General features: G+C 39.3%; 2 protein-coding genes and 1 pseudogene across 4 annotated transcripts; 2 read left to right on the plus strand and 1 right to left on the minus strand.

Annotated features, from left to right (window-relative positions):
- Nucleotides 1-829: 829 nt before the first annotated feature.
- On the plus strand, nt 830-127,022 carry ECPAS (Ecm29 proteasome adaptor and scaffold). 3 transcript variants are annotated; one of them, XM_055271516.2, is made up of 50 exons: nt 1,649-2,040; nt 14,077-14,180; nt 35,654-35,784; nt 42,693-42,809; nt 44,776-44,894; nt 46,664-46,813; nt 50,085-50,253; nt 52,857-52,996; nt 57,837-57,918; nt 60,298-60,417; nt 62,676-62,761; nt 63,008-63,086; nt 65,212-65,261; nt 66,266-66,332; nt 66,423-66,545; nt 68,839-68,942; nt 70,956-71,079; nt 72,614-72,694; nt 74,336-74,558; nt 75,005-75,096; nt 76,841-76,975; nt 77,843-78,005; nt 78,767-78,939; nt 80,327-80,428; nt 91,869-91,992; nt 94,717-94,862; nt 95,288-95,342; nt 96,147-96,261; nt 97,208-97,276; nt 98,950-99,067; nt 99,315-99,482; nt 102,255-102,334; nt 103,260-103,365; nt 104,148-104,195; nt 105,370-105,491; nt 110,259-110,409; nt 112,433-112,498; nt 113,772-113,861; nt 114,948-115,014; nt 115,581-115,672; nt 115,750-115,816; nt 116,356-116,547; nt 117,115-117,323; nt 118,162-118,205; nt 118,305-118,497; nt 119,760-119,898; nt 122,293-122,398; nt 122,593-122,681; nt 125,272-125,343; nt 126,739-127,022. In XM_055271516.2, exons 2-50 carry the CDS (start codon nt 14,159-14,161, stop codon nt 126,876-126,878), a joined length of 5,520 nt encoding a protein of 1,839 aa, XP_055127491.1. In that variant the 5' UTR covers nt 1,649-2,040; nt 14,077-14,158; the 3' UTR covers nt 126,879-127,022. The 3 variants fall into 3 exon arrangements, with proteins under 3 accessions (XP_055127489.1, XP_055127491.1, XP_055127488.1); XM_055271514.2 differs by lacking the exons at nt 1,649-2,040; nt 14,077-14,180 and adding an exon at nt 830-1,417; XM_055271513.2 differs by lacking the exon at nt 14,077-14,180.
- On the minus strand, nt 120,591-120,805 carry LOC129480022 (uncharacterized; annotated as a pseudogene).
- A 33,480-nt stretch (nt 127,023-160,502) lies between the features above and the next one.
- Nucleotides 160,503-163,501, plus strand: OR2K2 (olfactory receptor family 2 subfamily K member 2). The gene is made up of 2 exons (XM_055269935.1): nt 160,503-160,623; nt 162,248-163,501. The coding sequence occupies exon 2, from the start codon at nt 162,297-162,299 to the stop codon at nt 163,245-163,247; it is 951 nt and encodes a 316-aa protein (XP_055125910.1). The 5' UTR covers nt 160,503-160,623; nt 162,248-162,296; the 3' UTR covers nt 163,248-163,501.
- The last annotated feature ends 124,857 nt before the right edge of the window (nt 163,502-288,358 follow it).

Here is a 288,358-nt window from a genome sequence, read left to right on the forward strand (position 1 = left end):
GCCATACATGGGGCTGTATATATACGTCCAGAGAAAAGGTCTTCTGCACACTTAACTGTAACTGTTAGTCATAATTTCTCTGCAGAGTGGGATGGTGGGGCTAGGAGGAAGGACTTTCACTTTTCATTTTATGATACTCCAAATCGTTTGCATTTTTTTTTTTTACAAAGATCATGTATAATTTTTCTTTTTTTTGAGACGGAGTCACGGAGTCTCGCTCTGTCCCCCAGGCTAGAATGCAGTGGTGCCATCTCGGCTCACTGCAAGCTCCGCCTCCCGGGTTCAAGTGATTCTCCTGCCTCAGCCTCCCGAGTAGTTGGGATTACAGGCGCGCGCCTCCACGCCTAGCTAATTTTTGTATTTTTAGTAGAGATAGGGTTTCACCATGTTGGCCAGGCTGGTCTCAAACTCCCGACCTCGTGATCCACCCGCCTCGGCCTCCCAAAGAGCTGAGATTACAGGGGTGAGCCACTGCGCCCGGCCGAAGATCATGTATAATTTCTATAATAAAAACAATAAAGTAAATAAAAATGTCTTCAGTGTTGTACCTTGTACTTGGCCTATGTTACAACAGGAATGACATATATTCCATCTTCATGACATTACTTAGGGCTTTATAGATTTCTGCTTTAAGGAATAAATGCAATTTCAATCCATTTAAGACTTGATTGCGTCCTTATATAAAAAAAAGTATCTGATCTTGTATCTAATTTGTTATGACAGTACCATCACTTAAAGTACAGCAATTATGCAACCTCTGAATTTGAATTTCATTTTGCAAGTGTGTAAGACCTCACGGACAAAGCGAAGGCAGAAAGTTAAAATCAGCATATCCAAAATAAATCACTCTGGTTACCGAAAAGAACATAGGGTATCTGAACAAAATCTCAGAGCTCACATAGGCATAGATACTTCCATGTGAACTTTAGGAATCTTGGCTCGTCTAACTTTTGCAGTGCTGAGTGGACCCCCTGCTCCCGCTAGGCGTTTTGGGAGCACCAGCAACCTCCACACCAGGACGGGGCTGTCGGGGGCCGCTGCGGCGCAGGGGTTCGCCCGGGACTGAGTCAGCAACGGGGCCGAGAAGTTCGGCGGGAGGCGCAGGGCGGGGCTTCCTCCCTCCGACTCCGAGCCCGGCTCTACTTTTCTGAGTCCACGTCTCTTCCTTTGGACAGGCGTGTTTCCCCAGGTCGGGCCCAGCCAACGTGACAGTCGCAGACCTGGGAAAAGGGCGCTCCGGTCCCGCCTCGAGGATTTCCCCCGGCCGCTAAGGCAGCCCGGGCCCGCTCGGCCCAGCCCCTCACGGACTGCGGCGCGCGGCTCCCCGGGGCCCGGCCCGCCGAACGCCTCGCTCCACAGCCCTCACCTCGCGGCGCCGAGCGCAGCGTCCGCGGCATGGAGACCGGCTCCGACTCAGGTCAGAGGCCCGCCCCGGGGCCGCGGGGGGCTGGCTCTGCGCGCGCGGCGGTTAGGCCGGGCCGCCCGCACAGGCCGCCGCGTGTCGAGTCCGCGCGGGGAGCGCACGCGGGGCGGGCGGCGACAGGTGGGCAGGACGAGCCGCGAGCGAGCGAGGGCGGGCGGGCGCGCGAGGGGCCCGGCGGGGGGGCCGCTGGGAGGATGGCTCAGCTCTTTCTAAATATAAAACCGGCGTGAGTTGGGCGAGCGCGGCGGCGGAGTCGCAGAGCCGCCGCGCGGGCCTGGCGCACTGGGATTCGGCCGCACAGACGGCGGCAGCGGCAGCGGCAGCGGCTCCGCAGAGGCGCGAGGCTGCGGGAGCGCCTGACTCGCGAGCTCGCGGGGGCAGCGAAGAGCGACGCTCGCGACGCGGAGGACGCAGGCGGCGGCGGCGGCGGCGGCGGCGGCGGGCGGGCCTCGGGGCACAGCGCGGTCCGCGGCGAGTGACCGGAGGCGGCTCGCGGCCCCTGCAGCACCGCGAGCCGCGAGCCCCCCGGCCGCGCCCTGCCCCCCCAGCTCCTCCCTCGTTCCCTCCCCGGCGCAACATGGCTGCGGCCGCCGCCTCCGCCTCCCAGGATGAGCTGAGTAAGTGCCGCGGCCGAACCTGCGGCCGCGAGCCGGAACGGGCGCCGCGCGGTGCCGGGGGGCGGCGGCCGCATCTAGGCTGGAGGTCTGGGGCGCCAGGCCCGGTGGGTGGGCGGCGGCCGCGGCGTGCGGGGAGCTGGGGAGCCCGGGCCTGGCGGGCGGGCGGGGCGCGGATCGTCGCCGCTGGCGTTTGTAGGCCTCAGGTTTGCACCGTCACGTTGCGAAATTGAAACCGGAGCCCCGGGCGGAGCCACCTCTGCCCGCGATCCGCCCTGGCCCGGGGTGGGGGGAGCCCAGCCCCCTGCCCACTGAGCCTCGGCTGGCAGGAGGGCCGGAGCCCCGGGGTGACGAGCAGTGTCCGCCCGTCCCGTCTGACCCCGCCTGGCCCCTGGTCCCCGACGGCTGGGCGAGTTCTAGAAATGGAGCTTTCGGGAAGGGGGAGAAGATGCCTTTTTGTGACACTCTAGTAATCAGCCGAAAGGTCACGAATAGGCGGTGACCCTCAGATGGAGCAGGGAGGGCGGAGAGGGTCGCCGGTCGAACCGCAGGAGAAACCACGGGGTGACAGCGCTTTCAGAAAGGAGAGTTAGTGCCCCCTCGATCGTACGCGGTGCAGCCTTCCCGGGGACGGCGGTCCCTGTTTGGGGAGAGCGGTGGTCACCCTGAATCCCAGGCCGCCCCGCCCGCCGCCGGAGTTCGCCTCGATGCTTTGTGGGAAGTGTAGTTCCGGGGCGCCGCGGGCCCACGCTGGGGTCATAAATAACGTATTTTCATAGGACATAGGACATGTGAGATAATTTCTGATTGGGTTTTGAGTGTTCCCTCCCCCCCCAAGGGTTTTCTTTCTTTCTTTCCTTTTTTTTTTTTCCCCAATGTTGCCCTTCAGTTTATGGAAAAAACAAGAAAGGTGTTATTTGGAGATGATGTGGGTTTTAAATGGAATAAAGCATGGGTGAGGTGTTGCAAGCTTTACGAAACTTATGTTGTTAAAGCCGCTTCTGAATTTCCATATGAAAGTAGTTATACACGTAATGTATGTTTCTCTGGTGCTTGTCAGTTTAAAGCCACTTTTATATACGTGATCTCACTTTTGCCCTCATAGCAACCTTGTGAGGCAGATAGGTAGGAATTATCCTTGTTTTAAAGAGGAGGCAGGTTTGGAGAGATTAAGTTCTTTGCTGCTTTGACACAGAACTGGTGGAGCAGGAATACTGTTTGCTCTTTTTGAAGCTGAAGTAAACACTTGGTGTGATCCTGAGCAGATTGGAGAGTCGGAGGAGACAAGGTCTCATGGTGCGATTAGAGGTAGAAGTGGGCTACGGATTGCTCTTCTGTCGGTTCCACGTGGAAGCACCACCAGGCCTTCTGAGAACAGTTCCATGTTTTGTTTTAATTGTGATAAAAATACACATACCATAAAATTTCCCGTCCTAGCCATTTTTTAAGTGTACAGTTCAGTGGGATTGAGTACATTCACACTGTTGTGCAATCATCACCACCATCCATCTCCAGAACTCTTCATCTTGCAAAACGGAAACTTGATACCCATTAAACAACAAACCCTCATTCCCTCTTCCCTTCAGCCCCTGGCGACCATCATTGTACTTTCTGTTCCTGTGATTTTGAGTATTCTTCCTACCTCGTGTGAATGGAATCATACAGAATTTGTGACTGGTTTTATTTTTATTTAGCATAATGTCCTCAAGGTTCATCCATGTTGTTGCGTGTGTCAGAATTTCTTTTCCTTTTAAAGGTTGAATGATATTCCCTTGTATGTATATACCACATTTCCTTGTCCATCTATCTGTCTATGGACGCTTGGGTTGCTTCCACATTTTAGCTATTGGGAATAATGCTGTTGTGAACATGGGTGTACAGATACCTCTTTGAGACCTTGCTTTCAGTTCTTTTGGGTACATACCCAGAAATGTAATTGCTGGATCATGTGATAATTCTAGTTTAAAATTTTTAAGGAACCACTGTACTGTTTTCTTTTTTCTTTTTTTTTTTTTCTTGAGACCAAGTCTCGCTCTGTCGCCCAGGCTGGAGTGCGGTGGCGCGATCTCGGCTCACTGTAAGCTCCACCTCCCAAGTTCACGCCATTCTCCTGCCTCAGCCTCCCTAGTAGCTGGGACTACAGGCGCCCGCCACCACGCCTGGCTAATTTTTTGTATTTTTAGTAGAGACGGGGTTTCAACGTGTTAGGCAGGATGGTCTCGGTCTCCTGACCTTGTGATCTGCTGTGATCCGCCCGCCTTGGCCTCCCAAAGTGCTGGGATTACAGGCGTGAGCCACCGCGCCTGGCCCCTACTGTACTGTTTTTGACAGTAGTTGTACCATTTTACATTCCCACCAACAATACACAGAGTTCTAATTTCTCTATATCCTGGCCAACACTTATCTATATTGTCAGTAGTAACCATCCTGATGGGTGTGAGGTCTGATTTTTTCTCAATTGCTATGCTGTATGACATCTGAGTTCCTGTTGTAGCACCAAACACATTAAAGTCTGAATTGCTAGCAGGAATGGGAACAAAACTAGAGGAAGAATTGGATATTCTGAAGTGGCTGAAGTATTTGTGTCTGTGCAGTGTGCTTCCATACATTCAGGTACTGGTTAAGATGCTGTTAAGAGATTTCCTGGCTCTAGTAGCTAATAGAAAGTTAGGAACAAATAATTCCAATCCTTGCCTTCTCCTTGTTTTGTTCAGTTAAATTGTCAGTCATCAGCCACAGATATCTGTGGACTTGGTTTCTGTATTTCTTCAGGAGAGACTGAATACGTGGCAGTTGATACCTTAGAATAATTTAACTTGAAAGCATATACATGTACACTCATTAAGAAGTTTCATATAAACCACTTTTAGTTTTAGAATGGCTATAATAAAACAGCAGATGCTGATAAAATGTGCTTTTGGCCAGGTGTGGTGGCTCACAGCTGTAATCCTAGCACTTTAGGAGGCCGAGATGGGTGGATCACCTGAGGTCAGGAGTTCAAGACCAGGCTGGCCAACATGGTGAAACCCTGTCTCTACTAAAAATACAAAATTGAGCCGGGTGTGGCGGCACATGCCTGTAGTCCCAGCTACTCAGGAGGCTGAGGCAGGAGAATCACTTGAACCTGCGAGGTGGAAGTTCCAGTGAGCCGAGATTGTGCCACTGCACTCCAGCCTGGGCAACAGAGTTAGACTCCGTCTCAAAAAAAAAAAAAAAAAAAAAGTGCTTTTAAGAATTTCACTAAAAAAAAGGAGAGAATTATCTGAATATTTTCTATTATTTATGACTAGTAGATGATAGTAAAAGCAAACTACTAAATGCCAGCATTGTTCTCTTCTACTAACATTTTATTGTAAAAAATCTTCAAACACACAGAAAAATTGAAAGTGAACATTCGTGTACCCGGCACTTAGATTCTATCATTGATAGTCGAATAACTTTATCATATTTACTATTGTAGCAAACTTTGTCATTTGTCCATCTCAGTAGATTTTTAAAAATTGTTAAATTTTTTTTTTTTTTTTTTTTTTTTTTGAAACGGAGTCTCAGTCTGTCACCCAGGCTGGAGTGCGGTGGGGCGCGATCTCAGCTCACTGCAACCTCTGCCGCGCGGGTTTAAGCGATTCTCCTGCCTTAGCCTCCTGAGTAGCTGGGATTACAGGCGCCTGTCATTGCGCCCAGCTAATTTTTGCATTTTTAGTAGAGACGAGGTTTCACCATCTTGGCCAGGTTGGTCTTCAACTCCTGACCTTGTGATCCACCCACCTCGGCCTCCCACAATGCTGGGATTACAGGCGTGAGCCACCATGCTTGGCCAATTTTTAGTTTTACTTTATTTTTTAAAAAATAGTAGTAAAATACACATAAAATTTACCACCTTAACAATTTTTTTTGTTGTTGTTTTTTTCTGGAGACGGAGTCTTGCTCTCTCACCCAGGCTGGAGTGGAATGGCACGATCTTGGCTCACTTCAACCTCCACATCCTGGGTTCAAGTGATTCTCCTGCCTCAGTCTCCCGAGTAGCTGGGAATATAGGTGTGCACCACCACCAGGCCTGGCTAATTTTTTTTTTTTTGGTAGAGACAGGATTTCACTGTGTTGGCCAGGCTGATCTCGACCTCCTGACCTCATGATCCGCCCCTCTCGGTCTTCCAAATTGCTGGAATTACAGGTGTGAGCCACTGTGCCCTGCCTGCCTTAACAGTTTTTAAGTGTACAGTGGTATTAAGTACTTATTACTCCATCTTTTTTTATGCATTTCAGAGTAAATTGGTGACATTAACACACCTTCCCCCCTAAATATTTCAGCACCAGCATTGTTTTAAATGCTTTGTATGTATTATTCCTCAGAATAACCCTGAAAGGTAGGTAACATTATTATTGCTCCTTTATGGAGAGGGAAACAGGCTTCCTAGGTCCCCTGGGTCCTGCAGCTGGAAGGTAGTCCCGGTGTGTCCGGAATTAGTGGGTTCTTGGTCTCACTGACTTCAAGAATGAAGCCACGGACCCTCGCTGTGAGGGTTACAGTCCTTGAAGGCGGCGTGTCCGGAGTTTGTTCCTTCTGATGTTTAGATGTGTTCAGAGTTTCTTCCTTCTGGTGGGTTTGTGGTCTCCCTGGCTCAGGAGTGAAGCTGCAGACCTTTGCGGTGAGTGTTACAGCTCATAAAAGCAGAGTGGACCCAAAGAGCGAGCAGTAGCAAGATTTATTGCAAAGAGCAAAAGAACAAAACTTCCACAGTGTGGAAGGGGACCCGAGCGGGTTGCCACTGCTGGCTCGGGCAGCCTGCTTTTATTCTCTTATCTGGCCCCACCCTCGTCCTGCTGATTGGTAGAGCCGAGTGGTCTGTTTTGACAGGGTGCTGATTGGTGCGTTTACAATCCCTGAGCTAGATATAAAGGTTCTCCACTTCCCCATCAGATCAGTTAGATACAAAGTATCGACACAAAGGTTCTCCAAGGCCCCACCAGAGCAGCCAGACACAGAGTGTCGATTGGTACATCCACAAACCTCGAGCTAGACACAGGGTGCTGATTGGTGTGTTTACAAACCTTGAGCTAGATGCAGAGTGCCGATTGGTGTATTTACAATCCTTGAGCTAGACATAAAGGTTCTCCACATCTCCACCAGACTCAGGAGCCCAGCTGGCTTCACCCAGTGGATCCTGCACCGGAGCTGCAGGTGGAGCTGCCTGCCAGTCCCATGCCATGCGCTCACACTCCCCAGCCCTTGGGTGGTTGATGGGACTGGGTGCTGTGGACAGGGGTGGCGCTCATCTGGGAGGCTCCGACTGTATGGGAGCCCATGGAGGGGGTGGGAGGCTCAGGCATGGCAGGCTGCAGGTCCCGAGCCCTGCCCCGCGGGAAGGCAGCTAAGGTCCGGTGAGAAATCAAGCGCAGTGCTGGTGTGTCGGCACTGCTGGGGGACCCAGTACACCCTCCGCAGCCGCTGGCCTGGGTGCTAAGCCCCTCACTGCCCGGGGCCGGCAGGGCCGGCCGGCTGCTCTGAGTGGGGGGGCCCGCCAAGCCCACGCCCACCCGGAACTCCAGCCGGCCCGCAATCGCTGCGCGCAGCCCCGTTCCCGCTCGCGCCTCTCCCTCCACACCTCCCTGCAAGCTGAGGGAGCCGGCTGCCGCCTTGGCCAGCCCAGAAAGGGCTCCCACAGTGCAGCGGTGGGCTGAAGGGCTCCTCAAGTGCCGCCAAAGTGGGAGCGCAGGCAGAGGAGGCACCGAGAGCGAGGAAGGGCTGTGAGGACTGCCAGCACGCTGTCACCTCTCACCGGTGTCCTCAGCCTCTAGCATGCACTCACAGCCATCCTTGAGGCCATCTTACCTCTTTGCACCATAGAGTGTGTATGATGAACAGTTCAAATCAGATGCATTGCCAGATTCTCAGCTAGATGTTACCTTAATCCAACCATTTGACTGTTGTTTATCATTGCTGTTGGGTACAAAAGAGACACCAAAGCCCACCAAAGGAATTACAATACTATTGAGGAAGAGGAAGAATATGTGTAAACAGATAAGTAAGGACCAAAATGTGACTGTATGATGTGGATAATACTAAAGTAGTATCATCTGTAATTCCCAGGTCTGTTATTTTGAGATGCGTAGCTGGTAAAACTTCATTTCTATAGATTTCAAATGAACATTTTCCTCCTTGCACTTGAAGTAATAGTAATTTATGTCATATCAATTTAAATGAAATCTGCAACTTTCAGTTATATCTGCTACCACACTTTGTAGGAGAAGCAAAATTGACTGTTAGGGTTCTCTTTTATTTATTTATTTGTTTATTATTTTGTTTTTGAGATGGAGTCTCGCACTGTTGCCCAGGCTGGAGTGCCGTGGTGCAATCTCAGATCACTGCAACCTCTGCCTTCTGGGTTCAAGCGATTCTCCTGCCTCAGCCTCCTGAGTAGCTGGGATTAGAAGCGCGTGACACCGCGCCTGACTTATTTTTGTATTTTTAGTAGAGATGGGGTTTCACCATGTTGGCCAGGCTGGTCTCGAACTCCTGACCTCGTGATCCACCCGCCTCTGCCTCCCAAAGTGCTGGGATTACAGGTGTGAGCCACTGTGCCCGGCCTATTTATTTATTTTTTTTTGAGTAATACCATTGAGCATGAAAGTTGCCAGAAGGCTGGGTGCGGTGACTCCAGTTTGTAATCCCAGCACTTTGGGAGGTCGAGGCGGGCAGATCACTTGAGTCCAGGAGTTCGAGACCAGCCTGGGCAACATGGTGAAACCCTGTTTCTACAAAAAATATAAAAATTAGCTGGGTGTGATGGCATACACCTGTAGTCCCAGTTACTTGGGAGGCTGAGTGGGGAGGATGGCTTGCGCCCAGGAAGTCAAGACTGCAGTGAGCTGAGATCACACCACTGCACTCTAGCCTGGGTGACAAAGCGAGACCTTGTTTCAAAAAAAAAAAAAAAAAAAAAAGTTGCCAAAAATAGGTTAATTTTGGGTTGAGACTTGTTAGCATTTGTTATCCTTTCACTAACCTCATGTTTAAGTCAGTGATTATAATAGAAGAATAGTAAAGCTGTTTATTCATTGTGTGTTTACCGTGTGTTCTAATTGTTTTGCATGCATCAACTAATTGAATCCTCAAAACAACCCTGTGAGTTTGGTACTGGTACTGTCTCAGGGGTAGAGCTACCCTCAATAGACAGTTAGGACTGGAACTTAGATTGTCTGATTCCAAAATTTGCATTAATTCTGCCCTGCTACTACTGTGTTATTCCTGCATGGGAGAATATATAGTTCATAACAAGATCAAGATGGCTTTTTTTTTTTTCGTGTCTAACTAGTATCCAGAAAGAACCTTCTGTAGTGTATAAAATGTGGCAATCGGGGCCTGAGCGGTGCCTCACACCTGTAATCCCAGCACTTTGGGAGGCCGAGGCTGGGGGATAACTTGAGAGCAGGAGTTCAAGACCAGCCTGGCCAACATGGTGAAACCCCCGTCTCTACTAAAAATACAAAAAAATTAGCCGGGTGTTGTGACGTGCACCTGTAGTCCCAGCTTCTTGGGAGGCTGAGGCAGGAGAATTGCTTGAACCTGGGAACTAGAGGATGCAATGAGCTGAGAACGCACCACTGCACTGTAGCCTGGGTGACAGAGCTAGACTCTGTCTCAAAAAAAAAAAAAAAAAAAAAAGACCAGGCACGGTGGCTCACGCCTGTAATCCCAGCACTTTGGGAGGCTGAGGCAGGTGGATCACCTGATGTTGGGAGTTCGAGACCAGCCTGACCAACATGGAGAAACCCCGTCTCTATTAAAAATACAAAATTAGGCAGATGTGGTGGCGCATGCCTGTAATCCCAGCTACTTGGGAAGCTGAGGTTTGGAGTTCCTGAGGTTTGAGGTCAGGAGTTGAAGACTAGCCTGGCCAACATTGTGAAACCCTGTCTCTATTAAAAATACAAAAATTAGCTTGTGGTGGTGGCACACGCCTGTAGTTCCAGCTACTCGGGAGGCTGAGGCAGGAGAATCACTTGAACCTGGGAGGCAGAGATTGCAGTGAGTCGAGATTGTGCCACTGCACTCCAGCCTGGGCGACAGAGTGAGACTCCCACTTGAACCTGGGAGGCGGAGGTTGTGGTGAGCTGAGATTGCATCATTGCACTCCAGCCTGGGCAACAAGAGTGAAACTCCATCTCAAAAAAAAAAAAAAAAAAAAAATTCTGATGTTATTGAACAGAACATAGTAGATTTTTGGGTAAGTTGCCAAAAAAGAAAACCATTAGTTTTGACTGTTAAAGGCAGTGCTGAAATCTAGTTTGTAAATTAGTTAAGGTCAGAGCCTGTAGCTTTCTTTCCTTATGCTTAGAGTGATTATAACTATTGCAAATGAAATGAAATTCAGTGCAAGACATGTGGCTAGTTTTTCTGCTAATATTATCTTCTGCCACTTTATGGAAAAGTTGACATTATAGTTAATATTTCAGCAGTGGGTTGAGAGATTTCCGACAGGGAAGGAAGCATTTGAGACTTTTCACGTGGTCAGCTGTTCAGTGGTTTCGTATTCTGGGCTTTATAATTAGAAGGCATCCTTAGAATCTGATCTTCGTTGGGATAAAGGCAACTCATGAAGGAGCGACAGCCTATAATCTTAAAGGATGCACTGTTCAATTTGACCATTTGACATAGCCATGGGAAACTTCAGTTGCAAAATTTGGCCAGATAATCAGCATGTCAAGTGTCTTCTGAGAGAGCCTCTGCTAGTGGTGGGAATCCTGGTAGCTCTTTTAGAGGATGAGATGTGGGAAGCTGTGTGTTGAACATGATTCTGTGGCCATACTGAAATAGCCCCTAAGAGCCAATTGCTTAAATGACCAGAATACAGGCTTCCAAGCTGATCTTTGTAGAAAGGCCAAGGCAAGCCTGTATCATTTAAATTTTAGTTACTTAACCAAATAGGAAAGTGAAGATGGAAAACGGCCACGGATATTTCTATTTTTTATTAATTTCCATTCTGATTTTTTTACTTTTACTGCATTCTGGGTTGTTTTTTTTTGAAACAAAAGTCTCACTCTGTCACCCAGGCTGGAGTACAGTGGCACGATCTTGACTCATTGCAACCTCTGCCTCCCAGGTTCAAGTGATTCTCCTGTCTCAGCCTCCTGAGTAGCTGGGACTACAAGGCGTGCGCCATCACAACTGGCTAATTTTTGTATTTTTCGTTCAGATGGGGTTTCACAGTGTTGGCCAGGCTGGTCTTGAACTCCTGACCTCAAGTGATCTGCCTGCCTCGGCCTCCCAAAGTGCTGAGATTATTGGCTTGAGCCACCGCACCCAGCCTACCACATTCTGTTTTGAATTATGCTTTCAATAAACTATAATATGTAATAAAGGCCAGTGTCAGTGAGAATAGTTGGCACAGGAGCATTGACCTTGTTCAGAAGATAGATGTTAAAATTGAAGTCACTGCCAGTGTTCTCAGATGGTTTGATCCCTGTTGCTGAGCTCTCGTTTCAGGCCTGGCCTTGATGCTTCCCATCTTATATGGCTTGTTTTGGCCACGTATTTTTTTCAATTCAATAAGCAGACTTTTAAAATTGAGTAAATAATGTATGGTGCTGTCCTCAGAGGGCTTATAATTCAGTGCAGAGACAGATTTATGTGCAAATATAAATAACGTACACAAAGCACAGTAAGTAAACTGCCTAACAGTTCTTTGGAAACCTCAAGAAATGAGAATGGTATTTGAGGCTAAAGGAAAAATAGCTTGAGCTGAGACATGGAGATAGGGAAATATTATGCAAAACAAAAAAAGCTGAGTAAGTCTGTTATGATGGGAATGGGGGTGTTACGGCTGCGTGAAGTGCTGGGAAAGGGGATCAGCTGTGTGGTTTGAGACTTGGCCCATGCTGCCTTTATTATTTGAGATCTTGGACAAATTACCTTACCTTTGCAAGTCTCAGTTTCTTCCTCATAAAATTGGAATGACAAGAATCACTCATAGTATTGTTAGGATTAATGTATGTGAAAATGTACTGTGTAAACACTTAAGCTCTTATAAATTATTATTATTTTTGGTGTGGGGTGTAATAGCAAATGATGCTGTGGAGATAGGTTGGGACCAGCGTGCTGTAGGAATGCCAACAGAACTAGTTTGGACTTTGTTCTGTAGACAGTAGAGAACCATCAAAGCTTTTAAGCAGGAGCGTAACATGAGTAGGTCTGTTTTGTAAGGGTAACAGGTGGCATTGGCGTAACACTGATTGCAAGGATCCGGAGACCAAGAGCAGCAAGACTAATTAGGAGGGTATCACAGTGGCCAAGTAAAAAGAAACTTAGGGTCTGAGTTGGGACAGTGGAAGTAGATTTGGCAAGGAGTTAATATAATCTAAAATCCCTAAAATAGGGAGAAATTGTTGGCTGACGAGATGAGGGTTATTAAAGAAGGGAGAAGTTAGAGATGAATCTAAATCTGACCTGAGACTAGAAGGTGGAGGAGTAAAAGAGATGTAGCCTCTAGACAGATTTAGGAAAGTGAAGGACAGAGAGAACAGATTCAACAGATAGGTAGTCTGTGTTCAGCAGAAAGATTATCTGTTGAATGAATGGGTTGAATTATTGAGGCCCCATGTTGTTTAGGGAGACTGTTTTGAGTAGTGGCTAAAACCTCTGGAATTGGAATCAGAGACAGTTTTTCTTTTCTTTTTTTTTTTTTTTTTTGAGATGGAGTCTTGCTCTATCACCCAGGCTGGAGTGCAGTGGCCCGATCTCGGCTCACTGCAAGCTCCGCCTCCCGGGTTCACGCCATTCTCCTGCCTCAGCCTCTCTGAGTAGCTGGGACTACAGGCGCCCGCCACCACGCCCGGCTAATTTTTTTGTATTTTTAGTAGAGATGGGGTTTCACTGTGGTCTCGATCTCCTGACCTCATGATCCGCCCGCCTCGGCCTCCGAAAGTGCTGGGATTCAGAGACAGTTTTGAATCCTGATTCTGATACTTCTTAACGTGTTCTTGAACAAGGGACCTAACTTGTAGGCCTTGGTTTTCTCATCTGTAAAATGAGATAATAAAACTTACAAGATTTTTTTCTTTTCTTTTCTTTTTTATTGAGACAGGGTCTCTCTCTGTCACCCAGGCTGAAGTGCAGTGGTGTGATTTCGGCTCACTGCAGCTGCAATTTCCCGGTCTCAATCCGTCTTCTGACCTCAGCCTCCTGAGTAAGCTGGGACTGCAGGCGGGCATCACCATCCCTGGCTAATTTTTGTGTTTTTTATAGAGACAGGGTTTGGCCATGTTGCCCAGGCTGGTCTCGAATTCCTGTACTCAAGCAATCTGCCCTCCTCGGCCTCCCAAAGTGCTGGGATTACAGGTGTGAGCCACTGTGCCTGGCCAGGATTGTTTTAAGAATGGGAAGAGATAACACATCTTGGCACATGGATTGCGGGTGTGTGGGAACCTTGGCTCTGAAGCTAGGGAGATAGTGTGGGAATGATTCCTATGGTAGAGCTGTGGAAATGGGCATATTGTTCACAGGCAGCTGACTGGGAGCCACGCGTATACGTATTTAAGAGCGAGAGGAAAATAATCAGAGAAAGGAGATGAAGAGTGCTAAGAGAGGTCAGCGGTGGCCAGGGTTGTGTCTGTCAGCCATTTATGTTCTCATATGTAATGTGCTAAAAACATGTATACATGTTTAGTAACACTTCTTATAAAACTATTGTATAATTGAAACACTTCTAACTAATGTAACAGTTTATATATTTATGATATATACACACATATACATATATGATAAAATACGTTGCATTGGTATTAGAGATTTTAAGTCTTCAGCGAATGATTATCAGTGTATTTTTTGAAGTATTAGCATGTTTTCAGTAAATTTGGTTTGTGAACATATGCCTTATTCTTTCTCAAATTTGGTAGTCATTATAATTTTTTTTCCTCATACTGAATTTGCAAAGCAGGGCATCAAAGATCTAACAAGAAATGAAAAGTGCTTATTTTTTTCTTAAAATTGTAGCTATGCATATACATCTGTTAATTATATTTTTTTGGTGTTCTAAATAATAGATTCTTTATACAATTGCATATGTACGAGTGGATGAACATACCATTGGTGATCCCGAGGATTTTTGTCAAGATTGGATAAACCATGTATCACATTGATTGTAGAGGTTAGTAGATTTAGTTCCTTAGGATGTGTGCATTTTTTTTTTTGTAGCAGCATTTAAAAATGCATAGGTTATCAGGTAGCAATTTCCCCCCAAGATCTTCATGTTTTTTTTTTTTTTCCTTTTCTAGCTACCCTGAGAGAATTGGTGAAGTTCATGTTAATTTACAAATGCCTGAAGCCTCTATTCTCTGTGATGCTAAACATAAAAAAAATTTGCAAAAAGAAGAAAAAGATAAAACTTGAAGTCTTTTTTTTTTTTTTTGAGACAGTGTCTCACTCTGTTCTCCAGGCAGGAGTGCAGTGGGACAGTCATGGCTTATTGTAGCCTTGATCTTCCAAGGCTCAAGTGATCCTCCTGTCTCAGCCCTACCGAGTAGCTGGGACTACAGGCGCATGCCATTATGCCTGGCTAATTTTTATATTTTTAGTAGACATGGGGTTTTGCCATGAAGGCTGGTCTCGAACTCGTGGGCTCAAGTGATCCACCTACCTCGGCCTCTCTTGGAGATGTTATTTAGCACTGTGTACAAGGAAAAGATTATGGGTGATCGTTTACAAACAACTTTGTGTGCCACAATCACAAAAAATCATTTTACATGCTCGAGGAATGCCATCATGGAGGTTTTTTTTTTTTAAATTTTTAATTTTTTTTTGAGACAGGGTCTCGCTGTGTCACCCAGGCTGGACTACAGTGGCACAATCATGACTAACTGCCACCTTGATCTCCTGGGCTCAGGCGATCCTCCCACCTCAGCCTCTATAATAGCTGGGACTATGTTTTGTTGTATTTTTATTTTTTGACACAGGATCTTCCTTTGTTGCCCAGGCTAGAGTGCAGTGGCATGATCATGGCTCACTGCAGCCTTGACCTCCTGGGCTCAAGTGGATCCTCCCACCTCAGCCTCCCAAGTAGCTGGGATCATAGTTGTGTGCCACCATGCCTGGCTAATTTTTTTTTTTTTTGGTAGAGACAGAGTCTCTGTGTGTTACCTAGGCTGATCTGGAACTCCTGAGCTCAAGCTATACTCCTACCTGGGCCTCCCAAAGTGTTGTGATTTTAGATGTGAGCCACCGTGCCCAGCCAGTTGTTCTATTTGTGAAAAGAGGTATGAAGGAGGCATCATCATGGTAATTGGATGTTCCTAATTCTGCCATTTTGTCATGCATTGTGATTTTGAGAAGAGCCATTTAATTCTACTTCATTCTAAGGCAGAATAAGAGTATAGTGTCATTTTCACTCTTGGGTGATATCAGATGGTCTTTTGATTGAAACTCTGTAAATTCAGATTGTAATTCTCTGATATCATGGACTCAATATCCAGTGAGTTCCTGGGATTTTGTAGCTTCAATCCAAAAGTGCCTTTTGTTGCTATCTTCTAATTTAACTGTTGGACCCCTTCTCCCCACCCCTCCTATGCATTCTACTATATTTTGGTATATATATTGCTGCTGATGATATAAAATATCTTATTCATTTAGGTGAAATTTTGAGGGATGGGATAATTTTAAAACCGGAATTCAACTTTAAAATGAATTTTGTCCTGTTTTTGCTATTTTCACATATGTTTATTCCTTGGGCGTTTAGAGAAATGAGAAATTGGGAGATGGGAAGAATTGTTTAGAAGAGCAGTGAGGACATTGTTTATTCCCTCCTAGATTCTTTAACTCCTAGAGCTTTTGGGCTTGTGATTGATGTGTTAATGTCATTATAATATACTGAAGGCAAAAGTGAAACTACGACTGCTAGGATTTAAATAGTGATTTAAATAAAGAACATTCTAGGGTTTACACACCCAGATGAGCATTGTTCTTCTAAGTAATTAGCTGCTTTGGGTGGATCTTAATGATCGTACATTAGACTTTTATGCAGTCTGAACTCCTGCATAGTATATATTATTTCCTCTAAGCTAGCTTTCACAAGCTGAAGTAATCTTTCCTGCTTGTCACCTCCTAAAACCGATTTCTAAATGAGTATCTCTGCCAGCTGCTGTCTCTAGGGGAAAGGGCCTTGTGGACCTCAGTGTTGGGAGTCTGGCACTTACTCATTAAATCTAGGGCTTCTGTCTTGTCACCTGGCCCAATCTTGCCAAGCTACTCCTATGATTTCCTCCCCTTCCTCTGTGTGTGTGTGTGTGGCAGGAGGAAAGGACATGATGGGGTTGTGGGGAAGGGGGTGTGGGGTGGTAAGCAGTATGAGCAGGGAGGGGTAGCCTTGTTATGGGCTATGCTGGATTGGCAGGGAGTTTGAAGTAGCCTGGAATCATATGCAAAAGGCCAAGCACAGTGGCTCACGCCTGTAATCCCAGCACTTTGGGAGGCCGAGGTGGGCGGATCACGAGGTCAGGAGTTTGAGACCATCATGGGTAACACAGTGAAACCCCATCTCTACTAAAAATACACAAAGTTAGCTGGGTGTCGTGGCACGTGCCTATAGTCCCCGCTACTCGGGAGGCTGAGGCAGGAGAATCGCTTGAACCCGGGACGCGGAGGTTGTGGTGAGCAGAGATTGCGCCACTGCACTCCAGCCTGGGTGACAGAGCGAGACTTCATCTAAAAAAGAAAAAAAAAAAGAAGGCCAGGGAAAGAAAGACTCTTTTCCTCTTCCCTGTTTAAAGAGCCTAGCCTGTAGTGGATCCAGATGCAGGGGTTTCCAGATTAGGGTATCTGCCTGGGCCCCGGGGGGACAGACTGGTAGACTAGGGAACAGAAAGATAATCTGTCTGATTGCCTTAATTCTGGGGGGCAGGGTTACTAGCAAAGGACTCCATCAGCAGGGACCTCGTGCTCAGGACTTTGTTGCTTGTGAAGGTACTCATTGCCATCTCTTGGGCCCTGGCTGGAGAGAGGCAGCTTCTGCAGGAACCATGATGGATTGCCTCTTTCTGGTAATGGATCTTCTCCCCACTCCCAAATTATATTTATGTTTACTGCTAGACTGCCTGACATTCTCCTTTTAAGTACATTTGCATCTGTTGAGTTCCGTAAAAAAGGCTGGGGATGGGGGTAACTCTTTAAAAATGGGAGTAGAGATCACATTTCTAGCCATTCTTTTTTTTGAGATGGAGTCTTTTTTTTTTTTGAGATGGAGTCTCGCTCTGTCCCTCAGGTTGGAGTGCAGTGGCACAATCTCGGCTCACTGCAAGCTCCACCTCCCGGGTTCATGCCGTTCTCCTGCCTCAGCCTCCTGAGTAGCTAGGACTACAGGCGCCCGCCATCATGCCTGGCTAATTTTTGTATTTTTAGTAGAGACGGGGTTTCACTGAGTTAATCAGGATGGTCTCAATCTCCTGACCTCGTGATCTACCCACCTTGGCCTCCCAAAGTGCTGGAATTACAGGCGTGAGCCACCGCGCCTGGTGGGACGGAGTCTTGTACTGTCGCCTGGGCTAGAGTACAGAGGCTCGATCTCGGCTCACTGCTCCACCTCCTGGGTTCAAATGATTCTCCTGCCTCGGCCTCCCAAGTAGCTGGGATTACAGGTGCCCGCCACCACACCCAGCTAATTTTTTGTATTTTTTGTATAGACAGGGTTTCACCGTGTTGGCCAGGCTGGTCTCAAACTCCTGACCTCGTGATTCACCTGCCTTGGCCTCCAAAGTGCTTGGATTACAGGTGTGAACCACTGCACCCGGATGCTTTGTTTTTTTTGGAGACAGAGTCTCGCTCTGTTGCCCAGGCTGGAGTGCAGTGGCACAATTTTGGCTTACTGTAACCTCTGCCTCCTGGGTTCAAGTGATTCTCCTGCCTCAGCCTCCCAGATAGCTGGGATTATGGGGCCTGCCGTCATGCTCAGCTAATTAATTCTTAAAGAAGCATCCTGCTGGCCTCATTTGGGTTTTGCCAAGTATTAGAGTGGCTTTTGGGGAATTGAGATGATATTTCAAATAGATGAAGCGGACTTTAACTTCCAGTTAGTATCTGGTTAGATTTATAATTCACAGGATTGATCTACCAGAAAATATTAGTATTACACACAAAATCTAGATGCCAGCTAGGGCTTCCTTACTTTTCCGTAGTTTTAGCCTCAAACTCCTAATTGTACTGTCGGAGTCCATTCTCTTCCCTACCTTCCAGCGTGATATTTCCAATTTTTGTGAATTCCCTATACTTTAGTTTCTTATTCTTTTCTTAGTTTCTGGGCTCTCATTTCTGAAAATGTTTCAGCTTGGACATGAAACACACACACACACACTCTCTCTCTTTCTCTCTCTCTCTTTCTTTCATACTCACTCACTCACTCACTCTTCTTTTCCCAGAATTGGTATGTCCTAGGAAAAGGCCTTGTCTTAAGAGTGCTTGATTTTCTGCCCTTTTACTGGTTCACCTCTTCCTATTCATCTTTTCCTGTTCTCTTCCTTTCCTTCTCTCTGCAGTAACTGCTGCACCTCTGCTGGTTTGGAGTCACGTCGTATATAGTTGTCTAGTAAGATTTAGTATCTTCTCCACCTACTTTCTTGCTTAAACCATGTTGTAATTTGGCATGCTAGAAGGAGCACTGGACTGTCTAGGGTTTGAATCAGCCCTGTCACTTAGTAGCTTTGTAATCTTGGTCAACAGAATGTTTTCAAGGCTCTGTTTCCTCAACTGTAAATTGGAGCTAATACTACTTGCCTTACTAGAAGTTCTTTACAGGCAGGTACTGTGTTCCAGTGTTTGCTTGGAGGGTAAAGGCCTCTCTGGGTTCAGCTTATTTGTTTTTTGTTTGTTTGTTTGTTTCTTTTGTTTTTTGAGACTGAGTCTCGTTCTGATGCCCAGGCTGGAGTACAGTGGTGCGATCTTGGCTCACTGCAACCTCTGCCTCCTGGGTTCAAGCAATTCTCCTGTCTCATCCTTCCTAGTAGCTGGGACTACAGTCACATGCCACCATGCCTGGGTAATTTTTATATTTTTAGTAGAGATGGGGTTTCATCATATTGGTCAGGCTGGTCTCGAACTCCTGACCTCAGGTCCTTGGCCTCCCAAAGTGCTGGGATTACAGGCGTGAGCCACCAAGCCTGGCCTGGGTTCAGCTTCTGAATCTGTGTATCATTCACATGGTGACCTTTGGCAGGTCAGTTAGGTGATGAGTCTATAAATGCATCTGTAAGTGCACCTCACAACATTTTTCTGAGGCTCAGAAGGCCATGTGAAACTGCTTTGTGACTATGATGTATTTTTATATACTTGTATCTGTGAATCAGAAGAAAGTAAATACCATTAAAGAGAATATTTCTTTGTGAAATAGTCTATTATAGTGTAGTATATTTCCATAGTAACTTGATAGATCTTTTAAAAAATATCGTGTAGTGTTAGCAGTGGTCTTAGGTATTTTCAGCTTTCTCTTCACTTTCAGTTTCTACTTCTAACCTGATTTGTATTTTAAAATTTACTTTCATATTCAGAAAAAAAAATTCTTTGTAGAAAATTTAAGCAACCTTAAAAAACCTGAAACCTGTCACTCAGAAATAACTACTCATTCTAATTCACACAAGTAATTCGTGCTCATAAAGTAAGTTGGTAATGACACATAATTAAACAAACCAGAAAGAGTCCTCTGAAATTCAACCAAACAGGGATAACATTACCTTAAATAGAATCCTTTCTCTATTCCTTTTGATAGTATGCTTTTTTTGCATAATTTTAAAGGAATATTTTGATGTTCAGGTTGTCCTGAAAGGAAACTGATTTCCTCTTCTGTTCTTTTTTCTCTTTTCTTTTTTCTCATCTCTTTTCTTCTTTTTTCTCTTCTCTTTTTTTCTTTTTTAACATGCTTTTTCCATTAATAATGATGTGAGGGAAAAATAAGTAATTGTAGGTTTATTGCCTTTTCTAGTCCTGTAAGAAAATAACTTTTCCTCCCTAATTTAGAAGTTAAAGTTGTGTTTTTGAGAGAAATCTGAAGAATGTGCGATTTGTGTGGACAGTTTTATTTCTCAGGAATGATTTAATGTTTTCAGAAATGTCAGTAGCTAAAGGTGGGCAACACTGAAGTCCTTAAACCTTTACTGGTCATTTTCTTTTTATGCAGGTGGGAGGAGGGAGAATTCCTTCTTCGTCTTTAAACTAAAGATAGGCGAATAATATAAATTTGAATTATTTAAAGGAAAATAAATGAGCTGGGTGTGGTGGCTTACGCCTGTTGTAATCTCAGCACTTTGGGAGGCTGAAGTGGGAGGATTGCTTGGGCAAAACAGGATGACCTCATCTCTACAAAAAATAAAACAACTAGCCGGGTGCAGTGGCATATGTCTGTGATTCTAGCTACTTCCGAGGCTGAGGTGGGAGAATGGCTTGAGACTGCAGTGAGCTGTAACTGCACCACTGCACCCCAGCTTGAGCAACAGCAGAACTGTGTCTCCAAAATAAAAACATACATATATATATATTATTTATATTTTTAGTAGATTTTTTTTCCTCCTACGTGAATGTCATAGTTAACTTGAGCTAAACTGGATTTTTGTTTTGTTTTGGAATTTTAAGATTCTCAGGGTTTTGATACTTTTCCTTTGAAATCAAATGTTCTTTTTGTTCTTTTTTTTTTTTATTTTTTGAGACGGAGTCTCGCTCTGTCAGCCAGGCTGGAGTGCAATGGCGCGATCGTGGTTCACTGCAACCTCTACCTCCCGGGTTCAAGCGATTCTCCTGCTTCAGCCTCCTGAGTAGCTGAGATTACAGACGCACACCATCACGCCCAGCTAATTTTTGTATTTTTAGTAGAGATGGGTTTCACCATGTTGGCCTGGCTGGTCTCGAACTCCTGACCTCGTGATCACTTAACCTCAGCCTCCCAAAATGTTGGGATTACAGGTGTGAGCCACTGTGCCCTGCCTTTTTGTTCTTTCATATGCTTTAAGGTTCCTTTCAAGCTTTAAAGTTCTGTGATTAAAAAAATTTTTTTCTTGTCTTTAAAACATGGATTTTTGAAAAATATTTGCTCTGTATACTTTTTTTTTTTTGGCGGGGGGGACACGGTCTTGCTCTGTTACCCGGGCTGGAGTGCAGAGGCATAATCTAGCTCACTGCAGCGTCAATCTCCTGAGCTGAAGCGATTTTCCCACCTCAGCCCCCTGTGTAGCTGGGACTAGAGGCACGCACCACCTTGCCTGGCTCGTTTTTCAATTTTTCGTAGAGACGGGGGTCTTGCTGTGTTGCCTAGGCTGGTCTCAAACTCCTGGGCTCCAGTGATTCTTCTGCCTTAGCTTCCCAGAGTGCTGGGATTACAGGAGTGAGCCACTGCATATGCCGGCCTGTATGCTGTTTTTTTCTAATCAAAAAATGTATTTTCACTGAAAAATATTTGAAAAGTATTAAGAAGAAAAATTACTGATGTATTTTCATTGCTTTTTATATAATTATAAAATAAAATTATCATGGAATATATATATTCTTTTAAAAATAATGAATTATTTCAACTATGAAGGAAAGTATGGAGAGTAATGTCGAGATGGAGTTTTTTTGCTCTTGTCGCCCAGGCTGCAGTGCAATGGCGCGATCTTGGCTCACTGCAACCTCCTTCTCCCGGATTCAAGCAATTCTCCTGCCTCAACCTCCCGAGTAGCTCAGATTACAGGTGCCTGCCACCATGCCCGGCTAATTTTTTTATTTTAAGTAGAGACGGGGTTTCACCATGTTGGCCAGCCTGGTCTCAAACTCCTGACCTCGAGTGATTCACCCACCTCGGCCTCCCAAAGTGCTGGGATTACAGGCGTGAGCCACCGTGCCCGTCTTGGAGAGTAATCTTATTTAACATTTATGTATGTCTGACTCATCTTTGTAAAATTTTTACATTTTTTGCTATTAGCTTCAGGTCTTTTATTTTAATTAATTAATTAATTAATTTATTCATTTTGAGACAGAGTTTTGCTCTGGTTGCTCAGGCTGGAGTGCAATGGGGTGATTTTGACTCACTGCAACCTTCACCTCCCGGGTTTAAGCTATTCTCCTGCCTCAGCCTCCTTGTATTTTTAGTAGAGACGGGGTTTCTCCATTTTGGTCAGGCTAGTCTCAAACTCCCGACCTCAGGTGATCCACTCGCTTTGGCCTCCCAAAGTGCTGGAATTACAAGTGTGAGCCACCACACCTGGCTTTATTTTATTTTTTTAAAGAAATAAACATTGCAGATGAAATTCAAACCTCCTGTGTTACTCCTTATCATATCATTTTTCTTTTCTTTCCTTTTTCCTTTCTTTCCTCCTCCCCTCCTTCCCTCTCTGTTCTCATTCAGAGATTGTCATTACTGTGATGTATATATCATACTCAATATATATTGCGTTTAAAAACTTTCCATAAATGGGACTAAACTGTACATACCCTTCTGCAACTTACTTTCTTTGATCTTAGGTTTCTCAGATATGGTCGTGTTGGCTCATGTGACATGTAATCCTTGTTTATTTATTTCCATTGTTGTGTGACTCTGCATAATTTATTCCTTCTCCTGTTGACTGATATTTAGATTGTTTTTATATTTTTACTTTTACTAATCCTGGGCTGTGAACACTTTCAAACATGTGTCCTTGTGCTTGACTCTTCCTGGAAGAGTTTTTTTTTTTTTTTCTTTTGAGACAGGATCTTGCGCAGTTGCCCAGGCTGGAGTGCAGGGACACGATCACAACTCATTGCAGGCTTAAGGGATTCTCCCACCTCAGCCTCCCGAGTACTGAGTAGCTGGGACTGCAGGTGCATACCACCATATCCGGCTAATTTTTTGTTTTGTTTTGTTTTGTTTTTTGGTAGAGATGGAGTTTTGCCATGTTGCCCAGGCTGGTCTCGACCTCCTGAGCTCAAGTGATCTGATTACCTCAGCCTCCTAAAGTGCTGGGATTAAAGGTGTGAGCCACCACACTTGGCCCCTGGGAGCATTTTTTTCTAGGACAGTGTTATATAAAATGTCTGAGCATTAGGGAATTATTTCTTGCAAATAAGGAACTTGCATCAAAATGTAAATCAACTATCACTGTTAATTTATTTAACACTTCTTATTCTAGCAGCACTTTTACGATAAAAAGTGTTCCTTATCTCTTTGCTGACTGGTGATAAACAGTTTGTAGGTGGGCTTCTTGAATGGCAGAATTGCTAGGTGGTAGGGTATGTTCCTCTTCAACTTTGCTGGAGATGTCTTTACTGCAGAATTGCTCTTCAGAGATTGTATCAATATGTACCCCATCAGTAGTGGACCAGAGTCTTTGGTTTGTTTCCCATCTTTGCCAACATTTGGTACTGTTAGATTTGAGTCTTTTTTTTCTGATGTGTAGTCCGTTGTTTTCTTCTCTGATTCTCAATGACATTTTTGTCAATCTCAAGTTTTCATGTATTCCCAGTTCTCTTTCTGTGTTCTCTGTTTTAATCTATTGATTTGTCTATTTGCTGACCGGTGCTTCTGCCACACTCAGTCTTAATTGTCATAGCTTTATAAGTCTTGAAATCTGATTGAGCCACTCCTACCTCACTTTTATGGAAAATTGACAGTTACTGTTGGCTCTTTGCTGTTACATACTCTGTTCCGTTCATATTCCAAAAGAATTTTATAATTTTTTTCAGCTTTCAGAAAGCACTCTGTTTTCTGTAGAGAATGTTTGACTGTTGGGGGCTTCCCATCTTTGTAATATTGAGTTTATTTGTGAGCATTAGTGCTGTTTACCAGATATTTCTAGTTCTCTTTTTTGGGCACAAAATAGAATTTAGTGCTGGGGACAGAGTGAGGGACATGTGATTCACCATAGAAGTTTCACCACAGAAGGGTTGAACTGAGCCGGAAGGATTGAGGATATGGCACTAACTAGCGGTGTTTGAGATGGTGTCAGCTCTATCAGCTGACTGCAGTGAGCAGAGCCCTCCTCCTCATCTATGATTGAGTCTAAGTGAGAAACTAATGTTGGTTGTTTTTAAGCCATGGAAATTTGGGGGTTATTATCACTAACCTATCCTGACATGGAAATCCATGAATGTAGTTGGGTGTGGTGGCTCATGCCTGTAATCTCAGCACTTTGGGAGGTCGAGGTGGGTGGATCACCTGAAGTCAGGAGTTTGAGACCAGGCTAACATGGTGAAACTGCATCTCTACAAAAAATACAAAATTAGCCAGGTGTGATGGCGCATGCCTGTAATCCCAGCTATTTGGGAGGCTGAGGCAGGAGAATCGCTTGAACCTGGGAGGCGGAGGTTGCGGTGAGCTGAGATCGCACTACTGCCCTCCAGCCTGGGGGACAGAGTGAAACTCCTTTCTCAAAAAAAAAAAAAAAAATCCATAAATGTTGTGCTTCTCCATTAATTTAGATCTTATGAATTATAGTTAGGATTATAATTTTCTCTGTAAAGGACTATGATATGTTTCATTAGATTTATTTCCAGATAACTTGTAGTTTTTATTGCCATTGTTAATTATATGTTTTTAAAAACTACATTGATACTTTGTTCTCATTTATCTCAGTTGACTTCTGTACTCTGATCTTGTATGCAGCATGAGTAACTTTCTTATTTTACGTACCCTATCCCATAAATATCATGTAATCTGTGAATAATGACAGTTTTTAGTATCTCCTACTTCCATATTGCATTTTCTAGCAGTTCCAGTTCAATTTGCTTAGAAGTGATAATAGTGTACATCTTGTTTCTGATTTTGTATGAGATATATTTGCTGTAGATTTTACATAGATGCTTTTTGTCAGATTATGAAAGTTTCTTTCAGTGATGGTTATTTCCAGCTCCACATTTATAAACTACTCTTTGGGACAGATTCTGCTAATCATATTTTTCAGATTCCCTTACCATCTAGCTTCTTGTTTTAAGATACCTTTTCCTATCTTGAGGTAATGAGAATATTCTTTATTTCTCTAGAAACTTTATTGTTTTACCTTTGATGTTTAGATTTATGATCCATCTGGAATTGATTTTCTTTTATGTATGATGATATGGTCTGGCTCTGTGTCCCCATCCAAATCTCGTCTTGTAGCTCCCATAATTCCCACATGCAATGGGAGGGATGCGGTGGGAGATGATTGAATCATGGGGGTGAGTCTTTCCCGTGCTGTTCTCATGATAGTGAGATCTGATGGGTCTTAGGAGGGTCTTAGGAGATCTGATGGTTTTAAAAACGAGAGTTTGCCTGTACAAGCTGTCTCTTTGCCTGCTGCCATCCACGTTAAAATGTGACTTGCTCCTTCTTGCCTTCTGCCATGATTGAAAGGCTTCCCTATCCACATGGAACTGTAGTTCTCCATTAAACCTCTTTCCTTTGTAAATTCCCTAGTCTTGGATATGTCTTTATCAGCATCATGAAAATGGACTAATAGATATGGTATGAGGTACGGATTAAATATTGTTCTCCCATATTGGAATATGGTGATCTAACACCATTTACTGAAAAGACCATCATTTACTTACTCTATTGCAGTGACACCTCTGTTGTAAACCAGGTGACTATATACATATTTGTCTTTTGTGCATTTTCTATTTTGTTCAAGTGGTCTACTTATTTTTTGTTAGCATAGTACACTTTTACTAATTGTAGTTTTTATTTTATGTGTTTATTTTTTTGAGACAAGGTCTTGCTCTGTTGCCCAGGCTGGAGTGCAGTGGCATGATCTTGGCTCACTGCAACCTCTACCTCCCGGGCTCAAGCAGTTCTCCCACCTAAGCCTCTCAAGTAGCAGGGACTACAGGTGCATGCCACCACGCCCAGCTAAATTTTTTTTTTTTGGTAGAGATGGGGTTTCACCATGTTGCCCAGGCTGGTCTCAAACTCCTGAGCTCAAGTGATCAGCCTGCCTTGCCCTCCCAAAGTGCTGGGATTACAGGGCTGAGCCACTGTGCTCAGCCTACTGTAGTTAGCCTTGAAATCTGACCAAAGTCTTCTAGCTGTTTTTCCTCTTCAAGATAGTTTGGCAAATCTTGGTCCTTTGCATTTCTTTAAATTATAAAAAGAATCAACTATTTTTTCTTCTAGTGGTATCCACACATTTAAAAATTATTCATCCACTCATTCATTGATTGGTTGAGATAGTATCTTCCTATGTTGCCTAGGCTGGCCTGGAACCACTATAGGCTCGAGCCACTGTGCCTGGCTCTAGGATCAGCTTTTTAGTGTTACCCAAGATATCTGATGGATTGTGCTTGGATTATATTGTTTATAGGTCAATTTGGGGAGAATTGACATCTTGTTAATATTTTCTAATCTGTGAATATGGTATATCCTTTAAGTTTTCCTTAATTTCTCTTAGCGGTGTATTTTAGTTTTCTGTGTAGAGGTCTTACACATTTTTCCCTAGATTAATTCCCAGCTATTTGATGTGTTTTGATGTCATTGTAATAGGTGTTTTCAAATTTTGTTTTCTAATGGTTTATTACTATTATATAGGAAACCAATTGATTTGTGTATTTTGTTATCCTATTAATTTTTCCATAGATTGTTTTGGATTTTTTGTGTACTGATCATTATCTTTAAATAATGAAAATATTATTTCTTCCTTTCTAATCTTAATGCATTTTATTTTTCTTTGTCTTATTGCTCTGAATAAAATTTGCAGTACAAATTTGAATAGAATTGGTAATAGTGAACATCTTTACCTTGTTCCTGAACTCAGAGGAAAAGTGTTTGGTATTTTACCTTTAGATATAATGTTTGCTGTAAGTTTTTATAAAAATCTCTTATCAGATTAAGGAAGTTCTCTCTTCTTCCTTGTCTATTCAACATGAATAGTTTGTTCTCATCTATTTAGCATGGAGAGATGTTGAATTTGATCAAATGCCTTTTCTGTGTATATTGAGATGATCATATTATTGTTATTCTCTGTTGTGTTAATGTGGCAGATTACACTGATTTTAAATATTAAACCAACTTTGCATCTTTGGAATAAATCCAATTTTTGTATGATGTATTATCCTTTTTATATATCACTGGATTTGACTTACGTATTTTTTACTTTTTTATGTATTATGATTTAAATATTATCTCATTTGCCTCTATATTCATGAGAAATATCTTTTATTTGCTTTTTCTTTCTGGGGATACCCTTGTTTGGTATCAAGGTTATTCTGGCCTCTTAACATCAAGGATGTGTTCCCCTGCCATCCCCTTACCCCACCTTTTTCTCTTCTCTGGAAGAAGTTATGAAGGAGAATTTACCAGTGAATTAATAAGGTCCTGGCATTTTTTCGTGTGGGGAGGTTTTTAAATAATACAGTCCATATTTGTGGTAATTTAAAATGAACCAGTTTTTTAAAGCAGAATTTATAATTGCAAGTTTTATCATTGTGGTCTGTCTTTAGAAGTAATTAAAAAAGCCACTTAAAATCATGTAATTATGATTTTGTACTAAGTTATGCCTCCATATGATGAGCTCTTGTGTCTCTGAGGTATTGTCACATGGGATTTTTAGCTTTCTGGCCTGGCTCAGTTTTCCTTTGGTGGTAGTAAATGGGGTTATTAACATACCTAGTGTAGGATTCCTACTGTAGGTGGGATTCTACTAATAATTCATGTTTTGCTCCCAGCTGGTGGAATGTGTGTTCTCAAATATTTCGTAGACTCCTGATTTATTAAAATACTTATTTTTGTAGTAGTAGTCAGCTTTATTTAAAAAGGAGGTAAAATTAGCCAGATATGATGGCTCATACTTATAATTCCAGCACTTTGGGAGTTTGAGGCAGGAGAATCACTTGAGACCACGAGTTCACAAGCAGCCTGGGCAACATAGACCTCATTAATACAAAAAATACAAAAAAGAAAAAGATAATAATTTCTTCTTGCCACTGAGCTTAAGGGAAAAAAAAGAAAAAGGTAAAATTAAAGGAATAATGTATTCCGAGAGATAATAATCATATATAATATTTATGTAACATGTAGAAAATATTTTATATATAATTACTCTGCCAAACTAACCAGTTAAGGGCATAGCCCTCCACTAGACTGAATTGACTTCATATGCCACCTACAAGTTCCTGTGATCCCAGAGCCACCCTCACTTTTGACCTGTTGGATACAGATTTGGGGGTCTCCATGGACCCCCTCATGTTTAATCATTAGCTAGAACGAGTCAGAACTCAGGAAAGCCCTGTATTTATGGTTATAGTTTTATAGAAAGGATACAAGTTAAAACCAGCCAAAGGGAGAGACATGTAGGGCAAGGCCTGAGAGGGTTCCAGATGCAAAGCTTCTGTTGTGTCAGGGTACTTTCCCAGTATAGCAATGTGTGATAATACACACAATGCACTGCTGATCACAGAAGCTCACCAGCTCATCTGAACTTTGGTGTCCAGGGTTTTATTGACCAGGTGTGATTGATTGATTGAATCATTGCCCATGTGACTCAATTTCTAACACTCCCACACCCTCCTCTCCCTCTCCAACCCTTCCCCTTGCCCAACTCCCCTAATCACCTGGCTGAAACCTGCAAGATGATTAGTCTTTCTAGTCTGATCAACCCCCATCCTGAGTTATCTCTTAGCATAAACAATCTAGGGGCCCACTCTGAGTTACTTCCGCAGTGTAAGTTATCAGATGTGATTAGAGGGTCCCACCATGAATAACAAAGGCACTTCAGTTACTGGGGAAATCCCAAGGTTTAGCGCTTACCTCTCAGGAACATGGACAGAGGTCACCTAAATTCTTTATTACACAAGAATATAAAAGTTACACTAATACAATATGATAGCCATGTATAACATTATATAATGTTTCACAACATTCTTGTGAAACAATCTTACGCTGTTCCTAATAGACAAGTTCATTAATAACCTTAGAGAGGTTTAGTTTACTAACTAAAACCAGTAATGTGTCTGACATGAAAATATAGATCCGTTGGCTCCTTTATATCATAGACTCTCGGAGAGAATCACTGGGCTTTCACAAGTCTATATTAATAATGTGTAGTTTATAAATAATAGCCCATTTAGAATTGTCCCCATAATATATGCAAAGGAGGAATTTTATACTTTTTTAATGTGTGTTTCTCATATGTGTGTATGTATATGCACACAAAATCTTGATACTTCTTTTAGCAGAAATTCACCTTAGTTGGTTGATATGAAATAAAGGATATTTTCCTAAATCACATTTATAACTGAAGATTTGGAAAACCTTGTCTGTATATGTTTGTATTTTTTCAGTAATTAGGCACTGATATAAATGCTATAGGGGTAGGGGGAAGAAAGGATAGGAGATTTATTTTTGATTTGTTTGTGTGGATTAATGCTGCTGTAAATTTATATTCACTAACCTTAACTGGGTCCTTTACACTTTCTTCACATTTGTAGTTCATTTTACCAATCAATTTTCTTCTCTTCTTCACTCTGGGGCAAGCCTTTTCCTACCATTGTCACACTGCCGACTTGCCCTCTGCTCTCCAAATCTCAGAAGAAGACTTTGCCTTCTATTTTACAGAAATAATAGATACCATCAGAAGGGAATTCTTTCAGGCCCTTCCATAAAATTTATAACATTGATTTATCAACACCAGTCTTCCTGTTTCCCTCCTGTTACAATGGCAGAGATGGCCTTCCTGTCCTATCTAAGGTATTTCCTCAGACCTTGTGCTGAATCCTAATCTCTCCCATATTCACAGGGTCACAGTCTAATAATTTTTTCCCTTTTCAGTTTCTTTTTCTCTAGTGACTTTTTCCTGTTGCTATTTAAATGTGCTCAGAGCTCTTATTTGATTGAAATAATGAAAAATAACTGTTCCCCTCCCTTTTCATAACTAAAAGTTTCTAAAGAGTTGTCATTTACTGTATTCCTCACATCCTTTTTAATCTTCCACTGATTCCTCTACCCTGTACAGTCTGCTTTTGTCTCTACCACTTCGTTGAAACTGCCTGAGCCAAGGTCAGGTGTGAACTCTATTGCTAAATGAACTGGATTCTTTTCAATTCTTATCTTGCATAATCTTTTTGCATCATTTGAAATGGTTGACTGCTATCTCCTAGGAAAATCTTAATTATTCTGACCCCACGTTTTCTTTTTATTTTTGTCTGTTGCCTACCATTCCCTTTTTCAGACTTTTCTTCTCCTGCATTTAAATGCTGTTGTTTGCAAACAGTCTGTCCCAGGCCTTCTGTTATTTTCTTTCTACATGCAGTTACCATATACCTGTGAGGTAAGCCTGGACAACATCCATGCCTTTTCCCTCTTCACTCTTTTTACCCATGACCACCAAGCTCTGGCGCATGGTAGAGTTTCAGTAGATACTTGAATGAGTGACCTAGATAGGAGAATGAGTGCTTGACTGTGAAACTGGGAGGGTGCTGGGCCTTGAAGGAGGAGAGAATTTTGATGAGCAGGAAGGAGGAGGAGAAAGGTTGAATTGCAGCTGGTCACGTATGGAGTTAGCTTCTTATTCATAGTAGTGAGTTCCCTCTAGTGTTGTTTTCTGACCTTTGAATTTGTATGTTTTTCCATTTTTGTAATAAATACTGCCTGAATGAGACACATTCTAGTGAACCTTTGGATATTCTTTCAAATGAAACTTCCTGTATAAGGTATAGTATGTATAGTATGTGTACCTGATAGAAAATAGGGTCATTCTTGGAGACAATTGTATGGTATAGGCAAGGATTTTTAGACTAAAGGTCAGAAGACTCCATTCTTATTCTACTCTGCTGCTAATTACATCTGTGACCTTGGGCAAGTCCTTAAAACTCACTGTGCTTTTTTATGTTATATAATCTTTCAGTCTTCTTCAGTTCTGTTTTCAGTCCACTACAACTCTTTCTTTATGCAGGCTTCAAAATAAATTTTCTTCTTGACTTGGGGGGTAGTCACAAGATTGTTTATAATAATTCATTAAACCGTGCATTTATGTTTTGAATGATTTTCTGTATGTATTATTAAATAGTTAAGAAGATTTTAAAAACCCACAAAAGACTTGTTTCCTACATCCCTCCATATACCAAAAGAAAATTCCAGATGGATCAAAGACTTGAATGCAGAAAGCAAAATCATAAGTGTACTTGAAAGAAAACATAGATCAATATACCTGCCAGGAGACTCCCAGTTCGCCCCTAGCTTCAGTGATTGTCTAGTAGGACTCACAGGATTCAGCATATATTTGTACTCCCAGCTAAGATTTAGTATAGCAAGGTCACCAAAGGGAAAAGTCATGTGAGTGAAGTCTGGAGGAAACCAAGTGCAAGCTTCCAAGAATCTTCTGGTGGAGTCACACAGCACATGCTCGATTCCTCCAGAAGTGAGTTGTGACAGCACCTGTGAAGTGGTATCCACCAGAGATGGTCATCAGAGACTCAGTGCCTCTGGTTTTTATTTGGGGCTGGTCATGTTGGTACCTTCTTCCTAAAATGTACCAAAATTCCTCCCTGAAGGGAAGCTGGTGTTCAGCATAAACATTATTTGCACAGATGGGCACAGTGAACCACTCTTAGCGGTTCTGGGAATGGTGGGAACCCTGCTGAAATCCAGGTTTCCAGATGTCAGCCATGGGCCAGCCTCAGCTAGAAAGCACGTCCTTCTTTCTTTTTTTTTGAGACAGAGTCTCGCTTTGTCGCCCAAACTGGAGTGCAGTGGTGTGATGTCCGCTCACTGCAAGCTCCGCTGCCTGGGTTCATGCCGTTCTCCTGCCTCAGCCTCCTGAGTAGCTGGGACTACAGGCACCCACCACCACGCCCAGCTAATTTTTTGAAATTTTAGTAGAGACGGGGTTTCACCGTGTTCGCCAGGATAGTCTCCATCTCCTGACCTCATAATCCACCCACATCAGCCTCCCAAAATGATGGGATTACAGGCGTGAACCACCGTGCCTGGTCGAAAGCAAGTGTTTCTACAGGTAGCAGTCCTAGGTCTGTGTAAACTCTTCTCTGCACAATATAATATTTAAAAATATTTTGCAGTGAAAATGACTTTTCTAAGCATGCCTAGAAACTCAGAAGTCATATAGGGAAGGAATGGTAAGTTTATACTCAAAAGACTTAGGCCGGGTGCAGTGGCTCATATACTTGTAATCCCAGCACTTTGGGATGCCAAAGTATGAGGATCGCTTGAGGCCAGGAATTCAAGACCAGCCTCTGCGTTGAGGCCAGGAATTCAAGACTAGGAATTCAAGACCAGCCTCTGCGTTGAGGCCAGGAATTCAAGACTAGGAATTCAAGACCAGCCTCTGCGTTGAGGCCAGGAATTCAAGACTAGGAATTCAAGACCAGAGAGCTCTGTCTCTACAAAAAATAAAAAATCAGCTGGGTGTGGTGGCGTATGCCTGTAGTCCAAGCTACTTGGGAGGCTGAAGTAGGAGAATAGCCCAGGTGGTTGAGGCTGCAGTGAGCTGTGATAGCGCCACTGCACTCTAGCCTGGGTGACAACAAGACCCTGTCTTATTTAAAAAAAAAAAAGAAAAGAAAAATGTAGCAGTTGGTTATATCTGTAGATGTTGACCTTTCTTCCTTTTTGTGAAACTTGAACAAGCTTATCTTTTATTTAAGCATAGATGGGTCTGTAAAGATGACCTAACAGTGTTAGATTGATTCACCTCAAAGAAGGTAGAAGGCTTTACTTAAACTTTTCCTCTGGTGTACCCAGCCTGTTTTAGCAGGACCCTCTCACGTGGTGGTGGGTGCTCTTTCTTCCCATTCCCATGTTCTCATAATTTTATTGTGTTTAGGATGTTACATTTGCCTGTCTCGTGAGGGAGAGAAGATGTTAGGTGCTATGCTGGGCATACATAGAAGCATCCAAATGACTGCATGAAAAGGAACAGGGACCGGATATTCCACACCCTCCTGCCGTCGCACCCCCCCCCACCTCCCCCCACCGTTTTCTTTAACTTTGACAGAGATTCTCTAGGTCAGTTTATTATGAAGAGTTTAATTTTCTGCCTTTGTCCACAGAACAATTCTTTTACAGTTTCTGTAGCTCAAATTTGTAGTTTCTACGGCCTAAGAGCTGTAAGGCACTGAGGAGCTGCTCCCTTACCTGTAACTTCTGCAAACACTGGGAGTTGAACTCAGCATTCCTGAGAACTTCTTTTACAGCAGCATTCAGCATTTATCAAATAGAATCACTGGCAGTCTCAGATTGAGCCTTTCTTTCCTCCCTCCCTTCTTTCTTTTTATTATTAATTTTTTAAACTAAACTTGAGACTTTATTTGGATTTTACCAGTTTTTCCGTTAATGTCCTTTTTCCCCACCAGGATCCTGTGCAAGGGACCATTTAATTGTGATGTTTTTCAGCTTTCTCTGGTCTGAGACAGTTTTTTAGTCTTTTCTTATTTTTCATGATCTTGAAAGTCCTGAGCAGTACTGGCCAGGTGTCTTATAGAATGTCCCCCAGTTTGGGTTTTTCTGTTGTTTTACTCATGATTAGATTTGGATTACGGGTTTTTGTTATGAATACCAGAGGGGTAAAATGCCTTTCTTGTCACATCATTTCAGGGACACGTGATATCTGCATGACATCATGAAGTTTACCTTCTTACTGGACTAAGATAGTATTTGGCAGTTTTCTTTACTGTGAAGTTAACATTTCTCCCTTTTTGTATTCTAAGGAAGCAGTCACTAAATCTAGTCTACCCTCAAGGGGGAGGGTGGGCAGGAATTAAGCTCCACCTCCTGTAGGGGGAAATAGCCACATATATTATTTTGAATTCTTCTTATAAGAAAAATTTGCCTCTTCCCCCCTAATTTCTTTCATCATTCAATAATTATTTCCATCAGTATGGACTCCTGTAGATTTACATTTTGGCTTATAATCCAATGCTGTTATTTATTTTGTTCCTTCTATTGTCATGGCTTGGGCCATTAGTTTTTTCAGATTGGTCCCTGTATCCCTTTGACTTGTTCCATGTTCCATTTCTTTATTTTTGAGACAGGGTCTTACTGTGTCACCCAGGCTGGAGTGCAGTGGCACCATCATGGCTCACTGTAGCCTCAACCTCCCAGGCCCAAGCAATTCTCCTACCTCAGCCTCTGGAGTAACTGGGACTATAGGCACTCGCCACCAAGCCTGGCTAATTTTTTCTTTTTTTTTGCAGAGGTGGGGGTGTCTCTGTGTTGATCAGGCTGGTCTTGAACTCCTGGCCTCAAGCAATCCTCCTTCCTTGGCCTCTGAAAGTGTTGGGATTATAGGCGTGAGCCACTGTGCCCGACCCCATGTTCCATTTCCTTTTAGGCACTACAAGATGCTTCAGGCTCATCTTGTTTTTGACCTGCCCCAATCCCTAGACTCAGACCTTTTTCCAAGGAGCTTGGTTCCTTTTACTGGAGAATGGTATTGAAAAACAGGATCAATTCTGGGTGTTAGGTATGCTTGTTGATACTAGGATGTCATTGCTTCTGCCCCTCTCAGGACTGATCGATCGATCTGTTGATCTGTCTGTCTATCCATGTATCTATCTACATCTCTGTCATTGATCCATCTATTGAGCAATCTATATCTATCTAATCTATCTTCCTTTAGAAAATTATTGTGGAAAATTTCTGGCAAACACAATAGTAATTCTCAGTATCTGTTATGAAGCTTGAATAATTATCAGTTAGTGGCAATCTTGGTTTTACTTATATAACCCCTCCCCAGTGTCTCCTCATTATTTAAAGAAAATTCTACTAGCTGTTATTTCACCTGCAAATGTTTCCATCTTTATGTGTAAAAAAATGACTCCTTTAAATATATATTTTAAATTGAAGTATAGTAGATACAGTAGAAGGTATGAAAGTGTAGAGTTTCATGAATTTTTATAAATGTATTTATCTCTATAATCATACAGATTGAAATATAGAACATTTTTAGCTCTTTAGAAAACTCCATAATTCCCATTGACAATTTTTGTAGGGACCTTTAAAAAACAAACCAAACCACAATACCATTATAGTACCTAAAACAATTTTAACAGTAATTCCTTAAAATCAAATATCTAGTTGTTTGCTTAGGCTCCCCTTTCATCCCCATCTTCCCGCTTGCCACTGCAGTGTACTGGTTGAAGAAGTTGCCTTGTCTCAAGTTTATCACAGTCTGGGTTTTGCTGAGAGTATCCCCATGGTGTTACTTAACATATGTCTCTCATAGTGGCTTTCTTGGGGAAACGTGGCTGTTTCTTTTGAACTAGGTAACCCTAACACAGTAATGGGCAGTGATCCTGTCTTTGGAGAAACTTCATCAGTAAGATGATTTCACCAGTGATAGATATATTGTCCCTAATAACTGATGGTATCTGATTAAAGTTTTGCTGCCTCGCTCTACTAACTGGTTCCAGAAGATGCCTTCAGAAATATTGTATCCTTTCCAGTATCCAGTTAAAACTGAATAACGTTGCATGTGGGAGATAATTTTTTTGTTCTTGGTTTTGTTTTCTTCCATTCTAAAGGGTAGACCAGGATAGAACAATTAACCTTTTTGGTGGTGTTTTGTTGCTGTGTCAAAATATCTGTACAGAGCTATGTATGGTTAAAGTCCTGACTGAAGGATTGCAGTACAGGAAAAAGGAATAGGCTATAAAAATAATTGGTCTTGGTTGTGTTTGGCTTGCTAAGTTCTCTTTTTTTTTTTTCTTTTTATGTTATAGATCAGCTTGAACGGGTCTTTTTACGACTTGGCCATGCTGAAACAGATGAACAATTACAGAATATTATATCTAAATTCCTTCCTCCTGTTTTGCTCAAACTGTCTAGCACCCAAGAAGGAGTACGTAAAAAGGTAAGCATGTTGGGACAGCTGGGGGAATTAAATGATGAATAAATGAATATACATTATCAAGTGAGTTTTCTGTTCCCATTATTGAATTCTAGGTTTGTGATCTTAATTATGGCCTTTCAAAATGGAGAGTAAGTCTAGAACCAGCCTTTATGATTTAAAAGTAGCTTTTGTATCCTTAGCACAGCTGCATTTAGCACCAACTGTCTACTTGGCATCAGTGTCAGATAATATAATTGAGATAATTATCCTGGAATGTATGGAGACATCTCAAATCCATGCCATTGATTCCAATATGAAAGGCATGTGGTAATGGGGCAAAAATATTCTTTAGTTAATTGTTGACAATGATTATAACCTTAACTAAAAGTAAGCAAAATAAAAATTTAAGCAAAATATTGTATAGCTCCTGTTTCAGGATTCTGCAAAGTACTCTTACAAAAAGTTGGATAACTGTCACATCAGATTTTGATTTTCTTTCTTTTTTTTTGATATCACTCTGTCACCCAGGCTGGAGTGCAGTGGCACAATCACAGCTCACAGCAGCCTTGATCTTCTGGGCTTAGGCCCTCCTACCTCACCCTCCCAAGTAGCTGGGACTACAGGTGCAGACCACCATGCCTGGCTAATGTTTTAATTTTTTGTAGAGACAGGGTTTCACTTTGTTGATCAGGCTGGTCTCGAACTGCTGAGCTCAAGCAGTCCACCTGCCTTGGCCTCCCAAAGTGCTGGGATTACAAGCATGATTCACTGTGCCTGGCCAGTATTTTCATTTTTTAACGAAACTGTTCTACGTGGAACATTTTCCCCTTGGTTTGTAGAATATTTCATTAGTCTTCCAGTATATTTATAATAGGTCATCCAGTCTTTGAGCAATGGTCAGGTTTTATTCCTTGGGCCACTGTAATTGTCAGTGACTTCCTGGAGGTCTGTCCTGAGAGGGATTCCAAGGTCTGATTTGGGTTCAGTGCAGAAAGAGTATCTTTAGGAATGTCTTTTATGTTTATGTCTCTTTACAGGAGGGAATGGGCATTCTTGTCATATATTTGGCATGTCTGCAGTTAATCCTTCTTTGCTGAGATAGATGTGCATTTGATTATGTCACTCTTCTATTTAAAACCCTTCTGTGGCATGCTCTTACCATTAGGATAGCAAGGTCTAAAAGGCCCTTCATGAGTTGATTTCTGTTTACTTTCTTAGCCTTATCAGTTCTGTTATTTAGCAAATATTTACTGAGTGCCTTCTATATGCCAGGTCTTGGGAATATGGTGATGAATGATGACAACACCTAGTTGGGGAAATCAGTATAAAACAGTCAGGCAAATAGTACATAGTTATAATTTGTGATGCATGCCAAGATGGAAAAGGAAAGGATTTTATGAAAGAATATATTTGGGACATAATTTAGGCTAAGTGTGGGTTATAAGGGGAGGCCTCTGTGGCGTGCAGGCAGTAGCCAGGCCAAGAGATGGGGGAGGCCATTAAAGATAGGCCCTGTGCAGGTGTTCTGAGCTGGGACAGAGTGTGATGCCTTCAGGAAATTGGAGAAGGCCACAGTGATGTCCCCAGTGCATGAGAGGAAGCCTGATAGGAGGAAAGAGGTATTCCAGGGGCACTGATTGAAAGGGTGTTGATGGTAGTGCCACCATCACTCTAGCTGTTGGCTGGAGAAAGACTTGGAGTAGAGGCCAAGAGTGGAGACCTGGAGAGCAAACAGGGAACTTTGCGTTAGTCCAGGCTTAGTATCGTCAGTAGTTTTTAACTCATTTACTTATCTTAGATTTTTTTTTTGTTTCTTTGTATTTTATCTTTTTATAGAAAGTCATTCATCTCTGTCCATCTACTTTAAACGTTCCGTTGTGTGTTATTCACTTCTGTCATACTATTATTCTTTTTTAAAAAAATAAATTTTATTATGTATATTTGAGGTTTACAACATGATGTTATGGAATACATATAGATTTTAAATGTTTACTGAAGCAGATGAGCGTATCTCACATAATTTTATACTATTCTTAATATTCTGTTATTTCAAATGGGAAATTCTATTCTTGTTTCTGATTTTATTACTACCAAAGTTTTAACCTTTTAATGGGCCATTTTAAAAGGAAACTCAGCTTTTAGATTAATGTTCCCTTTTTAACTGTATTTTTTTCTATTTTTATTCAAATTATTTCTTTTTTTAGATATGTTTTTCTTGTGTAAAGTTTTAATTTATATAATAACCTGGCAGTGGTTCTTATGTGTCAAGGAAAGTGCTAAGGACTTACATCCTCACGAGATTATGTGAGGTAGGCATCCCCATTTTACAGATGAAACTGAGGCTTGGAATGATTAATGAACTTGTTTAAGGTCAGATAACAAATGGTCGGGCCAGGATTTGAACCCAGGGCTTTTGAACTTCAAAATATAAGCTTGGCCATCAAGTTAAATGCTTTATTCTTTAATTATAATATGTTAAAAAAAAAAAAGAACCCAAAATGACCTCAGTTTATGAATTTCTCTGATGACTATTTTAGTTATATATAATAGTTATATTGATGTGCAGTTTAGTCATTTTATCTTTGACTTATTTATAAGAGTGTTGTTTTTAGTTTCAAAATACTTGATATAAAATTTGCCTGGTTTTATTGCATTCTGGTCAGAGACCATAGTGTGCAAATGTTACAGTCCTTCAAAGTGTATTCTAATGTTTGTAAGAAAAGCCTTTCAGAAGATAAAAAGAATACTTCCTGTTTGTGGAATATGGAGCTCAGCATGCGCTAAGGCCATTCATTAGTAACATTGTGCATTCATGTCTTGAACCTGTCTTCCAGTCCTGTTATAAGTTGGTAGTACTGAAGTATAATGTCCTACTGCTGTTAACAGTTTTTATGATTTTTCTTTCAGTTTTAATAATTTTGACTTGCTGCATTTTGATGTACAAGTTTAACATCTTGTCTTTATTAATAATTATAGTATTTTATATATATTTTTTATCTTTTTAATTCCATTTAAGGTTTTTTTCTCCAAAACCTGTTTTATCCAAAATTAGTATTGTTAACCATTGTTTTCCTTATGTCTGCTTGATAAAGTATTTGCCCCAGCCTGCAATTTTAATCTTATTTACTTTGGCTGTATCTCTTAGTACAATGGAAATGTCACATATTTTTGAGGTTTGAGTTGAGGGCATTTACATCAGTTATTGTGATTATTAACCTATTTTTAAGTTTTTAAGAAAAATTTTTACTGATACATAATTATACCATATTTATGGGGATACATGTGATATTTTGATACATGTATGTAATATGTAATCAAATAATTTAGTACTTAGGATACTCATCACCTAATTATTTATTGTTCCTTTGGGCTGGGAACATTTTAGATCTTCTAGCTATTTTGAAATATACGTGATTATTAACCTGTTTTATCACTTGGTCTATTTGTCCTTTCCCTCTCTCCCTTTCTTTCCTTCTCTTTCCTTCTCTCACTTTCATGTTATCAAACTGTCAACACCGGTGTCTTCAAGGGGCTGTGAAAGGACAAGGGAAAGGGGATGCTTAAGATTTTCCACTTGATTTATTATAATAAACGTATCTTTCTATTATAACTTTAAAAAGCAATAAAACAGAATAAAGTAATAAGGATAAATGTAATCATTTTGAATTTAATATATTTAATATATTTAATTTATACTAATAAAATAGCATTTTTATTTGTGCATGTCAAATTGGTTAAGTTGGAAAACTTTTGGAATAGGGGAAATGGAATCAAACAGCTAAAATAGCCTGTTATATATTAAGAATTGTGCTAAACTCTTTGACTTTTCATTTAATCTTTACAGTAGCCTTTGAAATGTTATCTGAATTCCACAAGTGATTTTTAAATCTTTCTTGGTTTATGGAGGATTCCAGACAAGATATAACCATATTTAGGAAATTTGCCAATATTTAACGTGAAAATAATGCTAGTAGAAAATTAAGTAATTAATCCATTTAAAATTCAAATTAGGCCAAGTGCAGTAGCTCATGCCTGTAATCCCAGCACTCTGGGAGGCTGAGCTTGGAAGATCTTTTGAGACCAGCCTAGGCAACATAGCAAGATCTCATTTCTACCAAAAAGAAAGAAAAAAACCATGCATGGTAGCATGTGCTTGTAGTCCCAGCTACTGCAGTGGCTAAGATAGGAAGATTGCTTGAGACTAGGAGTTTGAGGCTGCAGTTGGCTATGATAATGCCACTGAACTCCACCCTGACTGACAGAGTGAGACCCTGTCTTGGAAAAAAAAAATCAAAATAAATTTATTATTAAAAAAAAGCATGCAGTTGTGGGCAAGATTCTCTGTCTCCATCGATAATAATTTTCTATAGAGTCTCTCTAGAAATCAGCCTAGATTAGAACATCAGAAGAGGGCTCTTTCCTTTAGACTAGTTGTCCTGTTTTCTCTTGTCGCCTAGTGGTGTCACAGATCCAGGACAGGTAGGAAGTTCGGATGAAGTATGGATGACAATGCAAGTTTCCAGCTTCTTAGAAGGTATCATGTCTCACTGACAAACACTTTTGCTGATGTGAGTTCAAATATCAGTGTTTGAAAAGGTTAAAAAAAATGGGCTCTGGAGTCATATTTTGACTTTGCTATTTGCTGGCCCAGTATCCTTGGACAAGTTACTTTACTTGGGGCCTCTGCTTCCTCATCTATAAAATGGGAATGACACCACCTCACTGGTTGTCATGAGAATCCTATTAGATAAGGAGTGCCTGGGGGAAGAGTGCATAGAAACTGTGTGATAAATATTAGCTATTTTATTATTACTATTTTATCATTCATTCAAGAAACATTGATTACAGAGTTGTTTTTATTCTTAAACATAATTCACCTATTTCATTATTGCTCTAGATCTCTTGGAATTTTTTGCTGTCAGTGTCAAACATCTCTACAGCTTTCCTTGTGCATGCTTTGAGGCTAGAGCACAAATTTCAGAAATGAGGGAGAATAGTGTAAACCTGGCCCTGCAGAATAATTATCTTAAACTCTTGAGTCTTTCTTAGGCAAGGCCTTCTAAAAATCTTCTCAATGCTCGATTTCTTTTCCGTTGGCAGATAATCTTTTTATTGTAGTATAATTGAGGCCATTTGACATGAGCCTCTGTACATCCCTTTCTATCCACGCAAACTGTTGACTTGTCAATTCCTATTTTGCTCTCTTTTCCCACTTAAAGGAGAGGAAGCTTGTTATTTCTTACAAATTATTTGATAGTATCAGATGATATTCAGAATACAATAAAAATGCCTCACACTATTGACAATAGCAAAGACTTGGAACCAACCCAAATGTCCATCAATGAAAGACTGGATTAAGAAAATGTGGCACATATGCACCATGGAATACTATGCAGCCATAAAAAAGGATGAGTTCATGTCCTTTGCAGGGACATGGATGAAACTGGAAACCATCATTCTCAGCAATCTATCACAAGGACAGAAAACCAAACACCACATCTTCTCACTCATAGGTGGGAGTTGAACAACGAGAACATGTGGACACAGGGCAGGGAACATCACACACTGGGGCCTGTCGGGGGGTAGGGGCCTGGGGGAGGGATACCATTAGGAGAAATACCTAATGTAAATGACGAATTGTTGGGTGCAGCAAACCAACATGGCACACGTATACCTATGTAAAAACCTGCACGTTGTGCACATGTACCCTAAAACTTAAAGTATAATAAAAACAAACAAAAAACAACTCCCAGACAAAAATAAAAATGCCCCAGCATTTTGCCAGAATCCTTTTGTAATCCAGACCCTGCTTTTATGAACTCTTATCGTTCTGGGCTTCAGTCAGATGCAGTGTGCCCCATACCTTCTTATAACTGATACTCTGCTTGGAACTCATTAAATCTTCAGGACTCAGTGTTGCTGTCACTTCCTCCTTGAAGTCTTTCTTGATGTAGCAGATACTTTTGTCTTCTGGAAACCTACTGTATCTTGTATTTCTCTCTTTTCATAGTATTCATGGTGTGTTGCAATAATCCGTTCTTCTTGGGGAACATGCTTCAGTCTAGGCCCAACTTGGATCTCAACTTTGTTTAACTAAAGGACATTGTAAAAATAAATTCACTTGGCCAGGCATGGTGGTTCATACCTGTAATCCCAGCACTTTGGGAGGCCGAGGTGGGCGGATTGCTTGAAATCAGAAGTTTGAGACCAGCCTGGACAACAGGATGAAACTCCGTCTTTACTAGAATACAAAAATTAGCCAGGCATGATGGCGGGTACCTGTAATCCCAGCTACTCGGGAGGCTGAGGCAGGAGAATTGCTTGAACTCAGAATGCGGAGGTTGCAGTGAGCTGAGATCGCACCACTACACTCTAGCCTGGGCAACAGAGCGAGACTCCGTGTCAAAAAAAAAAAAAAAAAAAAAAAAAAAAAAAAAGCCAGGCGCAGTGGCTTACGCCTGTAATCCCAGCACTTTGGGAGGCAGAGGCGGACAGATCATGAAGTCAGGAGTTCGAGACCAGCCTGGCCAACATGGTGGAAAAATACAAAAATTAGCCGGGGATGCTGGCACGCGCCTGTAGTCCCAGCTATTTGGGTGGCTGAGGCAGAAGGATTGCTTGAATTGGGGAGGCGGAGGTTGCAGTGAGCCAAGATTGTGCCACTGCACTCCAGCCTGCACGACAGAGCAAGACTCCGTCTTGGGAAAGAAAAAAAGAAATTCACTAGTGCATAGATTTTTGGGAGACAGTATTTTTGAACAAGACTCATATAGTGTATACTCCCTTTCTGGGAAGTAAAATTTACACCCTTTAAAAGAACAAAGTAGCTACTATTCACTAACATAGATAACATCTGAGAAATGAATTTTAAGGTGAGTGGTATTTAAGATATGATCAATAACTTCAGTTCCCATCTCTCTGTATTTTAGGTAATGGAACTGCTGGTCCATCTGAATAAACGTATAAAAAGCCGCCCCAAAATACAACTTCCAGTAGAGACACTGTTGGTTCAGTACCAGGACCCTGCTGCAGTTTCCTTTGTCACAGTGAGTGTTGTATTGGAATATTATCTGACTTATAGTAAATTTTCTTTCCTAACATTTATCAGATGTCATCAACATATTGGCAAGCTTAGAATTTCACCTTAGACCACTTCTAAATGAAACATGAGTTTTTTTTTTTTTTTTTTTTAATGACACACTGTTTTTCCACTGAGTAGCAATCCAGAGGAAATGCTACTTTACAGTAGCAGGGTGATGAATGGCTGTTTACATTGGGCAAAGGAATGTTGGTGAAATGATTTGTCAGGTATGTTGTTATATAAAAGAATGATTTGATTTTTGGTAAGAGACTATATGAGATGGGTCTGAATAGAGGGAAATGTTATATGGCTTGGGCACGAATAAAGCATAATGGAAGAAAAAAATGAGTAAAATGGCAAGAAGATACATGAAAGTGAATTAAAAAAATCTTTTGTGTTTTTGATGTGTATATTCAGAAAGATATCTTTTTTATAAAGTGGAGTAAATCTGAGTCTGGTAAGAAACACTCCTTTTAAAGTGTTGTCTTCATAAAAATTAAATGTAAAAAATGTTGATGCTGTGCGATGGCAGGTGATGTTTTTTTTCTGGTCCTTGTAGTTGCTAGCATTGAGGCAGAATCGATTGAATCTTATCTAACATCTGGAGTCACAAACCTTTTGGAGCTTGTTACTGGTCCAGACGTCATTTTGTCTGTGCCTGTTCTGGATATTTGGCTCAATTACACATTTCCTTTCTTTAAGCAAATAGGAACACTGTGTGCCAATAAAAATGCCAAATATAATTTATTTAAAGAAGTAATCTTATGAAGCCCATTTACTTTAGTAAAGAATTCTTCAGAGGCCAGGCATGTTGGCTTATGCCTGTAATCCCAGCACTTTGGGAGGTTGAGGCGGGCTGATCATGAGGTCAGGAGTTCAAGACCAGCCTGGCCAACATAGTGAAGCCCCATCTCTAGTAAAAATACAAAAATTAGCCGGGCGTGGTGGCGCATGCCTGTAGTCCCAGCTACTTGGGAGGCTGAGGCAGGGGAATGACTTGAACCTCAGAGGTGGAGGTTGCAGTGAGCCGAGATTGCACCCTTGCACTCTAGCCTGGGTGATAGAGCGAGACTCCGTCTTGGGGGAAAAAAAATAAAAAAGCTTCAGAAGAGCAAATCTTAATCTTATCTGTAAATCCAATATGTATTTATGGGTTTGCTTAAAATCCCGTATTTACACAGATTATAGTGATACAGGTTGAGTATCCGTTACCTGAATTGCTTGGGACCAAAAGTGTTTTGGATTTTGGAATATTTGCGTTATACTTACCTGATTTAGCATCCCAAATCCAAAATCTGCAATGCCCCAAGGAGCATTTCCTTTGTGTGTCTTGTTGGCACTCATAAAGTTTCAGATTTTGTAGCATTTCGAATTTCAGATTTTCAAATTTGGGATGCTCAGCCTTGCACAAACACACAGCACTCAATTGCCTTTGGTTCATCATGCATTGGTGAGTTACTGGAGTGAGGAACCACAGAGTTCTGCAGTATACTAAGTTTGTTTTAGTCATTTGACCGGTGGGAAATGGCAGCCTAGGATTTGTCAACACCTGATCTCCTCCTAGCTTGTAAGGATTAATGCAACAGGCTGGGAGATCTGATGCTAATATGTAGTGTGTAGGTGTAAATAGGTTGAATGATTATTTTTTTCTTCTCCACGATAAGGAATTGCATATATGAATGCTTTAGATTAGTCCATGCTACCTCACATTAAGCCTACTTTAAAGCAAGCATTTTGAATAAGTTGGACTGGAATTCTTCCTCTGAGATACAATAGCTGGTAAATGTGCAATAAACATGTGGAGGGAGGATGAGTCACATTTACAATGTCTTTGTTGTAACCATAACTCTCTTAAGTTATCAATCATATATTTTCATCGAAATCATAGAGTATTTCCTTCACACTCACTCACTTTTCTCTTATTGCATCAGAATTTTACTATAATTTATGTTAAAATGGGCTATCCTCGCCTACCAGTGGAAAAACAATGTGAACTGGCCCCTACGCTTCTTACTGCCATGGAAGGGAAGCCTCAGCCACAGCAGGATAGGTATGGTTTCCTCAATTATCTAATTTCCCTCCTACAGGAGTCAACAACTGCCTTTCAAATATTAGTTCACATACTTGGTTTTACTTGAGCAAATGGGGAGGTCTTGAGCTGTTTTAGCTGACAAATAATAGAATTTTCTGTGGTACCTCAAAGTTACTGTTTTGTTAATACTATCATAAAATTTCTTGATGTGAACATTGAAAAATGTGCAGAACTAACATTTATCTAAGTCTATGCATTTTTTTGGCTAGTTATCTTGAAGCAGTTAATTTTACGTGATTGCAAAAATTAGAATTAAAAATCCTTTGCATCAAAACATTTCTATCTTGGAAGATACAGTTTCACAGTGGTTTTCTTAAGGAACAGAGCACTCGTTTGTATTATTTTGGGAACTGGTGGGGTAAAAAGGGTTTTAGATAGCATCATTTGTTTCTAGGCTTAGGCAAAAGTTCTTTGTTGTAGCTCTGTCATAGTGAGAATCATGATAAAGAGTGCAGAAGTGTAGAGGAAAGATGGAGTTAAATCATGTTTTCAGTTCACCTTTTAGAGCATATTCATTTTTAAAGAAATACTGTAATACAGAAGAAGTTTACAAGTAAAATTAATAGACATTACAAGCACTGTTTGAAATTATTTTCAGATGTTTTAAGAGTATCAAAAGGTGTTAATGAAAGGAATTACTGAGGCCTGTTACTTAAATTCATGCAGTGGAAATTTTAATGTTGTATTCAAAATATTAATATGATTGATTTTTAATTTTTAGAATAACTTTAGTTGTGGAAAGTAATTTTTTTTTTTTTTGAGATGGAGTCTTACTCTGTTGCCGAGGCTGGAGTGCAATGGCGCAATCTTGGCTCACTGCAACCTCTGCCTCCCGAGTTGAAGTGATTCTCTTGCCTTAGCCTCCTGAGTAGCTGAGATTACAGATGCCTGCCACCATGGCCGGCAAACTTTTTTGTATTTTTAGAAGAGATGGGGTTTTACCATGTTGGCCAGGCTGGTCTTGAACTCCTGACCTCAGATGATCTGCCCACCTTGGCCTCCCAAAGTGCTGGGGTTACAGGCGTGAGCCACTGTGCCTGACTGAAAATAATTCTTTTATTTTTATTTTTATTTTTTATTTTTTATTTTTTATTTTTGAGACGGAGTTTCACTCTGTCACCCAGGCTGGAGTGCAGTGGCACGATCTCGGCTCACTGCAAGCTCCGCCTGCCGGGTTCACTCCATTCACCTGCCTCAGCCTCCCAAGTAGCTGGGACTACAGGTGCCCGCCACCATGCCTGGCTGATTTTTTGTATTTTTAGTAGAGATGGGGTTTCACCGTGGTCTCGATCTCCTGACCTCGTGATCTGCCCGCCTCAGCCTGCCAAAGTGCTGGGATTACAGGCATGAGCCACCGCGCCTGGCCTGGAAAGTAATTCTTTTTGAAAAGGCAAGTAAGTCGAACTTTACTTAAGAGTTCATATAAAATCTCTTGTGGAAACTTCAGATATTAACACTGAGCCCATTTGATGTATTTTTTTCGGATAATTTTAGTCATGAGCCAGATTGGCTAAATGCTAATCATCACTCAATATACTGAGCTTTCAATAAAAAAGAATTCTAGGCCAGTCCCTAGATTAGGACTTTGTAAATTAGTGGTGTTGAAAAGCAATGTCTCTTGCTTAAAACTGCCAGTTTTTTTTATGTGATTTTTATTTTGTCTGTGTTTTGCATGTGTAAAAATCTCATTTTTTAAGTAGTTGCAATAAATGTAATTGTTTTTTCAGCTTAATGCATCTTTTAATACCAACCCTTTTTCACATGAAATACCCTGTTGAATCATCAAAATCAGCTTCTCCGTTTAATCTTGCTGAGAAACCAAAGACTGTGCAGCTGCTTTTGGACTTCATGCTAGATGTCCTTCTGATGCCTTATGGGTGAGTTAAAAAATAAAAACAAAGCAACCTTGTTCTTGACTGCTTTTACTGCAGGGAGTTAAGTACTATTTTAAATGATTAAACTCTCACTAGTAAATGAATGCATCTCAACATCCATTTACGTTTACAGAGATTTTTTTCTTCTAAACCTCTTCTAAACTTCAGCTCCACTGCTTATCGGCTTTACAAATGCTGAGTTGCCATTGCGATTTTAGACTCTACCTGCCTAAGATGAAATCAGTCTTTCCCCATAAAAATAGTTCCTCTTAGGCCAAGGTGGGAGGATCACTGGGGGCTAGGAGTTTCAGACCAGCCTGGGTAACAGAGCGAGACTCTCTAAAAAAAAAAAAAGTTTCTCTTTTAAATTTACTATTAATGCTATGATGGTTCTCTTTGCCACCTAGCCATACAATGATAAATTGTCTCCAGCTTTTCTCTTCTTTGTTGCTGCAACATCATTTGCATAATGCCTCCTTCCTTCTCCTTGCTGTGTCTGGAACTCTTCCCACTGCTATCATCTAGTTTTGCCTCTTTTCAACTGTTGTCATAATTCTTTCCCAGCGGCTCCACTTCTTCAAATCTCTCTACACCCCCTCTCTATGCTTTTCCCGATTTTGAAAACACAGATCTCATCAGGCAACACCTTAAAATCCTTGGTTTCTCATATCCAGTCATTAATACACTCATGCATTTCATGCATGCTTATGTGTCCTTGCTGTTTATTTTTAAGAGAATGCCTTTCTGTCTGCCTAGAATGCTTCTTCAAAAACAAAGAAAGAAAACAACAAAAAGACACTTTGAAAAACAACATTCTGGCCAGGTGCAGTGGCTCACACCTGTAATCTCAGCACTTTGGGAGGCGGAGGCGGAACAGATCCCTTGAGCCCAGAAGTTTGAGACCAGCCTTGACAACATGGCAAAACCCTATTTCTACAAAAATTAGCCAGGCTTTATGGCATGCACCTGTAGTCCCAGCTACTTGGGAGGCCGAGGCTGGAGTATTGATTGAGCCTGGGAGGTTGAGGCTGTAGTGAGCTATGATCATGCCACTGCACTCCAACCTGGTGACAGAACAATATCCTGTCTCAAAAACAAAAAAAAGAAAAAAAGAAAAAAGCATCCCTAACTGGCTTAAGGGTCAACTCCGTTTGTCTCTGACACATTTCTTGCCCTAGGCAGATATAATTGCACTATTTTCTGTGTCATAAAAACACGAAACACCCGCCTATATGGCCACTGTGTGTTTTTGCTGCATTGTAGACATTTCCTTCTCCCCTAGTAGATGGTGAGCCCCTTGTAGCCGAGACCTGTTTCATGTAGCTTTGATCTCTGGCATGGAGCCCAGATTGTGATCTACTTCTGGTCTCCTTACTTTGTCCATCTGCCAGATAAATTTTTCCAAAATGCTGTTTGCGTCTTGTTTCTTTGCTGATCACAAAAATATATGTACATGATAAGCTAGGCATGTGGGGCTCCATATCATTTGTTTCTCAATCCAGAAATGAGAGTTCATGCGGTGTGATGAACAAATTTGTTCTCCTCCTGCCCCTCTTATTTGGAAGCCCAATTTTCTGGGCCTTCAGTCACTCCATGTTCACTCTCACCACCTGTTATTATCATTTCTTATTTCTCAGCAGTTTCTTTGCATCTGATAAAATGGCAGATGCTATTACATGTGTTAGGTTGTTACTGTCTCAGCTTACCCCAGATGGCAGAGACTCGATCTTACATCTCATTATATTCCTCTGTCTTGTGTTTAGGATGATGTTTGTTTGTTTGTTTGTTTGTTTGAGATAGGGTCTCAGTCTGTTGCCCAGGCTTGTGTGCAGTGGTAACTCAATGCAGCCTTGACCTCCTGGGTTCAAGCAGTCCTCTCACGTCAGCCTTCTGAGTAGCTGGGACTACAGGCACGCACCACCACGCTCAGCTAATTTTTTTGTATTTTTTGTAGAGATAGGGGGTCACCAAACTCCTGGACTCAAGTGATCCTCCCACCTTGGCCTCCCAAAGTGCTGGGATTATAGGCCTGAGCCACCACACCCAGCCTTAGGATGTTTTATGCAGTATTAAGATGTATTAACTTATTGATTGATTTACTTAATGCCACCAGTCTTGCTATAACTGAGAAATAAAAAAACTTCTTTTTATATTTGTTAAATCAGGAGGCAGCCAGAATGACAGGTGATGATGGCTTTGGTAGATAAACCTTGAAATTCACATTTACCTTAGGAACATGATGTAACCAAGCCAGTGATTCCTCACATTTTTCTTACTAATGAGAACTTGGGTCATTCATATAATAACATTAAAGTGATTCCTTAAGAGATTTTTAAAAAATAGATAAATTTAGGAATTGAATGAATGTGACATGTAAGTAATGTGGAATAATTTACTATCCTATCAGGTTCTAAGTATTTTCTTGAGCTTTTATTATAGTGGATATTTTATTATAATATCCAATATGATAATGGAATTTATCAGCATAGATCTTTAATTTTAAGAGATCTGAATTAATATTTATATCAAAAACTTCATTTTGTAGATGAGTAATACCAGTTTAATTGGATCAAAATGAATTTCTTGGAGATCTTACTTCTCCTCCATAGAAGCTAAAATGAAATAGGGATGATAAATTAACCAGAGTGGTGCAGAGGGCTTTGAACATGTAATGGGAAAAGTTAGTTCTTGTGTAACTTTTCTTCTTTGGGCCCTTTTGAGTTTTTTCATTTTGGGGACTTTATGTGCTTATGTGGTATGTGCTTATGTGGCCGTTTGGAGGTTTCAGTGGGTTTTCTAATGTAGGGATAAAGACCTCAGTTCAGGGTGGATTGAAGGGGAATTACAACTTTGTAGAAATGAGAACGACTGTAAAAATACTCTGCTTTGGGTATAGTACAATAGCTCCTCCCAGTCCCCTTTGTCAACAAACTTTTCCCCATATTTGGCAGCTCAAAACTCAAAATGTGGTGATTCTGGAGTAGCTATTAGAGCAAGGAGATTGAGAGTGATCAAAATATTTATATTCATTGTTGGTAACGGTTGTAGTTCACTTGTAACCAAGTTAAATGACGTGCTCTCTGGTTGATTTGCTGAAGATACACCTTTTCTAGATACCTTAAAATTTTTTTTTATGATGAAATTTTAATCTCCAGTCTTCATTCTTCTAGTAAAGTACAGTAGGAGGACAGTATATGATTGAATGTTTTGTATACATATGTAGATGTAAATGCCTGTGTTTTTATAGAGAGTTAAAGTGTTATTTCCTTTCCAGTTACGTGTTAAATGAATCCCAGAGTCGCCAAAATTCATCTTCAGCACAGGGTTCTTCTTCAAACAGTGGTGGCGGTTCCGGAATCCCACAGCCTCCTCCGGGAATGAGCTTTTATGCAGCTAAACGAGTTATTGGTGATAACCCATGGACACCTGAACAATTGGAACAGGTATCACAGACTGCTTGCTCATAACAGTACTTGATTGTGGACACTTGCCCCTATGAAGTTCGTGAATCATATAAAACATAATTCTAGTATATTCAGGCTCTCCAGTGAAATGTTTGAAAGAAGCAGTTGATGTAATGTGTTGTTTTCATGCTAGTTATTTATTAAGCCCTAGGGGCAGGGAGGAGTGGGACATGCTGTTTAGTTTTCCTAATATTGCTTACATATTTCAAGTATAAAACACAACTCGCCTATAAATTGAATATGTTTAACTTTTGTCATTTTATTTTTTAACTTTTGACATTTTAATTTTTAAATTATAGGTTTAATTATCATCTAGCTTTTATGGTGCAGTTAAAATACAATTTTTCTTACATTATTCAACTTTTAAGGGCTGTATATTTTATGTAAAGTGAGGAGCCCCAGCACCTCACAGGTGACAATGTGGGGAAAAGCATGACTCCCTGTTATATTACTTCTTGGGAATTTAAAAATTGGTGTTAAGAATTTTATTCTGGATTTAAACAGGACACAGATGTTCTCTGAGCAGCTTTTAAAAATGACTGGTGCTCTACAGAGAAGGTGCCTCACTGTGTCTGTCATCAGGCACTTCAGGGAAGAACAGATGAGATCAGTATGTAATTATTTTGGAATTCAAGCAACATGGGTTAGTCTTCTAATCCTTCTTTTATTTCTCCATGGCAGTCTAAATGATTTGCTCCTTTTTTTTTTGGGGGGAAATGTAAGTGACCATTGATTAAAACAGTATTCCCAGGAGAGGGAAAAAGAGGCAAGTGGGGCATTCTTGCCATTAACAAATTTATAGAATGTTTTATTGAGTGAGGGATATAATTGATTTGATTTCCTTCTTCATGTTTTATGGATCTTTTTTTTCTCCTTAAACTATTATGTAAGTAAGAAAGGTAAAGAATTAACAGAGGCCGGGCGCAGTGGCTCATGCCTGTAATCCCAGCACTTTGGGAGGCTAAAGCGGGCGGATCATGAGGTCAGGAGATCGAGACCGTCCTGGCTAACATGGTGAAACCCTGTCTCTTCTAAAATATACAAAAAAAAAAAAAAAAAAAAGGCCAGGTGTGGTGGCTCATGCCTGTAATCCAAGCACTTTGGGAGGCCACGTTGGGCAGATCGCTTGAGGTCAGGAGTTCAAAGCCAGCCTGACCAACATGGCAAAACCCCATCTCTACTAAGAAAACAAAACAAAAACAAAAATAAGCCAGGCGTGGTGGTGTGTGTGCCTGTAGCCCCTGCTACTGGGGAGGGTAAGGCACGAGAATTGCTTGAACCCAGGAGGCAGAGGTTGCAGTGAGCCAAGATTGCACCACTGCACTCCAGCCTGGGCGACAGAGGGAGACTCTGTCTCAAAAAAAAAAAAAAAAAGTTACTTGGAATCCTTTCACACTAGTTTGTCATCTGTCTACAGTTTGCTCTGTGCATGTGTGTGTGTTCACAGTTTTAAACAATACATTTCTACTTGTCATGTAATACATTATTTGTAGTTTGCTTTTTATGTTGAACAGTATTTTGGATTTTTAAAAAAGTAATTCTTTTTAATGTTTGTATACAATTATATGTGATATTTTTTAACCAGTCTCCTATTGATGGACATCTGTATCATTTTCAGTTTTCTTTACACATTTTTTGTTTAGTTTATATCTTTGTGTACTTGACTTCCATGTGTCATTTTTGTGGCTGTACAAATGTTTGAATCTTTTCTGTTGTAGCTGTTGTTAAAAGTAAGTTGTATTGAGCAGGGGAGGGAAGGCAGGCCCTTTTTTGATCTGTTATGCTTTTTTAAATTGTATTTTTTTCTCATTTAATAATTGTAAACTTTATTAATCCTAGTATATGTAAAAACTATTATATGGCTGATTTTTTAAGATGAAAATGAAATTTTATTTTTTCAGGTGTATTTATCCTAGTCATTTGTAGTGAAATTCATAGCATCTTCACATTGCATGAAGTTCTAAGCAGAATCTCTCTAGTCTGTTTCATTTCAGCCAGTCAATTAAATTGAAAACTGTTTGATTAGAATTTCACTTGCATTGAGTAGCTAACATTTGAAATCATATCCTTTGTATGTAAGCAATAGAGTGAAACTCCATGGAATGTGAGTTGTTTAGTTCTTTTTTCAACTGTCAGAAAAATCCGTGGAGCACTATATTCCTAGTGTACCACCCTCTTACCTGGAGGTCCCAGATTTGGACTTCAAGACCTCATCACTCTAGAGAGGCTGTGTAACCTCACTAGGGAGGCTGTGGATCATAATAATTTTGGAGTCAGAGAGACTTGAGTTTGAATCCTGCCTTCATCGTTTACCAGTGTCTTAATCTTTTAAGCCTTGCTTCAGTATTTTTAGCTAAAAAATGGGTATAATAATTGATTTATTAGATTGTGAGGATTAAGTGAAATTATGAATATATATGCTTTAGTACAGTCCCTGGCACATTGTAAGCCTAAGTAGGAGCTGCTACTGTTGTTACTGCTCATCTTTGGCTTGTGACCACACTGATATGTTAAGCAGTACTTTGAGTGGGTGTCCTTTGCTCCCCTGACCATTCTTTCTCCTTCCCTTCATTTATCTACAGTGCAAATTGGGAATCGTGAAATTCATAGAAGCTGAACAGGTGCCTGAACTCGAAGCTGTTCTCCACTTGGTGATTGCCTCTAGTGATACACGCCACAGTGTGGCAACGGCAGCAGACCTGGAATTGAAAAGCAAACAGAGGTAACTACTTCCCTGTAAGCTTTCAAGATAGAAAGGACTAGATTTCTAAAAACTTACTTGCCACATTTTTTTTAAGGATTTTTTGTAATGAGGCATTCAACTTAGAGGAGATTATTAAATATACCTAGTTTGTAATAAAGTTTGCTAAAGAGTTGAATTCTGTGTAAGACAGAAGAAAATCTGTGTGGAGATGCTGCTTATAGCTGGAATAGGTTAGGAATGGCATCACAATCAATGAGACTTTTGGCTAGGTAGATGAACTTAAAGAATTGTTGTTAAGAAAAGTGTCAGTTCCAAGAAGTTACTGATTTGTATTTTTTTCTCTGTCTCAAACCACTTGAGATTACTTTTAATAAAGACTATGTATGTATTATGGTTAATACAGTGAAAATTACATTCATGAAAAGACTTGCTGAATAGATTCTAATTCACACACGAGGAGATACAGATAGGAAATAGACTTATAGAAAATATTCCGTATAAGAAATAAAGTCAATGAAAAATAAATGAAGTCAATGAAAAATAAATGAATGGGATACCGTAGCAGTGGATAAACCCATTTACATTTCTATTGAAACTGCGATTTTTATTTTTATTTGTATGTTTATTTTTTGAGACAGGTTCTCTCTCTGTTGCCCAGGCAGGAGTGCAGTGGCACGATCTTGGCTCCCTGCAACCTCTGCCTCCCAGGTTCAAGCGATTCTCATGCCTCAGTCTCCCAAGTAGCTGGGACTACAGGTGCTGGCCACCACGCCTGCCTAATTTTTGTATTTTTAGTAGAAATGGGATTTCACCATGTTGCCCAGGCTGCTCTCGAACTCCTGAGCTCAGGTGATCCACGCAGCTCGGCCTCCCAAAGTGCTGGGATTACAGGCATGAGCCACCACGCCTGGCCAAAACTGCTATTTTTATACCCTGTTGATTGGCATTATAAATTGAAATGAAGTTTTGGAAAGCAGTTTGCAATAAGTAATGAATCATAAAGATATTTCTATCCTTTTATCTCAATATTCTTGGAATTTATCCTAAGGAAATTACTCAAAAGCAGAAGGAGCTTTAGAAAAATTTTATAGATTTGTTCATTATATCATTTTCTATCATTGTTAAAATATGAAAACAAATTCAGTTTTCCATAATGGGGATATAGTTAAGTAAATTACTGTATGTATCTTTATGGAATGTTATATATTTGCCAAAATATGAATGAAGTTAATTACTACTAAGTTTTTAGTTTGTTTTACTAAAGTGTTTTTTTTGTCTGAAATCTCTAAACCACAAGTATTATGAAAGAAAAGCAATGGCGGAGCTCGAGGATTAATTAGTAGCAATCAGCTGAGGAAAGATGTAGGTGAATCGTATCTAAAATAGAATTGTAGAATGTCTCTGAGGATAGCGGAATTGTGGCTATTCTAAGAAGAAGCATATTTATAAACTATGAAAGAGAAAATAAATCCGAAAAGCAGTTAAAGTAGCTTCATCTGTTGTGTTTGCACAAACACAGGATAGCTTGAAAGCAGAACCAATGTCAAAGGGCAGAGAGAATATAGCATGGTAAACCAGTCAAATGAAAGGAAGGATTACATTATTGCTAGGTTTATGAAATGATTGGGTGGGATCTGCTGCAGAGGGTGGGAACGAATCACCAATCGCCTTTTTTTTTTGGTTTTCTGAGACAGAGTCTAGCTCTGTTACACAGGCTAGAGTGCAGTGGCGCAATCTCGGCTCACTGCAATCTCTGCCTCTCGGATTCAAATGATTCTTGTGCCTCAGCCTCCTGAGTAGCTGGGATTACAGGCGCACAACACCGTGCCCAGCTAATTTTTGTATTTTTGGTAGAGATGGGGTTTTGCCGTGTTGGCCAGGCTGGTCTTCAACTCCTGTCCTCAGGTGATCCACCCGCCTCGGCCTCCCAAAGTGCTGGGATTACAGGTGTGAGCCACTGTGCCCGGCCTTCACCAATCATCTTATACCTGAATTCACCTTATTGTGGGGCCCAAATAGAATTAAGTCTTAGTGACTAATAGCAACATAACTACTCTGCAGAATTAAAACTGCAAGTGTGTACTGGTACATAAGGAAGGAGGGGGAGGCTGGGAATCACAGTGACATAACATTAGAGAAATACAGTGGCTTGCAAGCTTCCTAGATGTGGCTTTAATTTCATGGGTACAAATTTTTTTGTCACTTTCCTTATCACTTTCGAATTGCCAAATGGTTAAACAGACGAATCCTACCCTGCCCCAGGCCTCTTTGAACAAGTGTAGTAAAGCTCTGCTCTGTTGGAGTTGCCCCATGCCATTGGCCCTGAGAACCCATCTATGTAGGAACAGTGTCCAGTTTTCTTGTGGTACCAAATTGTGCCATTGGATACAATAATCTGTTGAGTCAGGGTGGGATAAGTGATTTGTATTTGTTTTGGTTTAAAAACAAACTTTGATAGAAATTAGTCCCTTTCTTTTCCTTCTCTTCTACAATGTCTTTTTTTTTTTTTTTTACTTTTTTTTTTATTAATTTTTTTTGCACACAAAACAAACATTTTCTAAAAATACATACAAACAGATGCATATCAAACATATTAGGAAGGTTGCACATGGGAAGACAGGGAATAGAAATGGGGAATGGGAATTAAAGAAAATAAATGAGAGAGGGACTTTGTATGGATCAATGATAATAACTCAATCCTCTATTTGACAAAGAAGAAGGAGAAGGAAGAGGAAGAAAAAGAAAGTGGGATAAAGGATCAGAGAGGGAGGAAAATAGAAAAAATTAGAGTATGACTCCAGGGTAGACCTGTTTTGTTGTCACTGGGTTGGTTGGTTGGTTTGTCTGTTGTATTTTTCATATGTTTCGCCATGTTGGCCAGGCTGGTCTGGAACTCCTAGCCTCAAGTGATCAACCCGCCTCGGCCTCCCAGAGTGCTGGGACTACAGGCGTGAGCCACCATGTCCAGCCCCCACATTGCTTCTGGCCTCTGTGGTAGACCTCCCAGACGGGGCGGCCAGGCAGAGGCGCTCCCCACATCCCAGATGGGGTGGCCGGGCAGAGGCGCTCCTCACTTCCCAGACGGGGCGGCCGGGCAGAGACGCTCCTCACTTCCTAGACGGGGTGGTGGCCGGGCAGAGGGGCTCCTCACTTCCCGGAAGGGGTGGCCAGGCAGAGGCGCTCCTCACATCCCAGACAATGGGCGGCCGGGCAGAGGAGCTTCTCACTTCCCAGACGGGGCGGCCGGGCAGAGGCGATCCTCACTTCTTCCCAGACGGGGCGGCCGGGCAGAGGCGATCCTCACTTCTTCCCAGACGGGGCGGCCGGGCAGAGGCGCTCCTCACTTCTTCCCAGACGGGGCGGCCGGGCAGAGGCGCTCCTCACTTCTTCCCAGACGGGGCGGCCGGGCAGAGGCGCTCCTCACTTCTTCCCAGACGGGGCGGCCGGGCAGAGGCGCTCCTCACTTCTTCCCAGACGGGGCGGCTGGGCAGAGGCGCTCCTCACTTCCCAGACGATGGGTGGCCGGGCAGAGGTGCTCCTCACTTCTTCCCAGACGGGGCGGCTGGGCAGAGGCGCTCCTCACTTCCCAGACGATGGGTGTCCGGGCAGAGGCGCTCCTCACTTCTTCCCAGACGGGGCGGCCGGGCAGAGGCGCTCCTCACTTCCCAGACGGGGCGGCCGGGCAGAGGCACTCCTCACTTCCCAGACGATGGGTGGCCGGGCAGAGGCGCTCCTCACATCCCAGACGGGGCGGCCGGGCAGAGGCGCTCCTCACTTCTTCCCAGACGGGGCGGCCAGGCAGAGGCGCGCCTCACTTCTTCCCAGACGGGGCGGCCGGGCAGAGGCGCTCCTCACTTCTTTCCAGACGGGGCGGCTGGGCAGAGGCGCTCCTCACTTCTTCCCAGACGGGGCGGCCGGGCAGAGGCGCTCCTCACTTCCCAGACGGGGTGGCGGCCGGGCAGAGGTGCTCCTCACATCCCAGACGATGGGCGGCTGGGCAGAGGTGCTCCTCTCATCCCAGACGATTGCCGGCCGGGCAGAGGTGCTCCTCACATCCCAGACGATTGCCGGCCTGGCAGAGACGCTCCTCACTTCCTAGACGGGGTGGCGGCTGGGCAGAGGAGCTCCTCACCTCCCAGACAGGGCGGCCGGGCAGAGGCGCTCCTCACATCCCAGACCATGGGCGGCCAGGCAGAGACGCTCTCCACCTCCCAGACGGGGCGGCGGCCGGGCAGAGGCTGCAATCCCAGCACCCTGGGAGGCCAAGGCAGGCGGCTGGGAGGCGGAGGCTGCAGCGAGCCAAGACCATGCCACTGCACTCCAGCCCTGGCAACACCGAGCACCGAGTGAGCGAGACTCTGTCTGCAGCCCCAGCACCTCGGGAGGCCGAGGCGGGCAGAGCACTCGGGGTCAGGAGCTGGAGAGCAGCCTGGCCAACATGGCGAAACCGCGCCTCCAGCCAAAGGAGAAAAAGCAGGCAGCGGTGGTGGTGCGCGCCGGCAATCCCAGGCAGCCCGCAGGCTGGGGCAGGAGAATCACCGGAGCTGGAGGCAGGGAGTCTGCAGCGAGCCGACTAGATTCCAGCCTGGGCCACAGAGGGAAGAAAAAAGAAAAGAAAAGAAAAAAAGAAAGAAAAAAGAAAAGAAAGAGGGAAGGAAGGAGGGAGGGAGGGAGGAAGGAAGGAAGGAAGGAAGGAAGGAAGGAAGGAAGGAAGGAAGGAACAGTGTCAATTGCCCATTTCATTTGTGTGTTTCTAACATTTTCTTTTGTTAAGAAATGTTGAGGCTATAATTTTTTTGAAATCACTGAAGGAGGAGGAAAAAATGATTTTAACAACCTGTTTTGAAACCTTTCATAGCTTAATTGACTGGAATAATCCTGCCATCATTAATAAGATGTACAAGGTGTACCTTGGAGATATACCACTGAAGACAAAAGAGGTAGGGGTTGTTTTGATTTATTCTCACATCAGCGTAAAAAGTAGTTTGTTGACATGAACTATATATTTATACATTCTCTTCTAGTTTCATTTAAGCTGAATCTGTGTTATAACAAAATGCTAGTTTTAAGTCGTGCTAGTTTAGATGAATTAAAACCTGGTAATTTAGTTTACTGGATCTGGTGTTGTAAATTCAGATTCCTAAATAACAATGACAAACTGTCTAGAGTAGGGATTGACAAATTTTTTCTGTAAATTTTGTAGGCTTTGCAGGCCTTATGGTTTCTCAGGTTGCAGCTGCTTAACTCTTATAACATGAAAGCAGCCATAGGCAATACATAACGGAATGAGCATGATTGTGTGCCGGTAAAACATTGTGGATACTGATGTTTGAATTTCGTGTAGTTTTCATGTATTACAAAATATATTCCCTTGATATTTTTTAACCATTAAAAAATGTAAAAATGATGCTTAACTCATAGACCTTATCAGAATAAATGGTGGGCCAGATTCGGACTGTGGGCTATAGTTTGCAGACTTCTGGTCTAGAATCTAGAACAAAAGATGGGTTCTTGTAAAGCCTCAAAGTAAGACCTTTGCCTTAATAACGTGAGTTTTTTTTAGTTCACTGTGTTTAAAAGTATTCCAGGTCCAAACCCAGACATACAAGGATTATTGTTTGCATGCTTACATTCTTGCTCTTTTTTGTTTGAGATGGGGTCTGGCTATGTTGCCTAGGCTGGACTTGAACTTGTGGGCTTAAGCTGTGCTCCTGCCTCAGCCTCTTGAGTAGCTGTGACTACAGGTGCATGCCACTGCACCTGTCTGCTTTTTTACTTTTTAAACTATAAATAGTTGTTTTAAAAATCAGTATTAGCCCTGGTTAGATTAGATTGAGTGTGGTAAAGCAGAAATAACAATGAATTGGGAATCAGGACCTCTGAATTCTAGCCCCAAATGGCTGTAACACATGAATGTGTTGGGGAGGAGAGGTTTGGCTGATCACATAACTTTTCCTGGCCTCATGTTCTTCATGTAGAAAATGAAGGGGTTGGATTAGATTAGTGGTTCTCACAGTGTGTTCCATGGACCTTTTTAGGGTCACAAAAAACCTTTTAGGCAGTCTGTGAAGGCCTTTTCTTTTTGTACTGTGTCAATATTTGCACTCATGGTACAAAAGCAATGGTGAGCGTACTTGCTAGGTTCCTACCACACATCAAAGCCATGTCACCAGATGACTAACAGTCATTCTATTCTTCAGTGTTATGTACTCATTTAAAAAAAAAAGAGAGAATAAAACTCAGCTTTACTTAAGAACATCCTTGATGAAGCAGTAAAAATGACTTTACTTGAAGAGTAGAAAGGCAAATTATAGCTGCTGAGATGGGTATTTGGCACATATTTTCTCTGAAAGGAAAAAAATGAACTTGTTACTTCAAGAAAAACAACATGATTTATTGGCAATGATAAAAGTTAGCTTTTAAGCAAAAATTAGAATTTTGAGAAACTTGTATTCACCACAGTGATTTGATAGCTTATCAGTACTTAGTGGATTTTTCTGATGTGATTAGAACACAGGTGATATGAGCACAGGCTTTGTAAAAAAATGTATGTATGAAGAAACATTTGCTTAACTCAGTGAGCCAGTATTGTGCACATGAGGAATGATGTTACAAAAGCGTATAAGGACAAGGGAGCCATTCAGAGTAAGATAACCAGTGGAATATAGTATAAGAGTATACAAAAGTTCATTGATGTGGTTTCAGCTCCAAATTGCAACTAACCTTTTTTTTTTTCATTTTTTAAAAATAAGCAATTAACTGTTAAGAAATTATTACTTGTCAAGTTTTGGTGTAGTATCAAAAAAGACTATCCACAATTACCTAAGAAAGCTAAAATCATCTCCACTTTTCCAGCCACACGTATCTGTGCAAGCTAGGTTTTTGTTACTTACTTCAACCAAAACAATGTATTATAGTAGATTGAATATAGAAGAATATATAAAAATTCATTTCTCTTGTAGTAACATTGAAGAGATTAGTAGACAATGTAAAACAGTGCTTCTCCCTCAGTACAATTTTTTTTGCTTTGGAAAATAGTTATTTTTTATAAAAATGTTAGTTTTGAAAATAATGAGTTTATTAATAATTCTGAGTAAACAAATATGTTAAAATTTCTCAGTTTTAATTTCCAGTGTAGTAAATATTGATAGGTTACACAGATATAAACAGAAGCTCTTTGGAGAGTTCAGTAATTTTTAAGAGTGTAAAGGGATCTGAAACAAAGTTTGAGACACCACTGATATAGATGAATTCTCATGACATTTTCAGTTCAAAATAATTTTGAATTGCTGAGTTATAATCAAGCATATTTTCAACAGGGTGCGGTTCTGAAGCCAGAGTTGAAAAGGGACCCTGTCAGTACGAGAGTCAAGTTAAAGATTGTCCCCCATCTCCTCCGCTCTAGACAAGCTGCTGAAACGTTCCCAGCCAACATTCAGGTAATTTGTTTTTTCCAGAGAATATTGGCCTGTCTGCAACTTTTATGTCTATTTAATTAGAGAAAGAACTGTGTTAATGTATATTCAGTGGGTAGGTTGATGTATATAACAAGATTAATGAGATTCTTTTTTTTTCTATCTTAAATTTGCTGCAGTATGATTTTTAAAAAATTATCAGAAAATATATATAGGTTGAGCATCTCTAATTAGAAAATCTGAAATCCTAAATGCTCCAAAGTCCAAAATTTTGTACTGACATGATGCTCCAAGTGCACAATTCCATACTTGGTCTCATGTGACGGATTGCATTAAAACAATCAAAACTTTACTTCATGCATAAAATTATTTAAAATATTGTATAAATTACCTTCAGGCTATGTGCATAAGGTGTATAGAAAATGTCAATGAATTTCATCTTTAGATTTGGGTCTCATCCCCAGGATATCTCATTATGTATGTACACATATTCCAAAATCTGAAAAAATCTGAAATCTCAAAACACTTCTGATCCTAAGCATTTCCAGTAAGGAACACTTAGCCTATACTATATATGGCTTCCATTTATCTTAAATGTATGGTAATAATCCCTTTCAAACAAGGTTTTTTTTTTTTTTATGTGTGGCTTTTCTCCAAAAATGGTATCATTAGCAGCTTAGTCACTTAAATGAAAAAGCTGAGTCATCCTTAACTGAAAGCTCACTTGAAGGCAGTGGCCAAATCCTCTTGATTTCATCATCTTAATGTCTTCACTTCTCTATGCCTGTAATGCTGATATTAATTCAAACTGTTACTTCTTGTTTTGGTTATTGCAGTATTCTTTTAACTTACCTTCCTGCCTCTAGTCTTGGCCCACATCCAGTCTGTTTTCTTTTTCTTTGCTTGTTTTTTTTTTGTTTTTTTGTTTTTTTGTTTTTTTTTTGAGACAGGGTCTCACTGTGTTGCTCAGGCTGGAGTGCAGTGGCACAATCTTGTCTCACTCAGCCTCTACCTCCCAGGCTTAAGTGATCCTTCCACCTCAGCCTCCCGAGTAGCTAAAAAAAAAGTCTATTTCAAATAATGTAGCACTTGGTTATATTTTGTCCTTATCTTTTTGTGGTTTTTTTGGAGACAGAGTCTTGCTGTACCACCCAGACTGGAGTGCAGTAGTGGTATGATCTCGGCTTACTGCAGCCTCTGCCTCCCAAGCTCAAGTGATTCTCCCATCTCCGGGCCTCCCAGGTAGCTGGGACTACAGGCACGTGCCACCGCGCCTGGCTAATTTTTGTATTTTTTTGTACAGATGGAGTTTCACTATGTTGCCCAGGCTGGTCTAGAACTCCTGGGCTCAAGTGATCTTCCTGCCTTGGCCCCCCAAAGTGCTGGGATTTTTTTTTTTTTTTTTTTTTTTTTTTTAAGTGAGACAAGATCTTACTATGTTGCCCGGACTGGCCTTGAATGCTTGGGCTCAAGTGATCCTCCCGTCCCAGCCTCCCTAGTAGCTGGGACTATAGGTGTGAGCCACCATGCCTGGCTCTGTATCATTTTAATGTGTGTATCTCTTAACTCTTCAACAAGATTGAGTGCTTGTTCTTTTTTATATCTCTTGGTACCTAGCACAGTGGCAATTATAAAGCAGATACTCAATGCTAGTCCGTAACTCACATGTTGTTATTAAATAAGATCAGAATACTGCTGGCAGTTTTAGGAACAAGAGTGTATAATTTTTTTTTTTTTTTTTTAGTGTAAGTAATCTTTGTCATAAAAAGGAACTTGAGGGATTTAGATATTTTTGATGTTGATGGTTAATACTGAACTTGCTAGATGCTGCACAGGACTCATCTACATGATCTTTTTGCCTTCTAGATGTGGTTTCATAATACTTGAAGCACCTTTACCCCCATGGGACACTTGTAGAATATTTCCATTTGTATGTTTTCTCTGAAGCTTTTATTAGAATTTGTCCTGCATCATATAATTAAGAAACATAGGGAATAGCTGAGTGGTGACCCACTGCAGTGTGTACTCTTCGTTTCCTCACTGTGGAAGACCCACAATCTTTGCAGACTTGTGAGATCAACCATTGTGTTTGTTACTCCACAGACTATTTATAGGAGTTTCTGATTGGCTTTCTAAGTTGGTCAGCTAATAATGTGTATCTGCATTAATGTTGGAGAACGAGATGTAGTACGAAAGGTTTGCTGCTGAATTCTGATTACTATTCAAAAATATTAAATTCTTATTTTTGTTAATTGATGTTCTAAACTCTTCCTTTCACATAGGTGGTGTATGATGGACTTTTTGGTACAAATACAAATTCAAAGTTAAGAACATTATCCCTGCAATTTGTGCATCATATTTGTATAACGTAAGTTTTTAACTATTTTAACTATAAAGTTTTCAAGCTGCTGGAATGATCGAGTGCTTCAAGTATATCTTTTTACTCATCTTACCTAGAAAGAAATCATGTTTGCTCATCTTTAAAAATTTTTGTATTTTAATAGATTATTTAACTTATTTCTGTTATGTTTCTCATTATTTTATGTAATCATCCATAAAGATATGTAGTTATGAGATTCTTATCTTGCTTTGTGTATGTGTGTTTTATTTAAAGCTGTCCAGAAATCAAGATTAAGCCATTAGGTCCAATGCTTTTGAATGGCCTCACCAAGCTAATCAATGAATACAAAGAGGTAAGTGACTTGTCTTTTAAATTTTATCAACATTTTGTATCTTACATTATTTTCTATAATATTTCTGGTCTGTCAATGTAGTTAGTTAAGTTTGTTAAAGTTTAATTGTTCCTTAACATTTTTACTTGAAATAGTACAAATTTCAGAAATTACTGCCCTTTTTTGTTTTTTTTGGGGGGGGAAATACTTAAAAACTGATATGAGGTCTTACTGTATCCTTTTTTTTTTTGAGATGGAGTTTTGCTCTTGTTGCCCAGGCTGGAGTGCAATGGCATGATCTCGGCTCACTGCAGCCTCCGGCTCCTGGTTCAAGTGATTCTCCTGCCTCAGCCTCCCGAGTAGCTGCCACCACCACACCCAGCTAATTTTTTGTATTTTTAGTAGAGACGGGGTTTTACCATGTTGGCCAGGCTGGTCTTGAATTCCTGACCTCAGATGATCCGCCCGCCTCGGCCTCCCAAAGTGCTGGGATTACAGGCATGAGCCACCACGCCCGGCCTGCTGTATCTTTAAATAGCATTTTTTCAGCCAGCACCTTTTGTGCTACTTCTAGCTATTGTGCAAAAATGGAATTAAAGGAATTGAAATTTATGTTGATTTCCATTTGTGACTATTTGGATTTGGCTTGTGTTGGGAAACTGTTAATTCTCAGGGGCTAAGATACTGTTTTTCCTTTATATTTTTCTCTGGTAAATAATGGGGCTGAGATTTTAATGATTCAAAATTTTGTCAAAACATGCATTCAGTAAATTTTTGATTCCTTAAGCTAAATTGGATGAGGATTCCTTGGATTGTGGATTTTTGAATCCTATTTTTCCCTGCTGTGTTTCTCTTACTATAATATCTCCAGTATTTAAAAGGAATTTGCTTAAAAAGATAATATTTCAAGAATTCTAGTATTATTTTCCCCCGCCTAAGCTAAACATGAATGCATGTTTGCAATAGTATAGTGATATCAAGATCTTACCATCTGAAATTAGAACTGAGTTTGAATCTTAGTTTTGTTCTTTGGTGAGTTACTTAAATTCTTTGCACCTTCTTATTAAAAAAATGAAAATAATAATACTTCATTAGATTACTGTGAAGATTAAATGAGTTAATCTACCTAAATTGTTCACCATAGTCAAGGCACATTAGTAGGTATTATTAGTGAAAGGCACTTTATTTACTGTGCAGCTGTGCTTTGGGGGTGGTAAGTAGGCCTGGTTCTCATAGCTTCTTTCTCCTATTAAGTGATGCTTGCATGGTTAAGATCTAGGGGATCGCTCAGATTATTTTATGGCATAGATAGTGAAGTGCTTTAGAGTCATTGGTAGAAATAAAAATGCGCTGGGGCTTTTGGGGAGAAGCTGTGTATTTAAATATAAGTTAGAGAGGCCAGACAAACCACAGGGTGTGAGCCCCCTTACCTGCAGGTGACATCTGCATGTCTTCCCAACAGATGAATCCATAAGAGTAGCCATTTAGATGTGGAAGGGCAAATCCTACATAAACTTTAACTGGTAGAAGTTTATTGTGTTCTGAGTAATCAGATTATTAGTTTTCGTAAAACCATGTAAAACTCTATCTGTATCTTGAGGAGAGAACCTCACTAATTCACCTGGTGACTATGACCCTCTTAATTTTTTATGGTAGAAAATATGATAGGAAGCTGTTCATTACAGTGTAGATTTTTAGAAAATCACACTACAGTTTAATGCAATTTTGGTGAGAGATGGAGGATCCTAGTCTGTTGGACCAGTGATGTATTTTCTAATGAGTTAAAATGTTTTTTAGTGTGTTGAAGGTGAACTTTGGTGTTTGGAGGTTACATAGTGTTGAAATACCTTGAACTCAGCACCAGCTAAGAGAAACCTTTCATATCTATGACCACTGCATTTTCTTTTTGGAGCGATTGGGGATGCAAGGTTTTGTCTTGTTTTTCCTTTTAGTAGTGTGATGGATTCTGGGTTTGGACATTTTTGTTGTTGTTCAGGTGCTAACACCATGTAATTAGACAGAGTGAGACCTAGGTTTAATAAGGAGTAAAATAATGCATGTAATTGCAGCGAAAAGGTTTTACTGTTTACTGTATTTTTTTGTTTTGTCTGTTTTTTGTTCTTTCTTTTCTTTTTTTAATTTCAAGGACCCTAAACTACTGTCAATGGCATATTCAGCTGTTGGAAAACTCTCCAGGTGAGTAAACTCTTTTTTAGTGAGAGATATGGTGTTGGTAAACAGAGAAAAATTATGTGGCATTTAATAATGGTGGAGAATAAATTTGTTGTGATTCTGAAAGGCAATGTATTTAATGGTCATAGGTTGTTTAGAAATGTCTTCTGTGTAGAAGGAAAAAGATGTGAGACATTTTAATTTACATTTGAAGGTATGTTACTGTATTAAATGGTGGTCTTGAAATGAGAGTTTGAACTTAATTGTGTCATAATGGGTTACTTTTTTTGTACCCTGGAGACTTTCTATTGACCTTAAGTGTTTTTGTTGCTACTTGGCACTAATCTTTATAAACCCAGTGATCAAGGTTTTTCTAGTGATTCTCTTTTCTGAGAATGGTGTTTATGATTCTGAGTGGCCCTGACAGATTTTTTTTTTCTTCTCAATGTGATTTCCTCATTCCAGTTCCTCCTGGCTTCATCTTCCTTCACTGTATTTCAAAGCAGGGAGATAGAGATGAAGCATCCTCAGTGGCACCATGTGCTGCTTCCACCCCCAGTGCAGGTTTTGTGTTGGCCTGTGTAGACCAGGTCTTGCTCTTCTCTACAGTGAAAGGAGCTTTGGGGTTTGGAAGAAAGCCACCCCAGATCAGTGGATATAGTGCACGGTTGTCAGCCAACCTTGTCCCTTGTCTGTTGGCATGAAGTAACAAAGCCCCTTTCAGCGACAGTCATTAGTTTAGATCACAGTTTGGTCTTATCTAATTTCTTCATGTTAAAATCAGAAATGTTAACTGAATGCATGGAATATTATAGAGGGGATATTTGGAAGATGTGCGTATTAATCAAGCGTTATTTGGATTAAATAATTAAATACTTAGAAAATTTTTTGGCTCTTGGAGGAGGTGATATAATGATGCTGACCTTGTCTTCAGAGAGTTCAGGAAAATTTGTGTTTAGTTTCATTTTTTCCCTTTTTCATCTCTTGGAAATTCATGATAGTAACAATATTTTTACATTCTTTTGCAGTCGAATGCCGCATTTATTCACTAAGGATATAGCTCTTGTGCAGCAGCTTTTTGAAGCCCTTTGTAAGGTAGGGAAACATCTGTTAAGTTTATGCTTTCTATTTGGGTGTTCCCCTGGGAACTCAACAGGGAGGGAAACATTTTTATCATCTTTATAGGAAGAGCCTGAGACTCGACTTGCTATTCAAGAAGCTTTATCTATGATGGTTGGAGCGTATAGTACTTTGGAAGGGGCACAGCGAACTCTCATGGAGGCACTTGTGGCTTCATACTTAATAAAGGTAGGTCTGTGTGAACTACAAAGCCTGGGTAGTATATGGTTTACATTTTTAAGAACAAAATTTGAATTGCTACTTAAATGTTTTGATAATTAAGATGAATATTTGCTTTCACTTGAGCCGTGATTTAGGATCTATTTTTAATTCTTCACGATGAAAATTTGACTTTAGGGGAGAAGCAGTGGTAGTATTCATAGCGATGCTTATGTTTAGAGCTTTCCATGTGGGAAAACTATTCTTAATGCCATGTCCTCCGAGTTAGAAGTGTTTGGTCTTTGTAACTGGTAGCTGAGCACTACTGTCTGCTGGGGTAGAGTTTGATAGGTAACATTTTCAGAGAAAAGCAGAAGGGATGAAAGACAAGTTCCATATGTCAAAGTGAGTCTTTAGGAAGTGAGCCAGTACTATCATACATGTTCTTCTTCCTGTGGTCCTCGTTATTTGGTTTTCAGGGGAATTTGTAGGAGGATTTTGAATATCTGTAGATACATAAACACACACATATATATGTAATATGTAAAATATTATATATTTGCTTTAGTCAGTTCTTTGTCCCACATTTTTAGGAGTAGAAAGAGAGGGAGATTGGAAGACAGAATGATACTAAAAAGTGTCAGTGAGATTAATATAAATTGTGTCCTAATGGAATTAGACTGACATGATTTAATATTTTGAGGGAATTTTAAACGTTCAGAAAGGTATCTGCTTCCTATTAAAATATGACAGAGTTAAATGTGCTATTATATACATTCAGAAAGCTTACTATGATGGAGTCCTATTGTCAAGTGCTCTTAGTGTGCAGTGCATGTGGTTCATGGTCATACATTATGGACAAAGGTGTGTAGGCATATTTGGAAGCTCATTAGAATAGAATACTTAAACTTTCTCTAGGTAACTTTACAAGGAAGTGTGATGCTTGTATAAACACTTATAGATACTGGTTCTATGCATGCAGATCAAATCATGTAACACTATTACCAAGACAAAGCTAATTTCTTTTCACAGACAACATTTAAAGCAACCAAATTCTAGGTTAGTTATGTAATTTAGGCTAGTCTTTAATATCCTCACTCTTTAATGTAGTGCAAGGAATGCTAAATAGCAAGAATACCAGAATGAGTGGGACAATATATATATTTTTAGTGTCTCTCCTATTTCACTTATGTTTGTGGCTAGAGGAGTGACCTGGGGAAGGTACATAAGAATAAAGCTTTAGGCCCAGCACGGTGGCTCATGCCTGTAATCCCAGCACTTTGGGAGGCCGAGGTGGGTGGATCACAAGGTCAGGAGATCGAGACCATCCTGGCTAACATGGTGAAACCCTGTCTCTACTAAAAATACAAAAAGTTAGCTGGGCGTGGTGGCGGGCGCCCGTAGTCCCAGCTACTCAGGAGGCTGAGGCAGGAGAATGGCGTGAGGCCGGGAGGTGGAGGTTACAGTGAGCCGAGATTGCACCATTGCACTCCAGCCTGGGTGACAGAGCGAGACTCCGTCTCAAGAATGAAGCTTCAGCATGGTGGTGGGCACCTGTAGTCCCAGCTACTCAGGAGGCTGAGGCAGGAGAATGGCGTGACCTGGGAGGCGGAGCTTGCAGTGAGCCGAGATAGCGCCACTACACTCCAGCCTGGGCGAAAGAGTGAGACTCCGTCTCAGAAAAAAAAAAAAAAAAAATAAATAACTAAAGCTCCAGGATCAGTAGATTATAAAACTACTTTTCTGGTTGAACTTTGTAGTTATAGATTATTAATCTCAGTTAATTGAATATATTTCTGTAGTTGAAACTGCTTTGGAGTCAGTTTCAACTTTAGAGCTAATCTGAGAACATTGGAAGTATTTTGCTTCAAATTGGTGGAGATTCCAAGTAGGCTCTGTTTGTAATTTCTGCAAAATACCTCAGTTTCACTCATGTGACTGACAGTTTGAGAGTTGGGGTGGCAGAGGTGGTGGCTAGAAACTGTCACAGTGACCCTGGTCCCAAGGTTTGGGCTGAGGATGTGCAGAGATTCTCTAGTTATGGTCTTCGGAGGTCTTCCTGCTTTACCTGGAGGATCCTCTGAAATTATAAGAATACTCTTTAAGTAATGCCACTGTCCAAAAGACTTAAACAACATGATTAAAGATCTTGAACAAATGATTTAATTTATTTAGATACACATTTACTAAAATGTCACCTTAGAATTTTGAATTGTTTACAAGAAGACTCATCTTGATTGGAATGAATGGCTGGTAATTGATTTTTTTTTTCCTTTTTCTTTTTTGGATCGGGGTGATCTGTGTATGTTTACACATCAACTAGCCTGAAGTTCAAGTTCGACAAGTGGCTGTGAAATTTGCCAGCACGGTGTTTCCCTCAGATCATATCCCTTCCAGATATTTGCTGCTACTGGCTGCAGGAGATCCGTAAGTTTCAAAAGGTGTTAATTTGAATTTTGGTTTATTTTGAATTTATTTGAAAATTACTAAAAGTTGTATTGTTTACAGTGTTGGTCTATCTATGAAATTTAGAAGCTATTTATTAAAGAAAGTATGGCCGTTGATGTGATATAGACCTGTACTTATATACCTATATATTTATATAATAATACAAACATTACATATGTGTCTGTATATAATATATATTATGTAGATATATGTATAATATATGATATATAGCTAATACAGAAAATGCTTATGAAATGGTCAAGTGTAAATAAAGCAGATTATATAATTGCATGTGTAATATAATTATATCTCTAAAAACAAGCCCTGTGTAGGGAGAAAAAGGCTAATGTTGATGGTTTGACATATGTATTAATATTTTATTAAATATGGAGTATCATTTTATATTTAATATACTTATATTTTTAAATGAGGCATAAGTTGCATTTTATATTAATGAATTATACTACTGCATTTTCTAGAGTGTATAATGCATTTTAAAAGAATGTTTAAATGGTTTTGAAATTGGGACATGCCTTTAAAAGTCATGTACATATAATGAAATATATGTGGACATGTTAAAACAACTCTTTTCAAATCTGTTACATATCTTATAGTCAATGCCATCTTAAAATCCATGCAGCACTCTATTTCATATTAAACCATTACTACATTTAACGTTTAGAATTTTTGCATCCTTTAAGTGAGATTCTTGTATGTGTTTTTCTTGTTTGTTATCAGGGATAGCCTTATTTGGGAAGATGAAAAGCCTCATTTATACTGAGGAATAGTTTAAATAAAATTATGCGTTCTGTGATGATTTGAACACCCTTGCCCATAAACTTTTATGGTCCATTTTTTAAAAATGGGTAATTCCTTGATAACTGTTTCAGTGTTCTAGTTGGCCAACTGTGTGCCCCTCATGCCATTTATTTTCTTTACTATAAGTTGTATATATTTTGCTGTTATTTATTTGGTTGGTATTTTAATTGGACATCACAGGTTATTACCAGGCCCTGATTTTTGACTTCTGATCTTGGCTGCTGCTTCTCATAGAGCACATTTCAATCTGGTTAAAGTGGCTTTGGATTGTTAATGTTGATTCTGGTGCTCTGTTGCTTCTTAATTTTTTTACATTAGTTTCCCAACCACAGGCCAGATGTACTGGGGTCTGGCAGCCAAGGTGTCAGTTCATGTTAGAGCAAGGATTCAAGTCTAGGGAGTTGGACTTCCAAATAGAGCTCTTAACTGCTATATCTTATTCTGTAAGTGCGGAAAATTGTTTTTATTTAAGAAACCAAAACCAAAGCCTAATTCAACAGTTTTCCTTCTTAGGTTAAAACCGTTCAGGTCAAATGAAAATCCTCTGACAACTTAAGGAATTATTTATTAATTCTTTCTTTTCGACCCTTTATCTGTTGTTTGGAAAATGAGACATGATCAGAGGCAGCTGAACAATTAAAAGGCCTTTATGTGGTATCTGGATAAGACTATTGCTGAGATCAGTCTGTAGGTGGTCTGAAATTGGTTGGGGTTTATATTTTTACACTTTAATGTCACTTATCAGTTATTAGTTGTACAGAAGTGTAGCTGAATACATAGAGATGTAAGTAAGAGTTTGGGTGGAGTGTGTAGGCCACTGGATAGTCACTGAATTTTAAAATATGTATTATAGTTGTTTATGATTTAACTCTACGAGGTAAAGCATACACATATAAATTTACATAATAATTTACTTAAAGTACCCTATCTTGTTTTTTAATGTGAGTCAAATTCAAAGATGTAAGCCAGATGACTCCCGGGCCTCATGCAATTTCTAAAAAGAAGTGATTTCTTACAATGTGTTATGTTGACTCTGCTTAGATAGCCAAGAATGTATTTAAGACATTTTCTGAGAACTCTGGCTGCCAAATAAAATTGCTGTTGTTATTCTTCAAATGATCATTTCCAATTGGTGACATTTATTTTTTATTCTTATTTGTCTTTTTCTGAAAGACGTGAAGAAGTTCATGGAGAAGCACAACGTGTTTTAAGGTGTCTTCCAGGTAGAAACAGAAAAGAAAGTACTTCTGAGCAGATGCCTTCCTTCCCAGAAATGGTTTATTACATCCAAGAAAAGGTATGGCATGCAACTTAAGGTAATTAGTCTAAATTGTAATGGATAATGAAAATAAAAACATTCATCTTTAAAGTGAAAAATGTAATCACTAAATGTTGACTCATAAAATTTCTTTTTTTCTTTTTCTTTTCTTTTTTTTTTTTGAGATGGAGCTTCGCTCTTGTTGCCTAGGCTGGAGTGCAATGGCATGATATCGGCTCATTGCAAACTCCACCTCCTGGGTTCAAGTGATTCTCCTGCCCCAGCTCCCGAATAGCTGGGATTATAGGCGCCTGCCACCAAGCCCAGTTAATTTTTTGTATTTTTAGTAGAAACAGTGTTTCACCATGTTGGCCAGGCTGGTCTTGAACTCCTGACCTCAGGTGATCCACCCGCCTTGGCCTCCCAAAGTGCTGGGTTTACAGGCGTGAGCCACCATGCCCAGCTGACTCATAAAGTTTCTAGCATTAATACTTACAATAAGAAGGAGATACAAAGTGAGAAAAAAAATTATAATCCTCACCTGTAATTGATCTGTTTTGCCTAAACTTGAATTACTTATAATTCCTTTCATGCTTGGCAACATTTTGGCTGTGTTAAATATTTTTTCCCTTAATATGACATGCTTAAAAATACATCTCCTTTTTTTAAAACTTTTTTTTTTTTTTTTTTGAGACGGGGTCTTGCTCTGGTCACCCAGGCTGGAGTGCAGTGGTGTGGTCTCAGTTCACAGAAACCTCCACCTCCCAGGCCCAAGTGATCCACCCTCCTCAGCCTCCCGATAGCTGGGACTACAGGTGTACACCACTGTGCCTGGCTAATTTTTGTATTTTTTGTAGAGACAGGGTTTTGCTATATTGCCCACGCTGGTTCTCCTTTTTATTTTTAAGGGCACTCTTTAGGGTAGTATAAGTTTAAGGATGCTTCAGGGAACAATTCATGTTCTTCCCACCATGTTCATAAGAGAGCATCCCATCTGCTTTTGTAAGTCTTTGCTTTTGCACAGTGTTTTCTGCTGGTAGATCCAGGATATTGGCAGTAATGACCATCCACCCCCTCCAGGCCTTGACTGTGTCCCACTTTGCCGGAGGACGTCTTCCTACCTTTTACCTCCACTGGTGATCCTAACTCTTTGCTAGGTAGGCACCTTAAGGGAGTTGAAGGTCAGTATGTAGTGGCCATGATTCTGTTTTCCACATAGCAGCACAGTCTATTTGTGGTCAGAAGATTATCTGCTTGTAGTTTCCTCCTACTTTCATTATTAATGAAAATAAATGGCATGCAGTGACCTGAGATGACCATATTAGTAGATGTCTGGAATAGGTTTATTATTTTTAAACAAACCAGAACATACATGGAAAAAGGGCAACACATTTGTCATTTAGTGTGTGAGGAACATGCACGATCAGCATGGTTAATAGGAAAGTGGAAAATGATCAGAAAAAGAAGCAAACTTAGGACATTTAGCTAGAAATACAGTTGTTTTTGAGTTGAGGAAGGGCAGGTATGCTTCATTTTTCAGTAATTCTGTCTGTTTTGGACTTTTTAAACTTAGGCTTCTCATCGAATGAAAACTCCAGTCAAGTACATGACCGGGACCACTGTCCTTCCATTTAACCCAGCAGCCTTTGGAGAGGTAGAACTTTCATATATTTCTATTTACTTTTTGTAAGTGTTCTAAAAAGATCACACCACACCCAAAGAGGGGTCTGTCATTTTGTTGTGTTTTAGGTAAACCCATATTGTGGTGTCATTGTTCTTCATCGGGTTGCTTATTTAAAAAAACAGTATTGGGAAATTGGTATTATTTTAATTCATAGTGAAGTATGTAAGTATATTTATCTCAGTGAGATTCTTTTTGTGAAAAAACTGGATGTTCTGTAGTGATTACTGTTGGGATTTTGCAGCAAGTTAGATTTGGGTTTTAAAGCCAACCTGTTGTTGAGGTTGTTAGGGTTATTTAGTTTTGAAGGTTGGAGAGGATTAACTGATCACACTTATTAAGGGAAATTCTGTTTTTTTTAGATTACTGACTAGCACTAGGTAAATTACAAGAAGTAATCTTGTTAAGATTAAGAATATTCATGGTGAATTTGCTGCCTATCCTAGTTTAATGATCAATGAAAAAGCTTCCAGAGGACGGACTTCTTGGTAGCCTGTTTATATAAGGGTTGTTTTGTTTGTTTGTTTGTTTGTTTTTGAGAAGGAGTCTCACTGTGTTGCCCAGGCTGGAGTACAGTGAATGGTGTGATCTCAGTTCATTGCAACCTCGCCTTCTGGGCTCAAGTGAACCTCCTGCCTCAGTCTCTTGAGTAGCCAAGACTACAGGTGTGCACCACCACTCCTGGCTAATTTTGTTATCTTTTTGGTAGAGATGGGTTTCACCAGGTTTCCCAGGCTGGTCTTGAACTCCTGGGCTAAAGCAGTCCTCCTGCCTCAGCCTCCCAAAGTGTTGGGATTACAGGCGTGAGCCACTGCGTCTGGTCTATATCAGAGATTTTTATGGTGTTGTCTATTTTTCTGTAGATGAATTGAACCCATTTTCTCAAATTCTTGTGTCAGTGGAGTAAACACAACTGGAATTCTACAGGAATAATAGGCCATTTGCTTCAGATTTCTGTCCTCTCTCACTGTCTGTCTCTCTCTCTGTCTCTGTCTCTCTCTCTCTCTCTCTCTCTCTCACACACACACACACACACACACACGGCTTTTAAAAAATAATGATTTTTATTATAATTTTTAACTTTTAGGCTTGAGGGTACATGTGAAGGTTTTTTATATAGGTAAATATGTGTCGTGGGGGTTTGTTGTATATACTATTTCATTACCCAGATATTAAGCCCAATACCCCATAGTTATCTTTTCTGCTCCTCTCCCTTCTCCCACCCTCTCTCCTCAAGTAGACCCCCGTGTCTGTTGTTTGCTTCTTTGCATTCAGAAGTTCTTATCATCTAACTCCCACTTATAAGTGAGAACATGTGGTATTTGATTTTCTGCTCCTGCGTTAGTTTGCTAAGGATAACAGCCTCCAGCTCCAATTTCTGACTTTAAAAGTTCAGTTTGTATTTTAACAATCTTAAAAAATTCTTTGAATTTGCAAACCTTGTTACACAAATTTTGCTCTATTACGGCATATTTTCTGCCCTCTATAAGGATGGGAATAGCTTTATAAAGAAGTGTGGGTGAATCAAAACTAGAAATTGTTACTTTGAAGAGTACCTTCCCACACTGACTTTTCGAGAAGCTTATGCAGTCTTCCTCTCCGTTCTGTTTGTAGATCGTTCTGTACTTGCGCATGTGCCTTGCGCACAGTGCGGGGGTGGTGCCCACCTCTCAGAGTTTGGCTGATATGCAGGATCATGCCCCAGCCATTGGACGCTACATACGGACTTTAATGTCAAGTGGGCAGACGGCACCCTCATCATCTAACAAGAGTGGGGAAACTAACCCTGTCCAGATCTACATTGGCCTGCTTCAGCAGCTGTTAGCAGGTGTTGGAGGTAGGAATTTGTGATGCGAAGGAAAGATATTAAAGCAGTTAAGCAAAAATCTAATTTTAAACTTAGCTAAGAATTTATAGCAAAATTATTCCTTCTCTTCACTTCTGTAACTGAACATTAGCCTTTGTTTCTTTTTTAAACTTATCTGATTCATTCTGGATACACTACTTCTTTTTTCAGAAAGAAATGCTAACAATAGATAAATACATTTTTACTTTGGAAGTGGATGTGAAGAACAGGATATCTTTTTTATAGATAGCTCATCTGTAAATTTGCTGTAGTGAATCACATACTATATTTAGGTTGTGTAGGTTTTTTTTTTTTTTTTTAATAGAACCGAAAGAATGCATGCTAAAGCAGTGGCCTTATACTTTAAAGGAATTTAGTGATCCCTGTATGTTCATTACTTTTCTTGAAATTTAAAGTGGTTCTGAATTCTTATTTAGGTTTGCCAGTTATGTACTGTCTATTGGAAGCTGTGTCAGTGTATCCAGAAAAGCTGGCTACCAAATTTGTAGACAAAACAGAATGGATAAAGGTATGTTCTTCATGTACCTTTTTTAAAACAAATTCTATTTCAGACCTTAACCTCATGATTTCTTTTTCGTGCCAGCATCCCTGTGACCTTTTCTGCCTTTAGGTCATTTTGAAAACTCTCTCATCATCAGGCACTTACTGGGAAGCATGTAGGTCACTATGTGTCATTGACACATCCGGAGGAGATTGGGAGATGAATTGAGAAGCATAGGATTAAAAATAAAATTCTGTTTCAAAAGTTTTTTTTTTTTTTGAAAAAATAAGCAATAGATTTGTGTAGTTTAAATAAAAACTATGTAAAATGTCTCCTTTACATAACCATCTCCAACCTACCCAAGCCTTCTAATTTTTGTCCTTTCGTCTCCCCTCTGACAAACATATGTAAGTCACCACTTATATATGGCATGCTTTCTAGAGTTTACTTAACGTATATACACATAAAAACATGCATTTAAAATTTTTGTCCCATCTTTTTATCAAAAGCAGCATACTATTCATACTGTTGTATACATTCTTTCACTTAATAGTAGAGAGATATTCCACTACAACTATGGAGAGAGCATCTTCTTTAACAGCCTCAGTTTTTATTGTATGAATGTACTGTCATGTATTCTAGATCTTTATAGATGGTCATTTAGAGTACTTCCATTCTGCTGCAATGAATAATCTATCATCTTGCATATTGAGGAAGTATATGTTTTAGATGGATTCCCCAGAAGTGGAATAGCTGGATCAGAGGACATGTGTTTTTGTAATTTTCATAGATAATGTCACACCCTCCATGTGTGTGGTACCAATGTACACTTCTACCAGTCATGTATGAGGGTGTTCCTGTCTCATGGCCACACCAAAAGGGATGCCAGGCTTAGAAAATAAAAATACAAGATACTCAGTTAAATTTGAATTTCAGATAAATAATGAATAATTTTTTTTAGTGTAAGTATTGGCCCATACAGTTTTCTGTATCTCCATGTGCTACATATTGCGGTTCTTTTTTTTTGAAAATACAGCTTGAATGATGGTAAAAATGTACAAATTATGTCTTTAAGTGTGAAAACATGAATGAAATTTACCAAGAGGTGTGAGTTTTGCACATTTCTGGATAGTCTGGTCTTATGAAATTGCTTCTAGTTTAAAAAGGTTTTTTTATTTCTTATGAATATTGACTGATTTTAAATTGATTTTATAGTTTTTGAGCTTTGATGTTTTAGATGAGAGGTGGTCATACTATAGTCAAAGGTCCAAATAGGGCTTGCCTCCTGTTTTTGTATGGTTTGCAAGCTAAGAATGGTTTTTACATTTTTAAATGTGGAAAAAAACATTAAGAAACGAATAACGTTTCATGACACAAACATTGTCGGGTCCACATTTTACTGGAACCCAGCCACGCTCATTCGTTGTGTATTGTCTGTTGCTGCCTTTGTACTGCAGTGGCAGAATGGAGTAGTTGCAGCAGAGACCAAATGGCCCATAAAGGCTTTTTGTTTTTTTACAGAAGTTTGCTGACCCTTGTTTTAGCTCATCTGTGAATAAATTTACCTGTTTTGTACTTGTGTATCTTTAATGAAAATGGACCTAAGATTTTGTTATATAATTCATTCAGCTTTCATTTTGTTTTCAAATAATGGCTTGCTTTTTTCTCAATATCCATCAACAGATTGAACATTCTTTTAATTTTAAAAGATGTTGTCATCAGGCACGTGGTTCTGTGTCATGTATATATTTGTTTTTTTTATACTGCTCAGAGTCTGATGAATAGCAGTAAAGAAGAAATGCGCGAACTGGCAGCATTGTTTTATTCTGTGGTGGTATCAACAGTGTCGGGGAATGAGTTGAAATCAATGATAGAACAGCTTATAAAGACTACAAAAGACAATCACGTATGTTATTGTGTTTTCATTTTTTTTGTGGGAGATAGGGTTTTATAAAAGGATCTAACTTATTTTTGATTTTTATGTTCTCATTTGTAAAATGAACTTATAAATTCCTTGCTTTTATGACTGTAAAGAGTAAATGAGATAGGTAATGCATTGGTTCAGTCAGCTCACTTAAAATACTAGTGCTGTGTCTGATAAGCACTGTTTTAGGTGCTAGGAGTACAGTGAGTCATAAATACATGAGAATCCCTGGTACAACAGGATGCTCAGAGCCTGTAGCCATACCACCGTGAACACACCTAATCTCATCTGATCTTGGAAACTAAGCAGGGTCGGGCCCGATGAGTACTGAAAGCAAGAAATGTTAGCTCCTTTTTTCTTCCTCATCTACTGCTGCCAGTGAAAAAACAAGTTTTACTTCACATAGTTTGTTGGTAACCTTGTGTCTGGAGGTTTTGGCAATTAGAAATAGGATGTGTTTATTGTCTTTCGTTGGCAATAGGAAGACATTATGTGTGAAAGTTATGATATTTTAGTTACATAAGTGCTGTAAGCTAGAAAGTGGCGTGGGAGCATGTAGGAGCATGTAGGAAAGTCATCTCACCCGGAATTGGAGTAGGCATGGAATTAGAGGATGTAAATCTTAAAGTGAATCAAGATTCAGCTTCTCAAAATTCCGTTAGAAACTCAAGGTTTCTCTTGTTCCCTAAGCTTGGTGCATTAGCATCCAGTGAAACCTCGAGTGTTCACTTTATTCTTTAGCCTTATGTTTTGTTGGAGAGATGATCCTAGTAGACACACAGTTACTGCCATGTATTCTTGCGGATATGGGAGAGAGCCAGAGATTTGCTATTGTTTTGCTAAATTCAGAGCCCGGAGATACAGCATGGATCCTTGCTTGCATTGGGATTCACGGTGGGAAGGTATTTGGCTAAAAAGAAAATGAGAATGTCAGAGCAACAAGACCTGGAGAGAAATGCTGACACCCTCCCTGATCAAGAGGAACTCATTCAGAGTGCTACAGAAACAATAGGTAATTAATGTCTTTATGCCGACTTGGGTGTTGCAGTTTTTGAATTATGTTAAATTTTAATATGGCGTTTCAGTTTCTTTTTATGGCATTGTACTTTAAAAGACACAAGCTTTTTCACGAAAAACTTACTTGATAAATTCTGTATTTTTAATGACAACGAAGAGTGGGTGTGGTGGCTCATGCCTATAATCTCAGTACTTTGGGAGACCAAGGTGGGAGGATCACTTGAGTCCAAGAGTTTGAGACCAGTCTAGTCAGCATAGTAAGACCAAGCCTCTACAAAAAAATAAACAAAATTAGCTTGGTATGGTGGCGTGTACCTGTAGCCTCAACTACTGAGGAAGCTAAGGTGGGAGAATCACTGGAGCCTGGGAGGTCAAGGCTGCAGTGAGCTGTGATCATGCCACTGCACTCCCGCCTGGGTGACAGAGCTAGACCTTGTATCAAAAAACCAAAACAAAACAAAGCAAAAAACAAAGCAATGAAAGCACTGTATTTTTTTCTCTACATTTTTTTCTACATGTTTTTATAAACAGGGATGATCCTATTATGGGAACAAATTTATACATTAAAAAAATACTGCTCTATCCCATGTTGCCATGTTGTCTTTCCACTGAATAAATGTTGACAAATTGTCAACTAGAAGATACCGTACACTTTGATTTTATTTTGCCGTCTTAAATCGTGAGTACATCACTGGTTGCTTTGGGTCATTAAGGATAATGGTATATAATTCTCTTTTTGGCTAAATGTGCTTACAGGCTCATTTTTGGACAGTACATCACCCCTCCTGGCAATTGCTGCTTGCACAGCCCTGGGTGAAATTGGCAGAAATGGTCCACTTCCAATCCCCAGTGAGGGATCTGGCTTTACCAAATTGCATCTTGTAGAAAGCTTACTAAGTAGAATACCTTCCAGTAAAGAAACAAATAAGGTAAGTTTTTTTCTTATTTCTTCTCTTTCTGGAATTCTGTCTTTCTATGCATAAATGAGCAAAAACAAATTATAATGAGAATAGATGGCATTATAGCTGGAGGAAGGATTTAATTTAAAAATGGGTGATAAACAAGCAAGTCTATAAGTGTTTACTTTTGAGCTAGAGGTTATCTGTATACAATCTTAGTGTGTACATCTTTTGACCCAGTCATTCCAATTTAGGTCTTTATAACTGTTAAGATTTGAGTGAAGTATTAAATTCATCAGGAAATATCTTTTGTCATGCAAAAGGTGTGTAATAAAATGTTAAGTAATTTTACGATTTTTTTGATTTTAGGCCAAATATAAATCCTAACCTCCTAAAGCCAGTTTTGTGATCAAAACACCTCAATTTTGAGGTGTAAGATGATTTAATGAGCAGAAATATCGGTTTACTACTACAAATTTAATTGATACAATCTTTTTTTTTTTTTTTTTTTTTTTTTGAGATGGAGTTTTTGCTCTTGTTGCTCAAGCTGAAGTGCAATGGCGCGATCTCGGCTCACTGCAACCTCCACCTCCCAGGTTCAGGCGGGTGATTCTCCTGCCTCAGCCTCCTGAGTAGCTGAGATTACAGGCGCACACCACCATGCCCAGCTAATTTTTGTATTTTTAGTAGAGATGGGGTTTCACCATGTTGGCCAGGCTGGTCTCGAACTCCTGACCTCAGGCAATCCTGCCCGCCTTAGCCTCCGAAAGTGCTGGGATTACAGGCTTGAGCCACCGAGCCTGGCCTAATTCCTATAATCTTAATCTTGGTCTAGCTACTGTTTAAAACTTTCTGAGAAGATATACAGTATAGGTTTTATTAGCTATTAACTAATCATTGCCAAACATTGTTAAGCACTTCTGATGTGCCAGAGAGTATGTTAAGTGGTTTGCATGCATTGATTGAATCTTCTAAAAGGTCTAGTGAAATAGGCACAGTTGTCATCTCTATATGAGATAACATGAGGAAACAGTCACAGAGAGGGGAAGTAACTTGCTTAAGGTCACACACCAGTATAGGCTGAAATGGTGGAGATGTGATTTGGTCCTAAGTCTTCTGGGCCCAGAACCCACATTTTAAATAGTTATAGTTTGAAAGGTAATAAGCCTAGTTAAAGGCTTTCTTCTTTCTTCTTTTGCAGCTGTGGATCCTTAGTGGACTCAGATTTGTGTGTTTCTGCCTTCAATGACTTATAGACATACGACTGTAAAATTTGATGCTTTTGTAAAAACTTTTGCATTGATGTGTTAGATAGACTGCCCTTCCCTGTCATCTCATTTGGGAAATACTGTACTGGGGAAAAGCTATTATATACTCTGTTTTCTGTTTAAAAGAAAAAAATTTGGTGTTCTTCCAGATGAAAGAACGAGCAATCCAAACACTGGGATATTTTCCAGTTGGGGATGGAGATTTTCCTCACCAGAAACTCCTCTTGCAAGGTCTGATGGATTCTGTGGAGGTATTTATATTGCTACCTGATTGTTAGTTATTCAGAGAATAACTAGGTGCAGTTTTGCGTGCTGCGAGATTTTTAATTAAGCATTTACTCGTTTATTCACCAGATAGTTTGAGTACTAGTTTTGTGCTCATCACTGTGCTAGGTATAGCATTGACTAAATCACCTATGAGGGAAAGACCTTTTCTTAAAATTTTTGAGCAAAGCACGGTGCAGTGTGGGTAGAAGGGGAAACATATCCACATAGCCCGTCAGCCAGAAGTGTGGAGTGAGCCACTAAAAAACAGTAGTTCTTGAGTGTTTCAGTTGGCATTTCAGTTGTTTTCAAGTCTGACGATTTAGCTTCTGTCCTCTAGATGCCTAGTGTTTAGTGGAGAAGACCTACAAGTAGGCAAATGCCAAGATAGTGTACTAAGTGTCTCAGCATGGCCTGATCTGGCCCTGCTTTTCCTAGCCTTGATTCTTGACATTCACTCACTTTCTGTATACCATCCTCTTTGGCTGCCTTGCACTGAGCTTTTGAAAGCCTCCTACTTCCTTCTCAGCTTGTTGCTGTGCTCCTTGAAAAGCCTTCCCTGACCCATCATACTAGGGTAGATTCTTTAGTTACTTGTGCCGTCATGTCTCTCATTCTTGTTCTTCACAGCATTTATCACAGTTTCTAATTGCCCACTAGACTGAATGCAGACTCTGTTTTGCTTACTGCTATAAAACAAGTGCCTAGCAGTGTGATTGGTAATAGTGGGACCTCAGTAAATATTGGCAGACTAAGTAACCGAATGAAGAGACATTTGCATGTAAGGCAGTGGAACCACAAAGGAAGGTGTAATTCTGTCAGGAAGAGGTAGTGTATGTCTTTGGAGGAGAGGTTTCTGCTGGGCCTTAAAAGATGGGAGGAGGGGGAGAGAATTGAGGCTAAGGACTGAGGCACCTGAGTAAGAGAGCCGATATTAGTCTGGATTCTGAATTCAGTATTTTTAAAGTGAATTTTTTTAGACAATCTAGGTCTCCTGGGATGTCATTAACATTGTAACCACTTGGAGAGAAACTTATGATGCTGGTTTTCTCATCTTTTTCCTTTTTTAAATTCCTGAGTGAGGTAGGTTTCTTCTAGGTTTTTTTTTTTTTTTTTTCTGAGATGGAGTTTCGCTCTGTCTCCCAGGCTGGGTAAAGTGGCGCGATCTTGGCTCACTGCAACCTCCGCCTCCCGGGTTCAAGCGATTCTCCTTCGTCAGCCTCCCAAGTAGCTGGGATTACAAGTGCATACCACCACGCCTGGCTAATATTTGTATTTTTAATAGAGACAGGGTTTCACCATGTTGACCAGGCTGGTCTTGAACTTCTGACCTCAGGTGATCCACCGGCCTCGGCCTCCCAAAGTGCTGGGATTACAGATGTGAACCACTGCACCCAGCCTGTTTTGTTTTGTTTTTTTAATGAAGGCTTGTCTGGATTCTTAACTTACTTTTAATGCCATTATTTTAAGAGTTTAGAAATACGTGAAAAGCTAGAAGTATGGAAATAAGGTAGAGAGATTAAATGATGAGAATAATGAAAAGCATGAAATGGAAGCAGAATATCTTCACAGTCGAATAGGACACAGTGCTGAAGGTTTTTTTGGTTTCTTTTAACTTTTTATTTTTTATTTATTTTATTTTTACAATAGGATCTCATTCTGTCACCAAGGCTGGAGTACGCTACATCTCCCAGGCTCAAACCATCCTCCCACCTCACCTCCTAAGCAGCTGGAACCACAGGCATGCGCCACCATTCCTGGCTAATATTTTAATTTTTTATAGAGACAGGGTATCCCTGTGTGGCCTGGGGTGGTCTTGAACTCCTGGGCTCAAGTGATCCTCCCACCTAGATCTCCCAAAATGCAGGGATTACAGGCATAAGCCACTGTGCCTCGCCCATTTTTAATTTTTTAAATTGGTACATAATAGTTGTACATATTTATGGGATATATATGATATTTTGATACAAGCATACAATGTATAGTGATGAAATTAGGGTAATTGGGATATCCATCATTTTAAGCATTTAACATTTCTTTGTGTTTGGAGCATGTCAGATTTTCTCTTCTTGCTATTTTGAAATATACAGTAAATTCTTACTAACTGTTGTTGCCCTGTTGTGCTGCCAGACACTAAGACTTAATTTTTGTAACTGTATTTTTGTTCCCATTAGCCAAGCTCTGTTCCCCTCCTCTACAGTACCTTTCTTGGCCTCTGGTAACCACCATTTATTCACTTCCATGAGATCAATTTTCTCACATATAAGTGAGAACATAGGATATTTGCTCTGTGCCTGGCTTATTTCAGTAAATACAGTGTCCTCCAGTTCTATCTATGTTGCTGTCAACAACAGGATTTCATTCTTTTTTATGGCTGAATAATATTCCATTGTGTATATATACCACTTTTTAAAAATCCATTCATCTGTTGCTGGACACTTAGGTTGATTTCTTGTTTTGGCTATTGTTAATAGTGCTGCAGTAAACATTGGAGCACAAGTACCTCTTCAGAACACAGATTTTCTTTCTTCTGGATATATACTCAGGAGACATACTGGAATTGCTGGGTTATATGGTAGTTCTAGTTTTAGTTTTTTGAGGAACCTTCATACTGTTTTCCCACCAACAGTGTAGGAATGTTCCCCTTTCTTCACATTCTGACTATCATCTGTTGTTTTCTGTCTTCTTGATAATGGCTATTCTAACTAGGGTGAGGTGAGATCTCATTGTGGTTTTTCTCTGCATTTCTATCATGATTAGTGATGCCGAACTTTTTGTCATATACCTGTTGGCCATTTATATACCTTTTTTTTGAGAAATAGCTGTATTCAGATCTTTTGTCCATTTTCAAATCAGATTGTTTATTTGCTATTGAGTTGAATTCCTTACTTATTGTATATTTTAATCCCTTGTCAGATGGATAATTTGCAGATATTTTCGTCTATGCCATAGGTTGTCTCTTCACTCTGTTGGATGTTTCCTTTGCTGTGCAGAAGCTTTTTAGCTTGATATAATCCCATTTGTCAATTTTTGCTTTAGTTGTCTGTGCTTTTATGATCTTACTTGAGAAATCTGTGCCCAGACCAATATCCTGAAGTGTTTCTCCATTGTTTTTTTGTAGTAGTCTTATAATTCAGGTCTTAGATTTAAGTCCATTTTGGTTTGATATGGTGAGACAAAGGGGCCCAGTTTCATTTTTCTACATGTGGATATCTACTTTTTCTAGCACAACTTATTGAAGAGACTGTTCCTTCCTCGATGCCTTTGTTGAAAATTAGTTGACTGTAAATGAGTAGATTTATCTTTGAGTTCTCTATTCTGTTCCATTGGTGTGTCTGTTTTTATGCCAGTTCCATGTTGTTTTGCTTACCATAGCTTTGTAATATATTTTGAAGTCAGGTAATGCAATGCCTCTGGCTTTATTCTTTTTGCTCAGTACTTTTTGCTCATTCTTCAGGGTCTTTGGTGGTTTCATACCAATTTTAGGATTGTTTTTCTAGTTCTGCTTTGATGAACGTCATTGATATTTTAATAGGGATTATATTGAATCTGTAGATCTTTTTCAGTAGTATGGAAATTTTAATAATATTATTTCAATCCATGAACATGGGATATGTCTTCTCTTTTGTGTGTTCTTTTTAATTTCTTTCATCAATGTTTTATAGTTTTCATTACAGAAATCTTTTGCTTCTTTGGTTATAATTTATCCCTAGGTTTTTTTTTTTTTTTTTGGTAGCTATTATAAGTGGGATTGCTTTCTTGATTTCTTTTACAGATGTTTGGTGTTGGCATACTAGTCTATTCTCGCACTGCTGTAAGTGGGTAACTTGAAAAGAGGTTTAATCTACTCACAGTTCTGCAGGCTGTACAGTAAGCATGGCTGGGAAGGCCTCAGGAAACTTACAATCTTGGCAGAAAGCAAAGAGGAAGCAGGCATGTCTTACATGGCAGGAGCAGGAGAAAAAGAACAAAGCAGGAGGTGCTACACACTTTTAAACAACCAGACCTTGTGAGAACTCACTCACTGTCAGAACAGTAAGGGGGAAGTCTACCCCCATGATCCAGTCACCCCCCACCAGGCCCCTCCTCCGTCATTGGGGATTACGATTCAGTCATGGGATTTGGGCAGGGACACAAATCCAAAGCATATCACATATAATGCAACTGTTTGTATGTTGATTTTGTATCTTGTAACTTACTGACTTTATCAGTTCTAATAATTTTTTTGTTTATCTTTTAAAGAACCCAGTTTTTCATTTCATTAATCTTCTATAGTTTTTGTAGTCTCAATTTCATTTACTTCTGTTCTGAATTTTATTATTTCTTTCCTTTATTAATTTTGGGTTTGCTTTGCTTTTGCTTTTCTAGTTCTTTAAAGTGCATCATTATGTTGTTTATTTGAAGCCTTATTCTTTTCTGATTTAAACATTTATTACTATAAAATTCCCACTTAGCACTGCTTTTGCTGTATCCCATAGATTTTGGTATGTTGTGTTTTTATTTTCTTTTGTATCAAGAAATTTAAAATTTTTCTTTCTTAATTTTTTCATAGATCCATTGGTTGTTCAGGAACATGTTGTTTAATTTCCATGTATTTGTATAGTTTCCAAAGTTCCACTTGTTATTGATTTCTAGTTTTATTCCATTGTGGTCAGAAAAGATACTTGATATGATTTTGATTTTTTTTGAATTGCTTGAGACTTGCTTTGTGGTCTAACATATGGTCTATCCTGGAAAATGTTCCATGTGCTGATGAGAAAAGATGTGTATTCTACAGCAGTTGGATGAAATGTTCTGTAAATGTCAGGTCCATTTTGTCTAGAGTGTAGTTCAATTTTGATTTGGGTTGCTTGATTTTCTGTCTGAATGACCTGTCCATTACTGAAAGTGGGGTATTGAAGTCAGTCTTCAACTATTATTGTGTTGCAGTCTGTCTCTCCCTGTAATATATCTATTATGCTTTATACGTTTGAGTGCTCTAATACTGTTTGCGTATATATTTATAACCTTTATATGCTCTTGCTGAACTGAGCCCTTTATTATTATGTAATGACCTTAGTCTTTTTCTGGTTTTTGACTTGAAATCTATTTTATCTGATGCAAGTATAGTTACTTCTATTCTTTTTTGGTTTTCATTTGCATGGAAGTATCTTTTTCATACCTTTACCTTCAATCTATTTGTGTCTTTATAGATGAAGTGAATTTCTTTTTTTTTTCTTTCTGAGATGGAGTCTTGCTCCATTGCCCAGGCTGGAGTGCAGCAATCTCAGCTCACTGCAGCCTCCACCTCCTGGGTTCAAGAGATTCTCCTGCCTCAGCCTCCTAAGTAGCTGGGCCTACAGGCAGAAGCCACCACGCCTGGCTAATTAATTAATTAATTTTTTTTTTTAGTAGAGATGGGGTTTTGCCATGTTGGCCAGGCTGGTCTCGAACCCCTGACCTCAGGTGATCTGCCCGCTGTGGCCTCCCAAAGTGTTAGGATTACAGGTGTGAGCCAACGTGCCCGGCCGAAGTGAATTTCTTGTAGGCAGCATATAGTTGGTCTTGTTTTCTTATTCATTGAGCCATTCTGTATCTTTTAATCAGATAAGTTAGTCCAACAACAGTCCCTTTATTATTGTTAGGTAAAGACTTAACTACTGCCAGTTTGTTTTTTGTTTTCTGGTTGTTTTGGAAGTCCTCTCTTTTTTTCTTTCTGTCTTCCTTTGTGGATAAATGACTTTTTTCTCATAGTATGTTTTACTTTTTATTTTTAGTTTATCTGTTTAGACTGTTTTTTGAGTTGTGGTTTCCCTAAGGGTTTCAGGAAATATAACAAGTTTGATGACAACTTCACTTTGATCACAAGAAACGAACAAAAACAAGCAAAGAAAAAACTTAAAAACTCTGTTTTAATTGTAGTACCCCCATTTTTTGGCTCTTTGTTTTCTCAACTTATGTCTTTTTATATTGCCTATCTTTTAACACGTTGTAGTCATTATTTTTGAAAAGTTTATGTTTTAGTCTTCATACTAAAGATTCTATGGAGTATTAGATAAGGATACTGAAGATACTCTAATACAAAGATACTCTTAATACTCTACAGCATTAGAGTATCATTAAATGCAGTATTAGAGTGTCTTTAGTATCTTTAGAATACTCTATAGAGTATTAGAGTATTTTGAATTTGTCTGTGTATTTACATGTTTTGTTGCATGCTAGAATTCTTTTCTTTCAGATTGAAGAACTGTAGCATTTTTTGTAAGACACATCTGGTGGTGGTGAATTCCCTCATCTTTTGTTTACCCAGGAAAGTCTTCATTTATCCTTTATATTTGAATGTTGCGGGAAGTCAGGGACCCCGAACAGAGGGAGCGGATGAAGCCGTGGCAGAAGAACATAAATTGTGAAGATTTCATGAACACTTACCAGTTCCCAAAATTAATACTTTTATAATTTCTTATGCCTGTCTTTACTGCAATCTCTGAACATAAATTGTGAAGATTTCATGGACATTTATCACTTCCTCAGTCAATCCTCTTATAATTTCTTATGCCTGTCTTTACTTTATCTCTTAATCCCGTCATCTTCGTAAGCTGAGGATGTATGTCAGGACCCTGTGATGATTGTGTTAACTGTACAAGTTGTTTGTAAAACGTGTGTTTGAACAATATGAAATCAGTGCACCCTGAAAAAGAACCGAATAACAGCGATTTTCAGGGAACAAGGAAGGATAACCATAAGGTCTGACTGCCTGTGGGGTTGGGCAGAATAGAGCCGTATTTTTCTTCTTGCAGAAAGCCTGTAGACAGATGGGTGAGCAGGAGAAGTATCGCTGAATTCTTTTCCCAGCAAGGAATATTAATAATTGAGACCCTGGGGAAGGAATGCATTCCTGGGGGGAGGTCTATGAACGGCTGCTCTGGGAGTGTCTGTCGAAGCAGTTGAGATAAGGACTGAAATACCCCTGGTCTCCTGCAGTGCCCTCAGGCTTACTAGGATTGGGAAATTCCAGCCTGGTGAATTCTAAGTCAGACCGATTGTCTGCTCTCAAACCCTGTTTCCTGTAAAATGTTTATCAAGACAATGTGTGCACAGCGGGACACAGACCCTCATCAGTAATTCTGATTTTGCCTTTGCCTTGTGATCTTTTATTGCTCTTTGAAGCGTGTCATCTTTGTGACTTACTCCTTGTTCGTACACCCCCCTCCCCTTTGAAAATCCCTAATAAAAACTTGCTGGTTTTGCGGCTCAAGGTTGCCATCACGGTCCTACCAATATGTGATGGCACCCCTGCAGGCCCAGCTGTAAAATTTCTCTCTTTGTACTCTTTCTCTTTATTTCTCAGACCAACCAACACTTAGGGAAAATAGAAAAGAACCTACATTGAAATATTGGGGGCTGGTTCCCCTGATATTTGAAGGATAGATTTGCTGGGTACAGTATTCTCAGTTAAAAGGGTTTTTTTTCTTTCTTTTCTTTCTTTCTTTTAGCACTTTGAATATGTTATTCCACCCCCTCCTGGCCTGTAAGGTTTCTGTCGCCAGACATATCAGAGCTCCTTTATATCTTACTTGCTGCTTTTCTCTTGCTACTTTTAGGATCCTCTCTTTGTCCATTACCTTTGCGAGTTTATTATATGCCTTGGGGTAATCTTATTTGGGTTGAATCTTCTTGGTATTCTTTGACCTTCTTTTACCTGGGTGTTCATGTTTTTCTAGGTTCTGAAAGTTCTCTGTTGATTATTTCTTTGAATAAACTTTCTACACCTGTTTCTTTCTCTATTTCCTCTTTAAGGCAAATAACTCTTAGCCTCTTTGAAGCTGTTTTCCAGATCTTGTAAGTGTATCATTCTTCTGCACTTTTATTCTCTGACTGTGTGTTTTCAAATAGCCTGTCTCAGAGCTCACTAGTTCATTCTTCTACTTGATCAGTTCTGCTGTTGAGACACATTGAAGCATTTTTTAGTCATCCATTACATTTTTCAGCTCTAAGATTTGATTTTTTCCTCCATTTTAATGTCTTTACTACATTTCTCTTACAAGTTTCTGAATTCCTTCTCCATGTTTTCTTGAAGTTGTTGAGCATTCTTAAAACAGCTATCTTGAATTCCCTGTCTGTCACATATCTATGCCACTCCAGGATTGGTCACTGGTGCCTGCTTATTTATTTTGTTTGTTTAGGGTGAATGTTTTTTCGAACATATTTTCTCAAATGTCCTTGATGCTTGTGAACATTCATCAGTGTTTGGGCATTAAAGAGTTAAATATTTATTCCATTCTTCACAATCTGGCCTTGTTTGTACCTGTCCTTCAGAGGGCCTTCCAAGAATTCAAATATGACTGAGTGTTGAGTTTCCTAAGCCTGTGGTCACTGCAGTCGTTTCAGCACTAGAGGGCACCCTAAGCCCATGTGTGCTGCAAATCTTACAGATACTGAGATACCCAGCATTGATGGACTTGGGGAAGATAAGGGAGCATTCTCTGGGTTCCCAGGCAAAGTTTCTTGCTCTCTTCCCTCTCTTTCTCCCAGGTAGAGGGAGCGTCTCTCCACAATGAGCTGCCTGAAATTAGGGGAGGGGTAATGTGGGCACTTCTGTGGCCACAGCAGCTAGCACCATGCTAACTCAAAGCCCATGGCATCCCAGACCAGCACAGTACCAGGGCTCACCCAAGGCCTGTGGCCACCTGATTGCCACTGATGCTTTTTCAAAGATGAGGCTGCTTTAGTGAGCAGGTGTTGGAGCCAACCAGGACTTGGGACTTAGGTTGTTCGTGCCACATGAGCAGATTCCCTTCTTGCCTGGGGTGGGTCTAGAAGTGCTCTTCCACAGCAGCATCCTGGAAGTGGGGCTTTCGGACTCTGCCTGGTCCTTTGTTTTATTGTGGGTGGGCTGGTGCCTGGTTGCGAGACAAAGTCTTCTGTATTTTTGCTTTTCCTCCATCCAAGTGTGGCCTAGCTGCTGGTGAAATTTATTTGGGGGCCTGAGGCCATTTTAGTCAGCTGACTTGGGTTCCTCTCACTGAAGAAGCTGATTTCCCTCTGGCCCAGGTTTGGTCTAAGTGGGCACTGGCAGTATTCTGCCTGATGCTGTGACAGAGTGACACTGAGTTGCAATGCGAAGTATCACACTCATTTAGCTCTCCTTCACCCAAGCACACAGGTTCTCTTTCCAAGCTGTGCTGCCTGGGACTGGGGGAGGGGTGGTGTAGGCAGTGTGTTCTTCCCACCCTATTCAGTGAGTCTCCACTTGTTATTATGCTGAAGCCGGGTACTGTGATGTCTCACCTGATTTGGTTTTTATGAAGGTGCTTTTTTGGTGGATAGTTCAGTTCGATGTTCCTGCATTAGATGGGGAGGGGATGAGATTCTGTTGGGCTTTTTTTTTTTTTTTTCAATTTTAAGTTTTTGTAGGTACATGGTGGGTGTATATCTTTATGAGGTATGTGAGATGTTTTGATACAGACATGCAATGCTTAATAATCACATCATGGAGAATAGGGTATCCATCCCCTCAAGCATTTATCTTTTGAGTTGCAAACAATCCTATTATATTTTTTTAGCTATTTTAAAATGTACAATTAAATTATTGTTGACTATAGCCACACTAGTTTGCTATCAAAGGGTCTCATTCATTCTTTTTTTGTTTTTTGAGATGGAGTCTCACTCTGTTGCCCAGGCTGGAGTGCAGTGGTGCAATCTCAGCTCACTGCAACCTCCACCTGCTGGGTTCAAGCGATTCTCCTGCCTCAGCCTCCCAAATAGCTGGGATTACAGGCTCACACCACCATGCCCAGCTAATTTTTTTATTTTTAGTAGAGACGGGGTTTCACCATATTGGCCAGGCTGTCTTAAACTCCTGACCTCAGGTGGTCCGCCCACCTTGGCCTCCCAAAGTGTTGGGATTACAGGTGTGAGCCAGTGCACCTGGCCTGAATTCATTCTTTGAATTCATTCTTCGTAACTATTTTTTTGTACCTTTTAACCATTTCCACCTCCCCCTGTTCAGCCACTTTGCCCTGCCCCCTGCTCCCTCTTGTAACTTTTTATTATAGGAAATTTCAAACATACACAAACATAGAATAATAATATAATGAATCCCCATGTATCTGTTCTTATTTTCTCTATTGAACCCCCCTTTATTTCTGGATTGTTTACAGCAATGTCCAGATGGTATATTATTCATAAATGTAGCTATGGAGTTTTGTTTTTGTTTTTAATGCCAGCTGTGTTGTTATTAACTATAGGAAACATGCAAAAACAGGTACAGGTACATAAAATGAACCCCTAATAAGGATTATGTTGAAATACCTTTTTTCAGCTTGAAGTTGCCAAGAGAAGCTTTTAACCAGGGAAGCTGTAGGACTAAAGCCTTTAAATCTTTTTTCCTCAGACTAGGAAGCATGTGGCATTAGTACTTGATGCCTCATCACAACTAGAGCATTGTTGATTGGCGTGGGAAAGTCTCAACTGTTGGCTTTGTGCTTTGAAGAGTAGAGTGTTCATAGCCTTCACATGCTCTCTGTTCATTCCCTTATTTCTCCTATTCCTCCTAAATTTCTTCTGGTTCACAGTAAAAAGTGGAAAATGCAGGTCTAGGTAGTTACATGTTGGGTCAGTGACTCCTACTAGTGAATCATGTCAGCATTTCTGAATAAAATTTTAAAACACTTGAGTGGGTACTATATAGAATTTTCAAATGTTTGACTTTTGAAATGCTTTCAAACTTACAGTGAAGCTGTAAGAATAGTGTAAAGAACTCTTATTTGCCCTTTATCCAGATTTACCAAATTTTAACATTTCACATATGTTTTATTGTTCTCTTTTTTCTGAGCCATTTAAAAGTAACATCAAGATATCATATAATTTAAGAGTGCAAAGAGTTAAATAATTGTTAAGTAAATGTTAATAAAATATAATGGCTACTATTTATTGTGGAGTAACCACAATCAAGCATACTATATAATAGTTTTATGTACATTAACCTCATTTAATTCTTAAAGCCTAATGCTGTGGATGACGATATTATGCCCTTTTTACAAATGAAGTTTTTGAGGCTCATAGAAGTTTAAATAAGGGTTTATAGCTGGTGAGAGATAGCTAGAATTTATATTGAGACTTACATGGCTTTAAAGTTTATGGGATTTTCTGTCTTCCTTAGGTGAACCATATTATGCTTCCAGAGATCATAAATCACTGCTTAGTGGTTCTCTACTGAGGGTGAGGAGGGCAGCAAAGACTTTGAAAAATATCTTCAAGGGATTCTTATATCCTCCACTCCCTCACCATCCCTGGCCTTTCAGCCATTGAATTAGCCGAAAGCAAACTAAGGCAAAGAGTGAAAACAAAACATGCTCAGAAACACACTTCTAAGCAGGCTTTCTGTAGAAATGGATGTTTTTGGGAAGTGTGTTTTCTCATTCATGGTTTTTACTTCCTTCGTTGCAGGCCAAGCAGATAGAACTTCAGTTCACTATTGGCGAAGCCATTACCAGCGCTGCAATAGGAACTAGTTCTGTGGCTGCCCGAGATGCCTGGCAAGTGACTGAAGAGGAATATACTCCACCTGCTGGTACCAAATATTCGGCTAATTGATTTATAATTATCAAGTAACCCTTTTTTGTTCTCTTTATCACATTTGAGGCAAAAACATTATACATTCCATATTACTTTTTTCAAATATTTATATCTGTTTTACCAATTTCATTCAGTCAAGAAAAATAGTTGAGTGAAGAAGACAGCATGAGGCTGGGCACAGTGGCTCATGAGTGCCTGTAATCCCAGCACTTTGGGAGGCCGAGGTGAGCGAATCACCTGAGGTCAGGAGTTAGAGACCAGCCTGGCTAACATGGTGAAACCCCGTTTCTACTAAAAATACAAAACTTAGCTGGGCGTGGTGGCACAAGCCTGTAATCCCAGCTACTCAGGAGGCTGAGGCCTGAGAATTTCTTGAACCTGGGAGGCGGAGGTTGCAAGTGAGCTGAGATTGTGCCACTGCACTCTATCCTGGGTGACAGAGTAAGACTCTGTCTCAAGAAATAAAAAACAGACAGCATGAAATTAATAACTTCTTTTTCTGACCCTTTGGCAAGCAAGCAGGGGAGTCAGCTCTCGATTACCTTGAAGCTTGTGCTCTTTTCATGAGGATTTATGTATTTAGCCAGTTTCAGAATTCAAGGTATAGTTGTTTCCAGATGATGTGTCCTCTAATCCTTTATTACATAATGAAGCCTCAGTGCCTTCTGCTAGCGCTGCAGGTACACTGGCTTTTAGTGACAGCGTGTAGTTGAGGGAACATGTGGTTTCTGACTTAATGTTTTATATATTATGATTTCAACTTTGTTGTGGTTTGATTTGAATTTGGAATTGAAAATACATTTTAGTATTTGAGCTAGAATAAAGAAAAATTTAAATAGAAGGAAAAGTCACCAAGTTTTCATATTTTATCCTTTCAAGTGAGGAAGTTAGAAGAGAGTATTCTCATGGTAACAATTTTATTGTATATTGTGTTTCATCATGAATAATGCATTAATTTAGTTATTGCACTTAGTGTTACAGTTAACATTTAACTTCACGGTAATGCGTTCACCTATTATTTCTTTAGCCACCATAAAGAGATTTAAAGGACATAGAAAAACACACTTTTGCTTGCACTGTAATGACAGTTGTGGATTGACGGAAGCTGAATCAGAGTCAGTTCTTTGAGGTTTTTCTTTGAACACACATGAAGCAAGGCAAGGAGCAGTTTGTATAGAAGGAAGGAGGGAAGGAAGGGAAGCAACATTGTTAACAAGAAGACAACCAAACCTGAAGTGGGAATTTTCAGGTTGCATGTGAGAGGTGGTAACAGAGGGTTGACAGCAGGGAGGGCTCACACGGAGGAGTGGGTTTGCTGTGAGAGGGACGTTTCTGACTCCATGGGGTTTTACATAGTGACTTAAGCAAGTAGAGGTTAGTAGAGAGACATCTGTGCCAGTCTTCATCCTCTGAACTCTTGTATTGCCTCAAACTCTCCTTGGAAGATTGCATCCTGCTTGGCTTTTTACTCATCCAAAGGAATCTCAAATTGTCCATTAAATGTTGAAGTTCTATTTTTGTCTGTTTTGGGAAAGGAAAACATAAAATACTGTGGAGAAGGGAGGGATGATGAATCTCTGCCGTGAATTTTGATCACGCATGTTCTGTGTCATTCTCATCTGAGTGCTTCTCAGCCTTTGGATGTCGTTGTTGGTTACAGTGTACCAATCTTGCTGTGAGTAGAAAGAACAGCATTTGAGAAACCAGTTAGGGCCCGGGTCTTAGCCATCTTAACATCTCTACATAATATCTTGGGCATGTTATGGGAATCTAGTAAGGATTTGTTGGTTTTGTAATTGTAGGTGCCCAGATAGCAGAACTGCTGGCATCTAGAGTTGTGGTTACGGGAATTAAAAGAAGGGTTTCTGACTCTGAGAACTGGAGTAATGTGATCAGTGAGGAGCTATGAAGGGACAAGGGGTGGAGGGGAATTGACCATGTCATGTACTGCCAATAGATCAACTAAGGTGAGAATTGAGAAACCATCATTGGACTTAGCAACAGGAAAGTCATTTGTGATTTCTATGACTGATTTCTATGGAGAAGAGAAGGTAAAAGGCTGATTTGGAGTGGGCTCAAAAAAGAGAAGAGCAAAGTTTGAACATGAGTTTAAACAACTATTTTGAAGGGTCTTAATGTAAATCAGTGGTTTGTCACTGGAGGAATGAGATTTTTGCCCCTAGACATTTGGTAATGTCTAGACACTGGGGAGGGTGGGTGCCACTGGTCTCTAGTGGGTGAATGCACGGGATGCTACTAGACATCCTGCAGTGTATAGCACAGCTTTGTATGATAAAGAATTATCCGGCCACAATGTCAGTAGTGTTGAGGTTGAGAAACCCTGGAGTAATAAAGGAAAGGAGAAAAACAGTATGGTAGCTGGAGGAGGAAAGTTAAGAGCAAAAGAAGTTTAGTTAGTTTTTAGATGGAAGATGAGAAACATCTAGTAGACAAAAATTGCTGACACTAGAGAGATTAGGGATAAGTTTTCATTCTCAGGAACTAAAAAGTTACTTGAGTACCTTTGAAATGTAATTTTGTTTACACTAGGTTCTAGAGTGAATAATTATTGATTCCTTCAGCAACTTTAAACACCTTAGTCATTTAGATTTTAATATAGGATTGTTCTGTTGAGTAAGTGTTGATTTGAATTTAATTTTTTCAGGAAACTATGTTGAGTTATTTTAATTCTTTGTTATTTTTCTTTGCTTTTCCCCAGGAGCCAAAGTGAATGATGTGGTTCCATGGGTGTTGGATGTGATTTTAAATAAACATATCATCAGCCCCAACCCACACGTGAGGCAAGCAGCTTGCATCTGGCTCCTTTCCCTTGTGAGGAAGCTAAGTACCCACAAAGAAGTGAAGGTGAGCCATGCTGTATGTGGTCAGCCCTGTTGGAAACCACAGTATTATAAGTAGCAAGGAAAGCATATGAGGGTGAAGGTCATTAACCAATAGTAGGTATTTTGAAATACATTGTACATGAAGGAATGAAGGATGGTGGCCTGATATATATAGGCTAGAAGATGATTCTAGCCTTGAAGGAATAAAGTCAGAAGTGCTTGAGATGGGAAGGCTCAGTTGGGGCAGTGGTCAGCTTGCATGTGTTAGACTCCCTGTAAGTGGTGCAGCTCCAGGTGATTTGGGCCACCTGTAAAGATGAGAGCAAAACAGCGATTGTAACTGGCTGGGATAATAAGACTATAAATTTTGTACACGGTGAGAGCAAGACTCTCATTCTCTCAAAGAGACAGAGTTTCAGTGTTCTAATGCCTTTTTTCTTCTTTCAGTCTCATCTTAAAGAAATTCAGAGTGCATTTGTTTCAGTTCTATCAGAAAATGATGGTAGGTTGTTGGTTAATATTTGATTTCTAAACTTAATTGAGCTTGTATTTTAAATGTTCAAATACCTGGATTAATGAACATAAAAAAACTTTCTTGAGCTGTATGATTAAAACAATTATCAAACCTTATTTGTTAGTAGTAAGGATAAGCATTATGGTAATGGCTTAGAAACCAAAATTTCTAGTTAGGATACAGGAAACTTAGATTCTTTCTCATTTATTGGTTTATACATTAGGACATGTTCTTCAACTCTGCATTTTAAAATGGAGCCGAGGCCTTCTTTAACATTAGTATCTCTCCTAATAGCTTTTTTCTACCTCTGGTTACTTTTCCTCTCTGATTTAAGCTAGGAGAGAGTGAACGTATATGTGTTAAATCTTTCAATGGTAGCTTTGTTTTATAACTCGTTTTAAACATAAGGTCTTGCATTGACTTTTAAAAGTTAGGTCTGAGTGTATTGAGATCTTGTGAGGCTGTTTTATCTCTGATATGTGACTTACAGCCCATGGATAATCTGTTGCTGCACTGTCCAGTGACACTGTATAGGTCCATCAGTATTGTCTAGGTTTGTGAACTGTATCTTCTGTGGATATGGTTCTCATTTACAATAACTTGTATGGTGCCATGTCCACTGAAATGATTTATTATTATTTTTAACCAAATAGGCATATTGATTCTGTTTTTATATCTTTACTTTGATATCATTTTGGGTCAGTGTCAACATAACTTTTTAAAAATTTTGATTTCATAGCAAGGATATAAAATTTTTTTAAAGTGATACAATCTCGTCTGACTTTCTTGTAGAACTTAGCCAAGATGTTGCATCAAAGGGCCTTGGGTTGGTTTATGAACTAGGCAATGAACAAGATCAACAGGAATTGGTTTCTACACTTGTGGAAACACTTATGACTGGCAAAAGGTATGGTGAACTTGAAAATTTTAGATTCAAGCCCATAGAGGAAGTCTCTACTCATAGTGAGAATATGCTGGAGAAGGAAGATTCAGCTTTCCATTTTTTCGTTTATGAAGCCTTTTCTAAATTGCAAGTCCGTAATTGTTGTGCTGTGGATAGCATAATTAGTCCAGTGTATACTGTTAAGTTTAGGAGCATGCCACTAGGTCAAGCTTCAAAAGTTTAATGGTCTCAGACAATTAATGTATTGGATTAGAAAAATGCTGTAATTACTGTTGGCTAAATGGAAGTTAAGATACGGAGAAGAAGCTTGCATATCATTCATAGTCTAATCCGTGAAGGGTGTGAGGGGAAATCATCTGTGTAAGGGATTGCTGCTTTATGTTGCCTCCCTTGTAGGAAGGATAGTTTTTCATGTGCTACCACATTTAATTCAGTGGAAATTATGTGAAATGTCTTTTTCATCTGTTAATTTGTTCATTCTGGATTCATTTTATAAAATTTGCAGCCTGATGGAAAGGGCTTTTTTTTTTTTTCGTGTTGGAGTCTTGCTCTGTTGCCGAGGCTGGAGTGCAGTGGCATGATCTCAGCTCACTGCAACCTCTGCCTCCCTGGTTCAGGCGATTCTCCCGCCTCAGCCTCCTGAGTAGCTGGGACTACAGGCGTGTGCCACCGTGCCCAGCTAATTTTTTGTATTTTTAATAGAGGCAGTGTTTCACCATCTTAGCCAGGATGGCCTCGAACTCCTGACCTACTGGTCCACCCACCTCGGCCTCCCAAAGTGCTGGGATTACAGGTGTGAGCCACTGCACCCGGTCGGAAAGGACTTTTATATCTTGTACACAGTAAATGCTTGATAGGAAGTTTTATCACTTTGTAAATGAATTGTATTGGCCAGTTGAATGTTGGTATGAAAAGCTTGAAGCTTATTGAAATTATTGTTTTGGTTTAGAGTTAAACATGAAGTTTCTGGAGAGACAGTGGTATTTCAAGGGGGAGCTCTTGGCAAAACACCAGATGGGTAAGTATGTTAAATCCATTGAATGGTAAACATCTTTAAATATATATATATGTATTTATTAGTCTAGTAAATAGAGCAGTCATGAAGTTGATTTCTACCCTCTTAGGAAACGTTATCTATTTTATCTATTGGTGGAAGAAGAAAACTTACATGGAAAAAAGTCTGATGTCTTTTTTTTTTTTTTTTTGAGATGGGGCCTCACTCTTGTTGCCCAGGCTGGAGTGCAGTGGCATGATCTCGGCTCACTACAACCTCCGCCTCCTGGGTTCAAGCAATAGATTCTCCTACTTCAGCCTCCCAAGTAACTGAGATTACAGGCGCCTGCCACCACGCCTGGCTAATTTTTGTATTTTAGTAGAGACGGGGTTTCACTATGTTGGTCAGGCTGGTGTCAAACTCCTGACCTCAGGAGATCCACCCACCTCGGCCTCCCAAAGTTCTGGGATTACAGGCGTGAGCCACCACGCCTGGCTGGCTGATGTCTTAAATTGAGCATCCTGGGAAACAAACTCTGAGATAGAGATTTCTGTGTGGGAAATTTACTGGGGAGTGCCCTAGGGGTCACTTTGGGGGGATGAGGAAGCAGGATAGGGCCTATGACTGAGGGAGGGGTGAAACTGCTGCCATCGTTTCAGTGGATACTGGCCTCTTGAGGAGCTCTGAGCTGGCATGGGTGGCCTTTCGGAGTTGTTCTGCTTTGAGGCATGGAGCCTGGCCCTTTATGTCCTCTCAGTGACCAGCCGTTGGTGGTGGGCTGCTGCGTGGGAGCCCATGATGTTGGGCTCTGAGGGCAGTTGTGGGAGACTGACTAGGCCAAGAGCTGTTAGCTCTCAGGCAGCTGAATGCTGCGAACACCTGGAAGCATAGCTAGGTGCACCCACTGCCGCTAGTTTTTGGGTGGGTGTAATTCTTTATCTTAGAGACCACTACTTTAGCATTTAAAATAAATTCCTTGAGCTTGACCTCCTTTATTTTATCATGCTTTATTTCTACGGATTGTTAGGCAAATCTTTGCTGGTTGCAAGGCCTTGCTGTGGTATCACACACGAGCCTGCTTCATTGTTGTCTGCAACAGGAGAAAGCTGCAGTTTGTTCCGTCGTTGACGTTCCCCCATAGTACACTGTTATCACATCAAAAGTTGTTTTCATTCTACTTACTCTCCTTGTAGGCTCCTTCTAAGTTTTTAAAAAAATGCTTACATTTTACAAAATAACAAACCGATTAGATATTTGAGCAAATATTATTTGTTCAGAGGAAAGTTAACAAGACTCAAGTTAATCAGAATTAGGGTGGTCTAGCTTAGAAAAGACTAAGGGAAGACAGATGTTGTCTTCCAATGACTCTCTTATGATCATGTGAGATTATGCATAACATAATCAGGAATTATTGAGTTGCATCTCCAGGTGGTGAGCAGACCATGTCTATGGACTTAGAGGTGCATTTAGGTCATTTATCAGCAGCAATGTAGAGGGGCTTAGGAATTGCTAATAGTTGAATTAGGTGACTTTTTATATTCTTCCCAACCTGTTTTCTGTCTCCATGGTGATAACTCAATATTAGAAATTGAGTGAAAATTTGATTTTAGTATGTCCCAGTAATATTGATGATGTAATTTTTTAGGCTGGAGAGAGAGAAGTATATTATTGTCTACCTCTTTTTCTTTGTTTCCAAGTCAGGGCCTTTCTACTTACAAGGAACTTTGTTCTCTGGCAAGTGATCTTAGCCAGCCAGATCTGGTGTATAAATTTATGAATTTAGCCAACCATCATGCAATGTGGAACTCTAGGAAGGTAAGTTGCTATCACTGGACAATTTTTTTTTTTTTTCATGCAAACCAAATATGCTACATTGGCAGACAGTGGCAAATGATATATAGTGCATTTTGTGAAAGTCTGTGCCTGATGAGAAAGCTGAACCCCACAAAGCTGCTATTGATTGGAAAGCCCATTAAATCAGGCTGTATTTAGGCATAAGTTTGGGAGGGAGAATTTTTTGCTATGTTAATATTTTACTATAATGGGTGCCTATTATTTTTAGGGTGCTGCTTTTGGTTTTAATGTAATTGCTACCAGAGCTGGAGAGCAGCTGGCTCCTTTTCTGCCTCAGCTAGTTCCTCGACTTTATCGTTACCAGTTTGATCCCAACCTTGGCATTCGACAGGCCATGACAAGTATTTGGAATGCGTTGGTCACTGACAAATCCATGGTAAGTATCTGTGAACCCCTGTGTTAGGAAAACACTGTAGACTGTCCAAAGTCATGCATAGGATTTAAACCCAGTGTCCCTCTTCCTTTCTACTTTTTATGCTTACTTGTTTAAACAAATAAATCGTCTTTCATTCCATGTTTTCTTCCTTCTTTCAAGGTATCAAAGATGTGTATGGCAACATTTATTGAAATCTCCAAAATGGAAACAATATAAATGTCCACTGGGAAGATGGTTAAGGAAATGATTTTATATTCACACAGATGGAATAGTAAATGTGGATAGGGACTGTTGATGCAATGAAGAATGGGTCATAGTCCCATCTCTAATGAATTCAGTTAGCTGGGGAGACAGACAAGGAAGCAGGCAATTGCCATTTTGTTTTCTCTGTTGGTGTCCTCTCATCTGGCTGTTAATCATGTTCTAGCCCACTTTTATGTACTAAGATTTCTCAGGGCTTGTCTCTGAGTATCTTTTGCTCTCTGAGCCTTCTCTATATCAATCAGTTCCAAGGCATATAAATGTCATATTTATTGTGAAAGTTCCCAACCTTACACTTTTGGTCCAGATGTCACTTGCACTTTAGACATGCATATGTAACTGTTTACTTGAAAATTTCACTTCAGTGTTGTTTCGGAATACCATAAACCCAACATGCCCAGAACAGGACTTGAAAAATAACCTTCCCCCTCTATTCTCACTGTTCACCTATTTGCCCAAGCCAGAAAACTTGGTGTCATACTTTATTTTGATCTGTGTCTCACCACCACCCGCAATTGAATCTAGTAGCAAATTCTGTTGATTCTGCTTCCAAAGTATTCCTTGAATCTACCCTCTTCTTTCCCTAATTCTTTACTAATGAATAGGTCATCATCGTCTTTTTTTTCTCTTTGCCTTTCTTCATTTAATTATCTACATAGTAGCAAAAGTGATTTTTAAAAATGCAAGTTAGATTGTGCCATTTTGGGTTAAAATCCTTTACAGCTCACTTTAAATAAATTCCATGATCCTTACTATGTCTTACAAGTCCCTGCCTGTAATGTGGCCCCTTCCTGTCTCTCCTGTCTGGTACTAGGCTGAATATGTTTCTATTCTTGGTGGTAGGTACTTGAGGGTTCAGCTTTGAAGACTCAGTGAGTTTTGCTTGCTCCAGGAGAACATGTGGCACTGTTGGGTCAGCCAAGATCTAATAGGCCAGTGGGCTTTGTAGGTCTGAGCTCAGGACACAGGCCTAGACCCTTGAGACGTGAGTGTCATCTCTATAAGTGAAAGGATTAAGCCACAAGTGTGGATGAGATCATCCATGGAGAATGTTGAGAGAAGCAGACATAGGAAGACATCAGTTTGTTATTTACCTCTTTGTCTTGGTTTTCTTACATGTAAGTAAGGATAACAAAACCTTTCCTACCTATAAAAATGGAAAAGCTGTAAATGTTTGAGAATGTCAGCATTGGTGTAAAACTGATTCTACCGTTATTTTGTCATTACTACAAAGTTGCTAAGTGTATGTCAAAACAGAACAGAGGCTTAAAAAGTAAAACTCATCTTTCATTCTGAACAGTCATGAACCAGGCACTGGGTAAGGTACTGGGGATAAAAAGATGAGTGAGACTCTGTCCCTCAATAATTGCACTGGTGATGAGTGTGAGACTCCCTCAATAACTGCACTGATGATGAGTGAGAATCTGTCCCTCAATAACTGCACTGATGATGAGTGAGAATCTGTCCCTCGATAACTGCATTGATGATGAGTCTGTCCCTCAATAACTGCACTGATCATGAGTGAGACTGTCCTTCAATAACTGCACTGATAAGTGAGACTCTGTCCCTCAATAACTACACTGATGATGAGTGAGACTGTCCTTCAATAACTGCACTGATAAGTGAGACTCTGTCCCTCAGTAACTGCACTGATGATGAGTGAGACTCTGTCCCTCAATAACTACACTGATGATGAGTGAGACTGTCCCTCAATAACTGCACTGATGATGAGTGAGAATCTGTCCCTCAATAATTGCACTCATGATGACTGAGACTGTCCCTCAGTAACTGCACTGATGATGAGTGAGACACTGTCCCTCAGTAACTGCACTGATGATGAGTGAGACTCTCTCCCTCAATAACTGCACTGACGGTGAGTGAGACTCTGTCCTTCAATAACTGCACGGATGATGAGTGAGACTCTGTCCTTTAATAACTGCACTGTCCTGTACAATAACTGCACCCGACCCCCTTGAGGATCTCCAATATCGTGGAACAGTGCAGTTATTGTATGGTTTTGTGTGATGCTCCTTTGGAAGGTGCTACGGGAACAGAGAGGAGAGTACCCAAGTCAGTCTTCTCTGAAAAGAATGGCTAATATGAACCTTGAGGGACAAGTAGGAGTTAGCCAAACAAGTAGGACCTGGGAAGGGGATTGTAGGTAGAGGTGGCATGTGCCAAGGAATGGAGGTGAGACACATTATGGTACTTTTGGGTCTGGATGAGTCATGGAAGGCTTTGTGTGCATGCCCAGGTGAATGGACTTCATTCTCATGCACTGAGGAAAATAAGAGCATCAAACGTACATTTTAGAATGATCACCTGGCAGCTTTACAGCGACCAAAGTGGGAAGAGATTTGTGGGCTGAGTGGCCTAGAGAGACATGGAGGCTGTAAGATATAGAAACATGGTCAGTGTGGTTAAGTGTGGTTAACCAGTGTGGTTAAGAGTTGAATAATTTGATTATTGATGGATTTTGCATTTTAAATTTTATCTGTTTGCTTTCATTAGGTGGATAAATATTTGAAAGAAATTCTTCAAGATTTGGTTAAGAACCTTACAAGCAACATGTGGCGAGTTCGAGAATCCAGGTACCATTTTTAGGAATATAAGTTTAGTCAAATAAAACTGAATTTTTCCCTTCAAAATTTCCAGGTTTTATACTTTGTGCAAAAGGAATAAATTAAAACTACTAAAAAGCTAGCTGGGCGTGGCGGCTCACACCTGTGATCCCAGCAGTTGGGGAGGCCGAGGTGGGTGGATCACCTGAGGTGAGGAGTTCAAGACCAGCGTGGGCAACATGGTGAAACCCTGTCTCTACTAAAAATACAAAAATCAGCTGGGCCCAGTGGCATGTGCCTGTAATCCCAGCTACTCGGGAGGCTGAGGCAGGAGAATCACTTGAACCCCGGGGGCAGAGGTTGCAGCGAGCCGAGATCGCGCCACTGCACTCCAGCCTGGGTGACAGAGTGAGACTCTGTCTCAAAACAAAACAAAACAAAAAACTACTAAAAAGCATATTTCTTGTTGGCTACATTAGATAGTTATTTTTCTTTAACTATTTAAGCTTTGGTTAATGATTTTACTAAATTGTCATTGTTTATATAAGTATGAAATCAAGGAAGTTGAAGATTACCTGTTAAATTGGTAGACACCAAGATACATTTTTGTACTATCATGACTTTATAGTGTAGCATTTCTGTATACAAATTACATTCATTTGGTGCCCAGTGTGTACGTGGCAGCGTGCTAGGCCCTGGGGAGACACTGGTGAATAAAAAACGATGTGTCATCTCAAAGGGATTATATTATAGTTGTGGGAAACAAACATTTTATAATTGTAAATTCCATATATATATGGTATATTTGAGGGACCTGGAGAGAAGTCATTGCTGTTTTGGGGTGAGGGGATGAGAACTCGAATTAGAGGCAGAATCTGTATTCTTTTTTAGTATAAATGTTTCATAGTAAAATACTGACCTTCATCATGTATTGAAATGAAATTTTAATTTTCAGCTGTTTAGCTTTGAATGATTTATTGAGAGGAAGACCCTTAGATGACATCATTGATAAACTTCCAGAAATTTGGGAAACGCTTTTTAGAGTACAAGATGATATCAAGGTATTATAGAAATAAATCAGCATTTATATATACAAAAAGTTAAATTGGAATTATTAAAATATTTATGTTGTATATGTCAAAATTCCATTTCCAGATAATTTTAAGAGACCAACATTTTCCCCCAAAGTTTCAGTCTTAATATGTCTGTGAAGTTGCAAGGTTGGGTATCCTTAGATCTAAATTAAATAGACTTAGGGAAAAAAAGGTGGCTGTATACCTTCTTTCAATAGAGATCTCATGATTCTATTGGATTAGGGACAAATAACAGTTTTGGACATAGTAACAGTATTTTTTTAATGTGATATGAAATGTAAGTTCTGTAAATGGGATTAATTATTCTCAAGTAATGTGGCCAATTCCTCTGAATTTTTCTTGGGCAATCTTAATTTTAGGTATTTTGATATTTTACCATTAAAATTAGGCACTTCAGTTTTACCTTTCTTTTTGCTTTATTTATTGGAGGCTTTTAAGTGTTTCAGAATGCTCACATAGATCTTTATGTATTTACTTTTATAGTACAATTACTTTCTCAGCTGTTAATAGCTAAATTTTTTAAGGTCAAAATAGGTTACAGTTAATGTTTAAAAATTAATAGTATGGCATGGTAATGTGTTCCTTGATGGGCAGAGAGTCTGATGAGATACCAATTTTTTTAACGTGATATGAAATGTAAGATTTTCCACCAGTCTCTATAGGGCCTGAGGCAATTAAGTTGCAAATTGTAGAGTAGATGATAGTGAAACTCTCTAACTTGTATGATGTCACACTTTTGTCATTTTTAGGAATCTGTACGAAAAGCAGCAGAACTAGCTCTGAAAACTCTGAGCAAGGTGAAAATCCCTGTCTTACATTGGGAATGGAGTGGGGCAGGGTTCTGGGTGACCATGACAATGATTTACTTACTGTCATAGGAAATGACATTTAGTTGCAGTATAATTGGCTTCATGTTGTGGTTCAGTACTCTTAGAATGAATGAGAAAGTGAGTGCTGTAAACACTGCAGTGCTAGTATGTTGAACAGGGTATACTTGTGGTCTCTTTAAATGGTGAAATTAAGATAAAACTTTGACTTAACCCTGAAGAACACATCACTCAGATCAAGCAACACCTATCTTTTCTCTTGCTTTTGCTATGTTTATATATAAAGCTACCTTTCATATCTGTGAGGTTGGAAAGCTTTTTGAAACTAAATTATCTCCCACTTGAACTTGATTTTGTGATATATCAGGAACTTTACATTCTGGTTGCACAGACCTTGCCATAGGTCACATAAGTAGTAAAACCAGGTTTTAAATACAGGTGTTTTCTTGTTTCAGATGTGATCTTGACCACTATATTGTGCTGTGACCCAGCGTTATTGATGATGATGATGATGATAACACTTCAAAACTTCTTTTTTTTAAATTTTTTTTTTTGAGACAAGGTCTCACTCTGTCACCCAGGCTGGAATGCAGTGGCGTGATCATGACTCATTGTAGTCTCGACCTCCCGGGCTCAGGTGATCCTCCCACCTCAGCCTCCTGGAGAGCTGGGACCACAGGTGTATGCCACCATGCCTGGCTAATTTTTCGTGTTTTTTTGTAGAGACAGGGTCTCTTCATGTTGCCCAGGCTGGTCTCAAACTCCTGGGCTCAAGCAATCCACCTGCCTTGGCCTCCCAAAGTGCTGGGTTTATAGGCGTCAGCTACTGCACCCAGCCCTAAACCTTTTTAAAAGTGCTTTCTTACATATTTTCTCATTTGATCATCATCTATTTTGTTCTCTATTTCACAAATTGGAGGACCAGTGCTTAGAGAGTGAAATGTGTTACCAAATTTTCTGTTTAGTTCTTGGCAGACCTAGGACTCAATCTCCGATCTCATTCCTCTGTGTCTCTGTAGTGTCAGAGAAAGTAGATTCACTTATTCTTCTCTGTGGATATGTGAAGTAGAAAGTCTTCTGTCAGATGAATGCTTTACTGGATGAGCGGTCACTTTCACTAACATCCATGCTTTTTATATGTGAGGTCTGTGTGAAAATGTGTGACCCTGCCAAAGGAGCGGCTGGCCAGAGAACCATCGCTGCCCTTCTCCCTTGCCTTCTGGACAAAGGAATGATGAGCCCTGTGACGGAAGTTCGAGCCCTCAGGTGTGCATCCATTGATGAAATGAATGTATTGGATTTGCTCAGTTCCTAGAAATTGTGTTTCTTTCAAGGTTAGATTCTGGAAAACATGGAGAAAGAGGTTTAGGAGAATGACCGTTGGGTCATTTGTGAAAACTTGTGAGTCAGAATATTTTCACAGAAACATTCTCATGAGACCTTATTTTTGCCCAGCATTCTGAGTCAAGCGTGTTGTTCTATTGTCCTCAGCCTCTGCTCCCAACAAGCACATCTTCCTGTTACACTGTAGGTCCTCAGGAGCATGCTTGTTCATTATAATATTTAGTAATATTTCACAGATTATTAGATTTAAGAGAAGCTGTTTACCACCTGCAACAATGAAATATTCAAAAAATGTACTTACACTTTTAAATATAATATATGGCTACTTTAAGTTAAAAGCAATAGTGTAGGATTCTAGTTTGTATATTTTGTTTGTTTTTAAACTACAGTGCTGTCTAGGAACTTTATCTGTTCCATTTTTATTTCACTCTTAAGAGTAGAACAAATTATTAATAATAGTGCCAGCACTATTTCATGGCAAGTAGATAGTTCACGAGAGAAAGTTTTTTTTAGAAGGACTTACCTAACAAATGCAAAGGCATGATGCAATTAAGAGTGTCACTTTGGCTGGGCACGGTGGCTCATGCCTGTAATCCCAGCACTTCGGGAGGCCAAGGTGGGCGGATCACCTGAGATCGGGAGTTCGAGACCAGCCTGGCCAACATGGAGAAACCCCGTCTCTACTAAAAATACAAAAAAATTAGCCAGGTATGGTGATGCATGCCTGTAATCCCAGCTACTCGGGAGGCTGAGGCAGGAGAGTCGCTTGAACCTGGGAGGCAGAGGTTGCAGTGAGCCCAGATTGCGCCATTGCACTCCAGCCTGGACAACAAGCACGAAACTCTATCTCAAAAAAAAAAAAAAAAAAAAAGAGTATCACTTTTTGCTCTCCTTAGTAAAATAATCTAAGTAGTGATCATTAGATGCCCCTAAATCCACTGGGTGAATGGCTGAAGAGAACTTTATAATGATTCAGGGCAACCAGACCTGAACCTACCAGTCACTCCTCACAGCACAAAAAGAACCAGTGCATGGTGATGTGATGGAATAGGAGGAATAGGACACACGCAGCATTGCCTAGGAAGGATTCTTTGTGTGTGTGTGTGTGTGTGTGTGTGTGTGTTTTACAAAATTGAACGTGAACTCAGTTTAGCCTGTAGATCTGTACAGGGGAAAGAGGAACATGTTAAATGACATATGACATGACTGGAATACAATCAACGAGGACAAAGAAGAAAAAAAGAGGAGAGTGGAGACTGTTAAAAAAGATTTAAGAAATGCAGTAGATTGCAATGTGTGAGTGAGCTTGGATCCTGATTCAAACATGCCAACTGTTTAAGAAGCTAATGAAACAGAGAAATTTGGATACTTGATATGAAAAAATCATTAATATTTTTAAAGTGTGAAAATGGTATTATGATTATGATAAAGAGCCTTTGCTTTTAGATATTCATAGTGAAGTTTAATTAAGGGATATGCTTTCAAATGCAGTCACACGTCACTTAGTGACAAGAATATTTCTGAGAAATGTGTCGTTAGGTGATTTCATGGGTGTGCACACATTAACATGAAGTTGGAAAAATGGTGCAGTTAGATTTCTTGATGCAGGGTTGCCACAAATCTGTTCACTTCATGTCTCTATGTCACATTTTGGTAATTCTCGCAGTATTTCATACTTTGCATTACTATTATATCTGTTTTGGTGATCTGTGATCAGTGATCTTTGATGTTTTGTAATTGTTTTGGAGTTGTATGAACTACACCCATTTAAGATGGTGAACTTAATTGGTCAGTGTTGTTTGTGTCCTGATTGCTCCACTGAACAGCTGTTCCCCATCTCTCTCCCTCTTCTCAAATGTCTTATTCCCTGAGGCACAACAATATTGGAATTAGGCTAATTAATAACCCCATAATGCCCTCTGTCTAAATGAAGGGAAGAGTTGCCTATCTCTCACTTTAAATAGAAAGCTAGAAATGATTAAGCTTAGAGAGGAAGGGATGTCATGAAAGCTGAGATAGGCTGAAAGCTAGGCCTCTTGTGCCAAACAGCCAAGTTGTGAATGTAAAGGAAATGTTCTTAAGCGGAGTTTAAAGTGCTATATTAGCCAACACACAAATGATAAGAAAGCAAAACAGCCTTTTGCTAACAGGGAGAAAGTTTGAATATTCTGGATAGAAGATCAAATCACCTACAAAATTCCCTTCAGCCAAAGCCTAATCCAGAGCAAGGCCTTAACTCTCTTCAATTCTGTGAAGTCTAAGAGAAGTAAGGAAGCTGCAGAAGAAAAGTTGGAAGCTAGCAGAGGTTGGCTGATGAGGTTTAAGGAAAGAAGCTGTCTTCATAACATAAAGATGCAAGGTGAAGCAGCAATTGCTGATACAGAAGCTGCAGCAGGTTATCCAGAAGATCTAGCTAAGATCACTGATAGAGGTGTCTACACTCAACAACAGATCTTCAATGGAGATGAAATAGCCTTTTGTTGGCAAAAGATACCATGTTGGATTTTCATAGCTAGAGAGAAGTCAGTGCCTGGCTGCAACGCTTCAAAGGCCAGGCTGACTGTCTTGTTAGGGGCTAATGCAGCTGGTCACTAAGTTGAAGCCAGTGCTCATTTACCATTCTGAAAATCCTAAAGCCTTAAGAATTCTGCTAAATCTGCTCTGTGCTCTAGAAATGGAACAACGAAGTCTGGATGACGGCTTATCTGTTACAGCATGGTTTACTGAGTATTTTAAGTCCACTGTTGAGGCCTACTGCTAAAACAAAAAACAAACAAACAAAAAAAAACCAACCAACTAAACAAAAACAAAGATTCCCTTCAAAGTATTACTGCTCATTGACAATGTGCCTGGTCACCCAAGAGCTCCGATAGAGAGTACAAGGAAATGAATGTTTTCATGGCTATTAGCATAACACAACATCCATTCCGAAGCCCATGCGACTTTCAAGTCTTACTATTCAAGAAGTATATTTTGTAACGCTAGAGCTGCCATTGATAGTGATTCCTTTGATGGATCTGGGTAAAGTAAATTGAAAACCTTCTGGAAAGTGTTTACCATTGTAGGTGCTGTTAAGAACATTCATGATTCATGGGAGGAGGTCAAAATGTCATTAATAGGAGTTTGGAAGAAGTTGATTCCAACTTTCATGGATGACTTTGAGGGGTTTAAGATGTCATTGGAGGAAGTCACTGCATATGTGGTGGAAATAGTAAGAAAAGTAGAATTAGAAGTGGGGTGTGAAGACGTGACTGAATTGTTACAATCTGATGAAACTTGAACAGAAGAGGAGTTGCTGCTTATCGATGAGCAAAGAAAGTGGTTTCTTGAGATGCAAGCTACTGCTGGTGAAGATTCTGTGAACATTGTTAAAATGACCACAGAGGATTTAGAATATTTCTTGGCTGGGCGTGTTGGCTCATGCCTGTAATCCCAGCACTTGGGAGGCCGAGGCGGGCGGATCACGAGGTCAGGAGATCGAGACCATCCTGGCTAACACGGTGGAACCCCATCTCTACTATAATTACAAAAAAATTAGCCGGGCGTGGTGGCAGGCACCTGTAGTCCCAGCTACTTGGGAGGCTGAGGCAGGAGAATGGCGTGAACCCAGGAGGTGGAGCTTGCAGTGAGCCGAGACGCGCCACTGCACTCCAGCCTGGGCGACAGATCGAGACTCTGTCTCAAAAAAAAAAAAAAAAAGAATATTTCTTAAACTTAGTTGATAAAGCAGCAACAGGGTTGGAGAGGATTGACTCCAACTTTGAACGATGTTCTAATGTGGGTAAAATGCTATCAAACTGCATCTCATGCTACAAAGAAATATTTTGTGAAAGGAGGAGTTGATTGATGCAGCAAACTTCATTGTTGACATATTTTAAGAAATTACGACAGCCACGCCAGCATTCAGCAAACACCACCCTGATCAGTCAGTAGCCATCACCATTGAGGTAAGACCCTCCACCAGTAAAAATATAGTGACTTGCTGAAAGCTGAGATGATCAGTAACATTAAGATATTTTAAAGTTAACTAATATACTTTATTTTAGACATAATGCTATTGCACACTTAATAGACTACAATATAGTGTAAACAAAACTTTTATATGCACTGGTAAACTAGAAAATTCACGTGGCTTTCTTTATTGTGGTGGTCTGGAACAGAACCTGCAGTATCCCCAAGGTATTCCTGTATGATCTTATGGGACCACTGCTGGACATTGTGGTCTGTTGTTGTTGACTGAAATGTCTCATGCAGCACATGACTGTAATACAGTGGCAGGGGGGAATAGCGGCTGTATGTGTGGAGGAGGTATAAATGAAACAAAATTGGTCAAATGTTGCTAATTGTTAAACTGGGTGGGGAATACATGGAATTTCATGCCTACTATAAATTCCTACCATAAAATTTCACTATAAATATAAATTCCTACTATAAATAAATACATGGAACTTCATTCCTACTATTAATGAAGGTAGGCTTTTCCTACTTCATTTATCGTTCTACCTACCTCTATGTATGCTTGAAAGTTTCTTTAATAAAAGTTAAAAAAAAAAAAGCCCAGACCAGGCTCTGCAACCATGTGAAAATATGCTTTAATGCAGTGAACTGCAGAACATCCTCATGGTTAGATTTGTAGGTCTTCTCACTTTTGTTAAAACGACTCAGGAGTTGTGTTCCATATGTTTGTAGCATTAACACCCTTGTGAAGATCAGCAAAAGTGCAGGAGCCATGTTGAAACCGCATGCACCAAAACTCATTCCAGCTCTGCTAGAGTCCTTAAGTGTACTGGAGCCCCAAGTTCTCAATTATTTGAGCCTCCGGGCGACAGAGCAAGAAAAGGTGAGTGGATAGCACAGGCATATTGGTAAGTATCATGAGGGAAGAGCCCTGTTAAGATACCAAGGTTCATTTGAATGACACTGTCACTACTGTTACCAGAACTCACCCTCTGTCACCACATGCAGTGTTTTTACTGTTTTTTGGAGAGAGGTTGTCAGCTCATACGCTGTCTTGTGAATTGGATGAAAACTGACACTTCCATCTAAAAAATGAATTAACATTTGTTTAACATAGTTTTTTGTATGTTTCAATTTTGTTAGGGCTTGGATCTATACCTTCAGAGTCCTTCCATGGGCTCCCTCGCCCTGTAAGCAAAGAGTATTTGCACCTAGACTTTGGCATATGTCAAAATCGTTCTGCTTTTTAGGTGTGATGGAGTCACCTGGTCTCTGATCAGGGTCATTTTTATTTTTATTGTTTTGGAGACGGAGCCTCACTCTGTCACCCAGGCTGGAGTGCAGTGGCACCATCTCGGCTCACTGCAACCTCTGCCTGCCAGGTTCAAGTGATTCTCCTGCCTCAGCACCCCGAGCAGCTGAGATTACAGGCGAGCGCCACCATACCCAGCTGATTTTTTTGTATTTTTAGTAGAGACAGGGTTTCACCATGTTAGCCAGAATGGTCTTGATCTCCTGACCTCGTGATCCACCTGCCTCAGCCTCCCAAAGTGCTGGGATTACAGGTGTGAGCCACCACGCCCGGCCTGATCAGAGTCATTTTTTAAAACTTCAGATGAAACATATTTATTGTGAAAAGTTAATACAGAAGGATAGAAAGTAACCCATAGAAGGTCTCCCCATCACCACAGTATCATTCCCTGAGGAGCGCCTGCTGTCAAAAGTTTCCTGTGCCTTCTCTCAAATTCCTTTTTAGTCTTAGGCTACCAAACCAAACAAACATACTAACTTAAAAATAGTATCAGACTGTGAATGTTGTTCTGTGATTTGTTTTTTAAATTAACAGTATATCATGTCTATATATACACTTATTCTTTTTAATGTATATATAGTGTTCTACGGTGAGGTGATTTTGAATTTTTGATGGAGAGGTTTTGCAGCCTCAAAGGTTTTAAGTGTTCTTTTTTTCTCCGTACCTTTGGCACTGTTGAATAATGTATGTGTGATAACAGGAATCTCATTTTTCTGATTTGCACTCTTTTCCTAACATTGTCCATTGCCTTTTCATATTGTATTAGTCGTTTATATTTCTTCTGTGATTGTGTTTATATTCCATGCCTATTTTTCTATTTGACTTTTTTAATTTATATTTTTTTATTAGAACTGTTAAACTCTGTTATATACAACATGTTTCCTCTGTTCACTATTTGATCTTTAACTTGCCTAAACTTCTCTCATAACTTACTCTCTTTACCCTTTGCCTCTAATATTGCTGTTTCTTCTTCATTCATTATTTTTCCCTCTTTCAGCAGTAGACTTGCTCCTTCCTGGGTGCCCATAGGATGTTTACTAAGCATTGAGAATTTGGAAACATAAATTCTAGTCTAAACTTTGTAGCCCTAGGCAAGTCACCTGTGTATGCCTTACTTTTCTCCTTTATCATATCTGGATAGTGTTAACCTCTCCTTCAGCACAGTTGTTAGATTAAAATACCTTCTTAGATACGAAGGGTGATTACAAAGTTAAAGAACTGCACGTATAAAATTTTCTACTGCTTAGACACAATTTTAAAAACCTTAGAAATTTATTTAGTCAGTTCCTTTATTTAGTGGATGGAGAACTTCAGGCTCAAGAAGGCTGGATGACTTGCCCAGAGCCATACTATGCTAATTTCTTAACTGTTATCTGAATTTCTCACATGTAGTGTGGTGCTGGTTCCCCTGGTAAATTGTTGAGTGTAGGGCAAAAGAAATTAGAGTTAGACTTGATGTTTGCCTTTGTTATAGCTACGGATTATTTTTTTTTTGAAGTTCTTTAGTTTGGAAATGAAAGTCTTTTATGGGTGTTTGTGCGGATTATTCCTAATTAATTGAATGTGCTGAGTGACTTTAATTTCTCTTTTTTAGGCTGCGATGGATAGTGCTCGGCTTAGTGCTGCCAAATCTTCTCCGATGATGGAAACAATCAACATGGTGAGTGTCTTAAATAATAATGAGAGGGTTTGTTTGCTTACCTGAAAGTGTAATTCTTCAAAGTCTTCAGGCTACGTTAAATGAAGCAGAGACTTAATGGGATGAGTCAAGCAGCTGTTGTGACTCCCGTTTTTTCTTAGTATATTTCTCTTTTCTTCTCTCTTACTAAGTGGAATAAATAATTCCCCAAATACCGGAAACAGTTGGTCCAAATTTGTATTACAAGGGACAACAGCATATCAAGAGCTCTCTATAAATTTACATCTGTAGTCTTTTGATCTGCCTATGCAGAAAGGTTCAGAGTTGTGCCTGTGCCTAATAGTTATCTTTTGGGGGAACTAGGAAAGTTATTATAAGCTGGAGGTATTTAGTGAAGTAGGTAACATAAATGTAGGTGAAGAGATTGGGCAATGTCAATACGTTGTTTTAGTCATAGGAAGGCATTTGCAGTAAAGAGCTGCTTGGCACTCTGAGGTTCTGTTTTCTAAAGTTCCTGGAGTCTTGGTAAAGTTACTCTGTTGTGCATTCCCTGTAGTGGTGAGTTAGCTATGATTGTGTTTACTGGAAATCAGTTTGCTAAGCAGATCTGTACCTTTAGCAGGACTCTGAAGGTATAGATCCAACCCCTAAAAAAACTGAAGTGTACAAAAAACTGTGTTAAACTGGTGAAGAGAAGTAGTTATTTTTTAGTGCCTGCTGGGGGACTATTACCAAAATTTGGTCTAAGAATGTTATGTCTTGGTTGGATTATTGGGGGGAAATAAAAATTTAAAGAAATAGGAATAGTTAGTGAATACCATTTAGTTATATTCATTAGTAATAGAAAACATGTTAATTGCATTTTCAGAAATAAAGGCCAGCAATTTATAGGAAAATTCATCTAAGAAGTTGACTCATTAGAGGGGGTTTGGTAGGGTAGGCCCACTGCAGAAGATCAATATTTAGTTTAGGTTTTTTATACTAAACATGGATTGATAAAGAGGAAGTAGGCCCAGAAAGATTCTTCATTCTTGAGTAATTATTATTTTTCTTTTTTAGCAAATTGATGTTTTTCATTTTTTTGTTTGTTTTTAGTGTTGAATCACTGATGAATAATTTTTGTTTGTAGTACATTAGTGGTTTTAATATTGAAATCAGAGCAGAAGCAAACAGTGATTTTTCAACTTCATGTCAAATCCAGTGGGTACACGTTTGACAAGGGCAGTTTTTAATTGAAGATGTGGTCCTGACTTATTTGCCAAGGCTTACCTTTATATTTGTCCTTTTTCAAAAGTGCCTGCAATACCTTGATGTGTCAGTGCTGGGCGAGCTAGTTCCTAGGTTGTGTGAACTGATCAGAAGTGGTGTAGGTCTTGGAACTAAGGTAAGTGTGCTTTTCACAAGAGGAAATGTGCATCTTCATTAGTTTTGGCCATAAGGATATAACAGCCATCATGTTTGAAATTCATGTTTTACCACAAAATCTAATATTGTTATACACTAACCATTTTATTTCTGTGGTTGCACTGGTAACTGAAAACATGTAACTGGTTCAAGAAATAAAACATCTAACTGGAGTTCCAGTAAGTATTATCTTAACTTATTTAGTGGAATCATTTCTGTTCTCTGGTTGCCGTGTACATACCCTCTGGGTTGTCATTCATTAGCAGTTCATGGAAATGCACATCCAGTTATTAGGGCATGGATTGTTTTAGGTGGCAATTGCATTTTTCACAGAGGGGTCAGCAGTGTTTGAATAGAAAAATGTCCTAGTTTTCAAGATCTTTGAAGGATCAGACACCTCCCTACCACCCTTTTAACAACAAATTAATAACTCACATTTTATCTTACAACAAAATTAACACTTGCTGGTATTTTAAAATTTTAGCATTTATAGATTAGGAGAAAGTTAAAATAAAAATTATCCAGAATTTTGCCATACAGAGATAACTGCTGTTAATATTTTGAAGTGTTTCCTTCCAGTCTTTTCTGCACATGTATCTTCTGCAATGTCCTCTTCTAATGGCTGTATGATACTCCGCTGTATGGATGTAACATCGTTTATTTTACTCCATCAAGGAACATCTGATTTGTTTTCAGTTTTTGAAAAAATAGTAAAGCACTGTGATGAATATCTTCAGGCACACCTGAAGATATTTGGTTAAATTTCTGGAAATGGAAATGTTAACATAGTGATGGATAAGATGACATATTTTGCTTTTCCAGAAGATTGTACCAGTTTTCTTTCTTTTTCACAATGTCTGAGATCACCCATCTTTTTCTTGGAGGTTTAAAAAAAAAATCTCTGCATTGCTAGTTTAGGAGTTTTCCTTTTCCTGTATTGAATCCTGGAGGGGGTATTAGGCTTCATGTATTTTGTATGTTTAAATTTTTGGCACCTAAGCCAATGGTTTGGTAGGTAGAACATTGTGACCATCAGATTTAGACCTTTGCTTTTGTAACCCTGTAGGGCGGCTGTGCCAGTGTCATTGTGTCATTAACTACTCAGTGTCCTCAGGACCTAACACCTTACTCAGGTGAGTTTGTCAAGTGATGTGTGGTGATATTTTTGCACAGCCCTGTCTTGTGTGACAGAGTTTTAAAAAGGAAAAATACTTATCATTCAGACCTGCCTGTGATGCTGTGTGCCTTTTCTCCTCTTAGTCCCCTGACTCCTTCGTTTCTTTGTCTGCAGGAAGTGCAGAGTTTATCAAGTTTAGCAACTTTTCACTGTTCATAAACATTTGATTATTCCTTAGTGGTATAAGGAGGTAAAAGTATCCTCTATTCCACAGGACTTACCATTGATAGCTGATTTTACATCAGCATTTTTCTCTTCTTAGATTGGCTTCTAGACTGGACTAGTGTTATTTATATACCTGGCTCTCATTTTTGCAACTTTTTCCACGATATTCTAGTTTAATTTTAACTTTATATCAGGTGAAAGGAAGCAAATGGATATATAAATAGAACATTCAGAAATCTAAACTACTGTGGAGTAAATCAGATGTTAATTACAGGGTTAGGTTTGTTTGGGTTCTGGGAACAGAGTGGCACATTTGGTCAACCAAGTATCAGATTTTTTTCTCTTTATTTCTGCTAGGTAAACTTATGAGTGCTTTGCTGAGTGGCCTGACAGATCGGAACAGTGTGATTCAGAAATCTTGTGCATTTGCCATGGGCCATTTAGTTCGGGTGAGTTAAATTTCTTGCTTGGTTAAATAAAACTCTTTGACAGTTAAAAGAAATACTTAGGATTGTTTCTTTTTCAGACCTCACGGGATAGCAGCACTGAAAAACTCCTGCAGAAGCTCAATGGGTGGTATATGGAGAAAGAAGGTACCTTTCTTTTTCTGTTTTATGTCATTTTAAATTTAGATGTTAACAGCCCAATAAAACAGTACAAATTAGGTCTTACCCTCCATGATTTTATGTGATTTGCTAGAAACATTTGTTTCTTTTCTTTTTTTTTGAGATGGTGTCTGGCTTTGTCGCTGAGGCTGGAGTGCAGTGGTGCTATCTCAGCTCACTGCAATCTCAGCCTCCTGGGCTCAAGAGATTCTTGTGTCTCAGCCTCCTGAGTAGCTGGAACTACAGGCACGTGCCACCACGCCTGGTTAATTTTTGTATTTTTTGTATAGGTGGGGTTTCGTCATGTTGCCCAGGCTGGTCTTAAACTCCCAAGCTCAAGCTATCTGCTCACCTTGGCCTCTCAAAGTGCTGGGATTACAGGTGTGAGCCACCACAACCCAGCCTGCTAGAAACATTTCTGATTTACCTGTTTGTTTTGCTATTATATGAGTTGAACAATAGCCTGTTTAGATCAGTTACCCTTAAAAACAATAAATATCATAAAGATTTTGGTTTCTCATTTTCAGAACCTATCTACAAGACCTCTTGTGCTTTGACTATTCATGCTATTGGACGATACAGCCCTGATATATTAAAGAATCATGCAAAAGAAGTCCTGCCTCTGGCATTTTTAGGCATGCATGAAATTGCTGATGAGGAGAAATCTGAAAAAGAAGAATGTAATTTATGGACTGAAGTGTGGCAGGAAAACGTACCTGGTTAGTAGTGTGGCCTGAGTTAAACCTGCCTCTTAGAAGAATCACAGCTAGAATTTTTTACTTGCACTCATTATTCATAAACTCCTCTAAAGTTACTTTCCCAGGACCTTAGTATGCATCCTGTTTAGTTTTAAACCCATCCAAATTGCTGAGTTCTCAAGGTTGGCACTCAGGATTTTTGTCTTTACTCATTCATCACTGCCCACATGAGAGAATATAAACTCTGTGAGCAAGGAGAGCTTTACATTTTTAATTAAGAGTGTGATTTTATGTGGCCTTAGAGTATTTTAGGGTAGTTTTCTAAATGTGTTTTTCACCTTGTCACATATTAATGGATGACGTCCATTTGTGCGATACATTCCTGTGGGCACCCAAGTTCGTAAAGTTCTACTGTTGTGAGAATAAGTCACAATACCAACACACTTTCTCTCCCTTTGAGAGAGTGGTGTGTTTTAACAGTTGAGAATCATTTCTTTTAGACTGTTGGTCACTGACTTTTTTTCAGGCTTAGAAAAATCAGTTACTTTTTCTTGTCACTTAAAAGTTGTTTTAATTTTGCTTTCCTAGGTTCCTTTGGTGGCATTCGATTATATCTGCAGGAGTTAATTACTATTACCCAGAAGGCTTTGCAGTCTCAGTCCTGGAAAATGAAAGCCCAGGGTGCAATTGCCATGGCATCAATTGCAAAGCAAACTAGCTCTCTAGTACCTCCATATCTTGGAATGATACTGACTGCATTGCTGCAAGGTCTGGCTGGAAGAACGTGGGCAGGAAAGGTAAAGGAACTATTCATGCCCAGTTAAAGGGATTCTGACTTCATCTTTCATTTCGCATAATAATAACAATCTGGTTTTGTGTAACTTCTAATGGATTATTTTTGTGAACCAGATTTCCTAGACAGTGGAAGCTTTGGGTAAACCTTGCCTGATTAACTGTGGTATTTCCTCTCAAACTGTAACCCATGTGGCCTTGCATAATGGACAGTAGTGCTGGAGATAGATACATTTTTCATATTCAGCCTTCCAAGCTACGTCTTAAACCAACTTGTCAGCATTTTGTACCTGTTGACCTCATGAACAGATCAGGATTGGGCATAAAAAGATCAGGAGTGGGCATATGTGAAATAGAGTAGCAAGGTAGCCTGCCTCTAAACCTGGGGCTGAAGATGCCCATCTCTGGGACCTATGAATTAGTAAGTTATTTTTTTACACAAGGGCTTTAGTAGGATTCTTACAGTGAACACTCAGTGGGGAACATGAGATTGTGGTAACCTAATGATCTTTATGTTGTAAAGGTCAATAGTGGCCCATGCAAGACTGAAGTAGTACTGGACATCATTCTAGTTCTGTGGTTGACACTGTTTTCTGTGAGACCTGGGTCAAATCAGTTTTTTAGGCTTCTATGAAATGGAGGTGAAGATAATTATCCTGCGTCCATGGTTTGGAATAAAACTTGGTGGGTGTGCTTAAAATTATGCATTAAAGATAAGGTGACTATTGTTAATTTTTGTTGTCGTAGTTATCAAAAATTCCTAAGGTAATTGTAATCATAGTGTAGAGAGTGTAAATGACATGTTTGGGCTTAATAGTATTTCCTCATCTTTCAACTCTTTAGGAGGAGCTATTGAAAGCCATTGCCTGTGTGGTGACAGCTTGCAGGTAAATGTTCTTTCAATGAAGATGCCATTTCTTAAACTGAACCCGAAAACTGCAGCCTTTATTAACTTAACTTCTGATGCTTTTGTATGGACCCTGTAGTGCAGAGCTGGAAAAGTCTGTGCCCAATCAACCCAGCACAAATGAAATTCTTCAAGCTGTTCTGAAGGAATGTAGCAAAGAGAATCTCAAATACAAGATTGTAGCAATCAGCTGTGCAGCTGATGTCTTGAAGGCCACCAAAGAAGACAGATTCCAGGAGTTTTCTGACATTGTCATACCTCTCATCAAGAAGGTAATACCACCTGTATCCTCAGTTCTGGTTTATACTTTAAAAAGAAAAAGTTAAAAAATTGTTTTCCCCTATGTCCTGATTATTAGGATTAGTTTAGGTGCAAGTAGCAGAGAAATTCCAAAATATGGCCTTAAACAAGATAGTCAGTGCTGTGTTTCTCACAAAACGTTGGGAGCATCACTAAGCGTTGAGGTATTCCGGCTCTTTACAGCTCTGAACTCTGCCATTTCTAGGGTGTGGTCATCATCCTCATGGTCCACAGTGTGTTTGTGTTCCAGGCAGGAATGCAGACGAGGTGAAGCAAGGATGAAGGATCACAGTGAGCATGCCGGTTCTCTCTTGAGGAGAGTTCCTGGGTACCGCTAGATGGCACTTTGACTTATATCCATCCTGTTGGTCAGTACTTAGCCACACCTGGCAGCAGACTGAGTCTTCATTCTGGGTGTCCATTTGCCCTGCATGGGAGAAGGGGAGAGTGGATTTGGTAGTGAATGAACAGTTTATGTCATAATAAGCTTTGCCTTGGCTAGTAAGCTAAGCCACCCCAGCCATCCTAGAGTAAAGGCAAGAAGCTCAGTGTGCCATGTGAATTGCCTCTGCCATATAGTGGAGGATTTGGGTCAGAAAAAGACTCAGGTTTCACGTGGAAAATGGAATACTCATTTTTAAAAGTTGGGCACTGGTCCAAAAAAAAAAAAAAGGGAGTGTGGTTTCCCTATTTATTTGTGAAACATGAAATATTTTAAGTAACATTCTTATTTCTTATTGCTGCTATTTTGCAGTTGTTTTCTTTCAGTAATAAGGCTATTTAAATAATTTCCATTACAAACATAGTGATAGCATATGGATTTGGGAGACTTGTGTTTTAAGTTGATTACATCACTAGCAAGTTGGACCAGTTGCTTCTCTTAGCCAGTGTTTCTCTGTCAAGAAAGAGTTTGGATTTAGATCATTACTGAGTTTCTTCCATCTTTAAAATCTGATTCTAATGCAAGTCTTTTCATGTTATGCTCAAAAGACTACATATGCAGTATTTTTTAGCTTTTGTTTACAGATTCCTGTAAAGTATTGCCTAAATTTATTAGAGACACAGTATTCTGGTTATAAATTCTTGTTGTAAATAGGGAAGCTTATGGTAGAGAATTTATCATTTAACTCTTGGTTAATAGCTCCTGCCCTGGTTGGTACCCTGATAGCTTTAATAGTATACCTGTAACTTTGAAGAAGAAATATTACATTTTCTTTTCTTTGATATATCCTAGAACTCACTTGAAAGCAGTGGGGTCCGGACAACCAAAAATGAAGAGGAGAATGAGAAGGAAAAGGAGCTCCAGCTGGAATATCTGCTGGGTGCCTTTGAAAGCCTGGGCAAAGCCTGGCCCCGAAACGCGGAGACCCAACGTAAGCACCAGAAACCGCATTTGAAGAAGTGCTGTAACCAGAGGTTACTTAATGAGAGCGAAGATTTTCTGTATGACAAATTATACTTATTGTTTCTTATCGAGCCTGATTGATTAATAATGAGAATTATCCAGTGAAAGTTTTTTGTCTACATGAGTCTATGATCTCACCGATCATTGTACCGCTGCAGCTAGGGCTGCTGTAAGAAAGTATTACAGACTGGGTGGCTTAGCAGAAATTTATTTTCTCACAATTCTGGAGGATAGAAGTCAGATTTCGAGATCAAGGCATCAGCAGGGTTAGTTTCTCCTGAGACCTCTCTCCTTGGCTTGGGAATGGCTGTCTTCTCCCTGTGTCTTCACATGGTCTTTGGTGTCTCTGCGGCCTAATCACCTCTTCCTATAAGGACACCAGGCACGCTGGATTAGGGCCCACTCATATGACCACTTTAAAGGCTCTGTCTTCTATTTAATAATAATACAGTCACATTCTGAGGTACTGGGGGATAGTATTTTAACATACGAATTTTGGGGGCACAGTTCCACCTATAATAACCATGATACATTTTATGCAGATAGTTTGATAGAGGAGTTCCACTGATCTTCTTGATGATCATAGCTCTATTTGGAGGAATGCACAAAGTTTATTAGCAGGGTCTCTTTATCCTGAAATGAATGGCCTTGTTAGCAAGTGTTCAATAAGCAACCGAAATCCCTGTTTCAGTGAAAAACTCACTACTATTTGGGCAATTTTCAGAACCGGACATGTATTTCCCAAAGATTAAATAAACGGTAAACCTTTATTATTGGATGAGGTTGCAGTTAGTTTGGAGTCCCCTGACAGGGCCTTAACTTTGGGATGATACTACCCTTTACACTTGATCTTAGCCAAAAGGCCAAGAAGTGATGATGCTACCCTTTAAGCTTGCCTTGTGTTGGGTCCTACAGTGCATCCTGCTGAAGATCTTAGTATTCTTTTTTTTTTTTTTTTTTTTTTTGAGACAGGGTCTTGCTCTGTTGCCCAGGCTGGAGTGCAGTGGTGCAGTTCTTGCAGGCTTTACCTCCTAGGCTCAAGTGATCTTCCCGCCTCAGCCTCCCAAGTATTTGGGTCTACAAGTGCATGCCACAACACCCAGTTAATTTTTTTTGAAGAGGTGAGGTCTTGCTATGTTGCCCTGGTTGGTCTCAAACTCCTGGGCTCAAGTGATCCTCCCACTTTGGCCTCCCTCTCAAAGTGCTGGGATTATAGGTATGAGCCTCCATGCCCAGTGACAATATTATTGAATGTTATAAAAAGTATTGTTGATTATTTGTGATTGGATATGTCTAGAATCAGTTAAGGTTCTCTTTGAGCCCCGTCATCCTTTGTGTGAACTTACATATTTGCTATGTTTATAGGAAGGGTTTCCCAGAAGATACAAATTTGAAAGTGGTTTTATTTCTTAATATTATGTTACAGACTGCAGTGGAAGTCCACTAATATGATGCTATAAAGAATATTAACTTTTCCTTGATAGGTAGAGAAAGCTAAAGTAGGGAATTATATGAGAAAGATTATACAAACATAAAGCAGTTTATTTTAATATAAGACATAGAAGGTTGTTAATAGAAAGTGCATTTATTGAGAACCAAGGCCTTTTCTTTAAGAACTTAACTGTTACACATTGGCTTCTCATATATATCTACAATTTCTGGGTTTTGTTTCTTTAAAACAGAGAAAGAAATTTCAAGCTCTTATGAGACAATCCTATGCAGAATTTTAGATTTTTTATTGCCTCCCCCCATTTTTACATTTGTTTGAGCCCTACGAAATCCTACAGTAATTAAAAATAACTTCGTTGTTGAGTTTTCTGCTGATTCATCAGTTGGTATAATATTAATTATATAATTATAATTACAGTTGTAGTTGGCATAACAGGTTTATAATAAAGCACTGTTGACTCTTGGTAAACCTGCTTTGCAGAAGCTTGTGAGCATCTAGAGAGGAGCTTCTGACCTCCAGAGTTCTCCTTTCTGTGGCTGTCATTCAGGGAGTTTTGAGGGGCAAAGGGAGTGTAAAGTGCTTTCTCAGTTCCATGGAGAACCATATGCCTTGAATGTGAATATTTGTGAACAATTACATTGCACCTTTGTGGGGGCAGTTTCTGATCAAGGAAATTTGTTTGGGGATTGAGTACAAAGTCATGCTGAAGTTTTGGGGAAATTTCAATGGCTTTAATTAAAAGTATTTGTTGTTTTATTTCTCTTTTTCCTGCTTTTCTCTCCCTTATCCTCCCCACCTTCTCTCTTTCTCTTTCCCTCTGCCTTTCTCTTGCTCTGTCTGTCCCTCATTTATTCCATCTCTTGCTCTTTTATACTGTCTCCTGCTCTGTCCCACCTTGTCTTTTTTTCCCAGGTTGTTATCGTCAAGAGCTGTGCAAACTGATGTGTGAACGGCTAAAACTCAGCACGTGGAAAGTGCAGCTAGGAGTCTTGCAATCAATGAATGCCTTTTTTCAGGGGTAAATTGCTTCATGGCCCAGTTTTTTATTTTGTTCCTCCCCACAGCATTTTATATATAATCAATGGAATTTTTATACGTTTAAAAACTAGTAGCTAAAGTGACAGTGATACATACAGATAGAAATTGTGACAGGAAAGTTTTAGACTGTTTCTTAATAATTAGCATTTGTACCTTGCTTTCTGATTTGTATAGGTTAATGCTTTTGGAAGAAGAACATGCAGATCCTGAGGCTTTGGCTGAAATTCTGCTTGAAACTTGTAAATCAATCACATATTCTTTAGGTGAGTGTAGTAAACTAAAACTGATGAGGGTCCCAGTCCTAGTTTTAAAGCTAAAGAGCTGAGCTTCAAATATTTCCTACCTTGTCTTAGGAACTAAATTTCTGAAACAGCTACTGGACTCTGCTACTTAATATACTCCATGTGTACCCCTTAACTGGAATATTTAAATCTGGAACTATAACAGGATTTTAGCATCTAGTTTAGAAAAACCTTCGTGACAAGTATTTTTACAAAATTGTTATTTGAAAGTAATTTCAAACTTACAGAACAGTTGCAACGACAGTACGTATAATACTCTGCAATATGCATACACTTTACGCAGAATCATTTGTTAACATTTTGTGCCATTTGCTTTGTCATTTGGACTTCTATATACGTGTTTTTCTCCTGAACCATTTGAAAGTATGTTGCTTACATCAGGCCCCCTTGTTCCTCAATTATTTAGTGTGCCACAGTACAGTTGTCAACTTTAGGTAGTAAACATGGATGCGGTTTTTAAAATCAAATGTTTATCGTTCATATTCTAGTTTGTTCAGTTGATTCGGTAATGTTCTTTATAAAATAATTTTTTTGAGATGGAGTCTCGCTCTGTCACTCAGGTTGGAGTGCAGTGGTGTGATCTCAGCTCACTGCAACCTCTACCTTCCAGGTTCAAGCAGTCCTCCTGCCTCAGTCTCCCAAGTAGCTGGGATTATAAGTGTGCACTATCACGCCCAGCTAATTTTTGTATTTTTGTAGAGACAGGGCTTCACCAAGTTGGCCAGGCTGGTCTCAAAACTCCTGAGCTCAAGCAATCCACTTGCCTTGGCCTCCCAAAGTACTGGAGTTATAGGCATGAACCACCACACCCAGCCAGTAATGTTCTTTATAGGATTTGTTTCCCCTCCCCTCCATTAGGGAATCCAGCCCAGGATGATGATGATGATGATGATGATGATGATGATGATGATGATGATGATGGTTGTTATTATTTTTGAGACAGGGTCTTGCTCTGTCACCCAGGCTGGAGTGCAGTGGTGCGATCTTGGCTCACTGCAACTCCGCCTCCCGGGTTTAAGCGATTCTCCTGCCTCAGTTTCCCAAGTAACTGGAATTACAGATGCGTGCCATCACGCCTGGCTAATTTTTGTATTTTTAGTAGAGACGGGGTTTCACCATGTTGGCTAGGCTGGTCTCAAACTCCTGACCTCAGGTGATCTGCCCGCCCTGGCCTCCAATTCAGGATTATTTATTGAATTTTGGTGTCCTATATTTTTAATCTCCTTCAATCTGGAATACTTCGTCAGCCTTCCTTTGTCTTAGGACATTGACAATTTTGAAGAATAAAGTCCCCCCAACTTCCCTTTTTGAAAAAACAGAATGTTTCTCATTTGGTGTTTGATGTTTTCTCATGATTATATCCAGGTTGTGAATTCCCAATTGGGATACTTACATAAGTGATGTGTCCTCACATTAAGAGGCACACAGTGTCCATCTGTCATCATTTGTGATGTTAATTTTGATTACCTGGTCAAGGTACTATCAGTTTTTCTCTACTGGATAGTTACTATGTTTTCTTTTTGTGTCTAATAAGTAGCCTGTGGGAACAGATCTTAAGATCATTCAAGTAATCTGTTTCTCTTCTTTAAAATTTCTTCTCTATATTTAGCATGCATTGATGATTCTTCCCTGAACCAATTTTTACTCAGATGATTTTGCACCTCTAGCACTTCGTCCACATTCACCATTTGATAGTTGGAATTCTATTGTAAGCAAGATTCTTTTCTTCTGCCCATGTCTTTATTTATGTTACTGGCATTGATTCATGGATTCTTTCCCCCTTCAAATGGTTTATAATTTAATTTTTTTAATTTAATTTGTTACTCAAATTGTCCCAGATTTGGCCAGTGGAAGCCCTTTCAAGCTTACTCCTGTGTCCTTTTGACAGGTCACTGTCACTCTTTGTAGCACTTTTGTACTTCGTAGCGTAACAAGATGATAAGGCCCATCTCATGCCTACCCTGCTTTGGGCTTAGTTGTGTGTTGATTTTTTTGGTAGACAATTTCACTGTGAACCAGACGCCATGTCAAAGAGTGGATGCCAAGGAAGCATGTTTCATTTGCAGTTGTTGGCAGCAGCATCCTTTTATGGATAAAGAACAGGCAGCCAACAGACCTATCTTTGCTGGGTTCCAGGTGTCCCTGATGGGCTTAAACACTGGGTCGTATAATGTTCTTTGGTAAAATGAGGAGGGTCATGTAGACCTAAGGATCGTTCTTATGTGTGATACGAAGATGATTTTGTGTTTGAGATAGTTTTTTCATCTCCCACTTCTAAAATGGATCATTTAAATATTGCCATTTGTTGTGGTGATTGGTACACTTGGCTGACAGGTTTTTGTTTTTCCAAAGTAAAGACTGTGGACATTAGCACACATTTCAAGTATTTGATATTTAGCAAAGGGAAGCTTCCTTTAAAAAAAAAAAAAATCAGATGTACCCTTCCCTAGAGTGGTAATTTCTGGACATCTTTCTTTCGGCAACACAAATTTAATCTTGGAGGTTGTGTTTTTCAGGCAGCCCATATGAACTATTTGATTTTTCTTTTTAGAAAATAAGACCTACTCATCTGTGAGAACAGAAGCTTTATCTGTGATAGAATTGCTGCTTAAAAAACTTGAAGGTAAGTTGTTGTTAGTTCTGACTGGAGGACCACAAAGCCATGTGGTCATTTTTAGAAATTTTTTGTTTCGTTTTTGCTTATACTCTAAGCATATACTCTGAAATACAAATCAGTATGTATGCACATGCAAGAAGAATGGACAAAGCCAAAACTATTAAATTTTACTAAATATTTAAATTTGATACACTTTTATATATTTTTGATATATTATTAAGCTATAGTTGTCTTAAAGTAATAAAGTTTTTGTTTTCATCGTGAATCCTTATTTAATCTTGGTTAATTACAGGAAGTGGTTGACAGTGGCATGTGTACATGTAAATAAGCAGAACGACACACTGAAAAGTGGAGTTGGAAAAACATTTTTAACAGTTATCTACCTGAGTCATCAAATCTGATAGTAGCAATTTTCTTAATCCTATTTCTTCTCCCCTAACCTCGTTTTCTTCTAATGGTCTATCAGTGGGCGGGGTGGGGGGGAACTGTTAGCATTTTCTCCAGTGGTGTATCTGTTACTGATTTCAGAAGGAGGACCCTCTCCTTTTTCCTCTCTCTCTCAAATTGTTTTCGTGGATTAAGAATGTAGAAGATGGAAACGTTTTTCCTGCAACCTTGTGTGTTTGCTCTTTCTACTTCTCTATCTTTGCTTAGCAATTAAAACACCTCTCTTAGGGCTCCATCAAACAGAACTTTTAGACTGAGTAACACTAAACATCTCCCAATCCCTTTTTTCCTTGTTGAGATAAAAGAGCTAGGCACTTAGTCATATTACCGAATTCTCAGTTTGCCAGATACGTCCTAATATAGTCCAGATGAGGAAAATAAGGCTGAAGACAAGCTAAACTTGCTTGAAGCCACATTGCTAGAAAGTGGCAGAACCTTGTAAACAAGATTTAAGATTTGATATACTTTCTTATTTTCTAAAAATTTCAATGTGCATGTAGTTCTCAGATGCTTTCCTCGAAGAAAAGGGAGTGTCATCTACTTAATCTGACCTTGCAATTATGACATTTCTTAGAAGTTTTTCTTTTAACTGACTGTATCTTATGAAATGGCCTTGCAATGGTGTTGTTGAAATGACTTTTTTGCTACAGTGTGCCTTGCTCTGATAATTCCTTCTTCCTACTGTGCTTCAGTGTAATTATTTCTCTTTCTCCCACTGATGCTGGGGGAAGGAGAGGAAACTCCCTGATGTGCCTCTACGCTATTGTCAAGAATTAGGTTTTGAGACACATATTGAACTTAACATTATATACTGATCTGTTATCAAGAGGTTGCTTTGCATTTATTTGGGGGATAGGATATTTTTAAATTTTTTTCTTGCTTGTTCTATAAGGATTCTTTGGGGTTTTTTCCTTTTGCTTTGTTTTTTGTTTGTTTGTTTGTTTTTTCATGCAGAATCTAAACAGTGGGAATGTTTGACATCTGAATGCAGAGTGCTCCTAATTGAGTCTTTAGCTACTATGGAGCCAGACAGCAGACCTGAACTGCAGGAGAAAGCAGCGTTACTGAAGAAAACACTTGAAAACCTGGAATAAATTAGAAGGGGAAGAAACAAACAAGTGCCATGTTCATTGGGGGTTGAAATGGTGGTGTTCTTTGAAAAACCAAGTGGGAAAGAGTAAAGATTAATCTGTAGCATGCATCATTCCTTGGCTGAAATAAAAAGAAAAAGCCTTAAATTTTGTTCCTTATTAGCTTTATTTTACTTTATGTTTTTAAAGTATCTGGGCTGAGTGAGCTTAATGGAACCTTGGATGTTTGAGGGGTGGTTGTAAAGGAAACTGGCAGAAATAGTTATTAAGAGAGTTCAAGCTGTTATTAAACGAATTAATAGACAAAGTTGCAGAGCAAGCTGGATAAAAATCTTAGAACTGCATTCAAATTAGTTATTTCAGGAAGGGGCCCTATAAATAACTTATTTTAACCTCCCGCCTACACCTGAAGAAATAGGAAGCTGTGTCATCTCAGAGGCTTTCTGAGGCCTGTGCCAAAGTCAGAACCCAGGTGTTTAATGTCTGGCCCTGGATACTTTCTTTTATAGCCATCTGCCAAATCAGTGCTAACCCTGGCTTACCCAAGAAACTTCCAAGATGAGGTACGTTTAGGGCGGCACACGACAGTCCTTGTGCCAGAACTAAACTGACCCTTATCGTTGGGTTTCTGAAAGTCAGAAGCTAAACATTGTCTTGTCATGTGTTTAGATGGTTGATTTGGAGAAAATGATTGTTTAGCATCTTTACAGATGGAGAGGACAGATTCACTTTCTTTAGGATAATTCCAATTGTCTTCCTTTTACAGGCGGATAAAGTAGATTAAGACAAGATCACACATTCTGTCTGTGTCTGTGGCTGCATATTTTGCAAAACCAGAAACAAAATCTCAGACTGCCTTGGTTTAGACCATTTATAATCTCAAAACTGTAATGACAACTTAAAATTTCTGTTCACTTTTATGCTACCAGTATGACTTTATAGGGGAGAAGGAAAGTCTTTTAATTAGCCACCTGGGAATTACTCTTTTAAAAAATGCTTTTCTCAAAATAACATGATACCACTCCAAGTAAATCATTGCCACTAGGGGTTTTCCTCCTTCCTTCTGTTGCCCATGCCCCTGCCTGAAAGTGTAGGGTAAGAGGAAAAACAAGTAAAACCTTAGTGTTTATGGTAAACTGAGAACTCTGTAGCTTACCTTGGATTCCAGAGCAGAAGATTGGTTTACATTCAGTACTCATCCTTATTGACATTAACACCAGGAATCTCCATGTTTATTATTTTTCGTGGAAACTCCATGTTTATTATTTTTGGTGGTCTCTATTGACCAATGTATTTCAAACTTTTTTGACTGCAAGTCATAATAAAAATAACTTTTTACATCATGACCCAGAACATGTGTGTTTGTGTGTGTATATATGTGCATGCCGAAATATAAAATCTTTAAAACATTTCATGAAATAATACATAACTGTGTGATACCCTTTAATGTCTGCTCCTGGCCTCCTGATTTAATGCTCTTCAGACTCTCTAAATTCATTTCCTGACTCACAACGGGGTTGCTACTCACAGTTTAAACAACACTGCCATAGATAGCACCTAGACTTGGCTGAATATGCTGGGGATTTGTTTCTGATTGAAAAGGGAGTTTACAAATAAAAATTTAAGTGTTACCAAAACATCCTCTTTGCTGATACTGACATGTGAGTTTTAGTAGTATCATGAATTTTAAGGAATCTATCGGATTTTCATGTGAGAATGGCATTTGCTTGGGGAAAAATCAACTTCGGATGTTTTTTATAAAGCTTATGGCATCTTTTAGGACTTGGTGTTTTTCATATCAGTATTTCCCCCTCCACCAAGTACTCTCTGACTTTCATTTATGGAACCTGGGATATTCTTCCTTGGCAAGAATGCAGTGCAGTTTGGATGTTTTCAGAAAGTAGGATTATAAAGGCAAGAATTATGCTCTTAGTCTATATCAAATGTTAACACCTTGTCAAATGTTACGCTTTTTAAGCTTTTTGTTTTTTAATATTGGGAATTTCCCTTGGTGCTAAGAGTGGTACTGAGGCACTCGAACCTTTGTGCTTAGTGCTATTGAATTCCTGTACATTAGCTTTCTAAGCACATTTCTAATTTGTACACTTAATGCCTTCATCTTGACCAGCCTAATCATTCACACAGCTAGTAATGCTAAATTATTGTCTCACAATGCCCCTTATCTTTGCTGTGCATGTGTACCTGTATTTATTTAAGAGGGTTAATAACAGAGCTTGTAATTGTGGAATGTTCACTGGCTAACAAATGGCAGAAGGACTCATGCAAGTTTATATCATTGGCCTTTGTTTTCCAGAGCTCCCCCAAGCAGATTTTGATTCTTTTCTCCCTAGAAATAGTCAGTGTTACCTGTCATACAAGGAACTGATTGGTAGGGTCTACTACTGAATTCCTTATTCCTAGACTTAGTGCACAAGATGTATCGTCTCAAATGTACTGATATGTGAAAAGGAGATACCCAAAGTGTGGCAAGTTGGAAATCCGAATCATGAAAGTAATATATAATTGTCTTTTTGGTGATAAAGAGCAGCTGTTTCCTTAATGAAGTTTGTGTTGAATTTATAATTCCATGTGTCTCCCTGTAATACAGTCTACCTGCACAGCAAAACTGCCACTGCATTCCCATTGCTTCTGCTTTCCATCTTTTACTGTGTACTTACTAACAAGACAAAAGAAAAAAGATGTGCCCTTGTTGTTCTGCGCTCTGGTAGCAACTGCACTCTGCGCAGACTGTCTGCCCTTCATGGGGCATTTCTACCTGCTGCTGCCACAATATATTCATGCTGCTTGTTAAGTCCAGGGAGTTACTTTGACATTGGCCTCATTGTAATGTACAAACTATTGTTAAATGGATGTATATGTAACAGAATTTTGTACTTTATATGCGACTTTCACAGAATCATCTGCAGTATGTCCCAGCTAGCTAAGTGTCTGATAGATATTTGAAAGGAAAATTCTATCCATGCCCAAGAAGATATAAAATGGCAAATAAAAGCTGCATGATCTGTTCTTTTGAAGTAGTGCATTAATTTTTATTAATTCTCCAGGAAAATAGCTCAACTGCCAAGGCATTGACTAGTTATACTTAAAAAAAGTAAAATAAAAAACCCTACTGCCTGCTATATTCTGAGCTAACTCCGATAAGTAGAAATTGCTGGCTTAAGTGTTTAGGAGTTCCAAGGCAAAGCAGAAACAAAAGGAAGACTCCCTGAACAACTGCTGTCAGATGCTTGGAGAAAAGGTATCATGGAAACATTTGATTTTCTCATAAAAGCAACCCCTTAGGAACATACAAAAACAACAGACAGTTCTCCTTTTGACTAAGATTAAGATACATGGCTATGAATGTAAAATGTCAGAGGTCCAGGCACATCCTATACTGTGAACTGCCTAGCAAATATTTAGACTGTGGAAGATGGCTAAATATTTGCTTGGCAGTTTACAGTATAGGATGTGCCTGTACCTCTGACATTTTACATTCATAGCCATGTATCTTAATATGTAGACTGTGAAAGTGAGTTACCTTGCTTATTCTCTGGAGCAGCCAACAAGCCTATGCCGTTCCCTCCTGGTATGCTTTTCTTTTTCCTTTCAAGCAGGTTCCAAATTAGCTTACTAGAGTGACTTTGTTGTTGTTGTTGTTGATACGGAGTCTCACTCTATCACCCAGGCTGGAGTGCAATGGTGCGATCTTAGCTTACAGCAACCTCTGCCTGTCAGGTTCAGGGGATTCTCTTGCCTCAGCCTCCTGAGTAGCTGGGATTACAGGCACCTGCCAACATACCCAGCTAATTTTTGCGTTTTAGTAGAGATGGGGTTTCACCTCATTGGCCAGGCTGTTCTCAAACTCCTGGCCTCAAGTGATGCACGTGCCTCAGCCTCCCAAAGTGCTGGGATTACAGGTGAGCTAGAGTAACATTTTTTTTTAAGTGAAACATTATAATGTTAACAAAAGTTGGAAACAGCCTTTCAATCGATAGTTTCTGAAAGTTTTAAGTGTTTGTTTACCTTTAAAAATGATACATTTCTTTTACATTCAAGTAGTATTGAAAAAGCCTTTATGAAAAAGATAAAGGACAGTGAGAAAACAGCTAATAGGAACATCTGTATCTGGGCATTCTTGAAAAGAGTAAAAGCAATGTTGGGTATTAGTGGTTAGATGTATAATTCTGTTATGCTACCTTTGATTCCAGAACAGTCTTCAAATACAAGATGTTTTCTGAACATCAGTATTTTTATTTGTTTTGTTTTAGCACTGTAAAGATGCCTCACTGATTCTTGGCCTTCAGGGTTTCCAGTATGATTTCTGAGGCCATTCAAGTTGTTGCTCTCTGGATGTGGTGTGCAGTTTTTTTCTGTCTGCTTTCATGATTTTTCCTATTTTTGGATTTCAGCACTTTGACTGTGATGTACCTAGGTGTGCTTTTCTTCATATTTATCCTCAAGTTTTGCTTTGATTTTTGAATTTCTAAGTGTATGCATTTTACTGAATTTGAGTTTTTTTTTTTTTGGCCATTTACCCACGTGTTTTTTTTCCCTGTGCCATCCTCTCTCCTGTCTTTCTAGAACTCTAGTTAAACATATGTTAGATCTTTTGATACTGTCCTACAGGTCTTAGTCATTTTTTAAAAATTCTCTTTAAGTTTACTGACTCTACCATGTCCATTCTGATATTAAAGCCCATCTAGTGAGTTTTTATTTCAGATATCTTAATTTTCCATTCTAAAGTTTCCATTTTTTAAAAAATTTTCAATTTCTAATCTTTAACATTTTTAAAAACTTCATGAAGCATAATTATAATTGCTTTTGAGTTCTTATTTGATACTTACACATTGGGATCATCTTGGCTTTGGTCTTTTTTGATTGCCTCCCCCAGGCCTCCAACATCATTTCCTGGTTCTTTGTATATCTGGTATTTTGGGACTGTATCCCAACATTCTTAGACATTGTGCATATTATGTCGTGGAGACTCTGGACTGTTCCTCCAAAGAGCTGCTTTTCAATTTGAGCAGGCAGTGAACATGATTAAACTCAAACTGCCAACTATCTCCCCTTTGGTAGGTGGCTCAGATCTCAGTTCAGCTCTTTTTTTTTTTTTTTTTGGCTGAGCTGTTCTCAGTCTGCCATGAACATAAGTGGTTCAGAAGTTAGTCACAGACTTGGGCAGAGTTATACGTAGAAGCTTCGGTTCTCCTTCTCTGCTGTTTTATATCCAGGATTTTCCCCTTACTTTGTAGTGGGCTCTGCCTCCCTCAGGCTAGAGAGAGGGTGATTTTCAGTGGGAGCTTCCACTGTTCTGTGCCACGCTGTGACTGTGCTTTACCCTAAGGACAAAGCTACAAAGCCCCAAAACTCACCCCCTGCCGGCCCCTTCCATATTTTGGCTCTCCGCCAAAATCTACCTGACTCTTAACTCTAGAGCCTTAAGAAAATTGTTTTTTTTGTTTGTTTGCTTTGTTTTGAATGCAGTGTTTATAGTTTGTATATGCAAGGCAGTCTTCTGGGAAGTTACTCCACCATACTGGACATAAAATTTGATAATATTTGTTGTTTTTAAAAAGCTATACAAAGCTAAACGTACTCTTACCATTGGATTGTGCTCATTGGTATTTATGCAGGCGAATCGAAAACTTATGTCCATGCAAAATCTGCACATGGATATTTATAGCAGCTTTATCCATAATTGCCAAAAATTGGAAGCGACCAAGATGTCCTTCAGTAGGTGAATGGTAAAATATAAAATAAACTGATACATCCAGAAAATGGAATATTATTCAGTGCTAGAAAGAACTATCAAGCCATTAAAAACATGGAGAAAACATAAGTTTATATTACTCAGTGAAAGAAGTCAATCTGAAAAGGTTACATCCTATGTGATTCCAACTATATGGCATTCTGGAAAAGGCAAAGCTGTGGAGACAGTAAAAATATCAGTGATTGCCAGGAGTTGGGGGAAGGGAAGGGTAAAAAATAGAGCAGAGAGGATTTCTGAGGCAGTGAAAATACTCTGTATAATACCACGGTTGTGAATATATGTCATTGTACATTTGCCCAAACCTATAGAATGTACACCACCAGGAGTGAGCCCGAAGGCGAACTATGAACTTCAGGTGATAACTGTATGTCAATGTTAAGTTCATCAACTGCAACCAGTGTACCCCTATGGTACAAGATGTTGATAGTGGGCAAGGTTTTGCATGTGTGAGGGTAGGGGGCATATGGGAACTCTGTACCTTCCTCTCAGTCTTGCTTTGAACCTGAAACTTCTCTAAAAAGTAATGCCTGTTTGAATTGTTTTAGATAAATCTAAAAAAAATAAGATTTTTTTTTTTTTTTTTTTTTTTGAAGCAGAGTCTCGCTCTGTTGCCCAGTCTGGAGTGCAGTGGTGCGATCTCGGCTCATTGCAACCTACGCCTCCTGGGTTCAAGCAATTCTTCTGCCTCAGCCTCCCAAGTAGCTGGGATTACAGGTGCCCATCACCACACCCAGCTAATTTTTTGTATTTTTAGTAGAGATGGGGTTTCACCATGTTGGCCAGACTGATCGCTAACTCCTGACCTCAGGTGATCCACCTGACTTGGCCTCCCTAAGTGTTGGTATTACAGGCGTGAACCACTTTTTTTTTTTTTTTTTTTTTTTTTTTTTTTTTGAGACAGGGTCTCACTCTTGCCCGGGTCGGAGTAAAGTGGCATGATCATGACTCACTGCAGTCTCAAACTCCTGGGCTCGACTGATTCTCCCGCTTCAGCCTCCTAAGTAGCTGGGACTACAGGCGCACACCACTGTGCCCAGCTAATTCTTGTATTTTTTGTAGAGATGGGGTTTCACCATGTTCATTGCCCAGGCTGGTCTCGAACTCCTGAGCTCAAGTGATCCACCTGCCTTGGCCTCCCAAAGTGTTGGATTACAGGCATGAGCCACTGCACCTGGAATACATGTGAGTTTTAAGTGAAGAGGAGAATATGGGTAGGTAATTTTGCCTCTGGTCAAAAAATGAGAGTTCAGGTTTTTAAAAGTTAATTCTTCAAATATGGAGTGTGGAATATGGTATATTTATTTGCACTTGTAACTACTGCTTTCTCTCATTTGAATTCCTAGGTATTGGATTCTAGCTTATTCTTTGCTGATATGATCTTTCTAATTTGACATTGAATTCTGGCCATTTCAGGAATTTTAGAAATAGAGTTTTGAAACGAAGGTTTACGTTGTTGAGAACTATTCTCCAGAAGTAAAAAATGTAAGGGAAGAAGAAAAATACGAAAAACACCTTTAGAATATTTCTTTCAAAAAGGGAGGTTTATTTCCATATACTCCCTTTCCTCACACGTGCACAACCTCACCCACTATCAACATCTTATACCACAGTGGTGTATTTGTTGCAGTTGATGAACTTACATTGACATATAGTTATCACCTGTCTTGGGGCAGGAATTAACAGTCCATAGGTCGTAAAACAAGCCACAACTCCCAAGTTGATCTACAGATTCAATGCAATTCCTATCAAAATGTGAAAGTATTGAAACTGTAGAAAATATACTCTATAATCACAATTAATTGAAAATAGAAATTAATAAGTGAATGAAACTGGAAAATTTATAAACATGGAAATTTTTTTTTTTTTTTAATTATACTTTAGGGTTTTAGGGTACATGTGCACAATGTGCAGGTTTGTTACATATGTATACATGTGCCATGTTGATTTCCTGCACCCATTAACTCGTCATTTAGCATTAGGTGTATCTCCTAATGCTGTCCCTCCCCCCTCCCCCCACCCCACAACAGTCCCAGGAGCGTGATGTTCCCCTTCCTGTGTCCATGAGTTCTCATTGTTCAATTCCCACCTATGAGTGAGAACATGCGGTGTTTGGTTTTTTGTCCTTGCGATAGTTTACTGAGAATGATGTTTTCCAGTTTCATCCACGTCCCTACAAAGGACACGAACTCATCATTTTTTATGGCTGCATAGTATTCCATGGTGTATATGTGCCACATTTTCTTAATCCAGTCTATCGTTGTTGGACATTTGGGTTGGTTCCAACTCTTTGCTATTGTGAATAGTGCCGCAATAAACATACGTGTGCATGTGTCTTTATAGCAGCATGATTTATAGTCCTTTGGGTATATACCCAGTAATGGGATGGCTGGGTCAAATGGTATTTCTAGTTCGAGATCCCTGAGGAATCGCCACACTGACTTCCACAATGGTTGAACTAGTTTACAGTCCCACCAACAGTGTAAAAGTGTTCCTATTTCTCCACATCCTCTCCAGCACCTGTTGTTTCCTGATTTTTTAATGATGGCCATTCTAACTGGTGTGAGATGGTATCTCACTGTGGTTTTGATTTGCATTTCTCTGATGGCCAGTGATGAGGAGCATTTCTTCATGTGTTTTTTGGCTGCATAAATGTCTTCTTTTGAGAAGTGTCTGTTCATGTCTTCTGCCCACTTTTTGATGGGGTTGTTTGTTTTTTTCTTGTAAATTTGTTTGAGTTCATTGTAGATTCTGGATATTAGCCCTTTCTCAGATGAGTAGGTTGCAAATATTTTCTCCCATTGTGTAGGTTGCCTGTTCACTCTGATGATAGTTTCTTTTGCTGTGCAGAAGCTCTTTAGTTTAATGAGATCCCACTTGTCGATTTTGGCTTTTGTTGCCATTGCTTTTGGTGTTTTAGACATGAAGTCCTTGCCCACGCCTATGTCCTGAATGGTATTGCCTAGGTTTTCTTGTAGGATTTTAATGGTTTTAGGTCTAACATATAAGTCTTTAATCCATCTTGAATTAATTTTTGTATAAGGTGCAAGGAAGGGATCCAGTTGCAGCTTTCTACATATGGCTAGCCAGTTTTCCCAGCACCATTTATTAAATAGGGAATCCTTTCCCCATTTCTTGTTTTTGTCAGGTTTGTCAAAGATCAGATAGTTGTAGCTATGCGGCATCATTTCTGAGGGCTCTGTTCTGTTCCATTGATCTATGTCTCTGTTGTGGTACCAGTTCCATGCTGTTTTGGTTACTGTAGCCTTGTAGTATAGTTTAAAGTCAGGTAGTGTGATGCCTCCAGCTTTGTTCTTTTGGCTTAGGATTGACTTGGCGATGCGGGCTCTTTTTTGGTTCCATATGAACTTTAAAGTAGTTTTTTCCAATTCTGTGAAGAAAGTCATTGGTAGCTTGATGGGGATGGCATTGAATCTATAAATTACCTTGGGCAGTATGGCCATTTTCACGATATTGATTCCTCCAACCCATGAGCATGGAATGTTCTTCCATTTGTTTGTATCCTCTTTTATTTCATTGAGCAGTGGTTTGTAGTTCTCCTTGAAGAGGTCCTTCACATCCCTTGTAAGTTGGATTCCTAGGTATTTTATTCTCTTTGAAGCAATTGTGAATGGGAGTTCACTCATGATTTGGCTCTCTGTTTGTCTGTTATTGGTGTACAAGAATGCTTGTGATTTTTGTACATTAATTTTGTATCCTGAGACTTTGCTGAAGTTGCTAATCAGCTTAAGGAGATTTTGGGCTGAGACAATGAGGTTTTCTAGATATACAATCATGTCATCTGCAAACAGGGACAATTTGACTTCCTCTTTTCCTAATTGAATACCCTTTATTTCCTTCTCCTGCCTGATTGCTCTGGCCAGAACTTCCAGCATTATGTTGAATAGGAGCGGTGAGAGAGGGCATCCCTGTCTTGTGCCAGTTTTTAGAGGGAATGCTTCCAGTTTTTGCCCATTCAGTATGATATTGGCTGTGGGTTTGTTGTAGATAGCTCTTATTATTTTGAGATACGTCCCATCAATACCTAATTTATTGAGAGTTTTTAGCATGAAGGGTTGTTGAATTTTGTCAAAGGCCTTTTCTGCATCTATTGAGATAATCATGTGGTTTTTGTCTTTGGTTCTGTTTATATGCTGGATTACATTTATTGATTTGCATATGTTGAACCAGCCTTGCATCCCAGGGCTGAAGCCCACTTGATCATGGTGGATAAGCTTTTTGATGTGCTGCTGGATTCGGTTTGCCAGTATTTTATTGAGGATTTTTGCATCAATGTTCATCAAGGATATTGGTCTGAAATTCTCTTTTTTGGTTATGTCTCTGCCAGGTTTTGGTATCAGGACGATGCTGGCTTCGTAAAATGTGTTAGGGAGGATTCCCTCTTTTTCTATCGATTGGAATAGTTTCAGAAGGAATGGTACCAGTTCCTCCTTGTACCTCTGGTAGAATTCAGCTGTGAATCCATCAGGTCCTGGACTCTTTTTGGTTGGTAAGCTATTGATTATTGCCACAATTTCAGAACCTGTTATTGGTCTATTCAGGGATTCAACTTCTTCTGGTTTAGTCTTGGGAGGGTGTATTTGTCGAGGAATTTATCCATTTCTTCTAGATTTTCTAGTTTATTTGCATAGAGGTGTTTGTAGTATTCTCTGATGGTAGATTGTATTTCTGTGGGATCGGTGGTGATATCCCCTTTTTCGTTTTTTATTGCATCTATTTGATTCTTCTCTCTTTTCTTCTTTATTAGTCTTGCTAGCGGTCCATCAATTTTGTTGATCTTTTCAAAAAACCAGCTCCTGGATTCATTAATTTTTTGAAGGGTTTTTTGTGTCTCTATTTCCTTCAGTTCTGCTCTGATTTTAGTTATTTCTAGCCTTCTGCTAGCTTTTGAATGTGTTTGCTCTTGCTTTTCTAGTTCTTTTAATTGTGATGTTAGGGTGTCAATTTTGGATCTTTCCTGCTTTCTCTTGTGGGCATTTAGTGCTATAAATTTCCCTCTACACACTGCTTTGAATGTGTCCCAGAGATTCTGGTATGTTGTGTCTTTGTTCTCGTTGGTTTCAAAGAACATCTTTATTTCTGCCTTCATTTCATTATGTACCCAATAGTCATTCAGGAGCAGGTTGTTCAGTTTCCATGTAGTTGAGCGGTTTTGACTGAGTTTCTTAATCCTGAGTTCTAGTTTGATTGCACTGTGGTCTGAGAGACAGTTTGTTATAATCTCTGTTCTTTTACATTTGCTGAGAAGAGCTTTACTTCCAACTATGTGGTCAATTTTGGAATAGGTGTGGTGTGGTGCTGAAAAAAATGTATATTCTGTTGATTTGGGGTGGAGAGTTCTGTAGATGTCTATTAGGTCCACTTTATGTAGAGCTGAGTTCAATTCCTGGATATCCTTGTTAACTTTCTGTCTCGTTGATCTGTCTAATGCTGACAGTGGGGTGTTAAAATCTCCCATTATTATTGTGTGGGAGTTTAAGTCCCTTTGTAGGTCACTGAGGACTTGCTTTATGAATCTGGGTGCTCCTGTGTTGGGTGCATATATATTTAGGATAGTTAGCTCTTCTTGTTGAATTGATCCTTTACCATTATGTAATGGCCTTCTTTGTCTCTTTTGATCTTTGTTGGTTTAAAGTCTATTTTTTCAGAGACTAGGATTGCAACCCCTGCCTTTTTTTGTTTTCCAGTTGCTTGATAGATCTTCCTCCATCCCTTTATTTTGAGTCTATGTGTGTCTCTGCACGTGAGATGGGTTTCCTGAATACAGCACACTGATGGGTCCTGACTCCTTATCCAGTTTGCCAGTCTGTGTCTTTTGATTGGAGCATTTAGCCCATTTACATTTAACGTGAATATTGTTATGTGTGAATCTGATCCTGTCATTATGATGTTAGTTGGTTATTTTGCTCGTTAGTTGCTATAGTTTCTTCCTAGCCTCGATGGTCTTTACAATTTGGCATGTTTTTGCAGGGGCTGGTACCGGTTGTTCCTTTCCATGTTTAGTGCTTCCTTCAGGAGCTCTTTTAGGGCAGGCCTGGTGGTGACAAAATCACTCAGCGTTTGCTTGTCTGTAAAGTATTTTATTTCTCCTTCACTTATGAAGCTTAGTTTGGTGGGATAGGAGATTCTGGGTTGAAAATTCTTTTCTTTAAGAATGTTGAATATCGGCCCCCACTCTCTTCTGGCTTGTAGAGTTTCTGCTGAGAGATCAGCTGTTAGTCTGATGGGCTTCCCTTTGTGGGTAACCCGACCTTTCTCTCTGGCTGCCCTTAACATTTTTTCCTTCATTTCAACTTTGGTGAATCTGACAATTATGTGTCTTGGAGTTGCCCTTCTCGAGGAGTATCTTTGTGGTGTTCTGTGTATTTCCTGAATCTGAATGCTGGCCTGCCTTGCTAGATTGGGGAAGTTCTCCTGAATAATATCTTGCAGAGTGTTTTCCAACTTGGTTCCATTCTCCCCATCATTTTCAGGTACACCAATCAGACGTAGGTTTGGTCTTTTCACATAGTCCCAAATTTCTTGGAGGCTTTGTTCATTTCTTTTTATTCTTTTTTCTCTAAACTTCCCTTCTCTCTTCATTTCATTCATTTCATCTTCTATCAGCGATACCCTTTCTTCCAGTTGATCGCATCTGCTACTGAGGCTTCTGCATTCTTCGCGTAGTTCTCGAAACTTGGCTTTCAGCTCCATCATCTCCTTTAAGCCCCTCTCTCCATTGGTTATTCTAGTTATCCATTCTTCTAATTTTTTTTCAAAGTTTTTAACTTCTTTGCTGTTGTTTTGAATTTCCTCTCGTAGCTCAGAGTAGTTTGATCGTCTGAAGCCTTCTTCTCTCAACTCATCAAAGTCATCCTCCATCCAGCTTTGTTCCGTTGCTGGTGAGGAACTGCGTTCCTTTGGAGGAGGAGAGGTGCTCTGTTTTTTAGAGTTTCCAGTTTTTTTGGTCTGTTTTTTCCCCATCGTTGTGGTTTTGTCTACTTTTTGTCTTCGATGATGGTGATGTACAGATGGGTTTTTGGTGTGGATGTCCTTTCTGTTTGTTAATTTTCCTTCTACCAGACAAGACCCTCAGCTGCAGGTCTGTTGGAGTTTACTAGAGGTCCACTCCAGACCCTGTTTGGCTGGGTGTCAGCAGCGGTGGCTGCAGAACAGCGGATTTTCGTGAGACCACAAATTCAGCTGTCTGATAGTTCCTCTGAAAGTTTTGTCTCAGAGGAGTACCCGGTTGAATGAGGTGTCAGTCTGTCCCTACTGGGGGGGTGCCTCCCAGTTAGGCTGTTCAGGGGTGAGGGACCCACTTTAGGAGGCAGTCTGTCCGTTCTCAGATCTCCAGCTGCGTGCTGGGAGAACCACTACTCTCTTCAAAGCTGTCAGTCAGACAGGGACATTTAAGGCTGTGGAGGTTCTTGCTGAGTTTTTGGTTGTCTCTGCCCTGCCCCCAGAAGTGGAGCCTACAGAGGCAGGCAGGCCTCCTTGAGCTGTGGTGGGCTCCACCCAGTTCGAGCTTCCTGGCTGCTTTGTTTACCTAAGCAAGCCTGGGCAATGGCGGGCGCCCCTCCCCCAGCCTCGTTGCCGCCTTGCAGCGTGATCTCAGACTGCTGTGCTAGCAATCAACGAGACTCCGTGGGCGTAGGACCCTCCGAGTCAGGTGCGGGACACAATCTCCTAGTGTGCCGTTTTCCAGGCCCGTTGGAAAAGCGCAGTATTAGGACGGGACTGACCCGATATTCCAGGTGCCGTCTGTTTCCCCTTTCTTTGACTAGGAAAGGGAACTCCCTGACCCCTTGCGCTTCCGGAGTGAGGCAATGCCTCGCCCTGCTTCGGCTCGCGCACAGTGCGCTTCACCGACTGTCCTGAACCCACTGTTAGGCACTCCCTAGTGAGATGAAACCGGTACCTCAAGCAGAAATGCAGAAATCACCCGTCTTCTGTGTCGCTGGGGCTGGGAGCTGGAGACCGGAGCTGTTCCTATTCGGCCATCTTGGCTCCACCTTCTATAAACATGGAAATTAAGTACACACTTTGAATAACCAGGGGAACAAAGAAATCACCAAGGAAATTAGAAAATACTTTGAGATGAATGAAAATGACACAAAATTCCAAAACTTGTGAAGTGCATCTAAAGCAGTGCCTAGAGGGGAATTTATAACTGAAAAAAAGGCCATCTTACTAGAGTATGAATAATAATAATAATAATAATAAAAGACCAGGTGCAGTGGCTCATGCCTGTAATCCCAGAAGTTTAGGAGGCCGAGGTGGGAGAATTGTTGGAAGCCAGCAGTTCAAGACCAGCCTGTGCAATGTGGCCGGACCATGTCTCTCTGAAAAATTTTAAAAATTAGCCAGGCATGGTAGCACGCACTTCTAGTCCAAGCTACCTGGGAGGCAGAGGTAGGATTGCTTGAGCCCAGGATTTCGAGGCTGCGGTGAGCCATGATTGCACCACTGCACTCCAGTCTTGGTGACAGAGTGAGACCTGCCTCAAAAAACCAAACCAAACAAAAAACCTATCCCAAACCTTTCTCTTGAAGCACTGGAAAAGAAAAAGCAAATTAAACCTGAAGGGAGGAAACAAAGATCAGAGCAGAAATTATGAAATTGAGAATAGGAAAGAAAAAAAGAAGAAACTGAAGGTTGGTTGTTTGAAAAGATTAACAAAATTGTTGATCAGCAAATCTGTAGGAAGACTGACCAAAACCAAAACCCCCTGAATTACTAAAACAGGAATGAAAGAGATACTGCTACTTGCTAATCTTAAAAAATAAACCAAAATATAAAGGAATACTATGAGCAACTGTATGGCAACAAATTAGATAACTTAGATGAAATTGACATATTCCTAGGAGGCTACAAGTCAAAAAATTAAATCTGACTCAGAAGAAATAGAAAATATGGATAGACATGCAGCAAGTAAAGAAGTTGAGCTAGTACTCAAAAAGCCACCTGCAACAAAAAGTCCAGGCCCACATCAGAGAAATGCGAATCGAAACCACAATGAGATACCATCTCACACCAGTTAGAATGGCCATCATTAAAAAGTCAGGGAACAACAGGTGCTGGAGAGGTTGTGGAGAAATAGGAACATTTTTACACTGTTGGTGGAACTGTAAACTAGTTCAACCATTGTGGAAGTCAGTGTGGCGATTCCTCAGGGATCTAGAACTAGAAATACCATTTGACCCAGCCATCCCATTACTGGGTGTATACCCAAAGGATTATAAATCATGCTGCTATAAAGACACATGCACACGTATGTTTATTGTTGCACTATTCACAAAGCAAAGACTTGGAGCCAAGCCAAATGTCCAACAATGATAGACTGGATTAAGAAAATGTGGCACATATACACCATGGAATACTATGCAGCTATAAAAAAATGATGAGTTCATGTCCTTTGTAGGGACATGGATGAAGCCGGAAACCATCATTCTCAGCAAACTATCGCAAGGACAAAAAACCAAACACCGCATGTTCTCACTCATAGGTGGGAATTGAACAATGAGAACACATGGACACAGGAAGGGGAACATCACACACTGGGGCATGTTGTGGGGTGGGGGGCGGGGGGAAGGATAGCATTAGGAGATATAACTAATGTAAATGAGTTAATGGGTGCAGCACACCAATATGGCACATGTATACATGTGTAACAAACCTGCACCTTGTGCACGTGTACCCTAAAACTTAAAGTATTAAAAAAAAAAAAAGTCCAGGCCCAGATGGTAAATTCTACCAAACATTTTAAAAGAATGCAAGTTCTTTTTAAAATTTTAATTTTTAATTTTAAATTATGGGTACATAGTTATGCCTGTATCAAAAGAATATCAGTTATTTACACACTTCCAAAAAATAGAAGAGGGAGTACTTCCTAACTTGTTATATGAGACCAGTATTACCCTACTACCAAAATTGGACAAAGACATAGATGAAAAACTAAACAAGTTACAGAGAAATTTGTAAGTATAGACACAAAACTTGCAAACAAAATACTAGAAACTGAGTGAGGCAATATAGGAAAAGGATTTTACATCATGACCATGAGGGATTTATCTCAGGAATACAAGGTTGGTTTAACATGAAATCAAATTATATTAATGCCTCATACCAATAAAATAAAGGAGAAAAACCATATTATAATCTCAATAGATGCAGAAAAAGCATTTGATAAAATCCAATACCCCTTCATTTTACACACACACACACACACACACACACACCCCACTCAACAATTTGGAATAAAAGGGAACTTCGTCAGCTAATAAGGGGAATCTACAAAAAACACATAGCTTACACCATAAGACTACATGATAGTACATAATAGGGTTATATGATACCTAATGAAGAAAGACTGAATGTTTTCCCTCTAAGCTCAGGAATGAGATAAGGATGTTTACTCTTGCTACTTCCTTGAAACATTATGCTGGAAGTTCCAGCTAGGAAAATTAGTCAAGTAAACAGAACAGAAGATATCGAGATTGGAAAGAAGTAAAATAACAATATTTTCAGATAATATGTTGTATATAGAAAATCCTAATAAGTTCACTAAAAACCTATTGGAACTATAAATGAGTTCAACAAGGTTGAGGATCCATTAATCATTGATTGATTTTTATAAGTTAATTACAAATATCACTTATTTCTATGTTGTACCAATGGACAACCTGTAAATGAAATTAAGAAAACTGTTTCATTTGCAATAGAAAATTATTTGTTCAAAATGAATTTTTAGGAATGAATTTAATGAAACACGCAAAAATTACACTCTAGGAAATTACAAAATATTGCTGAAAGAAATTAAGGAAGAGCTAAGTAAATGGAAAGACATCCATGCTTATGATCAGAATACTTAATGCTGTTAAGATGACAATACTGACCAAGTTGATTTACAGATTCAATAGACAAACTAATTCTAAAATTTATGTGGAGTGCAAAGGACCCAGAATACTTAAAATATTTTGAAAAAGAACAAAAGTGGGCCGAGCGCAGTGGCTTACGCCTGTAATCCCAGCACCTTGGGAGGCCGAAGCAGGTGGATCATGAGGTCAGGAGATCGAGACCATCCTGGCTAACACGGTGAAACCCCGTCTCTACTAAAAATACAAAAAATTAGCTGGGCATGGTGGCACACACCTGTAGTCCCAGCTACTTGGGAGGCTGAGGCAGGAGAATTGCTTGAACCCGGGAGGCAGAGGTTGCAGGGAGCTGAGATGGTGCCACTGCACTCCAGCCTGGGTGACAGATGGAGACTCTGTCTCACAGAAAAAAAAAAAAAAAAAAAAAAAAAAGAACAAAAGTGGATTACTCCTCTTTCCTGACTTCAAAACTTACTAAAAAACTATGGTAATTAAGACTATGTGGTGCTGGCATAAGACTGGACATACAGTTCAAAGGAATAGAATTGACAGTCCAGAAATAAACCTTTACATTTATGGCAAATTGACTTTCAACACGGGTGTCAAATTCACTCAATGAGGAAAGAATAGTCTTTTCAACAAATGGTGCTGGTACAACTGGATATCTCATGCAAATGAATGAAGTTGGACTTCTTCCTCATATTGCACACAAAATGAACTCAAAATGGATCAGACATAAATGTCAGAGCTAAAACTGTAAAACTCTTCAAAGTAAATCTAGAAGTAAATCTTCCTAACCTTGGGTTAGGTAAAGACTTCTTAGACATGATACCAGAAGCTCAAGTGACAAAAGAAAAAAATATATAAATTGAATTCCATTGAAATTAACATCTTTTTGTGTTTTCACAGGAAACTATCAAGAAAGTAAAAAGACAACCTACAGATTGGGATAAAATATTTGCAAATTCTATACCTGATAAGGAACTCGTGTTCAGAATATATAAAAAAAACTCTTATGACTCAAAAAGACAACCTAATTTCTAAAATGGGTGAAGGATCTGTATAGACATTTACCCAAAGAAGATACATGAATGGCCAATATATACATAAAAATTGCTAAAAATCAGTAACCATTAGGGGATTGCAAATGCAAACCACAATGAGATGCCACTATAAACTGTCTAGGATGGCTATATAAAAAGAAGACACGGCCGGGCGCGGTGGCTCACGCTTGTAATCCCAGCACTTTGGGAGGCCGAGGCGGGCGGATCACGAGGTCAGGAGATCGAGACCACGGTGAAACCCCGTCTCTACTAAAAATACAAAAAATTAGCCGGGCGTGGTGGCGGGCGCCTGTAGTCCCAGCTACTCGGAGAGGCTGAGGCAGGAGAATGGCGTGAACCCGGGAGGTGGAGCTTGCAGTGAGCCGAGATTGCGCCACTGCACTCCAGCCTGGGTGACAGAGCAAGACTCCGTCTCAAAAAAAAAAAAAAAAGAAGACACGTAAGTATTGATAAGGAAGTGGAGAAATTGGAACCCTCAAGCATTGCTGGTGGGAATGTAAAATGATACAGCTGCTTTGGGTAACAGTTTTGCAGTTTCTCAAATGTTTAAACAAAGTGTAACATATACTCAAGAGGAATGAAAACGTATGTCCCACAAAAAATTATAGATAAATGTTCATAGGAACATTATTTATAAAAACCAAAAACTGGGAACAACCCAAATGCTCAACTGATGACTGGATAAAAATTAAATGTGGCATATCTATACAATGAGATGTTTGGTATGTATCATTATTTCATTCCTTTACTTGCCAAATATCTCATTGTATATGGATATCCATACAATGAGATGTTATTTGGCAAAAAAAGGAATGAAATAATGATTCATGCGATGACTTGGATGAATCTTGAAAACATATGATAAGGGAAAGAAGTCAGCTTTAAAGACCACACTTTGTGTGACTCTATTTATGTGAAATGTCCAGAATAGGCAAATCTATGGAAACAGAGTAGATTAGTAGTTTCCTAGGGTTAAGGGGTTGGGGGAAAACAGAGAATTTCTGCTAATGAGTGTGAGTTTCTTTTAAGGGTGATGTTCTAAAATTGTTTGTGTGCTGATAGTTGTACAACCCTATGAATCTACTTAAAATTATTGGATTGTATATTTTAAATGGGTAAATCATATGATATATGAATTATATCTCAATAAAACTTTTTAAAAAAACATTTGGAACATGTTGGGGCATTTTTGAATATAACTCATAGATACAAAAACATGTGTTGGTTATTTTCTATACACACTACTTGTTAAAATATGTTAGTAAATCATACTTCCTTGAAAAAAAAGTCAACACGAGACATCACACATTGAAATGACAAAGAGTGACAAAATCAAGCGTTCACACAGATGTGGAGCAACAGGAATTCTCATATCGCTAATGGGATAGCAAAATAGAACAGCATCTTTGAGAAACGGTTTGACATATAATACGAAGTTAAGCATACACTTGTACTATGACCCATAAATTTTACACCAGTGTATTTACCTAAGACAAGTGGAAATCTATGTTTGCACAAAGACTCATAAGTAAATATTCATTATAGGTCAAAACTGAAAACCATCCAAATGTCCATCGAGTAGTGAGTATATCAACAGTTGTAAATCTACACAATGGAATACTACTCAGCAATAAAAGAAATGACTACATAAACATAAAACATCTTGCTAAGTAGAGTGACTGCATACTATACATAGTTCTATTTATGTGAAATTCTAGATAAGGAAAAACTACAGTGACAGAAGTCAGGTCTGTAGTTGGGGGTATGGGGTCAGGGGAGATAATTGATTGTAAATGGGCATGAGGGAACTTCTCGATTCAAGAATATTCTACATCTTGATTTGGTCATAAACCAAATTATATCTCTATCTTATTTAAAACAGTTCTCCATTGTCCCAGAATTAATTTCAACTTACTTAATATGGCATTAAACCCATTTATGATGTCAGTACTGCCTACTCTTGAAGTCTTACCTCATAAATAAGTTTATGCTTTCATCTGTCTCTTTTGACAATCAAAACAACTTTCAAATGCAAAAATGTGCTAAGCTAGAAGTTCCGTGTTTAGAAAATAAGGCTCTGGAAACTTCCTTGTTCACTTTTATTTCCAGTGTGTGCTTGAGATTTTTTTTTTTTTGGGGGGGGGTGATCTGGAGAGAAGCCTCTGCCAACCAAAAATTAAGGAGACTGAGGCAGAAATAATTTGATAAAGATTTATTGGAAGTCAAATGTAAGGACCAACTTGGGGAGGCACACTATCAAAGTTGGCTATGTTCCGGAGTCAGCTACAACTTGAAAGGCTTTTCTGGGAAAGTTCAGGAGTAGGGAGAGGGACTCCTTATATGGGAGTTATCTTTTTTCATTGGTGATTACAATAAAGAGTTTGCAATCATTGGCTACAGATTACAACGTACAGGCTAAAATATTCTATGTGCAGGGCAAGCAGTAAAATTGCATGATTCAGAAACAAATCAGTGTTCTTTGCAATGTTAATAGGTTATGTATTAATCAGTATGTCAACAGTTGGAGGAACTCACGATAAGATTCTTTACTCAGGAAACAGGATGTAGGCCACAAAGACTTATAGACTTTCCCCAGGCAGTTAATTTGGGAGTCTGCTAGATGTGACCTACAGATTGTCACCTCCATGACCCCTCTATAGGTTTATGCTCACATAATTCCATCATGAAAGATATAAAATTGGAGGTGTTCTTTTAGGTATTCTTTTTACATGTAACTCCTAATATTAGACAATAAATTATTATTATTTTTTTTTGAGATGGAGTCTCACTCTGTCACCCAGGCTGGAGTGTAGTGGCACGATCTTGGCTCACTGCAACCTCCACCTCCTGGGTTCAAGTGATTCTCTTGCCTCAGCCTCCTGAGTAGCTGGGATTACAGATGTGCACCACCACGGCCAGCTAATTTTTGTATTTTAGCAGAGAGGCGGTTTCACTATGTTGGCCAGGCTGGTCTCAAACTCCTGACCTCAAGTGATCCACTGGCCTCAGCCTCTCAAAGTGATGGGATTACAGGTGTGAGCCACCTCATCTGGCTAGACCATAATTCTTTCGTGAAATAACTTTCTCTTAGATAATTCTCCTAGAGAATATTTATTCACAGAGTGAATCCTCTCCTTTCATTTTCATTTATTTTAAATATCTGATTTTCAACAAAAGATTATAAGACATGTGAAGAGACAGGAAAGTATGGTCCATATTTTTATAATGATAAAAGTGTCCCAGCCTGCCCAACATGGTGAAACCCCTTCTGTACATTTAAAAATACAACAAAAACAAAAACAAAAACACAGCTGGGCATGGTGGCGCACGCCTGTAATCCCAGTTACTCGGGAGTTTTACCAGTCCTTTTAATTCTGAGGATTATTAGCTCATCAGCTCTGACCACAGTTGAACCAACTCCTAAAAGAAAAAAAAATCTACCCACAAAAATTAAAAATAAAAAAGTTTAAAAAGTGAAAAAAAGAAAAGTTTCTAATCCAAAATCTTTGCCAAACTTATACTGTACAATCTCTCACAAATACTTCCATTAAGTAGTCTGAATTTCTGACTCAGACATCCATGATATATAGGAAAATGGCTATTGTTTAAGTCACTGAATTTTGATTTAGTTTGTTATGCATCAGTAGGAAACCTTGAGGTTTATCTGAGGGTGTAAATTTTCATAACATATTGGAAAATCATTTAGCACTATCTACTAAAGTTGACTTCAGTATGTCCTATCACCTATCATTTCCACTCCTAAGTATACACTGGAGAGAAATGTGTATGCATGTGAATCAAAAAGCATATGCATGCAGGTTTATAATGACATTGTTGAAATAGCCAAAAAGTGAAGACAATTCAAATATCTAACAATAGGACAACAGATAAAGTGTGTTGTTTATAAAATAGACAATAACAGCAATAATATGGACAAGCTGCAACCACATATGTCAACATGGATGAATCTTGCAGGCATACTATGGAGAGAAGGACACCAAACACACCATAATGCATATCATATGCTTCCTTTTTTTTTTTTTTTTTTGAGGCAGGGTCTCACTCTGTTGCCCAGGCTGGACTGCAGTAGTGCCATCATAGCTCACTGCAACCTCAACCTCCCAGGCTCAAGCAATCCTTCCACCTCAGCGTCTGAATAGCTAGGACTTCGGTCACGTACCAATGAATGTTTTTATTTTTTGCAGAGACAGGATCTCACTGTGTTGCCTGGACTGGTCTCAAACTCCATGGACTCAAGCAATCCTCCTGCCTCGGCCTCCCAAAGTCCTGTGGTAATAGGCCTGAGCTACTACCCCTGCCCTGATTCCATTTTTAAAAAATGCAATAACAGGCAAACTAACACAGAAAATAGAATAATTCTCAGTCATCTTTGTGGAGAAAGAGCATACTGATGGGCATGGGCACCAAATCAGCTGGTAATATTACGTGAGTGCTGGAGAAGAATGTGCAGTGAGTGGGTGTGTGCGGTGGCATGGGATATTCTCTAGAAGCTGCTAGGTCTGTAGGTTTGTAGTGTAGTTTCAGCCTTCTACATCCTTGTTGATCTTCTGTCCAGTTCTACCAGTTATTGAAAGTGCAGCATTAAAATCTCCAACTATTGTGCTCAATTGTCTATTTTTCCCTCCAATTCTGTCAGTTTTTTTTCAAATATTTTGGAGCTCTGCTTTAGGTGTATATACATTTATAATTATGTCTCCTTGGTGGATCAGTGATTTTTTTTTTTTTTTTTGAGACCGAGTCTTGCTCTGTCGCCCAGGCTAGAGTGCAGTGCTGCAATCTCAGCTCACTGCAACCTCTGCCTCCTGGGTTCAAGTGATTCTCCTGCCTCAGCCTCCCGAGTAACTGGGATTACAGACATGCGCCACCATGCCTGGCTAATGTTTTTTTGTTTTTTTTTTTTTGTATTTTTAAATGTAGAGACGGGGTTTCACCATGTCACCATGGCTCTGTTCTGTTCCATTGATCTATGTCTCTGTTGTGGTACAAGTACCATGCTGTTTTGGTTACTGTAGCCTTGTAGTATTGTTTGAAGTCAGGTAGCATGATGCCTCCACCTTTGTTCTTTTTGCTTAGGATTGTCTTGGCTATATGGGCTCTTTTTTGGTTTCATATGAAATTTAAAGTAGTTTTTTCTAATTCTCTGAAAAAAGTCAATGGTAACTTGATGGGGATAGCATTGAATCTATAAATTACTTTGGGCCAAATGGCCATTTTCATGTTATTGATTCTTCCTATCCCTGAGCATGGAATGTTTTTCCATTTGTTTGTGTCCTCTCTGATTTTCTTGAGCAGTGGTTTGTAGTTCTCCTTGAAGAGGTCCTTCATATTCCTTGTAAGTTGTATTCCTAGGTATTTTATTCTCTTTGTAGCAATTGTGAATGGGAGTTCACTCATGATTTGGCTCTCTGTTTGTCTATTATTGGTATATAGGAATGCTTGTGATTTCTGCACATTGATTTTGTATCCTGAGACTTTGCTGAAGTTGTTTATCAGCTTAAGGAGATTTGGGGCCGAGATGATGGGGTTATCTTAACATACAATCATGTCATCTGCAAACAGAGACAATTTGAATTCCTGTCTTCCTATTTGAATACCCTTTATTTCTTTCTCTTGCTTGATCGCCCTGGACAGAACTTCCAATATTATGTTGAATAGGTTTGGTGAGAGGGGGCATTCTTCTCTTGTGCTGGCTTTCAAAGGGAATGCTTCCAGCTTTTGCCCATTCAATATGATATTGGCTGTGGGTTTGTTGTAAATAGCTCTTATTATTTTGAGATATGTTCCATCAATACCTAGTTTATTGAGAGTTTTTAGCATGAAGGGGCGTTGAATTTTATCAAAGGCCTTTTCTGCATCTATTGAAATAATCATGTGGTTTTTGTCATTGGTTCTGTTTATGTAATGGATTACGTTGATTGATTTGCATATGTTAAACCAGTCTTGCATCCTAGGGATGAAGCTGACTTGTTTGTGGTGGATAAGCTTTTTGATGTGCTGCTGGATTTGGTTTGCCAGTATTTACTAAGGATTTCCGCATCGACGTTCATTAGGGATATTGGCCTGAAATTTTCTTTTTGGTTGTGTCTCTGCCAGGTTTTGGTATCAGGATGATGCTGGCCTCATAAAATGAGTTAGGGAGGAGTCCCTCTTTTTCTATTGTTTGGAATAGTTTCAGAAGGAATAGTACCAGCTCCTCTTTGTACCTCTGGTAGAATTCTGCTGTGAATCTATCTGGTCCTGGGCTTTTTTTGGTTGGTAGGCTACTAATTACTGCCTCATTTTCAGAACTTGTTATTGGTCTATTCAGGGATTTGACTTTTTCCTGGTTTAGTCTTGGGCGGGTGTATATGTCCAATAATTTATCTATTTCTTCTAGATTTTCTAGTTTATTTGCATCAAGGTGTTTATGGTATTCTCTGATGGTAGTTTGTGTTTCTGTGGCATCAGTGGTGATATCCCCTTTATCATATTTTATTGTGTCTATTTAATTCTTCTCTCTTTCTTCTTTATTAGTCTGGCTAGTGGTCTATCCATTTTGTTGATCTTTTCAAAAAACCAGCTCCTGGATTTATTGATTTTTTGAAGGGTTTATCTCCTTCAGTTCTGCTCTAATCTTAGTTATTTCTTGTCTTCTGCTAGCTTTTGAATTTGTTTGCTCTTGCTTCTCTAGTTCTTTTAATTGTGATGTTAGGGTGTCAATTTTAGATCTTTTCTGCTTTCTCTTGTGGGCATTTAGTGCTATAAATTTCCCTCTACACACTGCTTTAAATGTGTCCCAGAGATTCTGCTATGTTGTATCTTTGTTCTCATTGGTTTCCTATAACTTATTTATTTTTGCCTTAATTTTCTTATTTACCCAGTAGTCAATCAGGAGCAGGTTGTTCAGTTTCCATGTAGTTGTGCAGCTTTGAGTGAGTTTCTTTATCCTGAGTTCTAATTTGATTGCACTGTGGTCTGAGAGACTGTTTGTTATGATTTCCATTCTTTTGCATTTGCTGAGGAGTGTTTTACTTCCAATTATGTGGTCACTTTTAGAATAAGTGTGATGTGGTGCTGAGAAAACTGTATATTCTGTTGATTTGGGGTGGAGAGTTGTGTAGATGTCTATTAGGTCTGCTTGGTCCAGAATTGAGTTCAAGTCCTGAATATCCTTGTTAATTTTCTGTCTCGTTAATCTGTCTAATATTGACAGTGGGGTGTTAAAGTCTCCCACTATTATTGTGTGGGAGTCTAAGTCTCTTTGTAGGTCTCTAAGAACTTGCTTTATGAATCTGGGTGCACCTGTATTGGGTGCATATATGTTTAGGATAGTTAGCTCTTCTTGTTGCATTGATCCTGTTACCATTATGTAATGCCTTTATCTTTTTTGATGTTTGTTGGTTTAAAGTCTGTTTTATCAGAGACTAGGATTGCAACCCCTGCTTATTTTTGCTTTCCATTTGCTTGGTAAATCTTCCTCCATCCCTTTATTTTGAGCCTATGTATGTCTTTGGACGTGAGATGGGTCTCCTGAATACAGCACACTGATGGGTCTTGACTCTTTATCCAATTTGCCAGTCTGTGTCTTTTAATTGGGGCATTTAGCCTGTTTTACATTTAAGGTTAATACTGTTATGTGTGAATTTGATTCTGTCACTATGATGCTAGCTGTTTTTTTTTTTTTTTTTCAAGATTTAGTAGAGTGAAAACAGAGCTCCCATACAGAGGGAGGGGACCCAAAGGGGGTTGCCATTGCTGGCTTGAATGCCTGGGTTTATGTCCCGATCATTGTCCCTCCCACTGTGCTCTCAGGCGATAGATGATTGGCTATTTCTTTACCTCCTATTTTTGCCTAATTAACATTTTAGTGAGCTCTCTTTACTATCTGATTGGTTGGGTGTGAGCTAAGTTGCAAGCCCTGTGTTTAAAGGTGGACATGGTCACCTTCCCAGCTAGGCTTAGGGATTCTTAGTTGGCCTAGGACATCCAGCTAGTCCTGTCTCTCAGTCCCCTCTCTCAACAGGAAAACCCAAGTGCTGTTGGGGAGGTTGGCCAACCACCACTCTAACTGCTTACTGCTGAACTGGGGTGTAGTAGGGGTTGTGCAGCTGAGATTTCCTTGAGAGGGGTGCCTTCAATGTCATTAACATTGGAGCATGGGCTAGCAGGCCGGTCCAGGGGTCCATGGTAGATCTTAATCATGGACTGCATCTGGGGCTCCATTTGAAGAACGATTTGTAGTTTTACAACTTCAATTCTGGAAGAGACAAACTTAACAAGGAGGTTAAAGATACAGGGTCGAAAGAGGAGTAGCAATATTATAGCTGCAAGAGGTACTAAGAAGGGGAGAATCCAGGGCATCCATTGGCTGAGGAGGCCCCAGAGTCCAGTGTTTTTAAGGTCCTCTGCTCTACATTATAGTCGATCTCGAATTTCTTTAACTTTCTCAGTGACGATTCCAGATTAATTAACATAATAACAGCATTCTTCCCCTAAAAATAAACAGGTTCCCCCTCTTTCGGCAGTTAGCAAGTCTAAAGCTCTTTGATTTTGAAGGACTACTGCTGCTAGGGAGTTAAGTTGATCTTGCAAGGTGACCAGGGAGTCGGCGACCTGTTCCATGTCACCATTTAGTTATTGAGATAATTTGTAGTAGAACTGAGTAGAGACTGTGATACTGCCAATGCCAATACCTAGTCCACCTGGCACTCCTGCTCCGATAACAAAAGGATTGAAATGTATGGCCTGAAGCGAAGGGGGAGTCACACCCAACAGTTTGTAGAGTTTTGGGCTGAGACCTCATGGAGCCCAGTGAGGGTGGTATTAAATAGGTTTACCAGGCGAGTATGGGTATGGAGTGTTTCATGTAGTTTTGAGAGATACAGTCCTTTGTAGGGGCTAGGGGTGCTATGTACCTGGGTCAGTTAGGAGATTACTTCCTTTATGTGTTTTTCTCTTGCCTGATCTTGAACTCCACCCCCAACAGACATACCAGTATGGGTGAAGTAAGTCCAACAGACAGTGGCTCCAAGTCCTCCAGGACAACTAGGATTAATCATTTTTCCTGTCCAGTGATGAGTATTTGCATGCTAGCTGGTTGTTTTGCCTGTTAGTTGATGCAGTTTCTTCGTAGTGTCTATGGTCTTTACAATTTGGTATGTTTTTGCAGTGGCTGGTACTGGTTGTTCCTTTCCATGTTTAGTGCTTCCTTCAGAAGCTCTTGTAAGGCAGGCCTGGTGGTGACAAAATCTCAGCATTTGCTTGTCTGTAAAGGATTTTACTTCTCCTTCGCTTATGAAGTTTAGTTTGGCTGGATATGAAACTCTGGGTTGAAAATTCTTTTCTTTAAGAATGTTGAATATTGGCCCCCACTCTCTTCTGACTTGTAGGGTTTCTGCAGAGATATCAGCTGTTAGTCTGATGGACTTCCCTTTGTGGGTAACCTGACCTTTGTCTCTGGCTGCACTTAACAGTTTTTCCTTCATTTCAACCTTGGTGAATCTGACAATTGTGTGTCTTGGGGTTGCTCTTCTCGAGGAATATCTTTGTGGTGTTCTCTGTACTTCCTGAATTTGAATGTTGGCCTATCTTGCTAGGTTGAGGAAGTTCCTAGATAATATCCTGAATAGTGTTTTCCAATTTGGTTCCATTCTCCCTGTCACTTTCAGGTACACCAATCAAACATAGGTTTGGTCTTTTCACATAGTTCCATATGTCTTGGAAGCTCTGTTTGTTCCTTTTCATTCTTTTTTTCTCTAATCTTGTCTTCATGCTTTATTTCATTAAGTTGATCTTTAATCTCTGATATTCTTTCTTCTGCTTGATCAATTTGGCTATTGATACTTACGTATGCTGCATGAAGTCCTCGTGCTATATTTTTTAGCTTCATCAGGTCATTTATGTTCTTCTCTAAATTGGTTATTCTAGATAGCCATTCCTCTAACTTTTTTTTCAAGGTTCTTAGTTTCCTTGCATTGGGTTAGAACATCCTCCTTTAGCTCAGAGAAGTTTGTTATTACCGACCTTCTGAAGCCTACTTCTGTCAGCTCATCAAAGTCATCCTCCATCCAGCTTTGTTCCGTTGCTGGCAAGGAGTTGTGGTCCTTTGGAGGAGAGGAGGCATTCTGGATTTTGGAATTTTCAGCCTTTTTGTGCTGGTTTTTCCTTATCTTTGTGGATTTATCTACCTTTGGTATTTGATGTTGGTGACCTACCGATGGGGTTTCTGTGTGGACATCGTTTTTGTTGATGTTGATGCTATTCCTTTCTGTTTGTTAGTTTTCCTGCTAACAGTCAGGCCCCTCTGCTGCAAGTTTGCTGGAGTTTCCTGGAGGTCCACTCCAGACCCTGTTTGCCTGGGTGTCACCAGCGGAGGCTGCAGAACAGCAGAGATTGCTGCCTGTTCCTTCCTCTGGAAGCTTCGTCCCAGAGGGGCACCCACCAGATGTCAGCCAGAGCTCTCCTGTATGAGTTATCTGTTGACCCCTGCTGGGAGGTGTCTCCCAGTCAGGAGGCACAGGGATGAAGGACCCACTTGAGGATGCAGTCTGTCCCTTAGCAAAGCTCCAGTGCTGTGCTGGTAGATCTGCTGCTCATTCAGAGTTGGCAGGCAGGAATGTTTAAGTCAGCTGAAACTGCACCCACAGTCACCCCTTCCCCCAGGTGCTCCATCCCAGGGAGATGGGAGTTTTATCTATAAGACCCTGACTGGGGCTGCTGCCTTTCTTTCAGAGATGCCCTGCCCAGAAAGGAGGAATCTAGAGAGGCAGTTTGGCTACAGTGGCTTATGGGCTGTGGTGGGCTCCGCCCAGTCTGAACTTCCTGGCTGCTTTGTTCACACTGTGCGGGGAAGACTACCTACTCAAGCCTCAGTAATGGGGGATGCCCCTCCCCCATCAAGCTTGAGCATCCCAGGTTAAGACTGCTGTGCTGGCAGTGAGAATTTCAAGCCAGTGGATCTTAGCTTGCTGGGCTCCATGGGGGTGAGATCCGCTGAACTAGACCACTTGGCTCCCTGGCTTCAGCCCCCTTTCCAGGGGGAGTGAATGGTTCTGTCTCACTGGAGTTCCAGGCGCCACTGGGGTATGAAAAAAAAAACTGCAGCTAGGTCGGTGTCTTCCCAAACAGCCGCCCAGTTTTGTGCTTGAAACCCAGGGTCCTGGTGGTGTAGGCACCTGGGGGAATCTCCTGGTCTGCAGATTGCAAAGACTGTGGGAATAGTGTAGTATCTGGGCTGGAGTGCACCATTCCTCACAGTATGATCCCTCACAGCTTCCCTTGGCTAGTGGAGGGAGTTTCCCAACCCCTTGTGCTTCCTGAGTGAGGCGACACCCCACCCTGCTCTGGCTCCGCTCCCTGGCTTGCACCCACTGTCTAACCAGTCCCAGTGAGATGAGCTGGGTACCTCAGCTGGAAATGCAGAAATCACCTGCCTTCTGGGCTGATCTTGCTGGTTGCTGCAGACCAGAGCTGTTCCTATTTGGCCATCTTGCCAGGCCCGTTTGGAAAGAGCTGATTTCTTGACAATATTGTCTTCCTAGCATCCAAGAACATGAAATATCTCTCCATTTATTTAGTTCTTCTTTGATTTCATTTATCAGAGTGTTTTTTTTTTTTGAGATGGAGTCTCGCTGTGTCGCCCAGGCTGGAGTGCAGTGGCGTAATCTCAGCTCACTGCAAGCTCCGCCTCCCGGGTTCACACCATTCTCCTGCCTCAGCCTCTCCGAGTAGCTGGGACTACAGGCGCCCGCCACCATGCCGGGCTAATTTTTTGTATTTTTAGTAGAGACAGGGTTTCACTGTGGTCTTGATCTCCTGACCTCATGATCTGCCTGCCTCGGCCTCCCAAAGTGCTGGGATTACAAGCGTGAGCCACCGCGCCCAGCCATTTATCAGAGTTTTATAGTTTTCCTTATATAGATTATACACTTATTTTGTTAGATTTACACTCAAGTATATCATTGTGGGGGAAGGATGCTAGTGTAAACAATGTTGTGTTTTTTTTTTTTTTTTTGAGACGGAGTCTCGCTCTGTCGCCCAGGCTGGAGTGCAGTGGCACAATCTCGGCTCACTGCAAGCTCCGCCTCCCGGGTTCACGCCATTCTCCTGCCTCAGCCTCTCCGAGTAGCTGGGACTACAGGTGCCCGCCACCACGCCCGGCTAATTTTTTTGTATTTTTAATAGAGACGGGGTTTCACCGTGGTCTCGATCTGACCTCGTGATCCGCCCGCCTCGGCCTCCCAAAGTGCTAGGATTACAAGCGTGAGCCACCGCGCCCAGCCAATGTTGTGTTTTTAATTGCAAATTCCATTTCTTCTTTGCTGGTATACAGGAGAGCAATTGACTTTTGTACATTAACCCTGTGTCCTGAAACCTTACTGGGAATTGCTTATTGTTAGTTCCAGCAGTTTTTTGTTGATTCTTTCAGATTTTCTACATGGACGGTCATCTCATTGTCAATTTTCTTATAAAATTCTTGTTGTCTTGTTGCCTGATGGTGGGAGGGATTTGTCATGAGTGCTGACTTTTAGAAAAATGAAGTTTCAAGATTAATATTATTAAAACTTCAAGTCATTAGCGATCATGTTTCCTATGTTTTACAATCAAACAAGCCTATTGGATTTAGCCAGTTTCACTATTCCAAGCTCATGCTGTATGGGCCACTCTAGCCCATTATCCCTAAAATATAATCCTACCACTTAATTAGCTCTATTTTATATTTTTATATTATTCAATATAGTTGTTGTTTCTTCTTTTCCTAAGAAGGAGACAATTTGCCTATTCATGTGGTAGGACCAAGTTCTTCTGAGGGTCTTCCTTCTGGACGTTTGCCATCAGTGATCCAGAGTAAATGAACTGTCATAAGGACGCAGAAAATATGGAGAAGTCATGACTTGCAAAAAGAATGTGGCAATAAGTGCATTTTCTCTCCACACACAACTTTAAAAAAATATTTTTACCAGTGATTTGAGGGTAAGTTGGAGACATTTTGCCCTTTTAACACTAAATGCTTCAGTGTGTATTTCCTAAGAATAAGAGCATTATCTTACATAACCATAGTACAGTGATCAAGATCAGGAAATATGATATTGATAGAATACTAATATCTAACCCCCATTCCATTTTCAAATGTTGTCAATTGTCCTAATAATGTCCTTTATAGCCCATTTTTTCCTAATCTAAGATTCATGCTGGGGCATGCATCGTATTTAGTTGTCCTGTCTCTTTCAGGTACGGAACATTTTCTTGGTTTTTCTTTTTGTTTCCTGATGGTGACACTTTTTTTTTAATTAGGAGTTTTTTATTTTATGATTTCTTCTTTTTTATTTCAGTAGGTCTTGGGGGAACAGGTAGTGTTTGGCTACATGGATAAGTTCTTTAGTGGTGATTCCTGAGATTTTGGTACACCCGTCAGTGTACATTATCCCCAGTGCGTTGTCTTTTGTCCCCCAGTCTCACATCCTTTCCTCTGAGTCCCCAGAGTCCATTGTGTCATTCTTATACCTTTGCAACCTCATAGCTTAGCTCCCACTTATAAGTGAGAACATAGGATGTTTGATTTTCCATTCCTGAGTTACTTCACTTGGAATAGTGATCTCCAATTCCATCTAGGTTGCTGCAAATGCCATTATTTTGTTCGTTTTTGTGGCTGAGTAGTATTCCATGGTGTATATATATATATGTGTGTGTGTGTGTGTGTATATATATATGTATATATATATCTATGTGTGTATATATATATATCTATATCTCACATATTCTTTATCTGCTCATTGATTGTTGGGCATTTGGGCTGGTTTCATATTTTTGCAATTGCAAATAGTGCTGCTATAAACATATGTGTTCAAGTATCTTTTTTGTATGACGACTTCTTTTCCTCTGGGTAGATACCCAGGAGTGGGATTGCTGGATCAAATGGTAGATCTACTTTTAGTTCTTTAAGGAATCTTCACACTGTTTTCCATAGTGGTTGTACTAGTTTACGTTCCTACCGGCAGTGTAAAAGTGTTCCCCTTTCATCCCATCCATGCCAACATCTATTATTTTTTGATTAAGGCCCTTCTTGCAGGAGTAAGGTGGTACTGCACTGTGGGTTTGATTTGCATTTCCCTGATAATTAGTGATGTTGAACATTTTTTCATATGTTTTGTGGCCATTTGTATATCCTTTTTTGAGAATTGTCTGTACTTTTGGAAAGCATAGGCTGATTATGTTGCATAATATCCCTAAATTTAGGTTTGTCTGGTTTACACTCATGGTTAGATTCTGGTGATTTAATTTTGATGGGAATACTGCAGAGGTGATAGTGTGTTCTCAGTACCTCATATTAGAAGGCACGTGGAGTCTATTTGTCCCAATACTGGTGATGTTAACATGATTATCCTTCAGGCCTCCCTATCATAAAGTTATTATTTTATCTTTAAACTTACTAAGTAATTTGTGGTGAGATATTTTGACACCATGTAAATATCCTGTTCATCCAACTTTTACCTTCAAAAACGACACTGCCTACATTAACCTAATATAACATTTTACCTATGGTAATCTATTGCCTACAAAACCCTTAACTGTGATTGATTATTTTCTGACATCATTCCTCTAAATTTATATTTTTTGGCATCCTACTATGAGTAAAAGCTTTCTATTCCTATTTACATAATAATGAACATGTACATTTTTATATTATTCTATGAATTATGATCAATTATCATTTTTATTTTGATGCTCCAAATAATATGTCCTAAATTTAGCAATGGGAGCTTCATCAAGTGGGCGTCTATGACCCTTTGCTATATTCCTACCATTCTTTGCATATTTCTTACTTTCTGGTACGATAAGATACTCTAAGTTAATCTTGTTCTTTCTGTATCCTAGCTCTGGTATTAGTCATTTTCCCAAAGAGCCGTGTTTCCTTCTAGTTGAGAATGGTGTTTAGAAACTAATATCTGGGGCTGGGGGTGGCGGCTTATGCCTGTAATCCCAGCACTTTGGGAGGCTGAGGTGAGTGGATTGCTTGAGCTCAGGAGTTCGAGACCAGTCTGGCCAACATGGTGAAACCCTGTCTCTACCAAAAATACAAAAATTAGCCTAGTGTGGTGGCACATGCCTGTAGTCCCAGCTACTCAAGAGGCTGAGGCAGGAGAATCCCTTGAACCTGGGAGGTGGTTGTTGCAGTGAGCCAAGATCCTGCTACTGCCCTCCAGCCTGGGCGACAGAGCCAGACCCTGTCTTAAAAACAAAACAAAACAAAATAAAGATCTAGGATGTGCCCATTACTACCGAGGTTTCATTCATTGCCTTACAATCCTCTCAATATGTGTATATTGAATAACATTTCTGATCAGTTGTTGGGGCAGTCAGTGATTGCTCTGTGGCTTTAAGAAATAAATGTTCTTTCCCTAATTTCTGAAAACCAGGAAGTAATTTCACAAATGCACAAAATGTGTTTTAGTATTATAAGGACATCTTTTCTCTGTATTCTGTTAAGTATTCTACACTGAAATCATTCATTAAAAAAATCTTGACATAGCTAAGGATTGACAAGAAGAAAGTGAATAGAAAACCTTGTTTTCTGAATTTTTCCAAAGTATTTTGGAGGAACTGTGTGGTTCACTCTCTATTTAACTTTTTAAAAGTTTGATATAATTGGATCCTTGGGACAATATCCCTGAAGGATCTGAAGTTTCAAACCTCTGTATATCTTAGCTGCTGAACTTTAAATTGTTCAGGGACAACAGGTATTCCCCCAAAACAACAAATGATTTAAATTTACCTAATATTTCAGTTGCTATCCTTTGGTATTTTTAGTTATGGTAGTAAGAATTAATAATTTCAAAAGAAATGAATTGCACCATTGATTTTTACATAATATTTAACATTTTAAAATGTGAATTAATTTATTGTTTCTTGGACATAGTTAACTTTATGTAGTGCATCATAAAACAATATTTTATTTGAAGTTGGTGACACAGAATTCAGATGGGAGGACACAGAATTCAGATGGCTACTATTAAATACTTTTGAATATCAAATCTCAGGTAACTGGGCTGATTTTTTCATTTAAAAACTTTTGTGCTTGTTAGTCTTAAGAGTAGCACAAAAATTAAGCTTCTTTGAAGTAATGTTTTATAATAATCTAATAACTTTTTATTATTGGAGAAGTCTATTAAATATAAAATTCGGCAGAGAAATTCATAAGATGAAAGTGATTTTTAAGAACATGTATATTTGAAAATAGGAAAGACTCAGTGGAGAAAGAAAACGGTTGAAGGTTTATTAAAAGGCAATATGAGTGCAGAAGCAAGGTAAATTTTCTGTAATAATTTTTTGTTAACAATGTGAAATGTAAGAAAAAAATACAACTTTAAGTTTCTGCCTGTCCTGCTAGAAACTAGTTTTGCCCTGCAGCGACCCCTCTGTGGGAATCTCATCGATCACAAGTGAAATTCTGGCAGTGCTAAAGTTAGTTTGCACAAGTTCACTGCTTATGGATATGGTCATGATGGTGGTCAACATTCTTCTCTTGCCAGTTCCAATGTTCTTATTTATAACTACATGCTCTGTAATCTTATTTTCAAAGAGATCTTATGGTAATCTTCCAAGGGAGTTTAGTTTCTGCATTTCCTGGATATGTGGGTTTTCATGTATTGCCTGGCTATACTTTTTAGAACTCTTTAAACACTCATAAAGATATGGGGCTCAACAATGAATGAAATTGTACACTGGATGAATTAGTATTAAATGTATTAATATTAAATTGTGTGACATAAACTGGCTCTTAAATATAATCACAAATTAGAATCTACAATGCTTCGAGCATGTTGTCCTTTATGAAATCAGTGTACAGCCCCCCCCAAACTGTTAGCTGGAAAGGGCAGAGTTCATTTAGACCCAGAGCCTCCGACTATGAAGTTGGTTTAAATTTTTTTTTCTTTTTTTTGAGATAGAGTCTCACTGTCACCCAGGCTGGAGTGCAGTGGTGCAATCTCGGCTTACTGCAACCTCTGCCTCCCTGTCTCAGCCTCAGCCTCCTGAGTAGCTGGGACCACAGATGTGCACCACCACATCTGGCTAATTTCTGTATTTTTCATAGAGACAGGATTTCACCATCATGTTGCCCAGGCTGGTCAAACTCTTGAGCTCAAGCAATCCACCCGCCTCAGCCTCCCAAAGTGCTGGGATTACAGGCATGAGCCACTGTGCCAAGCCTAAAATTTATTTGTTTCTTTCAAGGTTCCTCCTCTTCTTTTAGTGAAGATCAATATTGCTTTTTATTGTACATTTGAGCTTTCTTTTCCTCACTTATCTGGATTACTTTTCTGATTTGAGCTCAATAACTTCTTCAATGTACATTCATATTTTTCCTCATTCAGTCACTTTTGAATCTTTATTAACGACCTACTGTGTGCCAAGGATAGGTTTAGGAGCTCAGATTCAAGTATTAAATATGCATATTCTTTTTTTCAAATTTGCTGTTTTCTAAATTTTATTGTGGAAGAATCAACTTATATACATCAAACCTGCTTCCCCCCCTTACATCAATAAATACACTATCCTGTGATTTCTTGTAGTAAAATTGCATTTATAGTAGTGAAAATAAGTTTGAGAGGATTTTCCTAACTAAATAAATATCACACTTTGTTCATTTCTTTATGTCCTCAGATTAAATGAAGGGAATAATACTGGAATAAATATAGATGAAAGAAAGAAAATGCAAGGAGAAAACTTCACCATTTGGAGCACTTTTTTCTTGGAGGGATTTTCCCAGTACCCAAGGTTAGAGGTTGTTCTCTTCGTCTTCAGCCTTGTAATGTATCTGACAACCCTCTTGGGCAACAGCACTCTTATTTTAATCACTATCCTAGATTCACGCCTTAAAACCCCCATGTACTTATTCCTTGGAAATCTCTCTTTCATGGATATTTGTTACACATCTGCCTCTGTTCCTACTTTACTGGTGAACTTGCTGTCATCCCAGAAAACCATTATCTTTTCTGGGTGTGCTGTACAGATGTATCTGTCCCTTGCCATGGGCTCCACAGAGTGTGTGCTCCTGGCCGTGATGGCATATGACCGTTATGTGGCCATTTGCAACCCGCTGAGATACTCCATCATCATGAACAGGTGCGTCTGTGCACGGATGGCCACGGTCTCCTGGGTGACGGGTTGCCTGACCGCCCTCCTGGAAACCAGTTTCGCCCTGCAGATACCCCTCTGTGGGAATCTCATCGATCACTTCACGTGTGAAATTCTGGCGGTGCTAAAGTTAGCTTGCACAAGTTCACTGCTCATGACCACGATCATGCTGGTGGTCAGCATTCTCCTCTTGCCAATTCCAATGCTCTTAATTTGCATCTCTTACATCTTCAGCCTTTCCGCTATTCTGAGAATCAGCTCAGCAGAGGGAAGAAACAAGGCTTTCTCTAGCTGTGGTGCCCATTTGACTGTGGTGATCTTGTATTATGGGGCTGGCCTCTCTATGTACCTAAAGCCTTCATCATCAAACGCACAAAAAATAGACAAAATTATCTCGTTGCTTTACGGACTGCTTACCCCTATGTTGAACCCCATAATTTACAGTTTAAGAAACAAGGAAGTCAAAGATGCTATGAAGAAATTGCTGGGCAAAATACCATTGCATCAAACACACAAACATCTCTGATTGGGTCCCTACAGTTTTACCAGAGATGTGCCCCTGGCAGAGCTCACCAGAGAAATTCTAGACAACATACAACCTCTTAGAACTCTGATCAGATCTTATCTCTACATAATTTCACAGTTATGAGATGCATACACAGAGTGATTGCCCATTAACAATAGTAGGTTTCAATTTGCATTTGTTAATATTTCCTTTTTGTGTTTTGTGGTTGTGAGGTTTTGAGTTATAGAGTCATTAAATGTTTGCTCCAGAAGAAATCTTGTATATCTTCTGTGCTTTAATCCTTTCTCAAAGGAGGTGGGAGCATAAAGAAACAGATAAAGACTGGCCTTAATTGTGCAAGTGAGAAAACAGAATTTAAAAATGTAAAAGACTAGCTCAACGTCACACAACTGTAGAACTGGGACTACGACATCCTTCCGATTTCTTGGCCAGAGCTTGTTCTGCCACATGATGGTGGCTCTCTAATTACCCTTCATTATTCAAAACTCCTGATTAAAACTCCTTATCTCCCTGAGCAAGGCGTTCAGTGATGCCTACTTGATTTTTCCACTTGCCAGCCTTGCTTTTCTAAGCACATAAATACTTGTGCAAATTGTATCTGCTTTTATGCCAGCATACTACTCATATACTAATTAAGTCTTTTTCATTCATGTTTGTCTTTTTTCTTCATTGGATGATTGACTTCACAGAGACACGTATTCTTGTTATTTTGTACCTTTTCTGTTTACATCAGTCATTCAGTAAATTAACACATTTATCAGCTTTACACCAGTCACTTTATTTGAGAAGAAAGTACCACTTGTGAAAATTATAAAGAAACAAGGGCAATGAGGTATATTGCTTTATAAATACTTAAACATTATAGAGACAATATTTATGTTAGTTGTTTTAAATATTTTATTTGCATACAAATATTGCTTGTTAAAAATGCCTTCATTCCCAGATACTCTGATTCAGTGACTCTAGGGTGGTTCCTCAATAGTCTGTAGTTACAGGTGGAGCCCCAAGAAATTCTGATATAGATTGTGCAGTGACCATACATTGGGAGACATTATTTCCAGCAAAAATTTATCTTTCAAAAAGAAAAGTAGGATTAGTTCTTATTTCTCTCTTTTTCCGTTTTTATTTGATTTTTTCCTTCATTCTTTCTGCCTCCATGTGTACCTTCTTACTTGTCTATCTCTACTTCTAGAGTAGGGAAGGGAAGAGGGTTTTGACTGGAAGAATGTAAACTCACTGGACAAATTAAAAATATAAAATACTTTAAAAGTTTTAGCAGTAGATGTTGAGTTTTGGATTACTTAACTCTAGCATTGGGAGAAATACCTAATGTAGATGACAGGTTGATAGGTGCAGCAAACCACCATGGCACGTGTATACCTATGTAACAAACCAGCATGTTCTGCACATGTATCCCAGAACTTAAAGTATAATAAAAAAATAAAAATAAATACATCTAGGACTTCTGTTACATGTTCCTAGATGTGTAACCCATATATAAAGAAACTCAAAATAACCATATAGCAAAATTCTGGAGATGAAGCAATGAAACAATTTTTTTTTTTTTTGAGACAGGGTCTCACTCTGTCACCCAGGCTAGAGTGCAGTGGCACGATCTCGGTTCACTGGAACCTCTGCCTGCCAGGTTCAAGCGATTCTCCTGCCTCAGCCTCCCAAGTAGCTGGGATTACAGACATATGCCGCTACGCCTGGCTGATTTTTTGTATGTTTTGTAGAGGCGGGGTTTCACCATGTTGGCCAGGCTGGTCTCGAACTCCTGACCTTAGGTGATCTGCCCACCTTGGCTTCCCAAAATGCTGGGATTACAGGTGTAAGCCAATGCGCCCTGCCAACAACAGGACAAATTTGATGCCAGATTTTGCTGCCAAGAGACATTTGATAGTAGAGAATGGAATTATGCCCCGAGTAATGGTTTTGGAATGGTAAGGGAAAGCTGACTGGGAAGCATTTATCCTAGAAGTAACCATGTTTCTTCCTAGATACCTCAATCTTCCCGATGCAATGGGCACAATCATTGCCTGGCAATTTCAGTGTTATGTTGCAGTGTAATTTTATAGTAGGCTTTTATTCGAGTAGAGCTAAATTTTGTTGTAACAGAACTGAATTGTCTGCTTTCTGGAATTCGTTATGTGTGGTTCTAAATATAAACAAAAATAGCTAGAGCTATAGAAATAGCTGAAAGCTTTACTTCAAAGAGGGAACTATGAGGGACCTTGGAGACACAGACTGAACACCCTCTGTAGTCAGTCTGCCAGCTTTGAAACAAGGAACTGAGCAGATTGGCATGGAACCAAGTGTTTTAGAAGGGGATATAGACCAGAATGGGACAATAAAACAGATGAGAAATAACCCAGATGTCAGAAGAGGACCCAGAACAGAACCTGGGTGAGTATCTCCTTGCAGATCTTGGCTAAGAGAGTAGTAGTTAAAGCCATATGTTCCATAACATTGCTGTGCACAACTATATATATATGTGTGTGTGTGTGTGTGTGCTTTATATATAATATGCAATACTAAAGTTAATTATTGGTAAAACGGTGCATTCTTTTCTTTGGCTCTCAATCAACACTAATTTCACTTGTTACTTTTGTACAGCCTCAGGTAAGAGATCCTTTTGAGGTACTGTTAAAGTCAGGAATGTATTTGACAGAGAAATTAGAACTACCTCTGATGGAGAACCAATTCCTGCATGAAGGATTATGTGACTAGATTTATGCTTTCGAAAAACCTGGTTATGCCATTTCTCTGCTTAAATCCATTAGCACTGTTTCACTGCCCTAACATTTGAAGTCCTTAAGATGACATGCAAAAACTTTCGTAATCTGATTACTCACCATTCACATCTTTTGCTTTAAGCACACCAAAATTCTCGTTTCATGAATGTGTTATGCTCTCTCTTGTTCCTTTTTTCTTTTCTTTTTTTTTTTTTTTTGAGAGAGTCTCACTCTGTCGCCCAGGCTGGAGTGCAGTGGCGCGATCTCGGCTCACTGCAACCTCTGCCTCCCTGGTTCAAGCAATCCTCCTGCCTCAGCCTCCTGAGTAGCTGGGACTACGGGTGCACACCACCACACCTGGCTTTTTTGTATTTTTAGTAGACACAGAGTTTCACCATATTGGTCAGGCTGGTCTCGAACTCCTGACCTCAGGTGATCCACCCACCTCGGCTTCCCAAAGTGCTGAGATTACAGGCATGAGCCACCACACCTGGCCTCTTGTTTCTTTTTTTAATTAATAGCATTGATCATAATTTGAATTCAATAATAATTTGTGGGTTTCCTTGTTTGATGGCTATGTCCCTCACTGGTCTGTAGGTTCACTGAGGCAATGACCATATCAATTTCATTTACTACTGTATACCCAGGACCTAGCACAAGTCTGGCATAGAGAAGACAGACATTCATTGCATACTTTTTATAAAAAATCAAGTGCTTACTGAACATTGTTTGAATAAAAATATACATGTAATAAGCTTTTAATAGCTATTCAGTTTGGTACTTGACCATTTCTGTGTTGAATGCCTCTCTTTGACTGCTAGTGGTGGTTAGGTGATGGTGGTGGTGGTAAGAACGTCTATCTAGATTTAAAGAACAAAAATGTCATTAGTTCTTAGCATGGAATCTTTAATACTAAAGCATTTGATTAACCATCTTTACTTTTCCAATAGAAATGGCACATTGTTAAAAAAGGTAAATATGCTAGAAATTATTGTTTCAGGCCTTTGGCCTCTGGTACTGTGTTTGATGCAAATTCTAATGATCAGGATGGAGCATTCTATGTACATTTATGAATGACTCATAATTTGAGTGACTCCAGGGTGGGTCCTCAATAATCTGTCGTTATAGGTGGAGCACCAAGAAATTCTGATATAGATTGTGAGATGACCATACACTGGGAGACATTATTTGCAGAAAAAAATCTATCATTCCAACAGAAATGTAGGATTAGTTCTTCTTTCTCTCTTTATGAGAAATAAGATGAACACTGAAAGAGTGTTGGATCTGATGAACACAGGAAAAGTGCTCACAATAGAATCAGTACTTGGTCTGTTCATAGAAGGGATTCAAGTATCACACGAAAGATTGGGCCATATGTCCCTTACAGCCTTGACTCCTCATTTGCAAAATAATAATTATAACATAATAGGCTTTTAGCATTCCTTCATTCTCAGCAATATAAATAGCTATAATTTTTAGGTCTATCTAAACTATCTAACCTTAGAACTTGTCTCAGTGGATAGGAGAAAAGAAGATAAGTATCATTTGTAGGTAAGTGACCTGGACATGAACAGAAGCTCTTGGACTGACTTGGGTTATAAAAGTTTTACTCTCTCTTCTTTGATAAGGCACAGAAATAGGAAGTAAATATTAGGTTGATATGTGAAGAAAAAGTTAGATGATGTGAGGAAGGGTAGAGAATATCTCTGGCAAGGGAGCAAAAGAAAACATGGCATGAAGAACCGAAAGAAGACAAACGTGTAGAGGCACGGAAAGAAAAGGGAGGAGTGGGGCTGGGTGCAGTGGCTCAGGCCTGTAGTCTCAGTACTTTGGGAGGCCTAGGTGGGTGGATCACTTGAGGCCTGGAGTTCAAGACCGGCCTGGCCAACATGGTGAAACCCAGTCTCTACTAAGGATACAAAAATTAGCTGGGCATGGTGGCACATACCTGTAATCCCAGCTACTCTGGAGGCTGACTCAGGAGAATCGCTTGAACCCAGGAGGTGGAGGTTTCAGTGAGCTGAGATCACGCCATTGCACTCCAGCCTGGGCAACAGAGCAAGATTCCGTCTTGTAAGCACATTGAACAGCCATTGAAATGGTTTGAATGGGGGTTTAGCAAGTATTTTCATAGAAAAGTCATTCTGGCCGCCATATGGAGAACTGATTATAGAGAAAAGAAGTGGACACAGGGAGATGAAGTTGGAGAAAATTGTAGTGGTTCAGGTGAATGTTACTGGAAGCTTGGACTAGCATGGGGCAGTGGAGAAAGTAAGCAGATTTGAGAGCTATTTAAAAAGTAACCTCTTAACAATTTGAGAGGTAGCATCAACAAGATTAGACATAGGCAGAGAGAGAGGCAAAAACATCAAAGATGACTCCTAGGTTTCTTGTTTGTAGAACAGAAGACTGATGGTGTCATTAACTGACACAGGGAATCCTGAAAGAGGAGCAAGTTTGAGGTTGAAAGGTAGGTCATGATTTGTATTCTAGACATGCTGAATTTTCTCATGATTTTGAGATATATGGTGGAGATATCAAGGAGTCAGTTGGATATGCTAGTCTGGAATTAAAGAGAAAGATCAGTTTGGAGATACAAACTTTGCATGTACGTGATAATTTAAGTAATGAACATGGTTAACATTAACTAAGGAGAGAAAGTAGAGTGAGAACATTGCCTAAAATGAACCTAGGGGAATGCTAATATTTAAAGCCAACCAATTAGGAAAAGTTAGCCAAGGGGCACTGAGAAGAAACAACCCCTGAAGTAGGGGGGGGATAAAAACTAGGAGACTGCTTCCAGCTTTGGTCGAGATGAAGTAAGCACATTCCACTCTGCCTGTCCCCCTGATAGCCATTTAAAACCCTAGACAGAATGCATGGGGCAGTTGAGGACTCCTCCACCCCCACCCCCAATATATCTTGGCTGGGTGACTCCAGTGCAACCTGAAACCCAAACTTACACACTGGGGAGAGATGGAAAGTTCTAAAAGAAGCTCTAAGAGAAATCTCCTTAAAAAGAGGGAAGTGGGGTCCCTATGCATCAGAAAGAGTGAAGTAGATGCCCTGATTTTTTTCTATTATACCCAAATCCCCAGGAAATCCTGTCGTGGCAGTGGCAGCATCAACAGTGGTGGCTGGACAGGCACCTAGAATTCTCAGGAAGAAGAACTCTTCTCTTTGACCAGAGGAATCGTGGTCCCAAGAAGATGGGGGAGTCCCTATTCTTCCCTTTCCCCCCTCTGTCCTCTCACCATTTGGCTCCTGAGACAGATGCAGTTGTGAGACGTGCACAGAAGAGTGGAGAAATACCAGCCCTGGCTTTTTAGCTAGAGAAGGAGGACTTCTGGGGAGTGGAAAGTTTCAGAAAGATTATAGAGAGGAGGGAGTCAATAAAGCAATCCCATAAAGTTGTATATAAACACTTGGGCCATCTTCAAGTGGAACATGAATTGCTATGACCCTAAATAGTGTAACAAAGGCTTTGAGAACTAAACTCTGTAAAGTAGGCCACTTTTAAGTTCCAAATATGCCACTGGATGGCATGCATACAGGGCAGATTTAAATAATGCTGTAAAGTCTCTGAAAATTTAGGTAACCATACCTTAAAGAAGATGGGTAGAACCTCATAGCCTGAGCCCAACCAGGTCAATGGCTTGTTGAAACATACACACACAAATCATAATTTTCTTTTGGATTTAAACAAGAGCCAGAGTCTCATGACATAATATTCAAAATGTCCAAGATGTAATCCACAATCACTCAACACATAAGGAATTAAGAAAATCTCACTATCTTGCAAGGGAAAAGGCAGCAAATACCAACCCCAACATAAAAGATGTTGAAGTAATCAGATAAAGGCTTTAAAGCAGCTATTATAACCATGCTCCAGGTCGTAAGGGCAAGCATTCTTAAAATGAATGAAAAGAAAGAGAACCTCAGCAAAGAAACAGAAGTTAAGAAAAGAAACAAGTGGAAATCTTGGGATTAAAAAAATACAACTAAAATAAAAAGTGTACTTAATGGGCTCAATTATAGAATGTAGATTACATAAGAAAGAATCTGTGAACTTGAAGACAGATCAACAGAAATCATCTAAACCAAACAACAGAGAGAAAAGATTGAAAAAATATGTCTGAAAAACTAACACTTAACTTCCAGTTGTTTTTTGAAGAAAAAAATGGTAATCCATGGCTGGGCGTGGTGGCTCATGCCTGTAATCCCAGCACTTTGGGAGGCCAAGGCAGGCGGATCACCTGACGTTGGGAGTTTGTGACCAGCCTGGAAAAATCCCGTCTCTACTAAAAATACAAAATTAGCTGGGCATGGTGGCCCAGCTACTCAGGAGGCTGAAGCAGGAGAATCGCTTGAACCTGGGAGGAGGAGGCTGTGGTGAGCTGAGGTCACGCCATTGCACTCCAGCCTAGGCAACAAGAGTGAAACTCTGTCTCAACAAACAAAAAAGGTAATCCATGAAAAAAGTGATACTCAAACAAAACAACTGAACAAATGCTTTTCCTCAAGGTGATTATGAAACTTCCAGATGCAGCAGAGCTGCATCCTTCCCATTTTGTCACAGTGACTATTAAAAACACATGTGCTCAAAGGTCAAGATTTAATAATGTTATTATTATTATTTTTTTTACTGCTTCATCATGTATGCTTAAGTGAAACTGGATTTTTTTCTATGAGTGTGTTATGATGAAGAATATAATAATTACCAGTATAGTTAGGTGCCAGTGCTTTTATTTCTACTACAGTGCCATCAGTTTTATTCACCATTGCTTTAGCAACATTTGCAACCATTGAAAATATCATCAAGGTAAAAAAGTAAGAGAAACTTTTTTGTATAATTATAAATGTTGTTTTGACCTCACAGAAAGGGGCTTGAAGACTTTCAGGGGTCTGCATAGCATTTGTGTTAGTTTTCTATTGTTGCCATAACAAATTACCCCAAACTTAGTGGTTTAAACAATATAAATTTGTAATCTTACATATACATAGGTCAGAAATCTGAAATGAGTCTCAATGGACTAAAGTCAAGGTATGGGCAGAGATGTATTCCTTTTAGTAGGCACTGGGTAGCAATTGTTTCCTTGCCTTTTCCAGTTCCTGGTGGCCACCCACCATTTCTTGGCTCATGACCCCTTCCTCCATCTTCTAAGCTTTCTCATAGAGCAACGCCCTGACTCTGCTTCTGTCACCACTTCTCTTTCTCTGACTCCCTCTTATGCCCCTCTTGTCCACTTTTAAGTCCTCTTATGATTGCATTGGGCCAAGCTCGATCATCTTTCTGTCTTACGGTCAGCTGATTAGCAACCTTAATTCTATCTTCAACCTTACTTCTCCTTTGCCATATAACTAAAATATTCACGGATTCCATGGATTAAGACATGGACTTCTTTAGGGGCCATTATTCTTTTTGCCACAACTTGATTTCAAAATAACTGCAGTAAAAAACTAGAACATTCAGAACTTTTGGATATATATATAATATATTATAAACAAATATATTATATAATATATATAATATATAAATGTATATATTATATATTATTTATAATATATAAATATATATATTATATATTATTTATAATATATAATATATATTATATATATTATTTATTATTTATAATATATTATATATATTATATATGATTTATAATATATAATATATGATTTATAATATATATTATATATGATTTATAATATATATTATATATGATTTATAATATATATTATATATATGATTTATAATATATATTATATATATGATTTATAATATATATTATATATATGATTTATAATATATATTATATATGATTTATAATATATATTATATATGATTTATAATATATATTATATATGATTTATAATATATTATATATATGATTTATAATATATATTATATATGATTTATAATATATATTATGTATGATTTATAATATATATTATGTATGATTTATAATATATATTAATATATTATTTATAATATATTAATATATATTATTTATAATATATTAATATATATTATTTATAATATATTAATATATATTATTTATAATATATATAATATATATTATATATTTTATAATATATATTATTTATAATATATAATATATATTAAATATACTATAAATTATATTTATAATTATATAATAATATATATTATATATTATTTATAATATATATATATTTTTTTTATTGTTTTTTTTTTTTCTTTTTTTTTTTTTTATTATACTTTAGGGTTTTAGGGTACATGTGCACAATGTGCAGGTTTGTTACATATGTATCCATGTGCCGTGTTGATTTCCTGCACCCATTAACTCGTCATTTAGCATTAGGTGTATCTCCTAATGCTGTCCCTCCCCCCTCCCCCCACCCCACAACAGTCCCCGGAGCGTGATGTTCCCCTTCCTGTGTCCATGAGTTCTCATCGTTCAATTCCCACCTATGAGTGAGAACATGCGGTGTTTGGTTTTTTGTCCTTGCGATAGTTTACTGAGAATGATGTTTTCCAGTTTCATCCATGTCCCTACAAAGGACACGAACTCATCATTTTTTATGGCTGCATAGTATTCCATGGTGTATATGTGCCACATTTTCTTAATCCAGTCTATCGTTGTTGGACATTTGGGTTGGTTCCAACTCTTTGCTATTGTGAATAGTGCCGCAATAAACATACGTGTGCATGTGTCTTTATAGCAGCATGATTTATAGTCCTTTGGGTATATACCCAGTAATGGGATGGCTGGGTCAAATGGTATTTCTAGTTCGAGATCCCTGAGGAATCGCCACACTGACTTCCACAATGGTTGAACTAGTTGACAGTCCCACCAACAGTGTAAAAGTGTTCCTATTTCTCCACATCCTCTCCAGCACCTGTTGTTTCCTGATTTTTTAATGATGGCCATTCTAACTGGTGTGAGATGGTATCTCACTGTGGTTTTGATTTGCATTTCTCTGATGGCCAGTGATGAGGAGCATTTCTTCATGTGTTTTTTGGCTGCATAAATGTCTTCTTTTGAGAAGTGTCTGTTCATGTCCTCTGCCCACTTTTTGATGGGGTTGTTTGTTTTTTTCTTGTAAATTTGTTTGAGTTCATTGTAGATTCTGGATATTAGCCCTTTGTCAGATGAGTAGGTTGCAAAAATTTTCTCCCATTGTGTAGGTTGCCTGTTCACTCTGATGATAGTTTCTTTTGCTGTGCAGAAGCTCTTTAGTTTAATGAGATCCCATTTGTCGATTTTGGCTTTTGTTGCCATTGCTTTTGGTGTTTTAGACATGAAGTCCTTGCCCACGCCTATGTCCTGAATGGTATTGCCTAGGTTTTCTTGTAGGATTTTAATGGTTTTAGGTCTAACATATAAGTCTTTAATCCATCTTGAATTAATTTTTGTATAAGGTGTAAGGAAGGGATCCAGTTGCAGCTTTCTACATATGGCTAGCCAGTTTTCCCAGCACCATTTATTAAATAGGGAATCCTTTCCCCATTTCTTGTTTTTGTCAGGTTTGTCAAAGATCAGATAGTTGTAGCTATGCGGCATCATTTCTGAGGGCTCTGTTCTGTTCCATTGATCTATGTCTCTGTTGTGGTACCAGTACCATGCTGTTTTGGTTACTGTAGCCTTGTAGTATAGTTTAAAGTCAGGTAGCGTGATGCCTCCAGCTTTGTTCTTTTGGCTTAGGATTGACTTGGCGATGCGGGCTCTTTTTTGGTTCCATATGAACTTTAAAGTAGTTTTTTCCAATTCTGTGAAGAAAGTCATTGGTAGCTTGATGGGGATGGCATTGAATCTATAAATTACCTTGGGCAGTATGGCCATTTTCACGATATTGATTCTTCCAACCCATGAGCATGGAATGTTCTTCCATTTGTTTGTATCCTCTTTTATTTCATTGAGCACTGGTTTGTAGTTCTCCTTGAAGAGGTCCTTCACATCCCTTGTAAGTTGGATTCCTAGGTATTTTATTCTCTTTGAAGCAATTGTGAATGGGAGTTCACTCATGATTTGGCTCTCTGTTTGTCTGTTATTGGTGTATAAGAATGCTTGCGATTTTTGTACATTAATTTTGTATCCTGAGACTTTGCTGAAGTTGCTAATCAGCTTAAGGAGATTTTGGGCTGAGACAATGGGGTTTTCTAGATATACAATCATGTCATCTGCAAACAGGGACAATTTGACTTCCTCTTTTCCTAATTGAATACCCTTTATTTCCTTCTCCTGCCTGATTGCTCTGGCCAGAACTTCCAGCACTATGTTGAATAGGAGCGGTGAGAGAGGGCATCCCTGTCTTGTGCCAGTTTTCAGAGGGAATGCTTCCAGTTTTTGCCCATTCAGTATGATATTGGCTGTGGGTTTGTTGTAGATAGCTCTTATTATTTTGAGATACGTCCCATCAATACCTAATTTATTGAGAGTTTTTAGCATGAAGGGTTGTTGAATTTTGTCAAAGGCCTTTTCTGCATCTATTGAGATAATCATGTGGTTTTTGTCTTTGGTTCTGTTTATATGCTGGATTACATTTATTGATTTGCGTATGTTGAACCAGCCTTGCATCCCAGGGATGAAGCCCACTTGATCATGGTGGATAAGCTTTTTGATGTGCTGCTGGATTCGGTTTGCCAGTATTTTATTGAGGATTTTTGCATCAATGTTCATCAAGGATATTGGTCTGAAATTCTCTTTTTTGGTTATGTCTCTGCCAGGTTTTGGTATCAGGACGATGCTGGCTTCGTAAAATGTGTTAGGGAGGATTCCCTCTTTTTCTATCGATTGGAGTAGTTTCAGAAGGAATGGTACCAGTTCCTCCTTGTACCTCTGGTAGAATTCAGCTGTGAATCCATCAGGTCCTGGACTCTTTTTGGTTGGTAAGCTATTGATTATTGCCACAATTTCAGAACCTGTTATTGGTCTATTCAGAGATTCAACTTCTTCCTGGTTTAGTCTTGGGAGGGTGTATTTGTCGAGGAATTTATCCATTTCTTCTAGATTTTCTAGTTTATTTGCATAGAGGTGTTTGTAGTATTCTCTGATGGTAGATTGTATTTCTGTGGGATCGGTGGTGATATCCCCTTTTTCGTTTTTTATTGCATCTATTTGATTCTTCTCTCTTTTCTTCTTTATTAGTCTTACTAGCGGTCCATCAATTTTGTTGATCTTTTCAAAAAACCAGCTCCTGGATTCATTAATTTTTTGAAGGGTTTTTTGTGTCTCTATTTCCTTCAGTTCTGCTCTGATTTTAGTTATTTCTAGCCTTCTGCTAGCTTTTGAATGTGTTTGCTCTTGCTTTTCTAGTTCTTTTAATTGTGATGTTAGGGTGTCAATTTTGGATCTTTCCTGCTTTCTCTTGTGGGCATTTAGTGCTATAAATTTCCCTCTACACACTGCTTTGAACGTGTCCCAGAGATTCTGGTATGTTGTGTCTTTGTTCTCGTTGGTTTCAAAGAACATCTTTATTTCTGCCTTCATTTCATTATGTACCCAATAGTCATTCAGGAGCAGGTTGTTCAGTTTCCATGTAGTTGAGCGGTTTTGACTGAGTTTCTTAATCCTGAGTTCTAGTTTGATTGCACTGTGGTCTGAGAGACAGTTTGTTATAATCTCTGTTCTTTTACATTTGCTGAGAAGAGCTTTACTTCCAACTATGTGGTCAATTTTGGAATAGGTGTGGTGTGGTGCTGAAAAAAAGGTATATTCTGTTGATTTGGGGTGGAGAGTTCTGTAGATGTCTATTAGGTCCACTTTGTGCAGAGCTGAGTTCAATTATATATATTATTTATAATATATATTATATATATTATTTATAATATATATTATATATATTATTTATAATATATATTATATATATTATTTATAATATATATTATATATATTATTTATAATATATATTATATATTATTATATAATTATAAATATAATTTATAGTATATTTAATATATATTAAATATATATAATATATAATATAGATATATTTATAATTATAATATAAATATATAAATATATAATATATAATATATAATATATATTTATATATTATATATATTATATATATTATTATATTATTATAAATTTATAATATATATTTAATATATTATATATAATAGAACTGAAAATATGTGTTTAAGAAAATACTTGTACCTGAAAACTCATTGTAGCACTCTTCACAATCATAAAAATGTGAAGAAAACCCAAACATCCATCAACGCATTAATGGATAAACAAATGTAGTATATCCATACAATGAAAATATTATTCAACCATAAAAGGAATGAAGTACTGATATGCTACAACATGTATGAACCTTGAAAACACTGTTAAATGAAATAAGCCAGACACAAAATGCCATATATTGTATGATTCCATTTCTACAAAATATCCAGGTTAGGCACATTCATAGAGACAGAAAGCAGGTTAGTGGTTGCAATGGGCTGGGAAGAGTGAGAAGTAGGGATTGCCTGCTTAATGGGGTTTTCTTTTAGGGTGATAAAAATATTCTGGAAATAGATTGTGGTGATGGTTGTACAACACTGTGTATGTGGTAAATGCCACTAAATTGTACGTGTTAAGGTGTTTAAAACGACTATATGAATTTTACTACAATAAGAAAATAAGAAAATACCGTGAACACTAATGTCAAAAGCTTTGAAAAATTAGATGAAATAGACAACATTGTTAGAAAAATATAACTTGTCATAATTCAGTATGAAATAGAATACTTGAGAGTTTATTACCTAGCAATTAAAAATTTTTCTTACTAAAAAATTGTAAATTTTACCAGAAATTTAGGGAATAAGTAACTCTAATCTTAGAAAAAACAATTCCAAGATATAGAAGAAGTGAGAATGCTTCCAAACTCATTTTGTGAAGCTATCAAAGTCTTGATACCAAAATATAAGGAAGAGTATATAAAAAATGAAAGTCATAGGCCACTTTTATTCAAGAACATAAATGCAAATGTCAGAGATTACCCATTTACAATAGCTACAAAACCAGAAAATATCGAGGAGTCAATCTAACCAAAGAAGTGAAAGGAGTGTAAGAAAATGATAAAACTCTGGTGAAAGAAATTGAAGAGGACACACAAAAAAGGAAAGATATTCCAAGCCCATGGATTGGTAGAATTAATATTGTTAAAATGACAATACTATCCAAAGCAATTTCCAGATTCAGCGCAATCCCTATCAAAATACCAATGACATTCTTCACGGAAAAAAAGTCCTAAAATTTATGTGGAACCACAAAAGACCCCGAGTAGCCAAAGCAATCCCGAGCAAAAAGAACATGGCTGGGGGTATCACACTACCCGATTTCAAAATTTACTACAAAGCTATAGTAACCAAAATAGCATGAAAACAGACATATAGACCAATGGAACAGAACTGAGAACCCAGAAACAAACACACATTTACAGTTCACTTATTTTTGACAAAGGGGCCAAGAACATCCAATGGGGAAAGGATAGTCTCTGCAATAAATGGGGCTGGGAAAATGGGACATCCATATGCAGACAAATGAAACTAGACTCCTAATTCTCACCATGCACAAAAATGAAATAAAAATGGATTAAAGATGTAAATCTAAGACCTAAAACTGTGAAACTACTAGAAGAAAACATTGGGGACATGCTCCAGGACATTTGGGCAAATTTTTTGTGTGTAAGACCTCAAAACCATAGGCAACCAAAGCAAAAATAGACAATTTAGCTTGATTACATCAAGTTAAAAAGCTCTGCACAGCAAAAGAAACAATCAGCAGAGTGAAGAGACAACCCACAGAATGGGAGAAAATATTTACAAACTACCCATCTGACAAGGGATCAATAGCCAGAATATATAAGGAGCTCCAAAAACTCAGTAACAAAAAAACAAGTAATCTGATTAACAAATAGCCCAAGGAACTGAACAGACATTTCTCAAAAGAAGATGTAGAAATGTCCAACAGGTGTATGAAAAGATGCTCAACATTACTAATCATCAGAGAAATGCAAATCAAAACCACAATGTGATTAACATGCAGATAAAATGGTTTATATACAAAAGGCAGACAATAACAGATGCTGGTGAGAATGTGGAGAGAGGAGAACCCTCACACTGTTGGTGGGAATGTCAATGAGTACAGCCACTATGGAGAACAGTATAGAGGTTCCTCAAAAAACCACAAATAGAATTATCATATGATCCAGCAATCCCACTGCTGGGTATATACCCCAAAGAAAGGAAATCAGTATATCAAAGAGATATCTGCACTCCCATGTTTATTGCAGCACTAATCACAATAGCCAAGCTATGGAATCAAAGTGTCCATCAGTGGATGAATGATAAAGAAAATGTGGTACCTATATTCAATGGAATATTATTCAGCCATAAAAATGAATGAAATCCTATGATTTGCAACAATATGGATGGAATTGGAGGCCATAGGTTAAGTGATATAATCCAAGCATGGAAAGACAAATATCGCATGTTCTCAGTATTTCGTGAAGATAGAGAATAGACTGGTGGTTACTAGAGGCTGAGAGGGGGAGGAGGGAGGGAGGGATGAAGGGAAACAAAAAGAATATACGTGTATTTATTTACTATTACCACAGAACTGTACACTTGAAAATGGTAAAAGTGAAAACTTATATATGTATATTTTACCTCAACAAAAAAGTTTTAAAGTCAGAATTAAACAAGTAATGAAATCTAATCATGTATAAAAAAAGGTAATACATGGAAAACTTGTATTACATGCAAAACATACCCCAGATATGCAGTTTTTGTTTGTTTGTTTGGTTTTGTTTTTGAGACAGGGTCTCACTCTGGTGCTCAGGCTGGAGTGCAGTGGTGCAATCTCAGCTTACTGCAGCCCTGACCCCTCAGGCTTAAGAGATCCACCTCTGCCTTCCGAGTAACTGGGACTACTTGTGTGTGCCACCATGCCCAGTTGATTTTTGTATTTTTTGTAGAGACACGGTTCACCATGTTTCCCAGGCTAGTCTTGAACTCCTGGGCTCAAGTGATCCACCTGCCTTGGCCTCCCAAAATGCTGGGATTACAGGTGTGTGCCATTGCACCCAGTCCTGCAAAGCTGTTTTAATAAAAACATGGACTACCACATTACTAGATTAAAGGAGAAAAGTTATATTGGCACGTCAACAGATGAAGAAAATCCCATTTGATAAAATTAACATCCTTTCATGATTTTACAAAACTGCTAGCAAACTTAAAATAGATATGAACTTCCTTAACTTGGACAAAACTTACTATGAATTTTGAAAGCATTTTGTTTTTAGTTTTGCACAATTTGTTGGCTCATAATTTAATTGTTTGAGATAATATTTGTACATTTTTATGGGGTACATGTGATATTTGGTTACATGCATAGGCCGTGTAATGACCAAGTCAGGGTATTGAGGATACACATTGCCTCGAGCATTTATCATTGCTATGTGTTGGGAACATTTTTTTGAGACGGAGTTTTGCTCTTGTTGCCCAGGCTGGAGTGCAATGGCGCGATCTCGGCTCACCACAACCTCCGCCTCTTGGGTCCAAGTGATTCTCCTGCCTCAGCCTCCTGAGTAGCTGGGATTACACAAACGCACCACCACGCCCAGCTAATTTTGTATTTTTAGTAGAGATGGGGTTTCTCCATGTTGGTCAGGCTGGTCTTGAACTCCTGACCTCAGGTGATCCACCTGCCTCGGCCTCCCAAAGTGCTGGGATTACAGGTGTGAGCCACTGCCATTTCAAGGCCTCTGTTTTAGCTATTTTGAAATATACAATACATTGTATATTACAATACATTGTGGTCACCCTACTCTGCTATCGAACAGCAGAACTTATTCCTCCTATCTGTTCCTGTATGTTTGTACCCATTAACCAACCTGTCTCATTCCCCCGACTCCCCCACTTCCAAGCCTCTGGTAACTATTATTCTACTCTCTACCGTCATGAGATTAACTTTTTTAGCTCCTACATATGGGTGAGAACATGCAATATTTGTCTGTAATTTTTCTTTCTCAGGCTGGATTTATTGGGTTTGGATATAAAAGAATGCTAGCACCATAAAATGAGTTCGCAGGTGTTTCCTTTTCTCTATTCTCTGAAAGAGTATGTATAAAAATTGGAATTATATTTCCTTAAGTATTTGGTAGAACTCACTGGAGTTTTTCTTTTTCTTCTTTTTCTTTACGGACCATGAGTGAATAGAATTGTAGTAATTATACTCCTTGGTTCATTAAACAATTTCATCATTCAAGTCTCATTGTTTATTTTGAATAATAGCATGAACAGTCATGAGCTCATTTATTTGCATATAAATTAAAATATTGACAAAATAACTTGTGTCTACCTACAGGCTCATTCCCAGCCTGTTCCTTGACCTCCCTATTAAGGTAAACACTGTTGTGAATTTTGTGTTTATCATTCTTTTGCCTTATTTTTATATGGTTTTGTCATATCTAATGAGGTGTATTTAGGGTCTTCTTTGCCATTGTGTGCAACATTCTCTCTTAAAGGTGTTTGCTTTTTCATACTATATTATATTCTAAGAGGCATCTCTATTATGTTTTGTGTGAGTAGGTATTCATTCTGACTTCTGCATAGTATTCCATTGTGTGAACACACCAAAATTTACACACTTTACTGTTTTGAGCATTGGGGCTATTTTTTCAGTTCGTTCGTTTGTTTTTTGCTATCACGAACAGTGTCGTTATAAACAGTCTTGAACATTTCTCCTGGTATAAATGCGAAAGTGTGCCTGTTGGTTTTTACTGAATGGAATTACTAGCTTGTATGAAATTGAATGTTCAGTTTTAAAGAATAATCCCAAACTGCCCATTCAAAAGAGGGCCTCACCCGAAACACTTCCTATGAGGCTCTACCTTCCAATGCTTGCACTGGGGATTAAGATTCCAACAAATATATTTGAACGGGGACAAAAATGTTGAAACCATAGCACCATCAGATGATAGAGTTCCAACATAGCTAGGCCAGAAGATTGGCAGCAGGAATATGGTAGGAAGGTTAAATAGAAACATTTTGACTTTGGTAATTCTCTGATGCCCAAGAAATGTAAAGAAGGTAAAAGGTATTACCTAGGACTACGATGAGGGCTGTGTGAAAAAGAGGCAGCCGTAGATAGAGTTAAGAAGCCCACCACCTCTTAGAAATCCTTGTAGAACTATGACTTTATCAGAGACAGAAGGTTCAAGAATCTTACTAAGGTTAAAGCACACTGAACAAATAATCTAAGATTTATCAATGAAACAAATTGAGGATGTTTTGTTTTGGCTTTCTGGGAGCCGGTGGTTCTTAGTGCTTGATTTAAGGAGTGGTGTGGGTATTATCAGATACTTGTGGGAAATAAAACTAGAAGCAAATAGCTTTCATTTGCCCATTAAGTTTTTTCCAATTTTGGTATGGACATCTCTGGAGGCATAATGTCTTGGCGTGGTTCATGGAGAGGGTGCTGGGAAATTAATTATAGGGAACTGCTAATGTATTTGGGCAGTATAGCTATGCCTGGAAGAGCTTTGTAGGTTCATAGGAAACTACTTATTAAAGAGTTTATCTTCTTAAACAGAATGTGTTGAAATTGTCACTGGACAAATATACATTCTACTGCAGTTTATTGAAATATTTATGGCATCTTTGTTCCAGATATGGGTGAGTACAAATGTAGCCAACATGCCAGCTTAATCTCACTAGTCCTAGAGAAATGAAGCCATTTTATGCTTGGTTCAGGTGCTATTAGCATTTTATTAAAAAATTAACATGCATTTCTAACTCACCCAAGGATATGAGGACAGACTTTAGGCTCTACAGCCAGATAGTGGATATAAAACCTAGAAAGAAGAGCATGGATCAGTTTGCAGAAATATGGGACATGCCTATGAGCTGGCATTCATAATACTTGAGAACGGTTAATCACCATTGAGATATTAACTTTTGTAGACCTTCAAATCTCTTTACAGTAGACACTTATGTTAGCTGGAAGGGTGTAGGGAGGATACAAGGATGACTCTGGGGAAGACGAGAGCGTGAAAGCAGACCTGACGGTGAGCTAATAACCTAGCCATAAACTGGACTACACATAGATACATTCAATATGCATATGGAGTAGTCTTTCAAATGGCTTGACCTAGTAATGATCCTCTCTGTTCTGACATGAGCTAAACTGAATGCTGCAGCCTAATGCTTTCTGGCTGCTTTAGTTTACTGTAATTGTAGTATTCTATTTTGTTGGGTGCTAAGAAATAGAGGCAGTTTCTTTTACCTAAAGAAGGATCCAATTCAGGACATGGATATTATGCCAACTGAGATAATAAAATGGTCACTTCTGCTAAAGAGGAACAGCCAGAGCTTACCCTGAAGGATGTGCCCCAAATAATCTGAATTACATTATCCTATATTAATTGCTCCTGCTCCAGGAAAGGCGTGGGGAGCTGCAGAGCAGAGCACAGTGGGCTGATTTAGGGACTAGGCCAGTAATGGAGGAAAATATAGCCCTGCCTGTGGGAAGGAGGTGAATTTCTTCCAAATGCTTGAGAGTTCTGCTTTGAGATGGGCAGAAATCAGCACTAAGTAGAAGGGATTGCATAGATTATTTTTGTGGATTGTGGAAGCCCAGACATTTATTTCTTGCCTTTCTCTGCTTCAGTGTGGATAACATTCACCTGCGGAACTTGTTATAAATGAAGACTCCTGGGCCTCATTCTCAGTAATTCTGATTCAGTAGACCTGCGGTGGAACCGAAGAAACTGCACTTTATGAACATGCCAGGTGGTTATACAATGCATGTAGTTCAAAGGCCACATTTGAAGGGACAGAGTTCTAGAGCAAAGTCCACCGTTTCCAGTAGAAACATTATTGTACTCACTCTCATCCCCCTGTGAAACTTCATAGTATTTGCAATATATAATATAAAGCAAATTTCTTAAAGTTGAGAGTGACTTTTTCTTTTTTTGAGACGGAGTTTCACCCTTGTTGCCCAGTCTGGAGTGCAATGGTGCGATCTCGGCTCACCTCCACCTCCCAGGTTCAAGTGATTCTCCTGCCTCAGCCTCCTGGTTAGCGGGGATTACAGGCACGTGCCACGATGCTGGCTAATTTTGTATTTTTAGTAGATAAAGGTTTAGTAGCGAAACCTCCGTGTTTGTCAGGCTGGTCTCGAACTCCTGACCTCAAGTGATCCTCCCCTTTCGGCCTCCCAAAGTGCTGAGATTATAGGCATGAGCCATATATACTGCCCGGCCAGAGTAACACTTTTATGCCACTCTTTTATGGACCCTTTTATGAACACTTTCAACTACTCTCACTTCTCAATATTTCATTGTTACCCAAAAGGAGAAATCAATTTCACCTTGAATCCACTTCAAATTCCGCTTAGGAAACTTTCTGAGAAGAAAAGTTATCTTACTAATAAGTCCCAGTTGTATTTGTACATACTCACTCCTATGCTATTGCCTACCCTCGGGTCTGAGTCTCATGGTATCTTATTTAACCTGTGCACAATTCCAGGGCAGCAGTGCCTCTTGTTTCTAACCTGTAATGAAGTCTCTTGAAACTCAGCTCCCTCCAGAACAGTGAGGATTAGTCTGTAACTTGTACTTGGTGTAGTGGGAATACAGTCATAATGAACCGAGGTGCCAAAGAAAAAGAAAAGCATTATGACTGTGTTGGTTTGGTATATTTTGTCAACAAAGGCATACAATTGGGCTATTTGCAGAGCTCAGCCAAGTGGCTGCTTCTCCCAGAAGGCCACAGGAAGGTCTTCTGAGAGGACTGGTGAAGTGAGAGTCAGGCTAGGTGGAGTGGGCTGCATGCATTTTGCTGCTCCCTGAGCAAAGAAGCCCTTCCCATAGGACTCCAGCTCCTTTCCCCATCTTCCATTCTTCTGCCTCTAATGCACCTGCAGATTAACCAAAATATTTTCTTTTACCTTCATGCTCTATTGTTCAATTGTTAGGGAAGAATGATTCCTAAACATTGTATTAATATTAGCACAGTGCCCAGGACAAGTCAAGGGCTAGTTCCGTTCTACCCTGCATGGGTCAGAACTATTTCCACTGTGTCTGCTAAGTTGAGGTGGAATGTACCACCTACTTTAGTAATTATTCTGAGCAGTCCTGGTCCACAGGAGGCTACTCCTAGTACCAGACTGCCTGCCAGCTGTGCTTAGAGGAAACGAATTTAGGCATGGCATCAAAATCCATTTTAATTTCCCTTCTAGTATTTGTCTTTCAGCCATAGGCCAAAGTTAGCAATGGATGAAATTTACATCTAGAGAGTAGCATTCCTATTTATAAGACACATTGATAAAAAATGGGGGCTATGCCATATTTTATGCAAATATTTCCTGAGTACATTATCCTTGAAAAAAATTATTTCAGATTTTGTTGTATTTTTTTTTATTATACTTTAAGTTCTAGGGTACATGTGCACAACATGCAGGTTTGTTACATATGTGTACATGTGCCATGTTGGTGTGCTGCACCCATTAACTCGTCATTTACATTAGGTATATCTCCTAATGCTATCGCTCCCCCCTCCCCCCACCCCATGACAGGCCCTGGTGTGTGATGTGCCCCACCCTGTGTCCAAGTGTTCTCATTGTTCAATTCCCACCTATGAGCGAGAACATGCGGTGTTTGGTTTTCTATCCTTGCGATAGTTTGCTGAGAATGATGATTTCCAGCTTCATCCATGTCTCTACAAAGGACATGAACTCATCCTTTTTTATGGCTGCACAGTATTCCATAATGTATATGTGCCACATTTTCTTAATCCAGTCCATCATTGTTGGACATTTAGGTTGGTTCCAAGTCTTTGCTATTGTGAATAGTGCAGCAATAAACATACGTGTGCATGTGTCTTTATAGCAGCATGATTTATAATCCTTTGGGTATATTTTTAAATAGCACAAGCAATGGGCTGAGCGCAGTGGCTCATGCCTGTAATCTCAGCACTTTGGGAAGCTGAGGTGGGAGGTTTGCTTGAGCCCAGAAGTTTTAGACCAGCCTGGGTGACATAGGGAGACCCTGTCTCTACAAATAATTAAAAAGTTAGTTGGGCATAGTGACGTGCACCTGTGGTCCCAGCTACTCAGGAGACTGAGGTGGGAAGATTGCCTGAGCACAGAAGGTCAAGGCTGCAGTGAGTCGTGATACTCCCACTGTGCTTTAGCCTGGGCAACAGAGTAAGACCCTGTCTCTAAAGAAATAAGTACATAAATAAATAGCTAGCATAAGCAATGAACCAATATATTCTTGTAAAAACCACTAAAGCGATATGCTTTACCAGAGTTCTCCTTTGACCCCATTCCCACTCCATCCCAGCCCTACTCCAAGAGTTAATTTCTCTAATTAGTTTGGCATGTATCTCTCTGGAACTTTCTTAAGTCATATTATACTAGTTCTCAACTTTACTGTGTTTGAGAATCACCTGGTGTTATGGGCTAAATTGTGTCTTCCCAGAATTTATCTGTTGAAGCCCTTGACCCTAGTACCTCAGAATGTAATTATTTGGCAATAGGGCTTTTAAAGAGGTGATTGAGTTAAAATGAGGTTCTGATTCATACAAAGCAATATTAAAATTATGACATACTCTCAGAATATCATGCTGTAATTAAAAATGATGTATATCTGTATTTATTCAACTGGGGAAAAGCCATGTCACATGAAAAGGCAAATATATTTATATATGAAACATTTTTATATTACTTTGAGACAATATGTCCTGAAACCTGTCAAGGCAAACAAACTGGAAAAAAGCTAGCATCCAAAGTTAGCAATGGATGAAATTTACATCTAGAGACTAGCATTCCAATTTGCAAGACACATTGACAAAAAATGGGGGCTATGCCACGTTTTATGCAAGTATTTCCAGAGTACATTATCCTTGAAAAAAATTATTTCAGGTTTTGTTGTGTTTTTAAATAGCACAAGCAATAGGCCAGGTGCAGTGGCTCATGCCTGTAATCCCAGCAATTTGGGAGGCTGAAGGTCTTTATGGGAAGGAGAAATTTAGGCATACAAAGAAACACCAGAGATGCTCAGACACAGAGACAAAATGCCATGTGAGGACACAGTGAGAAGGTGGACATTTGCAAGCCTGGGAAAGAGGCCTCATAAGAAACCGAGCCTGGCAGGGCACGGTGGCTCACGCCTGTAATCCCAGCACTTTGGGAGGCCGAGGCAGGTGGATCACGAGGTCAGGAGTTCAAGACCAGCCTGGCCAAGATGGTGAAACCCCATCTCTAGTAAAAAATTAGCTGGGCGCTGTGGCAGGTGCCTGTAATCCCAGCTACTCGGGAGGCTGAGGCAGGATAATCGCTTGAACCCAGTGGGTGGAGGTTGCAGTGAGCTGAGATCATGCCACTGCACTCCAGCCTAAGCGGCAGAATGAGACTCTGTCTCAAAACAAAACAAAACAAAACAAAACAAAACAAAACAAAACAAAACAAAACAAAACAAAACAGACAAAAAAAAAAAAAAAAAGAAACCGAGCCTGCTGACACCTTGATCCTGGGCTTCTAGTCTCAAAACTGTGAGAAAATAAATTTCTGTTGTATAAGCCACCCAGTTTATGGAATTTTGTTATGGCAGCCCTAGCAAACTAGTACACTAATAATCATGTTGGGAAAACATGATCCCCCAGCCCACCCTAGAAATTCTATTCAGTAGGTTTGGAGTGGAAGGTGAGAATATGTATTTCTAACAATGTCCTAGATGGGACTTTATGTTTCAGGAATGCAATATTTTCTTTTACTTCTCTTAAAATACCTTGTTTCCCTGCATACTTTAAAAAAATTATTCTAAATTTTTGTGGGTACATATTAGGTATATATATTTATGGGGTATATGTGAGATATTTTGCTACAGGCATACAATGTGTAATGACCACATCAGGGTAAATGGGGTATCTATCACCTCAAGGATTTATCTTTTCTTCTTGTTACACCCAATTCAATCATACCTTTTTAGTTATTTTTAAATGTACAATTAAGTTATTATTAACTATAGTCACTCTGTTGTGCTATCAAATACTAGATCTTATTCACTTTTTCTAACTATTTTTTTGTACCCATTAACTAACTCTACTCTCCCACCCTCCACTACCCTTCCCAACCTCTGGTAACCATCATTCTACTCTATTTCCATGAGTTCAGTTGTTTTAATTTTTAGCTCCCACAAATAAGTGAAAACAACCTGTATAATTTCTAATTTCTCTGATTTGATTTTTTTCCAGTTTGTTTGCCTTGACAGGTTTCAGGACATGCTATCTCAAAATAATATAAAAATGTTTCATACATAAATATTTTTGCCTTTTCATGTCACATGACTCTTCCTCAGTTGAATACAGATATATATCATTTTTAATTACTGCAAGGTATGCTATTATGACAGTAGGTCATAATTTTAATATTGCTTTGTATGTCTTTGAATACTCATTGTTTCTCCTCTTGAGTAATTTCAATTTGCCCAATGGTCAAGGAGCAAATTTTGTCCCAGTGTTCTCTGACTCATTATTTCCACATTGGCTGGATTCAGTCTGGATGATATTTGCTGTTCTTCATCAGCTTTGTCTTTTCTGTTTAGAATTGCCACATATCTGTTTACTGTGGTGGAACAAAAAGAAATTCTTAATTCTCTGTGATGTTGCTTTTACTAAAGACAGTCCTTTAACTCAACAGCTTTAATATGCCTTATTTACTCAAAACATGCACCCTTTTATGACTTTCATGCTGGTTTAAAAACTGCTGAAGATCTTTCACTATTGTGTCTTGTGGTTTTATGATATAGAACATACACACACATAAGTAAGAATTAATTCTATTAATACAGAATGAGTCTGCCTACCTGTACTCCCCTCCTGTTTTGAAAATGGGATATTGAATCAATATCCCAAGCATGATTGACTTCATCTAAATATATTTCCAAAGCAGTACATGGAAGAAGTCTTTAAACTTTTTGAAGATACAAAACTGAGGAGTGTATAATCTAATAGTCAACATAAGCAGAATCATATGCAATAAACTATAAATCATATCCAGTGGGATTTTGATATTAATTTACAAGTAGTGTGTAACTATGAGAGTTTGCCTTATTCTATCAGGCATAGATTTCTCTTTTCACATGATGTAGATCCTGCTGATCTTCCTTACAGGAGTCGTGATAAAACTTAATGCAACAGAATACCGAGAAAAAAGTCCTCTTTAAAATAGTGAAGGGAATGTTGACAACATGAGGATTCAAACAAGGAGGGGATAAGTAGTCTACATAAACTCTTGGTGAAACAAGAGAAGAATGAAGATATGAGAGCCAATATGCATGACAGATGCTCCATCTTGGGACATCAATTGGGTCCAGTAAGGAGAAATTCTTTAAAGCAAGACACACTCCAGGGTTGTTAGGCGGAGTCTTTGGCTTGGCTGAGTACCTTCTTTTCTGGCTTCATAGCATTCCTTTTTATGATTCCAAAGTATTATAATTCTCAGGGATCGGAAACTTCTGGAAAGAGCTATGATTATTTAAGCAAAGAAGACTAATTTCCAACTTCCCAAGCTTTGGCGGAACAAAAGCACAAATTATTACATAGAAAACTGAGGCACACTGGTGGCCAGAGGTCATCAGTGCTAGCAGGTGGTCAAGAAGAAATTTACAAGGAAACAACAGCCCTGGGTATTGGCTCAGAGAATAATACCATATTACTATTACCCAAGTTCTTGCTATTCCTTCTAGCTGGTATGCTCTGGTGGCAATCCATTCTCTTCCTCCTTCTCTCTCTCTTTCAAAATGTGCATTGGTACTTTTCATTGTCTCCACACACCTTGACGCCATTGCCTCCCACTTGAATGTGATCTTTTTGTTAATTTTTATTTTTAAAAAATTTTACTTTAAGTTCTGGGATACATGTGCAGAATGTGCAGGTTTGTTATATAGATATACATGTGCCATGGTGGTTTGCTGCGCCTATCAACCTGTCCATTTAGGTTTTAAGCCCTGCATGCATTAGGTATTTGTCCTAATGCTCTCCCTTCCCTTGACCCCCACCCACTGAGAGGCCCCGGTGTGTGATGTTCCCCTCCCTGTGTCCATGTATTCTCACTGTTCAACTCCCACTTGTGAATGAGAACTTGCAGTGTTTGGTTGTCTGTTCCTGTGTTAGTTTGCTGAGAATGATGGCTTCCAGCTTTATCCGTGTCACTGCAAAGGACATGAACTCATTCTTTTCTATGGCTTCAGAATGTGATCTTTTTAATGCCCTATTATTAGTTGAAAATAATATATGTATCTTGATAAAGTAAATAGGTTTACCCCAAAAGACAAATTCCTTGATAGTTTAAAAGGGTAATTTCGTCAATGTCTTCTAATTTACTTTTCTCCAGCCTGTTATCTTTTGGACTCACACTAGGGGACACTGTTGAGTTATAAACGCTCTCAACACTGTTTGCCTGTTTTATATTAATGCTGAACTTGCAACTCCTTTCATTTATGTCAATATTTCACCTTCTGTACTAACAGGAAGATATGAAAAAGACGTGTGGATTTGCTTCCAGCACAGAAAAAAATAATGATGACTTAAAACAGTGCTTGTTGGAAGGTGGGGAAAGAAAAAATGCATATTTGTGAAGGAGTGCTAATTTTTTTCTTTTGGCATTTTTGGATTATAATTTCACATTAGTGATACAGCCAATATACAAACCACAGTTGTAGCAACCAGAGAAAGAAACAGGATATGACCCCTTTTGTAAGATGCTCATAACATTCCCAAGGAAGCAGGAGAAAACTCCATTCATCTGTAGTTTATTCAGAATGTTCTTTTCTGTTGCTTGTCATTTTGGAATGGATTTAAGTGTTGCTAAAAAGTTACAGGAACAACAGCCTCATAGCCAGAAATCATCTGTTTCTTTACAAAACAAGTTCATCTCAGATCAGCCACGTGACTTGCCCCAGCAGTGCCCAGCCCTCTGACCCCAGTCTTGCTGGAACAGCGTCTCTTTTGGGACTGAGAAAGAATTTACGTTCTAAGTTCTTCCTGCTATTTCTCTCAAGTTTGGTGCCTGCTGTGATGGGGAGTTCTTTTTCCTTTAAACCAGATACTGAAAAGTAAACCTAAAAACCCAAATCCATTCAACAGAGAATTAAATGTGCAGATTTGGGATAAAATAAGCCACAAATATTTGACCACTATCATGATATACCAGTGCAAAAATTTACAAAAATTGGCCAGGATGATTGAGTTTTCTCACTAGTAAAGCTAACATAGCATCTAAACTGTTTGCAATATTATTTAAGCTGAACTTCAAAAGATTCTTACATTAATTTTTGACCTTTTGTATTGAGTCAGATCTAAGTCTGTTTTATTATCTATACTTAATATAATTATTATCATTTTACAAATATTTTAGAAATGATATGCCCTCATTAACTTCCACTAAAAACCATTTATTACAAACACACATTTGTTTATGTAGTCGCTATGCACAACCCGTTTTTTGTGATTCTTGTTGACCTGATGTCCACTCTCCACTAAGGCACCAAATATACCCGGGTTTGCATCCCAGCCCAGCGGGTGTATTTGATTCTCTGAGTCTCACATTAATGAGGATAATAATACCTTCATCATAGTGGCTTTGTACGAATTAAATGATGCATTAATGTAGAGTAGCCAAGTTGGCAAAGTATTCAATGGGATCTAGTGTGCTCCTTTTTGCATTCACTTAAGAGCAGCAATGATGTAATATACAGAAACAATGAGTCCAATCTGCCGCATTGTTTTGTGTTCCCACATGATCCTAGAAAAGTATCACAAAGGCAAAAAAAAAAAAAAATTAGAAAGGGGGAATGCTTATTTCTTGCATTATGATGTCAAAGAAATAACATATATGCTGTTTAAAACCTAGAACAAATTTGAGCTATCTATAGAATAAATGAGCTATTTATACTCCAGAATATTTTAATCAAAGTCTTGTGAATAACTTTAGATCAAAGAAATGAATCAAATAATCAACAGAAGTGCAGCCTGTATTTCTTTAATGCTTCATATTCATATTTAGAACATTTAAGTACTTCATACTTACATGAAGTACAGCCATTCCGGAAAACAGTGTGGAGGTTCCTCAAAAAACTAAAAATAGAATTGCCATGTGATCTAGCAATTCCACTTCTGAGTATACATCCAAAGGAAATGAAATCAGCATGTTGTAGACATAGCTACATTCCCGTGTTCATTGTAGCATCATTCACAATAGCCAAGGTATGGAAACAACCAAAGTGCCCACCAGTGGATGAATGGATTAAAAAACTGTGGTATATGTATACAATGGAATACTATTTAGCCTTTAAAAAGCAGAAAATTCTGTCATTTGCAACAACATGGATGAACCTGGAGGGAATTATGCTAAGTAAAATAAACCAGGCCCAGGGTAACAAATACCACACGATCTCACTTATATGTGGAGTTTTGAAAAAGTTGAACGTGTAGAAATAATGAGTAGAATGATAGTTACCAGAGGCTGGGAATTGGGGAGGTAGATAGAGAAAGAGGAGATATTGTCAAAAGATACAAAGTTTTGATTATACAGGAGGAATAAGTTCTGGTGATCTATTGCACAGCATGTAAACTGTAGTTAGTAATAATGCACTGCATACTTTAAATAGCTAAAAGAGAGGACTTTAAATGTTCTGGCCACAAAAATGGTAAATATTTGAGGTGATGGATATGGTAAATAGCCCGTTAAGTGTAACAATGTATACATGTATTGAAACATCACATCATACCCTATAAATAGACACAATAAAAACAGGAAAAAAGATAGTTTAAATTTCTAATTACATTAATTAGTGTGAGGGAAAAGTTAAAGAAAGGCATTGTAATAAAAGTGCGTTTTCTTAATTTAAAAAATATGAAAAAATATAAAAAATAAATTTTGAAAAGGTAGTAGGGCTTGAGGTCCAAATTGTACAAATGAATGTAGTATAAATGGATATAAAGAAAATAGTTTTTCTTTCTTCCTTGTACTCCACTATCCATTGTCCTTCCCAGAAGCAGCCTCTGATAGATTTTTGGGTGTCTTTCTATGGAGAGAGATAGACCAATGGATATGAATATGGATATAGATATAGATGTAGACAAAATCTTTTCACACATTTGGGATATATCTTTAGGATAAAGTACTAGAAGAAATTGCTGATCAAAGTCTTTGTGCATTTTTAATGGTTATATGGCTACACTGCAATCTGTAGAGGATAAAAGGGCAATGTAGCCATATATTATATTATAAATATAAACATATATCTTTCTATAATTCCATACACACATGTGCACATGAATATATTCTTATCAGCAATACCTATATTCTTCAGCAGCATTTTTTTTGATCATTCGTTATTTTATAGATTAAAGTATTTTAGTGTAGTTTCATGACAGAAAGCACTCTTTTTTTTTTTTTTTTTTTTTTTTGAGACAGGGTCTCACTCTGTCACCCAGGCTGGAGTGCAATGGTGCTGTCATGGCTCGCTGCAGCCTCAATCTCCTGGATCAGGTGATCCTTTCACCTCAGCCTCCTGAGTGGTTGGGACTACAGGCACATGGCACCATGCCTGGCTAGTTTTTATATTTTCAGTAGAGGCAGGATTTTGCCATGTTGCCCAGGCTGGTCTTGTGCTCCTGGGCTCAAGCGATTCTTCCACCTCAGCCTCCCAAAATGCTGAGATTACAAGAATGAGCCACTGTGCCTGGCTTTCTAAACACCTTTTAAGAGCCATTTTCACTTTTTTTCTGTGAATTGTCTTTTCATATCCTTTACCTATTCTTAATTGGACTTCACCTTTTTCTTACTAATATTTGAATATATTAGGAACATAAGACCTTTGTAATCTCAACTACATTTTTTCCAGCTTTCTATTTATCTTTTGTCCATTTATATGAGTTTTAATATGCAGACATAAACAATTGTTTTGTAACCAAACCATTCTAAGATTATAAAAACATAGAATTTGCCACATGCTGAATCCCTGTGTGTATTTTGATGTGTTTAGTGTTTAGAACATTGCATTTTAAGAGAAATTTTTCTTCCTTTCTACTGGAATTATTATCTTTTACTCTAAAAAATATAATAAAATATTTCTAAAAGGGTTGGGAGAGACCAATTTGAATTATAGAAATGGATTGTATTAAAGAACACACAATATCAAAGAGTAGAGTAAGGCTTGATGAATAGAGGTAAGTGATTTTAATTGGCACATTGATTGTATGTCTGTGAATGAATGCTTCTGATGGGCCTGAAACTAGTCCTTCTCTTGATTGGCTCTTTTAAGACAACTTTAGTTTAAGAAGAACGTTTGTGGGGTATTCTGGCACTGGCTTTAGAAATATCCCATTTGTATGGCCAATTACTTTTTAGTATTCCTGGGAATATCTGTTGTATATGACAGGTGCACTTTGCCCTGCCCAACAGCACAAAGTTACACTCATAAAGTAAGGTTGGAGAAATGTTTTTTTAAATGACCTTGTTTACATTCTTGATATATGTATGTATGTGTGCACACACACACACGCATACATTTTCCTATAAAGGAGAATGCTGAACATCAGCAGACAATTTCCAAGATACTTTTTAAAAACCGGGGGAGTGCTATCTGATGAGATTTCTCTACACTACTTGCAGCACTTCAAGCCATCATGTGTTATATTTGTAAATATTTAAACAGTGTCACTGGGAGAGATTTTGACTTATGAAAAGTTGTTGTAGAAATGTGCTTGAAAAGCATTTATGTAATTGTGAAAAGAGTTTCTCAGTGATTAAAAATGGTTGAAGAAAGGTGAGAAGCTGGTTCTCTTTACTGGTTTCTTCTCGGCCCCTTTCAGAAGTCTCTGGTTTGTCCTACTAAATGGCTACCCATGGTTTTACTCAACGGCTGTAACTTAAGACCGTCAGGGCTTGTTTCTCTGAGTGAAGGCTGCTGAATTGCTCTTTTTCCAATAAATATAGGGTCTAATTTTTTTTCATGTTAACCAGACAAAGATTCCCTTTGAAACATGTAGTCTGAGCAGCAAACACTGGACCCATTGTCTCTGAAACAATAAGTGCCACATTCAGTCTTTAGAAATGGTGACCAATTTGCTTGTATTCAAGAACCATAGAAGTTTTACACATCTAGAAAAGTGATTCACAGCTGAGTTTTCAATAATGCTAATACTGCATGTAGGAGTGTGATTTAATGCTGTGATGTGTACAGTATTGTATCCTGACTGTTATATATCTGCCACTCATGGATCAGCTTTGGACTTTTCATGATGAATTACTAGTAATTCAACCAGTGACTTCAAATGAGAGTAGAACGAATTCTTGTGGATGTTCGGTTTTGTATATAAGCATACAGAATTTGATTATAACTGTCGTACACATTCTGGATGTAATGAGGCACTCAATATTAGGGATTGTCTTGTAGGAGTTACTGCAGTGGCAGACACTGAATCGGGGATTTATGTGCAAATTATATTAGGAAATTGCTCCCAGGGAAAAAGTGGTAAAGAAGTAAGAGAAGCAGATCAGGGAAAGGAAGGAATCCAGCCAAGGGTAAAATTTCAGGCAAAGTTGTAGCCTCAGTTATATTATACAGATGAACAGTGGAGATTAAATTATAGCTCAGAATTTGTCCCAGTTTGAGGCAAGGGAGCTGGACCTTCACAAGTCAGATGTTGTCGAAAGGACACTTAGGAGTCTTAAACTCTCAGATCTTTCCAACTAACTGCGCAGGCAGGCCAAGTGGCATCTGTGGCTGAGGGCAGTCTTCCGAAGATGGTCATAGGTGCAGGCCCATGGAAGTAGAAGCACAGAAGAGCTCGGGGTGTGTCGAAGTGGGTACAAAGAAATGGCAGAAGGGTTTCAGGGGGATCTGGGTCTAGTACCAGTAGTTGTTTGCTGCAAAGGTATTTGGGTAATAATTCTGAAGAAATTCTTTTCAGTAATTAAAAATAATGTATTTAGTGATTCTAATACGTTTTATATTTAAAAAAATTGTTAGGTAAATGATTCTGATCAGATATTCACTTAGTCAAGGGCTACACTAAAGAAAATCTTACTCCTCACTGTTTCTCAAATACACCACACATGCTTCTGTCTCAGGGACTTCATATTTGTATATTTTGCCAAGGTTTCACCCCACAGATTGATTTTTGGTAAAAAGCAGGAAAAACATAACTTTGTGATTGGTCTGTTTCACTTTGATACAGTCCTGCTGTCATTGACTAGATGTTGTATACCTCCTGGTGTCAGGCAATATGAAATATACATGTTCGTGAAGCATTCTTGCCCAAAACTATTTGAACAGAACCTGATCAGACCTTTCCCTAACTTCTGGTTTAGAATACATATATTTTTATTTTATTTTATTTTATTTTATTTATTTTATTTATTTTGTTAGACAAGTCTGTCTCTGTAGCCCATCCTGGAATGCAGTGGCGTGATCTCGGCTCACTGTAACCTCCACCTCCTGGGTTCAAGAGATTCTTGTGCCTCAGCCTCCCAAGTAGCTGAAACTACAGGCATGCATCAACATGCCCAGCTAGTTTTTGTATTTTTAGTAGAAACGGGGTTTCACCATGTTGGCCAGGTTGGTCTTGACCTCAAGCGATCTGCCTGCCTCAGCCTTCCAAAGTGCTGAGATTACAGGTGTGAGCCACCACGCCTGGCCCAAGTATTATTGTTATATATAGTCAATGTTGTCTTAGAACATTGGATTTACCCACATATTTACCACTTGCTTTCCTCAACCTCCCTTGTTGCGTGTCAGCCCTTCCATCTGGAATCACTTTCCTTCTATCTAAAGTGTATCTTTTAACATGGTGCTGACCAATATAGTGATCACTAGTCATGTGAATACTGAGCGCTTGAGTTATTACTAGTCTGAATTGAGATTTGCTGTAAGTGTAAAGTACACACTGGGTTTCAAAGGAAGTACCAAACCCAAAATATCTCACTAATGATTCTTATATCGATTACATTTTGAGATGATAATATTCTGGATATATTGGATTAAACAGACTTATTAAAATTAATTTTACCTTTTTTTGCTTTAAAAATGTGGATACTAGAACATTCAATTTACATATTGCTCACATTATATTTCTATTGGACAATTCTGTTTTAGAATTTTCTTTAATGATGGCAAATTACGAAGTTTTGTTTTGTCTGAAAATATCTATTTTGTACTTTCTCTTGAAATTTTTTTCCACTGGATCTACTGTGCTAGGTTGAGTTACTTCTTCTTATCATATTGAGAATATTATTTTACTGCCTGGCTTCCATTTTTGCTGTTAAGATGTCAGTTAATGTTGTTACTCCTTTGGCATTAATTTGTCTTTCCACTTTACTTCCTGTTTGAAAAATCTTCTCCTGGTTTGTAATATCCTGATATTTTATTATGATGAATTTCGCTATATGTTTATTATTATGTATCCTGCTTGGATTCACTATAGATTTCTTCTATAAATTCTAGGAAATTACTCATTATTATCTCTTCAGGAATTACCTCTTCCCCATTCTATTTCTCCCTTTTTATGAAACTCCATTTACTTTCAAAAGAAGACATTTATGCAGTCAACAGACACATGAAAAAATGCTCATCATCACTGGCCATCAGAGAAATGCAACTTAAAACCACAATGAGATATCATCTCACACCAGTTAGAATGGCCATCATTAAAAAGTCAGGGAACAACAGGTGCTGGAGAGGATGTGGAGAAATAGGAACACTTTTACACTGTTGGTGGGACTGTAAACTAGTTCAACCATTGTGGAAGTCAGTGTGGCGATTCCTCAGGGATCTAGAACTAGAAATACCATTTGACCCAGCCATCCCATTACTGGGTATATACCCAAAGGACTATAAATCATGCTGTTATAAAGACACATGCACTCGTATGTTTATTGTGGCACTACTCACAATAGCAAAGACTTGGACCCAACCGAAATGTCCAACAATGATAGACTGGATTAAGAAAATGTGGCACATATATATCATGGAATACTATGCAGCCATAAAAAATGATGAGTTCATGTTGTTTGCAGGGACATGGATGAAGCTGGAAACCATCATTCTCAGCAAACTATCACAAGGACAAAAAACCAAACACTGCATGTTCTCACTCATAGGTGGGAATTGAACAATGAGAACACTTGGACACAGGGAGGGGAACATCACACACTGGGGCCTATTGTGGGGTGGGAGGAGGGGGGAGGGATAGCATTAGGAGATATACCTAATGTAAATGACGAGTTAATGGGTGCAGCACACCAACATGGCACGTGTATACATATGTAACAAACCTGCACGTTGTGCACATGTACCCTAGAACTTAAAGTATAATAAAAAAATAAAAAAAAAGAAACTCCATTTACATGTATATTACACTTTAACTTCCATATCTCAACCTCCTTTTTATTGTTTTCCATCTTTTTGTCTCTCTAAGGAGCATACTAAATTAATTCTGTATAACTAACCTTTTGCTAATACTTTTATCTGTGTCTAATCTTCTGGTTCAACTCCTTCATGGAATCTGTTTCATTTCAATGATTTTATTTTATGTTTTGATACTGGGAGCACAATTTGACTCTTTTTCAAATCTGCTTTCTCTTATAATCCCTTGCTCTTTAATCATATTTAAAACACTTCATTTCTTTGAATTTATTTTAAATCAACATATTTAAAAATATTCTATTACCAATGATTCCAATATCTGAACTCTTTGCAGGACTGATTTTGTTGTCTGTTATTATTGCAGGCTTTCTCAGATGGTAGCTTCTTTCTTTGTGTATTTTGTAATTTTTGACTGTAAGCTGCTCATGGTCCTTGGAATATCTTTGGTAGGAATTCTTTGAGGCTTCTGTTGAGGGTTGGTTCATTGAAAAAATATTTACATTTGCTTCTTCCATGAGCCTAGGGACACTGAAAACCCAGGGGGATAACTTTAAATTAAGTTCTCAGGTTTGTTGGATCATCTAGATAGGGAAAATTTCAGGCTCCTGAGGGGGTTAGCTGTGGAATGAATTTGCATATCTTCTTTACCCCATCCAAGGTTTCAAACAGGCAATTTTCTCTGTTATGCCCTTGGTGTGTGAGGTGTTTGATTCTATTCATCTTACACTGATGTACAAGTAGTTCTTTGGGAACCCACTTGTTATTTGGCCAGTTTCCCATGAGACTGTGCATCATAGGTGAGCTTTGTCCTCTGTCCTCTGCAACCCATGAGCATGTGAAAACAGAAGCCTAAGGTCACCTGGATTCAGAAAATGCCTCAAAACAAAGCCAGGTTTATTTTTCCACTTATTCCTCTAGGTATTTTTTTGTGCTCTTCAGTTTTTATTGTCCAAAGGTTGTCTATTTTCTTACCAGCTTATTGAGTATTTAAAAAGAAGTTTAAAAACTATATATATATTGAAGGCTGGGCACGGTGGCTCATGCCTAGCACTTTAGGAGGCCAAGGCAGGTGGATCACTTGAGTCCAGGAGTTCAAGACCATCCTGGGTAACATGGCAAAAGCACATCTCTACAAAAAATACAAAAATTAGCTGGGTGTGGTGGTGCATACCTGGTCCCAGCTATTCCAGAGGCTGAGGTGAGAAGATAACGTGAACCTGGCAGACTGAGGTTGTAGTGAGGCATGATCGCGTCACACTGCAGTCCAGCCTGGGCAACAAAGTGAGATCTTGTCTCAAGAAAAAGAGTTATTAAAAATATATATTTAATCTAGCATTTTTAGTCATTTTCACTAGGAGGGTCAATCATGGTCTTTAGTCCATTATGATACCATAAATGGCAGTCTTATGTTTGCTTTGAGTGAAATTTTAAACTTTTATTTGCAACAGGTTTTGTAGTTATTTTCTGTATTATATTGTCATGTTATCTTGTCTGTACTGACACTAGTGCTTTTATATTTTGACTTTTGACTTCTCGAATCCTCTTTCAATTACTTTAGCTTTAGAATGTAGTTTAAGACTTTGTATCAAAGGTGCATTTGTGGAATTCTTGCTATATCTTTGCACGAGAAATTTTTTCTGTTGCTTTTGTTTGTGAAAGAAAGTTGACAAAGTTCAGAATTTTAGTTCACTATGTTTTTCCCCTCAAAATCTGGCAGACACACCTCCATTTTCTTCTGGAATTTACACATGTGATGAAGCTTGAATTTTTTCCATTTCTAGATAAACTTTCTGCTTCTTATACTCTATAGTATTTTTCTTTATCCACATCATTAAAATAGTTTGCCTTTTGTGTTGGAATGGTTTCTAGTTCAATAGTTTTTCCCAGAACATCCTGAACCCTGTTTTTGAATAGACTCAGGATTTCTATTTTTTTAGTTCCAGAAAAATTTTTTTCTTTCTTTTATGGTTTGTTTTCATTTTGTTTTTGGGTCCTAATATTTCTGACTTCCCTGTTTTTAAAAAATATTATTTTTCCTATTATTATTTAATTTTTGTTCTTATTTTCTCTCTGTGCAGTGAAAGATTCTCAAGTTCATCTTCAATATTATTGTTCCAGTTTTATTCAGTGTCACTTCTGCTCATTACCTTCTTCAATGGAGATTTTAATTTTATTATAATATATTAGATTTTTTGTACTTTTCTCATTTCAGCTAGTTCCTTCCGCGTCTCTTTCTTCATTTAACTATATTCCCCATTCAAACTTGGAATTTTTGTTTTACAAAGGTCATGTCTTCTTGTAACTCTGGGAACACTAGGAAACTGTACCATAATATTCTTCTGATTCTTCTGGAAGTCATTTTATTATTTTTTAGAGTCTACTTTTCTCCTGAGTTTTCATGCCTTATATCTGGCTTCCTTCTTTATTGCAGTATCTTTTCATGGATTCTATATTGATTTATTTGTTGTTCATTTAATTTTGAATATTTAGATCTTTCCAGGCATGGCATGGTCTACAAATCAGGGTAGAAGTTTATCTATCTATCTATCTATCTATCTATCTATCTATCTATCTATCTAATCTATCTACACACATATGCACACATATAGTGTTTAAATAATTCAGATTCTGTTAGCACAAGTGTTTTTAAAATGTGCTCTACAGGTTCCTAGATTTCTAGAAAGGTCCTTCTGGACAGCCTCAGGGGACAAGGATGAGCACAAGCCTACCCATCTGAGTTCTCTTATCCTGAAAACTGAGGCACTCCGCACTTACCTGTTTTATATATCAAGCGTCTGCATTAAAATTTATTTGAAGAAAGGAGCAAGCTGTTTAAGACATTTCTGAAAACGATTCCTCTGATGTATGAGTAACATCTTAGGTTAAGTTAGTCACTTTGGAAACTTTGCTGTTTCAGGATATTAGAGTACCAAAAAGTATAAATGCTGAAGGAAATAGGTCCTAAGAGAAAACAATGGACTACTAACTGCCTAAAAGGACTTAAAGGAGGGGCAAATGACTTAATAAGAGGAAATGGATGTAAATTACTTGAACAAAAATGAGCCAGCTACCATGACGATGTGCTTAGCTAAAGTGAAATAAATATGACTTGTATCTGAACTCTGAAATAGAGAGTGAGTCAGCTTAGAGGTTGATGAAGTTTCAGCTTCTTTGGTTTCTACTTACTCCCTTGTGACAGCATCTAAAATACAACTGTTCCAATGAATGCTCCAGGATTTGATAGTTTCTGCAAAGGCAATCCAAGGGCACTGATTGGCTGGAAGCAGGGCATAGGACTTGAGAACGTCCATGGCAGAAACATTGTGGACAGCAGTGGGATTGACGTCTCAAGATAAAAGACTAAACTTAAGGAACATTCAGTTCCACTAAGAAAGGAGATTTTCATATCACACTTTTTTTTCTTTTCTTTCTTTTTTTTTTTTTGAGACAGAGTCTCACTCTGTCGCCCAGGTTGGAGTGCAGTGGCATGATCTCGGCTCACTGAAACCTCTGCCTCCTGGGTTCAAGCAATTCTCCTGCCTCAGCCACCTGAGTAGCTGAGATTACAGGTATGTGCCACCATACCTGGCTAATTTTTGTATTTTTAGTAGAGACAGGGTTTCACCACGTTGTCCAGACTGGCATTGAACTCCTGACCTCAGGTGATTCACCCGCCTTGGCCTCCCAAAGTGCTGGGATTACAGGTGTGAGCCACCATGCCCCACCTCACACATATTTTCATAAGTGTGTTTATGTGATAGGAATTGAGTGGATCAAAAATATAAGATAAAATTTGAGTAAGGAACTAGAATGAACATTAATTTAGGGTTTGGACACATGGTAGAAGGTGGAGGTGGGGGTGTAGTTCTGGGAGTGTGCTAATTTTCTGTTTGGCTCTTGTCATTGGCTTCTGCTGGGATCAGTTTACATTTGGGAGTAAAAAGCACAAACTGCTCCTCTTCCCTGTCCTCTGTGTTCTTCTTCCTCATTACCTCATCTGTTATCTTACGGGTAATCACATGTTATCTTACAAAAGCACGTTTTTGCCTAAAAGCCTTCCTTTTCTACGCAAAGAATTAATTTAATTTTTTTTTGAGACAGGGTCTCAGTCTGTTGCCCAGGATGGAGTGCAGTGGTGTGATCATAGCTCACTGTAACCTTGAACTTCCGGGCTCAAGAGATCTTCCTACCTCCTGAGTAGCTGGGATTACAGGCACGTGCTTCTATACCCAGGTAACTTTTAAAATTTTTGTAGAGACAGAGGTCTCACCATGTTTCCCAGGTTGGTCTCAAACTCCTGGCCTCAAGAAATCTTCCCACCTTGGCCTCCCAAAGTGTTGGGATTACAGGAGTGAGCCACAGTGGCTGGCCAAAGAATTGATTTTTTTTTAAAAAGGAATAGTCTCATGTAATAATCTTAGAATATGTGTGTACATATGTATGTGTGTATATACATAAATATATATGTGTGTATCTATATATCTATGTGGACACTTTATCTGTAGATAGTTGACGAACTTTGAGATATGTCATGGCTAAGTGGCAGGAAATGATTGAGCCACCTCAAAGGAGTGACTCAAGGTTGCCTTGAAGCTTAGCAGAACCTTTGCCAGAAGGACGCTGGCCCCTGTGTGAATGCATTCCAATGCTTCCAATGCATTCCAGTGCTTCCAGCCTGAATCATTTGAGGGAGAGGGAGAAAGATCATCAAAAGTCCTGGAGATCCATCTCTGAGAGAGTTGATTTCTCTACTGAATGTGTGCTAGGAAGGCTATGAAGACCAGACCAGAGGTCAGACCCTCTGTTTCTCAGGCTGTATCATTAGGAGAAAAGTGAGGCTGCCCCATGTGGAGAAATCCTCTGTTTCAGGTGAGAACCCTGCTACTGTCTTGAAAGGTGGCTCAAATGTTCAGAGGGACCTGCTCAGAAGGACTGGTTTACACCCTTCAGCGAGCCACACATTGGCACAGACGAAAGAGTATCACTGTCCTTGATACGGCACCACCTAGAACAAGGTGCTTAAACTGTGGCTGCACCTAAGAATCAGCTGGGGAAACTGTTAAAAACAGACTTGTAGGTCTCACCACACACCTGCTAAATCAGAGCTTTTACTAAGGCAAAGGAAAATGAGGTAAACCTAAGACATAATTGTGCACGTATTTGTACCTTGTTGAACATATAACTTATCTTGCTAACCAGTCATTATGATCGAGTAAAGGGTGGCATTGTGGTCTAGTGAAAAAGCACGGGAGACTAATCACCAGAGAAACTCAAGTGTAAATAACACTCAATTATGTAATAGTTGAATGACCTTACACATTTTACTTAACCTTCAGAGCTTCAGTTTATTTATCTCTTCTCTCTCTTTTTTTTTTTTTCCTCTTTTTTGAGATGGAGTCTCGCTCTGTCTCCCAGGCTGGAGTGCAGTGGCGGGATCTCGGCTGGTTGCAAGCTCTGCCTCCCGGGTTCACGCCGTTCTCCTGCTTCAGCCTCCCAAGTAACTGGGACTACAGATGCCCGCCACCACGCCTGGCTAATTTTGTTTTTGTATTTTTGGTAGAGACGGGGTTTCACCGTGTTAGCCAGGATGGTCTGCATCTCCTGACCTCGTGATCCGCCCGCCTTGGCCTCCCAAAGTGCTGGGATTACGGGCGTGAGCCACCGCGCCCGGCCTATTTATCTCTTCTTAAGAATTATAGGCTAGGCATGGTGGCTCACCACTATAATTCCAGTGCTGTGGGAGGCTGAGGTGGGAGAATCGCTTAAGGCCAGGAGTTTCAGACCAGTCTGGGCAACCTAACTGATCCTATCAGCTAGGTAGATCCTATCTCTACAGAAAAATAAAAATATTAGCTTGGTATGGTGGCGCATGTCTGTAGTCTTCGCTACTTGGGAGGCTGAGAGGACGGCTTGAGCCCTGGAGTTTGAGGCTGCAGTGAGCTATGATCAAGCCACTGCACTCCAGCCTGGGCGACAGAGCCATACCCTGTCTCTAAAAAAAAAAAAAATAAAAGCAATAGGAACTGAGAAAGTTTAAGTTTCTGTCTCCTTCTGTGTGGATCCAAAGAAATAGACCTTCTGAGTTTCACTGTAACTATATTGTACGGAATTTGTATGTTCTCCATGTAACAATTCTACCATATTGAGTAAGAAGTTTGTGATATTCTGCTTTGCTTCCATTGTACTACAGAAGTTAAAAGCATATTCCTTTGAATGTGCTTTTTAAAAAAAATGATTTCCCAAGGTGAAATAGTAAAGTTTATTCATCTGCCAAACAAATGAGCTGAATACTATGTTGTGCCTTGCACATGGCAAATTTTATGAGTGGACTTGGAAAACAGATTAAAACTATGAAATACAAAAAAGTTTCTTTACATTGACCTGACACTAAGCGAGACTTAACTGTGTTTCTTCATATGCCAGTAAATTTACAAGCTTTTCAAGTTTGGAATGTCATTTTTTTTTCCCACCTCAGTAGGAAAGGGGTTGTATTTTAGGTACCTATTAGTTGAAAAGAATGCGTATACCATACTGATTTGCAGACAACTTGCAGCCCTCCACAATCTCAAATTTCTCAGATTGGGAAATATTGTCCTTTGGGGACATTTTGGGATTGAAGGAGACTTATTTAGGTCAGAAAATTCAAATCCTCTTCTTAGTTTTATGCTGCAGATTCATTTTTAGGACACTGGAGCTTTCTCACATTCCAGATGAATCCTTAACATTCAGATAATGGGGACCAGTTTCAGCACCTGCACCTGCAGGTTCAGCACTCAGTTGGGGTCAGATGGAAGGGCATTTTTATATCTTCCTATTTGATCTATCACAATCTATACCTAACAATGTCTCCCAGGTGTACTGGCCAGTCAGTGGGCCTATAATTTGCTGTTTCTACAGTAGAAATATGAGAAAAGCATTACATTTGTTTGGTCACAATAATGACTCACAAGTCCTTTCAGTGTGTGTGTGTGTGTGTGTGTGTGTGTGTGGTGGGGTTGGTAAGAGAGGCAGTTGGGGGAGGCTGTACTTTTTGCTTTGCCTAATTTTGGCTCACTGGTAATGGTAATGGTGTAAATGTGTTTTTCTTTTTATTACAACCTAAATGTTGGAACTCATCAGAGAAATCCATACATCTAAAAATCAATGCAAAATACAAAAATCTAACTCAAAAACATTTAAAAAATGATGATCCTTACTGTTGTTTTCTTGTGAAGACGGGGGAAGGGTTTCAGTGCATACCTTAGAACAAAACTCCGTAAAAGTCCTCTGTAAGCATCTTTCTTCTGTGAAGTTAGTTTCACTCTGCATAGCAGCTGCTCTCTTTCTTCCCTTTTCACTTTCTCTTTCCCACCATTTGCCTGAAGCTCCTCATCCCCCTCCTTGTGCCTCCTCAGAATTCTACCAGTGCACCTCATTCAGACATTCATCAAGAAAAAGGCCAGCTGAAGGCAGACAGCCAACAAAACCCAGTCGTTAGCCACAGCCCTGGCTGTCCTCATCCATCAAGCCTGCCCATTGGGAGCTTCCATTCATCTTACCAGTCTGTTATGGAAGAGCTCAGTGGAGTGGAAAAGGCACAGGGGACTCAGAAGACCTGCTACCAAGAAGCAGTGTGGTAAGCTTATTTAATGCTGAGCCCCATCTTCCTCATTCTACAATGAGGCTAGTAATTCCCACCTTACCTACCCGATAGGGCTGTATAAGGGCCAAATTCAATGATGCATGCGGTGAAAGTGCTTTAAGAGCTGGAAACACTTTGATACTGCTATGAGTTTTAGAATAAGAATGTGATCACTGGATGGGAGTCTTAGAGTTATTTAGTCCTACCCTTTACTTTAACAATGAGAAAATTGAAAACCCAGAAAGTGGTGTAACTCACTCAAGGCCATATAGGCAGGTAGAAGCAAAACCAGGTTAGAGCTAGTTTTCCCAGTTTGATGGCCTAGAGTTAGAATGAGTTTTCAACTGTTCAATAATGGAACAAACACAAATTGATCAAATGGCTTTCAGTGTTGGAAGTGACGCTAGCAGATTAAGGATAAAACGGAGGAACAGAGTCAGCGATATTGCTGATAGTGGACAACAAGGGAAAACCACATGAAACAGGGCATCAATATGGGAAAGAGTGATTGAATTCTTTGAGTTGTTGGTCAAGGAGGATAGGGGAGTCAGTAACATTTGTTATCCTACCTATTCTAAAATGCCACACAAAGATGTATTTTCTTTGGAGTATTTATTTATTTTGAATGATTAATGATAGGTTATCATCTCAAATTGAACTCCCTAATTTCCAGTCTTAATTATGGCTCTACAACAGCTGTGGATGTGTTTCAGAAATTCATTTACTGGAATGAGAAAATTCCCCTTACCCATGAGTCATAAGAATCTTCTTGCCATTGGAGTTTTATTTTAATAAATCCAGTGTTTTTTTTGTTTTGTTTTGTTTTGTTTTGTTTTGTTTTGTTTTGAGATGGAGTCTCACTCTGTCGCCCAGGCTGGAGTGCAGTGGCATGATCTCGGCTCACTGCAACCTTCACCTCCTGGGTTCAAGCAATTCTCCCAGCCTCGCCTCTTGAGTAGCTGGGATTACAGGTGCCCACCACCACACCTGGCTAATATTTATTTTTGTGTGTGTAGATTTTAGTAGAGAATGGGTTTCACCATGTTGGTCAGGCTGGTCTTGAACTCCTGACCTCAGGCGATCCGCCCACCTTGGCCTCCCAAAGTGCTGGGATCTGCACCTGGCCAGGCAAATTATTAGGTTCGTGATGTCCAGATTCTCACAATCTGCCTACACATCTTGCTTACCTTTTATTTGGGATTCTCCATCACTTGGGTGAATAGACCTCAGATAAGGCAGATGGCCAGGTCATTCTCTCCTTCTAAATGGCAATGTCATGAGACACCTGATGACCAGATGGTGGCTAGGTGAGGAGCTGGTGCTCCCAGGTAACAGATTGATATGCATTAGGAATGAAGTGAGCTAGTTTACTCTATGTCTTTGCTTTTGTGTTTCTTCTGTTTACATGTCACATGATGTGTGCTCTTAAAGCTTACTCTGTCATCAAGTGTTACCATTTTTCTTAAGCAATTCCTTCAAGGGAAGTTTCATTACCTCTTTCTTTGAAATGATACTCTGCATCTGTTTTTGTTGGCAACACATGGAACAATTTCCAGTACCCAATTAAAGTTATGCAGGCTGATTTTCATTAATATGTTGCCAAACATTTCTGACTCTTGTGCATTTTTTAAAAATAAAAAATCAAGGTCCCTTGGTAGTCACTTTCTGAACTTTCTAGAGCTTACATCTGTTCCGAGTCCTCTTTTTGGAGGTACTAATTTTTATTTCTTGTTATGGAGACAGCATTTTTTTTTTAATAATGTGAAGGACAATTCCTTGAAGAGCTCTGATAATGCTCATTCAAGTTCTTACCATGAACAGTAGGCCAGAGTATATGTATATTGCCGTGGTTAAAGTATATAACTTTAATATACATTCACAGTTTTGATTATCTTCTTGTACATTTTTGAAATTCTCATGTCTGAAAGCATGTTTTGTCTCAACACATCTTAAACTCTTGGACCTATTCTCAGAATGGACTTAAGGACAATAAGAATTTATCTGCTCATTGTCATATTTACAATTCATCACAATTAATTTCATTTGATATAAAACAGATTCTGAAAGAAACTTTTTCCATTTGAACGTGGTTGGATATTTCATGGAAAAAAAAGCCATACAGAAGCTAAAAAGAGGGGGCAGATCTGGAGAGTGAGAAGAAATTGTATATTCTGATCGTAGGCTCTATGGGGGAGAGGGGAGGGAGGGAAAGAGAGAGAGACAGAGGGAGACAGAGAGAATGAATAAATCTTAGATAGCAGGTGCTGAGATCTGAAACTCCCTTGGATCCAGTCATCCTTGTGCTGAGTGTTTCCTGGGGAAAATGACTACTTGCAGGTGTGTCAAAATAAGTAAGGCACAGGGTTGAGTCTGGGCTATTGGTTGAGAGTTCTAGGAATCTGTGAACCCAAATGATATGGACCACATCCAAGCATGTGGCTGTGTTTCCTCTTTTATTTTTTTGCCCAATAAAGTCAACAATTGCACAAGTGGTAAATTATTGGTTAATGATGTCCAGGTACTCACAATCTGCCCACACGTATTGCTTATCTTTTAGCCTTGGGTTCTCTACTATTTGGGTGAATAAACTTCAGATGACATCTGTTGCCATTGGTAGAAAAGCCTGAACTAAGGGGTCTATGCCTAGAAGTGGAGCACAGTTATCACAAAACTGATGGGTTGGCCAGGCGCAGTGGCTCACGTCTGTAATCCCAGCACTTTGGGAGGCTGACACGTGTAGATCCCCTGAGGTCAGGAGTTCCAGACCAGCCTGGCCAATATGGCGAAACCTCATCTCTACTAAAAATACAAAAATTAGCCGGGCATGGTGGCCTGTGCCTGTAATCCCAGCTACTGGGGGGCTGAGGCAGTAGGCTCACTTGAACCTGGGAGGCGGAGGTTGCAGTGAGCCGAGATTGAGCCACTGTACTCCAGCTTGGGCAACAGAGTGTGACTCTGTCTTAAAAAAAAAATGCTGATGGGTTGCAAGATTTTGATAAGGGTGTGGGCCCATTTTGCCATAAATCTAGCAGGAAAAAAAGCTGGATCATACCCAAGTTACTGAACCACCTGGGCTTCACTAGTGACCTTATGTGGCAGTGTCAGCCCCAGAGGCAGTAGAGTATGGGGCCATCTGGTAGACAAAATTTTCTTTCTGGCTCCATCCATGTTCCTGCAAAGGAGATGATCTCACTCTTTTTTATGGCTGCCTAGTATTTCATGGTGTATATGTACCACATTTTCTTTATCCAGTCTACCATTGATGGACATTTAGGTTAATTCCATATCTTTGCTATTGTGAATAGTGATGCAATGAACATATGCATACATGCGTCTTTATGATATAACAATTTCTATTCCTTTGGGTATACATCCAGTAATGGGATTGCTGGATCGAATGGTAGTTCTATTTCTAGCTCTTTGAGGAATCACCACACTGCTTTCCATAATGGTTGAATTGATTTATGCTCCCACTAACAGTGCATAAGTGTTCTCTTTTCTCCACAACCTTGTCAGGATTTGTTATTTTTTGACTTGTTATTAATAGCCATTCTGGCTGGTGTGAGATGGTATCTCATTGTGGTTTTGATTTGCATTTCTCTAATGATGAGTGATATTGAGCTTTTTTTCATATGCTTGTTGGCCACATCTGTATCTTCTTTTGAAGTGTCTGTTTTGCGTCCTTTGTCCACTTTTTAATGGGGTTGCTTGTTTTTTTCTTATAAATTTGTTTAAATTCCTAATAGATGCTGGATACTAGACCTTTATCAGATGCATAGTTTGCAAATATTTTCTCCCATTCTGTAGGTTGTCTGTTTTCTCTGTTTCCTTTGCTGTACAGAAGCTCTTTTGTTTGATTAAATCCCATTTGTCAATTTTTGCTTTTGTTGCAATTACTTTTGGCATCTTTGTCATGAACTCTTTGCCTGTTCCTATGTCCAGAATGGTATTGCCTAGATTGTCTTCCAGGGTTTTTATAGTTTTGGGTTATACACTTAAGTCTTTAATCCATCTTGAGTTGATTTTTGTATATGGTGTAAGGAAGAGGTCCAATCTTCTGCATACGGCTAGCCAGTTATCCCAGTACCATTTATTGAATAGGGAGTCCTTTCCTCATTGCTTGTTTTTATCAGCTTTGTCGAAGATCAGGTGGTTGTAGGTGTGTGGCCTTATTTCTGGGCTTTCTGTTCTGTTCCATTGGCCATTATCCTTAGCAAACTGACACAGGAACAGAAAATCAAATACTGCATGTTCTTCCTTATAAGTGGGAGCTAAATGATGACAACACATGGACACAAAGACGGGAACAACAGGTGCTGGGGCCAACTTGAGCATGGAGGGTGGGAGGAGGGAGAGGATCAGAAAAAAATAACTATTGGGTACTAGGCTTAGCACCTGGGTGACAAAATAATCTGTACAAAATCCTCTGTGACATGAGTTTATTTATATAACAAACTTGCACATGTACCCCTGAACCTAAAATAAAAGTTATTTTTTAAATCTCTCTAAAAGGCATTTGTAACCAGGAATGAAGCTTTGAATTGAACAGTCCATTTTTGGGGTTGGTGGACTTATCTTGGATGTGATAGTGGTGTGTTGAAGGAGGAAGAATAAAAGTCATGCTTTAAAGAGAGATGAAGGATTCAGAAATAAGTGACTTTGTTTTATATCCTAAGCTACTAAAGCAGGAACTATCTGGTGCATAATATTAATTCTATGAGATTTTCCTTAAAACTGGAAAACAGAGAAATCACTTTCCAATTGTAAAGGATGCTTATATTTTTAATTATTACATTCAATCTAGAATATGTAAAAATCCCATAAAAGGGTAAAATGTCAATATTTAGATAACAGAGGTCATGGTATTATGCAAACATGGTGAATCCTAGAAGGCTTTAGGCAGATTTTCTCTCTCTCACTTGGGAGAAAGAGCGCATCCTAACAGTCTCTGGTCAGTGTTATTTATCTGAAAGTGGAATTTCTACTTGTTTTGAATGAAACAAAAATATCTAGGGCATACTTTGATAGGTAGAAACAAAATGTACAATTTTGGGGTCTTAGTATTTCTGTGGTATTTGTCTAATTAGAATCTCATTTGACTGCACATATTCCCAAGCTAGCATAGAATTCTTTTTTTAAAAAAAAGCCATAAAATTACACATCACAGAACATAAATTCTGAATATAAGACTTGAGCAGGAAATAGGAGTTTTATGGCCTTTTAACTCTTTTGTATGACTTACCTTGCAACTCAGTGGTGAAGAAGAGCATCATGGGAGGGTTATGACTTTGAAATCATACTGATCAGGGTTTGAATTGTTGCTGTAGCATTTGCTAGCAAGTGTGACCTTGAACCTCAGTTTCCTTACTCATAAAATTGACCTTGTTATAAGAATAAGAAATCTGTGGCCAGGTGCAGTGACTCACACCTGTAATCCTAACACTTTGGGAAGCTGAGACAAAAGGATCACTTGAACCCAGGACTTTGAGACCAGCCTGGGCAACAGGGCAAAATGCTTTCTCTGCAAAAGATAAAAAAAAAAAAAATAGCTGTGCATGGTGGTGTGTCCCTGTCGTCCTGGCTAGTTGGGAGACTGAGGTGGGAATTACTTGAGTCCAGGAGGTTGAGGCTGCAGTGAGCCGAGATAGTGTCACTGCACTTCAGCCTGGGCGACTGAGCAAGACTCTGTCTTAAACAAACAAAAAAAAGAAAAAAGAAAAATTTGTTTAATAAAGTTCCAGGCACCTAGCAGTTACTCTTTAATGGTAGCTATTATTATGAGGACATGTGTTTTTTATTCATGAGTTGTACTTTTATGTGTATACATTAGTATAAAATCTATACATAATATTTTTTAGGTTCTTACATCTTTTGCCATCTTTTCAGAAATCATATACATCATATTAGTAAGCATCAACAATTGATTACATTAATAATCAACCCCCTTTGTCCAACAAGACAGTATAAAATTATAAAAACTGTAACTTATTTTATGCATCGTTTATATAGATATTATTTTACATTCATTTATAATCTGCACCTTTGATTCCTTTTGTACTTGGGCACAAAGTCTAAAGATTGTATTTAGGGTTATCTAAAACCTATGAAAAATTATTAGAGGGTAGAGTTCAACATAATTTTAAGGAGCAAAGGAAATAAGATAATTTGAAAAGATAATGAAGTTAAGTAAATGTGAAAAAAAAATCTCCATTGGAAATCAAGGGAAAGGAAGCAATAAGATGCCACTCCCCACTTAATGAAATAACAAAGAAAAGAAGAAAAATTGTAAGATAGAAGTTGAAATTCTTAAAATGACAATACCCCAAATTTGAAGAAAAAGTAATTAAAATGATTTTTTTTGTTATTTTTGGTAAAAGCACATTTTGAAGGAAAAAATAATCATAGAAAGCTGATTTGATTATATATATTTATTGAGAATGAAAATTGTTTATTTACTTTGACTCAATATCCAACTCCTCCCGGGAATTTAGAATGCATTGATTCAGGGAAAGACTATTGAAGATACATGTTCTTTACAACATTCGAAGCAACGTAAATGTTTAAATTTGGGGGATGGTTAAGCAAATCTCAGCATAGTCATTTAATTGGCTATTGTGAAGTGGGTGAAAAATCATGAAGACTATAAAGCATATTAAAAATTGCTAATGACAAACTTTTAAAGAGAAAAGAAAAACAAAAAAATTGATTATAGGCTATGACCACAGTATGTTTTTTAAGTGGTCCTTCTTCTCTATGCTGGGAAGAGGCTGGTCTGGCTCATTTCTCAAGTCCTTAACATCCCCAGGTCCGGTGAGAGATGTTCTCCCTTGAGTCCTCCTTCCCTACCCCTAAAGCCAGCTTGCTGCTTACAGAAAATACCTTTTGCCCTCTCTCCGGTTCCTTTGACCCACACTTCAGTATACAGACTAAATTCTTTAAATAACAATTCTGCCTTGTGTTTTAGTGTCCTCATAGATGTCTAAATCCAGTCCTTTTCTGTTTACTATTTAGTATCCACAGGGCTCCAGCACAGATCCTTAGGGGAAAGGGATTGTGCTGGAGAAAAATCTGAGTTGGCATACACAACGCTCTACTGAAAATGACACCTTCCTTCTGGTCCTTACCAAGTGTGCTTCGCCTAAGCATGCGTGCCACATATTTCCTTTCCTTATGATAGGTTTTTAGCAAAGAAGCTTCTCCCTTTTCTAGTAAACAGCCCTGCATGGGCGATTCCACCAAACAACCAGTTATGCCCAAACCCATCTGAATTTAGATTGAGCATGTTCCAATGCTATTCCACTGAAACCACCAGTCCTCCCCCGGCCCTTGACATAAGGTTTTGAAGGGTATCTGTGTTGCATATTGTGAGCTTTGAATAGACTATATTATTATGTAAAATCCTTACACATTTTTTTTTTCTTTTCTGAACTAGTTTGGTAATTTCCAGGATAGTTTTCACAGAGTCCATTTGTTTCTATGTGTTTTGACAATATAATCTTAGTTCTGCTACTGGATAGTTATATAAACTTAGATAACTGTTTAATTTGCAATTCTGAATTTGCAAAAAGAGCAGGTAGACTTCAATGTGTTTAAAGCTCTCTTCAGAAAACTCTGGGAACTCTTGATTAAGGACAAGATGAGCTTCCTAAGGGGACCTTTGGTCATCCTCTCAAATCCCCAGGGACTCAGCCTGTATTCTTACTTGCCACCGCCTACTTTCTCTTTTGGGGTTGAATAGCCTTCAGATTTTCATCCACATGAGCTTTTATGTTTTCAGATCTTATTGTCTTTTTTGTGTGTGTGCTGAAAGGAAGCAAATATGTCCTTATAGCTTTGAGTTTTCCTGTTGTAGGGAGACAGACAAAATATAACCAAGGCAATAGTTCCAGAAAGTTAAAAAATAATCATAATTGCATTCGTAATCTATGTTTCCCAAGTTCCTTTTTTTGTTTTGTTTTGTTTTCAGGATAAAGCATGAACATAGTCCCAAGTTCCCTGTTCAGTTGGTAGCTGGAAATGCGTTTTAGATGATGCTAAAGGTTGCTTTTAGATAGCTGAGTTTCAGAGTAAGCTACTCATAAGGTAGCCTGTGATAGCAGCTACTGCCAGGTCTGGTGGTACACTGTATTTTCAATCTGTTTGCTAATCTTCTTTCATTTACTGTTTTCATCCATTCTTCCATTCGTTCATTCATCTATCAATCTATTTCATACTGAATCTCACAACTTGCTATTCAGAAATGAGTAAGATTCATGGCCAGGTGTGGTGTCTCATGCCTGTAATCCCAGCAGTTTGGGAGGCCGAGGTGGGCAGATCACTTGAGCTCAGGAGTTTGAGACCAGCCTGGGCAACTTAGTGAGATCTGTCTCTACTAAAAACACAAAAAATTAGCTGGGCATGGTGGCACGTGCCTATGATCCCAACTACTCGGGAGACTGAGGTGGGAGGACCGCTGGAGCCCAGGAGGCAGAGGTTGCAGTGAGCTGAGTTCACGCCGCTGTACTCCAGCCTGGGTGACAGAGTAATACCCTGCCACAAAACAAAACAAAACAAAACAAAACAAAACAAAACAAAACAAAACAAAACAAAACACAGCATGGCCAACATGGCGAAACCCCGCCTCTACTAAAAATACAAAAATTAGCCAGGCATGGTGACGTGTGCCTGTAATCCCAGCTACTTGGGAGGCTGAGGCAGGAGGATTGCTTGAACCTGGGAGGCGGAGGTGGCAGTGAGCTGAGATCGCACCACTGCACTCCAGTCTGGGCTTTCAATGAACTTGCAGGATATAAAGGAACAATGTATTGCTGAATGTGAGAAATATAGCAATTCAATCATGCACAAAATGAAAAAGCAGCACATTGCAGCCGGTATCTGGCTAGGTTTTAAAGAAGAAAACTTTTTTTTTTTTTTAATGAAGACAAGGAAGTACAGAGATTTTCAGGCAGAGGCAATAGTATATGCAAAAGCACTGGTATAGAAAGTAGTGTGGTATGTCGGGGCCATAATGGGAGATCAGCTGGCTGAACAGGGGCCACATCATGAAGAGCTTTGAGTGTCTTGCTAAAGAGCTTGGATTTGATCCTGTAGAGAATGGGGAATCATTGAGGGATTTCAGACAGAGGGAGGTGTGATTCTATTTGTGCTTTGGAAGAATGGATTGACAGTAGACAAGGCTAGAGGTGGGAAGAGCAGCTATAAACATGTCCAAGCAAGAGAAGCAGGACCCAGGCATTATTAGTTAGGATTAGAACAAAGATGGACTAAAATATTTAGGAGGTAAAATGGACAGAAATGGGCATGTTTGGTATTGGACATGAAGAAGAGAAAGGAAGTCAGGGATGACTTATTTGTTCTAGCTCAGAAAACTCAGAAACTTTTGTGGTCATATACTTAGAGGCACTGGAGAGGTAGTTAGGGTTCCTGGTTAAGGTGTCATGATAGATATCTCCAAATACAATTGCTGAAAGAAAGATAAAGTTTATCTTTCAGTTCTCTAAATGTCAGAATAGGTGGCTCAGGCAGCTCAAAACTTTTGGATACCTAGGCTTCTTCTACCCTTTTTTTCTGTCATTCACAACATGTGGTTTCCATATCAAGATCTGGGATAATTGCTCCAGCCCTGGCCATCACGGACACACTGCACACACACCTTCTCTTTAGGGGAATGATTCAGAGGCTGAGCTCATCATTTCTGCCTACATCCACTCTGCTCACATTTGTTGACCAATCTTAATCAAAACGACATAGCTAGATGTAAGAGAAGCCAGAAAATGTTTTCACTTGGGCGGCTATGTACCATTGAAAATTCTGGTGTTCCGTTATTAAAGGAATCAGGGGAGATTAATGGAATCTGGAGGACAATCAGCAGTGTTTGTCACATGTATGCTGTTTCAAGTGCCAGTTGGATATCCAAGTGGAAATGTCCTGTATGTATTTTGAATATGTAGGCTTAGAGACCAGGGAAGAGTCTAAACTGAACAAAAAAATTTCAATTCAGGGCATTAACACTCTTCATTCTTCGTCCCTGCCCCCCCAGCAGAGATTGCCAATTCTCCCTAAGTATCTATTCTCTCCACCTTCCTATTAGTGATAGGAATTGCAGAAGGCCAGGTGACTGCTCAGCTGCAGACTCCACCTACCAGCCTCCCTTGCAGATAGGTATTGCCATGTCATGAAGGTCTGAACTTCTTTAACTATATATATATATATATATATATATATATATATATATATATATTTATATATTTTTTTTTTGAGACAGGTTCTCACTCTGTCACCCAGGCTGGAGTGCAGTGGCATGATCATGGCTCACTGCAGCCTTGACCCCCTGGGTTCAAACCATCTTCCTATCTCAGCCTCCTGAGTAGCTGGGACAACAGTTGTGTGCCAGCATGACTGGCTACTTTTTAATTTTTTGTAGAGATGGGGTTCTTACTATGTTTCCTAGGCTGGTCTCAAACTTCTGAACTCAATCAATACTCCCTCCTTGGCCTCCCAAAGTGAGAACTGAACTTTTTTTTTTTTTTTTTTGAGATGGAGTCTTGCTCTGTCACTCAGGCTGGAGTGCAGTGGCGTGATCTCGGCTCACTGCAACCTCTGCCTCCTGGGTTCAAACGATTCTCCTGCCTCAGCCTCCCGAGTAGCTGAGTTTATAGGCACATATTACCAAGCCTGGCTAATTTTTATTTTTAGTAGAGACAGGGCTTTACCATGTTGGCCAGGCTGGTCTCGAAGTTCTGACCTCAGGTGATCTGCCCACCTCGGCCTCCCAAAGTGCTGGGATTAGAGGCGTGAGCAACCACCATGCCCAGCCAGAACTGAACTTTTTAATGAAAAAAAAATTTTTTTAAATTTCCTCTCCAAGCATAGTGGCTTATTCCTGTAATCCTAGTGCTTTGGGAGGCTGAGACAGGAGGATCACTTGAAGCCAGACCAGCCTGGGCCACATAATGAGACCATCATCTCTACAAAAAACTAAAAAACTAGCTGGGCTTGTTGGTGTGCACCTGTAGTCCCATTTATTGGGAAGCGTGAGGCAGGAGGTTGAGCTCCGGAGTGTAAGCAGCAGTGAGCTATGATCACACCACTGCATTCCAGTCTGGGTGAAAAAGCAAGACCTTGTCTCTATTAAAAAGAAAAATCTGAAACCCTAAATGGAGAAGGAAGAGAGATGTTGAGTCAGCCCACTAGAGCAGTAGTGGAGAAGAGAATGCTGGCAACTTGAAACCCTGCACAGTTTGGCCTGATGCTTCCAACTTTCACATTTAAATTACTTTTCTTTAACTTAGTTCTTTTTCCAACCATCAAACTGAAGGTCTTAGAGTCACAGAGTTGCTTTATTCCCATTTAACCAAGAGCAATGCCATTGTAGTACAAAAACAATTCTTTAATGTAACTGTCACTTAAAAAAATACCAGGGAAATAATTGTAGCCTTCATTTCTCTCTGCCTTGTTCTGTACTTAGGTATGTGACACTTTCCACCATAAAATTGCAAGTCCTTAGCCCCATTTCTTATTTATTCATCTCTGTACCCTTATGTCTATCATGTTGTAGGTTCTGCATAAACGGATTTTGAAGTGATTAAAACCACCATTATTCCTGGCTCAATCAGCTGGTTGAAGAAGCAGCTCTCCTATTTCACCTTTCCTCTCTCTTCCAGCCCCATTGCAATCAGAAGATTATTTATGGAAAAAAGCAAAATGGAGATATTTAAAAGACAGAGAGAGAGAGAGCAGAAAGCTGCTTAAGAAATTGCTTTGAGTCCACAGGAGGGAAGCACAAAGGAAATGGGATAATAGTGTTATACACTACATGGTAAGTGTAATAAACTCCAAGCTGGGAGGACAGCAAGGGCACTCTGTGTGGGTTAATTGGTGCCCTGCCTATGCTCGAGAGAGAATCAATTTTCAACCACATCAAAGTCTTCTCCAGAAAAAAAAAAGAAGCTCATTAAAAATCCCATTTCCAAGAACACTGGTAGCCAGACAATAAGAAGGCTAAAAAAAAAAAAAAAAAAAAAAAAAAAAACCAAAAAAACCACCTCTATTTGGCCTACTACTCCCTCAAACATTAAACTATTTGCCTTGAAAAGAACAAAGAAAGTATGTAAGTAATATGTTTAAATTCAGCTTCTTAGAAAGTGGAGTGATTTAGCGAGGGTTGGCTTCGATCAATCTGAGACCTCCCAAAGCCTCAAAATGTATTATTTAGAACTGTGAAAAAATTCACCTTTAGATACTCCTCTGTCCTGTCCTCATGAAATGCTTACAGTGTGGTACATAGATGCATACAAAATTGTACAACTCATGATGGGGAAAAAAGGCAGATTGCATTCATTTTCGATGGAAGAATCGGTAGTTCATAGTTTTTCTCCCACAATTTGCCTCATTTATCCCAAGATTGTGTATCACTGTGAGATCACTGATGGCAGGGAACATACCTTACTCAATTTTTAAGACTTTTACAATTTGGAATAATTTTAGATTTATGGAAAAGTTGCAAAGATATTATAGAAAATTCTTATATATCCTTCACCCAGCATCCCCTAACATTATCATTTTACATAACCATGGTACATTTGTTAAAACTAAGAAGTTACATTAGTACAATGCTGTTAATTAAACTACAGACTTTATCCAGATTTCACCAGGTTTCCCACAAATATTCTTTCACTATTCTAGAATTCAAGCCAGGATACCACATCACATTTAGATCATTGTTGCATTTAGATCATTTTTGCATTTAGACCCTATTCACTTTTATATTTCTGGTACCCAGGATGGTGACTAATAGGTACTCAATGTATATTTGCCGAGAGAACAAGCCAGAAAATACAACTAGAATTGAATGCTCAGATACTGAAGAGAAGACTGGGGTGGGGTCCATGGACATATCAGACCTGGATCTAGCACTCAGCAGGGCCTACTTCTGTCTGAAAAGCTTCAAAAGGGTGGAGGGGGCAGGAGACAGTTTCAATGAGCTGAAGAGTGAGTGGGAAGAGGAGACTGAGTGTAGAGAACTTGCAAAGCAGATTGTCAATGAAAGCAAAGGCAGAAAAGGTACAGTAATTGAAGGGGAATCAATGTCATAAAAGTAGTTTTAGGAAAGGGAATAGTGAGCTGTTTTGTAGTCTGAGAAAAGGGAAACTCGAAACGGTGGGAGTGTGTTGGGGCTTGAAGACCCAGTAAAGAAGAGATGATTGCTGAAATAAGGCCCAGGAAAAAGCAGGGGGAATATGATTTGGAGTCTAGGTGGAAATGGGGTCTTGCAGAGACTGATGAAAATTATTGGAATATCTGCTATGTAGTAAGGAAAATTAAATCAACTAAGAATGAAAGAAAAGAATGACATCATTATTGAAAGCCCAGAGATAATCAGGTTATTATATTTTGGGTCTGGCGCTAATGACACTTTGTGCCACTCTTAGATGGCCAGACTCCCTGAGGACATGCAGTTTCAGGGAGTCTGGTAGTCTAAGTGTGGCACCAATGTGTGTCTTTTTAAATTCGCTTTTTCATTTCTGTTCATATGACTACATCATTGGTAAAATCATTTACTTCGTCCCAGGATTTGGTAACAGGCTTCATTGAATTAATAATGAATAATTTTTGTTTTGTGTTGGGATTCCATAGAGTAACTTGGATATATTAACACTGGAATTTTTCTACATTGTTTATGGCAAATTATCCTAGTACTATTTATCCTAATAAAAACAGTAACTATAATCAGAATTTTTTGAGCAGCTACGATGTTATAGCAATGTACTGGACATTTTGTGGACTCTACAAGGCATCTCCATTTCAAATGTGGGAACTGAGTCTTGGAGAGAGTCATTCTTTCAACAAGTATTCATGAAGCATCCTCCATGTGTCAGGTTTCACCTGAGGCAGTTGGGATACATCAATGAGAAAGTGAGACAAAGATCTCTGACCTGTGATGTCACATTTTAGCAGAAAATCCAAGTGGGTAAATGATTTACCTAAATTCACAAATGTAATAAGTAGCTGCAATGACCTTTACTAAGTTTTGGCTGCCTTGTGTCCATTTCACCTTCTTTTGGAGGGGAATTTTACTTTCCCTATTTGATGCAGTTTTGTAGGAGTGTTAGTCAAGGTATCCTGTTTTCCCTAATTCCTATATACTACATATATGAATAGTCTTGACTAGGCCAATTGAATGCTTTTTTTCTGTGAAATATGACTTCTGTATATAGAAAAAAAAGTATTGAGAATGATTGAAACTTATCCACCCTTCTAGTTTCCTAAGATTTTTTCTAAATGAGATCCCTTGGTGTGTTTATAGGGTTTGTCTTTTCCAAGTCTGATTTACTAGACTTCCCTTCAATTCAGAGAGCTCCTCCAAAGCATTCCATCATCATCAATCATCATCATCATCATCATCATCATCATCATCATCATCACTTTTGCTTACACTAGCTTTTGTTAGTTTCTGTTGCTTACTATCAGGACCTGGATTTGTGATTCCAGAATCAACCCTTTGACTACACTTAGCTTCACTAACATACGTTCTGTGATACATTGGAATTCCTGAGAGATTGTCCAAGGATTTTTTTGTTAGCATATATATTCTGACTGGAAAATTTTCTGTCTTTAGACAGAACTGGGCATTGACTTATCTCTGTTTCTTGATTTTGAGCATGACATAGAAAGGATGTCCTCTGGTTCATTTCTCTTGGGATATGGAACAGGCTAGGCAGAATACCCAATCAGCTTTTGCTCAGTTGGCCTTCCTACCATTGTGGAATTTGGCATTTACAAGTGATTGATGTAACTTGATTTCAGCATGGGCCCAGTCAACAGCTCCCACCACCTCTGGAGACTTCCATTGCTCGAATCTTACACTGTAGGCCCTGTTCATTGATATTCAGGTGACACAAGCACAAGAGGAATAGTTGACATTGCTGTCACTTGTGGGGTCATCCTATATTTGTAGAAACATGGAATTATTGTTGCTAGCCTTGCTGCCCTGCTGCAGCATTGTACAAACCCCAGGGCACCATTCACATTGTAAGCATCATGAGTGGCACTCCCAGAGTCAGAAAATGATGCCTGGTGTGGAATTGGCTTCCTGCCTATTTCTTCCTGCTTGGTGTGTTCTCCTGGATGCTGGCCCAGACTTCTTTCTTAGGACTCTTCATGGCTGCTTCCTCATGCCGTCTCTAGTTCAGGCTCAAAACTTAGCTCTACACTCAGAATTTATTTTTCTCATCTGTTTTATCTAAGAGCTAATTCCTGGATATGCCATGTGTGTGCAGAGACTCTCACTACTCTTCCTCCTGTGGCTGCCTGACTCCTGATATTGCCTCTCGTTGCTTTCTCTGTTGGGTGCACCAAAGACCTGCTCTACCAGTACAGTTCTCTGTAGGTGTAAGTTCAGGCCCACTTCTAAAATTGGTGGAGCCCAGTGCAAGGATACAAGTGAGTGCCCACATGCTATGCTGTCTAAATATTTACAAGTGATACTTCAAGCTAATAAAATACCTTCTGTCCACTTACCCTGACTAATATATCTTCATAATGACTTGGAAGGTCAGGGGTCTTGGACTTCTGTAAGTTTTGCTTCTGAACATAGCAGCAGGGAGAACCTGTCCCACAGTTCATATTCTGGCTCTGCCTTCTCTTCTCACTCTAGGTCTGTCTTATACAATGAGAGGTCTCATGTGCTTGTGTGTGGAAACTCTAGCCCATATTTACAAGCCCCATTCGTATCCCCACAAATGGCTCTCTATTGGCCATTCCCTGGGCCTAAGGATGTTCTTGTCATTGGTGTGGTCTGCCCTCAAGAGACAGGGCCTAGGGAAGAAGCCTTCTCTGGCTCTAGAAGTGAGCTCAGGGACACTTTGGCAGAGAATTTTGGGGTCCAGGTACAAGAAGCCTGGTCTAGAGGGAGAGATGCAGGTTGAGGGTGAGCATATACCCTTGGGTCCAGAAAGGTCTTGATCTGTGAGAAGGAAGATGGCTAGAGAAGGCCAGGAGTCTTCTTTGCCCAAGCTTAAGTATGCAATGGTAAAAGGTAGAGCCAGTCTCATGCTTCTGCAACGCTGGGAGTACAAGCCAGTTTAGCCATGCTCTTCATTTTCACAAGGGACATTTTGGCGCAATGGGAAGTAATGGTTATCTTTGTATTCAAGACGAGGAAAAACTGTAAAATATGATGTTTCTGACCTACTTCTCAGAAGGTGATGATCATAAAAGGTATTCCATTGTCTCTGGATCTTGAGGTAGTTATGTAAGCAATATGACTAGCTGTTTTAGAATAGTACTGTGGACACAAATGCCAAGTCCAAATAAGAAACTGTTCAAATATCACGTGTAGGGGAGAAAGCTCTACATTGCTCAAAACTTCAGTGGATAAATTCACTCTTAATTTCATGCAAGAACAAATGTCAAGTTGCTTTACAGCTACTTTGTCTTTATTAAATTTAATAATCATTTGTTGAATGTCTATTATGTTTTGAATTCTAACTGGAATGCTATAGAACTAGATGATAAAATGTGATAATATGTAAGTTGTACCTTGAGGGATAAGAAGGGCATTACTGGGTGAGTAAATTGGAAGAATGTCTTTGAGAAGCAAATTTCCTCATCTGTAAAAAATAGTGATAATGCTTACCTTACAGGGATTTTATGAAGATTAAAAGAGTAACAGAGGCAAGACACATAGCTTATACTCAATAAATTTTAAGTATTCCTGTTTTCTGTTTTTTTTTTTTCAAGGGGGGAGAAAAGACAAAGAAAGTGGATTGAGAACGTAATGACTTGTTTGACAAGCTAGGTGCAGCTTGTGTTGTTAGAATACAGTTTGCACAAGAGAAGTGACTGGAGATTAGTCTAAAGAGCTCATTGAAACCAGACTGTATTATCTGACGAGGAGTTCACGTATGTCCTATAGGCAAGAGGACTCAGTGAATTGCCTGATGAGAGGGCTAACACAATGAGATTTGCCATTTTAGAAAATTCATTTGTGTAGTGTCATAGAGGATGGTTTGGAGATAGAAGAGACTGGCAACAGGATGATCTGTAATCATTCAGATAATAACATGAGATGTCTCAACCTAAGACTCTGGCTGTGGAATACTTAAGAGAGGACAAATGTTAGTGGCCAAGTCAATGGTACTTGGTACAAAAGGTTAGAAAGGTTAAGTGACAAAGATACTTGAAGGTTTCTGGCTGTTGCAACAACTTGGTTGGAGGGACTATCAACTGGGATAGGCATGACAGGTTAGAGAAAGCTTTGTGGGGCAAACCTAGAATTGAAAACATGAGACATCCAGTGCAGATGCCCAGCTGGCCATTGGTAACAGAGAGATCACAGTGGAAATACAAATCTGGAGTCTTCTTCATTTGTATGATAACTGAGACATTCTCCCAATGCATTCACCTGGTGATATGGTTTGGCTCTGTGTCCCCACCCAAATCCCATCTTGAATTGTAGCTCTCATAATTCTCACATGTTGTGGGAGTGGCCCGGTGGGAGATAATTGAATCATGGGGGTGGCTTCCTCCATACTTTTCTCGTGGTAGTGAATAAGTCTCATGAGATCCAATGGTTTTATAAGGGGTTTCCATTATTATTTCTCTCTCATTTTCTCTTGTCTTTGCCATGTAAGATGTGCCTTTTGCCTTCTTTCATGATTGTGAGGCCTCCCCAGCCACGTGGAACTGTGAATCCATTAAACCTCTTTTTCTTTATAAATTACCCAGTCTTGGGTATGTCTTTATCAGCAGCATGAAAATGGACTAATACAGCAAATGGTACTGGTAGAGTGGGGTGCTGCTGTAAAGATACCCAAAAATGTGGATGCAATTTTGGAACTGGGTAACAGGCAGAGGTTGAAACAGTTTGGAGGGCTCAGAAGAAGACAGGAAAATGTGGGAAAGTTAATTTCCTAGAAACTTGTTGAATGGCTTTAACCAAAATGCTGATAATGATATGGACAATGAAATCCATGCTGAGGTGGTCTCAGATGGAGATGAGGAACTTTTTGGGAACTGGAGTAAAGGTGACTCTTGCTATGTTTCAGCAAAAAGACTGGCAGCATTTTGCCCCTGTCCTAGAGGGACTTCGAACTTGAAGGAGATGATTTAGGGTATCTGGCAGAAGAAATTTCTAAGCAGCAAAGCATTTGAGATGTGACTTGGGTGCTATTAAATGCATTCAGTTTTAAAAGGGAAACAGAGCACATAAAAGTTTGGAAATTCACAGCTTGAAGATGAGATAGGAAAGAAAAACCCATTTTCTAAGGAGAAATTCAAGCCAGCTGCAGAAATTTGCATGGGAGAAGCCAAATGTTAATCCCCAAGACAATGGGGAAAATGTCTCCAGGGCATGTCAGAGACCTTTGTGGCAGCCCCTTCCATCACAGGCCTAGAGGCCTAGAAGGAATAAATGGTTTCGTGGGCTGGGCCCAGGGCCCCCCTGCTGTGTGCAGCCTAGGGATTTGGTGCCCTGCATCTTAGCCACTCCAGCCTTGGCTAAAAGAGGCCAAGGTACAGGTTGGGCCATGGCTTCAGAGAGTTCAAGCCCCAAGCCTTGGCAGCTTTCACGAGATGTTGAGCCTGCGAGTGCACAGAAGTCAAGAATTGAGGTTTGGGAACCTCCGCCTAGGTTTCAGAGGATGTATGGAAACACCTGCTGCAGGGGTGGAGCCCTTATGGAGAACCTCTGCTAGGGAAGTTCAGAAAGGAAATGTGGGGTCGAAGCCCCCACACAAAGTCCCCACTGGGGTACTGTCTAGTGGAGCTGTGAGAAGAGGGCCATCATCCTCCAGATCTCAGAATGGTAGATCCAGTGACAGCTTGCACCATGCACCTGCAAAAGCTGCAGACACTCAATGCCAGCCCGTGAAAGCATCTGGGAGGGAGGCTGTACCCTGCTAAGCCACAGGGATGGAGCTGCCCAAGACCATGGGAACCCCTGTTGCATCAGCATGCTGTGGATATGAGACATGGAGTCTAAGGAGGTCATTTTGGAGCTTTAAGATTTGACTGCCCTGCTGAATTTCAGACTTGCATGGGGATTTTAGTTCATTTTGGCCAATTTCTTTCTTTTGCAATGGGTGTATTTATCCAATGCCTGTACCTCCGTTGTATCTAGGAAGTAACTAACTTGCTTTTGATTTTAAGGCTCATAGGCAGAAGGGACTTGCCTTGTCTCTGATGACACTTTGGACTGTGGTCTTTTGAGTTAATGCTGGAATGAGTTAAGACTTTGGGGTAGTATTGGGAAGGCATGATTGGTTTTGAAGTGTGAGGACATGAGATTTGGGAGGGACCAGGGACAGAATGATATGGTCTGGCTCTGTATTCCCACCCAAATTCCATCTTTAATCGTAGCTCCCATAATTCTCACATGTTGTGGTAGGGACCTGGTGGGAGATATTGAATCATGGGGGCAGCTTCCCCCATACTGTTCTTGTGGCAGTGAATAAGTGCCACAAGATGAGTATCTTGAGATCTGATGATTTTATAAGGGGTCTCTGCTTTTGCCTCTCTCTCATTCTCTCTTGTCTGCTGCCATGTAAGACATGTCTTTATCCTTCTGCCATGATTGTGAGGCCTCTCCAGCCACATGGAACTGTGAGTCTTTTTCTCTTTTTCATTATAAATTACACAGTCTCAGGTATGTCTTCATCAGCAGCGTGAAAACAGACTAACACATCCAGCAATGCCCTTCTTATCCCTCATGGTGCAAGTCACATTTGACCCCCTTGTTTTCTAGCCTTCTGGTGAGAATTCAGGACATAATAGACCTTCACCAAATGATTATTGAATTCAGTGAAGACAAAGTAGCTGTGAGGCAACTTGTCATTCGTTCTTGCATGGGTTCTCACTTATAAGCGGGATCTAAATGATGATAATACATGGGCACATACAGGGGAACAGCACACACTGGGGTCTTTTGGAGGGTATTGGGTGGGAGGAGGAAGAGGACCAGGAAAAATAACTAATGAGTACTAGGCTTAATACCTGGGTGATGAAATAATTTGTACAACAAATTGCCATGACACAGGTTTACCTATGTAACAAATCTGCACATGTACCCCTGAAGTTAAAAGTAAAAAAGAAAAGGATAAATTATCCACTGATGTTTTGAGGTATTTGGAGCTTCCTTTCACACACATGATATTTGAGCTGTTTCTCATTTGGACTTGGCATTTTAGTCCACGGTACTATTCTAAAACATCTAGTGGTATCACTTACATAACTACCTTAAGATCCAAGACAATGAAATGCATTTCATGTTCCTCACCTTCTAAAAAGTAGGTCAGAAAAATCACATTTTATTCTTTTTCCTCATCTTGAGTATCATGGGCAATGATCAGGTATGTCAGTGAGAGTATAAAGTGATGAAGAAGGAGAATCAAAGAGAAAGTGGAGAAAGAATGAGAATGAGAAGAGGTAGTGTGGCAAGAGGGTTAAACGACTTAGGAAAAGAAGGCTGGGCTTAGGTTGTAAGGTGCTATATGTGAGATGCTAAAATGAGGTAAAGACTGAAAAGTGGCCATTGGATTTGACAGTGAGGAGGTGATTGTTGATCTTAATGAGATTAAGGGTTGAAGAAGTGACAACAAGAGGAAACAGCTAGTTAGATCTTGTTATAGTGAGTTTTGGGGCATTTTCTTGGGCAAATTTGAGCATACAAAACACTATTTTTATTAGAAAAACCTATATATATATATATATGCACACATATGTATATATTTGTAACTCATACAGATGTGGAAAAATACATACTTTGTGGGTGATAGTGTTTGCCTCAAGATAATGGGAAAGGAAGAACAATGGAGAGATATGAATAATATTTTCTTCATAAACTCTATGGTTTCAATATTTATGAGTACTTCTTTTGTAATAAAAATATTTAAAATATGGCATTTATTAATAGTTGGTAACTTAAAAAATTAGATTCATGCTTACCAAAAATAAGATGAATATTAGTAATAATAATAAATAAATCTACTGAGTATAAATCAACCACACAAGAAAACATAGTGAATATATATTAAAACTCTGAAGTATAGATGACTTTCTAAGCTCAGAAAAAAATAAAGATATCTGAAAGGAACAAAGGAACATGTTTGTTACTAGGGAAATATTACAAGATGTTAAAAGTTAATTTTTCAAAAGTCATAACTAAACACAGGTGGGGCAAACAGTAGATTGGGGGAAGCTACGGCAAAAATAGCAGAAAGTCTAGTGTCTTTATGACATAGTCAGGAACATGCATGCTGCTATCCGATAGATGAGGTCTTCCAGCACACTATGGTGTACAATTTCTGCAACCCCTCTGTTTTCTGTCTCTCCTTTGAAAGTTGATCGGGCAGGAAAGTGTGAGAAGTGACCCCCGAGTGTGCTTCCTCTGTGGCAGGTTTTAGTACAAGAGAATCATTGTCTTTTCTCACTGGGCTCACCCCTCTTTTGGAACCAAAAGGTTTCTTTTGCCTTGAAGAGTGCCAACTTGGTCTTGTTCTCTCTCTGAACCCCAAAGCATTTTAAAATAAAATGACTGTACTCAGAATCTTCTCAATGTTCTAAAACCTCTTGGCTGGAAAATATTAAAACAAAAGGCTTGTTTCACTGAGCAACCTCAAGCCATGATTTAGGAATTATGGAAAAAGAGGTTATGAAGTCTCTTTACTTAAGAAGAGCTTTCCCAGCCATTTTAGATAAAACTAGTATTTTATCTTGATATTACTGAAATCGTACCAAAGAACTTTGAAAGCATTTTAAAAAGCAGAGAAACCAAGGACTTGATGATCTCAAGGCTTAAAGTCTGTAGCCTGCATTTGGTAGAGCAAGACTTGAAGGGATCTTGCAAGATGCCTTCAGTGAGTGTAATTTAACAGAGTGCCATAGACAGAGTAAAACTTTATTAAAATAGAGTTCTTATTTGTTTTGTCCATTTGAGCACCAAGTCTTGGTTCAAAGAGTCAAGCAAAGTCCAACTACTTATATATAACAGTTTTTATGAGACTTCTGGAGGATGGCGACAAAAGTTCAGAATCCATACTCTGAAATAAGAACTAATGTTCCTAATCAAACACATCCACACATAAATATGTGTAAAATATTATTTTTTCATAAAATCCAGATCCTGCAGAATAAAATATTATTGTGTGGGATTCTGATGCCAGTTCAAGTTCCTCCTCAGCATTTGAAGATAAATCTTTTTTTTCTTTTGAGATGGAATCTTGCTCTGTCCCCCAGGCTGGAGTGCAGTGACGTGATCTCGGCTCACTGCAATCTCCGCCTCCTGGGTTCAAGTGATTTTCCTTCCTCAGTCTCCTGAATAGCTGGGATTACAGGTGTGTGCCACCATGCCCAGCTAATTTTTGTATTTTTAGTAGAGATGGCATTTCACTATGTTGGCCAGCCTGGTCTTGAACTCCTGGCTTCAAGTGATCCGCCTGCCTTGGCCTTCCAAAGTGCTGGGATTACAGGCGTGAGCCATCACGCCCCACCCAATATGTGATGATAACTCTGAAAAGTCAAATAGTATTGGTTCTTATCCAGCCTGGTTTTGCTTTCCCTGCGTTTCTCCATGTTTGCATTAGAATGTCCCTTGCTTATTTCACATCGTGGCCTTATCAGGATTTGCACACAGTTCTTAGTCTTTGTATCTACAAATGCTCTAAGTTCACTTTCAGTACAGAATTTTGATGCACTACAATTTGTCCAGTAACATGTTCACCGTATGCTTGATGTTAACATTGGGGTAGTCACCAGCCTGTTTGTTGGGTCTAAGATTGCATTACCAGACTGCCCCATCCTGTTTTTAATTCTCTCTTCTGGTTCTTTGTTCTCCAATACTCTATGGCAGCATTTCTGAACACTGCCTGGCCATTAGAATCACTTGGGGGAAGTTTTTAAAATTTATTTACTTATTATTAATTTTTTTGAGAAGGAGTCTCACTCTGTTGCCTAGGCTGGAGTACAATGGTGTGATCTTGGCTCACTGCAACCTCCACCTCCTGCATTCAAGCGATTCTCGTGCCTTGGCCTCCTGAGTAGCTGGGCTTACAGGCACATGCCACCACGCCTGGCTAATTTTTGTATTTTTAATAGAGACGGGGTTTCACCATGTTGCCCAGGCTGGTCTTGAACTCCTGACCTGAGGTGATCCACCCACTTCGGCCTCCCAAAGTGTTGGGATTATAGGCGTGAGCCACCATGCCTGGCCAGGGGAGGTTTTAAAACATACAGATGCCCAGGTCCCATTCAAGACTAATCAGAATCTATGGGAGTGAGACTTGAGCATCAATATATTTTTAAAGCTTCCTAGTGATTCTAATGTGCAGACCAGTTTCAGAAATTTTACTCTAGGGTTAAAAGGGGGAAGATTTTTGTGCTATTTCTTTTGGTAGCAATTCACCCCCTTTTTGGATGCCAAAAGTAAATTAATCGTCTGATTCTACAACACAGTGATACTTCCAGCATAACTCTATTAAACATCTCCCTAGGAGCAGTAGTTCATGAAAGCATTTCATGTCCAATATTATGTAGGCTGGTAGCTAGCATTAAGTATAGGATAGTCTTCTTCAAGAATTGAGCTTCTGATTCTAGTTGCTTGTATGTTGACATTCATGGAATAGGCAGATGGGATAGATGACTGTCATCAATGTTAAGTTGGAGAAGAACTGATAAATTTCCTTTTTATTCTTGGGGTATAATTTCTATGACAAGTTTAGATCTGCAGGGTTTCTGAAATATTGCACTTCCTGTTTTCTATTTGTCTAATCCTTGCACGTAGGAATTTGAAGGTGCTACATCACCTGCTATCTTCATGCACAGTGATAGGTTGAAACCTTGGGAGTGAGTTGCTTTCTGTAGTAATGAGGTTAAAGCCTTGGCGGGGGAGTTGCTTTCTGGAATAATGAGGTTAAAGCCTTGGGAGGGAGTTGCTTTCTGGAATAATGAGGTTAAAGCCTTGAGAGGGAGTTGCTTTCTGTAGTAATGAGGTTAAAGCCTTGGGAGGGAATTGCTTTCTGTAGTAATGAGGTTAAAGCCTTGGGAGGGAGTTGCTTTCTGGAATAATGCTTGATCACACTGTCCTGTAGGGGAGGCTAGTTTGGGGTGTAATATCTCTTTTTCATAGGTGTTGTGTATGAAGCCAGAAGCTAAACTCTGAGGGACAGTGCTTTATTTGAGACCAAGATGCATGTCCAAGATTGGTCATAAAAGCAAAAAGCAGGCATGAGGCTACATTTAGAAGCTTAAAGCATGGCTTTGAGCCCAACTTTGAGATCAATAGAGGTTGATGAACTAGGAATAATGAGAGGTGCATAGATCTGAATAGTAAATGTGAAGTGATTTTAATGAATTCTGAAGATAGAAGTCAGTGATTTTCACTAATTTTTCACATTGTCATGCTAGGTATCTCTATAGGGGAATATTATTTACTGGTGGCCGAGATGGTCGAACACAAAATAAACATTCCAAGGACGGTTTTGTCTGAATTGTTTGGTACATCCCAGAGGGATTGATATTGCTTATGCAAAAATCAATTTTGTGTCTACCTCGGTCATCATCCATTTCAAATTCATAGTAAAAAATAATGATGTTTCACTGAAGTTTACTAAGGCATAGTTTGTAACTCTTGTCAATATAAATCCATTAATTCCTTCGTTTTTTCATTCAGAAAACATTTATTGGTTGCTGCTATAATTTGGGTATGGTTTGCTGGCCCCATGAAGTCTTATGTTGAAATTTGATTCCTAATGTTGGAGGCAGGCCCTGGTGGGAGGTGTTTGGGTCATGGGGGTGGATCTCTCATGAATGACTTAGTGCCCTCCTCAATGTAATAAATGAGTTCTTGCTCTATTAGGTCTTGAGAAAGTTCCCTAAGGAGCTGGTTGTTAGAAAGAGCTTGGCATCTTCCTCCTCGCTCTTGCCTCCACTCTCAGCAGGTGATCTCTGCACACCAGCTCCCCTTCCCCTTCTGCTGTGAATGGAAGCAGCCTGAGGCCCTCACCAGATGCAGACGTCAGCGCTGTGCTTCTTGCACAGCCTGTGGAGCTATGAGCCAAATAAATCTCTTTTCTTTATAAATTTCCCAGCCTCAGGTATTCCTTTTATAGCAACACAAACTAACTAAAACAGATGTCTACCATATGCTAGACCTATGATACAATACTTATAGAATTCATTTCTGATACTTAAAATTTTTTTTGAGATATAATTAATATTTCCTAAAATTCACCCATTTAAAGTGTACAATAGATGCACTTGTTATTCTGGAGATTTGCGTGTAGATTTTTTTAATGTCTGGACGTTTGATATAAACAGAATCACATGATAAGTGGTCTTTTGTGTCTGGTTTCTTTCACTTCATAATGTTTTCTAAGTTCATTCACCTTGTAGCAGGTATCAGTACTTCATTACTTTTTATTGCCAAATAAATGTATGGACTGACCACATTATATTTATCTAGCATCAGTTGACGGACATTAGGACTGTTTCTGTTTTTGCCTATTATGAATAATGTTGCCATGAACATTTGTGTACAAGTTTCTCTTGCGTATATGCCTAGGAGTGGAACTGCTGGGTCATATGGTAATTCTATGTTAAGAAACTACCAAACTGTTTCTAAAGTGACTGTATCTCTTTACATTCCTACCAGCAATGTATGACAGTTGTAATTTCTCCACATCCTTGCCAACACTTAAGTGTTGTGCTGAACAATCTTTTTGACATTCTTGATTTTCCAAGTTTGATGATATGTGTATGGTGTTTACAATCCTTTGGATTTTCTAAATAGTACATAACAGTACAGAAAATTGTCTACTTTGAAATTATGCTTTTTCAATGAAATATTTTATCTGATAAAGTTTTAGTGTTTAAAAAAATAAAATGCAGTATGAGAATCCTTTCATCAAAATAAAGTAGACTGTGTGAGACATATCAACTCTGAATGAACTCTATGAATGAAAATTTCTTTGTACAGGAACGTGAAACCCCTGGCATAGGAAACTCTCAGTGTTTTGAGAACTGGGGCTGTGTGGTGAAGCTGGAGCCAGATCCTGGTTGTTGTTTGCCTGGTCACTATGGGAGAATACAAGGGATCAACACAACCTCTCAAAAGGCTTCCTCTTGAAAAATGAAAAATATGATTGGCAGGAGTGAGGAAAAACATCAAGATTGAGAACAGGACTGGCTTCCTATTCTAAGACCGAATAATGACCTCTGGATTAGGACATGAAAACAAGAGATCTCTGTATTGCTACTGCCAGCTCTAATGGGCATGCTCTGTCCTAGGCTAGTAATCTTTTTACTGCAGGTAACAGCTAGGGGAAGGAATGGGAGACAAACCTGCTGACCTCAGCAAGCTGTTTATTGTCAGCCTGCCCAACAACACACTGATAGCAGAGTTCTAATCCTACCAGCTTTTCATCCTTTCCAACCCTGGCTACCCTCAAGTGCAAGCCCTTCTTGTCACCTAATCATTCCCATACTTGCTTGCATTCTTGTATTATGCTATAGTGCTCTTCCTTGACTCAAATCCACACTACTCACCCCTTTCCAAATGATTCCTCTGTGCTCTTTGGCACGTTTACTCCATGCTAAACAAACTCTGTTATCTTTTATGTCTTTTCTGAACGATGCTTCCACCTCCTGCCTTAACTGAAATGATGCTCTCATTCGAGCAGCGACCCCTTCCCCTGTAGCCTTCTCAAGAGGCTGCTCCTTCACCCCAGTCTCAGCTACTACTCAGATCAACATCCTCCCTGATTCCATTGCATTTACAACCCGTTGCTCTTCCAGTTGCATGGGAAAATGACCTTCTTGTGAAATTCGTTCTATCCAGGTAAACCGTTTTCTAAGTTCAGCTCATGCATGTCATCCATGACTGTGAGCCCTATGACCATATTCATGGACTACTCTGGTACTTGGCTCAGTCTTCTCTCCATCCAGACTCCTTGTATCATCTGAGCAAGGAGATGATACAAGGGACCATATTCATGGGACAATATCCCAAGACCCTATCCTCACAGTTCTTTGACATTTTAAACTTGAATGACTCTCAACCACCCACTTTCAGGGTTATACCTTAGCTTCATCATCATACCAAAAGTAGCAATCTCTTAAATCTTATTTATTTTATTTTATTTTTAGAGATTCATTCTTGCTGTGTTGCCCAAGAACACCTGGGATCTTGTGATCCTCGTGCCGCAGCCTACAGAGTAGCTGGGACTACAAGCATGAGCCATAACGTCCTTAAATCTTATATCCTAATAGCTTACTGTTTGCCATGAACTATTCATCCTGCTCTCTGTCTTCCTTGTTCTATGCTTGTTCTTTGGTCTTATTCTGGATCTACTTTCTCTAAACTGAAAATGTTTAAGAGTGAGAAACAAGTGAGACTTTGGTTATATTTTGTTGGGTTTATACCCACAATTATTGTTCATTGGCTATTAATGAAAAATTACTTCGACTAATTTTTTTTCCAGGAAAGGTCATTTTGGGGCCTTTGCATACCTGAGAATGCTTTTCTGTTACTTTCACATGTATTATGTTGCCTTTACACAGATTTCTTTTTACGGTCTTTTCCCCAGAAAACTCAGGAAAGCATTGCTCCACAGCACTTATTATTGTGGACTAGTATCTGGGGCCAGACTGAGCTTTCTTTGTACTCTAGTGGACTGTGATAGTTTTTTTCCCCCTACCCAGTTCTTCTCGTTCCTTAGGGAAAATCTACATGGTCCCGTTGAGCCTGTCAATAATGATGCCATGTGGGTCCCCACCCACCCTGCACTCCCACAGGGTGTGTACGTAATGCAGGCTGATCAATCAAAGCACTGCAATCACTAGAGATACTGACTGCTTCTAGGATGGAATCTGACTCAGCCGGGGCCAGCCAGAATCTTCCCTGGGGCTAACACAAGGAGTTGGGAGAAATAGTTATTTCTGTTGGGTTTGATAATTGAGGGAATGTGAGTCTGGGGTTACTGATAGCTATGTTGAGAGAGAGAGGATGGGGAGAGAGCAAGAGTGAAAGCAATAGAGAGAGGGAGAATATGAACATGAATATGAAGGTAAGCAGAGGCACACAGAACTGAGAAGTGGAAAGAGAAAGACAGCCCTGAAGGTATCATTTGAAGCCTTGATTCAGTTGACTGTGAAGCAAAATTCATCCTAGACTGCCCAGATTACATGAATCAAAACATTTCTTAAGCTAATTTGAGTTGAGTGTCTTTCACTTGCAGCTGAAGGGTTTTTTTTTTTAATTAAAAATAAAAAAATAATTTTAGGCTGGGTTCAGTGGCTCACGCCTGTAATCCCCACACTTTGGGAGGCTGAGGCAGGCAGATCACTTGAGTTCAGGAGTTCGAGACCAGCCTGGGCAACATAGCAAAACCCGTCTCTAGAAAAAATACAAAAATTAGTTGGGTGTGGTGGCGTGTGCCTGTAGTCCCAGTTACTCAAGAAATTGAGGTATGAGGATCACCTTAGCCCAGGGAGGTCAAGACTGCAGTGAGCTACGATCACACCACTGCACTCCACCCTGGGTGGCAGAGTGAGAAGGTGTACCAAAAAAAAAAAATTCTTTTAGAGATGGGGTCTTGCTGTGTTGCCCAGGCTGGCCTTGAACTTCCGGGCTCAAGCAATTGCTTCCACTTCAGCCTCCTGAATAGCTGGGACTACAAGTATGTGCTACCAGGCCTGGCACACTGAAGGATTTTGACCAGTAATGTCTTAGTGCATTTGGGCTGCTATAATAAACTACCACAGACCAGGTGACTTATACACAACAGAAATTTATTTCCCACAGTTCTAATGGCTGGGAAGCCTGAGATCAAGGTGCCGGCAGATTAGGAGATGTCTGGTGAGGGCTCATTTCATGATTCATAGATGGTGCTTTCTTGCTGTGTCTTCGTGTGGTAGAAGGGATGAGCTAGTTTTCGGGGGTCTGTCTTCTGTCCATGAAGACTCTGCCCTCATGACCTAATCATCTCCCAAAGGCCCGGTCTCCTAATACCATGACCCTGGGAGTTAGAATTTCAGTATATGAATTTTGGGGGCACACAAACATTTAAACCATAGCAAGTAGTAATAAATCTACTTTTCCCCCTTTGAATAGTTGTAGAATTCTTCTCCTGATGAAATTTTAAAACATCTACAGAGTATGGTTAAGTTGAGATATTTTCTCAGCAGATTTGCCTGAATTGGTAAAATCAGAATCGTAAAAGTTTCTTTTTCTATTATTTCTCTGAATACTGCTCTTGTTGTATTTGTTCTTTTCTCCAAATGTTGAACTTCTTAAAACCAGTAATTTATATTTATCACCTGTTTAGTTTGTTCCCATGCTGCTATGAAGAAATACCCAAGACTGGGTAATTTATGAAGAAAAGAGGTTTAATTGGCTTACAGTTCTGCATGGCTTGGGAGGCCTCAGGAAACCTACAATCATGGCAGAAGGGGAAGGAACACATCCTTCACATGGCAACAGGAGAAAGAGAAATGAGAACCGAGTGAAAGGGGTGTAAAACCATCAATCTCATGAGAACTTACTATCATGAGAATAACATGAGAGGAACCACCTCCATGATTCAGTTACCTCCCACTGGGTCCCTCCTACGACAGGTGGGGATTATGGGATTACAATTCAAGATGAGATTTGGGGTGGGAACACAAAGCCAGACCATATCATCACCTTTCTTGATATTTCATCTTCTTGACCTTTTTCTCTGTAGTCAGAGAAACCTTCCAAAATTTGTCCTCCATATTACTGATTTGATTTTCTACATTATATATTTGGTCTTGACTACTTCCAATGAAATTTTGCCTTCTGTTACACTATTTATTTCCCAGCATTCCTTCTGTATCAAATTCAGATTTATTTTTAAATTTCTGCCTATTTTGTAGCCTCTGCCTTTGAGTCTATAATTTTTTTTTTTTTTTTTTTTATTATACTTTAGGGTTTTAGGGTACATGTGCACAATGTGCAGGTTTGTTATATATGTATCCATGTGCCATGTTGATTTCCTGCACCCATTAACTCGTCATTTAGCATTAGGTGTATCTCCTAATGCTGTCCCTCCCCCCTCCCCCCACCCCACAACAGTCCCCGGAGCGTGATGTTCCCCTTCCTGTGTCCATGAGTTCTCATTGTTCAATTCCCACCTATGAGTGAGAACATGCGGTGTTTGGTTTTTTGTCCTTGAGATAGTTTACTGAGAATGATGTTTTCCAGTTTCATCCATGTCCCTACAAAGGACACGAACTCATCATTTTTTATGGCTGCATAGTATTCCATGGTGTATATGTGCCACATTTTCTTAATCCAGTCTATCGTTGTTAGACATTTGGGTTGGTTCCAACTCTTTGCTATTGTGAATAGTGCCGCAATAAACATACGTGTGCATGTGTCTTTATAGCAGCATGATTTATAGTCCTTTGGGTATATACCCAGTAATGGGATGGCTGGGTCAAATGGTATTTCTAGTTCCAGATCCCTGAGGAATCGCCACACTGACTTCCACAATGGTTGAACTAGTTTACAGTCCCACCAACAGTGTAAAAGTGTTCCTATTTCTCCACATCCTCTCCAGCACCTGTTGTTTCCTGATTTTTTAATGATGGCCATTCTAACTGGTGTGAGATGGTATCTCACTGTGGTTTTGATTTGCATTTCTCTGATGGCCAGAGATGAGGAGCATTTCTTCATGTGTTTTTTGGCTGCATAAATGTCTTCTTTTGAGAAGTGTCTGTTCATGTCCTCTGCCCACTTTTTGATGGGGTTGTTTGTTTTTTTCTTGTAAATTTGTTTGAGTTCATTGTAGATTCTGGATATTAGCCCTTTGTCAGATGAGTAGGTTGCAAAAATTTTTTCCCATTGTGTAGGTTGCCTGTTCACTCTGATGATAGTTTCTTTTGCTGTGCAGAAGCTCTTTAGTTTAATGAGATCCCATTTGTCGATTTTGGCTTTTGTTGCCATTGCTTTTGGTGTTTTAGACATGAAGTCCTTGCCCACGCCTATGTCCTGAATGGTATTGCCTAGGTTTTCTTGTAGGATTTTAATGGTTTTAGGTCTAATATATAAGTCTTTAATCCATCTTGAATTAATTTTTGTATAAGGTGTAAGGAAGGGATCCAGTTGCAGCTTTCTACATATGGCTAGCCAGTTTTCCCAGCACCATTTATTAAATAGGGAATCCTTTCCCCATTTCTTGTTTTTGTCAGGTTTGTCAAAGATCAGATAGTTGTAGCTATGCGGCATCATTTCTGAGGGCTCTGTTCTGTTCCATTGATCTATGTCTCTGTTGTGGTACCAGTACCATGCTGTTTTGGTTACTGTAGCCTTGTAGTATAGTTTAAAGTCAGGTAGCGTGATGCCTCCAGCTTTGTTCTTTTGGCTTAGGATTGACTTGGCGATGCGGGCTCTTTTTTGGTTCCATATGAACTTTAAAGTAGTTCTTTCCAATTCTGTGAAGAAAGTCATTGGTAGCTTGGTGGGGATGGCATTGAATCTATAAATTACCTTGGGCAGTATGGCCATTTTCACGATATTGATTCTTCCAACCCATGAGCATGGAATGTTCTTCCATTTGTTTGTATCCTCTTTTATTTCATTGAGCAGTGGTTTGTAGTTCTCCTTGAAGAGGTCCTTCACATCCCTTGTAAGTTGGATTCCTAGGTATTTTATTCTCTTTGAAGCAATTGTGAATGGGAGTTCACTCATGATTTGGCTCTCTGTTTGTCTTTTATTGGTGTACAAGAATGCTTGTGATTTTTGTACATTAATTTTGTATCCTGAGACTTTGCTGAAGTTGCTAATCAGCTTAAGGAGATTTTGGGCTGAGACAATGGGGTTTTCTAGATATACAATCATGTCATCTGCAAACAGGGACAATTTGACTTCCTCTTTTCCTAATTGAATACCCTTTATTTCCTTCTCCTGCCTGATTGCTCTGGCCAGAACTTCCAGCACTATGTTGAATAGGAGCGGTGAGAGAGGGCATCCCTGTCTTGTGCCAGTTTTCAGAGGGAATGCTTCCAGTTTTTGCCCATTCAGTATGATATTGGCTGTGGGTTTGTCGTAGATAGCTCTTATTATTTTGAGATACGTCCCATCAATACCTAATTTATTGAGAGTTTTTAGCATGAAGGGTTGTTGAATTTTGTCAAAGGCCTTTTCTGCATCTATTGAGATAATCATGTGGTTTTTGTCTTTGGTTCTGTTTATATGCTGGATTACATTTATTGATTTGCGTATGTTGAACCAGCCTTGCATCCCAGGGATGAAGCCCACTTGATCATGGTGGATAAGCTTTTTGATGTGCTGCTGGATTCGGTTTGCCAGTATTTTATTGAGGATTTTTGCATCAATGTTCATCAAGGATATTGGTCTGAAATTCTCTTTTTTGGTTATGTCTCTGCCAGGTTTTGGTATCAGGACGATGCTGGCTTCGTAAAATGTGTTAGGGAGGATTCCCTCTTTTTCTATCAATTGGAATAGTTTCAGAAGGAATGGTACCAGTTCCTCCTTGTACCTCTGGTAGAATTCAGCTGTGAATCCATCAGGTCCTGGACCCTTTTTGGTTGGTAAGCTATTGATTATTGCCACAATTTCAGAACCTGTTATTGGTCTATTCAGAGATTCAACTTCTTCCTGGTTTAGTCTTGGGAGGGTGTATTTGTCGAGGAATTTATCCATTTCTTCTAGATTTTCTAGTTTATTTGCATAGAGGTGTTTGTAGTATTCTCTGATGGTAGATTGTATTTCTGTGGGATCGGTGGTGATATCCCCTTTTTCGTTTTTTATTGCATCTATTTGATTCTTCTCTCTTTTCTTCTTTATTAGTCTTGCTAGCGGTCCATCAATTTTGTTGATCTTTTCAAAAAACCAGCTCCTGGATTCATTAATTTTTTGAAGGGTTTTTTGTGTCTCTATTTCCTTCAGTTCTGCTCTAATTTTAATTATTTCTAGCCTTCTGCTAGCTTTTGAATGTGTTTGCTCTTGCTTTTCTAGTTCTTTTAATTGTGATGTTAGGGTGTCAATTTTGGATCTTTCCTGCTTTCTCTTGTGGGCATTTAGTGCTATAAATTTCCCTCTACACACTGCTTTGAACGTGTCCCAGAGATTCTGGTATGTTGTGTCTTTGTTCTCGTTGGTTTCAAAGAACATCTTTATTTCTGCCTTCATTTCATTATGTACCCAATAGTCATTCAGGAGCAGGTTGTTCAGTTTCCATGTAGTTGAGCAGTTTTGACTGAGTTTCTTAATCCTGAGTTCTAGTTTGATTGCACTGTGGTCTGAGAGACAGTTTGTTATAATCTCTGTTCTTTTACATTGGCTGAGAAGAGCTTTACTTCCAACTATGTGGTCAATTTTGGAATAGGTGTGGTGTGGTGCTGAAAGAAATGTATATTCTGTTGATTTGGGGTGGAGAGTTCTGTAGATGTCTATTAGGTCCACTTTATGTAGAGCTGAGTTCAATTCCTGGATATCCTTGTTAACTTTCTGTCTCGTTGATCTGTCTAATGCTGACAGTGGGGTGTTAAAATCTCCCGTTATTATTGTGTGGGAGTTTAAGTCCCTTTGTAGGTCACTGAGGACTTGCTTTATCAATCTGGGTGCTCCTGTGTTGGGTGCATATATATTTAGGATAGTTAGCTCTTCTTGTTGAATTGATCCCTTTACCATTATGTAATGGCCTTCTTTGTCTCTTTTGATCTTTGTTGGTTTAAAGTCTATTTTATCAGAGACTAGGATTGCAACCCCTGCCTTTTTTTGTTTTCCAGTTGCTTGATAGATCTTCCTCCATCCCTTTATTTTGAGTCTATGTGTGTCTCTGCACGTGAGATGGGTTTCCTGAATACAGCACACTGATGGGTCCTGACTCCTTATCCAGTTTGCCAGTCTGTGTCTTTTGATTGGAGCATTTAGCCCATTTACATTTAACGTTAATATTGTTATGTGTGAATCTGATCCTGTCATTATGATGTTAGTTGGTTATTTTGCTCATTAGATGCTATAGTTTCTTCCTAGCCTTGATGGTCTTTACAGTTCGGCATGTTTTTGCAGTGGCTGGTACCGGTTGTTCCTTTCCATGTTTAGTGCTTCCTTCAGGAGCTCTTTTAGGGCAGGCCTGGTGGTGACAAAATCACTCAGCGTTTGCTTGTCTGTAAAGTATTTTATTTCTCCTTCACTTATGAAGCTTAGTTTGGCGGGATAGGAAATTCTGGGTTGAAAATTCTTTTCTTTAAGAATGTTGAATATCGGCCCCCACTCTCTTCTGGCTTGTAGAGTTTCTGCTGAGAGATCAGCTGTTAGTCTGATGGGCTTCCCTTTGTGGGTAACCCGACCTTTCTCTCTGGCTGCCCTTAACATTTTTTCCTTCATTTCAACTTTGGTGAATTTGACAATTATGTGTCTTGGAGTTGCCCTTCTCGAGGAGTATCTTTGTGGCGTTCTCTGTATTTCCTGAATCTGAATGCTGGCCTGCCTTGCTAGATTGGGGAAGTTCTCCTGGATAATATCTTGCAGAGTGTTTTCCAACTTGGTTCCATTCTCCCCATCATTTTCAGGTACACCAATCAGACGTAGGTTTGGTCTTTTCACATAGTCCCAAATTTCTTGGAGGCTTTGTTCATTTCTTTTTATTCTTTTTTCTCTAAACTTTCCTTCTCTCTTCATTTCATTCATCTTCCATCAGCGATACCCTTTCTTCCAGTTGATCGCATCTGCTACTGAGGCTTCTGCAATCTTTGCGTAGTTCTCGAAACTTGGCTTTCAGCTCCATCAGCTCCTTGAAGCCCTTCTCTCCATTGGTTATTCTAGTTATCCATTCTTCTAATTTTTTTTCAAAGTTTTTAACTTCTTTGCTATTGTTTTGAATTTCCTCTCGTAGCTCAGAGTAGTTTGATCGTCTGAAGCCTTCTTCTCTCAACTCATCAAAGTCATCCTCCATCCAGCTTTGTTCCGTTGCTGGTGAGGAACTGCGTTCCTTTGGAGGAGAGGTGCTCTGTTTTTTAGAGTTTCCAGTTTTTTTGGTCTGTTTTTTCCCCATCTTTGTGGTTTTATCTACTTTTTGTCTTTGATGATGGTGATGTACAGATGGATTTTTGGTGTGGATGTCCTTTCTGTTTGTTAGTTTTCCTTCTACCAGACAGGACCCTCAGCTGCAGGTCTGTTGGAGTTTACTAGAGGTCCACTCCAGACCCTGTTTGGCTGGGTGTCAGCAGCGGTGGCTGCAGAACAGCGGATTTTCGTGAGACCACAATTTCAGCTGTCTGATAGTTCCTCTGAAAGTTTTGTCTCAGAGGAGTACCCGGTTGAATGAGGTGTCAGTCTGTCCCTACTGGGGGGGTGCCTCCCAGTTAGGCTGCTCAGGGGTGAGGGACCCACTTTAGGAGGCAGTCTGTCCGTTCTCAGATCTCCAACTGCGTGCTGGGAGAACCACTACTCTCTTCAAAGGTGTCAGTCAGACAGGGACATTTAAGTCTGTGGAGTTTCTTGCTGGGTTTTTGTTTGCCTGTGTCCTGCCCCCAGAGGTGGAGCCTACAGAGGCAGGCAGGCCTCCTTGAGCTGTGGTGGGCTCCCCCCAGTTCGAGCTTCCTGGCTGCTTTGTTTACCTAAGCAAGCCTGGGTAATGGCGGGCGCCCCTCCCCCAGCCTCGTTGCTGCCTTGCAGCTTGATCTCAGACTGCTGCGCTAGCAATCAGCGAGACTCCGTGGGCTTAGGACCCTCCGAGCCAGGTGCGGGACACAATCTCCTAGTGTGCCGTTTTCCAGGCCCGTTGGAAAAGCGCAGTATTAGGATGGGACTGACCCGATATTCCAGGTGTCGTCTGTTTCCCCTTTCTTTGACTAGGAAAGGGAACTCCCTGACCCCTTGCGCTTCCCGAGTGAGGCAACGCCTCGCCCTGCTTCGGCTCGCGCACAGTGCGCTTTACCGACTGTCCTGCACCCACTGTTAGGCACTCCCTAGTGAGATGAAACCGGTACCTCAAGCAGAAATGCAGAAATCACCAGTCTTCTGTGTCGCTGGGGCTGGGAGCTGGAGACCGGAGCTGTTCCTATTCCGCCATCTTGGCTCCACCCCGAGTCTATAATTTTAATGAGTCTATATTTTCTCAAATTTGTGGAAAGCAAAAGAAATTCACCTGAAGTTTTCCTTCCTATAACAAATCTTTTTCAAATGCATATGCTTCCTCCATAGAATATTTTCATAAGCTTTTTTTTCCTTCTACTTATATCTTCTTGAATAAAGAGAGATCTATTTGTCTTTAGTGTTTACCTGTTTATCCACAAACAAGGTGGCTGAATTATCCTTGGATCTACTCCCTATACACCTAATTACTATTAAATTTTTCTTTTCAGGTTTTAAGCTGGAGGACTAACTGGTGTATATGTATATTTCCAGCACATTGAAGTGAGAGAAGAAGGACCATGCTCCTAGGCTGTTACATGGGCAAGAACTTGGTGTTTATTTATCTTCCTCTTTCCCTGAAGCTGTTATACTTGGTGCTAATTATTTGTGCCCAGCAATCCATGCGGCATGGCTCTGTCTGTCCTCCAGTCTTGCTCTGCTGCCCACTGGCTTGAAAGCCTTGCCTCACTGGGGAGAAGTGCTGTTGTTTCAGAGAAGTCTTACCACACTGCCTGCTTCCTTTTTAGCAGAACAACACCACAATGCTTGAAATCTCCTTAAATAGTTGCTTTTGATTGTTGCTATCTCAGTCAGTTTGGGAGGCTATAACAAAGTGCCATAGACTGAGTGGCTTCTAAAAAGCAGAAATTCATTTTTCACAGTTTTGGAGGCTGTGAAGTCCAAGATCAAGGTTCTGTGAATTCGATGTCTGATGAGGACCTACTTCCTGATTTGTAGACAGCACCTTCTTGCTGTGTCATCACATAATGGAAGGGGCGTGGGATTTCTCTGGGGCCTCTTTTACAAGGGCACTGCTCCCATTCATGAGGGCTCCACCCTCAGAACCTAGTCGCTACCCAAGGGCCCCACCTCCAAATCCCATCATGTTGTGAATTAGGTTCAACATTTGAATTTTGGGGACACATAAACATTCAGTCTGTAGCACTACCCACAGCTACTGACATAATTCTAAGGAGTGCTTCTCTTTTATTCACTGCTGCCCCATCCCAGCCCTTGCTCCTTCACATTTGTGAAGATTAGTAGGGGTATGCCAGGATGTTGTCCACTTACTTTTTTTTCATTAGAGGCTTATCAGTGTTGTCTCTAGGCATTATCTTTCCATCTGGTTTCATCAGAATCATTCAGAACCCATACAAAACAATCCTTTCTCAAATTTTAGTATGGATTCAGGTTTTCTCCCGTATTCCTTTTTTTCATTTCCATGGGGTTTGGGAGGAATAGATGAAAGTTAGGCCCAGTTTTGCCAAATATCTGAAGTCTGACTCCTTTATTTCATCCCCATTGTTATTGCCTTATCTCATATCTGAGCATATCTAACTCTTTATTGCAAGAGTCCCCTACCAGCTCTTCCTGCCTCTTTTTTGTCATTGTTCTTCTAATGTCGGCATTCAAGTGAACAATGGTTTGAATCCTAGGAGATATTTTATTGTATTAGAATTGTGTTCAATTTCAAGTAATTAAAAATGGCTCTACTGTAGCTTAAGTAAGTCCTGGGGTGGTCAGTCCAGGACCAGTGGAGTGACTTGATGATACCATCAAATCCAGGGCCTTTCTGCCTTCTTGCCTTACCATTTTCAGTGACATCTGCGGTGCCTCCAGGCTGTGCATGTAATAGCGAGAGGAAGGCTAAGGAAAAGAGGCAGCACCAAGAGATTCTGCTTACATTTCTTTGTCTGGGAATATGCCTCATGGCCATGACAGCTGACAGGAGGCAGGGAAATTGAGTCTTTTACAGACTTCATGGCAGAGAGGCAAGCAAGAAAGAAATGGGTTGGGGAAGGAAGTGGGTCAGCTAAACTCTCTTGTCCACCATCTTCTTAGTTCCCAACACCTGTTGTAAAAGGAAAAAACAATGATAGGATATGGCTACTTTATTAGTCTGTTTTCACACTGCTGATAAAGACGTGCCCAAGACTGTGTAATTTATAAGAAAAGGAGGTTTAAAGGACTCACAGTTCCACGTGGCTGAGGAGGCCTCACAATCATGGTGGAAGGTGAAAGGCACGTCTCACATGGTGGCCGACAAGAGAGTTTGTGCAGGGAAACTCCCCTTTATAAAATCATCAGATCTTGTGAGACTTATTCACTATCACAAGAACAGCACAGGAAAGACCCGCCCCCATGATTCAGTTACCTCTCACTGGGTCCCTCCCAGGATACGTGGGAATCGTGGGAGCTACAATTCAAGATGAGATTTGGGTGGGAACACAGCCAAATCATATTCACACTCAGGGCCCAGGATATTGTTTCTAGACAGAGGGAAAATAACAGGAAGAGGAGAATGGCTCCAAGTGGATGTTTCTCATTTTTTCCCTTAGCTCCCATCTCTACGTCTGTCTCTCCAAATTAAGGGATATAATGTTTCCCTCCAAATTTCTTCCATTTTATGCCATCACACTGCACAATTATTTCAGGAACAGTGATATGTGGGTTTAATAGTCGTTAAGGTTGAAACATTCCCCTGGATTTTACATGGATTATTTTTGTTGAATAATTGTGCTTTAAAAAAAAAAAAAATTGTCGTCTATTTTAGGGAGGGGTGATTTGTGTGTGTGTGTGTGTGTGTGTATGTGTGTGTGTGTATATATATATCACAGAATTACCCAGAAATGTCCTCGTTTTTTTAGATGAAGATGTTTTTATGGCTCCAAATCTTCAGTACCTTGCTTTTCTTATTTCTAATAGTCCAGCAGTATCTTTTCTTTTTTTTTTCCATCCTTTCCCTCTATGCTCTGACTGCTCCTTGGCATTTTGGACCACTCCAGAACATTAAGTGGCTTTTTCCATTTCCTTTTTACATCTCAATGGCCACAGCAGCTTCACAGCTGAAGCACAACTGTGGAGAAGGTCAGAGAATGCTAATGGGACATTTAGCAGCAAGTGTTCCTGCTTGACTTTTTGTTGAAAATAAAACTGAACTGACAGAAGGAGAAAGTGCAATTCTAACTTAATGTAGAAACAGTTTCAAGTTAGGGCTTTTAGATTAGTCATTGATAGATATAATTAAAGATATCATTTCACAAGAAATAATATCCTCACTCTAAAAATGGCCTTTTGAGTGAGTTTTGAATCATTATGATGTGAGTCACCAGACATACCCTACTGAGTACTTCTTCTGTAACATATTAGAGAGATTTGGAATGCGCCTAGTAAATATGCAGTAAAATGTGTACATTATAATTATGTTGAAATTTGAACATGAGGATAAATGATAATTTGGTGATGTATACTACTACAATTGTAATTCAAAAGACATTTTATCCACCTCCTTATGGAAACATCATTCCCTGTGAGTACAGTATTATGTACTCTTGCTTTCCCCCTTAGGCAATGTGATAAAGTGAAAAGGTCAGGTGATTTAAGGTTAGAAGCTCTAAGTACAAGCCCTGGATCTCACATTTACTGGCTATGTGAATTCAGATGAATCACTTGATTCCTGACTCCAGTTTTATCATCCACAGAATGATGATAGTAGAATACTTCGCAGAGTTTTTGGAAGTATCACATGGCAGGATGTAGTTTGCAAATTGCAAAGCACTATATATAAGTACGTACTATTTTGTGAACTGCTTTTTATTTTTATTTTTTTTTGATGGAAGTGCAATGGTGTGATCTTGGCTCACTGCAACCTTGGCCTTTTTTAGGCAACAAAGCTACAGTACACTTTCCAAGTGGATGCATGCTATTCTATTGTATGGATGATTCCAACATTTAAGTTATTTCATATATATATGAGAAACACATACATATTATATATATATAAATTATTATAAATACTACTGCAATAAACAGCTTTGTAGACAATCCTTTGCTCACATACATTATTATTATTATTATTTTTTGAGATGGAGTCTCACTCTGTCGCCCAGGCGGGAGTGCAGTGGCACGATCTCAGCTCACTGCAACCTCTACCTCCTGGATTCAAGCAATTCTCCTGCCTTAGCCTCCTGAGTAGCTGGGATTAGAGGCACCTGCCACCCCACATGGCTAATTTTTTATATTTTTGGTAGAGACATGGTTTCGCCATGTTGGCCAGGCTGGTCTCAAACTCTTGACTTCAGGTGATCTAATCGCCTTGGCCTCCCAAAGTGCCGGGATTACAGGTGTGGGCCACCACACCTGGCCTCATTATTATTTTGTAAAGAAAATATTAGTTCACCTTGAACATTCCTGTGGTTCAATGACATGTAGAAGTTAAGCCCTTATCTGATTCCCAGATATTCACAATCTAATGCTAACTCTGCCTTCTATATTCGATTGATTAGATTACAATCTCTTTTAGTTCAGAAACATGCCTATTCACTACTTTATCTTCATTTGTTAGGTGATTGAACAAATGACTCCATTAACTGTTGCTGTTATTTTTATTATAATTTTTCTCATTAGAAAATCTTCTTATGTTGTATGTTCTGTTCATTTACAGTCATGTGTTGCTTAATGATGGGGTTAAGTTCTGAGAAATGTGTCGTTAGGTGATTTTGTTGTTGTGCTAACATCATAGAGTGTACTTTCTGAGAAGGAAAAAAACTTTTAATCTAGGAATGTGAACCCCCTTTAGTGATCAGGCCCAGAGAAGCACTGAAATGCAATAGCAGTCATGTCTTACTACCACTTGAGCAAAATTATAACCTCCTGAAGCCACCTCTTACGTGGGCTCTGGACTAACTGACTCCAAGGAGCCGTAAAATGCGATATGTTGGACACCGTAACTTATACCCTGTGGTTCAATGATGTATAGCCAATCACTAACCCATGTTATTTCTGTAAACCAGGGAGAATTCCTGTAAAACAACTTTCTCTCAGCCCACTTCTTATCCCTTTTGCCTTTAAAAAACCTGCTTGCCAACATGGCAAAACCCTGTCTCTACTAAAAATACAAAAATTAGCCAGGTGTGGTGGATTACGCCTGTAATCCCAGCAGCTACTCAGGAGGCTGAGGCAGGAGAATCGCTTGAACCTGGGAGACATAGGTTGCAGTGAGCTGAGATCATGCCATTGCACTCCAGCCTGGGTGACAGATCGAGACTCTGTCTCAAAAACCAAAATCAAACAAACAAAAAACCCTGCTTGTAGCAAAGGCTGAAGGGAGCACTCCCCAAGGCAACTTGGAAGTGTGTCCCAGGCTGTGGTCCTCGACCTTGGGCCAAATAAACTCTTTATATTAATTTTGCCTCCATTTCTTTCTTTAGGTCAACATTACACCAACCTAGATGATATAGCTTACTATACACCTAGACTAAATGGTATAGCCTATTGCTCCTAGGCTACAAACTGGTACAGCATGTTACTGTACTGAATACAGTAGGCCGTAGTAACACAATGATAAGTATTTATGTATCTAAACGTATCTAAATATAGAAAAAGTCCAGTCAAAATCAGCATTGTAATCTTATGGGACCACCACCACATATGCGGCACATCTTTGAACAAAACATTGTTGTGGCACATGACTGTATTTCTGTTTCTCATTTGAATCACTTATTTCTCCCAAACATGGTATGAGGCAAACCGTTATTAGACAGAAATGATCTGGATGAAAGTCCTGTATAGTTTGCTTCTCAAGGTAATTTTATTCTAAATATCCATAATCTTTGCAATTAATAGCAACAGGAGTACATACAACAGCTGTTTCTCTGTCTTGTACTCTTAATTTCTCTTCCCATCATTTCTGAATGATTTCTAGATCAATTTATTAATTGTGGTTTCAGCCTCATTTTTATCCTGTTCATGGAGAATTGTGCCAATATTCTCCAGTGTACTCACCTTACAAAGAGAAATCCTAAAGCATTTATATGAGCTTAAGTAGAGAGAGAACATGAAAACTTCAGCAGGCATATGGAAGCCTGGTGCTGTTTTTTTTGTGTCCTATCATGAGAAGGTCATGCACCGGTGGATCATAGAAGCAGAGTGAAGGTTTAAATTTCCTCACAATCATTGAGAAGATTTTGCTATAAATTCTTCTAAAGGTCTATTTCAAATACACTTTGGTTAAAGTATATGTTAAGAAAGGAAACATTTTCATTTATCTTTTCTAATAAGGGCAAGTATAAAAGTAGACTAATTTGCTTCTGAGCACAGCTTTGGCTTCCTCTCATATTATTTTCCAAAAAATCAGTGCAGTAGTCCTCCCTTATTCGCAGGGGATATGTTCCAAGACCCCTAGCAGATGCCTGAAACCATGGATAGTACTGAACCCAATCGCTGTTAATAGAAACATGTTTAGGTCTTCCACCCACAGATTTAATGCCTTTTCCATCTTCATGAAGCACTTATCATGCACTGTCGACTTTTGCAGTTTGAGGTGCAACAGCGAAACTAGCATGAATTTCTTTTTTCTTCACAATTTCACTGATAGAAAGCTTGCTCTTATGGCAGATTTTAGCAACCTCAATATACAATGTTTTTATTTCCTTACTAACTTGAAAACTTCCACCTTTTCGCTTAAGGGAAGCACCTTACAGCTTCTCTTTGGCGTATCAGAATTGCCATTGTCACTATGCTTGTGCTTTGGGGCCATTATTTAGTAAAGTAAGGATTCCTTGAACATGAGCACTGGATACCATGACAGTAGAATGGATAACTGAGACAACTAATAAGTGACTAGCGAGCATGTAGTGTAGACAGTGTGGATACTTGCGACAAAGGGATGATTCATATCCTGGGTGGGACAGGGTGGGATGGCGCAAGATCTCATCGTGCTACTCCAAACAGTGTGCAATTTAAAACTTATTGTATGTTTATTTCTGGAATTTTCCATTTAATATTTTTGAACCATGGTTGACCTTTGGTAACTAAAACCAGTGGGGTTGTGGGGAATACTGGTAATTGCTATTTTGATTTCTTTTTTGTGTATCTGATACTTTTTATGACAAAAGTGTTAAATCATACAGAAAATTTCAGAGAGTAACACAGTGTAACAGTTACTTTCCATCTAGATTCAATCATTGTTAACCTTTTGCTGCTTGCTTTGGCTATAGATCTACGTTTATTTTTTGCTCAAGCATTTGAACCTAAGTTTCAGATAATGTGACATTTCACCTTTAAGTACTTCAGCATGCATCTCCTAAGAAGGAGATGTTCTCCTAAGTTACCACAATAATATTGTCACACCTAGGAAAATTCATAGTAATTTCATAATACAGTATTCTCTATGACCCAGTTTGTAATCAAGTGTATCAAAATTTTCCCTCAAAGTATTTTTAAACTAGGATCCAATCAAGATTCATCATCATGTTGATTATTAGATCTCTTTAATCCCTTGTTCTAAATATTGTTTCCCAGGGACACTGACTTTTCAATTCTAGGCAGTTGTCCTGCAGAATGGTCTGCTTCTGGGGTTGTCTATTTCCTTATGATTAAATGTTTTTTTGTCAGAGATATGTCAAAGGTGATTCTGTGTTCTTCATATTACATCCCACCAGGAGGTATACAAACCATGTTGTTATTAATACAACACTAATGATGCCAACTTTGGTTTTTTTAGTTGGTTATGGTTGTGAATGCTAGATATCTCCATTATAAAGGTACACGTTTTCTACTGCAATTAATACACAACGTGTGGGATGGTATTTGCTGCCATGCCAATATCCTGTTTTCCAATAATCTTTCATCTAATGGATTTTAGCATTCATTGATGCTAACATGAGCGTTATTACACTAAGAGTTGAAAATGGTGATTTTCTAATTCTATCTCACCCCTTTTACAGTTATTAGCTGGGACTCCTCTTAAAAAAAAAAAAGAGTCTGTGTCTGTCTCTCTTTCCTCTTCTCTCTCTCTTTTCCTTCTTCTCTTTCTGACACCATTATCCAAACATGGGTTTTACTGTACATATTAGTTCAGTTACTGTTGTTGTATATTATGACACCCATACTGTCCCAAAATGGCAAACGTGAGCCCCTTCAAACTAGCTCTGTGCGTGACTGACATGCCCCACTGGCCTTTGAGAATGCCTTTGCTTTCTGGCCCCTGCGTTTTCCCTATTCCAGACCTCGTATTAGTCATTCCTAGGAACCCTAGCTCTTTTTAGTATAGAATAATATTTAGAAACCAAAATTTGGGTGTTAAGTATACTCCTTGATTTTGCTGTATCATCTACTTCCAGGATCTTTTAATGTATAGATCCAGAAAATATATATTTTTTAAAAATCATGAGGTCACGTTAATATTTCCAAATCAAATTTTCATTATTGGCTATTGTCCTATTGTCTTTGTTTACTTGTCTCTGTTGTTCTTACACTATATGTCTTCTTTTCTTTTGAGATCGAATCTTGCTCTGTCATCCAGGTTGGAGTACAGTGGTGCAATCTCAGCTCATTGCAGCCTCCACCTCCTTATTTCAAGTGATTCTCCTGCCTCAGCCTCCCGAGTAGCTGGGACTACAGGTGTGTGCCACTACACCCGGCTAATTTTTGTAGTTTTTTTAAGTAGAGTCAGGGTTTCACCATGTTGGCCAGGCTAGTCACGAACTCCTGACATCAAGTGATCTGCCTGCCTTGGCCTCCCAAAGTGCTGGGATTATAGGTGTGAGCCACCATGCTTGGCTGATGTCTTTGTTCTTAATAGTAGTATATTTACTTGTTTTCTACTACAATATATATCAAATGGGTTTAAAATTAGAAATACTATTACTACAACAAACCTACTATGTTTTTGTTCTTTCAATAGACTTCTCTAAGAATATGCAGTCAGCGTACTATGCTTAAAAGTTTTGGAAATAATTCTTTATGTGATGATGTAGCCAATTTGACAGGTTCACCTGTTTCTGTTTGAGTACAAGCAAAACAATTTTTTATTTTTTATTTAATTTTTGAACATGTTTAAATCATTTACATGGTTCAAAATTTGAAGCTATATAAAAAGGTATACTTGGAGAAATCTTACTTTCATTCCTATCTTCTTGATCTCATATTCCTATAGGTATCCTTTTTTTTGTCTTGCTCTGTTGCCCAGGCTGGGGTGGTGCAGTGGTATGATCTTGGCTCACTGCAAGCTCCACCTCCCGGGTTCACGCCATTCTCCTGCCTCAGCCTCCAGAGTAGCTGGGACCACAGGCGCCCACCACCACGCCCGGCTAATTTTTTGTATTCTTTAGTAGAGACGGGGTTTCACCATGTTAGCCAGGGTGGTCTCGATCTCTTGACCTCGTGATCCGTCCGCCTCGGCCTCCCAAAGTGCTGGGATTACAGGCGTGAGCCACCGTGTCCAGCCAGTATCCATTTTTAATAGTTTCTTGTGTATCTTTCAACATTGCGACTACATAGTTCTCTGGTGTGTGGTGTGTGGCTATCCTAGAGGTTAATCAGTCCCCTCTTGATGGGTGTATGCATTGATTCCAGGAAAATAGTATTGCACTGAATAACCTTGAGCAAAACATGAAGATATCTCTTTAGGGTGAATTCCCAGATAAGGGATTGCTAGTGAACGAATATGTAGTTTTGTGAGAAATTGCCAAAGCCTCCTCCAAAAATGGTATTTGCATTTTGTACTCTCATGATCAAATGAATGAGTGCTTGTTTTTCAATGTCTTGTCACCAAAGGTATTGTCAAACTTTTAGATTTTTGCTAATCTGAAATTGTAATTCAGTGACCAGTCATCCCACAGCATGTGCAGGGAATTGACTCCAGGACACCCATGGATACCAAAATCCTCAGTTGCTCAAGTATCTTATATAAAATGGCATAGTATTTGCAAATAACCTATGCACATCCTCCTGTATACTTTAAATAATCTCTAGATTAATTATAATACCGAATGCAATGTAAAATCTATGTAAATAGTTGTTATACTATATCGTTTAAATTTGTATTGTTGTATTGTTATTTTTTATTGTTTTATTTCTTGAATGTTTTTGATCCATGGTTGGTTGAATCTGCTCATGTGGAACCCGAGGATATGGAAGGGTGGCTGTATTTTTGCTCACTTTTTTCTTACTATGTGTGATGTCGAGCATATTTTCGTATGTTTAAGGGACATGTTTCTTTCTTTTTCTATGAATTTCTGACTTTCTCTTCTTCCATATGAATACCATTCTTATCCATTTGGTCTAATTATGGATATGTTTTCAAAACAGCATTTTAATTTTAATTTTTTCACTTTCCACCAAACTCTTCCTAACTATAATTTATATTAACCAACTAGTGTGTAATCTTTTGTTTCTCTATGCTCAAATAATCACATATATGTCTTTTTATTTTTTAAAAATGGGGTAACATTATGTACTCTTCTCCGTGCCTTGACATTTCTTTTCTCTCTTGATGATGTATCATTGGCATACCCTCCAAGTCAACCAGTGTTGTTCACTGTGTTCTTTTTAAAGGCTGTATAATACTCCGCAGTATGGATTTGTGATGCTTTGTTCAAACATTTCCATGAGGTGGGCATTCCTTTTGTTTCTAATCTTTTGCTACTGCAGACACAGCTACCGTAAATATCCCTGTATCCAGTTGCTAGATTACTCAGTCTTGTAGACTGACCCAGGAGAGGTTCAATTCAGGCATTGGGAAAAAAAGAAGCTATTGATTCTTTTCCTCTGATCCTGGAAGCAGTGCTTTTATCCGAGACTCAGATTTGGGTTTGGGGGTGGGGAAGTATTACTTAAAAGGTCTATTTCATATAGGAAAAGGAGTTTCCCATGTGCTGCATCCTATTCTTTGGCAAGTTACCTTGGATTTTGAGGCCAAACCCCTGAACTGTAATGACATGCTGCTTTATTCAGCTTTGCCTATTATCTACACTTATCTCCCTAAGATAGTTGTTTTCAACCGGGGGTGATTTTGTCTCCCGGAGACCAAGGGAATATTTGGTAACGTTCAAAAACACTTTTGGTTTTTACCACTGGAAGGATGCTACTGGCATCTAGTAGGTAGAAGCCAGGGACACTGCTTAAAATACTGCAATGCACAGGGCAGTCCTCACAGCAGAGAGTTGTTCAGTCCAAATGTCAACAGTGCCACTTTTTCTTAAACTTTTATTTCAGGTTCAGGGGTACATGTGCAGGTTTGCTATGTAGGTAAAATTGCATGTCACAGGGGTTTGGTGTACAAATTATTTTGTCACCCAGGTAATAAGCATAATACCCGATAGGTAGTTTTTTGATCCTCACCCTCCTCCCACCCTCCTTCCTCAGGTAAGCCCCAGTGTCTGTTGCTCCCTTGTTTCCAGGTGTACTCAATGTTTAGCTTCCACTTATAGGTGAGAATATGTGACATCTGGTTTTCTGTTCATGAGTAAGTTTGCTTAGGATAATGGCTTCCAGCTCCATCTACGTTGCTGCAAAGGACATGATCCTGTTTTTATGGCCGTGTAGTATTCCATGGTGTATATGTACTGCATTTTCTTTAGCCAGTTTACCAGTGATGGGTGGATTGATTCCATGACTTTGCTATTGTGAATAGTGCTGTAATGAATATGCATGTGCATGTGCCTTCATGATAGAATGATTTATATTCCTCTGGGTATATACCCAGTAATGGGATTGGAGAAACTCTGTCATAAGTGAATTCACAGAGAACTTGAATGGTTGAGAACAGAATCAGAACATCATTGGTCACCTTGGTCATGACATCACCAAATGCCAACTTAGTATCTCCCCATAATTGTACCCCAATTTAATATTTAATATAATACACATAAATTCATCTCATAGCCTTAGTTTCCAACAGAAAGCTCAATCAACAGATTGTTTATTTAAAAACTTAGGATCAGTTGGGATCTCTTCTGATAATTAGCTAGAGGACTGGCTAAGATGTGTACATACTAGACTAACTTCCCATGTTTTACAATATGCATTTCATGGGGCTCTGCTGGATCAAGGTATGTGTTCCTGCTTCCACCAACTCTTTCTTTTTCCTTTTTGGTTTTTTTTTTTTTGAGATGGAGTCTCGCTCTGTCACTCAGGCTGGAGTGCAGTGGTGCGATCTCAGCTCACTGCAAGCTCCATCTGCCAGGTTCACACCATTCTCCTGCCTCAGCCTCCCGAGTAGCTGGGACTACAGGCGCCCGTCACCACGCCCGGCTAATTTTTTCATATTTTTAGTAGAGACGGGGTTTCACCGTGTTAGCCAGGATGGTCTCGATCTCCTGACCTTGTGATCCACCCGCCTCGACCTCCCAAAGTGCTGGGATTACAGGTGTGAGCCACCGCACCCGGCCTCTTTTTCCATTTGGTATCAAGAACTAAATGGATAAACATAAAAAAGGACAATATTCTGCATGCAGGATTTGCAGCACTCTTTCTATTTCTCTTTTGTCCTGTGGTATTTTCCTTGTTGGGACTACAGCTCCCTAAATGTCCTGTATAACTGACCCTCAATTCTACCCTTTTTGATGTCTGTAATTGTTTAACTTTGAATGTAAGTTGCATGAGAAGGATGAAGAGGAAGGGAAGGGGAAGAAATTAATTTTTGGATTCATTAGAAAGCAATATCCATGCAATGTGTGGAAGGCTACTTAGTTTTCTGATTGGTTTAAACCCAGGGTCTCTGAGAAAGGGGTAAGCAATGGAGGAAGTAGTGAAATCCCTACTTACAGGTTTTCAAGATGGTAGTCTTCCTTTTTAAAGCAGCAGATCATATGTCACCATGAGCCGTTGTTTATAATTCTCATTTTAGCTTTATGAATCTTATAATTTAGGAACATTCTTCCCTAATTTGGGAAAAAAGTTGTCTCTCAGATTTGATATTCATTGTTGTCATTAGTATTTGTCTCTTTCTAGATATTTTAATGAGAAGTTAAGAAAGTCTCGTTTAGACCTCCAGCCAAAACCTATCTTAATTGTGATTTTAGCTAGAATAAATTGTTCTCTGTTAATTGAGATAAAAACCTAAAGAAATGAAATTTGTTCAAAGTCTTCACTTGCCAACATTGGAAAGAAGTCCAAAAGAATCTAGCTGTACAAGGGCACTAAGTCTCACACATTTCAGGAAAAATGGGGAGAGATCATCGGTTTGTGGTTGCCTCTAGCATTTTATTATTTAAGACTGCATGTCAATTTAGGGATAAGATAACAGTTGAGCCGGGTGCCGTGGCTCATGCCTGTAATCCCAGCACTTTGGGAGGCCAAGGCAGTTGATCGCTTGAGCCCAGGAGTTCAACACCAGCCTTGGCAATATGGTGAGACTCTGTCTCTAGAAAACGATGCAAAATTTAGCCAGGCATAGTGGCGCTCCCACTTGTCCCAGGTACTCGGGAGGCTGAGGTTGGGGGATCACCTGAACTGGGGAGATTGAGGCTGCAGTGAGCCATGATTGCACCACTGCACTCCGTGCTGGGCAACAGAGTGAGACCCTGTCTCAGAAAAAAAAAAAAAAAGAGATAACAGTTAATATTAAAGAAATAGAAAGCCAAAAATGTTAGAAAGGATACATTAACCCAAAAGGTAGATAACCTCTTGGTATTTTTCAGTGGAAAAGTAAGATGCAGAGAAGAATATGTAAAACATTCATAAATTTTATAAAACAATCAATGGCTTAAACTCCTGCTAGGTATGTACATATACCTGTATGTTTGTATTTGAATATGATTTTATTACTTTATAATTTTTGAGTGTCAGCAAAATAAGCAAACAAACGAAAACAAAGCCTATCCGGGGAACTGAAGAAAAGAAAGTACTGCATTAAAAATGATCACGTGAGCTGGGTGCAGTGGTTCATACCTGTATTCTCAGTGCTTTGGGAGACAGAGGTGGGAAGCCAGGAGTTAGAAATTAGCCTGCACAACCTGGTGAGAACTTGTCTCTATAACACAAAGGAAAAAAGTTGGCTGGGTGTAGTGGTGCTCACCTGGTGCTGCTTGACTAGGACTACAGTCAGTAGTAGAAAGGAGGCTGAAATAAGAGGATCCCTTGAGCCTAGAAGTCTGAGGCTGCAGTGAGCTATTATTGAGCCACTGTACTCCAGCCAGGGCAACAGAGTGAAGGCCCACTCTCCAAAAAAAAAAAAAAAAAAAGTAAAGATGATAATGTCTCATTTTTTAAATTTTTAAAATATGTCAATATGTGTTTAGGGGCAAAAAGTGGTGCAAGAAAAAATGGCCACCAAAATATTAATGATTATTTCTAGTTGGTTTTCAGATGATTTTTTCTATATAATTTTATGTATTGTTCCAATTCATTGTAATGGTAACTTATTGTTCGTAAATCATGAAAAACTGTTTTTGTTATAAAAACTTACTCTCAACTTCTGTAATGCAAAAAATACTATAAATTAGATAAAAAGTGAAAGACCAATTGGCAGTGTCTTTTTGTTACATATATAGCAAATTAATCTCTTTGATACACAAAGAGCTTTTAAATAAATCCACCAAAACCAGTTGAAAACATCAACATAATTGAGGTAAAGACCATCAATTGGCAAGAAATAAAATTAAAATTAGAGTTCATTTTTTCCATTCAGCATATTGGTAAAGATTAAAAAGTTTGAAAATACAAAATATATTTGAAGATGTAGAAAACCAGGCATAAAATATAAATTGGTGTGACTTTTTAGGAGTCATTTCATATTTTCAAACGTTTCAATGTAAATTTTGACCCAGTATTTTAACTTCTAACAATGTATACTATAAAAATAATTGGACACCGGGGCCTGTCGCGGGGTGGAGGCCTGGGGGAGGGATAGCATTAGGAGAAATATCTAATGTAAATGATGAGTTCATGGGTGCAGCAAACCAACATGGCACATGTATACCTGTGTAAAAACCTGCACGTTGTGCACATGTACCCTAGAACCTAAAGTATAATTTAAAAAATTGGATAAATATAAAAAGATAGTAGTATAAGGATGTTGACTGTAACATTTGTGCATATGTGTCAGCAAAACTAACTAGAAACAACTTGCGTAGTCTGTCTCAACATGGCACTGATTGAATAATGTACAATCATCCCTCAGTGCCCATGGGGGATCAGTTCCTGAACCCCTTGAGGATACCAAACTCCAAGAAAATTCAAGTCCTTTATATAAAATGGTGTAGTATTTGCACACAACCCACACACATCCTCCTGTATGCTTTAAATCACCTTTAGATTACTTGTAATACCCAATACAATGCAAATGCTGTGTAAATAGTTGTATTATTTAGGGAATAATGATGAAGAAAAAAAGTCTGCACATATTCAGTACAGTTACAACTATCCATTTTTTCCTTGAAAAATTTTTGATCCAAATTTCGTTGAATCCATGGGTGCAGAACACAAGGAAACAGAGAGCTAATTGTATATTCATAAAATGAAATTTCATATAATAACTAAAAAATGATTTCTGTATACTACATACTGATTTGAAAAGATTTTCCTGATGTGTTGATAACTGAAAGCAAGTTTCAGGTTTGCTCTTATGCACTTAATGTTATATGATGTATGCCATCAGGTAGAAAAAAATATGTGCTTATGTATGTACAGACAACTTCTGGGAGGATATAGAAGAAACTGTTAATAGTGATTATCTTCTGAGAACCATACTTAAGTGAAAGAAGGAGTGGAGTTTACTTTTCACTCTATCCCTTTTCATACTTTTGGAATCCCCTACTCTCAGTATTTTATTATAAGAAGCTTCAAACCTACAGAAAGTTTAACAACTCTATGGTGAACACAGGAATTAAAAATAAATTTGCCAGGCCTGGTGTGGTGGCTCATGCCTGTAATCCCAGCGCTTTGGGAGATAGAGATGGGAGGACTGCTTGAGCCCAGGAGTTGGAGACTAGCCTGGGCAAGATAGTGAGACCTTGTCTCTCCCAATAAACAAACAAACAAACCACCTAGATGTTACAATTAACATTTTGCTATTCTTGCTTTATCACTAAATTTCAAAAAGCAAGGATGAGGAATTATTTTAAAAATATATCTAGCGGCCAGGCATGGTGGCTCACGCCTGTAATCCCAGCACTTTGGGAGGCCGAGGCAGGTGGATCACCTGAGGTCAAGGGTTCGAGACCAGTCTGGCCAACATAGTGAAACCCCATCTCTACTAAAAATACAAAAAATTAGCTGGGCGTGCTGGCGGGTGCCTGTAATCCCAGCTACTAGGGAGGCTGAGGCAGGAGAATCGCTTGAACCCAGGAGGCAGAGGTTGCAGTGAGCCAAGATCAAGCCATTGCACTCCAGCCTGGGCAACAAGAGCGAAACTCCATCTCAAAAAATAAATATATGTGTGTGTGTGTGTGTGTGTGTGTGTGTGTGTGTATTAAGCAAGAAATGAAAGCATTAGAAAGAGCATAGAATAATGAAACAATAAAATAAAAAAGTACATAAATCTGCTGAAAGAGAAAATTAAATAGGATAATGTGATAAATGTCAGCAGCTGTTAGGAGTACAAAGTCCAGTGCGCAGGTCTATGCAAGAGCAAAGAAAAGGAGGCTCTGAAGCATATAGGAGGAGTTTCCGTCCCGCAGTTCCTCAGGCCTGTGGGTCAAGGGAGGCTCTTCCCAGAACAGGAAACCTCAGAACAGGTAGCTTTTGGCCCCATGAGAGGTTTGTGGCTGACACATGGTCTCTGGACCTCTAAGCCTCTGCTTCATCAGGAAGATTTGCTGAAATGCATTTGACCCCCAGGAGTCCTTACCTTAGATCTCATAAAAGTGTTGCAAATCAGTTTGGATTTGGATAATGCCTAAACAGGAGAGTTGTTTTGTTTTGTTTTTAAAAAGTTCCTAGTTATTGACACTGAGCTATTCCTTTGTATGTAAACCTTCAATTAAAAGAAAATAGTTGGGGTCCAGAAATCTAAATTTCTGAATTCTGAAATCTGCATTTTTAACAAGCACCCAAGGTGATTTCATTGCAGGCAGGTGTTGCAAATACAGTCCTTTTCTAAGAATGTGGTCTATTTGGGCCTCGTGAAGATCCACCTGCTCCAGGAGTCTACAACTTTGCTTTGCCAGGAATGCCTTTCTTCTCAAACAGCTAGTACTTATCTTCTAAATGAGCTTAATTACTAAATTCCTAAGGGAGTTGAACATCAAGGACTTTATCTCTTGGTGTAGATAAATTAGCTCGCTCAACTGTTGTAAACCAGTTTGGACCTGGGAGGGGTCTAGAGAGAGGAAATTATTATTATTTGATACATAACATTTGTACATATTTATGGCATACAGATGATATTTCATTACGTGTGTAGAATGAGTAATGATTAAGTCACAATATTCAGAGTATCCATCACTTGAAGTATTTATCATTTCTGTATGTTGGGAACATCTCAAATCCTCTCATCTAGCTGTTTTGAAACACACAGTACATTGTTGTTAGCTATGATTATTTTTAACTTCTTTGTTATTTAATACTGCTGCTATGCCCCTTTGTGTAAACCTTCATATGGGCATTTAATACCATCTTCTTTAACCCCTGGTTCACTGGGGTCTTCCAGATACATGCGGTTTAATTCTTCACTTTTCCAAGGGAGAAAAGTCTGCAAATCTTTTTTCCTAGTGTTTTACTTTGGAAGCTTCGTCCCACTGTTATCACAGAGTATTTGAATTCTCATCAGTTTCCTTGTAACTTCTGTGGAATGTGCTGGTAGAACTGCAGCTGTTAGTCCTTGTACTTAGAACAGGTTTTCTTCCCCTGAAGGATTAATAAGGAGGCCAACTATTTGCAGTTGCTTCTACTCCATCTCTGACAGTTCTTTAACCCCCTGAGAAGGAAGGATCTCAGAATTTCTCATTCCTTCTTGGGGTGACAATTGTTGTGAATTCTTCCTTGTCTATTCTTTTTACCTTCTCTTTTTCCATTTTAGCCTTTTAATTTGAGTTGAATTCATTTCTATGGTGGTCTATCACCTAACAGAAAACATGGTGCACCAAGTAATGAGTAACTTAGTTTTTATTATGTTTTTAAAAATACAATAAACATTTCTTGAGCACTTTCTATGCACTAGGCATTTGCTAAATGCTGGTGACATGGGTGAGAAAGTGGGGACAGAGGCAGCCAAGTCTCTGAAGAATCTTGACACATCCAGTTTGAGAACATCCCATCTAACAAGAAACAGCGTAAGAAAAAGCCTGGAAGTAAATTCGTAGGATGGAGGCAATTCAGGTATGCTCAGGATCCAGGGTACCTGGTGAGAAATAAAAGCTTCTTTTTAGACTTGAGAGCTGTTGTCAAAAATCTGAATATTACCCAATAGGAAATTATTTCTTAACCCGCTTTTAAAAGTTAAGCTATGGAGAACTGATTCTCATGCAAAAGCACAATTATACATGATATGATGCTTCTATTTTCTTTTATAGTCACTTTAAACAGGGAAGTATGGGAAGGGGTGGAGATGATAAAAGAAAAAGGGGAAGAAATTCAGATTGAAAGATGATCAGAAAATAGGAGGTCTCAGCAAAGAGAAAGCTACATAGAGAAAAAGGTTGACAGATATGTTTCTTAAGGGTCTAGAACAGCGTGTGGCACATAGCAGGTGCTTATGAAATGCAGTCATGTGCTGTATGATGTTGCGGTTAATGATGGTCTGTGTATACTATGGTGGTCCCATAAGATTATAACAGAACTGAAAATCCCTATTGCCTAGTGACGTTGTAGCCATCTTAACATGTATGCCTAGGCTAATGTTTGTATTTGTGTCTTGGTAGTTATGAAAAAAGTTTTAAAAGTTAAAAAAAAGTTAAAAATAGAAGAAAGCTTATAGAATAAAGAAATATTTTTGTACAACTATACAATGTGTTTTAAGCTGTGTTATTACAAGAATTGAAAAATATTAGAAAGCTTAAAGTAAAAAATGTTACAGTAAGCTAAGGGTAATTATTGAAGAAAAAAATTAATGTAATATAGCCTAAGGGTGCAATGTTCATAAAGTCTACAGCAGTGTGCAGTAATGTCCTGAGCCCTCACATTCACTCACTCAGTCACCCAGAGCAACTTCCAGCCCTGCGAGCTTTATTCATGGTAAGTACCCTAGACGAACCATTTTAAATCATTTATACCATCTATTTTTTGTTGTATTTCTTCTACGTTTACAGATGTTTAAATGCACAAATACCATTGTGTTACAAATGCTTACAGTGTTCATTACAGTAACATGCTGTACAGGTTTGTAGCCTAAGGGCAAAAGACTCTACCATATATCCCATACGTGTAGTGGGCTATGCCATCTAGGTTTGTGGGAGTACACTTGATGATGTCCACACAACTTTCATCAGTGCCTAGCAACACATTTCTCTGAACATATCTTCATGGGTAAGCGACACATGGCTGTAGTTATTAAAGGAAAGAAATCTTATGGAGAGAAAGATAAAAGGGAAATAGATGGACGTGCACAGGTGTATAAAGAAAAAGTTGAGAGAGGCAACTAATGCAGATAGAAATACATACAAAAAGGAGGCAGGATGAAAGGGACGTAGGGAAAGAAGGGATTGGGACTCAGGGAGGCTCATACATTTATGCCAAGCACTATTGAGCAAATAATTCTTATTATGTTCTGTGTCTTAGACACTGTGTGGAGTATGTGATGTGGACCTGGGGAGAGTCATTCAACCTTTTCGTGTTTATTTAAAAAAAATTCTGAAAGGAAATGGAATCAAATCCAGTATTGTAAAATGTTGAGCAGAGCTGGGGGGTACTTGGGATTTTTGCTTTACTAGTCTCTATATAATGTATGTTTGAAACTTTTCATAATACAAACTAAAAAAAATTTTAGAATGATCAAGAATTGAGCATGGGCCCATTTAGGCCCCATTCCCTTACACAGAGTCCCTAGAGTTAGAATTGTCAAGGTATGTGGAAGGCAAATGGGGGAAGGTCGTGTTCACTCCAAATGTTGGTGCCCTGCTGATTAAGAGGGTGATTATTCCTCATGAATTGCACGTTTTGGAAGAAAGCTAAGTAGTTCATTTCTATTTTCCCTGATATGGTCTCACTCTGTTGCCCAGGCTGAAGTGCTGTGGTGCGATCTCCTCTTACTGCAGCCTTGACCTCCCAGGCTCAAATGATTCTCCCTCCTCAGCCTTCCAAGGAGCTGGGATCACAGGCATGCACCACCATGCTTGGCTAATTTTTGTATTTTTTGTAGAGACAGGGTCTCACTATGTTGCCCAGGCTGGTCTTGAACTCTTGGGGCTCAAATGATCCTCCCCACTTGGCCTTTCAAAGAGCTGGAATTACAGGTGTGAGCCACAGCGCCTGGCCAGAAGTTTTTTTATTAATGTTGGGGGAATTCTCAAGGAAATATTTGTAGACCAAAGGAAGTTTGTTCCTTACAGAATTGGGGTTTCATGAGGCACAGTGGAGAGGCTCAGAGAGAGAGAGGGGCCTGGGTGGGGAGCTAGAAGACAGGGCTGGGGGCTGTGGCTTCTGGTTTTCAACAGTGAAGAAGGACAAAGTTTGGATGGAAGCCCAGACCGAGGGTGTGGCCAGGATAACAGCTGAATTGGTTGAATTATCCAGCACAAAATTCCTGGTGGAATGTTGATTTGTTGGCTTCTGCAGGGTTCTTTCGCCTCCCAGGTGCTGGGCACAGTTGCTCAGAGCGGCTCCTGCAGGGGAGGTCAAAGGGTCAGAAAGGAGGGAGGTCAGAGGAGAGAGCTGGAGATCTCAGCGTCTGCAAAATGCACTTATTTTTCTTGGCATTCAACAGGTGGACTGGATTGAATCTAGCGCAGGGCTGGGCCAGTCAACAAATTCCCTCAACCCTTTCTCATCACTTCATAACTTCCTCCCTCGTTTAAGGGATCTCTTTTTTTACTTTTTTAAAAATTTTTATGTTTTGCCTCTGGTGGATATTGTACTTCAGTGTTCATTTGCTAAGTGATGGTTTAAGGGACGAATATTAACCTAATCAACAAAGCAGTGGTGTGAGTGCAGTGGTGTGATCATAGCTCACTGCAGCTCCAACTCCTGGCCTCAAGTTCTGTCTCCGCCTCCCAAAGTGCTGCGATTACATGTGTGAGCCGCAGCAGCCAGTCCTGAATTTCAGATATTTAGCACTATTTTTTAGGACTTGGAGCTGGCCAACTCCATTGAATTAGAGAAAGATTTTTTGATGTGTGAGATTAAGAAGCAAAATTTTAATTTTGTCTACATAAAGGAAGATTGCTAATGCAATGATTACTGATTGGTTTAGAATATCACAAACCCATTCTGTAACATGCTCATGACGATAAACAAATACTACATCAACAGGGAGTCTGTGCAAAAATTAGCATGCCCTAAAACAAACAAAAACACCAGCTGTTTAGAACATCATAAAGGGGGATGAGAGAATTCAAACTTAATTATTTCCTTGGTTGGAAAACAAAATATTTAAACAAAGAGAACATTATATCTATAAGGCACTAGTATTTCCAAGATTCCACCCACAGTAAGGCCAGAAGACATAAAGCCAAGTCATTCGCTGGTTTTTAAATTACTCCTATAAACTCGGAAAATTACAAGAGAGTGTAACTGAGAGATTGTGTCTAGATCAGCAGTCCCCAACCTTTTTGGCCCCCGGGACTGGTTTCATGGAAGAGGATTTTTCCATGGATGGAGTTGGTGGGGATGGTTTAGGGATGAAACTGTTCCACCTCAGATCATCAGGTATTAGTCAGATTCTTGCAAGGAGTGCACAACCTAGATCCCTCGCACGCACAAAGTACACAATCGGGTTTGTGCTCCTGTGAGAGTCTAATGCTGTCCCTGATCTGACAGAAGGTGGAGCTAAGACGGTAATGCTCACTTGCCTGCCTGCAGCTCACCACCTGCTGTGTGGCCTGGTTCCTAATAGGCCATGGACCTGTACCAGTCCATGGCCCCAGGCGGGGGGGAACTCCTGATCTAGATAGCTGATAGTCAAAAGACTAGTCTGCTTCCTTTTCTTTGTTTTCTCCCTGTGTAAACCAACCAGTATTCTTTGTCTGTTATTCTTTTGCATCCAGGTTGTCATCAAATCTGATTTCTTAAAAGTATCATTTATTTATTATGATTCTTTAATATCAGTTGCAATCAAACTGCAAAACTTGTTTATAAGGTGAGCAGTTTAACAGTAAGAGTGAAACTTCCTTGAGTACCAGACACTATCCTAAGCACAAACTATCATCTTTCATCCTTATAACAACTTTCCAACAAGGTATCATCATCATCATCATCATCATCATCATTGCAGTTTTACAGATGAGGAAACTGCGGCTTACAGCAGGTTCACAGCCATGGCTGCCCATTAGAATCTCCTGGGAGCTTTCAAAATTATCAGTGCTCAGGCCATCATTCACCTAGATCAATTAAATCAGAACCTCCGGAGGTGGCACTGGGTTTTTGTAGTTTTTTTTTTTTTTTCTTTTTGAGATGGAGTTTCACTCTTGTTGCCCAGGCTGGAGTGCAATGGTGCGATGTCAGCTCACAGCAACCTCTGCCTCCTGGGCTCAAGCCATTCTCCTGCCTCAGCCTCTGGAGTAGCTGGGATTACAGGCATGTGTCACCATGCCCGGCTAATTTTGTATTTTTAGTAGAGACGGGGTTTCTCCATGTTAGTCAGGCTGGTCTTGAACTCCCGACCTCAGGTGGTCTGCCCGCCTTGGCCTCCCAAAGTGCTGGAATTATAGGCATGAGCCACCATACCCAGCCAGTTTTTGTAGTTTTTAAAGCTCCCCAAGTGATCACAAAGTGCAGCGAAGGTTAGAGCCACTGGCTTATAGAGCAATTAAGCATCACAAGGTCACAAGATTGAGTAATGGACTTGCGATTGGAATCCAGGTTTGTTAGATTTCAGAGCCTTATTTTAACCTATTATGTTGTCTTTCAAAGTATTTAATATTTGCTTTGAAACAAAAACCAATTAATATTTTCATATTTTAGATAACTGTAGAAAAGCGCCTAAAACATACATAGAGCTATGAATGATAAACATACAGCAGTAGCGAAACCACACACATTTCAACATAGAACACTTCCCTATGGTGCCCTTCCATAAAGGTAACTTTTATCTTCTCCCTTTAAGAATCTTATGTCCTGACTGTTGAGATAATTACTTTTTGCTTTTCTTTATGCTTTTCTGCTTATGTATTTCTAAACAGTATTTAAGTTTTGCCTGTTTTTGAAGTTTATAGAAGGATTCATACCATATGTAGTATTTTGTGTCTGGCTTTTTTCACCCAACATGATGCTTGTGACTCACCTGTGATGTGTGGGTATCTACTTTTGCTCATGTTCATTGTGATATGATATTCTATTGTAAAAATATGGCATAATTTGTCTACTTTATGAATGACAGATATTTGAGTTGATTCCAATTTGAGGCAATGGTAGCATATTTCCTATTGTATGTGTAAATGAGACTCTAGAGGCCGACTTGCTATAAGTTATGCCTATTTAAATTGACAGGTAAAAATTGTACCTGCTTATGATTTACAACATGTTTTGATATATGTATACATGTGGAATAGCTACATCAACCTATTTAACATATGCATCATCTCACATTTATCTTTTTATTGTGGTGAGAACACTTAAAATCTACCCTTAGCAATTTTCAAATATATAACATTATTATTAATTATAGTCAAAATGGTGTACAATAGAGCTCTTGAACCTATTCCACCTGTCTAACTGAAATTTTGTGTCCTTTGACCAACTTCTCCCCAGTTCTCCCACCCAGGCTATACCTATTTTCAGATTGATAGGTAATGCTCATCACATTTCCAATGTAGCTTATACTATTAGGTTGGTGCAAGTGTAATTGCGGTTTTTGCCATTAAAGTGATGGCAAATTACAACCGCAAATTCTACCCAGTGGTGTATGAGATTTCCTAATGTTCCATTTTCTACAATGCATGCTAGTGTCAGAGTTTAATGTGTGCCAATGAGTTGGTTCTGAAATGATAACTGTTGGTATTTTTAATTTATATTTTTCTCATTATCTATGAGGTATAAAATTTTCTCATATGTTTATTATCTATTTGAATTTCATCCTTTGTGAAGCACCTATTTGAAACTTTTGACCTTTTCTATAGGTTGTCTGTTATTCTTGTTGCTATATAGATGTTCTTTTTTTGTTTGAGGCAGGGTCTCACTCTGTTGCTCAGGCTGTCATGCAGTGGTGTAATCATAGCTCACTGCAGCTTCGACCTCCTGGGCTCAAGTGATCCTCCCACCTCTGTCTCCTGAGGAACTGGGACTACAGGCACATGCCACCGTGCCTGGCTAATATTTTTACTTCTTATAGAGACAGGGTCTCACCATGTTGCCCAGGCTGATCTCAAACTCCTGGCCTCAAGCAGTCCTCTAGTCTCAGCTTCCCAAAGTGCTGGGATTACAGGCATGAGATACTGTAGGCATTCTTTATATATTCAGTACTTGCTTGGTAATATTATTGCAAATATTGCTGAAGTATGGGAGAAGTTCTTAAATTTAACACAGTGGAATTTTTCCTTTAGGGTTTATTCTTTTTTATGTTTAAGAGATCTTCACCTACCCCGGATTAGTAAAGATATTTTCCTATGTTTTAAAAACATCATAGTTTTGCCTTTCTTACTTAGGTTTTCAATTTACATGGAACTATTTTTTGTGTACATAGGAAAGGACCAATTTCATTTTTCTCCATATGGGAAAAATGGTCCTAGCACCATATTTTGAGCAGTCTGTCCTTTCCCTTATGATCAATAGTGTTATTCTGTCATTTATTAAGTATCTATTATGTATAAGTCTGTCCTGCTTTCTGTATTGTGTTGCATTGGTCTACTTGTCTATCCCTGAGCAAATACCACACTATCTGAATTATTATATGTTTATAATGTCTTGATAGCTGGTGAAGCAAGTCCTTCCAACTTTATCAAGAATATTTTGGATATTCTGAGGTCTCTGCATTTCTATAAATTCAGATGACCAAATTCCTCAAAAGGAAACCTGCTGGATTTTGACTGGGATTGCAATGAGTCTATCTAATCTACTTGGGGTAATTTATACCTTTACAATTTTGAGTTTTCAAATTCATAACATGATATATCTCTCAATTTTTTAGAGATTTTTATTAATGGCTCTTTAAAAAGTTGTACAATTTTCTCTGTATAGGTTTTAAACATCTTTTATTTGAGTTAATCATATAGATGGTGTCATCTGTTTTAAAAGCACTGTTTAAATTTCATTTTCTAGTGATATGTAATGAATAAAAAGCTAGTAGATATGAGTACCAACACTTTCACAAGGATACTAAAAGAATGAAAAATTACAGATGATCTCACCCAATTATAGATAACAAAATTCTTTAATCAAACTGAATACTGTACAAAATAACTAATTTATCATGACCAATTTGGACTCATCCCAGAAATGTGAGGTTACTTTAATGATTCGAATATTAGAACTTTCATTTACCATAGTTAATTACGTTGACAAATTAAGGGAAAAATATTTCAATAGTGTAGATAAAAATAATTTTTATAAAATTGAACATTCATTCATGGTTTGCAAACTAATCGAAAATTAGCTTAATCTAAAAAAAGTTAACTTCAAAGAACATAGGGCAGATATTATCTCTAGTGGTTAAACATAGAAAACATCTTTACGAGGAAGAAGATTCCAAGAATGTCTTCTGCTTAACATTGAAATAGGAATCCTTGCCGGATCAATCTGGCAGAAAAAGGGAAAAAAAGGCATAAGGATTTGAAGAGAATAAACAAAACCATTATTATTAGCTAATAATGTCATTGAAATTTCAAAGTAATTTATAGATAAATTAGAATTAATAAAGAAATTTGGTAAGTTTGCTTGATACAAAAATCAGTATACGCAAATCAATTATATTGCTATATTCCTGCCGCCTACAGTTAAGGTAATTCTAAACTACCTAGGAATAAATGTGACAAACATTTGTGAGACTTTTTAAGGACAAAATTATAATATTAAAGTAACATTAAAGTCCATACCATGTCCATGGATGAGAAGTCTCCATAAAAATTGCAATGCTCCATTAGTTGACCTGCACATTTGATTTAATTTAAGTCGAAATACCGACTTCATTTATTTTTACAGAACTGCTAATCTGGGCCTAAAATTTACATGGAAACGCAAAAATTAATAGCCCACTCATCCCTGAAGAACAAGGGAGGTAGATTTCCTTACTAGGTAGCAAGAATTATTTTAAAGCTATAGTATAATAGCTGCATATTATATATGATATAAAGTCTGATATCTGCAAAGGCAGAGACACACAGACAAATGAAACAACAGAAAACTTCAAAACCAGAACCAGATATATATCTATAAATTTGACTTTTAACAGAGTTTGCATTGAAGATAGACTACAATAGATCAAGCTACAAAAACTGGTTACTCATATTGTAAAAAGATCAAATTGCATTCCTATTTCTATCATATCTTCTCCCAACAGATTCCACATGTGTAAAAATTTATGAAAGGTAGAACTATACACCTTTAAAGGAAATTATCTTTATGAATTTGGAATAAGTTTCTTAAAGGAGACACACACACCAATCGTAAGATAAATTATTGATAAAAGTAGCCATACTACAATTAAGAACGTACATTTACCAAGGGACACTGTAAAGAAAGCGAAAAGACAAACCTGGAAGAAGTTATTTGCAACACGTACAACTGTTAAAATAATTGTAACCACAACATAGAATAAAAGTCTACAGAATAATAAGAAAAATATCCCAGTAAAAAACAAAAGTCTTGAATGGCATCCTGCAGAAGAGAATTAGCCAATAAGCACATGAAATCTTCAACTTCTTTAGTTATTCGATAAATGAAAAATAAAAACACTACAAGATACCCTTTCATATTCTCCACAGTGAAAATAATTTAAATGTCTGACAATATCAAGTGTTGATGAGGATATAGAACAATGGGTGCTATATGTATCACTGATGGTAGCATGAGTTTATATCACAATATTATAAAACAATTTGGCATTATCCAGTCAAGTTGAATATATTCATCTACCTCTGAATATATACTAGATATTCTAGCAGTGGAAGCCATGTATAAGAATATTTATAGTAGCAGTTTTTGTAATAAGCAAAATCTAGAAACTGAAGTGTTCAACAACAGTGACATGGTTAACTGTGGTATGTTAATAAAATGAAATACAGTATAGCAGTAAAAATGGAATGCGCTCGAACTTTGCACAAAAACATGAATAAAATTCAGGCGCACAATTTTTAATAAAAATCAGGTTCTAGAAAACACATTTCCATTTATTCATAATCATAAGCCATGTGATTTTATGTTTGGTTATATAATATTTGGGGAAATTTCCAAAGAAAAGAGAAGGATAAAGCAGAAATTTAGGAAAGGTGCTGGGTCATGAGAGGACTACACAGATAGCTTCAAATATGATGTAATGTTCTATTAAACTGGATGATGAGTATGCAGGTATTAAAATTTTATTTTCATAGGTATTTGCTTTAGTCTTTATACCTTATACATATTTTATAAGCATTCTTTTTATGTTGATAAAATATTTTTAAAAGGTTATAGAAAAGAAGAACCATAAAGTACTTTTTAAGCAAAAAGCCAAAAAAAGCTAAAAACAAAACCCAAAAAAGCTTATAAAAAATATTAGCACCCAGAAACACACATTAAGTGATAATCATTTCACAATATTCTTAATACATATATACGGGAAGGATAGAATAGAAACTATTAGGACTGTCTCGGTTATCTACCATGCATAACAAACCACCTCAAAAACAAAACCAGTTATTTACTCAAGATCCTGCAACTGAGCAGAGAGAACTTGATGGGATGGCTAACTTTATTCCATGTGTTGGCTGCAATTACACAGTTTCATTTAGTTAAGAACTCAGCTGGAGTTGGAACATCTCAGATGGTTTTACTTGTCCATTGGCAATCTTTTGCTGGAATGGCTGGGATGGCTTGGGGCCTATTGGCTGGGCTTCTCCTTTCCCATAGTTTATCATTCAATGAATCTCAAAAATGGGGAAGCAGAAGCTACCAGTCTTTTAAGATCTGGGTGCAGAATTCCCAGAATATTACTTCCATGCATTCCATTGGTCAAAGCAAGTTACAAGACCAGCTCAGATGCAAGGCAAAAGGAAACAGACTTTGTCTTTTGATGTGCAGAGATGTGTGCCTACAGGGACTGTAGGAATTGTTTGGGATCATCTTTGGAAACGATCTACCCCTGGAATCACAAGTATGCAGCTTCCATCGTCTATTGTCAGAAAGCCGTTTTTGCCTGGTTCTTTGAACAATTTCATTGAACAATTATTGCTAAATACCTACTAGGTGCCAGGGACTGTTTTAGCCATGGTCAAAGAAATGAACCAAACATTTCAGTGATTCAGGCAACCATTCAGGTCATATGCAATTTTATACCAGAAGTCAATATGGCAAAAGAGTGCATGTTTGGTTAATTTAAATAAAAGAATAGCAACAAGCAATAGTTACTGACCATACTCAGTGGCCCACCTGAACTCAGGACTAATAGAAAAAACGTTTCCAGAAAAATGAATCTGTTCGAGATTCCATTCAAACAAATTCAGCAAAGCTGCTATATAAAAAGACCTTCTCTAGTCTACTGGAGTGAGAGATTATTTTGGAAGCGTTTGATTTGATTCAATTAGGATTTGTTGGACATATTTGTGAGTTGCAAAGGAGATAAAAAGATTAAAAGCACAGGATTCCTGGCCTCATGGTGTCAACAGTGGTGAGTACTCATAGCTATGATACCAGGGAAGTAAAAGTGCCATAACTTGATATTAGTGCTAGGGGCATTACAGAAGCTAATATTTCGTTCATTTGTGGGAATTGTGTCTTCATGAAGTAGGTAGCACTGTGAGCTAGTTCTTAAAGGTTGTCCACATTTTCATTTGGGAGGATGGCAGCAGGCTTGAAGGACATGCTAGCTTAATGTGCTCTGTACTATCAGCTTTGATGGTGGGTGCCTATTTCCTCTTTGTTTCTGATTGAGGCTCGTGTATGCATTAATGATAGTTCAATGATTTCCATTTTCTACTTGAATTCCTTGTTTAAATGACCTATTTACATTACTAGTCTGGGTGACATCTATGCCTAGAGATGTCCACTAGTTGAAAATGAACAAACAGCAGCTAGGTATTTCTTATCTCTAATGGATGATCTGCAAATCCCTTTGCTTTAGAATTTTGTGTGCAATGAGTTTTTTAAAAAAGGAATAAAAATGACAAACACACGTCCAAGTGCTTTGTGCAAACATGATATTCTTCTGTTGAGGTGACTCTAAACACAGGATATACAGTTGGAATGTGATTGATACAGAATTGTTTGTGCCATTTCCCTTACTCAGTTTCCTTTTTGAAAAATAGACTTATCTTTGGGGTGGAGAAACACTTAAGATTTCTCACCTTTCAATGTCTTAATGACTGTTACATTGAGATTCTTAAGGTATGCTTTTCATTTGGATATTCCTCTATAGAAAAGGCTAAAATGAGTCTGAACAGCTGACTGCAGTCAGGCCTTCTCTTTTGGTGCTCTGGGTTCTCAGAATAATATTTCTACTGTATCATGAACATCTTTCTCTTTCTCCTCCTTCTAACAAATATTTATCCATTCCTTTGACAAATCAACATTTAAATAACTGTTATATACCAGCCACTATTCTATAGACTTGGGATACATTTATGAGAAAAAGAAACACAATTCATGTTCTCTTGGAATTTATAGTCTAGCTATAAGTAATAAACTCAATAAGGAAGGAACTTACAGAATATTAAAACGTGACAGGTGCTATAAAAAGTCGAGTAGGGCAATGGGGGCAGGGTGAGAGTGTGAATTACAGCTGTAAAGAGATTTGTTGGGGTGATGCTCATTAAGGAGTGAGTTAGCTTTTGGTCCTCTGGGTGTAAGAGCATTCTGAGCAGAGGGAGCCACCTGTGTTCAGGTGCTTTAGTGGGAGATTTTCCAGGATGTTCTAGGAACAGCCTGTAGGTTAACGTGATTAGCACACAGTCAACAAAAGGGAGAATAGTTGGGAAGGAAGTGAGAGTGGTAACAAGGACAGATTGCATGGGGATTTGGAGTTTCTAAGGACTTTGACTTTTATCCACTGAAGGCTCTTCGGCACACAAGTGACTTTTTCCCTTCCTTTGTGGTGTTGCTGTCATATGTTTTACCTGCGAATGTTATAACAGTACTTTGTTGTTTTTGCTTTAAACACCAGTTGACTTTTTTGGAGGGGTAACTTTTGGATTAATGTTTGCATGATGTAACTTTTACCATTCTTTTACTTTCAACATACCTATGGTGATATATTTGAAGTGAGTTTCTTATAGGCAGCATATTAATGGTTCATGTTTTTTATCCAATGTGCCAATCATGGTCTTTTAATTGGTATATTTAGATTATTTACATTTAAGGTAATTATTGATAGGGCTTAAGTCTGTATTTTTATTTATTTTTTGTTGGTTTGCTTCCTCTACTTCTCATTCCTCTGTTTACCTCTCTCTTTCTCTTTCCACCCTCTCTTTCTTTTTATGTCTTCCTGTGGGTTACTTGAAGATTATTTGGAATGTCATCTTAATTTATTTATAGTAGATTTGTTTGTCTCTACCACTTTGCATAGCTTTCTTAGTGGTTGCTTGGGAGTAATTTTTTAAATTGTGATATCATTTCAAACTTAAAAATAGTTGCAAGAGTAGTACAAAGAACTCCCTTACCCTCTTTACTCAGATTCACCAATATTTTACATTTTGCCCCACTTGCTTTATCATTCTCTCTGATTCTCTCTGTGGTGTGTGTGCATGTGTGTACATAAATTTTTTTGAACCACTTGAGAGTAAGTTGCAGATATTGCACTTCTTTAACTTGAAATACTTCAGTATATATTTCCCAAGAGTAAGGACATTCATTTATAGAACAATTATCAAAATCAAGAAATATAGGCCAGGTGCAGTGGCTCACACCTATAATCCCAACACTTTAGGAGGCCAAGGTGGGCAGATCACTGGAGGTCAGGAGTTCCAGAGCAGCCTGGCCAATGTGGTGAAACCCTGTCTCTACTAAAAATACCAAAATTAGCCCTGTGTGGTGGCACGTGCCTGTAGTCCCAGCTACTCAGAAGGCCGAGGCATGAGAATCACTTGAACTTGGGAAGCGGAGGTTGCAGGGAGGTGAGATTGCACCACTGCACTCCAGCCTTGGTGACAGAGTGAGACTGTCTCAAAACCAAAACAAAACAAAAAACCAACCAAACAACAAAAACCCAAGAAATATAACATTGTACTCATTCATAAATCTGCTCCACAGTCCATATTCCAATTTTGTCAATTACTCCAATGTTTTATAAAACTGTTTACGTCAGTCTCTTTAGTCTTCTTTAATCTGGAGCAATTTTTCATCTTTTTTCCTGATGTTTTTACTCTTGACTTTTTTTGAGAGTAAAGGCAGTTATTTTCTAGAATGTTCTTCAATTTGGGTCGGCCTCCCTCCTTTCTTTCCTTCCTCTCTCCCTCCCTTGCTTCCTCTTACTACATTGGCCTGTTGCCCAGGCTGACCTTGAATCCCTGGACTCAAGTGATTCTCTTGTCTCAGGATGCCAAGTAGCTGGGACTACAGGTGCATGCCACCATACCTGGCTTTCTGATATTTCTTAAGGAAATAGTCACAATATTTATTTGTAACAGAAGAAATTTGGAAACAGTCTAAATCTGACATTTAAAAAGTTTGATCAAAATCATGGTACAGATATTTAAATATTAACATAAAAAGTTCTGAATACATTAAGAGCAAAAGGCAATGTACAAAGCTGTCTGTATAAATGATGCAATATTTGTAAGTAAACATAGTTATTTACATGTGCAAATATGCATAGAAAATAGTTTGGAAGGAAATATACCATGTTATTAACAGTGGTTATCTCTGGATATCATTGCTATCTAAGTGATAACCTAGAGATTTTTCCTCCCATTTTTCTTTTTAAATTCTATTTCCTCTATTTCTATGATAAAGATTATGAAGTTTTAAATAGGAGAAAATTCTTTCATATAACCCCATTGCTAATTATAGTGAAGTTGTTGTATACACCGCCATTGTATCTCAGCATAGTCTTAATAAAAAGAAACACATCTTTTAGGTTCTGTTGCCAGGAATGGATGAGTGATTTATTGAGCAACTGCTTTATTTTCATTTCATAGGCATTTAGAGTTATATCATTGTCTTTGCATTAGCTGAAAAATATATTAGAGCCAAAGCTGTGGCCCATTCTTATCAATGTGGATTGCACTTTATGGCTTACATTTTGTGTACTTAACTTTTCTTAATGTCATCTTATTTTTTTTCATACTTTGGTTTATCTTCTTTTCCCACCCACTCTGGTTTTCTCATACCACACCTTAATTTTCTTACTGATTAAAAAAAATCCTCTTTACTCTCCACATTCATTTCACTTTGAAATCCTCTTTTGAATAAAGTGTGATACAAAAAAATAAAATGAATAACTTGTTAACTGACCAATTAGTATAAAATCATATATATATATATATATATATATATATATATATATATATAGTAAAATAATAGCTATTTGAGTGCTTACTCTCTGCCAGACCCTGGGTTAAGCAATTGATAGGCGTTTTCTCATGAATCCTTACAACCATTGCATATGGTTTGTCCTATTATTTCTCGTAGTTTTTAGATAAGGAAAGCAATGCTTTGTTTTTTATTTCTGTATCTTTTTTTCTTTATTTGTGAATTATTTAATTTTGAAAGAGTGTGAAAATTTTTCCTTTAGGCTGTTGAAATTTCTGATTTGCCATATCCTAGGAAATAGAAATAATAAAAAGCTGCCAATGAATGTGTATTGACACTAGAAGTGTAAGCAGATGCTCCTGAGTTCTCAGAGGTTAAGTAACTTTCCCAGGATCAGTCAATAAGAAGCACTGCAGAACTGTCAACTACATAAAAGAAGTATATTGCATAAGAAAAATACTAAAGGGAACACAACAAACTCTTAAGTAGTTACCATGAAACTGGTTATTTGTGAATGTGATTGTTTTTTTTCTATATTTTCCAAAATTTTCACAAGTATGTCATTTTATTTTATTTTTTTTTATTTTTTTGTTTCTGGAAATGACTTCTTTTTTTTTTATTATTATACTTTAGGTTTTAGGGTACATGTGCACAATGTGCAGGTTTGTTACATATGTATACATGTGCCATGTTGGTTTGCTGCACCCATTAACTCGTCATTTAGCATTAGGTATATCTCCTAATGCTGTCCCTCCCCCCTCCCCCCACCCCACAACAGTCCCCAGAGTGTGATGTTCCCCTTCCTGCATCCATGAGATCTCATTGTTCAATTCCCACCTATGAGTGAGAACACTCAGTGTTTGGTTTTTTGTCCTTGTGATAGTTTACTGAGAATGATGGTTTCCAGTTTCATCCATGTCCCTACAAAGGTCATGAACTCATCATTTTTTATGGCTGCATAGTATTCCATGGTGTATATGTGCCACATTTTCTTAATCCAGTCTATCATTGTTGGACATTTGGGTTGGTTCCAAGTCTTTGCTATTGTGAATAGTGCCGCAATAAACATACGTGTGCATGTGTCTTTATAACAGCATGATTTATAGTCCTTTGGGTATATACCCAGTAATGGGATGGCTGGGTCAAATGGTATCTCTAGTTCTAGATCCCTGAGGAATCACCACACTGACTTCCACAATGGTTGAACTAGTTTGCAGTCCCACCAACAGTGTAAAAGTGTTCCTATTTCTCCACATCCTCTCCAGCACCTGTTGTTTCCTGACTTTTTAATGATGGCCATTCTAACTGGTGTGAGATGGTATCTCATTGTGGTTTTGATTTGCATTTCTCTGATGGCCAGTGATGATGAGCATTTTTTCATGTGTTTTTTGGCTGCATAAATGTCTTCTTTTGAGAAGTGTCTGTTCATGTCCTTTGGCCACTTTTTGGTGGGATTGTTTGTTTTTTTCTTGTAAATTTGTTTGAGTTCATTGTAGATTCTGGATATTAGCCCTTTGTCAGATGAGTAGGTTGCGAAAATTTTCTCCCATTTTGTAGGCTGCCTGTTCACTCTGATGGTAATTTCTTTTGCTGTGCAGAAGCTCTTTAGTTGAATTAGATCCCATTTGTCAATTTTGGCTTTTGTTGCCATTGCTTTTGGTGTTTTAGACATGAAGTCCTTGCCCATGCCTATGTCCTGAATGGTATTGCCTAGGTTTTCTTCTAGGGTTTTTATGGTTTTCGGTCTAACATGTAAGTCTTTAATCCATCTTGAATTAATTTTTGTATAAGGTGTAAGGAAGGGATCCAGTTTCAGCTTTCTACATATGGCTAGCCAGTTTTCCCAGCACCATTTATGAAATAGGGAATCCTTTCCCCATTGCTTGTTTTTGTCAGGTTTGTCAAAGATCAGATAGTTGTAGATATGCAGCATTATTTCTGAGGGCTCTGTTCTGTTCCATTGATCTATGTCTCTGTTGTGGTACCAGTACCATGCTGTTTTGGTTACTGTAGCCTTGTAGTATAGTTTGAAGTCAGGTAGTGTGATGCCTCCAGCTTTGTTCTTTTGGCTTAGGATTGACTTGGCGATGCGGGCTCTTTTTTGGTTCCATATGAACTTTAAAGTAGTTTTTTCCAATTCTGTGAAGAAAGTCTTTGGTAGCTTGATGAGGAGGCATTGAATCTATAAATTACCTTGGGCAGTATGGCCATTTTCACGATATTGATTCTTCCAACCCATTAGCATGGAATGTTCTTCCATTTGTATCCTCTTTTTTTTAATTGAGCAGTGGTTTGTAGTTCTCCTTGAAGAGGCCCTTCACGTCCCTTGTAAGTTGGATTCCTAGGTATTTTATTCTCTTTAAAGCAATTGTGAATGGGAGTTCATTCATGATTTGGCTCTCTGTTTGTCTGTGATTGGTGTACAAGAATGCTTGTGACTTTTGTACATTGATTTTGTATTCTGAGACTTTGCTGAAGTTGCTAATCAGCTTAAGGAGATTTTGGGCTGAGACAATGGAGTTTTCTAGATATACAATCATGTCATCTGCAAACAGGGACAATTTGACTTCCTCTTTTCCTAATTGAATACCCTTTATTTCCTTCTCCTGCCTGATTGCCCTGGCCAGAACTTCCAGCACTATGTTGAATAGGAGTGGTGAGAGAGGGCATCCCTGTCTTGTGCCAGTTTTCAAAGGGAATGCTTCCAGTTTTTGCCCATTCAATATGATATTGGCTGTGGGTTTGTCCTAGATAGCTCTTATTATTTTGAGATACGTCCCATCAATACCTAATTTATTGAGAGTTTTTAGCATGAAGGGTTGTTGAATTTTGTCAAAGGCCTTTTCTGCATCTATTGAGATAATCATGTGGTTTTTGTCTTTGGTTCTGTTTATATGCTGGATTACATTTATTGATTTGCGTATGTTGAACCAGCCTTGCATCCCAGGGATGAAGCCCACTTGATCATGGTGTGTAAGCTTCTTGATGTGCTGCTGGATTCGGTTTGCCAGTATTTTATTGAGGATTTTTGCATCAATGTTCATCAAGGATATTGGTCTGAAATTCTCTTTTTTGGTTATGTCTCTGCCAGGCTTTGGTATCAGGACGATGCTGGCCTCATAAAATGTGTTAGGGAGGATTCCCTCTTTTTCTATTGATTGGAATATTTTCAGAAGGAATGGTACCAGTTCCTCCTTGTACCTCTTGTAGAATTCGGCTGTGAATCCATTAGGTCCTGGACTCTTTTTGGTTGGTAAGCTATTGATTATTGCCACAATTTCAGAGCCTGTTATTGGTCTATTCAGAGATTCAACTTCTTCCTGGTTTAGTCTTGGGAGGGTGTATTTGTCGAGGAATTTATCCATTTCTTCTAGATTTTCTAGTTTATTTGCGTAGAGGTGTTTGTAGTATTCTCTGATGGTAGATTGTATTTCTGTGGGATCGGTGGTGATATCCCCTTTTTTGTTTTTTATTGCATCTATTTGATTCTTCTCTCTTTTCTTCATTAGTCTTGCTAGTGGTCTATCAATTTTGTTTATCTTTTCAAAAAACCAGCTCCTGGATTCATTAATTTTTTGAAGGGTTTTTTGTGTCTCTATTTCCTTCAGTTCTGCTCTGATTTTAGTTATTTCTAGCCTTCTGCTAGCTTTTGAATGTGTTTGCTCTTGCTTTTCTAGTTCTTTTAATTGTGATGTTAGGGTGTCAATTTTGGATCTTTCCTGCTTTCTCTTGTGGGCATTTAGTGCTATAAATTTCCCTCTACACACTGCTTTGAATGTGTCCCAGAGATTCTGGTATGTTGTGTCTTTGTTCTCGTTGGTTTCAAAGAACATCTTTATTTCTGCCTTCATTTCCTTATGTACCCAGTAGTCATTCAGGAGCAGGTTGTTCAGTTTCCATGTAGTTGAGCGGTTTTGAGTGAGTTTCTTAATCCTGAGTTCTAGTTTGATTGCACTGTGGTCTGAGAGACAGTTTGTTATCATTTCTGTTCTTTTACATTTGCTGAGGAGAGCTTTACTTCCAACTATGTGGTCAATTTTGGAATAGGTGTGGTGTGGTGCTGAAAAAAAGGTATATTCTGTTGATTTGGGGTGGAGAGTTCTGTAGATGTCTATTAGGTCCACTTTGTGCAGAGCTGAGTTCAATTCCTGGATATTCTTGTTAACTTTCTGTCTCATTGATCTGTCTAATGTTGACAGTGGGGTGTTAAAATCTCCCATTATTATTGCGAGGGAGATTAAGTCTCTTTGTAGGTCACTCAGGACTTGCTTTATGAATCTGGGTGTTCCTGTGTTGGGTGCATATATATTTAGGATAGTTAGCTCTTCTTGTTGAATTGATACCTTTACCATTATGTAATGGCCTTCTTTGTCTCTTTTGATCTTTGTTGGTTTAAAGTCTATTTTATCAGAGACTAGGATTGCACGCCCTGCCTTTTTTTGTTTTCCATTTGCTTGATAGATCTTCCTCCATCCCTTTATTTTGAGTCTATGTGTGTCTCTGCACGTGAGATGGATTTCCTGAATACAGCACACTGATGGGTCTTGACTCCTTATCCAATTTGCCAGTCTGTGTCTTTTAATTGGAGCATTTAGCCCATTTACATTTAAAGTTAATATTGTTATGTGTGAATTTGATCCTGTCATTATGATGTTAGTTGGTTATTTTGCTCATTAGTTGATGCAGTTTCTTCCTAGCCTCGATGGTCTTTACAATTTGGCATGTTTTTGCAGTGGCTGGTACCGGTTGTTCCTTTCCATGTTTAGTGCTTTCTTCAGGAGCTCTTTTAGGGCAGGGCTGGTGGTGACAAAATCACTCAGCATTTGCTTGTCTGTAAAGTATTTTATTTCTCCTTCACTTATGAAGCTTAGTTTGGCTGGATATGAAATTCTGGGTTGAAAATTGTTTTCTTTAAGAATGTTGAATATTGGCCCCCACTCTCTTCTGGCTTGTAGAGTTTCTGCCGAGAGATCAGCTGTTAGTCTGATGGGCTTCCCTTTGTGGGTAACCCGACCTTTTTCTCTGGCTGCCCTTAACTTTTTTTCCTTCATTTCAACTTTGGTGAATCTGACAATTATGTGTCTTGGAGTTGCTCTTCTTGAGGAGTATCTTTATGGTGTACTCTGTATTTCCTGAATCTGAATGTTGGCCTGCCTTGCTAGATTGGGGAAGTTCTACTGGTAATATCTTGCAGAGTGTTTTCCAACTTGGTTCCATTCTCCCCGTCACTTTCAGGTACACCAATCAGACGTAGGTTTGGTCTTTTCACATAGTCCCATATTTCTTGGAGGCTTTGTTCATTTCTTTTTATTCTTTTTTCTCTAAACTTCCCTTCTTGCTTCATTTCATTCATTTCATCTTCTGTCACTGATACCCTTTCTTCCAGTTGATCGCATTGGCTACTGAGGCTTCTGCAATCTTCGCGTAGTTCTCGAAACTTGGCTTTCAGCTCCATCATCTCCTTTAAGCCCTTCTCTGCATTGGTTATTCTAGTTATCCATTCATCTAATTTTTTTTCAAAGTTTTTAACTTCTTTGCTATTGTTTTGAATTTCCTCCTGTAGCTCAGAGTAGTTTGATCGTCTGAAGCTTTCTTCTCTCAACTCATCAAAGTCATTCTCCATCCAGCTTTGTTCCGTTGCTGGTGAGGAACTATGTTCCTTTGGAGGAGGAGAGGTGCTCTGCTTTTTAGAGTTTCCAGTTTTTCTGCTCTGTTTTTTCCCCATCTTTGTAGTTTTATCTACTTTTGGTCTTTGATGATGGTGATGATGTACAGATGGGTTTTTAGTGTGGATGTCCTTTCTGTTTGTTATTTTTCCTTCTACCAGATAGGACCCTTAGCTGCAGGTCTGTTGGAGTTTGCTAGAGGTCCACTCCAGACCCTGTTTGGCTGGGTGTCAGCAGTGGTGGCTGCAGAACAGCGGATTTTTGTGAGAGCACAAATTCAGCTGTCTGATTTTTCCTCTGGAAGTTTTGTCTCAGAGGAGTACCTGGCCAAGTGAGGTGTCAGTCTGTCCCTACTGGGGGGTGCCTCCTAATTAGGCTGCTTGGGGGCCAGGGACCCACTTGAGGAGGCAGTCTGCCCGTTCTCAGATCTCCAGCTGCATGCTGGGAGAACCACTACTCTCTTCAAAGCTGTCAGACAGGGACATTTAAGTCTGCAGAGGTTCCTGCTGACTTTTTGTGTGTCTGTGCCCTGCCCCCAGAGGTGGAGCCTACAGAGGCAGGCAGGCCTCCTTGAGCTGTGGTGGGCTCCACCCAGTTCGAGCTTCCTGGCTGCTTTGTTTACCTAAGCAAGCCTGGGCAATGGCGGGCGCCCCTCCCCCAGCCTCGCTGCCACCTTGCAGTTTGATCTCAGACTGCTGTGCTAGCAATCAGGGAGACTCCGTGGGCATAGGACCCTCCGAGCCAAGTGCGGGACACAATCTCCTGGTGTGCCGTTTTCCAAGCCCATTGGAAAAGCGCAGTATTAGGGTGGGACTGACCTGATTTTCCAGGTGTCATCTGTTACCCCTTTCTTTGACTAGGAAAGGGAACTCCCTGACCCCTTGTGCTTCCCGAGTGAGGCAATGCCTCGCCCTGCTTCGGCCTGCGCACAGTGTGCTGCACCAACTGTCCTGCACCCAGTGTTTGGCACTCCCTAGTGAGATAAACCCGGTACCTTAAATGGAAATGCAGAAATCACCTGTCTTCTGTGTCGCTCAGGCTGGGAGCTGTAGACCAGAGCTGTTCCTATTCGGCCATCTTGTCTCCACCCCCACAAGTATGTCATTTTAATGAGAAGGAATAAAGTTTGTGAACACACTAACCTGACCAACCATCTTAAGATCATTTTGGGCCGGGTGTGGTGGCTCACACCTGTAGTCCCAGCACTTTGGGAGGCTGAGGCAGGTGGATCATGAGGTCAGGAGATCGAGACCAACCTGGCTAACACGGTGAAACCCCGTCTCTACTAAAAATACGAAAAAAAAAAGAAATTAGCTGGGTGTGGTGGCGGGCACCTGTAGTCCCAGCTACTTGGATGGCTGAGGAGAATGGCATGAACCCGGAAGGTGGAGCATGCAGCGGCAGAGATTGTGCCACTGCACTCCAGCCTGGGCGACAGAGCGAGACTCCATCACACACACACACACACACACACACACCATTTCGATAATTTCCCGTTGACAAATTTGGATTTATGAATGCAGATCTGTTCAGTTATTCACAGTTGTGTGTCTTTCTCTTCTTTGAACAGTTTCCACCCCTGGCCATTTTCCCCCTGAATATTTAAACAACTCACAACTGTACAGTATGGAAATTTCACTTCTGCAATGGCCTCTTCAAGTTGGCCCTTCGCCTAATGATCAACTCAAACAAGAGGGGAATGTTTTCTGCTTATGTTTATAAGGATGGGCATTATCAGTGAGGTGGTAAGATCAGGAAGATGTGTCCGGACAGTGCAATAGGGCAGGACTATTCTGTGAGCATGCTGGTGAAGCCACACCGATACTGCAGTTGTGCAGCCAGATATTGGTATATGAATAGCAAAAAACTTAACTGCCATACAAATAACCTTTAGGTATTTGGAAAAGCCAGTTTCATTTTCAATGTTTAAAATAGGAGCTCCTTAACTTTTCCAGAAAGCTGGGGGTATAAAAAGCCGTTAGGGTGTAATGGAAAATACACTGCACTGCGATCAAGACCAAATATCATTAGTTACTTTTTGTAAGATCTTGGTTAGGAGCCTTATGTTTTTTTTATTTTTATTTTTGGACAAGTTCTCAGTCTGTCGCTCAACCTGGAGTGCAATGGCATGTTCATGGCTCATGGTGGCTTCAACCTGCTGGGCTCGAGCAATCTTCCACCTCAGCCTTGTGAGTAGCTGGGACCACAGGAGGGTGCCACCGTACCTAGCTAATTAAAAAAAAAATTGTAGTCATGGGGTCTTGCTGTATTGCCCAGGCTGGTCTTTAACTCCAGGGCTCAAGCAATCTTCATGCCTCGGCCTCCCAAAGTGCTGGGATTATAGATGAGTGCCACCATACCTGGCCAGATTTTTGAGCCTGTCTCCTCACCTGTAAAATAGAGAACATAGTATAACTTTCCTTTCCACTTCACAGTCATTTTGAGAATCAAATAAGATAATGTAAATTATAGCTTGTTGTAATCTTTAAAACCAATACCAATAAAAGGCATCCTTACTTTTCACTGAAATTATTCCCAGATCATCGCATGCCAAAGATGAATTTTTCCTAAAATTAATTACAGTAAAAAACCCCAACAAAACCTCAAACTATCAGGCATTTGAACTTCATCTTTGAAAGTTAGCAGTGTTACATTTCTTCATCCAGTGACATTGAGCAAGAAGAAGAATTAGCAAGTCAACCACTGCAAAATTTATCAAGATTTATCCTTGTGAGCTCAAATCATTTTTCCATTTCTACTTCAAATTTTTTTCACTTATTACATAATTGGTTATTTCTTAGTTTTGAAATAGTACAGAAAATTTACCCTTTTCTTTAGATGTTTCTGATTTGCTGTGTTATAGGAAATAGAAGAAAAAGCTGTTAATGAATGAGCAATTACATCTGGATGCTTCTGAGATCTCTGAATTTCTAAGAATAATGCACCCCATTTCTGGGATGGATGGAAATCTGCTTTCTGCTTTACTGACACCAGGACTGCAGAGCAGAGGGGATTACTAACAGGGGCAAGGAGAAACAGCAGCAGTGATGGATGAGATGGCCTATAAGATGGTCTTTGGTCACAGCAGAGAGACTTCTGGAGTCATCCAGGAATTTTGCTGGAAGTCAAAACAGCTGGGGAAGAGGAGATGGGAAGACACAGAATTGAGGCTCCAGCAGTTCATCTTGTAAGGTCACAGACAGTGGTTTTGGTTGTGCTTATTTATCCGGATCCAGTGTATGGTCCTATCTTAGGCTGGTGGTCTGTTATGCCACATTTTTGTTGTTCATGCTTTCGTTGTGATGTTAAACAAATATTTAAGTAATAGTAGGTATTCACATATTGGGGTTTAGAGGCCAAGATGGCCTTCTGCATCCTATATATGAATATTCATCATGTTGTGCAGAGTTCATTGGAAGCAAATTCACAATGGCAGTGCAAAAGAAGCCATTGTAATCTCAATAAATTTAAGAAAATCAAAATCATATCAGGTATCTTCTCAGACCACAGTGGAATAAAATTAGAAATCAATTCCAAAAGGAGCTGTCAAAACTATGCAAATACATAGAAATTAAATAATTTGCTCCTGAATAATTTTGAAGTTAATGAAATTAAGATGGACATTTAAAAATTCTTTTAAATGAGTAATAGTGATACAAGTTATTAAAACCTCTGGAATACATCAAAAGCAGTGCTAAGAGGAAAGTTCATAGCATTAAATGCCTACATCAAAAAATCTGAAGAGCACAAATTGACAACCTAATGTAACACCTCAACGAATTAAAGAAACAAGAACAACTGAATTCAAACCTAGCAGAAGAAATAACCAAGATCAGAGAAAAGCTAAATGAAACTGAAATAAAAAATTAAACAAAAAGCTGGTTCTTTGAAAAGATAAACAAAATTGATAGATCATTAGCAGGATTAACCAAAGAAGAGGGAAGACCTAAATAAGCTTAATTAGAAATGAAACTGGAGGCATTACAACTGATACCACAGAGGTAGAAAAGATTATTCAGGACTACTATGAACACCTTTATGTGCACAAACTAAATCTAGAGGAAATGGATAAATTCATAGAAATATACAAGCCTCTTAGATTAAATCAGGAAGAAATAGAAGGCTGGGTGTGGAGGCTCACGCCTGTAATCCCAGCACTTTGGGAGGCCGAGGCGAGTGGATCCCTTGAGACTAGGATTTCAAGACCAGCCTGGGCAACATGGTGAAACCCTGCCTCTGAAAAAATATATATATAAATTAGCCAGGCATGGTGGCACATGCCTGTAGTCCCAGCTACTTAGGAAGCTGAGGCAGGAGGATCATTTGAGCCCCAGATGTGGAGGTTGCAGTGAGCCGAGTTTGCGCCATTGCACTCCAGCTTAGGTGACAGAGCGAGGCCCTATCTCAAAAAACAAAAACAAGAAAACCCTGAACGGACCAATAATAAGCAGTGAGACTGAATAGCTAATTTATAAAAAATGACTATCCTAAGTGAAATAACTTAGCAGTTTAATTTTTTTTTTAAATTTATTTGTAACAACAAAGCCCAGGACCAGATGGATTCACAGCTGAATTCTACCAAACATTCAAGGAATAATTGGTACCAATCCTACTGAAACTGTTCCAGAAGATTGAGAAAGAGGGAATCCTCCCTAAATCATTCTATGAAACCAGTATCACCCTAATACCAAAATCAGGAAAGGACATAACACAAAAGGAAAACTACAGACCAGTATCTCTAATGAACATAGACACGAAAATCCTCAACAAAGTGCTAGCCAACCGAATCCAACAGCACATTAAAAAGATAATACATCCTGATCAAGTGGATTTCATCCCAGGGAAGCAAGAGTGGCTTAACATATACAAATTAATAAATGTGATACATCATATAAACAGAATTAAAAACAAAAACAATATGATCATCTCAATGGATGCAGAAAAAGCATTTGGTAATATTCAGCATCCCTTCCTGATAAAAACCCTGAATAAACTATGCATAGAAGGGACTTACTTCAAAAAAATAAAAGCCATATATGACAAACCCACAGCCAACATCATACTGAATGGTGACAACTTGAAAGCATTTCCAATGAGAACTGGAAGAAGACAAGGATGCCCACTTTCACCACTTCTATTCAACATAGTGCTGGAATTCCTATGCAGAGCAATCAGGCAAGAGAAAGAAATAAAGGGCAACCAAATTGGAAAAAAGGAGGTCAAACTAGTGCTGTTCACCAATGATATGATCTTATACTTCGAAAACCCTAAAGACTCACCCAAAAGACTCTTAAATTTGATAAACGAATTTAGTAAAGTCTCAGGTAACAAAACTAACGTACATGAATCAACAATGCTATATATCAACAACAACTGAGCTGAGAGTCAAATCAAGAATTCAATTCCCTTTACAATAGCAGAAAAACAAAATGAAAACAAAATCCTAACCAAGGAGGTAAAAGACCTCTATAAGGAAAACTACAAAACACTGCTGAAAGAAATCATAGATGACACAAACAAATGGAAATACATCTTATGCTTATGGATGGGAAGAATCAATATTGTAAAAATGACCATACTGCCAAAGCAATCTACAGATTCAATGCAATTCCCATCAGAATACCATGATTTTTCACACAGAAAACAACCCTAAAATTCATATGGAACAAAAAAAGAGCCCGAATAACCAAAGTAATCCTAAGCAAAAAGAACAAATCTGGAGGCATCACATGACGACTTTGAATCATACTACAAGGCTATAGTTACCAAAGCAGCATGGTACTGGTACAAAAATAGGCACTTAGACCAATGGAAGAGAAGAAAGAACACAGAAATAAAGCCAAATCCTTAAACAGCCAACTGATCTTCAACAAAACATACATAAATTGGGGAAAGGACACCCTATTCAATAAATGGTGCTGGGAAAACTGGCAAGCCACATGTAGAAGAATAAAACAGGATTGCCATCTCTCACAATATACAAAAACCAATTCAAGATGGATCAAAGATTTAAATCTTAGCCCTGAAACCATAAAAATTCTACGAAATAACGTTAGAAAAAGTATTCTGGACATTAGCTTATGCAAAGAATTCATGACCAAGACCCCAAAAGGAAATGCAACAAAAATAAAAACAAATGGGACCTAATTAAACTAAAAATCATCTGCACAGCAAAAGAAATAATTGGCAGAGTAAACAGACAACCCACAAAATGGGAGAAAACAGTTGCAAACTATGTATCTGACAAAGGGTTAGTAACCAGAATTTACAAGGAACTCAAACCAATCAGAAAAAAATTCCATCAAAAATTGGGTGAAGGATATGAATAGACATTTTTCAAGAGAAGGCATAAAAATGACTAACAAACGTGAAAAAATGCTCAACATCACTAATCATCAGGGAAATGCAAATCAAAACCACAATGAGATATCATCTTATTCCTGCAAGAAAGGCCATAATTAAAAAGTCAAAAAACAATAGATGTTGGCGTGGATGTGGCGAAAAGGAAACACTTTTACACTGCTAGTGGGAATGTAAATTAGTACAACCTCTAAGGAAAACAATGTGGCGATTCCTTAAAAGTAGATCTATCATTCACTCCAAAAATCCCACTACAGGGTATCTATCCAAAGAAAAAGAAGTCATTATATGAAAAAGACACAGGCACACACATGTTTACAGCAGCACAATTCACAATTGTAAAGATAATAGAGTCAACCTAAGTGCCCATTGACCAATGAGTGGATAAAGAAAATGTGGTGTGTATAACCAAGGAATACTACTTAGACATGAAAAGGAATGAAATAATGTCTTTTGCAGCAAGTTGGATGATGCTGGAGGCCATTATTCTAAGTGAAGTAATTCAGCAATGGAAAACCAAATACTATATGTTCTCATTTATGAGTGACAGCTAAGCTCTGAGGATGCAGATATGCGGAGTGATATAATGGACTTTGAGGACTTGAGCGGGAGGGTGGGGAGGAAGATGAAGGATAAAAGGCTTACATATTGGATGCAGTGTACATTGCTTAGGTGATAGGTGCAGTGAAATCTCAAAATTCACCACTACAGAATTCATCCATGTAGCCAAAAACCGCTTGTAGCCCAAACCAAAAGCTATTGAAATTAAAAGAATAAATAAAAAGAGAAGCTACTGTAAGCCCACAACACACAGTATCAGGGAGTCACTGAGTTACTGTGAGAATGTTCAGCTAATCTTTTTATTTTTTAATGACAACTTAATGTCCCCAAAGCAATCTAAACAGTTTAAGCATCATTGCAAACCACTTTGTGAAACAATATATTATAAATACAAAATTGTCTTTCCTTAAATATAAAGGCTGCTGGAGAATTAAATCTTCAGGATATTGTTAAAGATTTTCATATTTTTTCTTAAAAATTTAATTCTGAAGAAGGAAATATAATCAGGTAAAGCAATTAGGTCTGTTTATGAAAAGCCTGGCAGACTTACCTCCATCATAGAGCCATCTTATGCTGATTGCCTTTTAATTAGGCCATTGCTGTATATCTTAATCCTAGGATGTTCTAATAATGTTGACAATCTCAGTGGTGTGTGGAGAAGGTTCATGCTTAACATACAAATTTGCAACATGAGTCAAGCTTGGTTCAAACACGTTTAGGTTTTTTTTCACACATATTTTCTTTTGGCAATTAATCCTTCATATTATGTCAATATCATCAGATCATTATTGATGGAATTAAACAGAAACAGCTCAAATTGATATAGTTAATTGCACCCTGCATAGAACTAGATAGGAAGCAATTAAACGGCAATATCAGTGGCATACTTCCAGTAAACCGAGAATGGGGTTACAGAAGTAGTATCCTGCTATCTTAGAGGCACTTAATGAGGAATCCAAAGGAGCATCTTGATTCATTTTTTCAATTGCCACAAAGGATGATCATTGGGTTAGAAAGAACAGAGTTGCCTATGAAAAAAGGCTATTGACAGTCAGTTTAGGATGGAGACACTGGGAGCTGCAGTATCACACACCCCTATCCTGCATTGCATAGTGAATTTTGAAGGGAAGCAAAGTCTTCTATTAACATCAAATAATTGCAGAAATAACTGCTAAGAATTAGCAGTGTGTTCCATGAAGTGAGAAGTAAATATCCTAGCATAGAACAAATGGAACAAAGTCTAGAGTGGGACATAGGAAGATGGGAACCATTAGTCAAACTGGTTAAAAAGATTAACTTTTGCTTGTCATACCAAGGAACAAAGGAAGAGATAGCCAAACTGGTTAAAGATTATTATCAATTTATTACTGAGTAAAATGTAGAAAATGAAATCAGAATGTCCTAGAATAATGGATTGGAGCAAGGAGCCAAAGAGAGGATGGATTAAAAATACATGTACTCTATGAACTGGTAATTCCATGTCTAGGTATATATCCAAGAGAAAAAGATAGTCCAAAAAAACTTCAACATAAATATTCATGTCAGTTTTATTTGTAATATTCCCAAATTAAGCTGGGAAGGAGCACACAGGAACTTTCTGGGGTAATGGAAATTTTCTATATCTTGACTGGATTAGTGATTACGTGGTTGAATATGTTTGTCAAAAGTAATTGAACTTTACATTTAAACTATATGAATTTTATTGTAAATTGTACATCAGTAAAGCCAATTTTAAAAAGATGGAAGAGATTGGGGAAGTGGGGGACATACCTTCAAATTGTGGCACAGAACCAGAAAAATCTTGCCTTCCAAGATAGCAAGTGAACAACAATATCCCTAGGTTCAAAGCAGCTCTGTGTTCTTGAGCCAATAACCCAAACTGCTTTATAGTTTGTATATATAACTATGTACAAGTAGACCATGTATAGTGAATAGTCTCAGACTGCAACTGAACTATTCAAAATATCATTATTTATTTGGACACAAAGTTATAAAAACTTGGACATGTAGAACAAATCTTTTAAAATCTAAAACACTTAAATTTGCTGTCCTGATGCTACACAATTTCCAAATATTTTAGTGGGTGCGATAGGCAGAATAATGGCCCCTAAAATGTCAGATCCTGATGTCTAGAAGCTGTAAATGTTGCCTTATAAGGAAAAATGGTCTTTGCATATGTGACTAAGGATCTTCAAATGAATATATTATCCTGGGTTATTCAGGTGGGT

Source organism: Symphalangus syndactylus, chromosome 3 (genome assembly GCF_028878055.3).
Source record: "Symphalangus syndactylus isolate Jambi chromosome 3, NHGRI_mSymSyn1-v2.1_pri, whole genome shotgun sequence".
Lineage (NCBI taxonomy): Eukaryota > Metazoa > Chordata > Mammalia > Primates > Hylobatidae > Symphalangus > Symphalangus syndactylus.

What these genes read in the sequence shown, in the direction of transcription:
- ECPAS (XM_055271513.2), top strand. Translation starts at nt 2,001, where the DNA reads ATGGCTGCGGCCGCCGCCTCCGCCTCCCAGGATGAGCTGA. An exon ending in CACCTGAACAATTGGAACAG is followed by an intron (nt 50,254 to 52,856) that starts GTATCACAGACT and finishes ATTTATCTACAG; the next exon opens with TGCAAATTGGGAATCGTGAA. An exon ending in GTACCCACAAAGAAGTGAAG is followed by an intron (nt 94,863 to 95,287) that starts GTGAGCCATGCT and finishes TTCTTCTTTCAG; the next exon opens with TCTCATCTTAAAGAAATTCA.
- OR2K2 (XM_055269935.1), top strand. Translation starts at nt 162,297, where the DNA reads ATGCAAGGAGAAAACTTCACCATTTGGAGCACTTTTTTCTTGGAGGGA.